At 45.6% G+C, this 280,509-nt stretch overlaps 15 protein-coding genes, 1 long non-coding RNA gene and 2 other non-coding genes across 51 annotated transcripts in view; 6 read left to right on the forward strand and 12 right to left on the reverse strand.

Annotated features, from left to right (window-relative positions):
- The first annotated feature begins 21,526 nt into the window (after nt 1–21,526).
- CD27 (CD27 molecule) lies at nt 21,527–26,017 on the forward strand. Of its 2 annotated transcripts, none has more exons than XM_049882267.1 (6): nt 21,527–21,700; nt 21,890–22,021; nt 24,678–24,857; nt 25,053–25,142; nt 25,390–25,527; nt 25,752–26,017. In XM_049882267.1, exons 1-6 carry the CDS (start codon nt 21,565–21,567, stop codon nt 25,874–25,876), a joined length of 801 nt encoding a protein of 266 aa, XP_049738224.1. In that variant the 5' UTR covers nt 21,527–21,564; the 3' UTR covers nt 25,877–26,017. The 2 variants fall into 2 exon arrangements, with proteins under 2 accessions (XP_049738224.1, XP_049738225.1); XM_049882268.1 differs by having other exon boundaries at nt 21,529–21,700; nt 25,390–25,509; nt 25,752–26,016.
- A 720-nt stretch (nt 26,018–26,737) lies between these two features.
- TAPBPL (TAP binding protein like) lies at nt 26,738–32,247 on the forward strand. Of its 2 annotated transcripts, XM_049882265.1 has the most exons (7): nt 26,738–26,822; nt 27,615–27,845; nt 28,001–28,273; nt 29,285–29,623; nt 30,383–30,685; nt 31,887–31,967; nt 32,159–32,247. In XM_049882265.1, exons 1-7 carry the CDS (start codon nt 26,759–26,761, stop codon nt 32,185–32,187), a joined length of 1,320 nt encoding a protein of 439 aa, XP_049738222.1. In that variant the 5' UTR covers nt 26,738–26,758; the 3' UTR covers nt 32,188–32,247. The 2 variants fall into 2 exon arrangements, with proteins under 2 accessions (XP_049738222.1, XP_049738221.1); XM_049882264.1 differs by lacking the exons at nt 31,887–31,967; nt 32,159–32,247 and having other exon boundaries at nt 30,383–30,903.
- Nucleotides 32,248–33,533: 1,286 nt separating this feature from the next.
- On the reverse strand, nt 33,534–40,339 carry VAMP1 (vesicle associated membrane protein 1). Its single transcript, XM_049882269.1, has 5 exons — nt 40,045–40,339; nt 37,148–37,274; nt 36,769–36,927; nt 35,990–36,041; nt 33,534–35,566 (listed from the first exon to the last, which is right to left on the reverse strand). Coding segments are annotated over exons 1-5 (357 nt in total). The 5' UTR covers nt 40,047–40,339; the 3' UTR covers nt 33,534–35,549.
- A 13,694-nt stretch (nt 40,340–54,033) lies between these two features.
- MRPL51 (mitochondrial ribosomal protein L51) lies at nt 54,034–56,453 on the reverse strand. Its single transcript, XM_049882277.1, has 3 exons — nt 56,210–56,453; nt 56,016–56,126; nt 54,034–55,569 (listed from the first exon to the last, which is right to left on the reverse strand). The coding sequence occupies exons 1-3, from the start codon at nt 56,286–56,288 to the stop codon at nt 55,373–55,375; spliced, it is 387 nt and encodes a 128-aa protein (XP_049738234.1). The 5' UTR covers nt 56,289–56,453; the 3' UTR covers nt 54,034–55,372.
- A 46-nt stretch (nt 56,454–56,499) lies between these two features.
- Nucleotides 56,500–87,181, forward strand: NCAPD2 (non-SMC condensin I complex subunit D2). Of its 2 annotated transcripts, none has more exons than XM_049882271.1 (32): nt 56,500–57,292; nt 61,179–61,327; nt 70,665–70,740; nt 71,014–71,072; nt 71,562–71,743; nt 72,051–72,193; nt 73,951–74,078; nt 74,151–74,274; nt 74,455–74,602; nt 75,674–75,871; nt 76,212–76,346; nt 76,608–76,695; nt 76,800–76,980; nt 78,062–78,186; nt 78,558–78,785; nt 79,103–79,277; nt 79,608–79,692; nt 81,556–81,689; nt 82,025–82,157; nt 82,256–82,340; nt 82,418–82,585; nt 82,939–83,108; nt 83,865–83,976; nt 84,052–84,175; nt 84,258–84,413; nt 84,747–84,924; nt 85,013–85,107; nt 85,599–85,679; nt 85,832–86,015; nt 86,204–86,333; nt 86,442–86,597; nt 86,858–87,181. In XM_049882271.1, the coding sequence occupies exons 2-32, from the start codon at nt 61,201–61,203 to the stop codon at nt 86,941–86,943; spliced, it is 4,194 nt and encodes a 1,397-aa protein (XP_049738228.1). In that variant the 5' UTR covers nt 56,500–57,292; nt 61,179–61,200; the 3' UTR covers nt 86,944–87,181. The 2 variants fall into 2 exon arrangements, with proteins under 2 accessions (XP_049738228.1, XP_049738227.1); XM_049882270.1 differs by having other exon boundaries at nt 56,500–57,274.
- On the forward strand, nt 71,155–71,484 carry LOC126076611 (small nucleolar RNA U85). Its single transcript, XR_007517539.1, has one exon. It is a non-coding gene; the product is annotated as a small nucleolar RNA U85 (small nucleolar RNA).
- LOC126075092 (uncharacterized) lies at nt 76,255–91,603 on the reverse strand. The gene is made up of 3 exons (XR_007517113.1): nt 91,153–91,603; nt 82,965–83,088; nt 76,255–76,339 (listed from the first exon to the last, which is right to left on the reverse strand). It is a non-coding gene; the product is annotated as an uncharacterized LOC126075092 (long non-coding RNA).
- A 553-nt stretch (nt 91,604–92,156) lies between these two features.
- On the forward strand, nt 92,157–96,815 carry GAPDH (glyceraldehyde-3-phosphate dehydrogenase). Its single transcript, XM_049882276.1, has 12 exons — nt 92,157–92,247; nt 92,547–92,587; nt 94,635–94,734; nt 94,817–94,923; nt 95,042–95,132; nt 95,259–95,374; nt 95,456–95,537; nt 95,743–95,894; nt 95,997–96,075; nt 96,170–96,253; nt 96,339–96,436; nt 96,538–96,815. Exons 2-12 carry the CDS (start codon nt 92,565–92,567, stop codon nt 96,605–96,607), a joined length of 1,002 nt encoding a protein of 333 aa, XP_049738233.1. The 5' UTR covers nt 92,157–92,247; nt 92,547–92,564; the 3' UTR covers nt 96,608–96,815.
- Nucleotides 96,816–97,931: 1,116 nt separating this feature from the next.
- Nucleotides 97,932–112,442, reverse strand: IFFO1 (intermediate filament family orphan 1). 3 transcript variants are annotated; one of them, XM_049882274.1, is made up of 10 exons: nt 111,622–112,442; nt 107,401–107,461; nt 107,160–107,255; nt 105,808–105,948; nt 105,458–105,466; nt 104,615–104,796; nt 104,372–104,492; nt 104,012–104,107; nt 99,673–99,803; nt 97,932–99,003 (listed from the first exon to the last, which is right to left on the reverse strand). In XM_049882274.1, the coding sequence occupies exons 1-10, from the start codon at nt 112,401–112,403 to the stop codon at nt 98,898–98,900; spliced, it is 1,725 nt and encodes a 574-aa protein (XP_049738231.1). In that variant the 5' UTR covers nt 112,404–112,442; the 3' UTR covers nt 97,932–98,897. The 3 variants fall into 3 exon arrangements, with proteins under 3 accessions (XP_049738231.1, XP_049738229.1, XP_049738230.1); XM_049882272.1 differs by lacking the exon at nt 105,458–105,466 and having other exon boundaries at nt 104,615–104,772; XM_049882273.1 differs by lacking the exons at nt 97,932–99,003; nt 99,673–99,803; nt 104,012–104,107; nt 105,458–105,466 and adding an exon at nt 107,870–107,975 and having other exon boundaries at nt 104,403–104,492; nt 104,615–105,022.
- Nucleotides 112,443–112,995: 553 nt separating this feature from the next.
- NOP2 (NOP2 nucleolar protein) lies at nt 112,996–122,028 on the reverse strand. 2 transcript variants are annotated; one of them, XM_049882285.1, is made up of 16 exons: nt 121,894–122,028; nt 121,520–121,635; nt 120,418–120,463; nt 120,162–120,244; nt 119,738–119,976; nt 118,437–118,492; nt 118,158–118,318; nt 117,860–118,059; nt 117,632–117,721; nt 116,772–116,859; nt 116,557–116,697; nt 115,706–115,845; nt 115,490–115,579; nt 115,206–115,328; nt 114,863–115,091; nt 112,996–113,787 (listed from the first exon to the last, which is right to left on the reverse strand). In XM_049882285.1, the coding sequence occupies exons 2-16, from the start codon at nt 121,629–121,631 to the stop codon at nt 113,108–113,110; spliced, it is 2,478 nt and encodes an 825-aa protein (XP_049738242.1). In that variant the 5' UTR covers nt 121,632–121,635; nt 121,894–122,028; the 3' UTR covers nt 112,996–113,107. The 2 variants fall into 2 exon arrangements, with proteins under 2 accessions (XP_049738242.1, XP_049738243.1); XM_049882286.1 differs by having other exon boundaries at nt 121,911–122,025.
- A 1,213-nt stretch (nt 122,029–123,241) lies between these two features.
- On the reverse strand, nt 123,242–150,979 carry CHD4 (chromodomain helicase DNA binding protein 4). Of its 7 annotated transcripts, none has more exons than XM_049882283.1 (40): nt 150,837–150,979; nt 149,770–149,947; nt 146,077–146,198; nt 145,665–145,859; nt 145,333–145,451; nt 144,968–145,209; nt 144,124–144,251; nt 143,733–143,868; nt 143,400–143,578; nt 142,953–143,192; nt 142,100–142,303; nt 141,782–141,987; nt 141,280–141,411; nt 141,102–141,198; nt 139,990–140,181; nt 139,301–139,501; nt 139,012–139,149; nt 138,613–138,734; nt 138,327–138,500; nt 137,832–137,973; nt 137,619–137,750; nt 137,386–137,503; nt 136,130–136,254; nt 135,563–135,800; nt 135,221–135,396; nt 132,319–132,499; nt 132,148–132,234; nt 131,969–132,057; nt 131,731–131,864; nt 131,246–131,390; nt 130,975–131,140; nt 130,615–130,712; nt 130,367–130,496; nt 129,822–129,893; nt 129,387–129,524; nt 129,023–129,131; nt 128,779–128,911; nt 124,909–125,104; nt 123,987–124,150; nt 123,242–123,813 (listed from the first exon to the last, which is right to left on the reverse strand). In XM_049882283.1, exons 2-40 carry the CDS (start codon nt 149,867–149,869, stop codon nt 123,796–123,798), a joined length of 5,718 nt encoding a protein of 1,905 aa, XP_049738240.1. In that variant the 5' UTR covers nt 149,870–149,947; nt 150,837–150,979; the 3' UTR covers nt 123,242–123,795. The 7 variants fall into 7 exon arrangements, with proteins under 7 accessions (XP_049738240.1, XP_049738239.1, XP_049738241.1 ...); XM_049882282.1 differs by having other exon boundaries at nt 124,906–125,104; XM_049882284.1 differs by having other exon boundaries at nt 124,906–125,104; nt 143,400–143,539; nt 145,665–145,880.
- On the reverse strand, nt 130,798–130,937 carry LOC126076598 (small Cajal body-specific RNA 11). The gene has a single exon (XR_007517529.1). It is a non-coding gene; the product is annotated as a small Cajal body-specific RNA 11 (non-coding RNA).
- Nucleotides 150,980–159,382: 8,403 nt separating the features above from the next.
- On the reverse strand, nt 159,383–171,036 carry LPAR5 (lysophosphatidic acid receptor 5). Of its 3 annotated transcripts, none has more exons than XM_049882289.1 (2): nt 170,994–171,036; nt 159,383–163,114 (listed from the first exon to the last, which is right to left on the reverse strand). In XM_049882289.1, the coding sequence occupies exon 2, from the start codon at nt 162,918–162,920 to the stop codon at nt 161,805–161,807; it is 1,116 nt and encodes a 371-aa protein (XP_049738246.1). In that variant the 5' UTR covers nt 162,921–163,114; nt 170,994–171,036; the 3' UTR covers nt 159,383–161,804. The 3 variants fall into 3 exon arrangements, with proteins under 3 accessions (XP_049738246.1, XP_049738244.1, XP_049738245.1); XM_049882287.1 differs by lacking the exon at nt 170,994–171,036 and adding an exon at nt 170,646–170,927; XM_049882288.1 differs by lacking the exon at nt 170,994–171,036 and adding an exon at nt 167,980–168,748.
- Nucleotides 171,037–172,220: 1,184 nt separating this feature from the next.
- Nucleotides 172,221–180,370, reverse strand: ACRBP (acrosin binding protein). Of its 3 annotated transcripts, XM_049882291.1 has the most exons (10): nt 180,131–180,370; nt 179,575–179,793; nt 179,278–179,372; nt 178,712–178,829; nt 177,471–177,927; nt 176,871–177,003; nt 174,555–174,734; nt 174,267–174,434; nt 173,071–173,154; nt 172,221–172,554 (listed from the first exon to the last, which is right to left on the reverse strand). In XM_049882291.1, exons 1-10 carry the CDS (start codon nt 180,171–180,173, stop codon nt 172,432–172,434), a joined length of 1,620 nt encoding a protein of 539 aa, XP_049738248.1. In that variant the 5' UTR covers nt 180,174–180,370; the 3' UTR covers nt 172,221–172,431. The 3 variants fall into 3 exon arrangements, with proteins under 3 accessions (XP_049738248.1, XP_049738247.1, XP_049738249.1); XM_049882290.1 differs by lacking the exon at nt 180,131–180,370 and having other exon boundaries at nt 179,575–180,118; XM_049882292.1 differs by lacking the exons at nt 172,221–172,554; nt 180,131–180,370 and having other exon boundaries at nt 173,082–173,424; nt 179,575–180,118.
- A 1,906-nt stretch (nt 180,371–182,276) lies between these two features.
- Nucleotides 182,277–194,854, reverse strand: ING4 (inhibitor of growth family member 4). Of its 4 annotated transcripts, none has more exons than XM_049882296.1 (8): nt 194,762–194,854; nt 186,246–186,317; nt 184,328–184,494; nt 184,047–184,152; nt 183,761–183,866; nt 183,355–183,502; nt 183,036–183,097; nt 182,277–182,924 (listed from the first exon to the last, which is right to left on the reverse strand). In XM_049882296.1, exons 1-8 carry the CDS (start codon nt 194,796–194,798, stop codon nt 182,885–182,887), a joined length of 738 nt encoding a protein of 245 aa, XP_049738253.1. In that variant the 5' UTR covers nt 194,799–194,854; the 3' UTR covers nt 182,277–182,884. The 4 variants fall into 4 exon arrangements, with proteins under 4 accessions (XP_049738253.1, XP_049738252.1, XP_049738251.1 ...); XM_049882295.1 differs by having other exon boundaries at nt 183,761–183,869; XM_049882294.1 differs by having other exon boundaries at nt 184,038–184,152.
- Nucleotides 194,855–197,453: 2,599 nt separating this feature from the next.
- Nucleotides 197,454–220,188, reverse strand: ZNF384 (zinc finger protein 384). Of its 10 annotated transcripts, XM_049882297.1 has the most exons (13): nt 220,076–220,187; nt 219,822–219,877; nt 218,893–218,952; nt 209,523–209,593; nt 208,987–209,224; nt 208,704–208,751; nt 208,165–208,498; nt 207,190–207,282; nt 203,100–203,324; nt 202,208–202,390; nt 200,605–200,683; nt 199,677–199,835; nt 197,455–199,080 (listed from the first exon to the last, which is right to left on the reverse strand). In XM_049882297.1, exons 4-13 carry the CDS (start codon nt 209,586–209,588, stop codon nt 198,712–198,714), a joined length of 1,794 nt encoding a protein of 597 aa, XP_049738254.1. In that variant the 5' UTR covers nt 209,589–209,593; nt 218,893–218,952; nt 219,822–219,877; nt 220,076–220,187; the 3' UTR covers nt 197,455–198,711. The 10 variants fall into 10 exon arrangements, with proteins under 10 accessions (XP_049738256.1, XP_049738254.1, XP_049738255.1 ...); XM_049882299.1 differs by lacking the exon at nt 220,076–220,187 and having other exon boundaries at nt 197,454–199,080; nt 209,523–209,589; nt 219,822–220,067; XM_049882298.1 differs by lacking the exon at nt 219,822–219,877 and having other exon boundaries at nt 220,076–220,188.
- Nucleotides 220,189–225,707: 5,519 nt separating this feature from the next.
- PIANP (PILR alpha associated neural protein) lies at nt 225,708–228,999 on the reverse strand. Its single transcript, XM_049881489.1, has 5 exons — nt 228,983–228,999; nt 228,199–228,716; nt 227,356–227,437; nt 226,127–226,348; nt 225,708–225,772 (listed from the first exon to the last, which is right to left on the reverse strand). The coding sequence occupies exons 1-5, from the start codon at nt 228,997–228,999 to the stop codon at nt 225,751–225,753; spliced, it is 861 nt and encodes a 286-aa protein (XP_049737446.1). The 3' UTR covers nt 225,708–225,750.
- A 22,297-nt stretch (nt 229,000–251,296) lies between these two features.
- COPS7A (COP9 signalosome subunit 7A) overlaps nt 251,297–280,509 on the forward strand; it is a 30,333-nt gene continuing 1,120 nt past the window's right edge. Inside the window, exons 1-9 of one of the 6 annotated variants that reach the window (XR_007517114.1) lie at nt 251,415–251,518; nt 251,883–252,087; nt 253,634–253,709; nt 253,948–254,036; nt 255,349–255,551; nt 256,217–256,322; nt 256,481–256,632; nt 271,363–271,428; nt 280,437–280,509. The exon at nt 280,437–280,509 is cut by the window's right edge and continues 1,120 nt beyond it. Coding sequence is in view for 5 of the 6 variants with exons in the window: in XM_049882310.1 (XP_049738267.1) it covers nt 251,926–252,087; nt 253,634–253,709; nt 253,948–254,036; nt 255,349–255,551; nt 256,217–256,322; nt 256,481–256,632; nt 256,811–256,850 (828 nt within the window). In the remaining variant the exon portion in view is untranslated. Of the gene's footprint in view, nt 251,519–251,882; nt 252,088–253,633; nt 253,710–253,947; nt 254,037–255,348; nt 255,552–256,216; nt 256,323–256,480; nt 256,633–256,810; nt 263,275–271,362; nt 271,429–280,436 lie in introns of those variants that run through there. The other 5 variants (XM_049882310.1, XM_049882308.1, XM_049882311.1 and 2 more) reach the window with 5 other exon arrangements.

Below are 280,509 nucleotides of genomic sequence, written 5' to 3' on the forward strand. Positions count from 1 at the left end.
TTGCCGGGATCCCTCAGGCTCCACTCCAGGAGCTGCAGCGGCGGGCTGGTAGTAGGGTTTGGCCACAGTTTTCTCAGGGAGAAGCAGCCAGCCAAATAGCCCAGAACCAGAGAAGAACGGCATTCTCGGCAAAAGCTAAGTACTTGAGTATACTTTACCACACCCACCCCCCACCCCCAAGCCGGCTTCAACAGTCATTGATTTCCCTGGGCCTGAGACAGGCCCTACGGCACACCCTGAGCCATCCTCCTGGCCTTGGAGAAGGAATAAATTCACAGTTGGAGGAAAAGATAATTTCCCAGCTCCACTAACCTGGGGATCTCAGGACAGAAGTGGCTCCTGTCCAGGCATAAACGGTCCATGGACTTTGAATGCCTTTCCCCTGCTTCATGGATTTGTGTGGGCCTATTTCAGGAAAATAGGCCCTTGTTGGCATACTGCAACTATTTCACCTGTGCAGTGGAGAGGTGGGTGTTTGATGTCTGACACCCCTTTCCCTATTAAACAGGGTCCTCACCTACCCACATCAGGGGCCTAAGAACTGATGGCTCCACTCAGGTCACCCAGCCACCTACGACAGGGGTCCAAGGATACCTCCCAGCCCTTACAACCAAAAGCAGTAGGTTCCCATGGTCCGTCTGCAGAACCTGCCCACCTGTACGCTGTAGGGAAGAGGGACATGCTTTCCTCAGAGACACTTTGGAGATGATTCTCAGCCCCCTGCCTTGTTCAGAGGGTGACCCCATGCTACACTCAGACACTGGTACCTACACCAATCACCCCTGCCCCACTAAGACTGTAGGACAGAGCCTGTACCACACAGTTGTTGACCAGCTACCTGAACACCTGAGCTGAATCCATACAAGAAAAGTGAATGGTCTCCTAGACTGATATACCTGATAACAGCTCTAACCATCTGGTGACAGGACTTCAGATTTTCAAAGGTGAAAATAATCAAGCTAGCTCACTCAAGCAACCCATTTGGGCATATCAAAACAAAACAAAGCAAGAAGCTAGGATACAGTAAGCAAACATAAAATAAACTAATACAATAACTTATAGATGCCTTGGAGACAACAGTCAATATCAAATCACATAAAGAAACAGACCGTAATCGCTTCAACAAGCTCTCAAAACAAAGAATCAAGGGGTCTTCTAGATGCAAGGGCCTTCCTGGAATTATCAGACACTGAATGCAGAAGATTAATATACAGAGCCCTTCAAGACATCAGGAAGGAGATCAGGCAATTATGCAGAACAAGCCAAGAAACACACAGATAAAGCAGTTGAAGAAATTAAAAAGGTTATTCAAGGACATAAAGAAAAATTTAATAAGCTGCAAGAATCCATAGAGAGTCAGGAATCAGAAATTGAGAACATTAAAAATAAAATTACAGAATTAGACAACTCAGTAGAAAGTCAGAGGAGCAGAATTGAGCAAGTGGAAGGCAGGATTGGTGAGCTTGAAGATAAAGCACTTGGCAGCAATATATTTGAAGAAAAATTAGATAAAAGAATATAAAAAAATGAAGAAACCTTAAGAATCATGTGGGACTCTATCAAGAGAAATAACCCCCACAAGTGATTGAAGTACCAGAACACGGAAGGATAACAGAAAATACAGAGAGAATTGTTGAAGATTTGTTGGCAGGAAACTTTCTGATATCATGAAAGATGAGAAGATATCTATCCTAGATGCTCATCGAACTCCATATAAGGTAGATTTTAAAAGAAAGTCACCAAGACATATTATAATCAAACTTCCAAAACCAAAGACAAAGAGAGAATTTTAAGATCAACCAGGGATAAATGAAAAGTCACCTACAAAGGAGAGTCAATAAGAATAAACTCGGACTACTCGGCAGAAACCATGGAGGCAAGAAGGCAATGGGATGAGTTATATAAAGCACTGAAGGAAAAAAAAATTGCCAGCCAAGAATCATACATCCAGCAAAGCTGTCTCTCAAATGCGAAGGTGAAATTAGGACATTTCCAGATAAACAGAAGTTTAGGGAATTCATAAAACCAAACAAAAACTACAAAAAATACTAAAGGGAGCTCTTTGGTTAGAAAATCAATAATATCAGCTATCAACCCAAGACTAGAACACTGAACAGCAATCAGAGGTCAACCCAGATGGGGAAATCACAAAAATAAATCAAGATTAAAAAATGCTCAAAACAGGGAAACAGCGATGTTATTATGTAAAAGAAGACAACATTAAAACAATAAAGAGGGACTAAGAAACGTAGTCATAGATGTTTCAAATGGAGAGGAGGTCAAGGCGATATAAAGAAATAAAATTTAGGCTTAAACTTAGAAAAATAGGGGTAAGTATTAAGGTAACCACAAAGGAGACTAACTATCCTACTCATCAAAATAAAACACAAGAAAAAAATACAGACTCAGCAGAAACAAATTGAACAACAACGAATAAGAGGAAAAGACAATATATAAAGATAAACTACTCAGCACAAAAAATTAAGTGGGAAAACGAAACTGTCAACAACACACAAAAAAAGACATCAAAATGACAGCACTAAACTCATAAAAAAAAACATACCTATCCATAATTACACTGAATATAATTGGACCAAATGCACCAATAAAGAGACAGAGACCAGCAGAATGGATAAAAAAACACAATCCATCTATATGCCGCCTATAAGAGATGTACCTTAGACTTAGAGACACAAACAAACTAAAACTAAAAGGATGGAAATATATATATCAAACAAACAACAATCAAAAAAGAGCAGGAGTGGCAATATTAATTTCTGACAAAATAGACTTTGAAAGTTAAATCCACCACAAAGGATAAGGAAGGACACTATATAATGATTAAAAGGACAATACCAGGAGGATATAACCATATAAAATATTTATGCACCCAATGACAGGGCTGCAAGATACATAAAACAAACTCTAACAGCAATGAAAAGTGAGACAGACAGCTCCATAATTACAGTAGGAGACTTCAACATACCATTTTCGGTGAAGGACAAGACATCCAGAAAGAAGCTCAATAAAGATCTGGAAGATCTAAATGCTACAATCAACCAACTTGACCTTATAGACATATACAGAACACTCCACCCAACAGCAGCCAAGTATACTTTCTTTTCTAGTGCACTTGGAACATTCTCTAGAATAGACCACATATTAGGTCATAAGGCAAGACTAGCAGAATCCAAAACATTGAAATATTACAAAGCATCTTCTCTGACCATAAGGCCATAAAAGTAGAAATCTATAACAGAAAAAGAGGGGAAAAGATATCAAACACTTGGAAACTGAACAATACCCTGCTCAAAAATGACTGGGTTATATTCTATAACGAAGACATTAAGGATGGAATAAAGAAATTCATAGAATCTAATGAGAATGAAAACACTTCCTATCAGCATCTTTGGGACACGGCGAAAGCAGTGCTCAGAGGTCAATTTATATCAATAAATGTACACATACAAAAAGAACAAAGGGCCAAAATCAAAGAATTATTCCAATAACTTGAACAAATAGAGAGCAGCAAAAGAAACCCTCAGGCACCAGAAGAAAGCAAATAATAAAAATTAGAGCAGGATTAAATGAAATCGAAAACAGAAAAACAATCGAAAGAATTAATAAGACCAAAAGCTGGTTCTTTGAAAAAATTAACAAAATTGATAAACCATTGGCCAAACTGACAAAAGAAAAACAGGAGACGAAGCAAATAACCCAAATAAGAAATGAGATGGGCGATATTACAACAGGCACAACCGAAATTAAAAGAATCATAACAGATTACTATGAAAAGTTATACTCTAACAAATTTGAAAACCTAGAAGAAATGGATTAATTCCTAGAAACACACTACCTACCTAAACTAACACAGAGGTAGAACTAAGTAGACCCATAACAGAAGAAGAGATTGAAAAGGTAATCAAAAAACTCTCAACAAAAAAAGAGCCCTGGCCCGGATGGCTTCACTGCAGAGGTCTACCAAACTTTCAGAGAAGAGTTAATACTACTACTACTAAAGGTATTACAGAGCATAGAGAAGCACGGAATACTCCCCAACTCATTCTATGAAGCCAGCATATCTCTGATACCAAAACCAGGTAAAGGCTCCACAAGAAAAGAAAATTACAGGCCTATATCCCTCATGAACTTAGATGCAAAAACCCTCAACAAAATTCTACCCAACAGAATTCAACAACATATCAAAAAAAAAAATTCACCATGACCAACTGGGATTCATACCAGGTATGCAGGGATGGTTCGATGTTAGAAAAACAATTAATGTAATCCATCAAAAAAAATAAAACAAAAGACAAAAATCACATGACTTTATCAATTGATGCAGAAAAGGCATTTGACAAAGTTCAACACCCATTCGTGATAAAAACTCTCAGCAAAATAGGAATAGAAGGAAAATTCCTCAACATAATAAACGGCATTTATACAAAGTCAATAGCTAACATCATCCTTAAATGGAGAGAGCCTGAAAGCATTACCCTTGAGATCAGGAACCAGACAAGGATGCCCTTTATCACCACTCTTATTCAACATTGTGCTGCAGGTCCTAGCCACAGCAATGAGGCTAGATAAAGAAATAAAGGGCATCCAGATTGGTAAGGAAGAAGAACAAGTATCTCTATTGGCAGATGACATGATCTTATACACAGAAACACCTAAAGAATTCTCAAGAAAACTACTGAAACTGATAGAAGAGTTCAGCAGAGTATCAGGGTACAAGATAAACATACAAAAATCAGTTGGATTTGTCTACACTAACAAAAAGAACATCAAAGAGGAAATCACCAAAATAATACCATTTACAGCAGCCCCCAAGAAGATAAAATACTTAGGAATAAATCTTACCAGAGATGTAAAAGATTTATACAAAGAAAACTAAAAGACACTACTGCAAGAAACCAAAAGAGATCTACCTAAGTGGAAAAACATACCTTGCTCATGGATAGGAAGACTTAACCTTGTAAAAATGTCTATTCTACCAAAAGCCATCTATAGAAACAATGAAATTCCAATCCAAATTCCAACGACATTTTTTAATCAGATGGAGAAACAAACCACCAACTTCATATGGAAGGGAAAGAGGCCCCCAAAAAGTAAAGCATTATTGAAAAAGAAACAAGGTGGGAGGCCTCACTCTACCTGATTTTAGAACCTATTATACCGCCACAGTAGTCAAAACAGCCTGCTACTGGTACAACAACAGATACATAGAGCAATGGAACAGAATTGAGGATCCAGACATAAATCAATCCACATATGAGCAGCTGATATTTGACAAAGGCCCAAAGTCAGTTAAATAGGGAAAAGACAGTCTCTTTAACAAACAGTGCTGGCATAACTGGATATCCATCTGCAAAAAAATGAAACAAGACCCATACTTCACACCATGCATGAAAACGAACTCAAAATGGATCAAAGACCTAAATATAAAATCTAAATTGATAAAGATCATGGAAGAAAAAATAGGGACAACACTGCTGTTGTTGTTGTTAGGTGCCGTCGAGTCAGTTCCAACTCATAGAGACCTTATGCACAACAGAATGAAACACTGCCCAGTCCTGAGCCATCCTTACAATCGTTGTTATGCTTGAGCTCATGGCTGCAGCCACTGTGTCAATCCACCTCGTTGAGGGTCTTCCTCTTTTCTGCTGACCGTGTACTCTGCCAAGCATGATGTCCTTCTCCAGGGACTCATCCCTCCTGATAACATGTCCAAAGTATGTAAGACGCAGTCTCGCCATCCCTGCTTCTAAGGAGCATTCTGGTTGTACTTCTTCTAAGACAGACTTGTTCGTTCTTTGGGCAGTCCGTGGTATATTCAATATTCTTCGCCAACACTACAATTCAAAGGCGTCAATTCTTCTTTGGTCTTCCTTATCCATTGTCCAGCTTTCACATGCATATGAGGTGATTGAAAATACCACGGCTTGGGTCAGGCGCACCTTAGTCTTCAAGGTGACATCTTTGCTCTTCAAAACTTTAAAGAGGTCCTTTGCGTTGGGTAAATCTGCTGCAAAGGGACAACACTAGGAGCCCTAATACATGGCATAAACAGTATACAAAACATTACTAACAATGCACAAATACCAGAAAACAAACTAGATAACTGGGAGCTCTGAAAAATCAAACACCTATGCTCATCCAAAGACCTCACCAAAAGAGTAAAAAGATTACCTACAGACTGAGAAAAAGTTTTTAGCTATGACATTTCCAGTCAGCACATGATCTCTAAAATCTACATGATACTGCAAAAACTCAACTACAAAAAGACAAATAGCCCAACTAAAAAATGGGCAAAAGATATGAACAGGTACTTCACTAAAGATGACATTCAGGTAGCTAACAGATACATGAGGAAATGCTCACGATCATTGTCGCTGTTGTTAGGTGCCATCAAGTCGGTTCTGACTCATAGCGACCCTATGCACAACAGAATGAAACACTACCTGGTCCTGTGACATCCTTACAATCTTTGTTATGCTTGAGCTCATTGTTGCAGCCACTGTGTCAATCCACCTCGTTGAGGGTTTTCCTCTTTTCCGCTGACCCTGTGCTCTGCCATGCATGGTGTCTTTCTCCAGGGACTCATCCCTCCTGACAACATGTCCAAAGTATGTAAGACGCAGTCTCACCATCCTTGCCTCTAAGGAGCATTCTGGCTGCACTTCTTCTAAGACAGGCTTGTTCGTTCTTTTGGCAGTCCATGGTATATTCAATATTCTTCGCCAACGCCACAATTCAAAGGTGTCAACTCTTCTTCAGTCTTCCTTATTCATTGTCCAGCTTTCACATGCATGTGATGTGATTGAAAATACCATGGCTTGGGGTCAGGCGCACCTTAGTCTTCAGGGCGACATCTCTGCTCTTCGACACTTTGAAGAGCTCCTTTGCAGCAGATTTGCCCAATGCAACGCGTCTTTTGATTTCTTGACTGCTGCTACCATGGCTGTTGATTGTGGATTCAAGTAAAATGAAATCCTGGACATCTTCAATCTTTTCTCTGTTTATCATGATGTTGCTCTTTGGTCCAGTTCTGAGGATTTTTGTTTTCTTTATGTTGAGGTGTAATCCATACTGAAGGCTGTGGTCTTTGATCTTCATTAGTAAGTGCTTCAACTCCTCTTCACTTTCAGCAATTTCATTAGCCATTAGAAAAATGCAAATCAAAACTACAATGAGATTCCATCTCACTCCAACATGGCTGGCATTAATCCAAAAAACACAAAAGAAAAAATGTTGGAGAGGTTGTGGAGAGACTGGAACCCTTATATACCACTGGTGGGAATGTAAAATGGTACAACCACTTTGGAAATCGATTTGGCGCTTCCTTAAAAAGCTAGAAATAGAACTACCATACTATCTAGCAATCCCACTCTTTGGAATATATCCTAGAGAAATAAGAGCCTTTATGCAAACAGATATATGCACACCCATGTTCACTGCAGCACTGTTCACAATAGCAAAAATATGGAAGCAACCAAGGAGCCCATCAACAGATGAATGGGTAAATAAATTACGGTATATTCGCACAATGGAATATTACACATCAATAAAGAGCAACGATGAATTCGTTAAACATTTCATAACATGGAGGAATCTGGAACGCATTATGCTGAGTGAAATTAGTCAGCTGCAAAAAGACAAATATTGTATAAGACCACTATTATAAGAACTCGAGAAATAGTTTAAACAGAGAATATTCTTTGATGGTTATGAGAAGGAGGAAGGAGAGAGGGAAGTGAGAGAGGTTTTCGTTAATTAGATAGTAGATAAGAACTATTTTAGGTGAAGGGAAGGACAACACATAATACAGGAGAGGTCAGCACAACTGGACTAAACCAAAGGCAAAGAAGCTTCCTGAATAGATTGAATGCTTCGAAGGCCAGCATAGCAGGGGTGGGGGTTTGGGGGCCATGGTTTCAGGGGACATCTAAGCCAATTGGCATAGTAAAAACTATTAAGAAAACGTTCTGCGTCCCACTTTGGAGAGTGGCTTCTGGGGTCTTAAACGCTAGCAAGAGGCCATCTAAGATGCATCAATTGGTCTCAACCCACCTGGAGCAAAGGAGAATGAAGAACACCAAAGACACAAGGTAATTATGAGCCCAAGAAACAAAAAGGCCACATAAATCAGAGTCTTCATCAGCCTGAGACCAGAAGAACTAGATGGTGCCTGGCTACAAGTGATGACTGCCCTGACAGGGAACACAACAGAGAACCCCTGAGGGAGCAGGAGAGCAGTGGGATGCAGACCTCAAATTCTTGTAAAAACACCAGACTTAATGGTCTGAGACTAGAAGGGCCCTAGTGGTCATGGTCCCCAGACCTTCTGTTAGCCCAGGACAGGAACCATTCCCAAAGCCAACTCTTCAGACAGGGATTGGACTGGACGATGGGATAGAAAATGATACTGGTGAAAAGTGAGCTTCTTCGAACAAGTAGACACTTGAGACTATGTTGGCATCTCCTGTCTGGAGGGGAGATGGGAGGGTGGAGGGGGTCAGAAGGTGGCCAAATGGACACAAAAATGGAGAGTGGAGGGAAGGAGTGTGCTGTCTCATTAGGGGGAGAGCAATTAGGAGTATATAGCAAGGTGTGTATAAATTTTTGTATGAGAGACTGACTTGATTTGTAAACTTTCACTTAAAGCACAATAAAAATTTAAAAAAAAAAGGATTAACTCAGATCCTTACCTCACACCAGATATAAAAATTAATTCAAAATGAATAAAAAACCTAAATGTTAAGAGTTAAAACTATAAAATTCTTAGAAGATAATATAGGTGTAAATCTTCATGACTTGGATTAGGCAATGAATTCTTAGATATGATACCAAAAGCACAAGCAACAAAGGAGAAAACAGATGTTATTTAAAACTTCTGTGCTTCAGAGGACACCATCAAGAAGCTAAAAAGCCTACCAAGAGAATGGGAGAAAATATTTGCAAATCGCATATGTAATAAGGGCCTAGTATCCAGAAAGGTATATGACTATGCAAAGGAATTTGACTGTGTGGAACATAAGAAATTATGGATAACAGTACAAAGAATGGGAATTCCAGAACACTTAACTGTGCTCTTGCAGAACCTGCACATAGACCAAGAGGCAGTCGTTTGAATAGATGCTCTGTGGTTTAAAGTCAGGAAAGGTGTGCATCAGCGTTACATCCTTTCACCATACTTACTCAAACTGTATGCTGAGCAAATAATCCAAGAAGCCGGACTGTATGAAGAATATGGCATCAGGATCGAAGGAAGATCCATTAACAACCTGTGATATGCAGATGACACAATCTTGCTTGCTGAAAGCAAGGAGAACTTGAAGTACTTACTGATGAAGATCAAAGACTATAGCCTTCAGTATGGATTGCGCCTCAACATAAAGAAAACAAAAATCCTCACAAGCGGACCAATAAGCAACATCATGACAAATGGAGAAAAAACTGAAGTTGTCAAAGATTTCATTTTACTTGAATCCACAATCAATGCCCATGGAAGCAGCAGTCAAGAAATCAAATGATGCACTACACTGGGCAAATCTGCTGCAAAAGACGTCTTTAAAGTGTTCAAAAGCAAAGGTATCACTTTGAGGACTGAGGTACACCTGACCCAAGGCATGGTATTTTCAACTGCCTCACATGCATTCAAAAGCTGGACAATGAATAAGGAAGACAGAAGAAGAATTGACGCCTTTGAATTATGGTGTTGGCGAAGACACTGAACATATGATGGACTTCCAAAAGAATGAACAAATTTGTCTTGGAAGAAGTACAGCCAGAATGCTCCTTATAAGCAAGGATGTACAGACTTCATCTCACGTACTTTGGACATGTTATCAGGAGGGACCAGTCCCTAGAGAAGGACATCATGCTTGGTAAAGCAGAGGGGCAGTGAAAACAAGGAAGACCCTCAATTAGATGGATTGACGCAGTGGCTGCAACAATGGGCTCAAGCATAACAATGATTGAGAGGATGGTGCAGGACTGGGCAGTGTTTCATTCCGTTGTACATATGGTCGCTATGAGTCTAAACCAACTAGACAGCACCTAACAACCTAACAAGTATCCAAAATATATAAAGAACTCTTACAACTTAACATTCAAATGACAATTCGTTTTTTAAAAATAAGTAAAGGATTTGAATAGACATTTCTCCAAGGAAGACATACAAATGGCCAATAAACACAAGAATAGATGCTCAACATAATTAGCCTTAGGGAAATGTAAATCAAAACCACAATGAGATACCACTTTACATACTGAAGGATGGTTATAATATAAAAAGTAAACGAACAGAAAATAACAAGTGTTGACAAGAATACAGAGAAACTGGAACCCTCATATATTTCTGGTGGGAATGTAAAATGCCGCAGTTTAAATACACATTATCCAACAATCCCATTTCTACTTATATACCCAAGAGGAATAAAAGCATGTTTTCATACAAAAAAACTGTATACAAATGTTCATAGCAGCATTATTTTTAATAGCCAAAAAGTGAAAATAACCCAAATGTCCATCAACTGATGAATGGATAGACAAAGTGCTGTATATCCATACAATGGAATATTATTCTCCCAAACAAAGGAATAAAGTACTGACACATGCTACTACATGAATGAACCTTGAAAGTATTATGCTAAGTGGAAGAAGCCAGACACAAAATGATTCCATTTATATTGGAACATCCAGAACAGGCAAATCCATAGAGACAGAGAGTAGTTTGGTGGTTGCCAGAGGATGGCAGAAGGGGAATTGGGAGTGACTGCTAATGGATATGGGTTTTGTTGTTTTGTTTTTTTTTTCAGGGGGGTAAGGGTGATGTAAATGTTTTGGGATTAGATAGTGATAATGGTTGCACAGCTCTATGAACATACTAAAATACACAGAAGTATATGTTTTAAAATAATTAAAATGGCAAATTTTATATTACGTGAATTTTACCTTAATTAAAAAGAAGTCAGTGTGCACCAAGGGGCCCTCAGGCCAGACTGAAGGTTGGTGCAGTTTTAGGGAGGTATCAAGTGCTGGACCAGAAGGAGGCTAGGGGTTGCTCAAGTCTAACCTGACATCTTATAGATGAGGTATAAGGTACACCCTTGATGCAGGCCTAAAGTCTCTAGAGTAGTCCTTGAGGCAGGGACTGGAAAGGAGGCTTTTCTCAGTCTTCAGAACAGATGGTGAACATCTGAAACAATCCACATGATTGGCAGAGACCCTGCAGATTGCTCCAGGGAAACAGAGGATGTGAGGAAGAGCCAAGACTGGGCTTCAGAACACTGGTGGTGACACAAGGATAAAAAGTCACAAAGGAGGAAATACAAACAATGAGTATGGAAATGAGAATGGAAAGATGCTCAGCCTTCCTGGTAATTGAGGAATGTCCAAAAACAACAATGAGACAGCATTTCCCCCCAATTAGGCTGTCAAAAGAGGTTTGCTAATATGAAATGTTGGCAGGATGTGAGGAAATACGTACTCTGATTTCACTGCTGGTGAGAGTGTGAATTGGTAGAGCCACTTTGGAAGGCAACTTGCCACTATTTGCTAAAATGAAAAATGTGCAGACCCTGTGACTCAGCAATTCCAATGCCCAGTATTCATTCTACGGGTGTACTCCCACATGCACAGGGAAGCATGTATTAGATGCTTATGTGACACCACTTGTAATGGTGAAAGGTTGGAAACAACCTAAGTATTCATTAATAGGGGAATGGCTAAAAAGACGGTGAGCTTCCATTCTCTATTTAACAAAATAAGTAGTTCTATATGTGTAACATAAAATGATCCCCTCAACATTACTGATTAAAAAAAAAAAAAGTAAATACGAGAAGGATACCTTCTGTATATCATTTATGGGGGGGGGGGAACCTAAGTGTGCTGGACCCTTGGAGAATTCTGCCCAGTAGACTGAGACACTAGGCCAATTAACAACCCTTTCCTCATCTGGAAACAGATGGACTTTAAAAGGGAACACAAGAACATGGAACTGCCAGGCTTGGGCTCTTTCATATCCAACACAAAATTTTGTAACAATTAGAGAGAACCAATGAACTGATGCACAATTTGTTCTTCAGGCTTTACTTCTTGCTCTGTGTTAGGAGAAGTATTGCAGGCTGTATACTGTATATTATTTCCTTGAGAGAATAAGGTAACCTACTAAGACCCTGGAAACCCTGGTGGCTTAGTGGTTACGAGTTTGGCTGCTGACCAAAAGGTTGGCAGTTTGCATCTACCCAGACACTCCTTGGAAACCCTATGTGGCAATTCTACTGTGTCCTTCAGGGTCACTATGAGTCAGAACTGACTTGACAGCAACAGGTTTTTTTTTTTGTCTTTTTACAAAGCCCCAAATAAGAAAGGAAAAGTTAAAATTAGGTATCATTGGCTATCAATAACCTCAGGTATAAAAGAGGGGCAAGTCCCCTTGCCAAGGAGAAGCAATGACCAGGTACTATATGTCTTAGTTATCTAGTGCTGCTATAACAGAAATACCACAAGTGGAGGGCTTTAACAAAGATAAATTTATTTCTTCAGAGTAAGGTAGGTTACAAGTCCAAATTCAGGGCGTCAGCTCCAGGAAAAGGCTTTCTCTCTCCGTCGGCCTTCTCATCAATCTTCCCCCGACTAGAAGCTTCTCCATGCAGGGGCCCTGGATCCAAAGGACGCACTCTACTCACGGCTCTGCTTTCTTGGTGGTATGAGGTCCCCTTGTGTCTCTGCTTGCTTCTCTCTTTTATATCTCAAGAGATTGCCTCAAGACACAATCCAATTTCAAAGGTGGAATCCTGTCTCACTAACACAGCTACCACCCATCCTCCCTCTTTAACATCATAGAGGTGGGATTTACAACATATAGGAAAATCACACAATACCAGGAGTCATGGCCCAGCCAAATTGATACACACATTTTGAGGGGGACAAAATTCAATCCATGACACTATATATGGGGCTTTTCGCCCACCTCTCCTAAAACAGGGGGTCTTCCCTATTTTGAAAAACTCAAGGAGACAGGCCTCAGTGGGAAACGGGCTAAGAAATCAGTGTAAGGAATACTTGATTATTGATTAATAATGTTTTAAGTAGAAAATAAAGGAACTTAGCTGAAAAAAATCTGTTTGACAGATGCCTGTTTCTGGGAATTATGAATTTCCATTCCCTGATTTAAAAAAAAAAAAAAAACCTGTTTGGTAATGTACATCCCAACAAAGAGAAGGAACCTATCCTTATTTTTAGCTATGAATGTCCCTAAAACAATAAGACGATTTGCTTTATTTTTTTACACACACACACACATTTGTTTAGAAACAGTTCTAGAAGCATACTCACTAAATGAAACAGTGCTTACCTCTGGGGAAGCTGAGAGGGCCAGGGCGTGGGGAGGAGACTGATCAACAGGAACTTGAGTCTTATAGATAAGACTGTTCAATTTTTTTTTTTCTTTTTTCATTTTCAACTCAAATTTTTTCAATTTTAAGAAATTTTACTGTGAAAAATATATATAACAAAAAGTTTGTCATTTTAATCATTTTAAGTATACGATTCAGTAATACTAATTCCATTCATCATTTGTGCTACCATCATCACAATCCACTTCCAAAGCTTTTCTATCATCCCAAACAGAAACTCTGTACCCCTTCAGCAGTAACTTCCCATTCTCCTTTCCCCTCGGACCCTAGTAACCTCTAATCTATTTTCTGTCCCTATTTATTTGCCTATTCTAGATATTTCATATAAGTGGGACCATACAACATTTGTCCTTTTGTGTTTATTTCATTTAGCATGATTTTTTTAAACAATATTTTATTGTTTTATGCGAAAGTTTACACAGCAAATTAGTTTCCCATTTAACAATTTTTATACAAATTGTTACATGACATTGGTTACATTTTTCACAGTGTGTCATCATTGTCATTATTTCCATTCTGTTCTGTTTCTATTAATCTAGCTTCCCTGCCCCTCCTTAGCTACCCTCACTGTTTTACGGTAAAAGTTGACCATTTGGTGTCATATATTTGATTACTTAAGGGAGCACAGTATGCAACGGGTGGTGCTGTTATTCCATAAGCCAATCTATTATTTGGATGAAAGGTGACTTCCAGGATTGGTTTCAATTCTAAATTCAAAGAATATCTTACAGTTATAGTCTCAGAGGTTCCACTAGTTTCTATCGGTCCAGTAAGCCTGGCCCTTTTTAGAATCTGAGTTTTGTTCTACATTTTTCACCCATTCTGTCCAGGACCTTCTATTGTGTCCCTGATCAGAAAGGTTGTTGTGGCAGCCAGGCACCATCTAGTTCTGGTCTCAGGCTAGATGAGGCTGTCGTTCATGTGGGCTATTAGTCCTGTGGACTAGTTTCTTCTTTGAGTCTTTGGTTTCCTTCATTCTCTTTTGCTCCAGTCAAGTAGAGATCAATAGTTGTATCTTAGATTGCTGCTCACAAGCTTTTAAGACCCCAGACGCTACTCACCAAACTAGGGTATATAACATTATAAATTATGCTGTGCCAACTGACTAAGTTGTCCCACGAGACTATGGTTCTAAGCCTTTTCACCCAGTAAACCAATCCCTCAAGGTGTTTGGATATGTCTAGGAAGTCTCTGTGACTGTGTCCCCTACGTGCTTTATTATATAAATATATATGCAGCACACACAAACATGAATATACATATGCCTACAGATACACCTATACATGCACGTGCATGTCTTCATTTGCCAGGGTCAAGTTGTTCAGACTTCATCTGTATTAGGTGCTGCCTCTCCCATCACCAAAAATAACAAGTATCTATTTTTTTTTATTACTATCTAGAAAGTGATTTCCCCTTCCCCTCTGTCATGGATTGAATTGTGTCCCCCAAAAATATATGTATCAATTTAGCTAGGCCATGATTCCCAGTATTGTGTGATTGTCCACCATTCTGTCACCTGATGTGATTTTTCTATGTGTTGTAAATCCTATCACTATGATGTTAATGAGATGGATTAGCAGCAGTTATGTTGATGAGATCTACAAGATTAGATTGTGTCTTAAGCCAGTCTCTTTTGAGATATAAAAGAGAGAAACAAGCAGAGAGACATGGGGACCTCATACCACCAAGAAACAAGAGCCAGGAAAATAGCACGTCCTTTGGACCCAGGGTCCCTGCACTGAGAGTCTCTTTGACCAGGGGAAGACTGACGCCAAGGATCTTCCTCTAGAGCAGACAGAGAAAGAAATTCTTCCACTGGAGCTGACACCCTGAATTTGGAGTTGTGGCCTACTAGACTGAGAGAGAATAAATGTATTTATTAAAACCATCCACTCGTGATATTTCTGTTAAAGCAGCATTAGATGACTAAGATACCCTCCCACCCCTGGTAAATATCAAAGAAGGTTGCTTTCTGTGTGTATACCTATTCTTGACTTTTTATAAAAGTGAGATCATATAATATTTGTCCTTTCGTGACTGATTTCACTTAGCATAATGCCCTCCAGATTCATCCATGTAATAAAATTTTCTGCAGACTTCCTGTTTTTCTTTACAGTTGCATAATATTTCATTGTATGTATGTACCACAATTTGTTTATCCGTTCATTTGTTGATGGGTACTTAGGTTGCTTCCATATTTTGCTATTGTAAATAATGCCACAGCAAACATAGGTGTGCATATGTCTATTCACATTACTCCTGTTATATCTCTAGGATATATGCCTAGGAGTGGGATTGCTGGATCATAAGGTATTTCTATTTCTAGCTTTTTGAGGAAGCACCATACCATTTTCCATCTGGTTGTACCTTTTTATAATCCCACCAGCAATGTATAAGAGTTCCAATCTCCCCACAACCTTGCTTTAAAATACAATTTAAAATTTTATTGTGAACCATATCAAATATACAAAATAGTTCAAAAAAATAGTTTAAAAAATGATATATGGAAACTCATGTTAAGATCAGAACATTTACCAGAACCTTAGAAGCTCCCGTGTGCTCCTCTCTGATCACACCCTTCCTTCCCTGTGATGGTTAAGATTGTGAGTCAGCTTGGCTGGGCCATGATTCTCAATGGTTTGGCAGTTACGTAATGATGTTTGGCAGTTCTGTAATGATGTAATTTGGCAGTTCTGTAATGATGTAGTCATCTTCCATGATGTGATCTGATGTCATCAGCCAATCAATTGTTAAGGGGAGTTTTCTCAGGAGTGCAGCCTACATCCAATATATACATGGATGTTCTGGCAAAGCTCCCTCGCTTACTCTGGATCCTGCATCTGGCTCATCATCATCTGACTTCCAGTTCTTGGGACTTGAGCCAGTGTTCTGCATACTGTCGGCCGATCTTGAGTTTGTCAGCCCCTGTGGCTACAAAAGCCAGGAGAAGCCTCCAGCCTGATGCCTGACCCACAGACTTGGGACTTGCCAGCCTCTACAACTGCATGAGCCATTTCTTTGAGATAAATCTCTCTACATACGTACATACACTTCATTAGTTTTGCTTCTCTAGAGAAACCAGCCTAAGATACTCCCCAACCAGCTCCTGGGTTGTGTCCAACATTCCCTTACTTAAAATAAATTGTTTAGTTTTGCCTAGTTTCGAACTTATATATATATAAAATCTTACTCATGCCCTTTTTTCCTATGGCTTACTTCTTTCACTCTACATTGATTTTGAGACTTATATTAATGTATGTGGCTCTTAATAGCTGCTGACGAGTTGATTCCAACTTGTGGCAACCCCATGTGTGCATACAGAACTGCTCCATAGAGTTTTCATGGCTGTGACCTTTCAGAAGAAGATTGCCCGGCCTGTCTTCTGAGGTGCTTCTGGGTGGGTTTGAACTGCCTACCTTTTGTCTAGTAGTCAAGCGTTGAACCATTTTTACCCCCAAGGACTCCTGTATGTGGCTGTAGGTCATTAGTTTTCACTCCTTTAAAGTGTGAATATTCCATTGGACAAATACACTACAATTTATTATTCAATCTACTGTTTATGGACATGTAAGTTGTTTCTCTCCCTCTCATCCTTCTTTCTTCCTTTCTCCTATTACAAACAGCAGTGCTATGAATGTTCTTACAAACAGCAGTGCTACAAACATCTTGTACATGTCTCCCAGGGCATGTGTGCAAGAATTCTTAGTGCAGATACCTAGTGGTGGAAATGATGGACTGTAATGGCCTAATTTTCTATAAGGAGATTATGTGAATGCATTACTTATATAATTAAATTTCAACTAAAATAGAAAGATGCTATGGTTTCTTAGAGTGAAAGGGCAGAGGCTAGGTTTTCTCCCAACTCTGCCACAAAGAGCAAATCACTCCAGCTCCCTGGCCAGCAGTTCTGACATCTGTAAAACGAGGGGTAGACCCACAGGATCAGAGCTGTTCCTTCTAGCTCTGCTAGTCTGGGATCCTAAGGTGGCTGCAGTAGTGAGACAGGTGACTTACTGAAAGTAACTCTACCCAGAAGCCAGAAGGCGAGGCCAGGGGCCCACATAGGAAAGAACTCTGCCTTTCCAACCAACCAGTTTTTCATTGGGTTGTTGGTGACCTCATGTATGTCCAGGTAGAAATGTGCTCCACAGGGATTTTAATGGCTGATTTTTCAGAAGTCGATTATCAAGCCTTTCTTCCGAGTCCTCTGGGTAGACTCAAGCCTTCAACCTTTCTGTTAGCAGCTGAGTGCCTTAACTGTCTGCACAGTCCAGGGACTCCTCTGCCTCTCCAGAAACTAAAAACAGACTAAAGGCAATTAACTAAAAGTCCACAGTAGTGATATGGTGGTGAATGTTTAACAGCTGGCTGTCTTCGACAGGGAGCCCTTGATTTGTAGCATTTGATGATTTACTTGGTATAAATACTCCCATCACAGCCAATTTCAAGCTAGTAAGATATAACCTACCAGCTCACAAAATTCCTGACAATTTAGCCATCTGGTTTTGGCTAGACAGTGGCAGCTGGCTCCAGTATACCATTAGGAGTGAGCTGGCACTGAGAGGGAAGGTTACAGGCTAGAAGGGGGAAATGAAGGCAGCAGTTACTCATAGAAACTCACAAGTGATTGACATGGGCCCCAGCATCGTTCACTTCCACTGCAGGGAAGATTAATACACTGGTTGTGCGCGCAGTCAGTGCTCATCTGAGTGGACAAGAGGAATTGCTCAGTAAAAAAGGGAGCAGAAAATGCCGGGGGCCCAGGAGCCCACTGTGAGGGGAACAGCCCCCACCCCCTCACAAAATCATTTTTGGCCTTATGAAGAAACCTCTGCATATGAATAAAACATGGAGCAGACATACCGTACATGCACAGCTTGCTCAATTTAGCAAATTGTTCTGCCTCTTTCACACACCTTTGGTTAGTTCCCAGGTTAATTGGCTCCTTTAACCCCATTTCCTGGGGCTTGCTGCCTCAAACACCCAGGAGAGGAGGGAAGGAATTAACATTTATTCAATACTCAAACTAGGCAAGGCATTCCATTTATATTATTATACTTAATTCTCCCAACACTGCATGGTAGGCAATACTGTCTCCAAGTAGCTGAAATTTTAATTTAGGGATTTCTGGGCTGTGTCAGAGGTAAGCCTGGTTAAAAACTGGAGGGATGCACGTGGACCACCAATCTGTCTGACTGTGAAGGTTGTGCTCTTTCTTCCTCCAACCCAGAATCCCCCTGTCTCAGTGGGATTTGGGCCCCAAGACAACCCTCAGTTCCAGGTCAAGACAGGTCCCTTTACAGCCATGTCTTCCCCTCATTGCTTCTCCCCTTGCCTGTTATCTTACAGACTTTCCCTTCACTAGTCTTGCTTTTTCCTGGCTACAAAGACTACAAGTCAGAAAACCTCAAGTCAGTGCTTCGAACTTTACACAGATCAACTTATATATTTAATTTCAGAAATTAGCTGACCTTAAACTAAATTTAATTCCCTAAACCATAATATCACATAAAATCATGAGAGTCCGTGAGCCCTAAGACACTCAGAGAAGAGAGAACCATAACAACACCTTCCGAAGAAGATGTGGCTCTTAGCACGTACAACGAATACCTTGAAATGGTACATAACAATATTCTTTTACATGAGTTCTTAAATCCCCAGGTGCCAGAGAGGCAGCGGGAACTGAAAACTGTTGAGCTGAGTGCTTACGCCACCAATGAGGGATTGTCGGTACCAGGCATCTTGGGGCTGAGGTTTAAATGCCCACATGGGTCTGGAAGATAAGACCATGGCCCCGCCAGACAGGGAATTGGAAAAGACATCCTCCCATTCCTCCCACAGAAAGCTAAAGAACATTAACAGAAGTCTAGAAAAATCCACTCACCAACATGGAGCCTCAAACGGGAAGCTTATCTTTCTATGCCTTCTGGGTGAGGAAAATCTGTCCTGAAAATTTCTAACTACAGGTCTGTGCTCCCCCAGGTTTGGGATTCAAGTTTTTACTGCCAGTATGGTTTGGAAACCTCCTCTGCACCCAAGAAAACAACATAGAAATTGATCTCAAGCCAGTAATATCCCTGGAGTATCTGACAACTACTACTCTGAAGAGATGTCTTCAACCTAGGCCACCAAGTATTCCCACTGAAAAAGCTTTACTGATGATACACTCAGAGTTCAAAATTTTAAAAAGTACATGAAACAGATCTAGAGCATCTTTTTATCTAAGTCAGTCATTAAAACCAAGTATTTGAACTTAACCCAGATCTAGTCCTTATATATAAAGTATTGAAGCAAGGATTTTAAAAATAATGAAACATTAAATCACATCGCTCTTGCTTAATGTATTACTGTAAATGTTTTGTTATGTTGTAAAAAACTTATATATCAATATTTTAGTGAGAAAAAGGTTTTTTATGCTGTAAATGAGAAAAATATTATCTTTAAGTATTGTTTTTCCCATCTTTATCTCCTCACACCGATCCTGAGGTTTAAGATTGAGTGAAGATATTCACCATAACCTGGGAATAGGGCAGGACTGTTAGTGAAAGAAAAGTCCTCAGATCCCAAAGGAAACCCTCCATAAGAGGGGAATTCAGGCACTCTGCCTGATAGATAGTGAAAATGGTGGTTTTGCAGAAGTTCTTCAAATCACACCCATATGTGGTTCTCACTTGAGCAGACCCTGATGAGGAGCGGTAGAGGGGGCTGGGGAAAGGCAGGAGGGTGGAAAAAATGAAGAGAAAGGAAACCAAAGTGAGACAGAGAGAGAACAGATCTAACAAATCTAATAGGCAAGACCACTGGGGGTGTGACATTTTATGAGCCATGTGGAAACAACTGCAAAGCCCCTACATGACAAATGCCCTGGAGAGACAGAAATAAGCCACCCTACGCCTCAGTCACTGGGAAATGAGGAGGGGTTTCTGACCCATGTGTTGCCAGAGCTCAAAGAGGGCAAAGTCCAACAAAGTCCAGCTACTTCCAATATCCCCAAATCAGTCTCTCCTGAAGAACCAGAGAAATAGGGAAGAGATGACCCAAATAGGAAGTTACCTTTAACCCCAGATACACAAGGCCAGGAGAGGAGATGCCCCAGGTGCTCCAGGACACCAGTGACTGACACAGTTAGAGGTGAGGAGGGAGGAGGTAAAGAGAGAGCTCAGTGAGGAGTAAGCAGGGGTCTGAGAGGGAAGGAGGCTACCTGGCAGTGGGTAATACCTCTATCACAAGCTGACACGAAGACAAAATGAGACTGCTTGTGATTTCCTAGCATAGTGTCTACAACAGAAGAGAAACAGGTCTACAGCCCCTTGTCTGCAATTCTGAATAATTCTGTAGCAAATTCTTTTGACCATAAAATCAGATCTCAGTAGATGCAAAGCCAGTTACAGTCATTATTCATCCCACTTAGTGTAAATACTCAAATGTTTGGCTACAGAAATATTGTGTTTGATTGAGTGTTGTCTCAGCTCCATGAGGGTGTTTGGTAATATGTGGTGCTAGTTTCTTTCTAAAACCTCAAGTCGGAATTTCAAAACATATCTGATCCCAAGAGTTTCAGATAAAAGGCTTGAACACATATTCACTTCTTGTTCCCCTTCCTTCTTTAAGCTGGTTATCTTTGTGAAAGAAGAGAGATGGGGAAGCAAGAGGGGCAACATTCACGTTAGTTTGTAAGCTGTGAACAGGGGTGTGTTTGGGTGACTTTGTGTACAAGTTCATAAAGAAAAGAGGTGGGCAACTGTGTACAACCAACATTTGGTAAAACAGGCAGGCACAGATGGGTTAAATTCTTCATAAGCACGAGAGGGGCGGAAACCAAGGGGAGGCTGGTGTGTTGGAGGGGCACCTTTGAAGAGCAGCAGGTCTGACAGGGTTTGCTCTTTAATACCCTCCCAGCACACTGAAAGCAGAAGAGGGCGGAGGTTGCTGCTGTGAGAGAAAAAACAACTACAACAGGCGTTCTAGGATCACAACTGCCATCAAAGGTCGACTTGCCACTTGAAGTGGGGCAACTCGGTGAGGAACCTCGGCCACTGCCAAGGAGGTGACGAGAAAGAGGCACCAGCACCCAGCTGGGGAGTACCAGCCAGAGAGGCCAGCAGTCAACAGAGGGCAAAGAGCTCCCTGGGCAAGAGCCATGGCCTGGCCACCCCCCTGCTGTCTGTGGGTTCTAGGGACCCTGGTGGGGCTCTTAGCTGCCCCAGGCCCCAATGGCTGTCCAGAGAGGCACTACCAGGCTCAGGGAGACCTGTGCTGCCAGATGTGTGAGCCAGGTAAGACAGCAGGCCTGGGCAGGAGCTGAAGGAGTGAGGGAGAGAGCAGCCAGTTTAAGGTAAAGGGAAGCAGAGGGTGAGACAGCTCGAGCAAGAAGAGGAATCATGTAGCAGCTGGGAGGTACTGCCTTGAAGAGGCAGAGAAGGGGAAGGGGCTTCGTGGCCTTGACACTGGACCCTGTCCCACAGGAACGTTCCTAGTGAAGGACTGTGACGGGCACGGAAAGGCTGCTCGGTGTAAGCCATGTGTACCAGGGGTCTCCTTCTCGCCAGACCACCATACCAGGCCCCACTGTGAGAGCTGTCGGCACTGTAACTTTGGTGAGATGGGCAAGGGGGCTGAAGGGCTTGGGGTGTGTGATATGACACTGGACAGTATTTGGTAAGCAAGGCTGGCAAGCTGGGCGTGAAGAAGCAGAAAGGATGACGAGCAGAGGCTTCAGCCTGCTTCCAGGCTCATGGCAAGTGTGGGCCACACTGGGGGCTTGTGGGGGCGGGCTTGTATTGATGTGGTGAGAAATCTAGTATTTCAGGGAAAGGGGATGAGCAGAATTTGAGGGATTGGTCAGAGTGTATCGCGGACAGGATTAAGACAGTAAGAGCAGGAAGACGCTCTAAGAACACACATTTCAGACAAGCAACCCCCTACTGATGAACTGGCTGTATTCCCAGAGCACATGTTGGTAGACTGGCTGTTTGAAACTTGGAATACATCTTTCTACGGAAATAATACTGTAAGCCAATGGGGATCAACCCTTTTTTTGCACAAAAGCCAATTTAGGAAAACAAAAATGTGACCTGTGTTTTTTGCCTTTGTAATTATACCTTTCTTAAAAATTAAGAAAGGTAATATCTGTAGCTGTGCTGATAAATTCTTCTATTATTTCTCCATTTTGGCTAGAATTTCAGGAACTACATATCAGTATACACTAAAGTACAGATTTTAATGCAGCCCCTTCAAACAAATGTTCTTCAGCAAGACAGGATTAAGGCTTGTAAATTACTTAACTGTAAAATATGTTTGGTCTCACTGGGCTTTTTAATATTGCATTCGTTAAAAAAAAAAAAGTTTTTTTTTCATTGCAAAAGAGTCAAATGGCCACACTTTTAATACAAAAGACATATTCCTCAGTCCTCTTAATTTACAAGTAAGATTATTAATGGATGATTTTCTTTTCTTGGCAGCAGCCCTAGCAGGGTTGAAATCTTAAGTCAAGGCCTCTACCACTCACTTTGCGAGGCACTACCAGAAGGCCTTTTTCCCAGGACTAAGCCCATCCCCACTCCCTCCATTGTGTTCCAAGCCAGCCCAGTTCATGATCCTTCTTTGTAGACCCAGCCAACAGATCCCCAAGCACTCAGGCAGCAAGCACCAGGTTACATAAGGCCCCAGGGTACTGCAGCAGGGAAGGAGATGGGGAGGAGGCTGAATGAGTTCGGCCATCTCTGGACCTCAGTATTCCCATCTGTTCAAGATAGGGAAGTGCCTGAAATCAGGTCACAGGTTATATACATAGTGAATGGAATGCCCAGGTCTCTGGATACTCCTGCTACTTCAGCCATTTTAGTCACCCTGGCCTCTTCTTTAACTCTTCTCTTTTCCTTTTAGGAGGTACCTTCACAATCACCCCTCCCTAATCTTCTCCACCATTGCCTATCTATCTCTTCCCTTCCCACCTCCCATACTGTCCCCTCCTCCCATCACTCTTCCAGGCTCTTCTCACTCTTCCCTTGCAGCTCCTTGTCCAGGCTGGCTTACAATTCCTAGTAAGCCACAAGGAAACTCACCTCTAGTAGGAACTCAAATCAAAACTCACGAGGAAGCACTCACAGGGGCATAAGGAGAAGATGGAAATTGTCTCTCTCCCTTCCCTGGCAAAAGGCATATCCTAGGGGAAATGATTACAGCTGACAGCAGTCTTTGGCATCCTCCAACCTTCCTTCCAACCCCTCTCTTCGTAGGTTCCTCTCTCTATCATGGTTCTTCTCCCAGGTCCCCATGAGTGCACTACCCTAAGGTCCTACCAGGCTCTACTTAAGCTGGCCCACCTCCAGGTGTTGCTGTTTGCCCCAGAATCACCCTCCTCTCAACCCCAACCACCTGCGAGTCCAGCCCGGCCCAGCCCAGTGTAGCTGACTGATAGCCACACAGCACCTGACACCTACACTTGAGTAAAATGTATATTTTAATGGTAAAGAATGTCAGTAATCAGATAACTCCCAAGTAAAGTTAAAAACACATCAAGAGTCACGGCAACACTATTCCTAATTGGTGAAAACTGGAAATTACCCAAATGCCTATTAATAGTAGCAATGAGAATGAACAATCTGCAATTATACTCAACAATATGGATGAAACTCACAGAATTGTGGAAGACAAACCCAAATAAGTACATACTGCATGATTTCATTTCTATAGTATACAAATAGGCAAAACTAATTTGTGGCATTAGAAGTCAGAATAGTGGCTACTCTTGGGGGGTTAGTGACTAAAAGGGAGCATCAGGGGTCTTCCAAGATGCTGGTCATCTTTTGTTTCTTAATCTGGGTGCTGGCTACATATTTGTGTTTAATTTGTACAAACTCATTTTTTTTAATCAAGCTTTACACTTACATGTATATCATACTTCCCTATAAGCATACATACGTATTATACTTCAACCATAAGTTGTATCAGTAAGAGAGAAAATTATGTAAGCTGTATCTGTTTGTCATGGTTTCTATTTCCAAACCTATGAAATTTCTAAAAGGTCCACATTTTTTCCATAATAACTGTAATATAGCTCCCTGGACAAAGGCACTGGAGGACAGTGAGGGAGAGCAGACTTTGTGGGATTGGGAGGTGGGAATAGAAAGGGGGAAGCCTGTCCTAGAGGTGGACATGGGATGGGGGTGTGGGGAGAGGAAGAAGCAGGTGGACCTTACAGGTTTCTGAAGGCCTGAGCGTCTGTGCATCTCCGGCCACCTCTTTCCCCAGGTCTCCGCATCCGCAACTGCACCATCACCGCCAATGCCGAGTGTGCCTGCCCCAATGGCTGGCAGTGCCGGGACAAGGAGTGTACCGAGTGTGATCAGCTCCCAAACCCCTTGTTGACCACTCGTCTGCCTCAAGCCCCAGGCCCACATCCACAACCCACCAGCTTACCTTATGCCGAAAGTAAGTTCCAGGCAACCCTTCGTCTGGTCATTTGAGGTAAGGGTGAGATGCCAACCAGCACTCCCCACTACCACACCCACTACACTCTCCCACACCTGAGCTGCTTGGTCAGCCTGTCTCCTCATTTCCATCTCATCCAGTACCTCTTAGGCCCCATGAGGCTGCCTGCTGTACTCATCCTGCCTGTTTTTCCAGAGATGGCAGAGGCCAGAAGCATCAGGCCCATGCAGACTCTGGCTCATTCCAGGTGGCTGCCTGCCCCTGCACGCTCTACCCATTGGCCACGTGAGTGTCCTCCCCAACCCCCACCCCAGAGTACATACACAGGAGAGTGCAGGAGGGAAGCCAGACAGAAAGTTCCTAGGAGTAGGGACAAGAGGAGCAGGGAAAAGCAAAGTCTAGCAATCAGGAGAGGACTTTGGTCCAAAGGTGAGGGTGAGGAGGTGGGCAAAAGGGGACAGGCAGGCTAGGCTGACGGGAGTTAAGGGCTAGGCCCTCCTCCAAACTCCAGTGTGTCCCCTGCCTCTCACAGCCCAAAGGTCCCTGTGTAGCTCAGACTGTATCCGCATCTTTGTGGTCCTCTCTGGAATGCTACTTGCTTTCACCCTGGGCGGAGTCCTGTTCCTCCACCAACAAAGAAAACATGGATCAAGTAAGAGACAAAATGCAGGTCTGCAGTCCTGTTGCTGCACCCTACCCCACCATCTCAGCCCCGCTGCCCCTGCCTCCAACCTCACTGAAGCTCCCCCAGCTCCATCTGCACCAACCCTGCGTCCCTCCTAACTCTTCTCTTTAGCTGTCGGTCCTCCCCCAGTCTTCCCTGCCTTCGCTCATCTGTTTCCCTTCACCCCCTCCCCACTGCTGTCCAAGACTCATCACCCTTCTCTTCTGTAGACAAAGGAGAAAACCCAGTGGAGCCTGCAGAGCCCTGTGCTTACAGCTGCCCCAGAGAGGAGGAAGGCGGAGCCATTCCCATCCAGGAGGATTACCGCAAACCGGAGCCCACTGCCTACCCCTGAGCCAACCAGGGTGAGGGTGCGGGGTCATGCCATAAAGCCCTAGCTTCCACTCCAGCCCATCTGGCCATTCAGAGGGAACTAGACCTGGCACCCCAACTTCAATACCATCCTCTCATCAGGACCCTTTCCTGTGTACAGACTTGAAAAAGTGGGTTTATGGGACTGGCAATGACGAGGACAAGTGGGAATGAGCTGGAGGTGGGAAGCAGGAGCCAGCTTCTCTGGGCTGCAAGAGGGGTGGGGTTCTGGCTGTAAAACACACTTCCGGCTACAAAAACCCCACATATTGTATCGCTGACCTAAAAATCAGCAAAATAAAGTGACAGATTACCACACACTGCAGATGTCTGGCTCTTTGAAATTCCAGTCCCAGAACCCAGGCCACTCCCAGGCTCTCTGATTGGGGATCTGCAGAGAGGTGCTTTCTCCCTGCAGATTTGCATTGGAGCCTGCCCGAGGGGGTGGAGACATGGATGAAGCACTAACAAAATAAGGAAAGGTTCCCCAGGCCACTGGCGATCCTGCTTCTGGCTGCCAGTTTCCCCGTCCCACCCACACTTATATTCCCACCTTCTTGGGGCTGGTAGGGAGCAAAACAGTACACTAAAGTCAGGTCTTGGACTCTTCAGTGAGTGTGTGTAGAGAAGGAAGAACAGTGAACGGAGCTCCAACAGTGGCTACAAACAGCCTCTCCCAAAGGCAGCCACAGAAAGACTTTCCCAAGTGAAAGCGAAAGTAGACTGACAGAACAGAAACCGACAGGCTGCTGCCGGCCAGCAAGGGGGGTTCCCGAGAGCCGGCCTGCTCTTCTCCAGCTCAGGACCTTGCAAACACTGGGATCGTGGAGAAGGGAGTGGGTGAAGGGGGCTCAGAGCAGCCTCCATGGGCACCGACGCAGTGTGGTGCCTGCTGCTCTGCTTGGCTTTTTTCGGAGCAGCAGAAACCGGTGAGTGTGTGTGTGTGCGCGCCTGCGCGCGCGCACACACACGGGAGGGGGGCCTTGGGGCTATTGTAAGCATCTTTTAGCCACTCTCCCTTAGATTCCAGAAGGGCAAAGGGGCCAGGGACAGCTTCCAATAGCCTTCTAACCCCAACAGAAGAAAGGCTCAGGGGCTGGCAAGTAAGGACCCAACAGTGTGTAGGGACAGACCAAATTAAGAGGGGCCTTTTTTTTTTCTGTGGATATTGTGGGGCAGTCGCTGTCCATCACTGTCCTACAGGAGAGGGCGCTAGCCTGAGAGCATTCCCCAGGCTAGGAAAACCATTCAGTAGGTGCCCCCTCCAGGGGTGGGGGAGGGGAAAGCTACCTGTAACGGCAGAAAGTGAAGCTGATTCCGCGGGGTGGTTGGAGAAACTTAAGATGGCTGCCAGGGCCTCTAGCATTAGCAGTCTCCTCTCCCCATGGCCACTGCCCCAGTATCTGCCAATCTATTGCTTCTGCTGAGAATTCCTTTGACTGAGGAAATGGTCTTTCGTTCAAAAATTGGAAATAAGAGTAAAAACTGAGCAAGGCAAATTCAGGACATTAAATATTTCACACCAAGGAGTACCTTCCTGGAGTAGCAGGTGAATTCCAGAAAACAGATTTTGACAAGGTAAAAGAACACAGAGACGGCTGGGATGCTGGAAGGCAACTTTTACCTCTTGATGAGGCCACAGTTTGGGAGAGTAAGGTGGGAAGCAAATACAGGAGTAACTTTCTGGGTAAGAGGGTGCTAACCCAGCCTTCTCCCTACAGAGTCCCCTGTGACAGAAAGGCAGTGGCGGGCAGTGGACGTGGTCTTAGATTGCTTCTTGGTGAAGGATAGTGGGCACCATGGGACTCTGGCCAGTAATGAGAACAGGGCCAAGGCCTTGCTCGTGCTGAGGCAGGTGCCAGTATTGGATGATGGCTCCTTGGAAGGCTTCACAGATTTCCAAATGGACACTCTGGCCAAAGACAATCTACCTGTTATCTTTGAGGCCTCAGGTAAGAGCCCTCTACTCTGTCTTTAGTCCTTTTGGGCTCCCTCCACCGGGACGGCCCTGCTATTTAACCAGTTCCTGAGTACACACACCCACTTGAGTCCCATTGACCCCGTGTTCTCAATCCAACTCGACCTGTGTGCCACCCTTCTTCCCCAGTGGACCTGGTACAGATTCCCCAGGCCGAGGCCTTGCTCCACGCTGACTGCAGTGGGAAGGAGGTGACCTGTGAGATCTCACACTACTTTATCCAGGCCAGACAAGACGCCACTCTTGGGACAGCAGCTTGGTTCATCACCAACATACAGGTGTTTGGAGGGGGACCTGGTATCTCCATGGTGATGAAGACCCTCGGTGATGCTGAGACTGGGGCTGCAGGACACCCCGCGGTAAACCTGCCCCTGAGCCCCCAGGGCACTGTGCGGACTGCAGGTAAGAAAACGAAAAGCATGGAGCAGGAAAGAAGTTTTATTTTTTTTAAAGAGGGCAGAGATGGGGGAGAAGGAAGAGAATAATCCACCACCTAGGTCATCTCAGGGTGCCCCCGGGGCCTCAGTGCTCCTGCTTCCTGAAGACCAGAGTACAGAAGAAGAGAATCCTGAGGGTCCAAACACAAGGTCAAGCTATGTATCATCTCCAAAGTGGGAATAATTTCACCTTACTGGGTGGCTACGAGGAAATAAGGCACATAATGCCCTTTATATGTGTTGTCTGTAATAGTCTTACTGAGCCAAACACCAGTTTTCTCCCAGTGAAAAGTTAGCCTGGCCTGGTGCTTAAAGATAATCAGAGCAGAGCACAAGGATGGATTCAAATATCTTTTACATAGAGATAAACTACCACGTGTTCCCAGTCTCGTACTAGCAGAGCCCAAGTCCTGGGCCTTTTCAATTCAGCACTCTTAGAGGGCACAAGACATTGAGATCATGATGAAAGGATCCTCCAGAGTCCATCTTATCCAATATTTTGCCCCCAAGAAGATACACTCAAGCCCAGACAAGATGAGGGGGCTACCCTCCTATCTGTGGAAAGGACCAAAACATGCTACCCTTTCTATTGTCTAACCTACATTTATCCTGCTGCATCAGAAAGGAAGGGTCCTTACATCTGGGCAATATCTACCATAGTCCTAGCACTGTTAGGTATTTTCCCCCTTTTTTATTTTGGGCTATTTCAAATCTACAGAAAAGGTAAAATAATAATACAATGAACACCATATACTCTTCACATAGATTCACCAGGTGTTAACATTTTGCCACTTTATCTCTGTTCTGCTCCACCTGACGGAAAATGAGCTCGGCTGGCCTCCTTGTCCAGGGGAGGAAGCAGGGGCAAGTGCGTGCTCACAACCTGCCAAACTCCCGCAAGTACACCCAGAGCTCAGCAATCAGATCACCTCAAGGAGAAAGAAACCCTTACTCATCCCACTTTTTCTCACCACAGTGGAGTTCCAGGTGACAACACAGACCCCGTCACTGAATTTCCTGCTGGGGGCCTCAGCTTCCCTGCACTGTGTCTTCTCCATGGCACCAGGCTTGGACCTTATCGGTGTGGAGTGGCGGCTGCAGCATAAGGGCAGTGGCCAGCAGGTGTACAGCTGGACCACAGGGCAGGGGCAGGCCAAGAGGGAAGGTGCTACCCTAGAACCTGAGCAGCTCCTCATGGCTGGGGATGCCTCACTTACGCTACCCAGCCTCACTCCAAAGGATGAGGGGGCCTACATTTGCCAGATCACCACCTCTCTGTACCGAGCTCAACAAATCATCCAGTTCAACGTCCGAGGTGAGGCCAGGACTCAGTTATCCTGGGGAACAGGTAGAGAGATGCCTATTAGGAGTGTTTTCCAGATTGGGGTCCAAACAGAAGGGCAATTTTTAGAGTGCCAGACTGATTTTCCACAATCTAAATGCCTTCTCCATCCCAGAAGTATAGATGGCATCAGATAAGGTATCCCTTTGGATTCCAGGATAATCCCATCGAGAATTTCCCAGCCCAGAATCCTGCTGCCCTGCCCTGGCTAGCTGGCTCCCATCACCCCTGTCATTTTGGGCAGTCCTGATCTGGAGAAGTACTTTATCACTGATACCCTTTAAAACGGCTGTCTTGTCATGATATTAAAAAGCAAGCCAACCTTTAGTTGGCTTTACTATTTTTTTTTTAATTACCTATGGAAAATGTGGAAACCCTTGTGGCGTAGTGGTTAAGAGCAAAGGCTGCTAACCAAAAGGTCGGCAGTTCGAACCCACCAGGTGCTCCTTGGATACCCTGTGGGGCAGTTCTACTCTGTCCAATATGGTAGTTATGAGTTGGAATCAACTCAACGGCAGTGGGTTTGTTTTTTTTCTTTTTTTAATGGAAAATGTACCCCTTATTGCCTGTACCAGGATGCATCCCTCACATCCCACTCCTTGGTACACCACTGAGGAGGAAACTTCAGCCTCCACAACCTACTCTTACTCTCAGCAGAAGAGAAAGCTTTAGGCTCCTCTGCTGTCCCCAGATGGATCTCTCTGAAATCTTATTCTTCACTCTTTCTTCCAGCTTCCCCCAAAATACAACTGAACTTGGTAAATGAAGCTCAGCCACCCACCCTCATCTGCAACATTGCTGGCTATTATCCTCTGGATGTGGCTGTGATGTGGACACGAGAGGAGCTAGGCGGAACCCCAGTCCAAGTCCCCGGGGCCTCCTTCTCCAGCCTCAGGCAAAGCACGGCAGGCACCTACAGCATCTCTTCCTCCCTGACAGCAGACCCTGGTTCTGCAGGCGCCACTTACACCTGCCAGATCACGCACATCTCCCTAGAGGAGCCCCTTGGGGCCAGCGCCTGGGTTGCCCCACCAGGTACTGGGCTGCCCTCTTTTCCCCACCTCCAGACTTGGGCTCCTGGTTGTCCTGCCCCCAACACTTCTTTGGCCTTCTTTTGCTTCCCATGGCTTTGTTCAGTCTCAGCTTCTTCATGTCCTGCCTTCTGCTGCTAGGTTTATCTTTCCCAAGATGGCAGCCTCCACAGCTCCAGCTACACATCCTTTGAGACTTCATTACAGCCCAGCTCCAGTGTGTCAGTCATTGTGCTGCCGGCTGGAGATCAAGGCTGAGCAATTCCTGATCCTGCCTTAAGGAGCTTAGTCCAGTTGGAGAACAGACTAGGAGTCAGGGAAGATGACCTATAAGAGACATCTGAGTCTAGTTAGCTAACTGAGGGGAAAGGGAACACTCAAGACAGAAAGAACAGCAGATGTGACAGCCAAACTATAAAGCAGCTTAAGACTCTGGGGAACTGCAAAAAGCTCAGCATAGCTAGAGCCAAAATATATGGACAAATGGGGACATGGAAGGCACTGAAGCTTGAAAGGTCATTATATTTATTGAGCATTTACATGAGTCAAGCACCGTACTAAGCCCTTTAGATGTGATTCCACTTTACAGATGAGTAAACTGGCACTTACGGATTTGCCCAAGGTCACCTACCCTAGTAACTGGTCAAACAGAAAATGTGAAAAACAGCCTGGCTCTCCTCCAGTTTTAAACCCTCTATTGCTGTTAGTGGCATGACCATGATGGCCCTTCAAGCTTGAACTTCATCCTGAAAGCCACAGAAGGTCAGTGGAAGGTTTTAAACAAGAGAGAATCTGCACTTAGAAATGCAAACACAGCAGCAGTAGGCATGATTTGGTTCTCACTAGACTGTTAGTTTCCTGAGAACAGAGGTTTTTGTCTCAGCTCCCATTCTTCCCCAGCTACCTAGAAAATCACTGTTCACAACTAATCTAATCTAAACTTCTCTTGCAAATCAATTTAAAAAAACTAAAACCGTCCTGAGGTGGGAAGAGGTAGAGAACTATATGGAGTAACACACACAAACATCCAACCACACTCAACAAGTATGAATGCTTCCCTGTGCCCTGGGTGAGGGCAGGGTATCTGATATGAGCTCCTCCACCAGGGACTCACAAACACACATTCCTCCCCATTCTTCCTCCCTGGGGCAGACACTGGGGTTGAGGGCTCAGCCTACTCTATCCCGCACTGCTCTAACCTACAGAGAGAATGGCCTTTGGAATCATCTTTGCCAGCAGCCTCTTCCTTCTTGCACTGTTGTTCCTGGGGCTTCAGAGGCGAAAAGGTAAGAGCCTGGCTGCCCTCAGCTCTGGCCTCTAACCCCCACCCCCATAGATCAGCCCACTCTAACCACCTCCCCATCCCAACCAAGGATGAAGTCCAAGCACCCCAACTCCCAGCCGGCCCAGCCACCACAGCCCCCTGCTTTTGGGGTTACCCCAACTAAAACTAATCTTGTTTCATCTTGTCTCCTAGCCACCTCGCCAAGGTTCTTGAGATTCTGAGGAACTCTGGGTAGCCACTCTCCTGCCTCAGAGAAGAGTAGTCAAATTCCCCCAGAGGGACTCTGGAGAGATCCTAGGCCCTAGAGCTCAAACAGGCCCCAAGAAAGGCATGAAGAAACCACCAGATTTCCGGGACACTGACTCTGGCTCTCGCTGTGCAGTCTCTACCTTCATTGTGGGCCCTGGGCAGATACACCACGGGAGAAAATGTAGAGGTGCGAGGGCATCAGGAAGGCAGAATGTCTGGGTGGAGGTTAACATAAGAGAGCCAGATTTGGGATGAAATGATGGGGAAAGAAAACAGGAAGGAATTAAGAAAGTGAGGGACAATAGGGTAAAGTGTGGGGTTTGGCCCACCACTCATAAACACTGGAGTCTGTCAAAATAAAAGTCCCTTGTAAGCTCTGAGACAATGCTTCTCCACTTCCCCGTCTGTCCCCACACTGGACCCAACTGAGCCCTGTCCCCAAGCCTAGCTGTTCCAACTTGCAAAGTGTTCAAGGTGTGAATCAAAGGCCCTCAGAAGCAGCCCTGTGGCTCCATCTCAGTTGCTCTGCAAAACCTTCCTTCGGCTCCTTCAGACAGTGGCCATTTCAGGATACCTAAGAACTCCTTCCCCCATCATCTGAAGGGGAGAGATTTCGCCTTTAATTCATTTCTAAAATGTATGTGGTCGAAACAGTGGAACTCAGCAAAAGAAAACAATGTGAGGGCGATGGGGAACACAGGGTGTTCACTGGAGGCCTCATCTGGGCGGGTCCCCTGGGACAGGCCGGGCAGGCCGAGAACCTCGGAAGGAGGTAAATGGGAGATGCCTGAGAAAGCCTGCAGCTGTTTGCCAGTGCGAGAAGCCCACTCAACTTCCTGTCAGCACTTCCTCTCACGAGCACCTGCGAAGAGTGCGACTGCTTCAGGTACTAACGCTGAAAGCAGAGACCACTTCCTCTGCCGACACAGATCTTTAATCTCTTGAAGACCATACAGCACACAGAAGCCAGCCTTTCCGGCCCCAGGCAACATCAGACTACTAGGAAGAACCGGTACTCCCCTCCTCCCCCTCCCCGGTTCCTCCAACCCAAACAACAACCAAGTCAGTTTAGTGGTAGGAATTTGTATTTTTAGCCTTTGCTCAAGAATACATGAAATTGGTAAATATGCCACATGCCTTTGGTGGAAATACAACTTTATTACTCTATACAGGTATGAGATTGGGGCTAGGAAAAAAGACAAAGAGGTGACGACAGACACACAGTGGAAACCCCACAACGGCTCATGGCAAACCGAAGAAGGGGATGTGGGAAGCTCAGCTCCATTTGACTGCAAAGTCCCGGGGTTGAGTTGCATATTTGCTCATGCACATGGGTGGTGGGAGGGAGAGGGGAGAGCAAAGACACAGAAGAGGGCACAGGGTGGGGTGAGAAAGAAAGTAGAAGGGCTAACGCCCCCAAAAGAACAAAGCCAACTACTTGTGGTGTACCTCGGAGGGACAGAAACTCAGAAAATAATTCCTATGACAGGGCTGGGTGGGCCAAGAGGGCAGATTTGCTCCAGGCTTGGGACACATCGAGGACAGTGGTGTTTCTTCTCCAGCGGTGACCCCTCCATTAGACAAGGAGGAGCCCAGGGGAGAGTGGAGACCTTCGAGGGGGGCCGGTGGGAGGGTACACTGACTGCTTTCTTCCAGCTCTTCAGTCCTGCCCAGGGCAGGACGAAGGGAATGCGGAAAACAGGGGCAAAGGGAGAGGAAGGATGGTTTTGCACGATGAAATGCTGCTACATGGGAAGTGAGCATCCTGACCCAGCCCAGCACGGCCTTGGCCTCCCCTGCCTGTGGGCCGGAGGATGGACGATATCAAGGGCTGCAGGTATTCCTCCTCTGTTCCCAGCCTGCCCTACTCTCCTTACCCATTCAGTAAGGACCTCGGTCTATCCCACACAACACCCTATCCTGAAGGCAAGCAGTAGCCCGCAAGACAGGCCGAGCAGCTCCCGTCCTCAGGTGCCACTGTCTGTACCCATAAACCAGGCAAAGAGGAGAAAAAGTAAGGGGGCAAAGTAGAATTCAGATGGGTAAGGCAGGGAGTTTTGAAGGGGAACATACAGCAGGAAGAACAGAGAGGTGGCTCTAGCTGAGACGGCCCCGTGACAATGCAGCAATTCACAAACACACTGGTCTACAGGCTGTCACACCTCCCACCCAAAGGCTGAGTTGCTGGGTACACCAGACTTCTCTCAACACTCGGATGGGCCAAACCCCAGAAAGGATCTCTTGCCTTATCTCTGTCTTTGGCAAGTACACAGGGGTGATGAGGATTCCCTAGACCCTCACTTCTAACACCCTCACATTCCTTTATCAACAGGGGGGAACAAGACTCTCCTCAGTGAGAGGGCAAGAAATAGCTTCCTCTAAGCTTTTTTTTTCCCCCCCTTCAAGCTTATTTTTAAATCAGGCCCTTACCTCAGTTTCTCTGTAACTAACAGGCACTCTCTCTATGTCAGCAATTAAAATGAACTGAGTCCAAAACTTTGGCTATATGAAATTACTTGGTGCCCTTCATGAACAATACAGAGTGCTGCAAAGAATATGAAGAAGAGATGGTCCATTCCAGTTAGGAGCTTATGGGACTGCTTCTAGAATGGAAATGAGAGTCCCAGTGTTTTCTCAATAAGTATTTGTTCTCAAGGCCTAGAGAGATCAAAGTGAATGGTTGTAAAATCCCTGAAGATATAGAAAATCTTGGACTAACAGATTAGAAACAACGGCAGGAAAAAAAAAACAAAACAGGTTTTACTTTCTAAAAGAGTATTTCACTAGGACAGAATTGGACGATGGGCCCACCCGCAGGATCCTCTTTCAGGGCTGAAAGAGGAAGAAAGTTCCAGGTGAAGTAGCCAAGGCAGCACGGTGTAAGCTGCCATTTTCCTAACTGTGCCCAGCCTCCTCCTCCTCTTGCCAGCTGCCTGGCCTTTCCTGAAGACACTGAGCATTGATACCTTTTTCCTCTCCCAATCTTGGCAGCTTCTTCAGCATGGCACCTCAGCTATTCCCCTTTCCCTCCCCCTTCCCGTGGCCTCCAGCTCTTTTTAGCTTTGGGAGAATTTGAGAGTACATAAGAAGACGGAGTAGGGAGGAGGCACCTGCTGTTGCTCTTCAGGTAGTTACTTCAAGACTGTGCCACGAGCAGCATTTCTAGTGTTGAGGGACATAGTGCAAATGAAAGCAACAAAAAAAAGGAGGGATGGGTGGCAGAGAAGCCTGGGTTGGGATGTAAGAAGGCAGATAGGGAAGTTCGTTGAGAGAGCAGAGGGCGAGAGGCATGAGTTTGGATGGCAATGGAGAATAGGGGAGGAGTGGCACATTCTCAAGTAAAAAAGTAGACTGGACACAGGAATCAGGAAGTCCCACACAGAAAAAAGAAAGAGACAGGAAAAACAAGAGGGCAAATTACATCAAGTTACAGACATAATGAGGTCTTTCAGTTGTAGGTGTCCCATTCCCATGGTCTCCCTCTGATCCAAGCCAGTGATAAACGGCATAGCCCCACTTCCTCAGAACAGGAGGGGCCATCTCTCTGCATTATCTTGCAGAAGGGGGGCTTGTCCATCAAGGAAGTCCATTGACTTTGCCAGCATACCCACCCTTGCTCCCTCCCAAACCGAGTGATGGTCCCACGGCAACGGTCTCCATACCTCAGTTAGAGCAGCCCCATTCCCCAGGCAGGCAGGCAGGCAGGCAGGGCTGGGAGAAGACTCCGGGACCTTCCCACCTTGTCACCCCACCAGCAACCTCAGCGATACTTACTTACAATAACTACCACGATGATGGCACAGATGGCTCCCAGCATGATCATCATCTGAAGAAACATTGACAAAAAAAGGAGCCCTTGGATTTGGGAAGGAGGAAAGAAGCCAGGACAAGAGATGTGGGGACCGAAAATTTCCTCCATCCCTGAGACAGTGGAAGAAAACACACACTGCTCAGGAGACTGGCAAGCCTCTCAGGGAGGGCCCAACCCTCCTGCTTCTCATCAGAGAATAATCCTTGGACCACAGCAGTAGCTCCTCGGAAACGCCAGGGCACCTGAAGTTTGCCCCTTTTTGCTGAGTTCCTCTTGCCTTAAGGCTTTAAAAGGAACTCTAATGGAGATACATACAGACTTTGGATCTTTATTTAATTGGTTCATTTTTCACTGTAAAGTGTTCAACTCATTCCCAAAAGTTGGAGGTATTTAAAAAAATACCCGAGCCATTGTGTTGATACCGCGTCTGAGGAAGGGCTAGGTGGGAATTTCTTACAGAAGAATCACTTAGGGAAAGCTACTCCACTAATCGTTTCCAAACTCCTGAGTGTCATTTTCTCCCACTCAGTGGTTCTGAATACTCTAGCCTCCCCTGGTGGCCAACATGGGTAATGCATCTTATGAAGGAGGTTTTCAGGCTTTCCTCCAAGAGTTCTGCAAGGAAGAGATCCTGCGCCATTAAAAAAAAAAACAGAGGGAAGAAATGTAGAACCTGAGGGGTTTTCCTGCCTTCTACAAGTTGGGCCCAGGAAAAGAAGGGGAAGAAGCAAAGAAAACCCACCTTGCAGTTTTTCCACCAATACTTTCTTTTTAGCTTGGCAGCACTGCTCTCAAATTGTGATGCTCCCGCCTGCAAGGCGTCAGCTCGGTCATCCAGCTCTGACAGCTTCTGGTCCCTCTCCAGGACCTTGTCCACATTCACACGTATGATGTCCACCACCTGAGGAGGGCCACAGAAACAAAGCTGCTAAGCTCCCTAATACAGATGGGAGGGATCACAGACTAGGGAATCAGAGAGTCTGGCCCTGCTTAACTCTAAGGGCTGCTTTGCCCTGTAACCCAGAGCCTTTGGCTACCCCTCTATAAAAAAGAGAAAAATAGACAAGATGTTCCCTTCTGTTTCTAAACGTCCATGATTCAGAAAACAGCTATCCACCAACCTCCTCCACTTGTGCCTGGGTTTGCTGTAGTCGTCTGTTACTGCTCATGTTAGGAGGAGGGCCGGGAGGACCCCCACCTGGGGCAGCCCCTTCTTCCCCCTGGGCAGGTGGCTGAGCTGGAGCAGACCTGTGGAGAGAAGTGGGCAGAGTACAAAAAGTAACCTAGACAAGAAAGGAACCCTGCCACTGGGGTATTTCTCACCCCGGACTACCAAAGAAATTATGATTAGATTTTATGCAATAAGAAGGGCAACCCCAAGCAGGGAGCCGAACCATAGAAAAAAGTAAGAAGTAAAAGATGAAAAATTCTGTAACAACGTTCAGATGGGGCTCAGGGTCATCCAGGTGGCACCATGAGATTTTGTTAGGGGCTACCTTCTGATGTTAGACCCAACTCAAATACACCCTCTGGTGTAGAGGCTATGGGGCAAATGTGCCAGCCTTGGCCAAAATGGCATTTCCCCGGCTGTCAGAGCCTTTCACATGAAGTCAAACTGGAAACCCCTAATCCCAGTTAGGAGAAACTAGTAGAGAAAAGAATAAACCTTCAGGACAAACCTATGGGCTGAACTGTTCCTTTTTTTGCAAAGCCTGAATAGAAACAGAAAGGGCAAGGTGACAGACTCTGCTGAAGGGGATCCAGTTATTGGTTATGTTTCCACAGAATGATTGGTAGTATATCGGGGCTTCTGAATAAGAACAACTTGGATAATCACCAAAAGCAAAGCCTATGTAGGTGGAATGAGTCAGGGCTGTTGGCTTACTTTGTTTTTGGCAGAGAAGATGGGGGTTTCACTTAGACAGAGCCTGAGGCCCAAGGCAACTGCATTAGTTATGGACACTGTTCCAAGAGTACAAACAGGACGTAAAAATTCTAAAAATAGTCCTCAAGGTACATGCATCATAAACATTCTGTCCCTTCCTTTTCTAGACTTGGCATGAAGTCTCAGGAGACTTCCCTAGCTCCTTATGCCCCCAAAAGAAACTTTTGTTTACATTCCTACACACACGGAGACTGTTCTTTCAGTACCACCTAGGGCTAAGGGATCCATATCAAATGGCAATAATCTAGTATGTGTTCTCCAAGTTGAACTCCTCTAAGTCTCAATATATGGAAGCTACATTCACCTCCTAAAGAATTCCCAGAAGTCTAACCTATGGTGTGAGATTTTCTCTGCAAAGGAAGAACCCATAGGCTGGAGGGAGTTCTCTCGAAGTTGATGGACAATAGAAATTACAATAAGAACTCCTCATCAAACAGAAGCAGAACCTCACAAAACATACCTCACAGGAGCAGCCAGGGTAACTGCACTAGTCATCAAAAATGAAATTCCTCGACTAATCACAACAGAAGTAATACCCAGAAGCTCCTCCTCCCTAAGCGAATTTCTTTCTGACTAGAAGATAGAGAATAATCCTTCAGAGAGAGATATACCAGCAGGTTACACCTGACTCATCCCCATTTAAGGAATCGCTTTTTCTATTCCCTCTAAAGCACACAAGGGAGGCCGAGGAAAGAAAGATTACAACACCATGCAAGCCACAAGACTCTTGTGCTGCTACGGAGCTAAGCAATCTAGTTCTCAACTAAAGGTGGAAAATCCAATGAGCATGTAGCTGCCTGTGTTTGGTCTTGGAAGCAGTCCAGGGTGGTGGCACCAATGACAAAATTAAGGTCAGAGACCTCATGATGCCCTGCTATCCACCATGCGTTCTCCATCTCCCTCCTTTCATCCCACATGGCTGCTGTGGGGAACCACTCGGCTGAAAGGGATCCCCTTCCCCAAAATGAAAACAACTGGAATAATAGGGCTTGACCAGAATGCTTGAGTTATCATATACAGCTAAAAGCACAAGTATGGAATCAGAAATGAAGGAAGCGTGAAACAGCTATAAAGCATTCCATTTGGGGGGTCCATTTCACTTAACTACTTGTTGGGCATTGGAAACACTCAGCTGTAAAATGCCCAGGGATACTTATAACCCTTATGTAACACAAGTAAACCCTTGCCTTTTTTGTTACTAAGAGAAGCAGCACAAATACATCCAGGACCAGGGCTCCAGGTGGTAATCGGAAAGAAAAGTCTCTGTCACACATATTGTGGTCCTGACAGGGAAGTAATTCATTTGTCTAGCCACGGTTCTCCCTCAGGATCTTGGGATGGGGTGAGGTTGAAGATGGTAGAGACAAATGTGAGAACGTTAGGGGGAGGGAGGGATGCTCAGCTCTCCCTATTTCTCTTCCAAATACTTGGCTAAGACTGTGACAGGTGAAAACACCTTCTGTACGGTGGCCTTGGGATGAATGGCTGCGTGGACCCACATGCCAGTGTCCCTTGAGTCTTTCTGAGCTGCCCACCTGGCGCCAGAGAACTGGCAGATACGTTTCCGGAGCTTTTCTCACTGCCATTACGGGGGCACATCACGCTCGGAGCGTGAGGGGCATACACAAACCCAGAGGTCGCAGCGCAGCCCGAGTTACTAAGTGGCAGGTGTACCCACGCCTGTCTTTCCTGAGGCCTAAGTACTTACAGAGTCAGACACAAGAGCGGGCCTCGAGCCCCCCACCCCGATGTCTCCAAGCCCCTGTTGGCTCTCTCCGGGGTTCCACTACCCGAGACCTGGAATGGAGCGCCCCACAGGCGAAAAGAGAGGTTGCAATGAATGGGGGACCCCCGCCCTCCTATCCCACCCGCGGGGTGCTGTTAGTGGCCAATGCGGGAATGGGGGTGCTGGCTCCCTCCCCCGGGGTGGCCCGGTCTAGGAGCGGCGCGCGGCCGTGGTTCCCCGCGTCGCCGCAGCTGCTGCAATGCGCCATTTTCCGTCCCGCAGAGTCCAGCGCTGGGGGTGAGAGTTGGCAAGGAGGTGCTGAGTCCCCAGCACCAGAGTCAACTCACATTTTTCTGACAGAGGGAGTGGGGGGTCCGTCTCCTCTCGAGGCTCCGGCGAGACACTCGACGAAAAGGGGACGCTGCTGCTGAGTCGACGGAACTTCCGAGCTCCGCCCCTAGCTGACCACCCGGAACTCTAGCTGCGGTGGAACTTACTGCAGCTGCCGCGCTGGACCCAGTCTTTATTAGTGCTGGCCACGCCTCCCTGGTGGCGTTAACAATCCCGCGGCCCAATCAACGTCCAGGACAGGCGCCAAGTCCCCCAGGAGAAGCCCGGCTAATGCCTAGCCTGCCCCGCCCCTGCAAGTTTGCCAATCACAGCTCTCCTTTCATCCCCGACTCCAGAAAGGAGCGGTTGCTGTTAGGAAAACTCACTGACCAATACAAGTAGAGTTTGCTTACCTGTCTTGTTAGGCAACAGGGCGGGGTGGAAATACCGGCCAGCACCCTGGAAAAGCGGCTTCCACCTTTTGAGTTAGGCATTGTTTGGTACTTGCCAACCAATTCCTGAGCAGTTCCTGGCGTCTGGGCCTGTCCGCGGGCAGCACCGGTGGCTCCAGCCAATCATAACGCTTCCGCCGACGGCCGCGGGAGGGTCCTGGAAGGGGCGGTGGTTCGATAGCCTGTGCACAGATTGGGCTCCCAGCCCTGGACGCCGCTCCACCTTTCCTCCTGGCTATTTTTTAACCGCTAGCTGCTCTGAGGATGCGGAACCCAGGGCAGAGCCGCCGGCTCCGAATACCATGTACTGTGGGGCTCGGTCCTACCAAAGCAATCCTTGGTTTCAACACAGCCAAGCACCTCATGGTGTATTATCCTAAATTAGCCCGCCCCCAAACCTACCCCTCCTGTCCTATCAGGTAGGCTCAGTTGCCCAAACCAGAAACCTGGACGACATCCTAGATTTCCTTCCCTTTCATCTTTACCCCTCCCTCCAATAATTCACTAAATCGAGTCAATTTTGTCTTCTTAGTATTTCAAGAATTCCCTCCTCTCGTCTCACGGTCCTGCTCAACTTTTCTCTCTTGCCTGGACGTCATCAGTTGTAAAACATCATTATCTTATTTCCCACTGAGAAAAGCGGTTGCAAATAAACGGTGATACAATGCTTTTCTTATCACTTAGAAATTTATTTTACACTTGTTCAAAGTGTAGGTTTTTTTAATATAGATTTTTACACTGTATCACTGCCGTACATACATGAAAAGGAAAACAAATGAAATAATATGGTAACAATATTCCTAAGATTTCACACTCACAGGCTGTTATTCATTTTTTTGACTCAGTCTTGGATGTCCATGATTTTCCGCACAATGTAGTTCTCTGTGCGTGCCATCAAGGGCTTTGGTGATGACGTAGCATTTCTCAAAAAAGCGTTCCTCTTCTTTCTCTGGAACTTTCTTCCAAGCGTCGGACACCCAATTTGCAAGTTTTGACGCTCATGAGCAGGAAATGGCAAATACAGTATGACTACTATCTGACTAATAGCTATACATTCCAATTTAGGAGATGTTAAAGTGTGAAAAATGTATGTCATAAGGTCAATGAAATATAATATTTTTCTGCTTCTAGTCTTGCCCTCCCTCATATCCACCTTTTAAGAAACCACCAGGGTGATCTATCTGAATGCTGCAGCCCTGCTTAAAACCCTTAAATAATCGCTTTTGGAAACATAACGTATTGATCATGTGTTTATCCTATGCCCCTCCTAAAATCACATCAAAATGACAACTTTTTAAAAATTGAAATCATAAACCCATTAAGTCAGAAAGAATGGGAAAAATTCTGCTTCGGGCAGTACGGTTGCCTAAGTGTCCAGGCCAATTCTCTCTCTGAAAAAAATTTAAATCTCTGGAGTAAAAACAAATTTAAGGTGCTTTGAAAAAATAATTATAGATTTACACATTACAGGTGGCAAAAAAAAAGTGTAAGGAGGAGGACTCCTGAAGCCCTTTATCTAGTTTCCCCAAATGGTAACATTTTGTATAACTAAACTAAAACCCATTGCTGTGGAGTGGATTCTGACTCATCACCTATTGCTGTCCAGTGGATTCTGACTCACAGCGACCTTACAGAACAGAGTAGAACTGCCCCATAGTGTTTCCAAGGAGTGGCTGGTAGATTCAAACTGCCAACCTTTTGGTTAGCAGCCTGAGCTCTTAACCACTGTGCGACCAGGGCACCACAATATTAAAACCAGGAAATTGACATTGCTAAAATCCATAGAGTTTATCCAGATCATGCCAGTTTTACATGCACTAATTCGTGTGTGTTTCTACGCAATTTAACATATGTAGATTCAGGTAATCACCACCACAATCAAGATACAGAAATTACCACAAGGCTCCCTTGTACTACCGCTGTATAGATGAACCCACGCACTCATCCCTAACTCTTGGCAACCACTAAGCTGTTCTCCTCTCTCTAACATTATTCAAGAATGTGATATAAATGGAACTATACAGTATGAGATTGGTTTCCTTCACTCAGCACATTACTCTTGAGATCATTCCAGTTGTTGTGTGGATAGATAGATATATAAACCCAAAACAAACCAAACCCATTGCTGTGGAGTCGATTCTGTCTCATAGTGACCCTGTAGGTCAGAGTAGAACTTGCCCCATAGGGTTTCCAAGGCTGTAATCTTTACAGAAGCAGACCACCACATCTTTCTCCCAAAGAGAAGCTAGTGTTTCAAACTGCTGACCTTTGAGTCTGCAGCGAGCGTTTAACTACTGTGCCACAAGGGCTCCTTTGATACATAGATAACCAAAAAACAAACCCGTTGCTGTTGAGCCTCTTCCTACTCATAGCTACCCCACAGGACAGAGTAGAACTGTCCAGTAAGGTTTCCAAGGCTGTAAATCTTTAAGGGAGCAGACTGCCACATCTTTCTCCAGTGGAATGCTGGTGGAGTTTGAACTACCAACCTTTCAGTAGACAGCTGCTGTTAAGTTGACTCTGACTCCTGGCGAACTTTTGGACAACAGAGCGAAATGTTGCCCAGTCCTGCATCGTCTTCACAATTACTGACATGTTTGAGTCCATTGTTGCAACTATTGTGCCAGTTCATCTCACTGAGGGTCTCTCTTGCCCTCGTTGGCCCTCCACTTCACCAAACAGGATGGTCTTCTTTAGCAATTGATCCCTCCTGATTACGTGTCCAAAGCAAGCAAGTCCAACAAACCTCTGTCATGATCCATAAGGTTTTCTTTGGCTAGTTTTCAGAAGTATATCACCAGGCCTTTCTTCCTAGTCTTTATCTGGAAGCTTCGCTGACACCTCTCCACCTGGATGACCCTGCTAGTATTTGAAATACCAGTGGCATAACTGCCAGCATCATAGGAACATGCAAGTCATAGATAGACAGGTAGTGGTGTGTGTATCAGTAGTTCATTTCTTTTCATTGTTGTGTTATATTCCGTGATATGAATATACCACACTGTAAGCATTTATCTGCTGAAGCACATTTGGATTGATTCCAGCTTGGTGCTATTGCAAATAAAGCTGCTAGTAACACTCACGTACAGGTTTTGTGTAAACATCAATTTTTATTTCTCTAAGATAAAAGCCCAGGAGTACAATTGTTGGGTAGTATGGTAATTTTTTTTTTTTTATAAGAAACTGCCAAACTGTTTTCCAAAGTGACTGTACCATTTTACATTCTCACCAGCAATGTATGAGTGGTCCAGTTTCTCCACATCCTCACCAGCAATTTGGTGTTGTTACTCTGTTATTTTAACCATTCTGATAGATACATAGTGAAATCTCATTGTGGTTTTAATGCGCATTTCCCTGACAGCTAATGATGTCGACATCATTTCATGTGCTTATTTGCAATTCGTATATCCTCTTTGGTGAAATGTCTGTTCATGGCTTTTGCCCATTTTCTAATTGGATTTTTTTTAACTGTTGAGTTTTGAGAGTTCTCTAAATATTCTAGATACAAGTCCTTTGTCAAATACATGGCTTGCATATTTGTCATGTCTCTTTTTAGTCTCTTAATAGGGTCTTTCATGGAGTAAAAGTTTTCAATTTTGGCAAAGTCTAATTTATCAATTGTACTTTTATGAATCAAATTTTTGATGTCAAGTCTAAGAACTCTTTGCCTAGCCCTAGAACCTGATGATTTTCTCTGATTTTATTTTCTAAGAGTTTTATAGTTTGATGTTTTACATGTCAATCCATGATTACTTTTAGTTAATTTTTCTATCAGGTATAAGGTTTAGATCATGGCTCATTTTTTGCCTATGGATGTCTAACTGCTCCAGTGTCGTTTGTTGAAAAGACCACCTTCCTCTATTGAGTTGCTTTTGAACCTTTGTCAAAAATCAGGCATATTCACGCAGGCCTATTTTTGGGTTCTTTTATTCAGTTCCATTGATCTGTATGTCTATCCTTCTGCCAGTACCACACAGTCTTGATTACTGTAGCTGTAGAGTAAGCCTTAACATATGGAAGAGAGATTTCTACCACTTTATTCTTTTTCAAAATTGTTTTAGCTACTTTAAGTCCTTTGTCTAAAAAAGTGTTTTTAAAATGCGTTTATAAGCTGGGAAGAAAGTAAAGACTATGTAAAGACCAAAAACTAAGTGAAAGCTGGTACCCAGAGAGGTAAGCTAAACACTGAAGCCCCTTCTACCTAGACAGCATTTGCTAACAAGCTGAATTTGAGCATGGTGCTTTCTCAGGGTGCCACGGTGGCATAGGAGACGAAGCCCAGTGTCTGTCCAAAGATGGAAATCTCACAGAAGGCCCCAATCATAAAGCTGGGAGTCCAAAAGACTACATCCTCAAATCAGAGATTAAAAACATGCCAGCACCATTTTTTTTTAGCACCATAAATAAATGAATGAATGAATGAATTTAAAAAAAAAAAAAAACAGCCTCCAAATTACCCCCAGAGGACTACATTAAAAATCACTTGTCTGGAACCTCAATGCCTACAGGAGATTTTATTTTTCTTTCAAATTTTTGCACAAGATTTATAAGCACAAGCTAATCATCCTGTGTTTTTTCTACCTGAATTCCTTGTTAATCCTAAACACAAAATGACAAGAATTTAACATGTTTTGGGTTGACAGTGCCGCCAAGCACAGGGCAGAAGCAATGCAAATCCTTTCTGGATGAACTCATTTTCAATCTGGACCTTAGGAAATTTCCACAGATACAGTTCCAAGAAGCAAATTTGTGGTCAAAAATTGAAAACAAATAAGGAACAACGTGCCAGAAGCAAGAGCCAACGGAAATATAGGTAGGAAATAAGAAAGAAAATCAGAACATCAAACCATATAGTCCAATACCTGATTAATAGTTCTAAAAAGAGAAAACAGGATGTATTAGACAGGAAGAGTGAATGTGTGTATGTAAGACTGATTATAAAAGAAATAGAATAAAAATTTTCTGAAATTAATCTCTCCATTTTAAAAAGTACAATATGTACCCAGCACAATGAAAGAAATGAATCACATCAAAACACATCTTTGTAATATCTGAGAATACTACTGACAAAGGTCCTAAAAGCTTTCAAAAAGAGAATTAAAAAAAAAAAAAAGAATAGGACTCAGAATGCCATCTGACTTCTTGATACAATATTGGAAGATAGAAGACAATGCAACAGTACCTTTAAAATTCCGAAAAAAAAATGTATTAACTTAGAATTCTATACCAGACAAACTATCGATAAGGGTACAATAAAGACATTTTTCAGGTATGTAAAGAGTCAAGAATTTTAGCTTCCTTTCTAAGTAGACTACTAGAAGATGTGCTCTGGCAAATAAGAGACAAGAAGAGAACTTAAAATAACCCAGTGCTGTTGAGTTGATTCCAACTTAAAGCAACCCCATGTGACTGAGTAGAACTGCCCCATAGTTTTCTTGGCTGTAATCTTTACAGAAGATCGCCAGGCCTTTCTTCCATGGTGCTGCTAGGTAGAGTGCAAGTCATTTGAGCCATCCAGGGACGTTCAGGGAAGACAATGGATCTAGGAAATGGGCTCCTGGACCCTACTCACAGGGTTTGTTTCACCAAGCTGGTGAAAGAAAATCCTTGGGATGGAAGCTGTGAAGCAGACTCAGAAACAATCTGTCCTGACTGAAGTAGGAGAATGGAAAGCGCTGCAGGCCAGTCTCCAGCAAGGGGTGGGGGAAGGGCTCATAAAGATCTGACACGTCTCAGCGTCTGAAAAATAATACGAACAAGTATTTTACAGATCTGATGAGGCGTTTGGAAAAAATTAGGGCTAGGCGCGTAAATTATATAAAAGAAAAGAAGGCAATTATTAACTTAAGGAAAAACAAAAAGTTGAATAAGAAACAGAAATTACCTCATATTTATGATCAATTGATTTTCGATAAGGACGTCAAGGCAATTAAATGGGGGAAAAATAATTTTTCAACAAATCATGCTGGAACAACTAGATATCCATATGCAAAAGAATGAAGTTGGACCCCTACCTCATACCACATGTAAAATTTAACTTGAAATGGATCAAAGACCTAAATGTAAGAGCCAAAGCTATTAAAAAAAAAAATCTTGAAAGAAAACATAAGTGTGAATCTTCATGACCATGGACTGGGCAATAGTTTCTTAAAATATGACAACAAAAGTATAATAATACAAGAAAAAATAATCTGAACATCATCAAAATTTAAAACTTTTGTATGTCAAAGAACACTATCAAAAAAGTCACAATAAAAAATACAATAAAAATAATTTTAAAAAATTGAAAAAGTCACAAGACAACCCACAGAATGAGAGAAATACTTGAAGACCGTATATCTGATAAGGGGCTTGTATCTAGGATATATAAAGAACTCTTATAATTCAATAATAACAAGACAATGTCACTGAATGGTACATGTGAGAAAAAAGTTGAAATAGTAAATCTGTTGTACACAAATTTTCTGCACATTTGTACACAAATGTTTGTAGCAGCATTATTCATAAATGCCAAAAAATGGAAACAACCGAAACATCTATCAACCGATGAACAGATAAAATGTGGTCTATCCATACAATGGAATATTATTCAACAAAAATAAGAAATGAAGGACTGATAATGCTAAAACATGAAACAACCTGGAAAGCACTATATGATTCCATTTATATGAAATATCCAAAATAGGCAAACCTGTAGAGACAGAAAGTAGATTATTGGTTGCCTAGGGCTGGAGAGAGGGAGAGAGGAGAAAATAGGAGTGATATAGGGTTTCTTTTTGTTCTTGCTGTTGTTGTTATTAGGTGCCATTGAGTTGGTTCTGACTCATAGGAACACTATGTACAACTGAACAAAATACTGCCCAGTCCCGCACCATCCTCATGATAGCTGTTATGCTCGATTCCATTGTTGCGCTTGATTCCATTGTTGCAGCCACTGTGTCAATCTGTCTTGTTGAGGGTTTTCTTCTTTTTCGCTGACACGATGTCTTTCTCCAGGAACTGATCCCTTCTGATAATGTGTACAAAGTACGCGAGACGTAGCCTTGCCATCCTTGCTTCTAAGGAGCATTCTGGTTGTAGTTCTTCCAAGCCATATTTATATCTGTTCATTCAGTTCATGGTATATTCAATATTCTTCACCAACACCACAATTCAAAGGCGTCAATTCTTTAGTCTTCCTTATTCATTGTCCAGCTTTCGAATGCATAAGAAGCAAACAAAAATACCATGGCTTGGGTCAGGCACACCTTAGTCTTCAAGGTGACACCTTTGCTTTTCAACACTTTAAAGAGGTATTTTGCAGCAGATTTGCCCAATGCCAACAGGTCTTTTGCTCTCTTAACTGCCGTTTCCTTGGGTATTGATCGTGGATCCAAGTGAAATGAAATCTTTGACGTCAATATTTTCTCTGTTTATCATGGTGTTGCTTATTGGTCCAGTTGTGAGGATTTTTGTTTTCTTTGTGTTGAGGTGTAATTCACACTGAAGGCTGTGGTCTTTGATCTTTATCAGTAAGTGCTTCAAGTCCTCTTCACTTTCAGCAAGCTAGGTTGTGTCATCTGCATTACGCAGGTTGTTAATGAGTCTTCCACCAATTCTGATGCCCCATTCTTCTTCATCATAGTTCAGCTTCTCAGATTACTTGCTCAGCATACAGAATGAATGGGTATGGTGAAAGGATACAACCCTGACACACACACTTCCTGATTTTAAACCACACAGTATCCCCCTTGTTCTGTTCAAACATCCACCCCTTGATCTGTGTAAAGGTTGCTCGTAAGCACAATTAAGTGTTCTGGAATTCCCATTTTTCGCAGTGTTATCCACAATTTGTGATGATCCACGCAGTCAAATGCCTTTGCATAGTCAATAAAACACAGGTAAACATCCTTCTGGTAATCTGACATCAGCAGTGATATCCCTGGTTCTATGCCCTCTTCTGAAATTGGCTTAAATTTCTGGCAGTTCCCTTTTGATATACTGCTGCAAGCTGCTTTCGAATGATCTTGAGCAAAATTTTACTTGCATGTGATATTAATTTCCACATTTGGTTGGATTACCTTTCTTGGAAATAGGCATAAATACAGATCTTTTCCAGTCAGTTGGCCAGGTAGCTATCTTCCAAATTTCCTGGCATAGACGAGTGAGCACTTCCAGTGCTGCATCCATTTGTTGACTGATCTCAACTGGTATTCTGTCAATTCTTGGAGCCTTGTTTTTCACCGATGCTTTCAGTGTAGCTTGGACTTCTTCCTTCAGTACTATCGGTTCCTGATCATATGCTACCTCCTTTCTTTTTAGTTAACCGAAATGCTCTAAAATTTAATGTGGTGATGGTTGCACAATTCTATGAATATACTGAAAGCCATATCATACAATTCATCCATTTAGTGTGCAATTCAATGGCTTTTAGTATATTCACAAGGTTCTACGCCCATCACCACTAATTCCAGAACATTTTCATTACCCCACAAAGAAAAATCATATCCATTAGCAATCACTCCCTATTCCCCATCCCTAACCAGATCCCCTGGCAAGCACGAATCTATGTTTTGTCTGTATGGATTTGCCTGTTCAGGACATTACATGTAAATGGCCTTTTGTGACTGGCTTCTTTCATTTAGCATAATGTTTTCAAGGTTCACCCATGTTTTAGAACCTACTTCATTCTTTTTTGATGGCTGAATAGTTGTGTGGATATACCATATTTTGTTTATCCATCAGTTGATGGGCATTTGGGTTGTTTCTCCTTTTTGACTATTAATGAATAAGGCCACTATAAACATTCATGTACAAGTTTTGGTGTGAATGCATGTTTTCAATTCTCTTGGGTATATGGGGCGTTGGTGGCACAGTGATTAAGAGCTTGGCTGCTAACAAAAAGGTCCACAGTTCGAATCCACCAGCTGCTCCTTGGAAACCCTACAGGGCAGTTCTAATCTGTACTGTAGGGTTGCTATGAGTCATAATCAACTAGACGTCAATGGTTGGGTATACACCTAAGAATGGAATCCCTGGGTCATATGGTAACTCCATGTTTAACCATTTGAACAACTGCCCAACTGTTTTCCAAAGAGGCTGTACGATTTTACTAAAGGCTAAGACTTAACACTTCTTTATGACCCTCTTCATGATCTGACTGCTGTCTCCATCACCAGCCCCATCTTTTGCCATGCACATTAGCTCCACCAACAAATATTACTCATAGCTTTCCCACATACACCATGTTGTTTCTCACCTCTGGGACTTTGTTTTTGCTTCAACTGCCTGAAAAATCTGCTAGCCTCCACTCCTTTAAGACAAGTCAGTGATCATCTTTTCCAAGAAGCTTTCCCTGTCTCCACTCCTGCTCCCCCAGGATGATCTATGCATATTAAAAAACATCAGGATATAATGGATTTTATAATTATGCTTCTGTGACTACTTCCTGCACAAGATGGAATGCCTTAAATGCAGGTTTGGTGTCTTTTTCATCTTTGTATCCCTAGCACCTACTATACTATTGGGTAACTGCAAGTCTTCAATAAATGGTTGTTAAATGAATGACTTCAACAGATATTTATCAAGGGCTTATGAAGAGATAAGGAGATCAGTTATTAGACTATCTCAGTAATCAAATGTAAGACCTAGTCTCTGCCCTGAATAGGGAAAAAGGCCTAGCTGGTGCGGAAGACAGGCACAAACACATATAACCAAACAAAACCAAAAAGCAAAAACAGTATGAGTTCAGAGGCTCAGACAAATCAAAGGGACCTTAAAAGGAACCTTCCTCCATTTTCTAAAGCAGTTATACAATCCTAGCTGAATTAGAATCTCTTGGGAGCTTTTAAAAATGCCATGCCTGGGACCCCAGCTCAGAGATCGATTAAATTAGTCTAGGAAAGCCGCCTAGTTGTTTTTGTTTGTTTGTTTTGTTTTTTTAAGTTTTCAAAAGAATTCTAACATGCCAGGATTGAGTAGCTCTGGTCTACTGGGAGAAAAAAAAAAAAAAACTAAATTCTTTATCCTGGCTGGTATTGAAGACTCCTAGTTATTTGGCACCAGCTATTCAAACTTCCATACTACTGTTAGAGAAAGCATATCTGCTGTATTCATGATCATGAACTTAGTCCTACCAACCTGTGCCAGTCATCCCCACCTTTGCTGACATGTCTAGGTCCCCATGACAAAGATTCCTTCTCCTTATTCCCCTTACCCAACTGAATGTTTTTTTATCCCAAATCTTCTCCCTATAGATGTTATGGTCTATACTTAACATGATTCTCATTTCCATCTGCTAATATTTTCTAATACCTTTGGAGCCCTGGTGGTGCAGTGGTTAAGAGGTGGGCAGTTTGAATCTACCACCCACTCCTTGGAAACTCTATGAGGCAGTTCTACTCTGTCCTATAGGGTTGATATGAATCACAGTCTACTCGACGGCAACAGGTTTGGTTTAGTTCAAATGCTATCTCTTCAACAAATACCTTCTCTGACCTTCCTAAACAAAAAAGAATTCTCAGAGGACCCTCTAATTTTTCTATGCGATTATCATATTCAAACTCATATTCTTTATACATACACATCTCTTAAGTAGAGTGGAAGCTACTTAGAGGCAGGAACCAATTCTGCCTTAGTGATTTATGTCTCGTCAAATATTTGTATACATAATGGTTCAGTGTTTATTGAATGAAAATGTGACATATGCTTCATACTGAAAACAGGATTTTTCTGTCCTTGAAAACAAGAGCTTTTGGATCTTCACAGCAAGAAGTATTCTATAAATGTCTGTGGAATTAAACTAGTCATTTCCTCTTTACCAACAACCATATTTTAACGTTGATTCTTCAGAACACCTTGCACTTAGCAGAGACTCAAGTATGTGATTTTCTTTATTCCAAACCAAAACCAAACCCACTGACATCGTGTTGATTCTGACTCATAGCAACCCTATAGGATGGGGTACAACTGTCCCATAGGGTTTCCAAGGCTATAAATCTTTACGGAAGCAGATGCCACATCTTTCTCCCATGGAGTGGCTGGTCAGTTAGAACCGTCGATCTTTTGGTTAGCAACTGAGCTCTTAACCACCGCACCACCAGGCCTCCTTCTTTATTCCAGTCCCGTCAAATCATGTAAAGTATCACAAAGCCACTCATACTTCATACCTCTCCATCCTTACACACAGCTCGTCTCCCCATTAAAAAGCAGAGTGCATTCCCTCACTCTTGTGAGTCTGGGTCGGCCTGACTTACTCTGATCAATGGAAAGCAGTGCCATGTGACTTCTTGCCCTAGATCTTAGCCAGCCTTGCAACTTCCATTTCTGCCCTTTGGGATCCAGCCTCCATGTAAAGAAGCTTCAGCTTAATTACCAAATAGACTATGTGGAAAATCTCAGCCACCACAACTGAGACACCACCAATCTTGAACACTCTAACCCTGTCCAAGCTCCCAGCTGAATGCAAACACATGATTAACTTCAACCCTCAACAAATGGAGAAACCACCCAGCTGAGCCCAGACAACCCAGAGAATAAAATGAACTAATAAATTGTCATATTTAAGCCAGTAGGTTTTGGGATGTCTTGTTATGTAGCAACAGATAATTGAATGATACTTACTTTAGAGGATTTGGATCAAGAGACCTAATCACTCGAATTTCTCTACATTCAAATCTCAACTTATATCTACAAATAATTTACATTTTCTATAGTTTGCAGCATTATTTTACAAATAAAAAGCTAAAATAATTAAAAAATATATCTTCACTCATTCCTTCAGATTTTTTTATCTTTGGCTACGCACACTCTAAAGGAATGTCATTACCATTTAGATTTGCCAAACTCTGTACTATTTTAAATGCATAATTTCATTTATTCCTTACATAACCCTATGGGGAAAGTACTGTATTATTCCTACATGATAGACTAAACAAAACTAAGCCTCACAGAAATTAACTATTTTGCCTAAACAGATAGCTGCCATCAGGTGTACTCCGACTCATGATGACTTTACCTACAACAGGATGAAATGCTGCCTGGTCCAGCGTCATCCCCATGATAGCCAGCAGGTTCTAATCCACTGCTGTGGTTATTGTGCCAATCCATCTTGCCAAAGGTCTCCATAGCTCTCTACTTCACCAAACTTGATGTCCTCCACTAGCGACTGATCTTATCTAATGCCGTGTCCAAAGCAAGGAGAATTGAACAATGTGCTGTTGTGACCCATTAGGTTCCACTGGCTAATTTTCAGAAGCAGATTGCCAGGCCTTTCTTCCTAGTCTTAGTCCAGAAGCTCCACTGAAACCTGTCCACAATGGCTGACCCTGCTGGTATTTGAAGTACTAATGGCATACCTTTCAGGATCACAACAACATGCGAGCCACCACAGTATGACAAACTGACAATTTTGTTGGTTTTGCCTAGGGTCACATATAGTGATACAGCTTAATTTCAAACCCAGATCTGACTCCAAAGCCCATGCTCTTAATCAATAGTTTACACCAGGGAACCATATTAACCTAAAAAGCCCACCCAAGGAAAACAAATACAAATTTAAACCCACGTAAGGTAGCTTTAAAAGCAATACATCAAATACACTTCATTGAGCAAATATTGAGAGACTCACTATTCTAGGCACAGGAGGTATACCAGCAATTTAACCCTAACTGATACATCATTCTACAGATTGTAGCAACATCTTTCTCCTCTCCATTAAGTAATATCAAGATTATTTAGCTTGATTCACAGCCAAGTATTAAAAGGAAAGAAAGGCAGATAGTGTCATACTGTGCTTTAGTACAGCCAAACCCAACTAATCATCCCCAACACATTTGGTGTTGTTCCCCACCCCAAACCCCCACTATGCACCACTGATCTCTCTTCTCTTCCCCGCTTGAAATGTTCTGCCATCCTCCTCTCCTTGCTAAAATTCAACCTCTTCTATGAAGCTTCTCCTGAAGGTACAGTCAGATACATTCTCTTATCTAGGCTATTTATTGTCCGTATCAGTGGCTTCCAAACATGGCTAATTAAAATCACCTAAAACTAAAAAAAAAAAAAAAAAAAAATCACTGTCGATTCCAACTCTCGATAATCCCACGTTTCACAGTAGAATTGTGTGCCACAGGGTTTTCAATGGCTGTAACCTTACAGAAGTAAATCATGAGGGCTTTCTTCTGTGGCACTGCCAGGTGAATCCAAGTGCCAACCTTTCAGTTAGTAGTCCAGAACAAACCTTTTGCATCACCCAGGAATCTAAAATCACCTAAGGGGCTTTTAAAATTAGAATTAGCCAAAATTAGAGGACCCATACTTTGAAAAAGGAAGACAGGAACCAATTTTAATGTTCATCAAAAATGGTACTGGTTAAATCATTATGGTACATAATATGAGGATATGAAACCATTTCCAAACTGTATTAATTGAAAAAGGTACAGAACAATGTGCACAAAATGTTACTTTTTAGAAAGGATACGTATGTCTGCGTGTATATACGTATATGTCTACACGCACATACATAAGCTTGTACATGCACAGAATATACAAAAGAACTAAAAGAAACTTATAACAGTGACTGTCTCTGAGGAGAAAAAACAAAAACAAAAGAACAGGGTGTGAAAAACTTTATCTGACTGCCATTTTGTAATTTTTAAATTTCACATTGTAGCAATGATTTAAAAAATTTTTTAAAAACCACATAGATGCTCAAGACTCAGTTCAGCTCTATTGATCACAATCTTTGAGGGTTGTTCGAAATGTTAAACTGGTCAGGTTTAGGAACCATACACTATAAATAGCAATTATATGCTATTTATTACCTCATTAAAGTATATGTGAGAATACAACTTTTATACCACTAACTAGAGAAGTATAAAGTTGGGCAGAGTATCTTGTGCTTTTTTGTTTTCCCTGTAGTTCCCAGGTCAGAGCAGGTACCCAATAAATATTTGATAAAAGTAGTGCAGAAGTATAATTCCATTTTTCTACAGCATTTCATCCCAGCATGAAAGGGTCTTTAGAAATATATTTAGCTTAACAGAATTATAGGGTAACTAAAAATTACCATATTCAATATATTCAGGGCCAAATGTCAACAAGTGCCAACAATTTACCTTTTAAAAAAAATTTTATTATGAAACCCTAGTGGTATAGTGGTTAAGTGCTCTGGCTGCTAACCAAAGGGTCAGCAGTTCAAATCTGCCAGGCGCTTCTGGGAAACTCTATGGGGCAAGTCTACTCTGTCCTGTAGGTTTGCTGAGTCAGACTCGACAGCACTGGGTTTGGTTTGGTTTTTGGTTTATTACGAATTAGGTGAAACTTTACAGCGCAAATTAGTTTTTTGTTAAAAAATTTATACACAAATTGTTTTGTCACATTGGTTGCAATCCCCACAGTGTGTCAGCACTCTTCCCCTTTCCCTTCCCACTCTGGGCTCTCCGTGTCCATCCATTCAGTTTTCCTGCCCCTTCCTGCCTTCTATCTTTGCTTTTGGGTAGATGCTGCCCATTTGATCCCATATACTTGATTGAACTAAGAAGCATGTTCCTCATGTGTGTTATTGTTTGCTTTATAAGCCTAGCTAACCTTTGGCTGAAAGGCGTACTTCAGGAGTGGCTTCGGTTCTGAATTAACAGGGTGAAATTTTTTCTTTTTAAAAGCTAAATGTATGGCTAGACTGCAAAGGGAGAGTAACGAAGCCCAAACCTGAGACCAAAATACTCAGAGATACATTAGATTTCATATTTTACGTGACTAAACAGAAGCAACATCTAAATTAAAGTGTATGGACAGCAGATTCCAAAGAAACCCATTTTATTACAGAAAACACAAAGCCCTTTCCTCATAAGGAAATGTACTGTTCCCCTTTTCAGGGTGATAGATGTACCACTTCCACAATTCTCAGTCTTCTCTTCTACCGGTACTTTCCATGTCGATTAAAGTGTTTGTAAAGATAGCTGATGCGTTTGTTAAGGTTGTGCAAGTCATCAAGGAACATTCGATTCCCAACCATTTTCTTCTTTCTGATACAACGCTGTAATTCATTCCCCTTCCAACCTCGAAGCCATCTGGGGCCCTTGATCAGTTCTTTGGGATGCTTTTCGAAGTTACCTGTGTAATGTGAGAGAACATATTAGTTCCAGGACAAGAGAACTCAGCCTAGACCGACTAAGCTTTCAACAGACAGTTACATCTTCCTAAGTAGCCCTTGTACTCAAGACACAATACAGTACAGTGTGAAGAGAAGACTCTGCAGCCAGACTGCTTGGGGTTGAGATTCTGGCACTGTCATTTACTAGCTTTGCAAAATTACTTAATCTCTCTGTTCCTCAGTTTCTTCATCTTTAAAGTGAAAGGGCTACTATGAGGATTAAAGTCGTTAATACACGTTGGGGATGCAGAACAGTGCAGAAAACAATGTAAACAGGCACATAAATGGTTGCTCTTATTATTGAGAACGACACCATTATATTGAGAACACACAGGTGAAAAAAATGATAGTCGTTATGGCCTAATTGCATTTTGAATTCTGTACTATGCAGAGAATCGAATCTTACCCAGGATCCCAATGTTGTCATACACCCCAAACATGGCTCTCTTCTCGTTCCAACGATCAACCACTTTAGGGGGTGGGAGGGTAAGCCTTACACGGGACAATCCAGGAACGCCTAGGAATGAGGGGATAAAAGAATGAGTCTGAGACACCTACTGAAAGCAGTTCTCGAGACTTCTTTCAACATCAGCTACTTACCCAGAGAGAAGCTTCTGCAGGTCAGGGGCACCCAGCCCCACAGGACCCTGCTTGCCCCCCAAGAGAGGCTCCCTGCCATTGCTCTCGTCTATCTTACAACGGCACACGGCACGATTCCAAACATGAGGACCAGACGTATTCCTCAGGGAGATAACGACGAGAACTATCACTCCTAGCCTCACACACACCCAAGGCTGGCGGCAGCCATCTTGGGCCTTTCCCAGGGAGCTCCGGGAGCAGGACCCGCCCCGCCCACCAGGTTCCGGCGCGCGAAAGCCTAGGCCCACCTCCTCCGCCTCTCCGGGGCCCACCGGGCCTGCCTGCCGGAGTTTCCGAGCTCTGGATAGGTGAGGGAGCCGGCCAGGTTACTCGGAAGGGCGTGAAAGTCTGGAACCTGAAGCTTCGGGGTGTTCAAAGACGAAGCCCTTTCCTCTGAGCCTCACAACAGTCTAGGCGCTTCAGCTGTTTTATTACCCCATTTTACAGAGGAAGAAATTTGAGGCTCAGAGAGCGAAGTGACTTGCACGGGAGATGGCTGAAGTTGGATTAGAGCCCAAGCCTTCTAACTCCCGGCCTGGACTTTGCCTCCTGTCCAGGGGGCGACTGAGTGGGTCACTATCCCAGGGAACTAGCAGTGCCTAGCTAGAAACGTCACATTCCTGGCAGGGACTGCCAAAACCTCCCCAACTTCCGTAGATAATGGGACCCTGCAGCCACATGGCGAAGCCGGGGTGATGGTGGGAGGAACCGGGTGCTGGGCTCAGCTGGAATCCAGGACCGGGCTCTCAGCGGCATAGCCCGGCACTCTGGGTCCTCTGCTGTGATTGGCCGGTTTCTCCAGCGAGCATCGCCATTGGCCCCCTTGCAGCCGTTGAGATTTGAACTCAGGCGGTTTCGGCTGCGTGGCGCCTAATCCAGAGGCGGGTTTTTGCCTCCTCCTGGTCGGGATTGGCTAGCTTCTCGGCCCGCTGGAAAGCCGCCCAGCTGATTGGTGTGTATTGTGCAGTCCGTGTTTTTTGCTTCCATTTTTGTCCGACCCGACAACCCGAGTCGGAGGAGCGGCAGGTGAGGGGCTCGACTAAGGTGTGGTATTAATGGGGGCGGAAAATGGAAGGCTGGGGAATGGAGTACGGGCAGTAGGACTCGGTATTAGGCAGCGTAGGAGAGGCAAGGAGGTCTACTGGGGATATCTTTGGGGTGCGATGTGATAGAAAGCCAGACAGATCCGCAACGGAATCGTGGTAATTTGATCAAATCACTTAACCTTTCTTAACCTAAATTTCTTCATCTGTAAATTGGGTTCACATATGTACTCCCTGGGTTTGGGATTGGGGGGATTAAATCAGATATGATAAATTTAAGTAGCATAACAGTCCGGTGCAGAGTAAACAAGTAATGTTATGTTTTCCCGTTCTGTAGCCTCATACTGGGTCACTGCTCTGGCCTCAGGTGAGAAATCTATACTTAAGCAGCTTGCCCATAAAAATGGAACTAATGATAATTTTACACATAGGTATGTCACTTTACAGTTGTTTAAACAGTTTCATACCCTTTGACTAATTTGATCCTCATAGCAGCATTGTGAAGTCATCAGAGATTAGTAATCGCATTTTAGAGATGAAGCCCAGGGTGTTATGTGACATGACCAAGTGGCAGAGTCACAACTCGAATTAGATTCTGGTGAAAGGTTGATCCTGTGCCTCACATCCTTTAAGATAACAGTTATCAGTTTGTTGTGAGACTGAAAAGGGTTATTATATATTGGGGATGCGGAAAATAATTGTTGTTAGGTGTCGTCGAGTCGATTCCAACTCAAAACGACTCTATATACAACAGAACAAAACACTTCCTGGTCCTGCGCCACCCTCACAATTGTTGTTATGTTTGAGCTGATGGTTGCGGCCACTGTGTCAATCCATCTCTTTGAGGGTCTTCCTCGTTTTTCTCTCACCCTCTACCAAGCATGATGTCCTTCCTGGTCCCTCCTGATAACATGTCCAAAGTATGTAAGACAAGGTCTTGCCATCCTTGCTTCTAAGGAGCATTCTGGTTGTACTTCTTCCAAGACAGTTTTGTTCTTCTAGCAGTCCATGGTATATTCAATATTCTTTGCCAACACCATAATTCAAAGGTATCAATTCTTCTTTGGTCTTCCTTATTCATTGTGCAGCTTTGAAATGCATGTGAGGCGATTAAAAATACCATGGCTTGGGTCATTTGCACATTATTCCTCAAAGTGACATCTTTGCTTTTTAACACTTAAAAGAGGTCTTTTGCAGCAGATTTGCCCAGTGCATTGCCTCTCATTTCTTGACTGGTGCTTCTGTGGGCATTGATTGTGGATCCAAGTAGAAGGAAATCTTTGACAACTTCAGTCTTTTCTCTGTTTATCATTATGTTGCTTATTGGCTTAGTTGTGAGGATTTTTGTTTTCTTTATGTTGAGGTGTAATCCATACTATAGGCTGTAGGCTTTGGTTTTCATCAGTAAGTGCTTCAAGTCCTCTTCATTTTCAGCAAGAAAGGCTGTGTCATGTGCACATTGCAGATTGTTGATGAGTCTTCCACCAAGCCTGATGCAGCATTCTTTGTATAGTCCAGCTTCTGGGATTATTTTCTCAGCATACAGATTGAATAAATATGGTGAATGCACACTTTTCTTGACTTTAAACCATACAGTGTTCCCTTACTCTGTTTGAAATGAGTGTCTCTTGGTCTATGTACAGGTTTCTTATGAACACAACTAGGTATTCTGGAATTCCCACTCTTCGCAGTGTTATCCATAATTTGTTATGATCCACACAGTCAGATGCCTTTGCACAGTCAGTAAAACACAGGTAAGCATCTGGCCGATATTCTCTGGTTTCAGCCAAGATTCATCTGACATCAGGAGTAATATCCCTTGTTCTCTGCCCTCTTCTGAATCTGGCTTGAATTTCTGGCAGTTCCCCGTCTATGTACTGCTACAACTGCTTTTGAATGATCTTGAGCAAAATTCTACTTGCATGTGATATTAAGATATTGTTCGATAATTTCCACATTCTGTTGGATCACCTTTCTTTGGAATGGGTACAAATATGGATCTCTTCCAGGTAGCTATCTTCCAAATTTCTTGGCATAGACGAGTTAGCACCTCCAGTGCTGCATCCATTTATTGAAACTTCTCAATTGGTATTCCATCAATTCCTGGGCCCTTGTTTTTCGCCAATGCCTACAGTGCAGGTTGGACTTCTTCCTTCAGTACCATGGGTTCCTGATCATGTGCTGCCTCTTGAAATGGTTGAATGTCGACAAATTCTTTTTGGTACAGTGACGCTCTGTATTCCTTCCATCTTCTTTTCATGCTTCCTGTGTCGTTTAACATTTTCCCTGTAGAATTCTTCAGTATTGCAACTCAAGGTTTGAATTTTTAGTTCTTTTAGCTTGAAAAGTGCCGAGCGTGTTCTTCCCTTTTGGTTTTCTAACTCCAGATCTTTGTACATTTCATTATAATACTTTCCTTGGTCTTATCAAGTTGCCCTTTGAAATTTCTGTTCAGCTTTTTTACTTCATTTCTTCCTTTTGCTTTAGCTATTTTTTGTTCAAGAGCAAATTTCAGAGTCTCTTCAGACATCCATTTTGGTCTTTTGCTTCTTTCCTGTCTTTTTAACGACCTCTTCCTTTCTTTATGTATAGATATCCTTGAGGTCATTCCACAGCTTGTCTGGTCTTAAGTCATTAGTGTTCGATCCATCAAATTTATTCTTGAGATGGTCTCTAAATTCAGGTGAGATATACTCAAGGTTGTACTTTGGCTCTTATGAACTTGTTCTGATTTTCTTCAGCTTACCTTGCATATGGGCAGTTGATGGTCTTTTCCACAGTCGGCTCTTGGCCTTGTTCTGACTGATGCTATTGAGCTTTTCCATCATCTCTTTCCACGGATGTAGTTACATTCCTGTTATTCCATCTGGTGAGGTCCATGTGTATAGTCATCATTAATGTTTTTGAAAAAAGGTAATTGCAATGAAGAAGTCATTGGTCTGTCATGCAATCTCCAGCATCATTTCTATCACCAAGGCCCTATTTTCCAACTACCAATCCTTCTTTGTTTCCAACTTTTGCATTTCAATCACTAGTAATTATCAGTGTATCTTGATTGCGCGTTTGATCAATTTCAGACTGCGGAAGTTGGTAAAAATCTTCAAATACTTCATATTTAGCCCTAGTGAGTAGCAGGTAAATTTGAATAATACTTGTAATAACAGGTCTTCCTTGAAGCCATATGGATATTAATCTGTCACCGACAGTGTTGTACTTCAGGATAGATCTTGAAATGTCCTTTTTGATGACAGATGCGACGCCGTTTCTCTTCAATGTGTCATAGTAGACTATATGATTGTCTGATTCAAAATGGCCAATAACAGTCCATTTCAACTCATTAATGCCTAGGTTATTGATGTTTATGTGTTTCATTTCATTTTTGATGATTTCCAGTTTTCCTAGATTCATGCTTTGTGCACTCCATGTTTCAGTTATTAATGGGTATTTGCAGCTGTTTCTTCTCACTTTGAGTCATGCCACATTAGCAAATGAAGGTCCATCCACATCATTATTCAACTCTACTTTGAGGAGGCAGTTCTTCCTCAGTTGTATTTTGAGTGCCTTTCCACCTGAGGGGCTCATCTTCTGGCACTATATCAGACAGTGTTCCTCTGCTATTCATAAGGTTTCCACTGGCCAGTTTTTTCAGAAGTAGACCACGAGGTTCTTCTTCCTAGTCTGGAAGCTCAGCTGAAGCCTGTCCACCATGGGTGAACCTGCTGGTATTTGAGATCCCAGTAGCATAGCTTCTAGCATCACAGCAACACGCAAGCCACCACAGTACAACAAACTGACAAGACCCATGGGGAGGTGTGGAGAATAACAGCACCAGATAAAAAGACAGGGCTTAGATACAGACCCTCACGTTTTGGTTGTTTGGTTTCTAGCCCTGCGATCCAGTAGGAGAAGATGCCTCCCCAACTGTATGAGTTCCATCTGCCCTTATCCCCAGAGGAGTTGTTGAAAAGTGGAGGGGTGAATCAGTATGTTGTGCAAGAGGTGCTGTCCATCAGACATCTTCCGTCACAGCTTAAAGGTAAGCCTACATAGCTGCCACTGTGCTTAGCACTTTGAAACAACCATCCCACATGTAGTTATGTTGCCTGTCTATTTTAGTACACCATTAAGCTCCATGAGGGCTAGGAACATGTTTTTCCTATTCCCTAGCATTGCATAGTTATCTGACATGAAGAATACACTCATTAACTACCTTCTCTGGGTTATTTAATAAATCATCTTGTTGTATGTTGTTGCTCTTTCCTTGTCTTAGTCTGGGTTCTCTAGGGAAGCAAAACCAGTGACGCTCTGCTCTATAACTCACTGCTGTCAAGTCAATTCTGACTCATAGCGACCCTATTGGGTAGAGTATAACTGTCCCACAGGGTTTCCAAGGAGCTCCTGGTGGATTTAAACTACCGACCTTTTGATTAGCAGCCATAGCTCTTAACCACTTTGCCACCAGGGTTTCCAAGGAAATGGCTCATACTGTTGTAGAGGCTGGCAAGTCCCAAGTCTGTGGGTCAGGTGTCAGGCTGGAGGCTTCTCCTCACTCACGTAGCTGCAGGGCCTGACAAACCCAAGATTGGCAGGCAATACCGCAGGCTACTAGCTCAAGTCCCAAGAATCAGAAGTCACGTGATAAGTGGTTGCAGGATCCAGAGCAAGCAAGTGAGCTTTGCCAGAACATCCATATATATGTTGGATACCGGCCATAACCCCAAGGAAACTCCACTTACAACTGACTGGCTGATCACATTGGATCACATCATGGAGGATGGCTATATCATTGCATAAATGGCAAATTATATCGTTATATAACTGCCAAACTACATGATTATGTAATTTCTAAACCATGAGAATCATGGCCCAGCCAAGTTAACATACAACCTTAACCATAGAGGGGAAAATTATTTTAGATCTTTACTCCTTACCATACATGCAAATAAAATCCTTATGGATTTAGTAGTTATAGGAGAAGGTAGCCTGTTTAGGATGTCTGGGACTTGACCTATTATTTCAGGTTCACGCATTTTTGAAGTCAAGATACTTTGTTTCTCAGAGTGTTCAACAATGGAAAGAAAACATAAGTATAGCTGCTGTATTAGTTATCTAGTGCTTCTATAATAGAAGTACCACAGTGGATGGATTTAACCAACAGAAATTCATTTTCTTACAGTTTTGGAGGCTAGAAGTCCAAATTCAAAGTGACGGCTCTAAGGAAGGCCTTCTCTCCGTTGGCTCTGGAGAAAGGTCCTTGGCTCTTTGGGTTCTGCTTCCTGGCTTCCTGGATATCTCCATGTGTCTTGGCATCTATCTTACCCTATCTCTCTATCTTTTTTATCTCAAGAGATGGACTCAAGATACACCCTACTCTAACCTTGCCTCATTAGCATAACAAAGACAACCAATTGCCAAATAGGATTATAACCGCAGGCATAGAGGCTAGGATGTACAACACATATTTTTGGGGAACACAGTAAATCCATAACAGCTGCAAATCAGTTGTTGTCCACTGAAACCTATATAAATAACCAAGAACAACACTTTCATTACCAGCAAGACCCCATAATGTCACTGTGCTTGTTGGAAATGCTTTGGAAGGGTAGAAGCAGTAAAGATTAAGACTGTGGAGCCAGACTGCCTGGATTTGAATCCTGGCTCTACCATTTTGACCTTGGACAACGTTACTTACTCCTTCTGTGCCTCGGTTTCCTCATCTGTAAAGATAGGGATAATAACTACTTCATTTAGCATTTCCAACAGTAAAAAGATTTGGTTCATACAGTAGCTTGATGATAAGAGTCCAGCTTGTTGTCTCTTAGAGTCCCTGGGTATATAAATGGTTAACACGCTTGGCTGCTAACTGAAAGCTTGGAGGTTTGAATGCACCCAGAGGCTCTACAGAAAAAAGGCCTGGCAGTCTCCTCCCAAAAAATCAGCCGTTGTAAGCCCTGTGGAGCACAATTCTACTCTGACACATTTGGGGTTGCCATGAGTCAGAGTCAACTTGATGGCAACCAGTACTGGTACTGTCTCCTCTTGGCCCTCCCTCCGTCATGGTTACCAGAAGGCAGTTCCTTGCTCTGATGTCTCAATGTCCAGAGACGGGAAAGGGGATTCCCTATCTTGTGTTTTTTCTTTTCTTTTAAAAACGTTACCAGAGTCCCCCAACAGACTTACCCAGAATTGGATCACATGCCCATTTCTCTAACCAATTGCCGCTAAGGAAAATAATTACCCAGATTGGTTAAAGTGATTAAGATAACCACTTACGGGCCTCCCTAAACCTGAACGTACCACCATTTATTTGGTAAGCAAGGAGAAGGCAGGGGTATGGAGGTTGACCAATGTGTGGCCGACCCACAGTGTTCACATTGCATAGACCAACTGCATGTGCTGCACACTACAGCAAACTGTTCTTCAGTTACTACAATGCATCATTTTTTAAAATACATGATCACTTTTTTTTAAAGTCCTTTTATAATGATTACTTTTTTTGGTGATTTTGATGTTTAGAGTCTTAAGTATAAGTTCTACTATAAATATATAAATATACACTTAATTTATTGAGCATTTACTTTTATGCTACATGCCAGGTACTGTTCTGGGCACTGAGAATACAACACTGAACAAAACAGACAAAAAGACAAAATTCTTTCTCTCAAAGCATTCACAGATAATTAAATACGGAGTATGTCAGATGGTTCTAAGTGCCAAGGAGAAAAGTAATGCGAGGTAAGGGAGCTAGGGTTTGCTGGAGGGGGAGGTCCGGGGGTGTCATTTGATGTTGGATGATCTGAGAAGGCTTGCTGATAAGTGAGAGTTATTTGAGCAGGGACCTTGAAGTGAACTAGGCAGGTCTTGGGGAGGGGCATTCTAGGCAGGCAGAAAAGCCAGTGCAAAGGCTGTGAGGTAGGTACATGCCAATGTGGTTGGAATGGAATAAGCTTGGAAAAGAGGTCAGATGGGAAGTGGTGCAGATCACTCTAGCGTCTTGCTCAATGTGTGGTCCTCAGACTAGCAGCATTAAAATTAATATCATGACCTGGGAGCTTATAAGAAATACAAGGCCCACCCCAGAGCTACTAACAGAAAATCTGTATTTTAGGAAGCTCCCTGGGTAATTTGGATGCACATTTAAGTTGGAGAAGCACTGATTTAGAGGCTCGTAGGTCATGGTGAGGGCTTTTGGCTTCAAATGAGTGAGCTTGAAAGCCGTTGGATTTGGGGCACAGAAATGACGTGGTCTGATGTTTTAAAAGTAAAAAAAGCAGGACACTAGTTAAGAAACTAAGACAATAATACGAGGTTACTTGGACTGGAGTGATACCATTGGAAGTTGGTGATAAAAGGTAAGATTCTGAATATATTTTGAAAATAGAACCAACAAGATTGCTGACTAGTTGGATTTATAGGGTTATATAAAGAAGAATCTGGGGTGATTACAAGTTTTTCTAACCTAAGCAACTAGAAGAATGGAGTTGCCATTTACTGAGATGGGGAAGAGTATGAGAGGTGCAGGTTTAGACTTGGTTATGTGAATGTGGAGTTCAGGGGAGAGGTGGCAGCTAAAGAGACATATCTGGGATTTAATACTCAGCGTGTAGATGGCATTTAAAACCATGAGATTAGAGTGCGTGTAGATGGAGAAGAGAAGCAGTTTGAAGACCAAGACTTGAGGGAATCCAACATGTAAAGGCTGGGAAGATGAAGAAGAACCAGTAAAAGAAACTAAGGAGCAGTCATTGTGACAGAAAGTCAAAGGAGGGGCTAACTGGAAACTAAATAAAGAGAACATTTCAAAGAGGAGAGGAGAGGTCAACTGTGTGTGGCTACTAGGTCCAGTAAAATGAGGACTGTGGATTAACTACTGGGTTCAGTGGTGTAGCTGTCGTTGGTTACCTTGACAAAAGCTGTTTCAGAGGAGTGGTAGAGGCAATAGCTTGATTGGAGTAGGTTTATGAGAAAGTGGGAGGAGAGAAATTGGAGCCGGTGAGTCGAGATAACCCTTTCCATTTTTTTTCTTACAAGGAATAGCAGGGAAATGGGATGGTAACTTGAGAGGGAGGTTGGGTCAAGGGTGGATTTTTGTTGTTGTGATTTTAAGACGGGTGGTATTACATGTGTGTATCCTGAATGGGAATGATCCAAGAGAGGGAAAAGCTGGTGATGCAGGAGGAAGAGGGAACAACCGTTGGAGCAGTACCATTCAGTAGGCAAGAGAGTACATGTATGATCTGGTGCACAGATGGAAGTGATGACTTTATTAGAGCAGGGAAAACTTATGCATTGTAGCAAGAAGGCAAAGTGTATGGGTGTGGTAAATATAGAGCTAGGGACTACTGGAAGTTCTCTTCTGTCTGCTTCTGTTTTCTCAGTGAAATAGGAAGCAAAGTCTTTAACTGAGAATGATTTGGGGAAAAAAATGGTCTTGAAGTTATGAGCAGAGGAAAGTGAATAGACCTGGGAATTTGTAATAAGCTTACCAGGAAATACTAAGGGCCAACTTGAGGTTATGCCATACCAGTTGCCATCGAGTCGATTCCAACACATTGTAGGACAGGGTACAACTGCCCCATAAGGTTTCCGAGGGGCAGCTGATGGATTTGAGCTGCCGACCTTTTGGTTAGCTGCTGAGATCTCAGCCACTGCGCCACCAGGGCTCCACATTGAGTTGAGTGGTCATGAGTTTACAGTAAGAATATTCAGCATGGTTGTATTTTTCTCAGGTAACCAGAGTTGGATTTAGCCCAAATTTGCCAGGGGAGTACATGTGCTGTAAACTAGTGGAAAGAATTAGAATTAGAAATATCATGTCTAACAATAGGGGAATTGTAAGTTTAATTAAGATTTATGCAGTCAATAGACTATTATACAGCCATCAAGGTTTTATAATAAGGTTGGAGAAATGATTATTGTAAAAATAAATTTCAAAAAGCAAAACAGAAAAGCGAATATGTGATGTGAGCTCAACAATGGAAAGACTATGCATAGTAGAGTGAAAGAAATTAACCAAACGTTAATAGTGCTTGTTTCTCTTTTCTGTACTCCTTTACAAAAAATTTACCAAAAAACCCTGTGAGCTTCTATTATTACTCCCAATTTAAAGAGGAAACTGAGACTTAGTAAGCTAAGTAACTGGGCCTAGAGTCAGTAAACCAGTTGCTGTTGAGTCAGTTCTGACTCACGGCATCCCCGTGTGTATCAGATTAGAACTGTGCTCCATAGGATTGTCAATGGCTCATTTTTCAGAAGTAGATTGCCAGGCCTTTCTTCTGAGGTACCTCTGAGTAGACATAAATCTCCAACCTTTGGGTTATCAGCCAAGCGCCTTAACTGCTTGCACCCCGCCCCCAGGGACTTAAGCCAGTATGTAAACCTAAAGCAGTATGACTAGTGGATAATGCTTCAGGGAAGTAAAGAGTGATATGGACTGGACAGAGAGACTCATTGGATATAATACAAATAGGTCATTAGTAATATTTGAGAGAATAGGTTTTAGATTGGTAAGTCTCAGAAACTAGATTTCAAGAAATGGAGAAAGATTAGATAAAATTTTAAAGGGACACAATAGCAAGGTCAAATGAAAGGCATGAGGGATTGTGTTGATTTGTTTGTTTTAAAAAAGAAGAGCAGTTCCTGGAGAGGATAAAACCAAAGGTATTTGTAGGAGAGAAGTCTTGACAGTAGTGGGACAGATTAGCTTTAGAAGAGAAGACTTTTTCCCTTGAGACTGAAGCAAGGAACGGGAAGATGTCGGCAGAATGATTTGTTAATGGGGAGGCAGAATTACGTGAGGGTCTCATTCTTTTTGGTAAATAGAAAGCAGTCATCTACTAAAGAAAAAGAGGCAAAAGTGAAAAGAAAAGTATAAAGAAAAAGGAGAACATCTAGAATAGTTGCTATGAGTAGACTGCTATAGAGTCAGTAGGAATTGGAGGAAAAAAGCTTGTTAAAAACTACAGAAGACGAGGTTGTAGTTGGACGGCGTAACTCTGTAATGAGTCAGTAACATAGGAGTACATACAAGGTTCTCACTTTACCTTCTAGGCAAACCAGCTTGGGCTTACAGAAAAGAAAAATTTGGTGGAATTCTTTCCTTCCACATCCACAGAGAGGGCCAGATGTACAACTTGGTTCAAAAATTATCCAGCCCCCATACTACTCTGGAACTCTTGTAGCTTATAAGGCGTAATTAGACTCTTCTCTATCCTGAAGTTTGTATATAAAAGCAGTACAGTCATAGGGGGAAAAGAGCACTGAGTTTAGAGGTCAAAAGATCCTACCATTTTCACGTTTTTCGAAATATAAAAAACAAAACCCATTGCTGTTGAGTCGATTCCGACTCATAGAGACCCTATCAGACAGAGTAGAACTGCTGCATACAGTTTCCAAGGAGCGCCTAATGGATTCAAACTGCCGACCTTTTAGTAGCAGCCGTAGCTCTTAACCACTATGCCACCAGGGTTTTCTTTCAAAATATATAGGTAGTGACAAATGAACCTAGCTATATTACAATGTGTGACATAACTATTCTAAAGGGAGTGAGGAAGGAAAGAACTAATCTAAGTAACTTTGAAAAACTGGTTTGACTGTATACAAAAGAACTTTACACAAATATCGTAAGCTAGTTGGTAAACTTGTTTTTCTTAGGGTTGTGGGTTAATAATTCTGGAACTGCTTTATGTGTATACTCCAAACCCGTTGCTGTTGAGTAGATTCTGACTCATAGCGACCCTGTAGGACAGAGTAGAACTACCCCATAGAGTTTCCAAGAAGTGCCTGGTGGATTCAAACTGCTGACCTTTTGGTTAGTCTTAACCACTATACCACCAGGGTTTCCATGTGTATACTAGAATTAAGCAAATAATATCTAAATATGTTGCAGTTAACGAAAGCTAGGTTTTTCACTATCTGAGAATGGAGTTACAAATAAGAAAGTGGGGAGGGGGCTAGAATGAATCCTGGAGTTTAGATCAGAATTGGAGGTTATCAGCATGAACTCATATTTTTAATGTATGTACAGAGACATAGAAATAGATATATAAGGGTGTGTGTGTGTGTGTGTGTGTGTGTGTGTGTGTGTGTGCGTGCCTACTTCTGTCTACCTAGAAGGCCTAAAACCAATGATAACTCAATAGCAGTGAGCCTAACTACTGCCTAGAGTTTGGTTTCTAAATATTATTCTCCCATAAAAGGAACCAGGAGTTCGTTGAGAATGACTGATTCCGGGGCTAGGTCAGGGAAAGTATAAGATGAGCCTGGAACACCTTGTGTTGTCAGAAGGTAAGGAAGGACTCAAAAAGTAAAGGGAGCATGTCAAAAGGACACAGGCCAGATGGAAGGAGTTCCCAACAGTCAAATCTGGAACAATTTGAGCAGCAAGATAAATAACAGTAATAGCTTAAAATACACAAAATAAAAGAAATATCTGATACAAATAAATAAATAAATAAGGGGAAAAGAACAGCTCATCCTTATAGGAGCATTCCCATTAGTAAATGTAGAAGGAATGATGGAAATAGAAAATCACCGTTTGCTAAACACCACAGTAAGAATTGTGGGTGGCAAGAATATTTGATGGATGCTAACATTAGTGTGTAAAAGTATGATGAGAAATGGGATATTTGCATAGTTCCAAAGTGTCTGCCTTTAAAACACTTATTTATTGTAAAGGAGAAAATAATAACTTTACAGTGGAGAACCTGGCAAACACTACCTTAACCAAGTAATCAAACTTAACATTACTAGTAATAGGATACTGATATACTGAGAAGCACCCAGCCCCATTCTGTGGTAGTCTTGCCAAAATGCATAACCTCAATCTAATTATGAGAAAACATTAGACAAGCCCAAATTGAGGGATATTTGACAAAATAACTGGCCAATACTTTTCAAAAGTGTCAATATCATGACAGGCAAAGACTGGGGAACTGGCCCAGATTGGAGGAGACATGACAATGAAATGCATCGTGGGATCCTGGATTGGATCTTAGACCAGAAAAAGGACATAAATAGGACACTTGGTAAAATTCAGATAATGTCTGTAGATTTATTGCTGCTCTTCTTGTTGTTAGCTACCCTCAAGTTGGCCCCCAACTCATGGCGACCTCATGTGTAGCAGAAGAAAACGCTGCCCAGTCCTGCACCATCCCCGTGATTGGTGGCAGATTGGCCTGTTGTGATCCATAGGGTTTTCTGTAGCTGATTTTCACCAAGCCTTTTGTCGGGAAGCTCTGCTGAAACTTGTTCAGCATCTCTTATGGATTGAATTGTATCCCCCCAAAATGTATGTCAACTTGGCTAGGCCATGATACTTAGTATTGTATAGTTGTTCTCCATTTTGTGATCTGATGTAATTATTTTATATGTTGTAAATCCTACCTCCCTGATTTTAGTGAGGCAGGATTAGAGGCAGTTACGTTAATGAGGCAGGGCACACACAATCTATAGGATTAGGTTGTATCTTGAGTCAGTCTCTTGAGATGTAAAAGAGAGAAGTGGCCAGAAAGGAGAAGGACCCCCTACCACCAAGAAAGAAGAGCCAGGAGTGGAGTGCATCCTTTGGACCCAGGGTCCTTGCACAGAGAAAATCCTAGACCCAGGGGAAGACTGATGGAAGGGCCTTCCTCCAGAGCCAACAGAGAGAGAAAGCCTTCCTCTGGAGCTGGCACCCAGAATTGGGACTTCTAGTCTCCTAAACTGTGAGAGAATAAATTTCTGTTTGTTAAAGCCATCCACTTATGGTATTTCTGTTATAGCCTTGCTAGATAACTAAGACAGTAAGTATCACAGCAACATGCAAGCCTCACTGACAGACAGGTGGTGGCTATGCACGATGCGCATTGCCTGGGAGTTGAATCAGGGTCTCCCACATGGAAGGTGAGAATTCTGCCACTGAATTAGTTAATAGTATTTAATTAATGTTAATTTTTGGTTTAGAACAGATTCTTATACTATGGTTATATATAAGCTATTAATATTATCTAGGTGAAGGGTATAAGAACTCAGTACTTATCTCCAACTTTTTTGTAATTATAAAATAAAAAGTAAAAAAAAAAAAGATCCTGGGTTTGGATTTACTACTAACTACTGTCACTCTGAGGGCTAATTTCTTTTCCCCTGAAATAAGTATAACAGTGTCTGCTTTATCTAGCTCAGAGAGTGACAAAGCTCAAGTGAGGCTCTGTTAATTGTAAGACATGACAAATGTAAGTTTATTGTTGTATTTATAATAGGTGACATTGAGATGAACTGGCAGTCTTCTTTGTGATTCTACCAATAAAACCAATTAAACTGATTTTCTGTCATGGATAAAATTTACCAAAAAGGGCTTTCCCCTCTGTATTGATCAGCTTCTTTCATCTTTATAGCATTTCAGGCCGCCTTCCGAGCCCAGGGGCCCTTGGCTATGCTGGAGCACTTTGACACTATCTACAGCATTTTACAGTAAGTAAAGTATCCAGCTAGTACTTTAAAAAAGGAACTCGTGGCTCTTTGTCCTAATTTTGCATGTTAGTGCTGAAATTCCAAATTATGGATTCACTGAGAAATGGTTCTTGGTGCTGGTATCTCTCCTGATGACCATTTATCCCAACTTGCCACCATGTTTATTCAGTTGAGCGATTTCACACGTGTTAAGTATTAGATTGCTCAGGTTAGATCTGTTAGAATGGACTCTGCAGGTTCCTGTCTCACCCCTGCACTTTCTTTCCCTCGTAGTCACTTTCGAAGTATAGATCCTGGCCTCAAGGAAGATACTCTGGAATTCCTGGTAAAAGGTGTTTATGGGTCAGGGGTAGGGGACGGAAGGTGGGTTTTGGTTGTTGTTCTTGTGTGTTTACTATTTCCTATATTTTATTAGCCACATGATGATATCAAGGCTGTTGTGATTCAGTTGGTTTGGCTAAGTCCTAGGACCTTTGGCCATCTATTAAGGTCTGTAATCTTGGTGAGCGATACAGAGTTGTGTGCGTTCGCTGTAAGGGCAGACCCACAGGAATTTTGTCCTACTTTTGAACTACCTCTTTGATAGGGGTGATTCTTCCAGTTACCAGAGACAAACCATGGTAGCTGGAGCGAGAGAGTAGGGACAGGGCATGTTCAGGGTACCAGGGTCAGGGGTCCCAAAGGACTTAGCTTGTATTGTGACCACTGAGAGATGAAACACAGATCTTTGGTAATCTGATGGCTGCAAATGCTAGATGTTTTAAGGTTGGGGTATATGGGACAAGTGAATGAAACTGACTCCCAGATTCTGCCCCTCCCAGTGGTATCCCGCCATTCCCAGGAACTTCCAGCTATCCTGGATGATGCAGCTTTGAGTGTGTTGGATAGAAGCGCCCACCTAAACGCCCTCAAAATGAACTGCTATGCTCTGATCCGCCTCTTGGAATCCTTCGAGACCATGACCAGCAAGACAAGCCTCACGGACCTGGACCTTGGTGGGAAGGTAATTTAGAGTTCCTGGCTCACTTGATTTGGGGTGTCTTAGGGTAGGGGAATTGATGGGAAAGAAGGGAATCCAGGGACCTGAGAATCCTCTGTCCTCATTTTGGGTTTATAAGGAAATATTCAAAACCATCATAGCATATCCTTCCTTGATAAGCCGCTCTTCTGTATTTTGGAACTTGTGGTACCTCTTTTGTGTTACCTTCTATCTTCTCTTGATCCTGGATAGTTTGAGCGCTCGGACTAGTAGATCTTGACCCTTTTTGTTTCCTTATTTTTTTTCTAAATGTATACATGATTCTTTCCAGGGTAAGAAAGCCCGGGCCAAGACAGCCCATGGCTTTGACTGGGAAGAAGAGAGGCAACCAGTTCTTCAGCTTTTAACACAGCTGCTCCAGTTGGACATTCGTCATCTGTGGAACCACTCAGTTATTGAAGAGGAGTTTGTCAGGTGGGTGATTAAAATGGCTATAGATAGTCCCGAGATGTGAGGAATGAGGATTCTGTTGCTAGATAGGCCCTTTTCGTACTTCATTTCATGCCTCAGCTCTATCTGTAATATATACAGGTACAGAGGCGTAAAATGGAGTTGTTAGAAAGTAGATAATGGAATGTTAGAAACTGCTGTGAATTTCCAATCTCTAATGCCCATTTATCCATTGATAAAATGTATTTACTGAGAATCTCCTAGGTTCATGGCAGGCATCATTATAGAAACTGGAAACAGTAGTTTCTGCCCTCTTGGAGTTTATACAATAGAAAGGAAGGCAATTTTTAAAATAAATAAAATACATGGTATATCTTATGGTTTATTACTCTGGAGAAAAATGAGGTAGGGGAGGTGGGAAGATGGAGGAGGGTTGCAGTTTTAAATCAGCTGTTCTAGCAAGACCTCTTTGAGATGGTGGCATTTGAGCAAAGATGGAGAAGAGATGAATGAGAGCTATGAGAATATCTGGAGGAATAACATTCCAGGAAAGGTAACAAACAAGTGCAAAGACCCTGAAGAAGGAGAGTGTCCAGTATCTACGAGTAATGGCAGTGAAGCCAGAGAAACAGCTGCTGAATAAGGGCAAGACGGATAGGCTACCAGCTCGGAGAAATAGTGGGGAGCCAAACTGCAGAGCCTTGTAGGCCTTCATGATGACTTTGGCATTTCCTTAGAGATGAGGCCACTAGAGAGCTCTGAGCAGAGCAGTAAGGTATTCTGACTTGCCCTTTAGTAAGGTCATCCAGCCGATGTGTTGAAACAGACTGTGGTGGGAAAGGGGAGAAGCTGATAACCAGTTAGGAGGCTGTTAAAGTAGCTCAAACAAAAGATGGTAGCTTACATCAAAGAGTAGCAGTGGAGAGGGGAAGATGTGGTTCGATTCCATCCCTGTTTTCTTAGGTAGAGCTATAGGGTTTATTGGGAGGTTGGGTGTGAGGTATGAGGGGAAGAGGGACCTGTGAGGATGACTTTTCCAGAGCTTCGGCCTGAGCATCTGGAAGGGTGGCGTTGCTGTTAACTGAGATGTGGGGGAGGCTGTGGGAAAAGATTGGAAGTTCTGTTTCGGAAATACAGAGTTTGAGGTGCTTATTAGATGCCTAAGTAGACATGGCAGTTTTGGCTGTTGCATGTGCAAATCTGGAGGTCAGGAGAAGGTTTGGGCTAGAGATACACATTTGGGAATATGATGGTATTTATATAAATGGTATTTAGCACCATGAAACAGAATGAGGTCATGAAATCAGTACATGTAGCTGGAATAGAGCAGAAATCCAAGGACTATACCCTAGGGCACTTCAGCATTCATGGGATGGAAGAACCAGCCACAGAACTGAAAAGGGAGTCTGGCACCCTGGAAGCCATTTAAGCATATATTTCAAAGAGAAAGGAGCCACCAGCTGTGTCAAATGCAGCTGGAAGTTTAAATGAGGACTGGAACTATTATCTTTAGCAGTGAGAAGTAATTGGTGACTTTGTCCTATCTTTTATCATGTATTTAGGCACTGTATGACCATCACAACTAGTTCAAAGTTGGTAATCCTGGAAGGAGTACCTATCTAGGGTCAGCAGAACAAAACGACTTGGTATAGAAGGTGGTAGATAGAATGAAAAAAACTAGAAGACCCTGTTAGGGTATAGGGATAAAATATGAATGAGGCAGGACCCTGATAGGTTTAAGTCAAGACAGCTGATTCCACCATCTTGCTCTCTTCCTTCAGTTTGGTTACTGGCTGCTGCTACCGCCTTCTGGAGAACCCTACTATTAGTCACCAGAAGAACCGCCCCACCCGGGAAGCCATAACACACCTGCTGGGTGTGGCCCTAACACGTTACAACCATATGCTCAGTAAGCTATACCTTTGCTTTGCCCTACCCTTCTCATGTTCCCCATAATTTCTCATGGTCAGTACTTCCACAGGTGCTACTGTGAAGATTATCCAGATGCTGCAGCACTTTGAACACCTGCCACCTGTATTGGTGACAGCTGTGAGTCTTTGGGCAACCGATTATGGAATGAAGAGCATAGTGGGAGAGATTGTAAGGTGATTCTTCTTGCTCAGAGTTTCTAATTCTTATATCCTTGGGGAGGAGATAAAGATTGGAAATACATTCTCTGTGTAACTCTAGATCCCTTCAGATATTAGACACCAGTCTTACCTTCCCTTACTGGGAACTGAGTAACTGAGTTATGGTGCTATGGCTGTGTTTTCTTCCCTGTGTAGGGAGATTGGACAGAAGTGTCCCCAGGAGCTGAGCCGAGACCCTTCAGGGGCAAAGGGCTTTGCAGCTTTCCTGACAGAACTAGCAGAACGTGTCCCAGCTATCCTGATGTCCAACATGTGCATTTTGCTAGATCACCTGGATGGAGAGGTGGGTGATCACCTGGGGACCTCGGAGGGTTTTCTGGGAGGTTTAAAGTCTACTGTTGAAAGGTGGTTTCTTAACAGAACAAGAAGATAGCTTTTCACATGAAGTCAAGTTAGTTGTCCAGGCTTATCAGTGTGGCCATTCCTTCCTGTAGAGAAGCACGTCAGATTTATTGGATAAGGAGCCTTTATTACTCCTATTTCATGATCACACTGACTTTATCCAGGTCTGGTAGGGGATATGACAGTTCCTTCTCTGCTGTAAGTATTGTGAGAGTGACAGCTTTGATTCTGAGTTTCATCCCTTCCTCAGGAAGAGGCCTCTTGCCCTCATCTGGCTCACTTTGTTTTCTCCAAACATGAGCTTTCTCAAATCAGCTTGGGTCATCTCTGGATTCTCTGTTATTCTTGGATGCTAAACTGGCTGCTTCCCAGACGGATGCTGGGCATCTCTAGGTGAATGTCAAGGACAAAGACAGTCTACTCATTCATTGATTTATTTTAATTTCATGTTCAAGACCTTGTTGTCTGGCTCTTGGCCTGGCAAAAACCTTTTACTCTGTTTACCACCATATTCTGTAGTGGACTTTTTTGGCCCCCTAGGGCTGAATTCTGCTTTTCTGTATCTCATTCTGTGTTAGTACGATGTGGGAAGGGAATTGGGAGGGAAAGGGGATGTTTCTTATTAAGGATCAAAGACTTTGAAACCTCAGATGAAAGATAATAATTAATGCTTTTTGAATGTGTGTTGGTGGGTGGATATGATTTCATGTTCAGCTGCCACCATGGTTACTTGGTGAGCCTTACAGGGAAAATTGTTTTCGGCTTTTGCTGATTTTGTCCCTGCATTCTCCTCTGAGCAAACCAGGCCCCTCTGGGATCCCACTTTTCCCTACACCACGAGAGGTGAATACCTAGGCAATTGACCAGAAAAGTCATAGCTAAGTATAAGCAAGATTAACTCGTAAAGGCCTTGTCTTCTCTTTGTGCCTGGAAAAGCATGAGAGTTTAGGGAAAGGAGAGTTAGTGTTGGAGTGCAGAGCCTAGTGCCAACTTTATTTTCTCTCTCTCTTAGAATTACATGATGCGCAATGCTCTGCTCGCAGCCATGGCAGAGATGATACTGCAGGTTCTCAATAGTGATCAACTGGAGGAAACAGCCCGAGACACCAGAGACCAGTTCTTGGACACCTTGCAAGCCCATGGCCATGACGTAAACTCTTTTGTGCGGAGCCGTGTTTTGCAGCTCTTCACCCGAATCGTCCAGCAGAAGGTAAGCAACCTTCTACAGCATAAATATAGATGGTATGCTCACAAGCCAAAGAAAGAGGAATCCAATATTGAAGATAAATACCTGTTCCGAAGAAGAGTTTAGCATTCGAATCTTTACTATAATAAAGGTCTTTCTCTACCATGGACAAGGATGCCTGGCTCCATTTAAAAACAATAATCCATCTTACCCACCACAAAGAATACTCCTGAACTGCTTTAAATCTCATAGAAAAGTTTCTTTAGAATGAATGGGTAGCTTAATTAAGAGTATACTTCAAATCGCCTTGAGTAGAGTGGATGATGTGGGATGTGAACTGATCCTCTCTTCCTGCTCCGCGTAGGCTCTCCCCCTGACCCGTTTCCAGACAGTGGTGGCGTTGGCAGTGGAACGGCTGGCAGACAAGTCGGTGCTGGTGTGTAAAAATGCCATCCAGCTGCTGGCCAGTTTTCTAGCCAATAATCCCTTTTCCTGCAAGGTAAGTAGAGTTGGTTCATCCAAAAGAGAAGGAAAGTAATGCAAATGGGGATAAAATTACCATATTTCATGCAAATAACACGTGTTATATGTTTTTTTACCAGCCACGCAACTCCCTTGCGCAGTACTTTCCTATGCACGCTATGCACAGTGTGTGTGTGCCTGTGCACGCACACACGTGTGCATGTTATTTACATGAGCACGTTATTTGCGAAAAATACGATGTGACTTAGTGACCATGGTGTTCGTTCTACCTTGGTAGCTTAGTGATACTGACCTTGCTGGACCACTGCAGAAGGAGACCCAGAAATTACAAGAGATGAGGGCCCAGAGGCAAGCTGTGGTTGCTTGTAAGTAATTAGTTACTGCCTTGGAGTCCTCCCACCTGATAGCCTTCTCCCTATAGTCAGTAAATGCCAAGGAAAGGGACTGTAAATGAGACTTTCCCGTTCAGCCGCAGTGCTGGACCCAGAGGAGGAGTGGGAAGCCATGCTACCAGAGTTGACATCTACCTTGCAGCAGCTTCTAAAGCTTCCCCAGGAAGAAGAAGAGATTCTTGAGGAAATTGCTAATACAGAGACTGCTGAAGAAGTGAAAGGACGGATCTGTCAGCTGCTTGCCAAAGCTAGTTACAAGTATGTGAAAAAATGAGATACTTTCTAGTGACCACTCTTCAGCAATAGACCCTTGGTTATTTCTTAATATCTGAGGTTTTTGCCTAACAGCCAGCAGCTTTTGCTCTCTGCTTTCCTATCTAGTCTAAGTTTATAAGTTTTTATGGCTTCTCACTACAACCTTTTCGGTAGTTGGGTGTTATCAGATTTTCTTCCCAATTTTGCAGATAAGAAAACAGGCTCAGGTTAGGTGACTTGACTGTCAGGCAGCTAATAAGTAGCAGACCTGGCCCTGAGTCTTCTGATTACAAATCCAGAGTTGTTTTGCTTTCAATTATGAGTTTAAACATATATCAGAGCAAACTTTTTAAAATAACTTTTTTTAAAATAGAAATCTACTTTTTAAAAATTAGTCAATACCTTCACATGGTACAAAATTTAAAATTACAAAAGTACATGCCATGAAAAATTTTCTTTCCAAACCTGTTTCCAGGCTAGCTGGTTTCCCTTCTTACAGGGAAGCAATGTTATTAGTTTATTGATCATTCCTCTAGGGATAGCGTGTAGACATACAGTCAAATGTATGTTCTTTTTTCCCCTTTTTGGCACATGTGATAGAATTCTATGCCTATTGGTGTATCACCTTGCTTTATTTCACTTAACTATCTTAGTGATGTTTTCGTATTTATACATTAATAGCTATCCCATTATTTTTTACAGTTACGTAGAATTCCATTGTATGAATGTACCATAAGTTAATTAACCAGTTCCTTATTGAAAGTTTATATTTTGCAAACTTTGATTTAGCCAAGTTTTTAAACCAGTATTTGGAGTAGATGTGTGATTTTAAAAGTTGTAAAAGCCGTATTTGAGTTCTTTAAGATAGCAGTAAATCTTGTCACTTCAGAAGTAAGAACAGAAGAATGTTCTGAGCCCTACCACAGAGTATGTGCTTCTCAACTTTTTAAGCATGGAAAGCACTCTTTGCTTTGGAGCAGCAGGTTGAGGGTTTTGGTGAAATCATGAGGTAGCCTCCCTTCCAGAAAGCACAGGGCAACTCTTCTGGGTCCTAACCTAGTAGCTGGTTTGTGGATTCTTTCAGGCAGGCCATCATTCTCACCCAAGAAGCTACAAGCTACTTCCAGGAATCCAAACCCTTCAATCATATGGACCCAGAGGAGTCAGAGGAGACCAGGCTCTTGAATCTCTTAGGAAGTATCTTCAAAGGTAATTCCTTTTCCTGCCGTCAACAAACTAAACATTTCGACTATCATTCGTTGGGCCTTTACTTTTTGCGGTACACTGGCCTGGCTAATAGTCTACTGCTGAAAGAAGCCAGAGAGATGTTGGCAGTATATCTGCTCTGGAGTGGAAGCAGCCCAAAGGCCTAAAATTGATAGTCACAGGGTATAACAGGGTACTTCCAAACCATAGAGAACTTTAGGAATCTTTTTTGAGATATGGACGAAGATATTTTAAAATAGGTTCTAATTCCATACCTTCCTATTGTGGAAGGAAATACCCAGGGGTGTTTATAGTTGTTGGATTCCCCCATATATCCCTGAACAAAAACCATCCTGTAATTCTCTGACCCCTAGGCATGGTAGCTTCCACACAGGAGAAGAGTTCCCAGGGGTCTGCAGGGCCCACGGGCCCAGAACAGGATAAGCCCAGTATGTTAGAGCCTGAAAAATCCAGGGAAAATGAAGAACTGGTGAAGCAAGAGATGCTGGTGCAGTATCTGCAGGACGCCTACAACTTCTCTCTAAAGATTACAGAGGCCATTGGCATCATCAGCAAAATGATGTATGAAAACACAACCACAGGTATGCTGGGTCCCTTTCTGTAACGAGTGGGTGTTGGGGTTGGAAAAACCAGCCTTGTCCATATTTTATTGGTATCTTTCTGCTCCTTTAAAAGGCAGTGATTCTTTCTTGTTGTTTGCTTTGTATAGTCCCATGGAGCTCATATGTTTTAATATAGATAGCATTTTATGATAAAGAGTTATAGAAGGAGTCAACATTTTTAGGGAAGAAGAGGAAGGATTCCACTTGAATGTTGCCACATTAAAAAAAAGTTATGTTTTTAAGTATTGGGGGAGTTGTACCAAGCAAATGGATGACGTTTGTGTCTGTCCTCTCAGTGGTGCAGGAGGTGATTGAGTTCTTTGTGATGGTGTTTCAATTTGGGGTACCTCAGGCCCTGTTTGGGGTACGCCGCATGCTGCCTCTCATCTGGTCAAAGGAGCCTGGTGTCCGGGAAGCTGTGCTAAATGCCTACCGCCAACTTTACCTCAACCCCAAAGGGGACACTGCCAGGTATGTGGGGTACTATTGCCTTTGCTGACTTATTTTGAGAGGTTCGCTTCTCACAGGACTTTTCTAGTCTTCTGAAGGAGGGCAGGCATCCTTCTAGAGGAGTTAGGAATCCATAGGCAGTAGGTCTATAAAGGGGCTTAGGGTAGGGCTGAACTTCCAGGGATGCCCATCCGATGCAGTTATTTGACACTGTGGTGGGATAGCCTAGTTACCTGTTTGTCAAGTTAAATTTGTAGTCTTTATCAGTCGGTCTCTAGCTTCCTGGAATGCTGTGAAAGGTGGGCGAGTTGGGGAAAGTGTTAATGACCCTGAGCTCTGCTGTACCCACAGAGCCAAGGCCCAGGTTTTGATCCAGAATCTCTCTTTGCTGCTAGTGGATGCCTCAGTTGGGACCATTCAGTGTCTTGAGGAAATTGTAAGTCTCCGCACTTCCCCTTTCTTTATTCATTTAGCGATTATTAGTGATCACTGTGTGTTCGGCAATTTACTCAGCCCCATGAAGAAGTATAAGACTATTAGGTTTCAAGTTCCCAACTTTAAAAGAACCAATAGCCTAGTTAGTAGTCACAAAACAAAAACATTTATAGGACAGTGTAGCAGCTGTGCAGTTAAGTGCGAGAATAAGTGGCACAGGTAACGCTTGTAGCAGTACCACCAAAAAACCAAACCCAGTGCCGTCAAGTTGATTCCAACTCATAGCAACCCTATAGGACAGAGTAGAACTGCTCCATAGAGTTTCCAAGGAACGCCTCACAGATTTGAACTGCTGACCCTTTGGTTAGCAGCCGTAGTATTTAACCACTATGCCACCAGGGTTTCGGTAGTAGCAGTAGTAAGGCAATAATGGCAACACTTATATGGTGTTTAACATACGCCAGGAACTATTCTTAGTACTTTATTAATAGGAATTTGTTTAATCCTCACAACAATCCTAGGAGATGGTATTATTTCCATTTTACAGTGAGAAAGCTGAGGCACAGAGAAGTTAAGAAACTCTTAGTTATAGCTAATTAGTGGCAAAGTTGAGATTCAAACTCAGGCAATAAACGCTCCAGAAAAACACTCTTAATTTCTATACTATGCTAAGGAGTACAGAGAAGAGAAGAGAGTAGTGAGGTGGAATGGCCAAGGAAAACTTCGTGAAGGCATTAGGACTTGGATCTTGAAGGGTGTGTAGGATTTAAAAAAAGAAGGGAGAGCATTTCAGACAGAAAGCCGAGAAGGAGCATGACCCACATCAGGGAATGCAGAAAATTGTGTTCTGGCTCAAGATTGTTACCGGAAAATGATAACAGAGTTGTGAATGTAGGTTGGAACAAATTGTAAAGTCCCTAAATGCCTTTGAGAGTCTAGAACTTTACCTTATTAGCCAGGGACCCCCCAGCACTGTAGTGAGACAGATCTGCTTTAAAGCATTTGGACTATGGGGACAAAAGGTTGAGATGGTGCTAGCCACCAGCTTCCACTGGGAGGAGCACTACTGCCAGCCGCATTTCTCTCCTCAGTGGGGAAAAGAAAAGGGCCTGGTGGTGACAGCTGGCCTGAGAGCTCATGGACTATCTACCGGTCAGGAGCACCTACACAGGCCAAAGGAGAGCAATTTCAAAATGATGAGCAGAGGTCTGACCTGATGAAATAGATCCTTGGGGAGACTGATCCAGCAGAAGCACACAAGATGAGTGGAGAAAAGAGGTTAGGGACAGGAAGGACACTGCAAAATGCTGTAGATGTGCAATGACAAGGGGCTAGACTCTGGGGGCTGGGGGATAGGTATAGAATTAGGTTTGATGGAAGACAAATTTTAAAGGAAGAATAGGCAGGATTAAGTGACTGGTTCATAAAAAATTGGGTGACTGTAGTTTTAAGCATATGTGACTTAAGATGGTACCGTTGGCAAAACAAAAAGACCGGGAAGGATGATAACTTACATTTTAGACATTTCAGTTGTGGTAACAGCTAGGAAACCTACTAGGGATATCTAAGATGTAGTCAGAACAGTAGATCCAGATGGAACTCAAAAGATGACTTTCACTGTGTCATCTTCATAGAAGTAGTTTTGAAGGCGTGAAAGTAGAATAGTAGTAGATAATAGGAAAAAAACTACCTCTCCAAGCCCTCAATTTACTTTTTGAGCCTCATTTCTCCTTTTTCATTCGTAAGTATTGTTTTTACCCAGTTTAGGTTCTCAAAAATCTTTTCAGAGACATGGGCCAAGGATAGGGGGAATTACTGTTTTTGAAATTAAAATTGGCCTGAGCTCTTTCTCTTTTCTCTTCAGCTCTGTGAGTTTGTGCAGAAGGATGAATTGAAACCAGCAGTGACCCAGCTGCTGTGGGAGCGTGCAACCAAGAAGGTCCCCTGCTCATCTCTGGAGCGCTGTTCCTCTGTCATGCTTCTGGGAATGATGGCACGGTGAGGCTCAGATCCAGACAGAGGAGAGCAAAGGAAGGTCTGGGAAGGTTCCCTTTGCCTCAGTAATAGCAGTCACACCAGCTGAGCTCTATGTGAGTTGGCTACCTAAGTGGAAAATAAAATAGTGAAAAGTACCAGACCCCCTGTCCCCCTCTGCCTAGTAGGAATAGCAAGATTCAGTAGAGCAGCAGGGATTCAGAGGGTCTGGCCCTGTGTCAGAGCCTCACTGTAGTGTTTTGAGGCTCTAGAAGCCCTGCAGTGGGTGCTGGCACCTACCCAGAGTCTTGTCTGTTGGTTCCATGACTGGCTTTAACTCTGTGTTCTCTTTTTTCTAGGGGAAAACCAGAAATTGTGGGAAGCAACTTAGACACACTGGTCAGCATAGGGCTAGAGGAGAAGATTCCACAGGATTATCGGCTGGCCCAACAGGTGTGCCATGCCATTGCCAACATCTCCGACAGGAGGAAGGTATGTGGCTGGTTATGACCAAACTAAGGAGAATGGAGATCCTCTTACCCACTCTCTATACCCACCCACATCCTGTCTTACTTTTTGGTTCTCTCCAGCCCTCTCTGGGGAAACGTCACCCTCCCTTCCGGCTGCCTCAGGAACACAGGTTGTTCAGTCGACTGCAGGAAATGGTCACAAAAGGTGAGCTATCAAGAAAGGCCTTGAGCAGAGCCAGGTCCTTTCTCTGCAGTGGACAACTTCTCCCTTCTCCTGTACAGGCTTCATCCACCGAGACCCACTCTGGATCCCATTCAAAGAGGTGGCAGTGACCCTCATTTATCAGCTGGCAGAGGGTCCTGAGGTGATCTGTGCCCAGATATTGCAGGACTGTGCAAAGCAGGCCCTAGAGAAGCTGGAGAAAAAGAGCCCCTCCCAGGAGGACCTGAGTAAGTAGGGCAAGAGGGATAATGGGCCCAGTGGGGGGCAGCCAGTTAGGTGGCTTTTCCTGCTGGGCCAGAAGCCACGCTGCCACCACCACTTTCTCTAGCAACTGCTCACTCCCTCAGCGCACACTGTCTCATTTACCGAGAAAGAAGAGCAGAAAGGGCTTCCATTTTTATCAGTGACATTGGGCTAGTTACCGCCCCCATCTCCCTACCCTCCCACCTCCATCTCTTGATTCTGCGCTAGTTGGAGTAGCAAGCACATGGGCAAGAGGAGGATCAGTAAAAACAAGATGCAGGGGCCTGAGACTTGTTTATGTCTTTTTCTCCCTGCCTTCCCTCTCCACCTCCTCCAGAGGAGACTCCCATGCTCCCCACTTACCTGCTGATGAACCTGCTGTCCTTGGCTGGGGATGTGGCTCTGCAGCAGCTGGTCCATTTGGAGCAGGCAGTGAGTGGAGAGCTGTGTCGCCGTCGAGTTCTTCGGGAAGAACAGGAGCACAAGACTAAAGGTCCAAAGGAGAAGGTGAGTGAAGCAAGCACCTGAGCATTTGGGTTCATGTTCCAAATATTTCCTACATTTATCTTGGGTCATTCACATTTCCTTCTGGGGATCGCAGCTTCTCTATTGAATGGAGTAAAGAAGAACCTCTGCCTCCTTGCTGCTACTATCTGGGGAAAGATTAGTGCCAACAAAGAAGGAACAATCTGTCCATGTTCACCCAGGAAGGAAAGTTTTAGGTGAATACAGAATATCAAGTTAGAAACCTCAGCATAAAATAGAGGCTCTATCCCAGGCAGTGTTTGTTTTAAAAAAAATGCACACACCAATCCCTCTTTCCCATCAGGCTTGGTTACTGGGCCTGACACATGATGGAAACCTTGTGTGCTCTCTGCTAGAGGCAGTGATGTCTTACAGAAAAATAAGACACAGAGCCTTGCAGAATGGGATGTCTGACCTTCTCTGTGACCTTGAACCGTTGTTTGGCATGATCTTATCTGTTTACTCCATACAGGAAGTTATATATCTTCTATGAGAATAAGTTTAAAAAGAAATGTAAAAACATGCTTTGACAACTTAAAAATAAATGTTGGAGACCTACTTCTCTGCCTGTTCAGTTCAGAAATCCTTTCTCTTTATAGACACATTTGGAAATTCTATGAATGGTTTTGCAGAATTTGCCTTTAGCCAAATCCATTCATGTTGGGCAAAATGAACTACAGGCTGGATTCAGAAATGCTGTCTTTGCTCACCCATGGTTCCCTGCTTCTTCCCCTGTAGAATACAAGCTCTGACACCACCATGGAGGAGGAGCTGGGGCTGGTTGGGGCTACTGCTGATGACACAGAGGCTGAACTAATCCGAAGCATCTGCGAGATGGAATTGTTGGATGGTAAGAATAATTGCTGAGTGGCTTTCTCTCCAACTGAGATAACCTATCGCAAACTCAGAATTGTTATTCTAACAGGCAAACAGGTCCTGGCCGCCTTTGTTCCACTTCTGCTTAAAGTCTGCAACAACCCTGGTCTCTATAGCAACCCAGACCTTTCTGCAGCTGCTTCACTTGCCCTTGGCAAGTTCTGCATGATCAGGTAGGCCCTGGGTTTGGCACTGCCTTCTCAAGGAGGATGGAGGTGATAATGGTTTCCCTGATGATCCTCTCCTTGCCCCCAGTGCCACTTTCTGTGACTCCCAGCTTCGTCTTCTGTTCACCATGCTAAAAAAGTCCCCACTCCCCATCGTCCGGTCAAACCTCATGGTTGCTACTGGGGACCTGGCCATCCGCTTCCCCAACCTGGTGGACCCCTGGACACCTCATCTGTATGCTCGGTAAGAGACCCCTGAGAGCTCTGGGAGTCTGTAGTTAAGATGGTGTGAGAATCACTAAGACAGTTCTCCTAGCCTTTGGCATTACCTTTAACATCTGTTTGATACTTGACTTGTGCAGGTCTCTGGCTATGACCCTAAAGGGAGTAACCCCCTGTCTGAAACCTTGACTATAAAGTTTGCCTCTTTCCCCAACTTGTTTCCAGCTCTAGCTGGCTTTCTGATCTTTGAATGGCACATTATGAGGTAATAGATTCCTGCGGTGGGTCTTTCCTGCCAACTGTTCGGGTGTATCCCACAGATCTTGGTCCCAATAACTTGCAATTTCTTTCCTAGCCTTCGAGACCCAGCTCAGCAGGTGCGCAAGACAGCAGGGCAGGTGATGACCCACTTGATCCTGAAGGACATGGTGAAAGTGAAAGGACAAGTGAGCGAGATGGCAGTGCTGCTCATTGACCCTGAGCCTCCGATCGCGGCCCTGGCCAAGAACTTCTTCAATGAGCTTTCCCACAAGGTGAAGAGGCAGAGAGGCAGTTTAGGGCTTGCTGTAGAAGGAATATGTAGGTGACCTCATCTCTTTAACAGGATTCTGTCTCTTCCAGGGCAATGCAGTCTATAATCTCCTTCCAGATATCATCAGTCGCCTGTCAGACCCTGAGGGTGGGGTGGAGGAAGAGCCTTTCCACACCATCATGAAGTACAGTTCCCTGGGTCTTGGGGCACGTTTTTCACGTAGCATGGTGGGAAAGCACAGGATTAGGAATTAGATAAACCTGTGTTTCAGTTCTAGCACTGCTACTTTTTAGCTGTATGGCCTTCAGCAGTAACTTAACCTCTATGTCTCTTTACTTCTCTATAAAATGAGGCTAATAACATCCACCCCTTTGTTTTCTTGAGAAGGTTAAATAAGATAAAGTTCCTGAAGTTGTGGCAGGCACATAGTAGTGTTCACTAAATGACAGCTGTTTTTGTTAATTTCTATTCACAATGAAAAATACTGGGGGGTGGGGGGAAACGAGGACCCTCCTCTGGGATGTGGGAGAGGGTAAGGGGAGCAGGGATGCAGGCAGGGGCCATGGCAGAGAAGATGCTTGAACTGAGTGGGTGCCAGGTGAGGGTACAGGTAGTCTGAGTGGCTGAGGACAGGCTGCCCCTGGGTGACCGCACCTTGCCCTCTCCCCTGTGCAGGCAGCTCCTCAGCTACATCACCAAGGACAAGCAGACTGAGAGCCTGGTGGAGAAGCTGTGTCAGCGCTTCCGCACAGCCCGGTATGTTGCCCGCTCAAGTTCTTCGTGCCCTGCAGGGAAAAGAGACCTCCCCCGCCCAGTGGAACCCCTAGGCCTGTGGGAGACCGATGAGGAAGGGTGAACTTTTACTCCATGGATGTCCCTGCTCCTCACAAAGCCCTTTTTATCTGCAGAACTGAGAGGCAGTACCGGGACCTGGCCTACTGTGTGTCACAGCTGCCCCTCACAGAGCGAGGCCTCCGAAAGATGCTTGACAATTTCGATTGCTTTGGAGACAAGCTGTCAGATTCAGCCATCTTCGGTGCTTTTTTGTTGGTTGTGGGCAAGCTGCGGCGTGGAGCCAAGCCCGAAGGCAAAGTGAGCCACCTGCTCTCCCTAAGCAGCAGTCTGAGGCACTGACATTACTGTCTTTCTTGTCCCCAGCTTGATTGCAACCAAGTTACCAGAGCGACCTGAGATAGATCTGTCTCCAGTTCGTGTTTCTTTTTAATTATAGAGATAACTATGTTTCTAACCCTGCTCTTAACTTCCCTTTCTCCCTCCAGGCTGTAATAGATGAATTTGAGCAGAAGCTTCGGGCCTGTCACACTAGAGGGGTGGATGCACTAGAGGAGATTGAGATTGGCCAGGCGGGGAGCCAGAGCGCCCCGTCAGCCACCAAGAAACAATCTGCTGGTATGTGAGGCAGCCCCATGGGTGGAGAGACTCAGGGTCTGCATTCTGCTGTTCTTTCCTGTTTTGCTTTTTTTTTTTTTTTTAACTCCTGTCTCCCTGCCTTTCTAGTTTCTAGGCACCAGCACCTGGCTTCTGCTGCCTCAGACGATGACTTTGTGACACCTGAGCCCCGCCGTACTGCCCGTCGGCATCCAAACACCCAGCAACGAGCTTCTAAGAAGAAACCCAAAATTGTCTTCTCAAGTGATGAGTCCAGTGAGGAAGGTATGATACTCCCTCTTGGACTTGGCCAGAAGGAACGTAGCTTGGGGTAGTGAGGTGGTTTGATCAGGTTCCGCTCTGGGGGCCCAGGACCTGATTAAGTGTAGATTCCCTCAACCCCAGACCTCTGGGTTGTCTTCCTCCAGTGTAGTTTGGGTTATATTTCTGTAATTGGTCTGGGGCTCTCCCATTTGTTCTTTGAGATTTATTTTTCACCATCTTTGTGATTCACCTTTTTCTCACTTGTCCAATTCTTTCAATAGAGCTTTCAGCAGAGATGACAGAAGATGAGACACCCAAGAAAACAACCCCCATCCGCCGAGCATCCACCTGCAGACACAGGTCCTGAGAGGCCATCTTGCCTGTTCCCGCCCCTGCTGTGCAGGGGTCCTGTGAGGCCTCCTGAATCCCGTTCTCCTTGTAAAATATTTGTTTACCTGCCTCCTAATTTTTTAATACATAGATGATCTTTGTAAAGAAAGGCATTTCTCTTAAACTAGTTGAACTGGAGTTGAGCCACTTTGACTTTGGAGTATGTTTGCCAGTCTCCTTGTTTTCTAATGAAGAAATGTTTTTATGTACTTTTATTAATTTTTTAAAATTATATTGTATTGTGTTTTCAGTGAGAGTTTACACAGCAAATTAGGTTCCCACTTGACACTTTCTACACAAATTATTCAGTGACATTGGTTACATTTTTAACAATTTGTTAATTATCCTGGTTGTTGCGTTTCCAGTAATCTAGTTTCCCTGCCCCCTTACTTTCTCATCTTTGCTTTAGAATAATTGTTGACCATTTGGTCTCATACAGATGATTTTTTAAAGGAGCACAGTACTCACAGGTTATATTCTTTATTTTATGAGCCACTCTGTTATTTAGCTAAAAGGTAACATCGGGGTAGTTTTGGTTCAAAGTTTAAAGAGTAACTCAGGGAGATAGTCTAGGGAACTCCTCCAGTCTCAGTGGATCCAGTAAACCTAGATTTTTCTTTAAGAAGTTAAGTTCTGTTCCACATTTTTCTTCTGTTCTATCAGGATCCGTATATTGTGGCCCTGATCAGAACAGTCACTAGTGGTAGCTGGTAGCTAACAGTAGTCGACACCATCTAGTTCTTCTGGTCTCAGGGTAGATACGGCCATGGTTCATGTAGACTGTTAGTCCTAACAGACTAGTTTCTTCTCTGAGTCTTTGGTTTCCTTCTTACTCTGTTGCTCCAGACAGATAGAGACCAGTAGTTGTATCTTAGATGGCCCTGGCCATTCACAAACTTCAAACCCCAGATACTGCTCACCAAAATAGGATGTAGAACATAAACTTTATGAATTTATATTAATGCTGATTGACCAATTTATCCCACGCCACAAGACTATGGTCCTAAACCTTCAAACCGAGAAAATCAGATTCACAAGGTATTTGCTTATGTCTAAGAAGTATCTGTAACTGTATCCCTTTGTGACTTATTATATATATGAATATATATGCATGCATACACATACACATATAGTTACGTCTGTTAAAAAAGAACAAAAAAACCCAAACTCATTGCACTCAAATCAATACCAACTCATAGCGACCCTATAGGACAGAGTAGAACTGTTCCATAGGGTTTTCAAGGCTGGTGGATTCAAACTGCCAACCTTTTGGTTAGCAGCCGAGCTCTTAACCTTTACTCCATGCACCAGGGCTGCAGTTACATCTACATGTGTATACATAGGTACACACATATACAGTCATGCATCACTTACATCCACAATAAGTTCTGTCAGATAGGACGTTATGTGATATGGACCTTGTGCGAACGCCAGATTACATACAGTCAGTCCCTGGATTACGAATGAGTTCTGTTCCTAAGTTTGTCTTTAAGTCAGATTTGTCCGTAAGTCAGAACAGGTACAATTCATACCTAACGTCAATTAGTCAGATGTTTGTCTTAGTATATAGCGCACCTTCCTATACATAAAAAATACGAAATACTTCCAGATACACTAAAACACCTTTAACAATAATACAGTGCACATGGCAAAGTGGCATCTGTTCCTTATTACAAACCATTGTATGTACCTTGGTTTTTTAATATTATAGGCTTTATGGGGCTAGGTTCATACCTACAGATTGTACGTAAGTCAGACATTTGTAACCCAGGAACTTCCGGTATAACATGGGACCACAGATATATATGCAGTTGGACGCTGCCCAAGTGGATGTTATGCAGCACATGACTGCATACCTATACATATATACACATACATAACCACACACATTTTTTTCTTTTTTGGTTGGTAATGTTGCAAAATTATATATGTCTTACCCTTTACTAAAAATGTCTTTTTGTGTATTTCTCAGTGGCATCCTTTACCTTGGTAGGTCAACCGTACTTCATCCACGTTCCGTGCTACATTTCCCATCACCTAAAATAACAAGTGTCTACTATCTATAGAGTGATTACCCCTCTACTCCCGTCCCTGGTAACCACCAATGAACGTTGATCTCTATATATATTTATTCTTGTTTTCTAAAAAATTCAGTCATGTAATATTTGTCCTTTTGTGATTGATTTATTTCACTCAGCATAATGTCCTCCAAATTTATCCATGTTGTATGTTTCAAGAACTCACTATTCTTTATGGCTGCATAGTACCCCACTCTATGTATGTACTAATTTTTTTAATCCATTCATCCATTGATGAGCACTTAGGTTGTTTCCATCTTTTTGCTATTGTGAATAGTGCTGCGGTGAACATAGTTGTGCACATGTCTGTTGGTGTCTCTTGTATTAGATATCTGGGGCACATACCTAGAAGTGAGATTGCTGGATTATAAGGGAGTTCTGTTTCTAGTTTTCTGAGGAAGCACCATACCATTTTCCATAGTGGTTGTACCATTTTACAATCCTACCAGCTGTGGGTAAGGGCTTATGTACTTGTAGACATCTTTCCTAAGCTTGTGTTTGTTTTATCTTTCACACTAAGGCCAGATTCAGGCAGCAGATAGAGACAGGGTTGTCAATCCAGAAAGAGGGTGGGCCTGGAGTCCTGGAGCCTGTCTCAAGTTTGACAAGCTTCATGCTCCCTCTGTGCTTCTTGTTTCCCTTCTCAGCCTCCCCACCCTGCACACATGACAAGATTGCTCCACTGTGAAGAATTATGCCAGTGTCTACACTCCAGATCAGCGATTTTCAACCTGGGGCGGTTTTACCCCTCAGGGGACATTTGACAATGTCTGGACCAGTTTGAATCCAATAGCCACTCCTTGGAAACCCTACGGGGCAGTTCTACTCTGTCCTATAGCATCATTATGAGTCAGAATCGACTCAACGGCAATGGGTTGGAGTTACTTTTTACTGTATAATTGGGGATGGGGCTGCTACTAGCATCTAGTGGGTAGAGGCCAGGGAATCTGTTAAACATTCTGTAGTGCACAAGATAGCCCGCCACAACAATCCATGCCAGAAACCCCGCTCTAGACCAAAGGCTGGTTTGCTCTCTGCCCTCCCCACCCCACCACCCCCACTGTTCCCTAATCCCATCTCTGAATTCCGGTGAATGACCTGGCTGGGCTGATTGGAAGGTCAGGTCTGATCCCCTCCAGTTCTAGAGAGAGACAAGCACTGTCTACCCGGGATTCCTCACTACAAGGAGGTCGAGCCCCTCCGTTGCAGGCCATAATGCTGAGCCTGCCTCCCCCAAAGCCTGTCCAACTTCCCAAGCCTGGCCTCTGTGAATCACCTGGAACAGGAGGCAGTGAGTGTGCTGTCATGACGACACTGGTGGCTCTGCTGTCATGACAACAGCAGATTGCATCAGTAGTACTTCCTGGGCACTGAGCTCCCTCTTTTTTTGGGCAGAGGACAGTAATGAAAAATGACAAGCACAAGGCAAAGAGGAAAATGGTGCCTCAGAATCGTGCTTTAGGCAGCACAGGAGCACGGACCGGCTCTAAGGCCCTTTGTGGGGAAGGGTAATGAACCTGGTCAAGCCTCAGCAGGAATGGAACTTGTCTGCCTGGGCAGGCGCCTCCTCCTCCACTTGCTTCCGCCAACCAGACTCAAGCTCTAGAAAGCTCCCTCTGCAGCGTGGCGCTTCCCACCCTCTCACCATCAGGTGCCCACTTGCCCTACTATTGCTCTTCGTGAAAAGCCTGGCACCAGCCATGCTGTTGGCTACTAGGCATGGACACAGCCTTGGCTCTGAGGCCCCCAGGAGGGAGGGCAATCCCAGAAATGGAAAGACTAGGGCTGGAGTGAGGGTGCCGGAGCCAGCGTGCTCCCTGCCTTTTAAGCAAAGGTCAGCTAAACTTAGTTACAGGCTTTCAGCTAAAAGGGCAGGGGTCTGGTCTCAGATTACACTGAGCCAGCAAAGAGGCTTTTGGATCCCCCTCCCCTGCACCTGCTGATGGGCAATGTCTAGACATTCCCCCACTCGCCTCAGAGCCCTAGTTCAAGTGCTCAGAACCCTAGCCCTCCTTTCCCTCCTGCGTGTGGTGTATGGGGGGCTGCTCTCACCAGGTACCCAAGGAAGACCCTCTTCCCCCCATTTTTCCCTCTTCTGGACTCCTTACCCTGCCCCCATCATCCACTGGGTGAGCAATCAGTGAAGGAGAGTCCCTGGCTCCCAGGCCAACCTGCACGTCCCAGGATAGGGAGGGACTTCCGCCCTCACGTCCCGCTCTCGGCTCTTGGGCTGGAGGGGGCGGAAGGGGTACTGTCTCCCAGCCTGGACGGCACAGCCCTTAGGTTCCCAGGAGCGACTTTGTGGGAGGCCTCTGGCCCCACACCAGCCCAGTCCCCCTGGGGCCGCAGCCCGGGGCCGGGAGAGCAGCTGGTGCACACAGTGACTGGTTTGTCTGCCCCAATTATCAGGCCTCCGAGCTGCAGGACACGGTGACCTTCAATGCAAAATCGCACCCCCTCCTCCCCCAAGCCCTCTGCTGAGCCGCCTCTTAAGGCGCCACAGCCCAGGCCCCCGACCTAAAGACGCCAGGAGCCAGCGGATGAGGAGGGGGAGGTGGGGGTTGGGATAGGCTCCGCAGGAGGCGGCTCGCCCCTCCCGAGCCTTTTCCTCAGCTGTTCTTGTGTCACTACCGAAGAGCCTCGAAGAGAGGTTCCTTTCCTTCCTCGCCCTCTCCGCCTTTAAAAAACCGGGGAGAGGGTGGCAGCGTGCAGCCGTAAACCGCCCCGGGCTCCTACTCCAAATCATCCCACCAGCGCCCAAAGTCCTCCCGTTTCATTCGCACAGCAACTTTAATGTCTGTCACTCCTTGATGTCCTTATTTCTCATCAGGGCCCCTAACCTCCAGCTGTAGTCCCACAGTCCGGTCCTGGGCTCCACCACCGCCCTCCCCCCGCCCCTCCCCTCCCCCCCTCCCCTCCCCCCCCCTCCCCCCTCCATCCCACATGCGCCCGGTGCGTGCGCATATGAAGAGCGAGGCAGGGCCGGGGGCGGGGGAGGCCCCGCTACTCGCAGTCTTACGGGCGCACGTAGCTCAGGCCTCAGCGCCCCTGGTCTGGGACTGGGCTGGCAGGGTTGGAGGCGGGGCTCGCGTCACCGGCTCCCCCCACCACCCCCGACTCTATAAATTGAGGAGGCAGCGTCCGCCGATGCTCTCTGCTCCTCCCGGTTTAGTAGACAGCCGCTACTTTTCGTGCAGTGGCAGGTAAAAAGGGAAAGTGGCGCAACAAAAGGCCAGTGGATGGTTCCGGAGGGGACGGGGAGGGCAGGGAGCGTGAGGGGGCCGGGCGCTTGGCTGGGCTGCTTCGGGGTCGGGGACTTGCTGGGGTCCGGCCTCCGCAATGCAGGCGTGGGAGGACGTGATGCAGCGCGGTGTGGGAATGGAGGCGGGCGCCGAGGCGGGGGAAGCGTGGCCCTGGGCTTCACGCACCTTTCGCCGCGGCCCTCGTGGGTGGGACTGGGGTGCCTCCGCGATCAAATCCTCATTGTCATCTCCTCCCGCAGCCGCATCCCTAAGACACGATGGTGAAGGTCGGAGTAAACGGGTGAGTTAGGGGGTGGGGTAGGGTGGGGCATTAAGTTCTTCCGCCAAGGACTGCTGGCGGCCCCCGCGAAATTGCGTTAGCGGGTCTCTACCACCGTGTGAGGAGGTGGGGGGGTGGCCGTGCTGCCCTCCCCAAGGAGAACTCAAGGTCGGCGCTGCGACCTGGTGGAAGCTCCCGCTTCAAAGGGCCCTGTGTCCCCTACCACCAGCTCTCGCGCCTCATGTAGCTCCGCCCCTGCGGGCACGAGCGTTCTGGAGCCTTCCATTCCTCCGCCGCAGATAAACAGGAGAGGCCCCAATTCCCCTTTGGATGCATCCTCCTAAGCCCCCAGCTAGGGCTCCTTTCTTTCCTTTCGCGCCCTGCGGGGTCACGTGCCCGTGGAGGCGCCCCTCCTCCACTCTCCTTCCTCCTACCCGACACGGCACAGGGATGCAAAATGCGCAGCGCGGTGCATACCTGGCGGGAAGGTTTCATTTGCGGTAACCGCCATATTGCAACTGGGGAGGAAATCAGTGAGCCACCGTTAGGAAACCTTTAGCCCTTCGGTCTTCCTCCTTCCTCGGCTGTGACTAAACCCACTCCTGCCTCAGTAGGGTGGAGTCTCCTTTATCCGGTAAACCGGCTTGACCGTTCTTCCTCTCAAAAGAGCTGGATCTCGATACTAAATGCTCTGACCATATTAGCCTAAAACCATCCTTTAAGTCTCCAGCGAAATGTTTTTCTCAGAAACAATGCTTTTCCTAGGTTTCCGAGGTCCTTCCTCATTTTTTTTTTTTTTTTTTTGGTATGGTAGCCGTGGCTCAGTGCGAAGCTGCGGGCGAGCTGAGTCATGGGCAATAGAAAAGAAAATTACCACGTATATAATGGCTCCTGTGACAGAAGGTTCTTCCCTAATGCTGGCTCACCTCAGAGCTTCTCCTCATCCATGCCTAGGCCTGAGCCAACCCTAAAGGGCGGCATTGTGAAGATCACTGGGAAGATTAGGTGTTGGAGCCTTGGGAATCCTGCCCTTCTCATTCCATCTTCTAGAAACCAGATCTCCCCACTCCAGCCTAATCTGAAGTTAAATATAGCTGTGTGACCTTTCTGTAGATGGGGGCCTGGGCGTCTCTCCTTCCCTCTTCCATTCATTCCTCTCCCTTCCCCCACCCCCACATACACATCTGTTGCTGCTACTCCTGATATTTGGGGAAAAAAGCTAGGAAGGACAGCAGCTTAGCAAATTAGAGCCTTGGGTTTGGGTTGAAATGAAAAGGGGCTTCGAACCAGAACCAGTTCATTCTGCTTCCACCCCCTACTGAGAATTTTCATTTCCGCCCCATACATACTGAACCAGTCAGTCTACAGCTTAAGATTCCCAGGTGATTCTTAATGTATACATAAGAGTCACCTGGGGAGCCTCTTAAAATGTAGGTTCGTATTCAGTATATCTGGGGTGGAAATGAAAATTCTCAGCAGGGGATGAACCAGTTCAAATCCCTGATTGAAAGGCAGCTGCTTTCTCAGCCTGTCTCCCTTTGGTAGGACAGACTTGAAGAAGGGGGTGGGCTTATCCTGTCCAGTTGATTTCTAATCTTTATTCCTGCCCTTTGAGCTTGGTGATGCTGAGTGCACAAGTCTTTGCTCCCTAGAGGGTGTGGCCTAAAGCTGGGCCAGAGGAGAACGAGCATTCTCAGGGCACACAAAGTGGGGGTGGTGGATGACATGTGCTAGGCATGTGCCTAGACTGTGGTGGCAGCAGCAGTGTCATATGTCACCCCATCTCCTTGAAGTACTTCCGATAGTTGAGGGATATGGGGAAGCCCTTGAGCCTAATCACTTCTGGAGCAGGGTAGGAGCCTTCACTTTATGGCAGTGCTGTAAAGCCAAGCTGGCCTGCCAGGATTGCCTGGTATAGATAAAATCAGACCTTTTCGGACTTCCTGGAGATAGCAAAATGCTATGTTTTACCCTCTTTTAACTGGGCGAGTTGGCCTAGAGCTGTTTACCTACCCAGGGAAATTCTGTGTACTCCCTTGCACCTCACCTCTTGTTAACTGAATTTCAGATTTGGCCGTATTGGACGCCTGGTCACCAGGGCTGCTTTTAACACTGGCAAAGTGGACATTGTTGCCATCAATGACCCCTTCATTGATCTCCACTACATGGTGAGTGCTGCCCATGCAGCTGGTAGAGGGGCAGAACCTGACTGAGGGGCAGCCCCCTGATGCCTTCACTTGTTTCCCCCAGGTCTACATGTTCCAGTATGATTCCACCCACGGCAAATTCCATGGCACCGTCAAGGCTGAGAACGGAAAGCTTGTCATCAATGGGAAACCCATCTCTATCTTCCAGGAGTGAGTGTGGAAATCAAGACAGGAAGAAATTTGCTTTGGGGGAGGTACTAGGACAGGGTGACTACCGTGGGTACATGGCACTTGGTGTCCCTTAACTTTGTCCTGTTCTCCCTTATAGGCGAGATCCCGCCAACATCAAGTGGGGTGATGCTGGTGCTGAGTATGTTGTAGAGTCCACTGGTGTCTTCACAACTTTGGAGAAGGCTGGGGTGAGTGATAGGGAGGCTGAAGATGAGGGGCACTTGGTCCTGGGATCCAGTGCAGCAGGAAGAATGGGGGAAGCTGACAGACCTAGAAAGGTAGAACCTGAGTTTGTAACTGCTTCTCTACCACAGGCTCACTTGAAGGGTGGCGCCAAAAGGGTAATCATCTCTGCCCCTTCTGCTGATGCCCCCATGTTTGTGATGGGCGTGAACCACGAGAAGTATGACAACTCTCTCAAGATTGTCAGGTGAGGATGGCAGAGAGTGGCCAGACAGTACTGTGTCACAAGGTGGACATGCTTTTCCCTGATACGCCTCTCTCTTTTCAGCAATGCTTCCTGTACCACCAACTGCTTGGCTCCCCTGGCCAAGGTCATCCATGACAACTTTGGCATCGTGGAGGGACTCATGGTATGAGAGCGATGGGGAAAGTGACCAGAATTTAATGTGTTTCTTATCCAGGATTCTCCTTAGAACCAGTACCATGGGGCACTGGGGACTCCAAAGGGGTTAGCTTAGGTCACTGTCTCTTGATTTCTCCTAAAGGTGAGGGAGGGAGATTCAGGGGTGGTGTGATGAAGGCTCTGCAGGGCCTTCACTCTCTCCATGTTTGCAGACCACAGTCCATGCCATCACTGCCACCCAGAAGACTGTGGATGGCCCCTCTGGGAAACAGTGGCGTGACGGCCGTGGGGCTGCCCAGAACATCATCCCTGCATCTACTGGCGCTGCCAAGGCTGTGGGCAAGGTCATCCCTGAGCTGAATGGGTGAGGTTTTCTGCTGTTTTTCTGCCCTTGGAATCTGGAGAACTGAGTAAGGGCAGAGAGCCAGGAGGTACAGGTGCTGACTCAGTTTCCCTGTGTCTACAGGAAGCTCACTGGCATGGCCTTCCGTGTCCCCACCCCCAACGTGTCAGTGGTGGATCTGACCTGCCGTCTGGAGAAAGCTGTACGTTTGGGTCAGGCTTTGGTGGGCTGTGGGTTTATATCTGGTCAAGCTGTGAAGTTGGAACATGATTAATCATCTCATTTTTACTTTTCAGGCCAAATACGATGACATTAAGAAGGTGGTGAAGCAGGCATCGGAGGGTCCCCTAAAGGGCATCCTGGGCTACACTGAAGACCAGGTACAGAGCGGACAGGGCACTTGGTTCCCACATGGCCCCACTTACCAAGACTGGGTTCCCACTCTTGGCCTCTCCATTTTCCCAGGTTGTCTCCTGCGACTTTAACAGTGACAGCCACTCTTCCACCTTTGATGCTGGGGCTGGCATTGCCCTCAATGACCACTTTGTCAAGCTCATTTCCTGGTATGTGGCTGGCGTCCGGGACAGTGCTTACGAAGGTGCTTCAGGGTCTGGCGCCCTCTGGTGGCTGGCTCAGAAAAACAGCCCTTTTGTTCTTTTTCCAGGTATGACAATGAATTTGGCTACAGTAACAGGGTGGTGGACCTTATGGTCCACATGGCCTCCAAGGAGTAAGACCCCTTTGGACCACCAGCCCCAGCAAATAGCACTAGAGGAAGAGAGGCCCTCTCGGCTGCTGGGGAGTCCTTGCCCCACCTTGATCCAACACACTGAGAATCTCCCATCCTCTACAGTTTCCATCCATACCCCCTGAAGAAAGGGGAGAGGGGCTTAGAGAGCCCAACCTTGTCATGTACCATCAATAAAGTATACTATACCTATACCTAGCCACTTCTTTGTTGTTTTCATCTTGTCCAAGGGTCTAGGATAAAGGGTAGGGAGGTTGGCCTAATGCTAAAATGAAATACATCTTGTTAAGGGTACCAAGGAGCCCTGGTGGCACAGTGGTTAAGAGCTTGGCTGCTAATCAGAAGGTGGGCAGCTCCCTGGAAACCCTGTGGGGCAATTCTACTCTGTCCTATAGGGTCACTGTGAGTCAGAATCCACTCGATGGTAATGGGTAAGGTACCAAAGAGAGAGCTGGCATACCACAACCAAGCAACAAACTAAGGTTTATGGCTTGGCTCTGTCCACTCTTGGCACCTCTCAGGTAGATGCTGTTTGGGTTTACCCTGGAGGAGGAAGCCAGCATAACCACTGAAGAAGAGTCAAGGCCGTTTTCTCCGAGAGCTCTAGCCCCAGGCTACTTGCTGTTGGCTGAGCTCCCACAATCTGTCCCTGGCCTTTTCTCTCTGAAAGCTCTTTGCCCCTTTTCTGTCTGGCAGCCCCCTGGAAGGTAACATTTAAGGTCCATGTGACCTTAGCAGGTTACTTGACCTCTGAAATAGAGAGTAGTCGGACTGCCAGGGTTCAAACTACTACTTCAGCTCTGCCATGTACAACTGAAATCTTGAGCAAGTTGTATACCTTTTTGTCCCCTAGTTACTTTATCTACAAAGTGAGGTTCTGATAGTACCCAGCACCTAAGGTCTTCAGAAGGATTGAAATGGGTACAATGTATGAAGCACCGAGAACCAGGCCCAATACACAGGAAGTGGTAATAAGCAAACGCCTGCCTCCTGTGCCATGAGGGAAGATGAACTGAGACATGGTGAGTGAGTCAGGACTGAACAGGCCCACGTTGTGCCTATTCCTGTCATCCTCAGGTGTGGCACAGGGGCTTATTGGGGAGGAGCACAGGCTTGAAGTTGACCTGGGTTCAAAGCTCTGCCACTTTTATTTTGGGCAGGTTACTTAGCACACCAGTGTGCCACACTGTGCATGTACACATTTATAAAGTGGAAATGGTGAAGACGATAGTGCATACTGCAGAGTCAGGTGATGTGTGGCGCTAATACCAGAAGGCACTTGAGACAGTGACAAAGAAGCGCTCAATAAATAATTGCCAGTTTCATTATTATTAGAGATTCCACTGAAATGTCAGTACAGCCTCCCTAGGCAGTTAAACCGAGGTATCACTCTCAATGACATCTCCCCAGTTTCTCCAAACTTTTCCAAGTCAGGTACATCCTCTTACTCAGCCTTTTGGTCTCACATGTGACAGACAGAGGAGGCACATCTTCAACTGATGAAAGACACTGAGACCCTGAGCACACACACGTACCCACATGTGCAAATGTGCACACACATAAGTAGCTTCACCTTTTTCTCTTTGACACTGACTGGGAGCCGAGCAAGAGCTTGGATCTCCCTCCAAGATACTGCACCAGTCAGATCCAGAAGACAGCTATGCCAGGGCACTACAGCCCCTTTAATGCATGGCACCTCCCAGAGGAAGGATAGAGCTACATCCATCATGTGGTCAGCCAGCCGTGAGCATTGGGATGGCTCCCAGCCCAGTCCCACTTCCCTCTGCCTGTAACAGGGAGGGAACCTCCTCCAACTGCAGGTGTTGTACAAGCCACTGAACACCCAGCTTAATCCACTTCATACCAGCGCCTGGGCCAGTGAGCACCAGTATGGAATCAAAAACTGAGCTGGCTAGGCCATGGGATAGACGGAAGAGCCAACACATTCCTTACATAAAGGAAAAGGTCAGGGGCCACGTTGCAGTCTGGCAGCATTTTAAAGACGGGAAAGCAGCAGACACCCACACATGGAGGCAAGATAGTCCCAACTGTGGTGGGAGTTAGCCGAGAGGGGCAGGGCCAAGCCTAGCTTCAGACCCTACAACCCTGGAGATGCCAAGGAGGAAGCCAAGAAAGGGGGGCCCAGGCCCTGGGGGCAGCCTCGGTGCAGTGGGGCAAGTGCCATTCCCCTCCGTGAGCCCTCTTCCACCACCCTCTGGCCCGGTGAGTCCCCAGCAGGGTGAGGCCACAGGGGGAGCCAAGGTGGAGGCAGATTCCTATCTCATGGAGCTATCAGATGAGACATCGCGATCGGAGTCCTCAGCCTCGCTTGGCGGTGGCGGCGGGTCGCTAAGCGAGACCGCAGTGAAAGCAGGAGACTTTCTAGAAAAAAACACCAGTTGTCACCTTGGGGCAGGGAGGCATTCCTCTCCCTGTGCCCTTATTCTCTGGCAGGTAAGTAAATGGCAACTTAGGCAGGGACTGGGAGACCGTGGGGTGAGGGAGGGCGGAGGGTGAGGGAGGTGGTGCGAGGAGAAGGAACCCTCTCCTGTTCCACGCTGGTGGGGGACATGGCCCCTGTCTCTATCTTGGGGACTCTGAGAGGCTCTGAGGTCAGAAATTTCTCAAGTCATGGTCCAAGAGGCACTGCCTGAGCTGAGTGCACTGACACTATCGACCTGGCCTTATTTCCACCCGCATTGCTATTGTGACATTTTTGTTGTTTTTTAAATGTTTTGGTTGAGGCACAACTTACACAGGGCCAAATGCACAAATCATGGCCCCGACTTTACTCAAAAATCTGCCCCCACCCCCTTCTGTTCCTGCCTCCCAGGGGACCATCAGAGTTGGTGGCATTGGGGTTTCAGCCGTCCAGCCACAGACGGACATGTATGTCATCCAACTGTCATCTGAGTTGGATATAGCAGGGGACCTCCAAAAGGCAGCCCCACATCAAGATGTGACTGAGTCACTGCCACAGGCTCTTCCAGGCCAGCCAGCCAGGGGCTCTGCTCCTGGCCCCCGTGTGCCCGCCCCAGAGGAGGCCCTTACCGGTCTCCAGACTGGGTGATGAGCCGGCGGCAGGTCTCCATCTGCACGTCCAGGCCCCGCTTCATGCTGCACATCTCCATGTACTCGTGCAGGTGCCGATTCATGTCGTTCTTGGCTGTGGCCAGCTCCAGCTGTGACAGAGGCAGAAAGGCCACCGGGTCAGCACAGCACTCCTGCTCCTGACTCCCAGAAGCTAACATGCTGAGAACACCAGCTGGGCAGATGTGGTGGGCGGCTTGCGTTTATAAATAAATTGGACTGAGACAGAAGGCACTGAATATACTATCTTTCCCCTGAGTGTCCTGGAGATCTCTGTCTACACAGGAATGCAAAGGTGTCTGCTACACGCCTGTGTAACAGCACTGAAGAAAGGAATGTAACTGTGGGCAGGAGGGAGAGGACCAGCATTCTTACTACAGCACAGGGCATGCCATCTGTGGATTGGTTTGCCTCCCACCTGCCCCCGGGGTTCCCCAGGCTTGGCTCATCCCTTAGTCCCTGTATAATGCTGCACCCAAGTCTGTCTCCTGGGCTCAACTGCGAGTCCTTTAAGGGCTGGTAACAGGTCTCATTCACCTCTGCACGTCCAGCATCTAGATGCAAATTAATTAATTTTGTGAAGTACTGACAAGACCCATGGCACCAAGAAGGAAAGCTGTCTGCACTGGTGAAAGGGGCTCAATTCTCTTTCCATTTTCTCCTTGTTACTTTATTGCTGTGGACTGAATAGGGTCTCCCCAAAAAAGAGATGTTGAAGTCCTAACTCCCGGTATCTGTGAACGTGACTTTTTTGGAAATAGGGTCTTTGAAGATGTTATCAGTTAACATGAGTACTGGAGTAGAGTGGGTCCTAACCCAGTGTAAGTGGCGTCCTTATAAAAGAGAAGAGAAGGAAAATGGCCATGTGGAGGCAGGTGGAGGCAGAGATTGGAGAGATCTACATGCCAAGGAATGCCGAGGATCGCTGGCTGACACCTAAAGCTAGGAGAAAGGCATGGAGCAGAAAGAAACAATCCTGCTGACTCCCAGCCTCCAGAACTATGATATATCAATTTCTGTTCGTATAAGCCACCCAGTTTCTGGTACTTTGTTACGGCAGCCCTAGGAAGCTAATATATTTATTTCCTCACTTGTAAGCCATTTCCAGAGACTAAAAAGAAAGGCTGCCATACTGAATGCCCTATCGATTCTAAGATGTATACCAATTTCAGAACGGTCATATGTGAAAAAACGTGGGGCTTAGAGTCAAGGAAGCACAGTCTCCCTCCCAGGAGAGCCCAATTCTGCAGCAGGCAGGCTGTGAGGTAGAGCTGAGAGGCAGAGGCAAAGGCAGTAAAAGATCTGGGCCAGAGACAATCTGCTGCCTCCCTTTGTTTGGGGTACAAAGGACAGGGGCCAGAAGGGAAAGCATACTAAAACTGCTTAAGGTAATCTGTTTGCATGCCTGAAAACAGAGAAAGGGTAGGAAACTACCCATGAGTAATCTGAATTTGACAAAGAAAGGTAGGAACTTGGAGAAAGAAGTAAACGGGTCATAGGTCACAGGGCAAGACAAGAGACATGGTCAGGACAGTGACATTTGGGATGAGACACCTGGAAGGGTCAGAAGCCCTAATGAGCATGGCTCAAATGGCAGGCTTGGCTCCACAGCTGGTATGCCACAAGCAAGAGGAACAGAACATGATGGCTATCCGATCTAGGAGGTAAATATGATGCCACCAGCTCTAATTCAGATCAGCTGCCACCTACACCCCGATTTCTCTAACTCAGGAGAGCCAGAGTGGAGGAAACTGGATTTTGGAACCCATCTCTCACGGGACAGGAAGAAGGAAATGAACCAAATACATTTCTATCAATTCCAGGGCTAATACAGCCACCAGGCATCTCTACTTATTTGTCTGTAGCCCCTTAATTCACACATTTAAAGCAGGGATGAGGTGAGGAGATGACCACCCAAGTCAGGAAGACACCCTCAACAACCTATGCTGTGTGATTGGTGGGAAGGGGCAAAGATGGGAACAGATGGGGAGATAAGGGGAGGTGAGGGAAAGAAGCCCCTCTCACTCACCACCTTGGGCCTTGGCTTTACCCTTTGATAATGGGAAATGTCCCTGGCCTCCATCTCAGTGACCTGAGAGATCAAAAGTCACAAGAATATAGGTGCCTCGGATGCTCCAGGTGGGCCACAAGGAACAACCTGAAGCCAAAGCCCCCTGGTTAGCGTTCCTTACATTTCTCCTCGTATTACCCTCCTGTGACAGCAAGGAGTCAGACAACTGGAAAAGATCTTCAAAACATGTTACCAGGTAGGATTTTCTTTTCTTTTGTTTCAGGTCATGTTTTAACCTTGGCGCTTTGGGTCCAGGAGAAGACTCAGAGGGAGAGAGCAGCCCCACATCACTTGCTCTACAGCCCCACATGGTTGGAAGTATCGTGGAAACACGAAACCCTGACTCCACCATCTTGGCTCCACCACCCGAAAGAGACAGGTAAGGGAGAAGGGAGAGGGGAGACAGCGAAACAGGTATAAACGGGAGAGTGGAGAAAACCAGTTCTCCCTTACCATCCCCTTAGCTAGGCAATAAATCTGGCTGTGCCTTTAAACTTTAGTATCTGTCAGCCTGGACAGAGAAAAAGCAGGTTTTGCTTAGAAAAGCAGAACCATTCCATGGGTGTTGAGAGAGTGGGTATATAGGAAGGTAATTTCTCAACTTTCTTCTCAAAATGTAGACAGTGTGACACAATACAGGGGAAGTCAGCACAACTGGACTAAACCAAACGCTAAGAAGTTTCCTGACTACAACCAGACACTTTGAGGGACAGAGTAGCAGGGGCAGGGGTCCGGGGACCACAGTTTCAGGGGACAGCTAGGTCAACTGGCTTAACAAAGTGTATTAAGAAAACGTTCTGCACCCCACTTTGGTGAGTGGCGTCTGGGGTCTTAAAAGCTAGAAAGCGACCATCTAAGATGCATCAATTGGTCTCAACCCACCTGGAGCAAAGGAGAATGAAGAACACCAAAGACACAAGGAAAATATGAGCCCAAGAAAAGAAAGGGCCACGTAAACCAGAGACTCCATCAGCTTGAGACCAGAAGAACTAGATGGTACCCAGCTACCACCAATGACCGCCCTGACAGGGAACACAACAGAGAATCCCTGAGAGAGCAGGAGAACAGTGGGATACAGACCTCAAATTCTAGTTAAAAGACCAGACTTAATGGTCTGACTGAGACTGGAGGGACCCCAGAGGTAATGGCCGCAGGACTCTCCGTTAGCCCAAAACTAAACCCATTCCTGAAGCCAATTCTTCAGACAACGATTAGACTGGACTAGAAGACATAAAATGATACTGGTGAGGAGTGTGCTTCTTAGCACAAGTAGACACACGAGACTCTGTGGGCAGCACCTGTCTGGAGGCGAGATGAGAAGGCACGGTGGACAGGAGCTGGTTACAGGAAATACAGAGTGGAGAGAAGGAGTGTGCTGTCACATTGTAGGGAAAGAAACTAGGGTCATGTTACAATGTGTGTATAAGTTTTTGTATGAGAGGCTGACTTAAATTGTAAACCTTCACTTAAAGCACAATTTAAAAAAAAATGTAGGCAGTGTGAGAGCAACAAAGTATAAATACACCACATGGGCTTGAAGAGAGGCTGAGGTTTACAGAAGTCCACCTGCCTCCTCCCCAAGTCAGAGTGCACAGGAAAGGGTCACCTCACACACAGAAAGGGCTCACAAGGAGTCATGCCCAACTCTGTTCCCACAGCTCACTGCCTGCAGCCAGCCCCTGAAGATCTAGAATTGGAGTTAAAAGGAAAGCACTAGCTCCAGTAGCCACCTGTAGAAGGTTTCTCAAGGCTAGGGGATAAGAATGGAGATCCCTCCATTAGCTCAGAGGCTGAGCTAAAGAAGCAGGGAACTTCAAGTCCACCTCTGAGCACTGTAACAGGGACAGTATTATGAATAACAAAACTGCCATCATGGTGTGCTTAATATGAGCCAGACACTGTCCTTTGCTCTTTATGTGCATTATTTCACTTAATGTTCACAACAACCCTAGGAGGGAGGTATTATTTTGAAACAGGCAGAGAGAATAAGTAACTTGTCAAAACGGGATTCAGCAAGTAAGTAGCTGAGCTGAGACTCGAACTCATATCTATCTGCCTCCAGAGTCTGAGGTTTCAAGAACCCACTACAGGTACTACAGCTGGGAGAGCACTTCTCCTTAAAAAGGAAAGAGAAGGCCTCTAGGGTCACACTGTGATGAGGCTCTGGAGCTGCAGCCCCCTCATCACCTGCTAGGTAACCGGGCCCTTGATTCCAACCCATGCCCTTACCTCTATCTGGTCAATGGTTTCCTGATATTCCTTCTCCCGGGTTTTGAACAAGGACTCGGTATCTTTAATCACCTTCTCCAAACTGTCTTCCTGTTGCTGGAGTAGAAAGGGAAGTGAGGGCAGGCCAACCAGGGAGGGTGGGGACCGGGGGCACTCCAAAGGGCCAAGGCAAGGAGGAGAGATAGAATCAGGTTAAAGGATTCTGGAAAGAGAAAAGACAAAGGGCAAAGGAGGGGAGAAGCAGGTAAAGGATGATGGCCACATAGAAGGACGAGAGCAAAGGGTGGGGGCAGGGAGGGGAATGGCACCAAGATGGAGAGGTAGGCCTGGAGGGGTCCTGAGGCCAGGAGGGGTAGTTACCTCTCCCTGAGCCTCTGCCGCTGCCATGGCATAGCCTGAGAAATCCTCCCACAGCAGCAGGGTCTCCTCAGTCTCCTCCCAAGTCAGGCTGTCACAGTCGTCCTCAAAATCATACTCCCTCCTAGAGACAGGGAGCCCAGGTATCAAGGGGGGCCTGCTCCTGGAGGGGGTGCTGCTAGGGAGCTCCGGCCTCTGGTGGGGTCTGGCCGCGGGGCTGCCAGGGGGCCGGCCTGTGGGACTCACAGCTGGTTGAGCATGCGCTGCATCTCCTCGTTGATGCTGAGGGCTGTGCTCTCCTCCTCATCCCCATCGGGCTGGCGGGGCCCGTCACTCTCCGACAGGGAGGGGTCCTCATCGCTGGCAGCCTTGCGCTCCCGCTTCCGCCCCCCCATGGATGGGACCTTAATGGGAGACAAGTGCAGAGACTACAGAGACGAGGCCGGGTGCATGAGGAGAAAGGGTGGGGGGTAGGCCGGATGCATGAGGAGAAAGGGTGGTGGGGACAGAGGGAGCAGGATGAGGGGAGAAGCATGAACCAGCAGGAAGGGTGAGACAGACAGAGAGAAAAGACACAGTTACCACGACAGGAACAGAAACATGGAGAGTTACCAAAGACAGACAGACAGACACAGGTGGGGACATGGCTGCAGGCTGGGAAGGAAGAAAAAGAAATAGAAAAAACCGAGCAGTAAGATAAGGGGAGAAATGGCTTGTTATGACCACATTAAGATGTGTATAATGCTAAAGAGGGTTGTTTTGGATATTTTTCCCCCCTAAAAAAAGTCTTTCTAATGAAATGATGAAACTAAAAAGTTTTAGGACTTCAAGGAAGAGGAGGATACAGCATTTGCAAAGGAGAACTTGAATCACATCCAGATCTGGAAAGCCAGAGGGAGAAGGAATGGGAAGAAATGAAGAAAAGAGGAAAAGAGATAGAAAGAAGGGGGAAAAAAGCAAAGAAAATAGGAAGGGAAGAAGAAATCGGTGCTGAAAAGCCCAGTGGGTCAAAACTGAGAGCCAAACGGCCTGGGTAGTTTAGAAACTGGGGTTGGGACATTAACAAGCTTGCATGAGATCAAAACTAACCAGCTTCTTCTGTGGAGAAAAGCAAGAGAGAAGATGAGAGGAAGAGAAAGAGGACAAGCAGCAGACAGAGGAGAGAGAGGGGAGGGAGAGATGGTGTTAGAGATAGCTTCCAAACCTTCTCTCCAGAGGCTGCTCCTCACCCCCCAGCCTAGGCCCACTTGGGTCCCCAGCTACCAGGATAAGGTCCCCCAAGAAAGAGAAGGGCAGGGCCTATGCCCCAGGCCAGCAGTGGTGACTTTTCTTCACCTGCCCAACCCTCTTCTGGCCTCAGGCACTGGGGCATGTGGGCTGGAGGGTGCTAGGACTCCGCCTGCCTCCACCCAGGGGCCTGAGGACACCTGGCCTCTCACCTGGAACATTTTGATCATATCCTCGCAGTTGCGCTGCTGAGCCACGTCGCACAGTTTGGCTGTGATGTCGATGCGGCGGCAGATGTCCATGTCCACCTTCATGGCCTTCTCCTGGATCTTTGTGTCCAGCTCTGACAGGTTCTGCCCGGGGAGCACAGAGAGGAGTGAGGAGGCACCCGCACTCCAGACAAGGACCAATATGGCCCTAGCAGGATCCTCCTGTTCCTCCAGTCATGCGTGCCCGTCACTTCCTCCATGAAGATGTCCCTGGTCCCTCAGAGTACATCGCTTTCCACGGCACTTTGCTCAGACATTGGTTGCTCATGCATCAGTCCCCTGGCCAGAAAGAGCCCCTGGGGGCACAGCCCAGCGCCTAGGACATGCAGGTGCTCCCTAGAACTGGGCACTCCAACCAACAGAGCATCAGTCCTTACCTCCCAGGAACTTATGTTCTCAGGGAGAAAGAGACCACTGGGAACTACAAGAATGGGAAGTACTGTGATTACGATGATAACAGTTAACACTTACTAGCACTAAGTATGTGCTAGGCAATGTTCCAAACACATTATAGTCTTTATAATCATTCTGCAAAGTAAATACCTTGATTATCACCATTCCACAGATAAGCATACAGAGCCATAGAGAGACTGAGGAACTCACCCAGGCCACACAGCTAGCCAGGTGCAGAGCTGGGATCTGCACCTAGGCAGCCTGGCTCTAGAATCTACGCTTTTACTAACCACTTAACAACCTCTAGTCATGATGGAGACTCCACTGTCTCTCTGACACACATCAGGACTTTAATTTTTTTTTTCTTGAATTCCAAACCAAACCCACTACCATTGAGTCGATTCTGACTCATAGCGACCCCATAGGGTTTCCAATGCTGTAAATCTCTAGGGAAGCAGACTGCCACGTTTTTTCCCTCGGAGCTCCTGGTGGTTTCGAATCACTGACCTTTCAGTTAGCAATCGCATTAACCACTGGGCCACCAGTGTTCCTTTTTCTTGAATTAGGGGGTGGTAAAGGAGAAAATGGGGCCCTGGTCACACAGTAGTTAAGAGCTCAGCTACTAACCAAAAGGTCGGCAGTTCAAATCCACCAGCCGCTCCTTGGAAACCCTATGGGGCAGTTCTACTTTGTCCTACAGGGTCACTATGAGTCAGAATCCACTTGAAGGCAATGTTTTTTTTTTTTTTAAAGGAAGATACTAGAAGCATAGAGAAGAGGGAGGTGGGAAGGGCGGGACAGGAAATCAATTGGCCAAGACTAGACTGGCCTGTCTTGCTTGTTTCTCAGCGGATCTAACGGTGACCTCCGCGGTGGGGAAGACTGGAGGTGGCTGCACTCACGTTGCTCATGAGCCCCTTGAAGACCACTAGCTCGGCTTTCAGCTGCTCCACCTTCATCGCCAGCTCCTCCTGGCAGGCATCCGCCTCTTGGGCTTCCTACAGTCAGGGCGAAAACCCTCACGTTAGGGGCACTGCCAATGCAGGAAGGTAAAGAAGGCTAAGAGGGGCAAGGACAGCCCCAGGGCTGAGGAGCAAGTGGGGGACTGTGAGGAAGCACAGGCAAAGAGGCAGCCACCCTCACCTCCTGGAGCTCGTTCACTCGCTCTTGCAGCTGTATGCGAACTGTGTATTCCTCTTCCCACCTGACAGACATAGGAAGAATGAGAGAACATGGGTACAGAGCCCTGCCCTGCCCTACAGCTCCCTGCTTCCCACCTCTCCAGCTCAAGTACAAGCTACCAGGTCTGGTTCCCTAAATGGGGAGGCGCTTGGATAGGCCTGTCTGGTGCGCCAGCTGGTGGCCAGCACAGCTGTTGGGCTTGGCCTTGGCCTATGGCTCCATACTTCTTGGCAAGTGCCAAGCTCACCAGCTGCTTTCCCGTAACCTCGGGCCACGCACCAGGAACTATATTTAAGAGCAACTGCTGCAGCTCTGGTCTCTTCCTGTGCCCATCCCACTCAGGCCCCAGCTCCAACCAGCTGTTGAGCTGGCCTCATCACCCCCTCCTACCCACTCCAGACCACCAGGCCCACCCGGCCCAGTCTCCCACCTTCAGTCGCACAGCTCCGGTCTCCCGCCTCCTGCCTGCACCAGAACAGAGCTCCTCTAGCCTGTTGCCCTGCCTCCTGCGGTACCATTTAACCCTGTAAAAGCAGCTGCAGGACACAGACCGCATCAACAGAGTTTGTCAAGAGCCCGGGAGGAGATGCTCAAAGTCCATCCCCACACACTCCAGAAAATGCCCACCCAGAGCCCCCCTAAGTGAGCCACAGAGAGGTGACAGGGCTGGCCCTAGCGCCAGAAGCCCCCAACAGCATTAAAGCAGTAGACAACAGGAGCCTGGCATTTCTGAGCACTCAAACCCAGAAATGCTCCATGGGTCCTAAACCAGGAAAGAGAAATGAGAGAACGACAAGGTCCCTCATTAATACGGCAGATGAGGATTAGAGGCAGGACCTCCTGGGATCTCTGGCACCTGGCATCCAGAATGTAGACACTAAGACTACAAGTAGGCTAGGAGGCACTCCTGGCGCCAGGGCAGAGTGAGCAGGATCTATTTCCCTGGGCTAAGATTTTTAAATCTTACAGTCGACAGTAAGGCAGTGCATATTCTATTACACTACAGAGACGGAAGGGTGGGGGTAGGGCCAATGCCACTGCTACAGATTGGGCCCTGTCATTTCAGGACCCTACAAGGTCAGCTGGGATGGCAGAACTTCCCATACCCTACTTATATAAGCCCATTACTCAGGCCACATTCTGGAAAGGCTTCTTCCAGTTTGAGAAAGGAAGGAAACTGCACCAAGAGAGAAACTTCAATATAAGAAAGGTGGTTAGGAAGTAGGAAAGAGGACAGCAAGAAAATTAAAACCCAAGAGAACAGATTCTGTGGGCTTAGGATTAAGTGCTTTTCTTCCCCTTCCCTCCGTTTTCCTGTCTCGGCCTCTCCTCTCTTCCCTGGGCGCTCCCTTTGGTCCCATCTCTCCTCGCTCTCCTGGGCTCCTCACCAGCATCTGCACTGCAGTATTCCTAATAATAACTCCTCCACATCACTTTGGCTGCCCCTCCTGTGCTGGCAGGGAGGAAGCGGCCTGGCCACCACCCTGGCTGGTCCTGCAGTCCAGCTCCCCACCCTTCTCCTCTGCCCACCCTCCTCCTCTGGCCCCCACATGTCCTCCTCCCTTTTGCTCTGGCATTCTCCTTCAGATGTCAAGACCAATGACGGGCCCTAGTAACATCAGGCTATTTATTTTCTCAGATATAAGACCCTTATCAGAAACACTGGACCCCTAGTGGTTAAGTGCTATGGCTGCTAACCAAAACGTCGGCAGTTTGAAGCCGCCAGGTACTCCTTGGAAACTCTATGGGACAGTTCTACTATGTCCTATAGGGTCGCTATGAGTCAGAATCAACTCGACAGCAATGGGTTTGGTTTTTTTTGGTAAGACCCTTATCTTTTCTGGGCCTTGGTTTCTTCCTTTACAAACTGAAGGCATGGGATGCTGTACCCTTGTGCCCCCTGGAGTCTATGAGTCTCTGGATGAAGAAAGCAAGGCTGACAAGGGGACAACAACCCCAGTTGGACAAGACACAGGGCAGGGAGCGCTGTTTGACAGTGGAACCCAACAAAATCAGGTCAAAACATAGGTAAGAAAGTTAGTTAAGGATGAGGATTAAAAAAATCTTACAGGGCAAAAATCTGAAGATAAACAGCCTGGAAGCTCAACAGAATTCTATTTGCTCTGCAGCCAGACTTTTGCACAGTAGGTTCATTTGAACCTCCATTCAAATCTGGTCTCACGAGGTTCCCTTAACACGGGCAGGATTTGAGAGAGACTTCTGCGTATTCTGCATTTACCAAACACCTCTCTTCTAAGTAAACTGTATCCTTGAGTTGAAGAAAGAAAGCAGGGGCCATGCCTATATTAGAAAAACTGAGGCTCAGGAAAAAGAGACCCAGCCCAGGTCACACAAGGCAGGGAAGCTGAAAATAGAACCCAGGAGGCCTCGTTCCCTCCTAGTTTGGTGCTCTAGCTATCCCCAGGCCTTCCGGGCTGAAGACAGGAAGGAGGGATGGTGCTGCTATAAAGAGAACAGAACGAGGGCAAGGGATCTGGGGTGAAGGCCTGAGTAAGTGTCCGCATCACGTACCACACAATTCTAGCCACGGGGCCCTCCGCACAGCAATGTGCTGCAGAGCAATGAGCTAATCACCCCCAAGGAATAACTCCTTGCTGCCCTGGACAGCTGGACCAAAGACGCTCTTTCAGTTTAAAAAAAAAAAAAAAAAAACTGCCCCTGAGAACAGCAGTTGTTCCTGTGGTTAGGGTTGTATTTCTCAACTGTCCATGTTCCACTGCTGACTGCATTAATTAACTCCTGCAGAAGCAGGCTGGTTCTGGGTGGGATCTGAATGGTGGTTTTAGGACAGTTGAGGCCTCTAAGGACACTTATCCCATGGACAACTAAGAAAGCCAGCATGAGGACAGAACTCCATTTCAGAAAGCCCTCTGATCTCTGACCTGACAGACTCTGGCAGGGTCGTGATCCCCGAAGACCGCACCCCCAGACTCAGCAGTCATTTCCCAGGACATTCAGCCAAGCCTCACCAGCTCTAAACCAGACACCAATCGCGGCTACACCGGGCTGCAGGGGTAGTTCCCAGGCCTCCCACAAGGGGTCATAGTATCTGACGTAAGTGACTGCCAGGGTTCGCCTGAAGGCCCCCAAACCAAAGCCTCCTTCTGACTATCATCTTCCTCCTCCTAACCAGAGCAGTGATCATGGAGTCTACAAAGTGCTGGCTGTGCTCAGGGCTGCTGCAGTAAAGGCCGGCTCTCAGCCATCCAAAGGCATCCACTTGGCGCACAGCCATCACTCTGGCATCATATCCATGCCCCTCACCCGCTGCACCACCCCATTGGGTTCCCTTGAGAGTGTCAAATCTTCATCCTCAGAGTTGACCCGTTCCCAGCTGCCTTATACTCATAGGGTGTGTCCATATTCCCAACTTTTTCCTGCTCAGTCTCCACTTTTGGCTCTTTACCTTTAAATTCCCCCAGCTTCCACTGGCCCTGTGACAACTACCAGACCCCTTCTTTTTCCCTAAAAAATTCCCGTTATTCTTTATTCCCACTCTTTTTGACCTACACCAAATAATGCCTTCGGCTGTCCTAAGACTTTCACGTGGAACGAGGGCAGGGACCCGGTTTCCACCGACATTGCTGTGGGAAATCCTGGGCTGTGGCAGGGCCACCCTCTGCAGGGTCCAGTCCCTACCTCACCAATGTCACTTAATTGAGTCTCCCAAATTAAACCTATATCCTTTGCCTCTTCTGGTCAGTATGTGGAACTTATATCCCCACATTGCTCAGAATGATAAAACTGGTGGGAATAAGCAGTACCCCAGATGGTACTTCTCAGACAATGTCCCTTTCACAAAAGCCTACTGTTAATAGTCATCCAAACACTGCAGACTTGATGAGACAGAAGGCAAAGCCAGGAGAAAAACAGAAACTCCCCACAATATTCTGCTCCTGACATTCTTCTTCCTGTCATGTGTCTTGCTTCTGCTTCCCGTGTGGATTCTAGTCTCCCAGGATCCAATTTCACCTACTTCCAAGCCCCTCATTCTACAGCACCAACTTTACCCTTAGTTCATTCACCTCTCATCCTTCGGCCCCAAATGCTCCCGTCTCTTGGACCCCACTCCATTTTATGTGGCAGGACACTGACCCCATTACCTCCTTCCCAAGCCACTGCCACGGCCCCGTAGTCGTCTTCTTAGGCCCCAACCCCTACCTCCGCTTGTACTCGTCCCGCTCCCGCTTCACTTTGGCCAGCACGTTGTAGAGGGCGCGGATCTCCGGCGTGATGGTGTCGATCTGGACGCCCACCCCGTCGGGGTGCACCCACGACAGACCAGGCCCTTGCACCAGGGTGGGCTCCAGTCCCGGCCCGAGCCGGCGGGAGTGAGAGAAGGACCAGATGGTGCCCGGCATGAAGCGGGCGGACGAGGAGTAGGTGGAGGAGGCGGTGGCGAGGGAGGTGGAGGACGACGTGTGGCCGGCCGCGGAGGGCGTGAGGGGGCCGGCGGGTGAGCGCGCGGGAGAGCCCAGAACGCGCGCCGACGGGGTGCAAACGGCGGCCGGCCGGGCGCCCAGGGGCAGCCCCAGGGGCCGGACGGGGCTGACGAAGCCGGTCTGCACGGCCTGGTCGCGGCGTGCCAGGCCCCGCCGGCCCTGCTTACCCTCCTCTAGCGCCTGCTGAAGCTGCTTCTCCAGCAGCCGGTTCCGGCGCTCCAGCTCGTGCACCTTGGCCAGGAAGCAGCGGAACCGGAGGTTCAGGGTCTTGAGCACGTTGATGTTGGAGCCCAGGTCGTTGCGGAGTGCCATGGCGGCGGGGGGCGCCGTTCCCGGCCCGGGCGGCGAGAAGGCAGCGGGGCCAGCCGGGGCGAGCGGCGCCGTGGCCAAGTCCCCTCCCCCGGTGAACTGGTCGCCTCCCAGAGAGTCCCCCAGCGGCCCGGGCAGGCCCTGCTGCTCCTGCTGTAGGAGGAAGAGGTTAGGGCCGAATAACGGATTCATGGCTGCGCCTTCTGCTGGGAGATGGAGACCGGTGCAGGAGCAGGGATGTAGAGCGAGGGAGAAGAGCCAATGAGGCGGCCGGGGGACACGGGGCAACCAATCAGACGTCTCGGCACTTGGGGCAGAGGTCAGGGGGGCGGGGGAGGGTAGAGAGGGAGCCAATGAAAGGCTCTAATTGGAGGCTTAGACCGGGACCTTTCCGGGTCTGAGAAGAGCCGGGGTGGAGGCGCGGGGAACAGGGCCAGCAGCCCCTTCCCCTCAAGACTGACTGAAACCCCGGTCTTGCTGGAATTCAACCAGGGTAACACAGGGGATAAGAACCCAGGACCTCCAGTACCCCCATGGGCTTTGGTGTCAGGAAGCCCATCCTCCTTATATCCCATATTGCTCTCCTCTCCTCAGAGCCCAAAAACCCTAGCTCTGACTGGCAACCCTCCCCCCTTCCTGGGTCCCCGAGGAAATGGATCTCCTTAATAGTACCAAACTTTTCCTTCTCTTCAGAGGGTCCCAGTCCCACCCTCCACCCTAGGCAGCAGAGCCAGTACCCCACTGTCTCCCCCACTACCCCCCAAAAAACAAACAGTGGCCCGAGGTTGTAAAATGTGTATTAAATTTCATCCTTATACACATTGGGGAAGCCATCCTCACAGAGGTTAAGAGTTCCAACCCAATGATAATGGCAATAAGCCACCCCAGTCTACTTTTCAATCATCCTTCTGAAACACCGGTGGCTGGCTATTGCCTCTGGACTGAGATTTCCTCCTCTTTGCTGGTGGAGGCCGGCTGGGACTGAGGGAGTATGTGGTGCGAGTCTTAGGACCCTTGGGGGTGCCATTCTGTTTCCAGAAGGCACCTTTCTTGAAAGGCTGCTCTGGCAACTGCTGCTTTACCTTCTCAGTCCCTTTGGCCTTCCCAAGGGGCCGACCCTGGTCCTCAGGCTTGGGGGTAGCCTGAGTCTTGGAGACGGATAGCATAGCAGGCGTTCCAGAGTCTGTGCCCTTGGGAGGGCCATTCTGCTTCAGAAAGGCAACTTTCTTTGGAGACTGCAGTTTAGGTGCTCGTTGCTTTAGTTTCCCAGTCACCTTTGGTTCCCTGACAACTTCAGCTTTTTCAGCTGGTTGACTGCTATCCTGGACCTGGGAGGATGCTTGAACCTTTGTCATAGGAAGCACAGTGGACAATTCTGAGTCTGTCCTTTTAGAGATGCCATTCTGCTTCTGGAAGGAGGCCTTCCTGGGATGTTTCTGTTTATGCAACTTCTGCTTTGCCTTCCCAGCCCCTTTGGCTTTCTCGGTTGGCTGACTGCTGTTCTCAGGCTTGGGAGTGACCTGACTCTTCAGGTCAGGTAAATCTGGGTTTGTAGGCGTGGCTGTTGCAGAATCTCCTGGAGTTAAAATTAAACAAATGTTATGAAGAAATGGGCCTCATCACTAAACGGTCTTCATCATTAGTGAGGACAAGCAAAGGTATTAAAATATAGGAACTTGCCAGTTATTGTCTCATGACCAAGTATTCCACATAATTAGGACAGCACCTAAGAGCAGATCACCTAGATTCCTATCACTTAGTATCACCTGGACTTTATTCAAGTCCTATTTGAACAGACCAACGTTGTATTAAGAGATCATTATCCACCCGCAGGCAAAAAGATTTCCAGAGGAAGCTGCGCCCCCTTGAGGAGAGCGGACAGCAAGACACTCTAACAGGAGGTGAATAAACCTCAAGCGCAGCCTGGGCTTTATTGGCTTTTTTAATCGAGGAACACAATTTTTTTTTCACATGAAATTTGATAAAATGCAGAAAAATAAGAAGGCACACCCACAGCAGCTGGAAACAAACCAGTAAGATATGAGAAATGACATCCTAAATACGTACTTTTAAGTTACAATGAATTTTGCTTCTACTCCTTAAGGTTTTTGTTCTCTGTTAACATTCAAATGTGACTCTTATAAAAGGCATTATTTAATATGAAAAAACAAATCAACTCAAGAGATCGTGCAATTTGTATTCAGAAGCTCTCCCCTCCCTCCTCCAACTAAACACAGGGTTATATTCCAGCATGCAGAGCTCTCAGGCCTGTTTCAAAAAACCCCACCCTTTCCCTGGAGATCTAGGCCAGACTCCTCAAGATGGCTGAGAAAATGATCTGCAATTACTGTGAAGGGCTCTGAGAACTGCTGAGAGCTCCAAGGAGCCCTGTGCCAACCCGGCGCAAAGAACGCTGGCCCAGCAGAGGACACTACCACTAAGTCAGCGCCGGGCCACGAAACCACAGGCTTCATTTGGAATGCATTTTATGCTGAACAACTGCAGCCACTTGGCAGAACAAAAGGCCCCTATCCATAAGAACACTTCCATATATTCCAATGGGGTCCAGGGCTCAGGAACAATTGTAGTTGGAATGAAAGGGTTCTCTCATCCAAGCACACAAAGGTGGTGATGAAAGGTAGATCACTTACCTGTCTGGGACTGAGGAATAGAATTAGAGAACTTCTTGAACTTGGCAATAAAGAAACCATCCATATTGTGGGTATGAGGATAGAAGCGGCGGGTAGAACGCAGAGAGGGGTGGAAGCGCCTTTCTCGAAAGCGGGTAAAACCTTCCTGGCCGAAGTCTAGACCTGTGGGCACCAGCCGCACGTTCCTCTTTTTCAGAGCATAGTCTACCACCCACTCGTTCTCTTCCACCTGGATATGCCAGACAGAGACACAAATGGAAGTAAGGGAACCAGAACTAGAGCTGAAGGGAGCTCTAAGGGGCAGACAGCCTCCAGCCCTGCCCTTCTGTGGCAGAGGCCTCACCATGATAGAGCAGGTGCAGTAGACCAGGTAGCCTCCTGTCTTGGAGGTGGCATTGACAGAGTCGATAGCACTCAGGAGCAACTCCTTCTGAAGGTGGGCACAGCGCTGGATGTCCTTCTCATCCTGTACCCAGGAGAGACCCAAGGGTTTCAGAATTCCAAAAGGCACCCTCAGGAGGAGAGATGTGAGCTACTGACAGCTCAGAGTGCTCCTCTACCTCACAGTCCTGCTCTATAAGGCCCAGCCAAGGTTGCTTGCTGATCCCACTGCCTGACTCTCCTCACCTTGTTAGTCTTCACAGCTGGGTCCTTGGAGATGACCCCAGTGCCACTGCAGGGGGCATCCAGCAGTACTCTGTCAAAGCCCCCCACAACCTGGGGAAAAAGGTAAGGTTAATCAGATGTTTCCTGCAACCTACACAGCATCATTCATTTCCTAGAAGCAGGTAAAGTGAAAAAAATCACAGGAGTGACACACAGCGGGGCAGTCCCAAATCCCACCTTAGGGAACTGGCGCCCATCATAGTGGCTGATGATGGTGTTGGTGACTCCCAACCGATGCAAGTTACCCACTACACTCTTGAGCCGCTCAGCATTGGCATCATTGGCAAGGATCACACCTGTGTTCTTCATCAGCTGAGCTGGAGGGAGGGAGGGATGGAGGGCCACAGTGCTGACCAGGCAGCTTACCTGCCTCCACACTTGCTACCCTCCCCTCCAGCCCAGGAGTCCATAGGTCAAGTCTCATCCCTTCAAGGCAAAACTTCACTCCCAAGAAGCCCCACTCCTCACAGCTTTCTGTACACGTCTACCCAGGCTGCACTGTCCCCCCGGTGATGACAGACCTGCTGATGTGATTTTACCATTTTTACTGAGCTGCTTTCTGGCTCAGCAAACTAAACTACTTCTCTTAAATGGAAATAGCTTTATAAAATGGGTATGATTGCTTATTACATGCTAAGCACTATGCCCCAAAAACCCAAAACCCATCGCCCTCAAGTTGATTCCAACTCGTAACAACCCTACAGGTCAGAGTAGAACTACCCCACAGTGTTTCCAAGGAGTGGCTGGTGGATTCAAACCACCGACTTTTTGCCTAGCAGCCATAGTTCTTAACGACTGCACCACCAGGGCTCCAAGCAGTATACCAAGGACTTTTAAATGTATTACGTCAATTCTCACAACCCAAACAATTACTAACCCGTCTTACAGATGACGAAAGAGGATCGGGCGCTTGCCCGAGGTTACATGGGTAGTAAGTGGCACACGTGAGATCTGAACTCAGTAGATTCCAGAGCATGTATTCCTCACCGCTCCACTAGCCGCACCAATCCCACCTCCCCTTCTCATACCTATGTAGCTGGTCTTCCCTCCAGGGGCACAACACATGTCCAGGATCCGCTCATGTTCCTGGGGTGCCAAGGCCATGACGGGCAGCATGCTGGAGGCTCCCTGCAGCATGTAGTGCCCAGCCAGGTACTCGGGAGTTGCACCTGTGGAGGAGGACCCACCTGTGACATGCTGGGGCATGGGCCAGGGCAGGAGAGCTACTGGGCAGGGGACTTACCAATGGGCACCGAAGAATCATACACCACTAGTCCAGTCTTTGACCACTTGCCCAGGGGATCCAGGTTAACCCCACGATTGATTAGAGCCTGAAGATTAGGAAAATGAAGAATTTAAAACCTCATAGGCTGCTATGCCCAGAAAGAGACATGAAAGCATGGCCCTACTAGCAGGTCTGATGCACAATTCTTGGAGATCTTACTCAGAACACGATCGTTCCAGACTCACCCAGTTTCTCTCCATCCCATCCCATGGCATCCCTTTTCTTAACCTCAGACTCCTAACTCGGGGTCTTAACTCTACCACAATAAGCAGACTACCAGCTCCTACCCTTTATTTCCTGGAAATGGCCTCTGATTTGCCAACTGGCTCAGCCCCCTCACCATTCTAAGTTTAATGTTATTGGTTAAAGCACGCTGAAGATAATCATCGGGTTATCTTCACACCAGTAAACACACTAACACAAGACCATACTACTGGCTTTAGACCAGAGATCTTTAATCTGGGGCCCCGGAACCCCTTGAAATAATTAGCTTAAAATGTTGTTTATGAATATGTGTACTTTTCTGTGGGCAGACATCATAGTTTTCACCAGCTTCTCAACGATCCAGAAGGCAGACAACTCCCTTCAGTTTCTTTCTGAAGCTGCATTTTTACCCTGATCTCAACCCAGTCACACGTTGGAGGGACGGGGTTTCCCATGCCACAGAGACCCTAAGCCATGAGACTTACCCAGCACGACACCAGGCGACTCTAGACTTTCCTCCTGTGATCATGCTTTACCAAGAAATGCTTAGGTACTAAAACCCAGTCTGTTCAGGGTGGGAGAGGGTAATCCAAGCCTCAAAACACACCCCTCACCTGAGCAAGGTCCCGGCGCCGAGTTTTCAAGGTATTGGTTCGTAGGGTGATGGGCCGAGGCACCTCATTAGCTTCTAAGAACTCTACTAGCTGGGGAGACAAGATGGCAGGTTGGCCAAGAAGCTCAGACAAAAGAGAAGAGAGCAAGGGGGCTGGCTGCTCTCCTTACACAGGGTAAAAAGAGAGATGAGAAAACAAGAACAGGAGTTATGACTGGCAATTCAGTACCTCAGACAGAGGGAAGAGGTCCATAAGCTTGCCAAGCAGGAAGTCTCCATAGGAATAATAAGCGGCCAGATCCTTCTGAAGCCGGTTCAGATATTCAGAACGAGACCGACCTTCCTCCCGCTGAGTGCTGAAATCCCGCAGCACTCCAACTATATCCTGGATCCGCTTGTGAACTCGTTGAAGGTCTGAAGCCTGGGCACGTAGGCCTGTTAAGGAACGGTTTTATGCTGCTCTAGGGCCTGGAAATCCCCCTCCAAAGCACGTTCTCCCTACCCTTCACCCTGCAATGCAAGGATATCCTGCTCCATCTCCTCAGCAGGGGGCAGCACAAACGGCTCCTCCTCATCCACGTTGATTTGTAGGCCCCCATCCGCCTCATCATCCTTTGTGGGACCTGACTCAGAGGACACTTTCTCCTTTTCCTCCTCTTTATCAGTTTCCTCTTCACTCCACTGGCCCCTAGAAAGAGGTCCAGGAACAGACGATTTGCCGACCAAAACAGACCCCTCCTTCACCCTCACAGCTTCCCTCATCTGAGCTACCGACCATTTTCCACCCTAAAGTTTACAAAACTCACCCCACATCAGCTTCCTGGGCCTTCTGCTTCCGAGCAGCCTTTTCAATGGGCAGCAACTGAAAAGAGACAAAAAACACTGGTTGTCAAGTCGATTTCAGCTCAGGGAAACCCCATGTGTGTCAAAGTAGAACTGGGCTCCACAGGGTTTCCAGTGGCTGCTTTTTTCAGTAGTAGGTAGCCAAGCCTTTCTTCTGAGGCGCCTCTGGGTAAATAAGAACCACCAACCTTTTGGTTAGCAGCTGAGCACACTGACCTTTTGCACCACCCAGACATGCCAGAAAGATACTAGGGGCTGGTAATGCAAAACCTAAAACCTGCCTTTCCACCATCCCATGAAGTACTTTCTGGCCTTGTGTTTTATTATTTTGTAGATACAAATATAACACTTGCTCTCAGAAAGAAAGAAAGATGCTGAAAAAAGGGAATATAAAATTGACACAATGTTGAAACTAAGTTACAGATTAGAGAGGATTGATTATACTGTTCTTCTTTCCTGTGTGTTTCCCTTTTCAATAACAAAAAGCTTAAATCCTAACTACACACCTATTTATACGCAGAGAAGACAAAAATTGCCCTTTGGTATCCATTTTATTGTAGTTCCTTCTAGACTTAAGCTACGTATTTTCCACATGGTTAAAATACACAAGTTTGTTTCTTGCCTTTTTTTACGTTCACAAATTATTAAGCATTCTCACATACATAATACAATGACCAAATGTTAATTTACCATATGCCTGAACCGTAAGTTAAACATACTGGGTATTAAAGAATTTTCCCGATTTTTTGGTACTATCATCCATACGGTGCCTACAAAACTGATAAGAGTAACTCTGTAGAGAGGGGGTTGTGGAGGAGGAGGAGGAGGAGTATAAACAGGGACTTTCTATTTTTACTCTACAGAACTATACGCTGTTTGAATCTGTTTAACGATATACTCATATACTAACTGTGTAATAAATAACATTTTGCACCTCAGTAAATAAATCTTTGTCCACATTTTAGATTATCTTCATAAACAGAAAATTACTAGGCCAAAACAAAAAAATTGCTCTTAGATATAAAACTTTTCATAAAAAATTTGTATCCATTTCCATTCCCATCAGGGAGGCCTCCAAGCGTCTACTTTACTACATCCTCACTGACACTACTGAATTCTATAGCTAAAAGAGGACATGAAACAGTTGGAAAACTACATTCCTTTTCCTTAGTCAGGCTTCTCTTTGTCACTGAGGGATATGCCCAAGAATCTAGATAGAAACTAAAAGGCAAGGATCCGTTTCTGAACACCCGCTCAATCTCACCTCTTCATCTTCATTCTCATCTCCCTCCTCTGAGTCAGAGTCGGCCCCATAGTCATCCACCATGTCAGCATCACTGTCCTCAGAGCCCCAGAGGTCCTCCTGGTTCATTACGCCATCTTCTTCAGAGTCTTCCTCATCCACTTCTTCATCACTGCTATGGGGTGGTGCTGGGCGCTTCCTGCCTTGAGCAACATTATATAAAGACGGGGTTCCCTTCTTTCCAGATGGCCGGACAAGTCCTGCAGAAATAATATCAAGAAATTTGAAAAATCCTGGACTGATGGCAGCCACACACCCCTGGAACCTATGCTTTTTACTCTTAAAAATGTTCTCTCGTTGTTCCTTTCACCCCAAATGTCAACAAGTCCTTTCCGACCCAGGACCCAGAGGACTTCTCATGTAGCACCCAGCCATTTTCACTGACCTTTTGGTAGCTTTCCAGGCAATGGTTTAGCCCCAGGAGACTTGTTAGGAGCTTCAGTAGAGCCCAATCTCCTCTTGGCTGCCCTGAAAAGGTGTAAGGCATGAGGAAATGGGAACATACCTCCAGGCTCTGCCATTTCCCTTCATGCTCAGAAGCAGTGAAAGTCCCAGGTGAGCCTCCTCCAAGAGTCTGTACCATTTGGCTCAAGATAAGCAGTATGAATTTAATCTATGTAAGTCTGGACACCTACGCTCACCTCTTTCTAGCCCGACTAGACAGCCTCTTAGAATTTTCATCAGCATCTGTTAAAAAAAAAAAGCAGCAGAATAGGTTATAGGAGAAATGAGAAACAATGTAGGAGGACGTAAAGGTGGGAAGACAACAGCATACCCATTAAAAAGAGTAGATTGTAACTCACTCTACAGTACTTTGCCAGGAGCTGGATAAAAGACGCAAAGGAGATGAACTGGTTGTTTATCAACCAAATCCAAACTCGACCTCCCTCCAGACTTCACATTTCAGTAACATCAACGTTCTGATAACGACTCAAATTCAAAGCATCTTTTCTTCTGCCTTTTTCTTTACTCAGTCTAGTCAGTCAGCAACCATCCTAGATTTCACCTTTACAACTGCTGTTTTTCAAAAACATTCTCCAAAAAATTAAAAAAAAACTCACACCTGTCATTTAGTAACTCTGTGCAAGTTACTTAGCCTCTCAATTTCTATTTTCTCAACTGTTAATCATGACCACAGTGCCTCCCTCACAGGGCTCTAAGAAGATGAAGTGATGTGATGTGTCCCAAGGGTTCAGCACAGTGCCTGGCAATTGCTCATACCTCAGTAAACCACGTTTCATCCAAAACCCAATACAAACTACCAGTCCAGTCCTCTTGCTCACCAGTCTCCCATACTTTGGTCAGAGAGACTATGCACCACAGTGAGAACGAGATGGAGATATTTTCCCATCTCCATCCCTTCCACAATGCAGCTGTGATTGGCCTGTTCCCTTCCCAACTTCCACTTGCCAAAATGCTTCTCTGCTTTTTCAAAACCCAGCCCCTCAACAAAATCTTTTTTCTCTTAATTACATGGGCCTCCTGTCTTCTAAGATCCCACAAGATTAAACTGGACTTCCTCTTGCATGGGTCCTTGTGTCCCTGTGCCATTTTTCCTAAGTTCTAAACTTTGATGACACTGACAGTATTTCATTCATTCTTATTTTTCCTAATAACTCATACAGAGAAGGTTCCATTGGACCCTGTGAAAGCAAAGGCTTAAAAAGGAGGACCTGATGATGCAGATGAAAAAACGGCTCAAAAGCTGGTGGAAGGGCCGGGGGCCAGGGGACCACGACTGACCCTTATCCGCAGGTAAGAATCTGGCAAGCTCTGTCTCGGCACCCTTCTGTTTGCGGGCTTTTCGGCCTGGCCCACGCTTTTCCTTCTTCGTAGGGTCCAACTTGCGCCCCATGGTACTGAGGAAAAGAAAAATCGGAGAAGGCAGAGTCGCATGTGTTGGAAGAGTAAGCGCAGAACGCAGACTTAATGCATGAGAGTGGAAAAGTGCACCGCCTCGAGCAGATCAGCGGCTCAGCACCCCCAACAGCCCTTCGAGGCCCGACCAATCCCGCCCCGGGAACAGGGTCCTGGGGCCCAACGCCATTTGTACTGAGCTCCCTTACTTACGCCCCAGACCCGGTCGATGCAGTTGCCCTTCCTCCCTCTAGACTCACCCGAAGCCTCCGCTCACCCGAAAACGGGTCAAGCCGGAAACACTCCCTCGGCGGCAGGCACAGGACTCCACGTGCACTCCTAGGCCAGCTTTCGGACGCCACACGCCACGGAAACGCTTCACGCAGGCGCAGAGCGCTCTCGCCTCACGCCCCGCCTCTTCCGGTTGCCTCCTGTCCGCCGCTGGACCCGGAACGTATGCTCTCCGTGGGAGCCCGCGCGGGGCGGGCTGCGGCGTGGCCGGGGAGGACTGGGAAGCCGACCGCGCTGTTCAGACCGGCCGAGGGCGAAGAAATGGTGACGGAACCATCCTCAGTTCCTCCGCCTTTGTCTCTCGGCGTTCACTTTTTGCCTCATGGCAAATTTAAAGTCGGGAAAAGCTGGTGCCTGTAAGCCGCTCCCCACCCCTCTAACCGGGGCGCAGCAGCGGGAACCTCTTCTTGGCGTCCAACCGCCCTGCATCCCTAGATCATGTAACTCTCACGTCTCTTTCTACACCCAACTCTTTCATTAGGAAACACAATTGCATAGGGCCGTGCTTGGCCCCACTGAGGTAAGATTTCCCTCTGCCTACGTTCACTTCTGGAGGGCAGTAGGGAGAGAACTCTTGCATCTTGGTTCCACAAAAAAAGCCACAAAACCCGTTGCTGTCCAGTTCATTCCACCTCATACAGCTCAAAGGGTTTCCAAGGAGCGCCTGGTGGGTTCAAACTGCCAACCTTTTGGTTAGCAGCCATAGCTCTTAACAACTGCCTCCAGGGTTTCCACAGGTTAATCACAAAAATCTAGCCTTCCTTCAAATATACATCAGTGTAGTGCTTATTAGGTCTCCAAGACTGTTCCAAGCACTTCACTTTAACAAAACTGAGAAACAATCCTTATGTTATACATGTCAGAAGAAAAGCCTGGAGATCTCCCAAAAGATCACAGCCATTAAAAATTCCACGGAGTGGCAATTCTACTTAGTCAGAATGGACTGGATGGGCAAATGGTTTTTGGTTTTATTTTACACATGAGAAATCTGCAGCCCAGAGGAGTTAAGCAACTTGCTCAAGGTCACAGCACTGTTAAATGGTGATGCAGGGTATGAACCCAGGCAATTTTGGAGCCTCTCATTTTCCACACGTAGTCATCCTTGGTCAGAGCACACTGGGCACTTCCCACACACACAGACACAATATGGGTCTTTCATGGAGTATGAGAACACAAGGAAACTCCTAGCTTTCAATTACATTCCCCAGCACTCCTATGATACACACTTATCCACCTGTACCTACACCCACACTGAACCAGAGCACTAAAATACAAGGAAACTTTTATTTTCAATTTTCATCAAGAAATTTGCTGTGGTTTTTATGCTTTTGGTTCTGTTCCTTTTTTTATTTTATTTTTTCTTCATTTTATTTCGTTCTAGCCGCTCAGTGGCTGGAGCCGCTGGGTTCCTGGTATTAAAAAGATGCCAACAGAGGTAGCTGTGTCTCGCCCAGGGGCCCGGCCCACTCTGAATATCCCAAAAAAGGATTAAAAGAAAACACAAAATAAACCCAACAAAATAAAACCAAAAGGAGGAAGAAATTCAGATCATTTTCTTCAAGCCTGGCGGGAACCCACAACAGTTTGTGTGTAACAGACGTTACAGTGGGGAGAAGCCAGGGCCCAGACCAGGGCCAGCCCGCCAGCTCCCTGCAGATGGCGCCGGCGCTACTGCTGCATGTCTCTCCAGCAGGAAGGGCACCGCTGCCCCTCACTCCCTCCCCTCCCCCAGTGCACGGGGGCTGTTCCTTTACAACACGGAAGATGGGGCAGAAGGAATGAATCTCTCAGGCCCCCAGGGGAGAAGTTGGGACAAAGGAAAGAGGAAGGTCACTGCTTGGTGGTGAAGGTGGTATCATCAGTCTGGATCTTCACTGCTGCTGGGCTACCTGTAAGGAAACAGAACAGAGTCAGAATTCCAGACCACAGGAATTCACCAAGAAAACTCTGATAAGACAACCCCACCTGGTTCAGTATGTAAAGCTAGCTAGCGACACAGAGCAGAGTTAAAAGTTCCAGAATTGCTCTGCTGGAAGAGTAAGCTGAAAGAAAATGGCCGTACCTGCTGTGGAGTAGGTTCAGGTGCCCGGTTTGCCAGGCGGCTGAGAATGTTACGCTCAGACATCTGTAGCCTCACAGCGACCGGGGGAATTCGGGCAATGGTAGCTGGGAGTCTAGTCACATCAGCTTTCATGTCACTCAGCAGTTCTTCCAGCTGTTTCAGTACTGTAGGGCGGGGCGGCAAAAAAAGAGATGGTGAGCTATGGCAGTCAAGACTGAGATCCTTCTACTACAGCGGGCCAGCTCATCACTTCTAATGACCAAGTGACTGCAATATGCTAAGAGTGTTAAGTGTTGTCTTCTGTCACTAAGTCCCTTGACCTGGCCCTCCACCATGGTCAAATTCCTATTTCTCATATTTCAGTTCCAAGTATTCATGATTCTATGCTTTTTAAAGTCACCTAACTCTCATTCTCCCTTGCTTTCTATTCTCTGTATTTCTTCCACTTCTCAAGAGAAGCTTATTTCTGTTGTTCCCTTTTCTTGCTTTTGTCTTTCCTCTCCACCTTCTGCATTTGTCTCCTACTCCCTTTATAACAACCTCATTTTTCCTCATTTCACCCTCCACCTTCCTTGCAATGTTTTACTTTAATTAGGAACAAAACGTTGAAAAGGGTCTAGAATTTGAAGGAATCTTAAATAACCTGACATCACCTCTAAAGTATCCCAGATGACACTATATTATTCTGCTTTGCTTTCCACCTCCAAGAACCTGAATACATTAAGAGTTAGCAGAAGGAACAGAACTGCTGTCCTTGATTGCCTCTAAGATACTAAGTTCCCAAGAAAGAAGGCAAAGATTCCCAGCACATCCCAAACTCCCAAAGGGGCCCTGAAAGGTTTGAAAACAAGTATGTGTGTGTTGGGGAAATGGTGGGGTGAAAGTGGCTGAACCAGCAGGAGGCAGGGGAGCCACTGGCTACCTTTGTGCAGGACTGCATTGGCTGGCTTGTTTCCTGCCATCGACTCCTTGGACAGGTGCTGATGACTCTCCGCCAAACACTCCACCTCAGCAAAGCGGGTATTTAGGGCCATGGAAGGGTGAGAGGGGTCCTCTGACATGTTCAGATAAGCTGCCCGGCGCAGTTGTTCCTCAATCACCAGGGCTTGCTCCAAGAGCTGGACAAAGATGAAAAGGACAAGGGAGTTGGACTGACACTCTCAGCCTCATCCAGTGGGCCTGTCCCCTTCCTCCAGGTAATGGGAACTTAAGGAGAGCTTTATGGATGGCTTCCCACACCCAAACAGTTCAACAATGCATTGTTTTTTTGGATTGGGGTCCATGATGATTTTAAAAATCTTTACCTTTTATTGATTCTTACATATAAATAAAAACTATAAGATACAGAATGCATAAAGAATTAAAATAATCATAGATGATCTCACCTCCTAAGAGATACTGTTAACATTTTGATGTCCCCCCCCCCAGGTTTTTCTATGCATATATATTTTTTACATAATTGAGATCATACTGTATATATATCCATATTATGTCTTCACCTTCAAAAAGGTTGCATGGTAGCCTGAATCCATGATTTCTCAGATTAGGGTATACCTACCATCCATGTCATTTAAGTCTTTAAAAATATTGTTTCTTTTATCTCCATATCGCATTCCTATTAGGTAACGATCCTAATATATTTACTATGTCTTTGTGTGTGAATGTTCTTGAAGACTTAAATATTATTGCTCCAGATGCATGTTTTTAATTTTCCGAAGATTGTTACATACATATAAAATGCTATTTCTTATTTTTCCCACTTCTAACCCACCACCCACTGCTGTCGAGTCAATTCCGACTCATAGCGACCCTACAGGACAGAGTAGAACTGCCCCATAGGGTTTCCAAGGAGCACCTGGTGGATCTGGTAACAGCTGTAGCACTTAACCGTTATGCCACCAGGGTTTCCTTTCCCACTACACATTCTTTTTAAAAGGTCCATCTATGTTGTTATTTGCACATGTATTTTGTTGAATCTACATTTTATCTACCTGCTCTCCCAACCTGATATCTGGTTGGCCTCCAGGCCCCCACCACCAAAAACCATACTGTAATGAACACTCCTGCGCATGTCACCTGATGGAGCTTTGTAAGGGGCTCTTTGAAATGTATTTCAAGGAGCAGAATTGTTAGTTCATAAATTATGAGAAGATTTAACTTGACCAAGTATCCATTCGTTCTTAGAATGAATCCATTAGGGGCCAGGAAAAAGGATGGTATGAGAATAACGGGCTGTTGTTTCTTCCACAAGACCTAGCCCTGTTACGGCCTACTAACTCCTACCCAAACAGACCAAACATCTTTCAATCAATATACTCTTGCCTCCTTCACTAACAACTCCCTCTTCCTGCCCTGAACTATGAGGTTACATATGAGGAACCAGGTTTCACCCTTGGCTCTCGTTCTTTTGTAGTATTCTCTCAACAGAGCTCCCCTCTCCTAGCTTCAGCCTGCACCTCTATGCAGATGACTGATGACTCTCAGAATTGCCTCTAGTGCCCCATTACTCTGATCCCATTCATTTACAGTTGATCACACTTTGATCCCATTCATTTATGGTGGTGGGGAGGCGTGTTTATTTGTGAGAAACACCAAACAACTTGTCTAAACTGAACTCAGTCATTCTTTTCTACAACCTTCTCCTTCTCACTTCTCTACATCTGCCAATGATAATTTAACTTTCTCAGTGACTGTTATGGATTAAATTATGTCCCCCAAAAATATGTGCTGTAAATCCTAACTTCTATACCTATGAATATAATCCCATTTGAGAATGGAATTTTCTTTGTTATGTTAATGAGGCCTCCTCTGTGTAGGGTATGTCTCAAACCAAACACTTTGTGAGACGCCAAAAAGCAGATTAGGCACAGAAGCACAATGAGGGCATACAGACACCAGGCCACATGCAGACTGCCAAGGAATTAAGAAGCTGAAAAGAGACATGAACCTTCCCTCTCCCACAGCCAAGACAGAGAAAGCCTTCCCTTAGAGCTGGTACCATAATTCAGACTTCTGTTCTCCTAAGCTGTAAGAAAATAAATTTCTGTTCATTAAAGCTGCCTACTTGTGGTATTTGTTATAACACCACTACAGCAGCAACTAAGACAGTGACAGGTTTAAAACATAACTTGGAGTCTCACTCCCTTGTATCTCAAATCTACGGAGAGTCAGTTATTACCCATGGGTCAAATCTAGTCTGCCGCCTGTTTTTATATAGTCCAAGAGCTAAGAATGGTTTTTATGTTTTTAATTGGTTAAAAAAAACATTTAGTGATGCTTTGTGAATGTTATATGAAATTCAAATTTTAGAATCCATAAAGCTTGTTTGGAACACATCCATGCTTATTTATTTATCGGTTATGCCTGCTTCCACACTACAGGCCAAAGCTGAGTCTTTCCAACAGAGACTGTATGGCCCACAAAGTCTAAAATATTTACTATCTAGCCCTATGTAGAACATATTTGCCAACCTCTACAGTAAAATCTGTAAATAGCATTTTGTTTCCTTTATCCCTATCTTTTTCCTTTCCCACAACTAGCATCACAGCACAGGCCCTTCGTACCTCATGACTACATGACAGTTCTACAGTCTCATGAATGCTGTTCCACTTCCCTTGGTTGTATTAAAACTCTGTTCACAAACCTTCGATGCTTGCCCATTAACTATAAAGTCCATACTCTCAAATTTGGCACCAAAACCCACCTACTGACCTCCAGCCCTTACCTCTTTCCAGCCTACCTCTGATTGTAACCAAACACAAATGTTTACCTTAGCGCAAATGGACTATTTGCTATTTCCAAACACCCTAAGCCTCTGCCTTTGCCCTATCTAATTCCTTTGGTTCAAACACATTACTGTTTCTACTCAACACATTACTGTTTCTACTCAATCTCTATCCCCCCCATCAAAGTTTAAGTCCAATGTCATCTCCATGAAGCCAATTGTGAGCTCCCTTCCCCCTCCCCATATTCCTCTGGAGAATTTTTTTATGGCATTCAGCAGTCTCCCTCCAGACACACAGAATGGCATTCATCTGGTCACACATTTGCCTCTATTGTATTAAACTGAAAGTTCATCTAGAAGAGACAACATGCTGTATTTGTCTTTTCGTCCCTTTATCAAGTGATGACTTGCACATAATGCTGGAAGGTTTATTAGCGTACATTTTTCCCCATGCACCAACCCCCAATTATTCTTAGCCTAAGAGCCATGTCTTACCTTCCTCGTATACTATTTACTGGTCTGCACATAAGGAGCCTTCAACAAACATTTGCAGAATTACTGAATGAGACTCCCTTCAGTCCTGGGTTTAGCCCTAGTGTTTCTGAAAACAGAGCTCTGTCTTCACATCTCCTTTCCACATCCATTTCCACCCGTTCTCCACACAAATATCTCTTAGACCCAGAAAAAAAATAGGAAAATCCCACTGACAGCCCTGCCTCCTCAGAGATCTAATTCAATTCCACCTCTGTATAGCTTTCCTGAACACTCCAATCTACAGTGTTCCCCAACAAACCCACTGCACTAGTCTATATCATTCATGAGGCACACAGTCACCTACAGTTCTTATACAGCTGGTTACTTTTCAAGGCTGTATATCTTTATCCCTAATGCTTAAGTCACTTGGGAGTAAATCCCTTCATGGGATAAGAAAGTAGGAATGGGTAAGTAGCTGAAGTACACAAAACACAATGAACAGTATGGCTGAATGAATGAACAGATGAACAGACTCCCTCCTTTGCAGTCCCTTCTGCACTTTAGAAAGTTGTATTCCTCCCCCAAACTGCTCACCTTGAACCTTCGGGCTAGAAACTTATTCTTGATTTCTAAGAAATTGCCACGATTCATTTCACCCTTGAAAGGTTCATTGAGGATGGCATAGCGTGGGTCATTCTGGATGTCCTGCCACCGGGCATAGCCATGACTATGGGAAAAGTGCTCAGGAAAAACAAAACAAGCGAAGTAAGAACCTCAAATGGGGAGACCTTCGGAGCCCTTCACCAAGGACCTGAGCACAGACTCAGGCAAAGGATACTTTATGATGCCAGCCAGCAGCCAGTAGTCATGCCGTCGATGCCAGATCTCATAAGTCTTCTTGGTGACTGTGGCTGCCCGCTCCTCATTCTGCCAAAGGGAGTGCAATTCTAAGGAGGAATTTTGGCAAGTTTGAGGAGAAAAAGATAAACAACTGTGAGAATTCAAAAAGCTACTGGTTCCTGCCCCCAGACACCATCTTAGTAGCGTGCCTCTGGCTCTCTAACCTGGAACCCAGGGGAGTACACCCTCAGTCTGGCATTCCCTTATCTAGTAGGGGTCCTGCTTCTGAATCCTGGTTTCTGACAAGAACCTCAATTTCACCTGAAATCCTTCTAGCCCCAGTGGTGCCTTCATTTCCATACCAGTAAAACCACCATCTGCAATGTTGAACATGAAACGCTGTTTGATATTTTTCTTCTGTTTCTCATCATTCAGGTCCTTGGGCGTCTCTCCATTCTGAAGCATCACTTCTTTTTTCTCTTCTTCTTCTTTCTTCTCTTCTACAGGATATGCACAAGAAAAGTGTCATCTGCAGACAAGCCCAGGACCATAGCCCTTACCAAAAGCACTATGTGCCACAAAATAGCCATTCACCTCCACCCCTTCTCCACACAGGTTTCTCTCAGACCCAGGAAAAAGGTACCACTGGCACACTGATAACTTAATGTGGAACAGATGGAGTCTTTTAACCTGAGATGAAATGACTAGGAGTGTGGCTGGGGAAGCAGGTGGCAATGAAGTCCTGGCTTCTGGTTTAGAGTCCTTCTAAACCACAGTTAGCTTCTCCAAACACCCACCTTTGTCTTCTACCACAATGGGGGTCAGATCTATTGCTGACTTCTCCTCCACCTTCTCCACATCAGCAACACCTGGGCAGAACAGATGGTATTAGGAGACTACCTAAAGAAAGAATGTTCTTCTCTGTTCCACACTACTATCCAATTGGAATAATCCTAAAAATCTCTATGATTAAAGTCCAGGGAAATTCGGGCAATTGTAGCTAGAAGTCGAGTCACATCAGCTTTAACGTCATTTAAAAAAAAAAAAAAAAGCTAAACCCGGTGCCTTCGAGTTGAGTCGATTCAGACTCATGGACACCCTGTAAGACAGAGTAGAACTGCCCTCTAGGGCTTCCAAGGAGCGGCTGGTAGATTCGAACTGCCAACGTTTTGGTTAGCTGCCAAGCTCTTAACCACTGCACCAGGAAAAAAGACCCAAAATTTATAGTCAAGGGTTCAGGCCTCTTCCGTCCATCACTTCCTCCTGGTATCCACAGCCGGGCTGGAAGTGCAAGAGCTACTGTGGTTCACACAGGGACCTCAGTGCCTGAAAACGTGCATACCTTTGGGCTCAGTCTCCATAGGCTCCTCTGTTCTCTCCTTCGCCTCGGCCTTTTCCACTTTCTCCTCTCCCTCAGGAGGGTCAACAAGGACCTTTTCATCCTCTGCTGCAGGGACAGGGGGCTGTGTACACTTCAAATGAAAAAAGACAGATGATGAAGCAGACAGGCCAGCACCAAAAGGGAAGAGTGAGTGGGCTTATCCGTTTCCCTCTGGTATGGCATCCAGTTAGTCACCCCCATCCTCTTACTTCAACAGTGGCCTCAGGGACTGCAGATTTAACCTCCTTTTCTCCTTCTGTGTTCTCTTCCTCTTTGAGGCTATTTTCCTCTATTTTTATCCCATCCTCTGCAGACCAATAGAAGGCAATCAATTAGGAAGAAGGTCCTAGATAAGAGAGAAGGTCATGCCTTCCCAGTTTGTCTCATCTTAAATTGTCCTCTCGTGCCTTTAAGAGCCAGCCCTATTCTTAGGACAGCCCTCCTAAACTGAGAGGAGACTGCTGTTCGTCCTGCCACAGACCCCCCTGTTACAGCTGAGCACAGGGAAGTAGGAATGCACAGGCCAGGACAAGAAGCGTGGGACAGAAAACGGTAGAAGGGAGACTTACCAGTGGGCGGGGCAGGTGCAGGAGTATTGGGTTGCGTGTCCCCTGGAGTGGAAGGTGTAGGAGTCTTTGGGGAAGGTGACCCCGGCTGGGACATTTTCTTGTTTTCCTCTACTTCAGCCAGTTCAGGCATGCTCCAGCGCCCATTAACGTGTTCAAACTCCTGAACCTGCAGCAACAGGACAGGAAGTTGAAGACTCAGTTCCAGCTCCTTCCTATTGGTCCTCCACTTTCCCCTAGAAGCCCTGAACAACGGAAGAGGGTTAGGGCTCACCTTCTTGCGAATCAAGGACATGACACCAATCCTAGTAAGGACATGCTGGCGAGACAGGCCTTCTCGGGGGACCCCATCAGCAAAGGTCTCAGCCCCATCTGCTCCTGGCTCACATAAATGCCGCATAAAGAGAGAGACGTAGGCCCTGTAGTAAAAGTAGAGAGATGAGATAAACAAGGTGTCATGCCAACTCCCAGATGAGATTCTTTCCCATCTCCAGTTAGGCATTATCCCAGGCAAAGACTATGGCTCCACCTTGAGGTGAAGCCCACCATCACACTGGAAGGCTGGTGACCCCACATCATGCCCCTAGTTCACTCCCAGGGGAGGGAGGAACACAAAGAACTGTTATTACTAACAAACAGTGTCACCTGCTAACTTCAGCAGAGGTAACAGCCAATTTCCCTGCACAGCCTAGACCAGAACTATGGAATGACTGGAGAGAAACCTTTGCTCCATATCAGTCGTGCCAGCTCTCAACTTACTTGAACTCCTTCTCTGATTTGCCTCGCAGATCTCTCACAAGCCACTGGGTGGTAAAAGCATCCTGAGGTGGCATCCCATATCGCATAATTGCATTAAGAAAAGCTTTTCGCTGGCGAGCATTAAAACCAAGTACCTAAGGGGAGAATGACTCTAGGTCAAGAAGGAGCAGGTCTTACTCCATCAAAGACCCAATATCTGACACTCACCCGCCCCTCCTTAGAATCTTATGGTACTTACTTCAATATTCCCACCAACGCGAGCCAACAGAGGAGGCAATGGCTTATCTTTGTCATTCCGCAGGCCCTTACGACTGGGCCTGCGGGGAGCTGCAAGAAGAAAAGAATGTATGAGTGACACTGGTAAGGGTATTAGACAAAGCAATACTTAGAAAACCAGCAGAAAGGCACAGCTCTCACCTTCTGAACGTTCATCAAAGTCTTCATCACCTTCCTCTGAAGCCACCGAGTAATCGGACTGGTTGTCGGACTGGTCGTCCTGCCAATCTGGAGGGAGAGAGGGCAGATGAGCGGGGCCCACTGCTCTAGTAGAACGGCCCATGGGTGGGGGGCGGGGCCGGCCACACACACCTCGGTCCTCCTGGGAGCCATCATTGTAGTTGACCTGTTTACGGATTCTTTTTCCTTTGCCCAGATTTCGGGCCAGATCTTCTTGCTGCTGCTCATAATGGTGCCGCAGCAATTTCTCCCAGTAGTCAGGGTCCACACTTTCTTCCTGTTTTATGATTTCCCGTTCTACCTCCTCTTCCTCCTGGGACAGAGGGAGGGCCAGGACTCAGGGGTGCTGAAGTCAGCACCACCAGCCACCCCTGGTCCTCACAGTTCCCATTCTGCTAGCTCCTTTCATGACTGGGCTCAAATACTTGGTGTGCCTGCTCAGATCTAAGAACATAGGAGAAATTTAACTGGCAGGACATGGCTCCTGTTAATATGTATAGACTAGCAGTCAGTCACTGTAACTAAAGAAAAACATGGGATGGAGCTGTTATCACGAGAAACATGAAGAGATAGTATGCTTTTTTCTCCTTTCTTTTACAGATGGAAATATAGTTTGGGAGCCAGGAAAAAGTAGAAGTTAGAGCCTTAGCTCATGGCGACCCCGTGTGTTGCAGAGTAGAACTGCATTCCACAGGGTTTTCAAGGCTGTGACCTTTCAGAAGCAGATCACCAGACTTTTCTTCCAAGACACCTTTGGGTGGGTTCAAACTGCCAATCCTTCTGTCGCCATGAGGTCACCGTAGGTCAGAATCGACTTGACGGCAACTGGTTTTAGAGCCTTAACAAGGTAGCATGAAGAAGCTTATGAAACACTTGCAAACGATTTTCTTAAGAGATAAAAGAGAAGACCACCTCAGCAAAGATCAATAATGTTTTAACCTGTGGTTTTTTTTTTTTTTTTTAAAGACAAAACTAAAATACTGGACAACAATCTATATGGGATCAAAGTGACAACAACAACTTGAAAGATTAGATAGGAAACTTAGGGGGCACCAAGTCTATGTTAATGGGGGAGGAACAACAGGAGGGGAAGAATGTTTACACAACTCCAAGAAAGTAATCAGTGTCACTGAACTGTACATGTAGAAACTGTTGAATCGGTGTATATTTTGCTGTGTATATTCTCCACAACAACAACAAAATAAGATAAAAAAAAAGAGATAAAAGAGAAGGGCCATAAACTTTTATACACAAAAGTTTACCAACTGTCTGCGAAAAACAAAAAACCCATGGTCCAATGTTTATGTTCCTCTGAAGGTCTTATATTTTTTTTTCAGACACTCAAGGATCACTGATTCCGAGTTTCTTACGTTAGGATTAAACCACTGCTAATTTTTTTTTTTAATAGCGTAAGACCAGAAACAACCTAAATATTTACCATTGTGGACCTACAGTACTCCCAAAAAAGGACATACTATGTTAAAAAAAAAAAAAAAAAAAGAGAGAGAGAGAAAGGAGAAAGCTCTTTATGTCTTCACGTACTGATTCAGACTCTACCTCTAAGATATATTAAAAGGGCAAAAGTAAGGTAGAGAATATTATGTACAATACACTATTTTTGCACCCAGAAGAAAAAGTATACACATGTATGTATACATACATATATAAATATGTAACTTGTATACGCATGAAATATTTTTGTAATGATATACAAGAAACTGAAAACACTGACTGTCCCCAGGGAAGGAGCTGGGAAGCCAGAGAGAGGTGGAAAAGAGATACTTTTGTATCTTTTGAATGTTGAACCGTGTCAATTGTTATACATCGCTTATTAAAGTTCAAAAAATAAACTTTAAAAATATCTGAAAGAAGTACAATTACCCTAAAGCAAAGATGAGAAGCTAAGGGGGGCAGGGAAACTAGAGTACTGGAAGTGAAACAACCAAAATGCAATTAAAGAGAATGCTGACACATTGTGAAAAATGTAACTAATGTCACTGAACAATCTGTGTAGAAATTGTCACAGGGGAACCTCATTTGCTGTGTAAACTTTCAGCAAAGACACAATAAAATATTATTAAAAAATATACGTATGTATTTTTTTAAGGAAGTCAACAGCAGCTGCAGTCACTAATAAAAGAGCAATCTGTATGCTTTATAGGCGTTAGCAGATATTGTCGACTGGATGGAGGGGTGGCAGCCCTCACCTCCCAACCACTTAGAGCACATGCCGCCCTATCATTTCTACGTAGTCACTGCTACTGACGAGAATAGGACGTGCCCAATCGGTAGGGTAGTGTTTAGTTAAAAATTACTAGTCTATAGATCTATGTCAGACTTTTTAGCCACAGCTACACATAAACTGAGGTTACTAGCACCATCTTCCAAAACAAAGATATCAGGTATGTATCAGAAAAATACAGCAAGAGGAAAAGGTTCCCAGAGTTGAAAGGATGAGAGATGATGGCAAAGACCACCAGAAATCTGTGCCAATTCAAAGACCCCTGAGCTGAGTGGTTTAAAGGGAACCAGGAGAGTGGATTTTATTTTTCATTTTACACCCTTTTATATCATTTGGGGAAAAAAAAAATATATTATGATAAAACAGCCACATACTTGTTTCTTTTTATTAAAAAAGATGGGGAAAACAAGCAGCAATTCTCATCTTTTAAAAAAGCACAGTGATAGGGTGCCTAGGTCTGTGTTTACCTCCTGCCTTTTCTCAAAAGATGTTGATGTAGCAAACAAAAATTTGTAGGGTTAATAAAATACGTAAGAGAAAAATGAGATTCTGGTAACAAGCCAATACAGCTGTTAGAAGCCTGAAATTTGGCCATCAGCTTTCTGACAGTCAAGGCAAAGATGAGAAGATGGTTAGCCATGTTAAGTCTTTGTTTCCAAGGGAAGAGGTGTATCAGTTCATCAAGGCACTAACTTGCCTACAGATGTTTTCCTATCTCAAATACCATTTTGGTGTCAACTCCAGTTTGCACACCAATCACCATACACAGCATTGTCTCGGACTCATACTCACCCCCATTTCTTCTTCCCGCACCACATACTGGGCTACTTTAAATGAGCTCAAATATTCATTCATGCCCTGCAGTTCTGTGTCTTCAGTCTCATCCTGGTTACGGTCTAGTAATCTCTCAATGGCCTTATCATCATAATGGATAACGCTGCTATCTTCTCCCTCTTTGTTGTCTCCTCCTATAAAGAATCATGGAGGGGTACATACCCCAAAGTCAGCTGCAGTGCAGAAAGCAAGTTCCACGGGACACTAGGTCCAAGTCCCAGAACTCTAGGGATCAAAGATACTCTCTACCCTCTAGAAGGCCAAGCCCCACACCAAAATGTAGGTTTCTGACCAGCTCACCTCCATCTGTGGCTTCATCCTTGAATAGCTCCTCAGTGCCAAATTTCAGGATATCATCAAGCTCCTGTTTGGACATGGATCCAGTCTTGGAACCTAGCCCAGGCCGCACCACTAGGTGCGTCAGCATCATCTTCTTCTTTGCCACCTGTGTGATACGCTCCTCTACGGAAGCACGGGTCACAAACCGATAGATCATCACCTTCTTGTTTTGGCCAATACGGTGAGCTCTGCTAAACGCCTGGAGTCGGGCAGCAAACGAATTCAGAAAATGAAGTAACCGTTATTTTCCTGTTTCTGCTCTTGCCTTGAATTCCACATTAACAGCTAAATCCAGTACAAGGCAGGGGCTGCAGCTTGTCTTCATATAAAACTTCCTTTTGCACAGTCATGTTACCCAAAATAGAGCCAAAGCTAACCCAATCTCTCTGGCTCACAATAAGATGAAAGACAAAAAGAAAATCTAATGTTTCTCACTTAAACAACTAATTCCAGCTGGTGGAGCCCTCACAGAGAATGCTTTGTCTTTCCAATAACTTACTATATACCCAGACTGCCACCTCTGCTCACCTGGATGTCATTATGGGGGTTCCAGTCAGAGTCATAGATGATAACGGTGTCAGCTGTGGCCAGATTGATTCCAAGGCCCCCAGCTCGAGTGGAAAGCAAGAAGCAGAACTGCTGAGCACCTGGGGCTAAGAAAGGAACCCAAAACACCATTAGAAGTGTCTCTAGAATTCCAATTAATAAATGTAGAAGAAATGACAGAAATATAAAACCCCATTAAGCAAAACCACAGTAATAATCGTTGCAAGCAAGGTCCATGAATGGGTACTAAAATCAGTGCATGAAAGTTTAAGGGAAACAGGATATCAGCACAGCCTCAAAGTTTTTCTGAAGATATTTATCAACTACAATGGGAAAAATGACAACTTCACAGTGGAGTAATTCAACAGATACCACCTTAATCAAGCGATCAAAGTTAACATCATTCATAATGGGACATATCAACATGATGTCCCCTCCGATACGATGTACTGGAAAGGACACAGCCCCACTTCTGTGGCATTTTTGTCCAAAATGTATATTCTCGACCTAATCACAAGAAAATATCTGACAAACCCAAATTAAAAGACATTCTACAAAATAACTGACCAGTACTCATCAAAAGTACCAAGGTCATGAAAGAAAAGGAAAGAATCCAGTGTCACAGATAGGAGGAGACTAAGGAGACACAACAACTAAACGCAAGGTGGAATCCAGGACTGCCACCTGAAACAGAAGAACATTAGGAGAAATTTTGGTAAAATTCAAGTTTGTAGTTTAATGACGTTATACCCATGTTAATTAATTCCCTGGTTTTGATAGTTGTCCTGTTGTTATTTATTATGAAGAGAAACTGGGTAAAGGGTATACATAAAACTCTCCGTACTATTTTTGCAAGTTTTAAGTTCAAAATTATTTCAAAATGAAAAGTTAAAAAAAAGAAAACAAGGTACTATCTCCTGAGACAAGTCTGCCGCTAACTTGCTGTTTGAGCTTGGGCAAGTTCTGGTCCCTCTCTGGACCTCAAGATACAATGAGGAAGGCTGGACAAAACAGTCTCTCCTTTCTAGCAGAAAGAGACCCCAAAGAGAAAATAAACCTCCTAGGAATAGTCCCATACATTCTTCCAATCAGGACATTCAAAAAGCTTTACTCTTCTGTATCGTATGACGAAGAACCAAAAGAACTATACAGAAAAACAAATACATGAGAAGAAGTGGCTGGTCCAAAAATACAAGTGAATGAGGATACCAGGAAATAAACCGCTCCTTCTCTCTCACCATTAAAGCGGTCAATGGCCTCTTGACGCATGTTCCCCGTGATTCCACCATCAATACGTTCATATTTATAACCTTCATGTTCCAAGAAATCCTCTAGCAGGTCCAGCATTTTGGTCATCTGGAAAAGGAGCAAAGCTGAACTATGGAGGAGTAAGGTGATATTCCCTTCCCTCATATCACTCAGCACTGTCTACTACTGTCCCCTAAAGCTCCCGGCCCAGCTCGCACATTACCTGGGAGAAGATGAGTACACGGTGCCCACCCTCTTTAAGGTTCTTGAGCATCTTCTGTAGCAGCAGTAATTTCCCAGATGCTCTGATTAGGGCACTGCCATCATACATCCCATTAGGCATCTTAGGGGCTTCCTGAAAAAAGAAGAAAAAAATACTGAAAACTCAAATTGAGAAGTTCTAATCCAGATAGGAACAAAAGGTAGCATGATGTACCATTGCAGCCACAGGGAAAAGATATGGATGGTTGCAGCACTTCTTAAGATCCATCACTACATTCAGCAGGGAGACCTGGTTGCCACCACCTCGAGCATTGAGTGCTTCAAAATTTCGAGTGAGGATGTACTTGTAGTATTTCCTGCAAGGTAGAAAGGCAGGTCAGACAGAGCACCTTTAAATGACTAATCCACTCCCAAGGTCTGGGATTTTCTTCCCAACATTTCCCACTTTGGAGCCAAGGAAGCCTAACAAGCAGCTCAGGCCAGAAGTGATTACCTACCACCACCACCATCGTCATCATCGTTATTTTAAATAATGTATAACTAAGTAAGAGTTTGACCAAAGTTGAACTATGTGCTCCAGCTCCCTGGCATTAGATTTCTTCAGGCCTTGCTTTCTCTTGTCCCCAGAAGCCTTGAAACTTGGTGTTGCAGACTGGCAGATGTCTGTGTCTACAAAATGGAGTCAGTGCTTCTGTCCCTTCCAACTCACTTCTGCATAGGGCTCAGCTCCACACGCACAATCAGCTCTGTCTTGGATGGCATATTCTTGAACACATCGGCTTTGAGCCGCCGCAACATGTGAGGTCCCAACATGTCATGCAGTTTTTTAATCTGGTCCTCCTTGGCAATATCAGCAAATTCCTCCAAGAAGCCTTCCAAGTTGCTTTAGAAAAAGAAGAGGTAGTTAGAGAAGGGGAAAGGATGTAAGAAACGGGCAACACAAGGAACTAAAAGAGTCAGCATTATGAGCCAATTATGGATAAACGCACACTTACTGGAACCTCTCAGGAGTGAGAAAGTTGAGCAGATGAAACAACTCTTCTAGATTGTTTTGTAATGGAGTCCCAGTCAGCAACAGCTTGTGCTGCAGTGAGTAACCATTCAGGACCCGGAAGAACTGGTGAAGCGGATGGGGAGGTAAAATAGAATGAAACATACAGCTCCAGTGAATCTGCAAAACTTAGTATTTGTTTCACTGCCAAATAGTAAGACTCGTCCACCTCCATCCCCTTTTTAAGGCTCCCTGTCCTGGCCACCAAGGGCAATCATAAGTGAGGAAGGGAGGCAGAAACCATTTTTTCCCTTTCCCTCTCCTCCTAGGTTTCCTCTTAATGAGTGGCTGGTACAAGAGAACTAGAGCAGGAGGCCACAGAACTGTGTCCCTACCCTCTCACCTTTGATTGATTGTTCTTGAGCCGATGGGCTTCGTCCACAATGAGGCAGGCCCAATCGATAGAACCCAAGATAGCCATGTCAATGGTGATCAACTCATAGGACGTCAGTAGCACGTGGAATTTCACAGATGCCTCTTTCTGCACATGAAGGCAACCTGGTTACTACCGTTCAACCCTTCTGGTGTAAGCAAAACTAGGAGACTTATCAGGCTTCACCACTTCCCAGCTATTATTCTGCAAACCAGCCCATAGCAGGCCCCTCTAGGGGACCGCCCTCGTACTGAGATACCTTCATTCGGGAGGCCTTCTTGCCACCACGAATGGCATTGTCTTCAAAGGAGAACTCGTTCTCCCGGATGATGGCACGGCTGTCCTTGTCACCTACATAGGTCACCACATACATATCTGGAGCCCACATTTCAAACTCCCGCTCCCAGTTGATGATGGTAGAAAGGGGGGCACTGACTAGGAAGGGGCCTTTGGAATGACCCTTTAAGAAAGAAGTGAAAAAGCAGAGTCAGGACTGAGCTCCCCATCACATTAAAACACCAGCTTTCTTCTCTACCCCTGCTCCAAGAGCTGAGTGTTGCCATCTGCGCTGCTGTTTCTACGCTCAGCTTTCTCTATGAAAATGCCCCACCCACTCCTTTCTACCAAGCCATGACCCACCTTTACAGAGAGCTTGAAATCTTACCTCCTCCATTAGGTCTTTCCATACTAATTCCACCCACAGTTCTGGTTACCTCAAAACATAGTCATTCCCCCAGTACTGAGGCTCTCTGCACCCACCATTAATTCCACCCATGGCTCCATTCCCTCAAATCATTGCGTGTCTGTCTGTCTTAATACCATTCAAGTGTTCTTCAAGCTCATCAACCATTTTTTTCTTCTTTTTACTCTCCTCAGAGTACAAGAGAAGATTATGAACACAAAATACCCAGGACAGACCACAAGATTAATGGCCCTAGCTCTTCTTACCTCCTTATAGAGGGAATAGAGGAAGACTGCTGTCTGTACAGTCTTCCCAAGGCCCATCTCATCAGCCAAAATAGTATCGGTGCCTTGGGCCCAAGAGAAGCGCAGCCAGTTTAAACCCTCCATCTGATAGGGATGCAGGGTTCCACCTGTGGCATCCAGGTACTCTGGCTGTCGCTCATACTTCACTGTTGGCTGAAGGATGAAACAGAGAAGTCAAGAGCTAGCAAGGAATTCCTTCCTTCCACAAGGCAGCAGCTGCCTCCTCACATGTCCTCACTACCTTCTTCTTGATTGCCACAAAAAATTCTGGAGAAAAAGATTCTCATTGGTTGTAATGTTGTGTTGACTTAGGACCATCTAGGAAGCAAGGCAACTAATCTATCAGGCAGATGAAGATCTTGGTACTGCAGATCCCTGAGGAAAGACACATCACAGACTCCCTGTTATTGTTGATAGTTGCTACCAAGTTAGTTCCAACTCATGGCATAACAGAACGAAATGCTGCCTGGTCTTGTGCCATCTTCACGATCTTTGGTGTGTTTGAGCCTATCGTTAAGGCTACTGTGTCAATCCATCTCATTGAGGGTTTTACCCATTTTTGCTGACCCTCTTCTTTACCGAATATGATGTCCTTTTTTAGCGATTGGTCTTCCTTAGCAGTGTAATAACTCTGACAGTCAAGATCAACCAAGTGTATAATCATATGTTCCTCCTAGATCAATCGTTTTAACCTTAACCCTCCTCACATCACATTGTGCATCACATTACACAACCAAAACTCAGCGGAATTGAGCCGTGAATTGAGAGTCAAAAGACCCAGGTTCCAATACCAGTTTCATGAAAGCCTGGTTGCGTGGCTCCTCCCTAAACAGCACTTCCTCAATCACATAAAACACCACCTCCTATGTTTTCATTTTTCTGGTGATGAAACAATCCCAGTATTTTTTCTAGTTTACAGATATAGAGAAAAGGGAGAACAGAATTCATGAAGCATCCTCAGCTATGAAGTTTTTTGCGCGTCATTACGTACAGCACCATCATTAGACTGGAGCTGACAAGATATATCCTCACACCCACCAAATCGTGCCCTCCCCTCTTCTGCCCCAACTCACATCAACTGTTGGTGTTTCAGGAGGCCTCTCCAGCTTCCTCAGCTTCACTTTCTTGAGCTTCTTGCCTGGCCGTCCTTCCTCACCCCTCATTAGCTCCCTACAGAAGGAGGACATCAAACAGCTGCCCAGAGCCTTTCCCAACAAGAAGCAACTCCATTTCTCACCCAAAGTCACTCACCTGTGATTCCAATAGCTCTGCTTAAACAGGTCATAGTCCTGTATTTCCACATCCTCACTCTCCCAGGATGCCTGATCATAGGGTAAGTCTCGCCACTTGATCAGGTAGTGGACATGGCCCTTCTTATCCACACTGCATGGTCAAAGGGAGAAAACCCTCAGAGCCAGACAGCAACTCTCCTCTCTTCCTAAGTCAGCCTTGCTCTCAAGAACTGGGAACAGCGTATGTTCCAAACTAGACCCCTAGGTAAGCCACAGATTCCGCATGTATTCGTAGCCTCCACTATACCAGTCTGTGGACCAAATGTTATCTCTGATCTATACTCTCCTGTGGCTCAAAAACCAGGATTCAGTCTGTTAAAAATAATATATCAAGTGGCTTCTAAATGTAAGTTACGGGTAACTCACATTTTCTTAATTCCTTTGCCAGAGGAGTCTCCCAATGGATGTGCTGCCCACCACCAGTGTGCCTGACCACTACTCTTGCCTGGTGCCACTAGTACCTGTGGTTGAGGATTCGGTGAATCATCATCCACTCAGGTTTTATCCCATAGCGATAGAAACGTTCCTCCATCTCTGCAAATTTAGGGTCCTTGTTCTTTCGTTTCCGGCTCTTCTCTTCATCGCCACCAAAGTCTCCAGAAGGTGGCTCATCCATATCATTCTTCCGCTGATAGTTTCGGAACATCACCTGACAATGCAGCTCCAGCTGCGAGCAGAAAGAGAGTAAGTCACCAGGAGCTGTGTTCCTTCCTACCCACAAGGCTGTTTTCTCACTACCCTCTTGTAGCCCCCCATCACTAGCCTTATCTCAGGCTTACCTGCAATTCAGACACCCAGGAGCAGTGCCAGTAAGACATGCCTTGCCATTTCACAAAGAACTGCCGCTCTGGTCGCCCCTCCAACGGCTTGGGAGAGGGAGTGCTGGGATCAGCATCTGGAGGCCGAGGCACTGGTGTGGGAGACGGTGGCTGGCCCCACTTCCAGATCAGGATCTTTTGAACTTTGCCCTTCAGAGCTGGACACTGAGAGAAAGAGATGATCCAACAATAAATCATAACCAAAGGGAGGAGATGGTACAGCCCACAGCATCAACCTTGTCAAAGGATTATTAAACCCCATTTCAAATAAGAAGATCTAATCCCAGGACCCTTCTCAGGAGAGAGTATTAGAATTCCCTCTCCATTTCTGAACTTCTTCCAGAATTTCTCTGACACTATCACTCCTACCTGCTTAATAAAAGCAACAGTTAGACTTCAATAAAACCCAGAACAAGTAAGCATAGTGGACACACAGACCTAGAGCCCAGAATTCCTCTCTTGAGCAATCTAAAAGCAGTAAGTGGCCCCTTTAAGCTACCAAGACCTTGAAGCAGGGTGTCGAGACAGGGTTGGAGACAGCATGTGCTGGGCTAGCACAGTGCTCCGTCCCTCTGAAGCAAGGTGGAGAAACAGCGACTGCTCTGTTCAAAGTCAGTCCTACATTTTCCCGAGACAAAACTATGCCAAGACCACATGAGGAAGGAAAAATACCTGTCTCAGAGCTGAAATGTCTATAGTTCTCCAATAACCTCACCTGCACCTCAGCCTCATGATGCCTACATACAAAAGTGGTAAACCCTCAGCTAGGTGCTGTAGTCCACATCTCCCACCCTGCCCGGGGTCAGTCACTCACCGTACAACGTGGACAGAGCCATTCACCGTTGGGTATCTCTGGGAGTGGGGGGTTCAGGCAGTGGATATGGTAGGAAGAAGGACAGGTATCACAGCAGAGCAGCTCCCCACCATCCTTGCAGACCCGGCAGAATTCCATATGGTGGTCATCCTCTTCTTCAGGGTCTCCCCCAACCTCTTCCAGGATCTCCTCACCCTCTGAATTGTCCTCTTTAGCCTCCCACTGGATACCCTCCTTCTCCTGCGGTAAAGAACAAGAGATTCAGATTATTACCACCCCGCCCCCCTGCCGCCCAAGCATGAACCCACTGCCTATCCTTCCTTTGAATGCTTCCCCAAAGCTCACAACCAGCAGCAGCACCACTTCTCCCACCCAACCCCAAAAAAGTTTCATCATACCACCCTTCCTCTCGTGGGTACCAAGGGGCCACAACGGCCAGGTACTCACACAGTGTGGGCAGCTCCACTTGCCCTCAGGAGCCTTCTCCATGTCCGGATCCAGGCAGACCATGTGGTACGCTCGGGGACAGGTATCGCACAGGATGATCTCACCGCCTTGTTGGCACACCTCGCAATAGTCCTGGTGGTCTGTCTCATAACCATCCACAGCAGTCACCTCCTCCTCGCCTGGGCAAGGAAGAGGGAAAGCCCAGTTATTAGAACAAACCTACCTCCCCCCACCCACCCCCCAAAAAAACCCATCCCTATCTCCTTAGGGAGATTCTTCCCCCATCATTCCAACCTCGACCCGTCACATATAAGATACAAAAAAGAAACACACCTTTCTTTTTCTTTTTTGTGGTTCGGAGTTTTTTGCGGCTGCGGCTACTGCGGCTGGTGGAGCCATCAGAAACAGAATAACTATTGATACTGGCATCATCAAAGTCAGACTCCACATCCAGGTCATCATCTTCACTCTGGCAGAATGAAAAGGGTAAGGTTAGAGGTTTAAGCCAACGTAAAGGAGAGAGTGATAGGGAGGCGATCACTCTCTCACTGCTGGTACTAGAATCCAGCAAGGACTGTTATATATGAAGCCTATTCACACCTTGTTCTGTGGCCAACTCCCCACATGCTTATATGCCTACTGTGAAGAACAGACCCTGCCATGAGATAGCACCCTTTCTATTAGACAATGGCACCCCCACCAAAGGGGTAGGCTGGGCTCTCACCGATGATCTCTTACGCTTGGAACCAAAACCTCCCAGCTTGATTTTCAGGGGAGCTACTTTCTTGGGTTTAGGCTTCTTGGCATCAGGTACACGAGGGCTGCCCTTGGGCTTCCTCCGAGCATTAGGACCTAAAATCAGAACAGAACAAGATCAGACAATTTAAATAAATATACATCATAACACAGAAAAAGAAATAAAATCTCCACCTAAGCTGGCCTCAGCAAATTTGTTTAGCACCCCAAATTTCCCTCCTAAAGAAAAGTGGGGTCGGGAGCTCAAATTCTAGTAAAAAGACCAGACTTAATGGTCTGACTGAGACTGGAGGGACCCCAGAAGACATGGTCCCCAGATTCTCTGTTAGCCCAGAACTGAAACCATTCCTGAGGCCAACTCTTCAGGCAAAGATTAAACTGGACTATAAGACATGAAATGATACTCATGAAGGGAGTGCTTCTTAGCTCAAGTAGATACATGAGACTAAATGGGTAGCTCCTGCCTGGAGGCAAGGTGAGAAGGCAAAAAGGGACAGGAGCTGGTTGAATGGACATGGGAAATGCAGGGTAGAAAGGAGGAGTGCGCTGTCACATTATAGAGAAAGCAATAGGGTCACATAACAACGTGTGTATAAGTTCTTGTATGATAAACTACCTTAAACTGTAAACTTTCCCTTAAAGCCCAACTTAAAAAAAAAAAATCTGAAAAAAAAAATTTTCCTTCTAAATCCAAGACTCATTCCTCCATCCTATCTTCGACCTTTAGGGCTGGTAGAACAGCACTCCCATTCCTACTCTGTCTCTGACATCCTGACTATACTAATCCCTCCCCTCCCCATGTCCCACTTCACCTTTGCCCTCCTTGGTCTTGGCCTTGCGGATAGGCACCTCCACAGGGGGAGGCGGTGGTGCAACCTCAGTGGCAGTCACCATGCTCTCCACCACAGCCACTGCTGCCGCTGCTGCCGCTGCCACCGAGGCCCCAGAACTGCCTTTGAAGGGGTTGTTGGTACTGAACTCCCGCCACTTTGCACCCAAAACCATCATCATCTTGGAGACAGCAATCTTGGGGTTTTTGGCAGCAATAAGGGGTCTGATGCAGAAATAAACAAGAAAAAAAAAACAAAACGTTTAACAGTAGAAGAAAGTGAACGAGAAGCAAAAAGAGATTACAGAAGCACTCTCTTCCCCCAGTCCCCAAGACCCTCCTGCTTACCGGACAAACTGGCTGAAGGCCTTATAGTTGGTGAGAGTGCGATAATCCTCCTCTGAGAACACATGGTCAATGTCTTCCATGCCCCAGTCTTCCAAGAGCTGAGCAGATGATTTAGGCTCCTGCACACAGAGAAACGTCAAAAGACTTGCCACCTAGACCCCGTATTAGCTAAAGGGATGTGAGGTGAAACTAAGGCTTACATGACCAGGGTAAAAAAGCTAAGAGGAGATAATTAGAAACAATTGGAGAGAAAACATTCTAAGGAGCAGAAGAGTATCTGGGAAACAACTGACAAGTTAACAGTAGAAAGAAGAGAACGGAAGTCCAGGCACCTTTGAATCATCATCATCGTCATCCTCCTCCTCTTCTTCCTTTCGCTTGGATTTGCTCTTCTTTTCTTTCTTAGGTCCAAGCTTCTTCTTCTTCTTCTTGCCAGGAGTGTAGTCGCTGCCCTCACTGTCTGAGCGCAGAGCCACCTCTTCCTCCTCCTCCACAAACTCCGGCCCCTCCCCAGAGCTGTCTCCCAGCTGCCGGCATAAGAGCATACGCTGGAGCAGGGGAGGGGGAAAGAGGGAGACAGACACACACATGCTACACACATGCTCACCTCAGGACAGCCCTGAGGCTCATCCCCAGGACCTGGCCCGCCACTCCAGGGGAAAAAAAAAAAAAAAGCCCCTCACCCTTCTCAGAGCTCCTCCCTTCTTCCTCTCATTCCCCATAACATTCCAGTCACCCACTCACCTCCTTTTTTTGGCGTTTGCTCTTAGGGATTTTGGGGTCCCGAGGTTTCTTAGGTTTTTTCTTCTTCTTGAGCTTTGGAGTTTCTGCTTCTGACAAATCTTCTTCTGGGTCCTCCTCGTTTTCTATATATATACGGCAAAGGGAGGCAGGCAGGGAAAAGATCAATAGCAAAAGGTTAGGGCCTAATCCAGAGACTTTAGACTTTATTCCCCCACCTCTTGTCCCAGATTCCACTGAGAACTGCTATACTCTCCACAGAAGGAAGCTGATACCCAGGACAAAAACAGACAAAGAAAGAGCTGTATATACCCGAAATAGGACTGCAAGCCAGACCAGGCCCACCTCGGGCAGCTGTCCAGACTCCAGCCTCCTATCCCCCATTCCTAACAGAAGTCCTCTACATGTTCACCAGTGCAGCTGAATCAAGCTGCTCAGAGTTAACCAAGTAAGAAAACTAGGTCTAGGCCTAGTTGACCCTTTGCTGCAACCGATCACCAAGTATTGTATAAATGAAGGAATGAAAATGAAGGTCCCATCCACAAAGCAAGAAGTACAGACCTCCTTACAACATTCCCAGAATACTAGTTCTAGGAATTCCAGAAGTCACACTCTTCGACAACCCCTTTGGGTATCACTGCTCAAAACAAACAGAATCTCCAGGTCCTAGATTCAGTTGCCAGCCCAATCTCTCGCCTACTCCCAAACATAATTTCCTTTCCCCCATCTCCAGCCCTGCAGTTTCCTCCTCAGCTTCTCCAGGGTCAGTAGCCTCATCTCCCCAGGGGCCCAAATCAGCCCAGCTGTCACCATCCCCCCACCCCCACCTCAACCAATCCTCCTCCCATCTGGCTCCACCTCCTCCCCTGGCTGGGAGCACACACAAAGCCTAGGGTAATACTGAGAGCTCCTGGGCTGGGATAGGTGGGAAGGGGCAGAGAGCGGGGAGGAGAAGGCCAGAAGGCAGCTTTCTTTGTAATAGACATTCACACCAGTACACCAGCTCCCTCCTCCCCCCTTCTCTCTCCCTCTTCCCAAGCCACCCCCGCCCAAGGAGGGGGAGAGAGTGGAGAAGGGAGTGGAAAGAAGGAGGGAGTGCCTCACCCACTGAGGAGAGGGAAAATGGCTACTGACCGCAGAAGCAGGCCCAGGGCACCCAGCTGCCAACATAGGACAGACAGGAAGTGGCAGGGGAGGGGGGCGGGGTAGAGAGGTAGTCAGGAAAAGACTGCCCTCACAGAAGGCTTCCCAAATTATACCTGACCCCAGGCCCAAATGCCACCTATCTCTATCACCTACTCTGGGATAAGACAACTCCCAAGAGGCCACACTCATGTCCTAGGCAAAGAAACCAATACAAATACAAAGGGTAATACTGGCTGTGAGAGGGACTGGGTTCCTCCCTCAATTACACTTATTTTTTTAATCATCAGAGCTTAAGACTTAACGAAGACTCATTGGAGCAGTGGTCAGAGCAAACAACCTTCTCCCCAAGTTTCTGATACCTAAAAGAATTAGCTTGAGGAATGGGAGTCCACAAGAAACCTCTGAAGCTCAGCAACCTCCTCTTCCCCGCCCAGAATCTAGGCCACAAGATCCTAAACCACCCTCACAGATCCAACATACGGGATTCATATCCACACCAAGAAAAAAGTAGCAGCACCTGGAGAATGTGGGGAATGATATACTTCCTTCAATCCGCACATGTTCTTAGCTCCTGACCCCCACAAAGTGGCCCTAAAACATCTCTGGCCCTGTCCCTCCTGAGCTAGACAGATATGAGGAAACATGAGACATTGGCTGGACAAAGCACCATCAGCCTCCCCGCTTCCCACTCAGCCCAGGATCAGGCCAGGCACAAGAACGCCCCTCCCATTCCCTTGGGAATGGAACACCGGCCTGGATCTTACCAGGAAGAATCACTTTCTTAAAGGCTTCTCCCCAGCAATCCCCATGTCACCCCTCCAGTCAGCCACAGTTCCATTCTTTCCCTTTGCCACCTGCGTAAACGCAGGAAGTGAAGACAGGGCAAATCCATAAAAGCAAAGGAGACACCTTTCCATGTACATACGACCCCCAAACTTTTCAGGCAGATAATGAGCTGACGTGGCAAATAGCAAACTGGCTAAGATATAGAGGCAGATTTGGGAAAGGGGCAGGAATTGGGTGTGGCAAGTGGAAAAACTGGGTCATGCTACAGCTTGGGGCAGAGTTCACCCAGGGAGTCTGCACATCTCCCAGTCAACACGGGTCAGCCCCACACCAAGGGGCCACTGGGAGGCCAAAATGTGGAACCAACAATAGCTCAACAGCACTAACTCTCATGCCCCTCACAGAAAGGACAAGATCATCTACCACCATCACCAACTCACAACCCTCCTTGGGCAATAGCGCAGAAATCTGCCACCCTACCCTACACAGTGATGAGACTCAAGCCTAAGTTTTCTATCCCAACAGCTGAAGACTCAGTAACATGAGAAGAGGACACCAAGACTGACTCCTCTCCTAAGTGGCCTCAGGTTAAAGAGAAGGCTTCCAACTTAGAAAATGCCAAATGTGGCAGCATCTCTCCCAGACCACCTCAACTTCCGGCTGGAGCTAAAAGAGGGAAGGCAGAAGTGAAAGACATTTGATGGGAAACAAAAGCAAGACCAGTTTGCTCCAGAATAAGGAGAAAAATATAAGCAGGAAAGATTTAAAAAATGGCACGTAGAAAAAACAAAGCTAGAAAAAAAAGATCAAGACAACAAATAGGTGACTTAACTAGGAGCTCTGAACAAGAAAAGACAGATGAGAGAGACATCTGCTTAGGAGCATGACATCAATCATCATTTGATGATAGACAAGGGCTACTCCAATCAGGCATGGTGGTTATAACCACACGAGTTTGGCCAGTCCAAGGAAGCACCTTAAAACACTGATAGCACAACCCTTAACACCTTCACAAATACTACATACCACTATCTCAAACCCCAGGCGACAGGCACAGAGTTCTGCCTCAGAGCTTCTGTGGAAAAAGCCAAGATTATGTCCACTCACCAGGGGAGGAGGAGTGCCCAGCATGTCACCTCCCTTCTTCAGCCTCTCCTAGTACAACCTTGAGGCTATTACATGCTCCTCTAGCCCCTATATCTCCACTCAAAACATTCCAGCAATCTGCCTGGCTAAAAGCACTCTAGATCCCGGCTGAGGAGCGCAATTCAAACTTCACACAGTTGAAACATAGAAAACCGGTAACTGATCAGAAGCTAAAAATAATCAGATAGCGTAAAAAGCTCTTTCCTTCCTTTCCGCAGTAGCAACTACAGTATTCTACTAACACAGATGCCTAGCCGGGGTCCTCAAACAGAATCCCTCGACACCCCATCCCAATAGCCTCCAGGAGTCCCAGCTACCCGCACTCCTCCAAGGACCCACATATGGTAATGCCTGCCAGTCAAGAGCGCTCCCTCATCTGGGAACTGAGGAGCATTCCTCCAGAACAGTGCGGCAAGCAGGCATCTCAGTCCAGGTGCCCAGAGGCACATGGCTTCCACCCGCCTCACACAAGAGCTCTGCAAAAGAGAACCACTCCCTTCGGATGCCCTCCACCTGAGACTGCAGAGAGAGACAAGAAACTCAACCCTGCCTTACCAGAATCACTAGGGAGGACCCAAATGCCTCCTTCCTGCCCTGGGTCCTGGGGGAAGATGTTACCTGGGTGGGGTGGGGGCAGGCTGTTGTTCAAAAGTGCATCCATATCCTCCTCCTCACTGCCCGCTGAGCAAGGGGACGGGGAGCCCAGGCCCGACGCCATCCCCTTCCGCTCTTGGCCAGGGAATTGGCCCAGCTGCTCCTGCCTGCGGCCTGGGGCCCTCTACACTGGCCCGAGTCACTGTGCGGGGGAGGGGGGAGAGAAAGAGAACAGTCAGTGACGCGCAGTCCCCCTCCCCCACACCCACCCGCTCTTTCCGCCCACCACTACCACCGGCCCCCCCCCCCCCCACCCAGCCACCCTAGCAGGGCACCCGAACCACTCGGGCTGAACTTAGTTCCACACTCTTCGGGGGCAGCCCGGAAGCCAGCTCCCCAACAGGAGCCCCTAGATGAGAAGGAGCGACACCCCTGAGGGCAGGCTGGTGCAGCCGTGGGGAGGACAGAAGCCGGCTGGACTGAGCAGGGTGTGACGGGGTGGGCGGTGGGGGGCGTCCGAGTGGCCGCGGCGCGGGGGGGGGGGGCGGTGGTAAGGGCAGGAGAGGAGGCGGGCGGTGAGGCGCTCGGGGACACAAGGTCACTTGGGGGTGGGGGGGCGCCTCCCTGCGCCCGGGGAGGGGCCAGTCCCCAGACAGGGCAGCTCTCCAAAGACTGTCCTCTGGGACAACTCAGGTTCTCCTCAAGAGCCGCGAGAACGAGGGGGCGTGGAGGTTCGGGCGCTCCGGGGGTCCAGGGGCAGGGACTAGGTGCAAGGGAGCCCCCATCGGGAAGGGGGCAGGGCCACGTGTCCCGGGGGGCAAGAGAGCAAAGGGCGAGGGGGCGGGCGCCGGGCATTGTGGGAGACTAAGCCCGGGGTAGGGGGCGCGGGGAGCAAGACTCAGGCCTGGTTAGGGTAGAGAAGGGAGGGTGCTGGGCACCCTGCAGGGAAGGGAGAAGAAGGATTGGCTCCTCCGGACAGAGGGCAGTTCGCGGGTCTGGGGACGCCTGAGGAAGGAGTGGGTGAAGGAACGACCCTCCGGGCTTGTCGAGCTGTGAGGGGCGTCTCTCAGGGAACCCCGCGCTCTCCTCACCCCGGAGCCTTCGCAGGTCGCGCAGAGGCTGGCCCGGTGTCACTCCCGCTCCGGCTCCTCCTCGCCGCGGCCGAAGGGGGGAAAATGGCTCCGGCTCCAGCGTCGCCTCTTAAAGGGCCCGAAACACCGGCCGGGAAATCCCACCGCACAGGCCCCGCCCCCCCGCGGACAGCCCATAATAACCTCAACCAACTCCAACCCCCCCTTCCACTACCTCCAGCCTCCTCCCTAGGTCTCCCGGGCAACCCCCGCCCCCTCGTCGCTCAGGCAACCATTGGCCACGCCCCTTCGAGCGCGCGCGCGTGTCACCCGGGCAACCGCCCACCTCCTGGCCATCCCATAATACACACGGACACCCCCCCACACACACACACACCCCTACACACACTCCATACACGTATATGTCAGAACTGCTGACATCCCATAATATTGCAGACCTTTGCCACTAACCCTTTGCAGCATCCCATAATAGCCATCCTTCTGCCAACTTCTTCACTCTTCGCCCTAATGCTCACATCCCATAATAATTCATCACCCCTCCCTTCCCATGGCCATCCCATAATAAGCACCCCACACAGCACACCAGCCTCACATCCCATAATACTCATCCCATCCCCCCAGACATCCCATAATAACCACTCTTCATCCACCCCCAGTTTGATATCCCATAATAGTCAGAAACTCATCCCCCCACTGCAACAACGGACACTTGGCCTCCTCCCACACACACCCCGTAATAATCAGTCTCCCACTTTCCATACTGACATCCTGTAATAACTAACCCCCTGGAGCTGCCCTCGGTCCCTGCAGGCTAGGGTCTAGATGCACACACCACCCCCAGGCTTCACATTTTCATTCTAGCTCCTCAGCCCATAAGGACCACCCCTTCCCTATCAAAAAGATAGCCTATAATAGACCAGCAGTCCTACTGCTACCCCACAGATGGACACCTAATCACCCTTTCCCTTAACCCTGGAAATATATCCCATAATAATTTTACTTCCCCACCCACACCCTGACATCCCTTAATAATTGCAAGGGAGCCATGGTCAACCGGACATCATAATACTCTCAGCACAACCCAGGGTCACATCCCATATCGCTTCATCTCCACCCCACCACCCTTATATAGTACTGTTCCAGCCAGGCATCCCATGATATTCATATACCTCCCCATCTCCAAATGCTGTAAGCCTAATCTATTAACACCCAGAGCAGGCAGGGCAGGCAGGCTACCCACACTGCCTTGTCCCCGCCCCCACTCATACACAGCTTCAACCCTTTCTGGGCCACCCACACTGCCTTGTCCCCGCCCCCACTCATACACAGCTTCAACCCTTTCTGGGCCAAAGCAAGTACCCTGGCATAAAGCCTCTTAACCTGTAAGACCGTAGCTTCCATCATCCCATAATTTCCAGACACTCAGGAGTTGAGAGCTAACCTAGGGCCCCACCCAATCACACTAAATCCAGGAGTTCTCCAGATGTTCATCTCCTGCCATTAAGTTTTGAGTAACCCGAACCCATTGCAGTCTAGTACATTCCAACTCATAGTTTTGAGTAAGACCAACCAAATACCATGCCGGCCAGATGAACAATTTATATGAAGTTTAATTCACCCCAGAGCATCCCATAATAATCACAAATTTCCATCCAAAGACTACTTCTCACCATTCCAGCAGTCCTCTCCCCCATCGCCTAGCCTCCAGCTCAGGGACCATTCTTCAACACCCCTGGGCCACTCCCATAGATGGGCATCCCATTCTGATGTGAACTGAGAGCCCTTCAGTATATATATACACAAAGAGCCAGGACCTGATCTCCCTCTACTTACTATTCACTACTACTCACATTCATTCAGCAGATGTTGACAGAGTACCTAGCAAGGCACAGAGCTAGGCAACATGGGGAATGCAAAGACCATGGTGCCTCCCTTAAAGAAGCATATGCAACTAAACAAACTGTGATAGAAAATAGAAATGTCTGGTGCCAAGGGAGAACAACTGAATGCTATTTCCTAATTTCCTGTTACAGAGAATAAAGCAAAGCCCAACTGGTTTCAGGACAGATCATATCCTAGTAGAGGTTTTTGGTGGTCCTTCTAGAGGTATTTTAAAATACCTAGATATTCTAAAAGGGTTTACAGTATAGACGGATGGTCAAGATTATCTAACCCCTACGTACTAAGGGACTTTGATAGGAAGGCAATGTTCATTCACTCAGCATTCCTAATAATGAAATCCTATAATTTTATCATGTGCTTCCTTCTTGAGAGGCTCATCAACAGGCCAGAATCATTATCCTCATTCTTCAACATTAAAATTCCTGCTTACCCTCAATGTCATTTTTTAACTCCTTGCTCATTTTATATCTCGAAGTCTCATAACACAATTGCCCAAATCTCCATCTTATTGAGGCCCCATTCTCCACCAAAAAAACACCATAGTTGCATGATGTTCACTATTTGCCCCTTCCCACATACAATTTCTACATACCTACTGACAGGACTAACTAACAGGATGCCTTCCTAATTCAATTATGCCACAAGGTAAAAAAAAAAAACATTGCCACCGCCGGGAGTCTAACTCATAGCGACCCTATAGGACAGAGTAGAAGTGTCCCATGGGGTTTCCAAGGAGCAACTGGTGGATTCAAACTGCTGACCTTTTGGTTAGCAGCCAAGCTCTTAACCACTGTGCCACCAGGCTCCCAATATATATTATCCTTTTTCCCTAACCATGCCTACCTTCCAGCCACCCTGGGGACCCAGTCCTAAGAAAGCCAGGAGATCCCAATCTTAAAGCCCTTTGGTCCTCAGAGAATCTGAGCCCACAAGCCTGTCACTTTTCCCTCTTCCTGGCCCCCGGAGAAGCAGGACCTGAGTGAGAACAATATTCCAGCATCACTGCTTCACTGTCTCTCTTCCTCAAGCCAGAGATGATGTCTACTTCTGCTTCCATCTGCCTTTTTCACACAGGGCAAGACATATGGAGGTGGGGCAGGGTGAAGAGAAACAGGAACTCCCTCCTAAGAGGGGCCCTTCCTTACCTCACTCCATATCTTCATTGTCCTAAGGTCATTTCCCTAGAGAAAGGGCCCGACCAGATGGTTCTCCCCTCCTCTGGGAACTAAAGGACTGGGAGAAGTGGCAAGGAGAAATGAATTCAGGTGCAGAGAGAGCTTGTTTCTCCAGGAATTTACAATCCCAGGCAGAGCACCAGTGATGCTAAGTCTTTCCACCAGCTGCTGCCTAATGGTATAATCACTAGCATTCTATGTTTAACTCTTTTCTCATTTTAGGACTGAAGTTTTCAACATCAAAGACCTCAGGTCTTGCCAAGGACTCTCACGGCTACCTTTGCATTTCATATATTCTTTTTCCAATATTTGCTCCAATTCTCTGGACCACCTTTTTGCCACACTCATGTGGCGTGATGGCCATTTTCCCCACTCTGCTAGGCTGTCTGTAGTTTTCCTCATTACATTTTCTTTACTTCAGGATTAAGCCCCATTCATTTGTCCAAACCCTCCCCTGTGCTTATTCCAAGTACTGAGAATGAACTTTGCATTGCTCCCAGAGGGGAGAGGGGCAGCTCTTTTAAGATGCCATAATGTGAGCACACCTCCCTTCAAGTTTTCTCCTTCGTACACAGAGTGGCCAAATACCTATTATGCCCTCCTTATCCACATTTCCCTAGGGGATTCAGCCTGTCTCTGGGCCTCAAATTCCTTTCTGTAATATCTCCATCTGCCCCACGCTTTTTTCCTCTCATACATATATACCACATTACCACAGTGATTCGTAATATAAATCAGTAAGCAACTTTTACAACTGAGTACGCACAGCCTATTGTCCGTGATTAAAAATACTGGTGCCCTTTGCCCACCACAATCCCTCTTTCCCTAATCCTGCAGCTTCTACCCACTTATTCCCTTTCTTCCCTATCTTTTCACATCTTTCTGATACCACTAGGAGAAAGTTTAAATTCTTTCCTCTCTTCTTGAGTTCCAACAAGGGCTACAACATGTGTACTTATGTGTTGCTCTTGTGGTCTTTATGCCCCTCCCTCCCTACCCAGGTCCCATGCTACCTGTCTAGATAAATTATAAATAAACCACTAGTGTGATTGGCCCACAGAGACCACTGTGGGATAATCTCCTGATTAATGCACCCAGGGGGACAGCCTCTCTAGTCGGTTACCTTAGAGTTCTGTTTCCACCCCGTGGTACAGAAGAACCTAGAATAACACTCAGAGTGAGTTGTCCGTTAAGTTTTCAGCGTACGCTCTCTATTTCCTCTCCCTACACCTCTAGTCTGTGTGAAACCAAGAAACTCTGCTCAGGTCTAAGGTACTCTGCTGCTCCATCAGGAAAGGCAGTTTGGAAAAACAGCGTAGGGGAAAAGAAGCCACAGTGACAGTGCACTCTGACGGCAAGACAGAATGCAGGTTGTGTGGACTTGAAGGGTGGCAGGTGAGGCATTAGTCCTTCAGGAGCCAACCCATGTCTCTGTTCCTTGGGTCTGACTGCACACAAAAATAAAGTTTCCCATGTGCAACCCTCCTATGTGAGCCATGGTCCCAAGGCTCAAACCCAGGAAGGCAAAGAAGAGGAGTACTTGGGTATTGTGGTCATCCAGGAACCTGCCTCCTTTTCGTGGTATGCCTCATAGCCAGAACCCAGGAGTCCTCACTTCCAGCCCAGCACTGCAGGCTCAGGAATCAGCAGTCTTGCTGCCCTAAAGCTGTGAGTGTACCCAGTTGTCCAGGGTTCAGATTCAGCTAGCTTGAGCCTGCCTCAGAGGGCCCTTCGAACAGCTGTCACAGAAGAAACCTCTCCAGCCAGTTACTCCTGTCAGGCCTCAGGTCTGGCTCCAGGGCTCACCCCACCCTCCCCAGCTCCTTCCCTCCCTCTTCCTTCCTTTCTTTCCCCATCCCCCCCCCCTCCCCAGAGCTTTACCTACCCAGGGCGGCCCCACCCAGCTGTGCAGGGCACATCCCATAATAATCCTCCTCACTAGCCCCCACCCTTTCCAAAAAAGAGAGGCGGCCATCCCATAATAGCCACCCACAGGAGACATTCCGCGGTGACCGCCCCCTCCCTGCAGAGCTGCCGGGAGCAGCCATCCCATAATAGCTGGCCGCCTGTTTTACTGGTTACGGCTGTGGAGGGAGCTGGAGAGGAAATGGAGGGGGGGAGGGGAGGAGGATCAAAGGCCCCCCCTATGGAAAGGGGGAAGGGGAAGGAAGGTGGCATAAGATATAAAAGGGGACACTATGCAGGTGGGAGGTGTGATCCACAGGCCACCACAATCCTGCTTTGAGGCTTTCTCCCATTCACCAGAAGCTGCCTTTCCCCCTCAGCACCCTGGAGGCGGCTGCTAGTTAGAGGGGATGCCTAGGATGGACTGAGGTGCCCAAAGTGTGTGTAGGGAGATGGGTTTCAGTTATTCCCCCTGAGCCACTTGAAAGAGGGGGCTGACCTTAGAGAGGACGGTAAGAGAGTAAAGGGGTGGGGGGGGAGAAGAGCTCCTCAGGCCCTCCCCATTTTTGCACCACCATCCCATAATAATCCCCCAGCCCTACTCCCCCTCCCACACACGACATCCCATAATATCTGCTGGGGAAGCAGTCCCCGCAGTAGGTACAAAGAGCTATCCCATAATAAGCTCCCCCACCCCCACTCACCACCCCCCCCAACTTGGCCCCCCCCTCAGTCACATGCAGCCGGTGCCATCCCCCGCTGCTCCCCCCTCTGGCCACCGAAGGCCTTGCCAGCCCATAATACTCTTGCCTCTGGTCGCAGGAGGCCTCCAGCCCATAATACTCCCTTCCACCACTACCCCCCCTTCCCGCCCCGCACCCCTTCCTCCCGCCTCCAGTTGGAGCCGGGCCTCACCAGCCCATAATATTCCCCAGTCTCCTAAGACTGTTCCAGCCCATAATACTCTCCCTGTCTCCTAAGGCCTCTCCATCCCATAATACTGCCAGACGCCTGACCTGTGGGCCAAACCCCAGGCCGTTCCACACATCGAGGCTGTGTCAGCGCCGCCGGTCTCTCTCCCTGTCCCTCCCTCCCTCAGTTGTCTCTTCCCTTCCAGGCTCTCTCCCGCCCTCCTGCCCTGGGCCCCTCTCTCAGCCGCACCCTGTGCCTCCCTGGGCCCTTACTTCCCCTCCAGCCTCTTCCCTTGCCCTTTCTCCTTTACTTGGTTCTTACTATGTCCCCTGTCCTCTTCCTTTCACACACTTTTCCACCTACTCCTTGTCTCTGTGGGATGGACATCAGCTTAGCAGGGAGCGAGTGCCCCCAGAGGGCTACAGGCCAGTCACTACCCCTGAAAACTGTCTTCTTGACCTAGCACCATGGAAACTTACCCAGCCTGCTTTGCTCACCCGGTTCCCCTGGCCCTAGTTCTGATTGCTGGCAGAGCCCTGTCTTGGTGAGGATTCACCTGGAGCCCTTGACGTCTTCCAGAAATGCTCCCCTTGGGCATCACAAACAGACTTTACCAATAGCACCCCCTCCCCATACTCCTGTTGGAAAGAGAGCTCCCATTTACAGGATGCCTCCCAGGTGCCTTTCAAAGGTGATCTCATTGCCCTCCCAACAACCCAATAAGTAGATATTATAATTTCCATTTCACAAAGGAGAAAATAAGAAGCTCAGAGAGGCCAAGTAATTTGCCTAAAGTCACATTTCCTAGAAGTGGCAGAGCTGAAATTAGTATCCAGGTTTGTTTGACCCCAAAGTTCTGGGAACCTTTGGGATTCCCCAAACCCTGTGTGAGAAACTTCCTTTTTCAGTGCTTCAATGCTCTGGAAAGTATAGCATGGTAGAATTACTCCCAGCCTCTCTTTGTCTCCAGGACCTCTTGAAAGAATGGAGAAGAGAGGGTTGATGAGAAATTAACACCCACCCCACCCGCAACCTTGCCCATTTCTTCCATGGAACCCCAGGTGGCAGTCAAGCAGGGATTTCCCTCAAGATGGTTCAAGGCTAAGAGTGAGGTATCTCTGTCCTCCTTTAGGATCCCTCACCTCTGCCCTGGTTCTCCTGAATTTATTTCAAAACCAAGTGATTGTCACTCTTCACCCCCTACCACTCCCACCATGCGGGGGAATCTGCCTACAGAGGAGACAGACTTGGAGAAATGAAGAACCAAGGTGAGGTGCCCTCATCAGTTTAGGTGGTAGACAATAAAGACTGCTGCATTAGCGATGTTGAGTACATTCCAGGTTGGGGGGGGTGGTGGGTATCAAGACCAACTGCATGAAGGCTGATCCATCCTGCCTGTGTGTGCCACCTCCACCACCAAGCTTCTCCTTCCAGAGCCCTTTGATGAGGTGTGTTTCAGGGCCCAATTCAGCTGGAACCCTGAGTCAGTCCAGTTCTTAGCCCTGACACACCCACACTGTGTTGAGGACAGGGGGCTGGGGCATGCGGAGTGGGAAGGGGCATGTGTGCTGTAGGGTAAGTGGATAATAAGCACGGAGGAACACCTGGGAAAAAGGAGCTAGAAAACATACAGACAGCAGATTCATTGTGGAGGAAGGGGGAAGGTGAGAGAGGTGGTCTACCTGAGGAGGGAAGGAAAAGAAAGGAAGCGAGGGTGGGGGGTTATAATGGAGCCAGGAAGAGGAAGGTTGGAGGTACCTGTAAAAGGGGGTGCAAAGAGTAGGAATTTGGAAACCAAATAGATACTGTGCCACTTTCGTGACCTTGAGACCTCAGCTTCTCTAAGGTGTTTAGACTATAAAATGGGGATAATAATTGTACCTAACTCAAGACGGTTATTGCAATAATTAAATAAGATAATACATCTTGAGCACTATGTTGAAATCTTGGCAGACACAAGAGTATTAAACACACACAAAACAAGCAAACAAAAATTGTAAATGTTCTTGCCTCGCTAAGACTTTCTCCTTTTCCTCCCTTTCCTAGATCTCAAATAGAGTAACCGCAGGGCATGGGGTGAGACCTATCGACATCCCAGAGCTTGCCTCCACGGTACTGCCCACCCTGTAACTGGGAATCCTATGAAAATGGCAGTGGTGATAGGTTTTCTTAAACTTCCAAAGTCTGTTATTTGTTAGGTTCTGCCCATTGTTCCTCTGCCTGCAATGTCTCCTTAATCTATTCTTGCCTCTGTTCTGGTGATGGAAGCCCTTAGAATATATGAATGAATATAAGTGTCCCACCAGATCTTGAATACCAGAGATTTCACACTGGAGACAAACCATTTCCATTTGCTTCCACAGGTCACAGTCACACTTCTGGATTATTTTAATAGCTCCCTCACCAGTTTTTCTTCCCCTAGACTCTTCCCATCTTATTTGCCCTACAGTTTATCCTACACAGTATGTCAGGGTGAAAAAAACCTCATTCAGGAGACTTTGGGGCTTCACATTGCCGACTAAATCAACTGCCAACAGTTACCTGCATTCCTGGATCTTCTGCCTTGCATTATAGTTACTATTTACTTGTTCTATGGCCCTCATCAGATAGGAAACTACTCTGAGGCAAGATCCAACCATTCATTCATTCGACAAATATTTATTGAGCACTTCTTCTGGGATACATCAGAGAAGTAGACAAACAAAAATCCTTGCCCTCAAGGAGCTTACATTCTACTTGGGTGGGAGAGGAAGAGACAGATAATAAGCTATAAAAAAAAACTATAATAAATAAGTAAATTATATAGTATGTTAGAAGCTGATACGTGCTGCATGAGTTTTAATTACATTGGAATTCACTTACATATCTGCATATAAAAGTCACTCAAGTAATTTTTTTTTTTAATTTTACTGTTCAATTCAGTTCTGTTGGGTAGGGCAAAGTGCTGAGGCTTTGGATTACAAGGTTAAGCGCTGCTGGTACTCCCAGAACACGAAGGGCACAGTTCCTGAACTGGGAGACTGAAGCAGAGCTAAGCAGGTGTGGAGTAAGGACCTGGCCCATGAGATGCCTCTAACTTGTCCAAGGCGGCTCTGACTTCATGGCTATCATTGAGGAATCTGGGTCAGTTCTCTAGTTTGGCCACCAGGGGTCATTTTACTCCTGTAAATCACCATCTGGAGGCATCCCGTAAAAAAAGACACACACAAAAGGTTTATTTACTCCAACTACAACACAAGGAGACACACATAGGAAAACCCTGACATTGCCCCTCTCTCACACATGCACACCCAGAGAAACGTATAGTATTGAAAGACAGGACACATGCATGGCGTTAATTCCCTCACTAATGTCAGGGCCTGAAGAAAAAAGTCATAATTATCAACTCTGCAGACCCTCCTGCCCATCCCCACCAACTTGGCTAAAGAGGAAGCAGTAACCTGCACATGAACCAGCCTTCCATTTACCTTGTCCCCAGTTAGCTAAGAACAGACAACCTATACCTGTCCTCCAATCTCACACTTACTTCCCTATAAACTCTTGTCTCCTGCCTAGGGCCCAGCTCCTCCCCCTCTCCCTGAGAGTTTGTGTAATTGGTTCCACCCCCACCTCAAGGCTGCCGCACAGTAAGCTCAAGGTAATGTTCCATTTGGTGCTGCTCCTATTTTGCTCCCCCCGCCAAAATAAATAAATAGAACACTGTATATAAATATATAATGCCCTGGGAAGGAGTTACACACGAACTCAATACTTTAGTACAGGTATGGCTCTTGAAGTATGATCCAGGAACCAAGCCTTTGAGGAAGTCAATGAGGTCAAAACAATTTTCATAATAATACTACTAAGATGCCACTTGCCCTTTTCACTCTTATTCTCTCACAAGTATATCGTGGAGTTTTCCAGAGTCTTCATGATGTGTGATGGCATTTTTGCTCTCACAGTTGATGGAATGTGTGCTTGTGCATTCCTGTGCTATAAAAACTTACTGGTTTTAATTTCTAATATGGTAAATGTCCACAGAACAAAGCATAAGCAAAAGCTCTTTGGGATCCTCAATTTTTAAGTTTAAAGGGGGTCCCAGGCCCCTTTAGTACAAAGAATTTTCTCCTTACTCCCACCTCAGGCAGAGAAAAAGAGAGAGAAAACACTAAGGACCTAGAATGGAGGAGGCCCTGAAAGGGGAGTGACATGGAGAGAGAAGGGAGAAAGGGGAATAGGGACCAGGATCTCTGTGCCGAGGGGAAAACTGACAGGACTTCTCTAACTCACAGTTTTGCCCTGCCCCCAATTACCCATGCTGGGTAAAACCCAAAACCAAACTCCTTGCTGTGGAGTCGATCCTGACTCATAGCAACCCTATAGGACAGAGTAGGACTGCCTGATAAGGTTTCCAAGGAGCACCTGGTGGATTTGCATTGCCGACCTTTTGATTAGCGGCTGTAGCTCTCAAGCATTACACCACCAGGTTTTCCCCAGGCTGGGGGCTGGGTATAAGTTGTTGCAAGCCACTTAAACGAGAATGAACCCAATCTCGTCCATATTAAATAAACTCTTTTTCTCCATATTTATTACACCTCAATGCTGAGCAGAGGACGCCCAGGTTGAGATGAGAGGAGATGGCTTCCATCGAACTACGCTCCCCAAAGAAGTCAGCAGTTGAACTTCTCAGTAGCTTGGTTCACCAAGGCCTGAGGCTCTTCAGCTTTCAGACTGCTGTGGTGGGTCTAAATCCACGATAACTGGTTTTCTCCTCCCTCAATCACCTTCTACTCCCGCCAAGGGCATCTCATCCAGTCTTGTGCCTCTGCAAGGGCAGGCTTACTGCATCACTTCCTACCGCTGGGGAAAAGACCTGTGCTCACCATCACCACAATTCAAAGATTTTCCACCAGCACACTTCCTTTACTGTGCTCCTTGCTTCCACATTTTGTTCTTTTCTGCATTTATGAGCTGGGATTGCATTCCAAGAAGTACAGGTGCTCACCCCACCTCATGTGCACACCATGCAGCCTGCAAGACAGAAAGGTGATGAGGGGGCATGGGTAGGTTGATGGCGAGATGGCGCTGCGAGCATTCAGAGGGCCGATTCCTGGAGGCTCTGGGTAAAGGGCGTCCGGGGGTTGGAGGGCCGGAGAAGCCGCTCACTAGTGGCATCCGGAATGGTGGTGCGGGTGGTCTCAGCGGGCCATACGGCCAGCGTTTCCTGAGCCCCGTTGGTGGCCGAGGTCCTAGTCCGGAGCGGAGTGCCCAGGCCCCTCAGGGTGTTTCGGAAACCGTCGGCACTGAAGTAGTACACCAACGGGTCCAGCACACAGTTGGCGCCGGCCAACAGCACCATCACCATCAGCACCCTGCGCACCTGGTCGCGGGCCGCCTCGCTCGCCACCACTAGCTGGCCCCGCAGCAGCCCGTAGACTGCCAGCGTGGAGTTGTAAGGCACGAAGCACAGCAAGAAGATGACGAGGTTGAGCAGCAAGAGGCGCACTGTCTTCCGCCGCCGATGGCTCAGCGTGGCGTCGGGTCGCGCCAGCGTCCAGAAGACCCGGACCGATGAGTAGACCACAGCCACCAGGGGCAGCAGGAAGCCCAGCGCTTCGGCCAGCAGTACCAGCGGCAGCAGCCGACCCTTCCACAGCTCGTTACTGAAGCTCTCGAAGCACAGGCGCACCTCCCTGTCCGCGTGTCTGCAGCGTGAGGGCCTGTGCACGAGGGCAGCGGGCACGGCAAACATCAGGATGAGCGCCCACACGCCAAGGCAGAGGTACCGTGCCACGCGGGGCCGCCGCAGGTGGCGCAGCCGCAGCGGGTGCACGATGGCGGCATAGCGGTCCACGTTGATGAGCGCGAGGAAAATGCAGCTGCCGTACATGTTTATCTGGAAGATGGCGCCTGCTGTCTGGCACACGAGGTCTGGGAAGGGCCAGTGGTGCCGTGCATAGTAGGAGATGCGTACGGGCAGCGACAGGCTGAAGAGCAGGTCGCTGGCCGCCAGGTTGCACATGTACACGCTCACCACAGAGTGCACACGTAGCGCGCGCAGGAAGACCCAGAGGGCCAGCAAGTTGAGGGGGAGCCCAGCGGCCAGCACTAGGCTGTAGACCACCATGTGCAGGTGGTGGGTTGGCTGGTAGTTTGGACACGGAACGGAGTTGTTGGTAGTACTGGTGTTGGCTGTGGAGTTGGGCAACATCTTGCCAAAGTGAGAGGGGGACCTAGGCTGGGGTCATCACAGGGAACACCACGGTTCTGGCATCGAGTTCACATCCAAGGTAGGGGCCTGGAGGTAGCACAGAGGATTCCAAAGCAAGCAGACGCAGAGCAGCAAGGGCAGATGGCTGCCAGTGGTTGGATGCTTTTGGTCACAGCTTCATCGGTAGTGGGAACCTGGAATAGGAATGTGAGCCAAAGTCGAGGTAATGCAGGAATAGGACCAGGCATAAATGTTTATCTAGCTAAACTAGCTGGCCTCCTTCTCTCAGCCTCAAATCTTTCCCCCACCTTCGAATCAGCCAGAACAGCTTTTACAGCAGGGATGTAGCACAGTGTTAAATGCCCAGGCTTTGGAGTCAGACTGCCTGGGTTTAAATCCTGATTTTGCCAACTTGCCTAGCTGTGTGACCTCAGAAAAATTACTTGATCTCTCTGAACCTCATTTTCCTTATCCAGACAAAAAAGTTTTAGTAGTTCCTATTTCATGAGGTTATTAGGAGGGTAAATGAGATGATGTATGTGAACACACAGGTCACTATTATCTAAAGTCTCTCCTTTCCTTTCTTTCTTCCACAAATGCTTACTGAGCCTTTAGAAAGTACCACCCATGTTCATGCTAGTGAAAAAAACAATGGCCTGGACCCTGTTGAGTTTACATTTCATTGGAGGAAGATAGATAATAAAGTGCAAATAAGTAGGTAGTATGTCAGGTGGTGAGAAGTACTTGGAGCACCTCCCCTGGGCCAGATACTGTGCTGGCTCTCCATTATCTAAAGAATAAAGTTCAAAGTCCTTTGTACACTTATCACATCCACCATTGCTCCTGTGTAGGTTAGGTTTGGGGTCAGAGCAACCTGGGACCAGCTTGTTTCATCTCTCTCACGCTGTGTCTTCATCTGTCATGTGGAAATAATACAATGGGGCTCTCTAAAGAAGGGCTTTGAAGCAGTTCCAGTTTGAACCCCTGCTGAGAATTTGCATTTCCACCCCAGATATACTGAATCAGAATGTACATTTTAACAAGATTGCCAGGTAATTCTTATGTAAATAAATTTTAAGAACAACTGCTCTGCTAAGCCAAAAAAAAAAAGCCAAACCTGTTGAATTCGAGTTGATTCTGACTCATAGCAACCCTATAGGACACAGTAGAACTGCCCCTTAGGGTTTCCAAGGAGCAGCTGGTGGATTCAAACTGCTAACCTTTTGGTTAGCAGCCAAGCTCTTAACCACTGCCACCAGGGCTCCACTGCTCTACTAAAAAAAAAGTTTTTTTTTTGACTAGTGGTTCTCAAAATTGGTCCCTAACCAGCAGTATTAGCATTGCCTGCGAACTTGTTAGAAATGTAACGGGTCATAAGCTATCTGCCCACCAACCCTGGGCAGAGCCACATCATCGTAAACTTGGCAGCACAGTCTTGCCAGGCAGAGAGGAAGGTTGAGTTTTTCCAGGTGCTCCCCTGGACTAAGAAGCTTCCCAGATGGGGTTGCTGTGATAAAAGGGAGATGGTAGTTTGCTAGAGAGGTTTCAATGAGGACCCCTTAAATGCAGATCTCAGAGGGGACCCTAACCCCAGAGAGTGTGGCAGTGAGGTAAGGAAGTTCCAGGGGCACTGACCAGGTTGCAGAGAGACAGACCGAGAGCAGATCACAGCAGCAGTCCTCAGGCAAAAGCTGGCAGACAGAAGGCATTCCTAAGAGGCAGAGGAGCCAAACAATAGGAAATGGTCTGAAGGTCCCACCTACCTCAGTGCCATAAGGCCAGAGAAACTATCCCTCCACCAGAACTCCATATACCATCTTAGGGAGATAAATTGAGATCCTGAGCAATTCTCCCAAGACACTGAGCTTATTCCTTGGAAAAGAAACTTAAAATTCTTACATGGAACTCAATTGTAAATCTGACTCAAACATGTTTTCTTGTGGGTTTTTTGTTTGTTCTCCCTCCAACCACCATCATCAGCAGTCTGAAACTTGTAAGAGGTGGAGTGGTTATTGGGAATAAAGAAACACATCCTCTGGAAAATAACAATTTTAACATTGACAGTACAGGCAGCCCTGGGTTACAAATGTCTTTCGTACAACCCGTATTTAGGAAGCAATCCATGTAAATCCTATTATATTAAAAATTCGAGGTAATAACAATGGTTCGTAATAACAAATGGGTGCCACTTTATGACACACATCAAAACATTATTATTATTACCGTATTATTATGTTAAAGATGTTTTAGTGTATCTGGAAGTGTTTCTTTAATGTTTTTTATGCATACAAAGGTAAACTATATACTAAGACAAACATTTGACTAACTGATGTTAGATACAAAGCGTATCTAACTTCTGACTTACGTACAAATCTGACTTAAAGACAGATTTAGGAAGAGGACTCGTTCATAATCTGGGAACTGGGGACTGCCTGTACTACCAAATGGGGCCTAACTGTGCCAAAAACCAAATAAACCCAGGTTCACTTCCGGGCACGCCCCCCACCCCCACCCCACCCTCGTTCCTTTGCTCCAGTCACACCTAACTAGCAACAATTTTGGACATACTGTTTTCAGGATTCTGTCTTCTCAAGTGCTGTGTCGTCGACTTGGGATGTCCTTCCCCCCACTCTACAACTGACAAACTGAGCCATTTCTTAGGATTCTGTGAAGCTTTTCCTCCCCCACAGGGCAGATGTCGTCCCTGGACTTGTCATTCCACGGCACTTTGTGCAGAGGGTTATCACAGCTGTTACCACATGTACTGTAATTAGCTGTTGTTAGTCCGCCCCTCCCACTAGACTGTGAGCTCCTTGAGGGAGGAGCTGTGGACTATGGCTTATTCAGCTCTGTCTCCAGCACCTTACCTCAATAAATGTTCATTGGAAAAGAGCTCCAGTTTACTGATCACTCACCATATCCCAGGGTATTCTATGTACATAATCTACTTCTAACAACCCTTTAAGGTAGGTGTTTATCCTCACTTTTACAAGAAAGAAGACAGAAGCTCAAGAGGTCAGTCAATGAGGAGTGAAATCAGAATTCAAACCTAAGACTACCTGGCTCCAAAGTCTAAGCTGCCCCCTGCCGCTTTCCAACAAAAGAGTGGACAATTGAGTATGTGGATGGATGCTGAACAGGGCACCTGGCTTTTCTTCAGCTGTGTATGTGAAATCCGTGCCCATAAATTATTACACTTCCTTTTTTGTCCAATTGAAATATATGTATTTTAATAACCCACTTCCTTCTTTCTCCTACTTCAAGCACTGATAGCACAAACTCATCTCTCTTACACACACACACACACTCACACAAATATGTCCCTCCTTAAGGATTTTCTCTTAAGTACTTAAGCACTTAGTTTGCTGCTTTGAACCCCTCAGGTTGTTTTATGTTTATTTCTTCCCGTTATCCAACTAGATGGTAAGGTACTGTCGGGACCATATCTTCCACAGCTGTTCTTCCAAAGCCCTTCCCCACACCCTGCCAACAGTCTCTGTACTTGTGTTGTTGTTGTTAGGTGCTGTGGAGTCGGTTCTGACTCATAGTGACCCTACGTACAACAGAACGGGCCTATGCCACCCTCACAATCGTTGTTACGTTTGAGCCCATTGTTGCAGCCACCGTGTCAATCCGTCTCATTGAGGGTCTTCCTATTTTTCACTGACCCTCCACTTTACCAAACATGATGTCCTTCTCCAGGGGCCGGTCCTTCCTGATAACAGGTCCCAAGTACATGAGACAGAGTCTCACCATCCTCCCTTCTAAGGAGCAGTCTGGCTGTACTTCTGCCAAGACAGATTTGTACTTAGCAGGCCTCACTGGCTGCTGGTGAAAACTACCCCTTCCCACAGTTCACCCATCCTGTAATCCTGTTACAATGGGTCTTGAATCAATCCCATCAATCTAACCACTTCTTGTCATAATCCAGGCTATCTTGTATAACTCGCTTAGTAAAACACCAAGTCCCTTAAAAGGCATGTTTGGAAAATGGCTTGCATTAAAATTTCAATAGCCGTTTACATTATAGTTTCATTTTATCACACTTAACCCTTACTTGGAGAGCCGGTAGCTCCTAACAATTAGGAGGTGCATGCTAGACACTGAACAAGTGAGTGAATGATTATTTTCCAAGAATCCCAAGACTTTCTGTCAAAAAAGTGACAATGTTAAACAGGCCAAAATCTATTAGATGAGCTGCTACTTAAAGTTTAGAATCCTTTAGTAAAGCAAATGGAGATGCTCTCACATTTGTCAGAGAGCCACCCCTTTCTGAGAGTCTCACCAAAGGGCAGAAGCTACCCTGGCCCCTGCCCCATCCCCCTGCTTCCCTGAACTCTGGGGCTGGGGCTCCCAAAGGTGGAACTGAGTGGGCACGGTGCCAGGGCAGATGGCAAAGATGGAGAAGGCAGCCAAAAAGGAGGCAAACAGGAAATGGAAGGACGGATCTAGATGTGGGGGGGCGGGGAGGGGTGGCCCAGACCTTCTCCCCTAGTCCTGCCTTGAGGAAGAGTTCAGGTTGTGGGGGAAATGTGGGAAGCAAAGAAACAGCAGCTGCTCCAGAAAAGAACCAACACAGGGATTTAATTTCACCAGGGAGGTGTAGGGCATAGAGGCCCACACAGGCTGCATAACATCGCCACACACCGATGTGGTAACATAAGCATCCCAGTACACCCATGTGCACACACAAAGGCATGCAGGGGTATACATGCACTAAGAGACGTGCACACATGCACATACAGATCCATAGCAACACATAAATCAACGTATATACACACCTGGTAGTACACTAGCATGTGCACACACACAGGCACAGATAAGTGGGCTTAAAGCGGAAGACACAACCCCCGCCTTAAGGACAATATCCTTACATAGACCATACAGAATCAGACAGCTCCATAAGCACATACCCACGCAGGTATGCACAAACAGATCTCAGCCCTAGGTACTGAGGGGCAAAAAAGCCAACGTGCACACAGAGGCATCTAGGGATTGCCATTTCACCTCACCACCACCACCACCTCGCTCACACCCCAGAGCACACGCAGCCACTCACTTTCTCCTCCCCATGTCTCTGCTTCAGCTTCCATATACACATCCGGGGCCCAGGTTCCTCAGGCCCTCACTGCCTTCTGAGCTGGGCTGGGCACTTTGCTGAGATAAGCCAGAAGGGCAGGGCTATCTTCTGCCCCAGGCAGGAAGTGAATAAAAGTGTAAAAAAGTGGGCAGGAGGCTGAATCATGGTCCCTCACTTTGCTGCACAGAAACTGCCCTGGGTTTCCACCTTCTCTGGTGACTGACCAGTGATGCAGAGGAGAAATGAAGGGAAAGGAATCGGTGATTTAGGACAGTGATGGGGGCAGGGAGGAGGGGTGGGGAGAGGGAGAGAAATATCTCCTCTTTATTCTACTTCTTTCCGTCTGCCATCCTCTCACTTCCTCCCCCCACCCCCCCCCCCACACATACATTCACCAAATGCCTTTTTCTCTTTTCCTCCTCTTTTTCATAATTCACAGCCTCTATTTTGTCTGACCCAGATTCCCCGGAGTCAGAAGTTTGAAAAGAAGGATTCTCAGATCTCCCCATCCTGCTTGCTCTGCCCCAACTTTATTCTGGGTGCAGGAGGACACATGACCAGTCAGCAGCCCACCCCTGCTCCCCGCAGGGAATACCCCTTTAGTTTGTGGTCTATTACTGTTGTTAGCTGCCATCGAGTGGATTCCAAGTCATGGTGATCCCATGTATTACAGAATAGAACTGCTCCATAGGGTTTTCAAGGCTGTGACCTTTCAAAAGTGGATTGTCAGGCCTGTCTTCCAAGGTGCCTCTGGGTGTGTTCGAATCACCAACCTTGAGGCTAGTAGTTGACTGCTGAACCATCTTTTGCTCCACCCATCTAAGGAGCCCTTGATATTCATGTTTTCAGGTGCCCCAAAAGAATCCAAACTGCTGAGACTCCGGCAGAAGCTTAACTCAGTGAAAAACTGTGTCTCAGAACTTCTTTGGGGGCACAAATGAATCCTGTCCATCGGCATAGCCTGGATCTGAGGGGCAAGGAAAAGATGGGAAGGTCTGTGGTGCGGAGATAGTTTGAGGTCATCAGAATGAGTGAGGTGGCTTCCTCCTGCCCCAGGGGCCATGTACTTCCAGAGAGGAGGCTCTCTGGCCCAGAGCCCAGGGTGTCATGTCTTACCATCCTCCCTCCTCTGTGGTTCAGGCTCACTCTGTTCTCTCCAGCCAAAATTCCTGCTTCAGCCTCTCCCCCACCCTTCCTCAGCCTCCCTCTTCCTGCATTTCCAATACCATCCTCAGAGGAGACTTCGCCCTCCCTGGGTAGTCTGACCACGCCCTTCCCAACATTTTTCTGGGACAAGGCAGAAAGCAAAGGCGACCTTACTGCTCAATAATTGGTCCCCGTTCCCCCTCCCCCACGTGCAGATGTCAGTCACCTCATCATCTGCACATCTCCCTCCACCCTGTTTTCGAGAGCTGGAAAAACAGGAAATAAAGTCTCAACCAAGAAAAGTCATTCAGACAGGATCAGCTCTCCACAGACCTGTGCTATCTGCTGTTCTGCCGGCATCTGGAACCTTACCCTTGCTGTTGGGCCTGGCCAGAGTCCACCTCCTCACCGAAATCTCCCTGAGCCTTCCCGCCTCAGCCTCAACTCAGGCAGCATTTGGTCTGCAACACTCACTTCAGCCCTTATCCTATCTGCTGTGTCCTTCCCCTTGGGTCTAGGAGTAAAAGGTTTCCCTGTAGATGGGGTCTGTGCTGGGGGGAGGGGCGAAGGTGGGGTGAGCTGGAGGCATCAGATTCAGACAAAGCTGGGCTGTCGTGTCTGAGTGGCCAGGAGGTGAAGCTTCCAGGTACAAGTTTCTATCTCCCCTTCAATCGTGCCTCCATCTCCCCTTGAGGCTACAACTTTAATTCACCCTAAAAGGAGAAATTCTGGTGATACAATCTGGCGGGAGAGCCCCCTCTTATCATGAAGGCCCCCATAAACATAGGTAATAGGCGGGCAGCTATCCTCATTGGTGTGATACAAAGCTATCATAAGGCCCTCCTGGCCCCCAATTATTTCTCCCACCTGTGCACAATATCTGAAATTCCATCCCTCTCATGAACCATAGACTGTCAGAGCTATAGGGACCTCAGAGACCATCTAGTCGAATCCCTTGATAGAGATGTTTCCAGAAGACTCCGTTCAAATACACCCTGGTTAGCGGGGAAGGATAACAATGTGAACACATCTGTGCCAGTGAACTGATTAGAGGAGTTTAACCAGGTAAATAATTGTCTTCTAGCAGAGGGCCTGACCCTGGGGGATGAGTGGGTGTAGGGGGTTAAGTTTTAACTGAGGTGGGGGGGTGGGAAGCTAGAACAGTCCCCAGAGTGCCCTCTTAAGTGGCCTGGGGCAGCCCAGGGTTCAGCATGGCACTGGGGAGCCTGAAGGGTGATGGAGAGAACGCAGCCTTCCCAAGATGCCCCCAGAGTGGGGCCTTCCAGCTTCAGAGGGCACCCAGGAGTGTGTCAAGCATGCTGGCTGCCTCCTTTGGCAAGGTCTGTCTACCTCAGGCAACCCCTTTTTAGCTTTCTACTCTACTCGGGGCCTATGACCCACCCTCATCTCCATCCCCACCCATGTCCCCGTTTCTAAGGGAGGGATGCTTCCCTTGTGCCCCCTGTGAGGTTCAGCCCCCACTTGTGATACCCACATACCTGTGCTCCCTGTAGCTCTGCTGCTGTCCCAAGCTGACTTCCGCTACCCACTTGGCTCTGGCCTGGGCTTGGCTGGTAGGACCTGCTCCTGAGGTGGGTAGGGACACACCCACCTCGGCAGATCACAGCACATCCCTCCCAGCTCCTGGAACTCACCCAACTCCACCGGGGTGGGGGGGGCAGTAAAAGTGAGAGGAAGAGGCAGCGCCCTCAGAGGCCCTCACAACTGGCCAGCAAAGAAATTACAGCAAGTTTCTTCATTACCAGCAGGTAAAGACAGTTAACCCAGCCCTCAGCTCTTGCCATCTAACAACTCCCCCCACCCATCACTCACACTCCCACACTCACCACAGAGTTTCCCGGAAGCCTTGCTGGCACACCCACGCCACAGGTGCCAGATGACTAACCAACCAACCTCTTGTTGGTCTCGTCTGGTTCCCCTTGGTTGTCTCCCTTCCTGTCTGTCACTGGTTTAGCTTATGGTGCCTTTAGCTTGTACCTCAGGCTGCCTCTGACTGCTGGTGTTCTGCTGGGCCCTCCCTCACTGTAGAGCATGGAGTTCGCCCATCACACCAGTTACCAGGCTGGATTGTTCCTCTTTGTTTATGTCTTTTTCCCCCAGGCTGTGAGCTCTGGGAGGGCAGACAGCTCCAAGGACAGCCCCTTGTCCCTGTATCCTCTGGCTGAGCACAGGGCTGGCCATGTTGTTGATGCTCAGTAAACGAAATAAGTTGAAGTATTGGGTGGTAGGTGAAAAGGTGTATTGTGGTCAAATGACTTTGGGATACACTAAACAGGTTTCTTTATTATAGGGCTTCTCAGAGCCTTTAAAATGCTGTTAAAAGGTTGACCATATGTTGATAATTGAACCAGAGTGAAGGGTACATGGGGGTACATTAGACCATTCTAGTTTTGTGCATGTTTGAAAGTTGCCATAATAAGTTTTTAAAAGTGCTGTGAACCTTTAGAAGGGGGAGCAATTGTACAGTTTCCCAAATGTATGTGTGCCCAGAACACACTTTTGGGAAATTCCAAGTTATTAAAGGCCAACACTGGAGTCACACCTCAATGTATGTTGTCAAGGCATAATCATATCAACATTCAGATAATTGGGAAAATTCCTGGATGTCAAGTCGAGGGCTTCCTGGGCTCTAGGCCACAGCTGTTTCCTCTCTCCTGATAAAGTGCAAGTTTTCCACACTTCCCTGGTGTTGATCCCCCTAGACACAATCCCAGTCAGGCTCTGGCCTTTATCCTACAGAGGGACAAGCCAACACTTACATATGAAGATTATGAGGTCCAGGGCTTCAGAAATGGAGACACACATACATACTCTTCATGACCCATGTGATCCCCAAGACCCCAGCTATTGTCTTCCTCAATTGCAACTCCTAATGTCTTAGGTATTCTGCTTCTCGTGCAGATGGCTGCTTGCATGAATACCATTCTCATGACAGTCTCTTGCCTGCAGATGGATCCATAAACCTGGGGGGCTGGAGGGGCTGATTCCCATGGTTTAGGGTGACAGTGCTACAGATAGGGGTCATAACCAACAGAGGCCACACAGGCTGAAAATAAATGCTTTATGTAAAGACATTCTTTAGAGTAGATGGCGTTCCCGTGATAGGTCTCTCTGGGACTGTTGCCCCAACCCAAGGAAAACATGAGGAAGGGCTAGATAAGAGACCTGTAAGTTAGCCTGGAGACAAACTGACAGACGGGCATTTAGGAGTGATGGAGAATTTGAAAGACTGGGCTTCAGGGTGGGGGCAGGATTGGCCCCAGCTCATCCAGCTTGGCCTAGAGTCAAGGTGCTAAACTCCTGGCTCCAGCGAAGCACAAGATCCTCACTTTTGGCCTGGGTCATCACATTATAAGTTTCGTTCTGCAGACACCTCATACGGGATACCTACAGAGGTATGGAGGGGCGTGTGTGTGTGTTAGAGGCCCCACAAGAACCAGAGGACGCAGGCATAAGTGCAGGGCAGTAGAGGGAAGGAGGAAACTTGGACGTGGGTTTTTAAAAAACTGCAAAAGGCACCAAGTAGCCCAACCCCCTCCTTTCAGAAATGAGGAGGCTGAGGCTCAGTGGGGGAAGTGACTTATCCCAAGTTATCTGCTGAGTAAGAACAGGAGGCAAGACTAAGACAACATCCAGTTCTCAACCCAGCAGAGGGTTCTTCTGGTGGTGCCCTCAGGGCCTCACTTCTTACCTGCAGCATCCCTCCCGGGGCCCCCCTCCTAGTTTGGGTAGGCTTGCTTACTCCAAGATGAGTAGAGGAGAGAGCTCTGGTGGAGGCCTCTGCCCCACAGATGCAGGTGGAGAACTGTTCTCCACTCCTGGCTGCTCTTAGAGGGCTCCAAGTAGAAGAAGCTTGGTGACTGAGAGGCTGGTGGGAGGAGGAGGGGGCAGGTGGGGGCTCACCTTCCGATCTTGGTTTCTCAGCAGACACTGCTGGCTTTTGAAGGCACAGTAGTTTGGGTACTGCACATAGTCTGTGTCACAAATCTAAGGCAGGAGCAAGGGATAGGGAAGTGGGGAGGTGTCAGAAACCTCACAAAACATCAGCCCTCCAGAGAATACCCACAATGGCAGAACCAGGAGTAGGGCTTCCACATCCAGGGTGCTCCCTCCCTGGGCTTCTTCTCTGAAGAACGGGCTTCTTCTCTTCTGCCTCTCCCCTCCCACCCTCAGTCACAGTCAAGTTGCTTGGAAGGACCCAGGAGTCTGGGAGAATGAGAAGTGGCTGTCCTGCTGGTCAGCTTGCTGGGAAAATGACTAAGGAATGGGAAAGGAAAGGGAGGTTAAGGAAGCAGAACATGGGAAGGGGGCCCAATTAGTGGTCCAATATCAGGCTCCTTCTGGTGATGTAAGTGAGGGAGAGGGTAGGAGAATCTCTAATGTATGACCATGGGTGAATCGCTTCCCTCTTTGGCCCTTCCTCTCCTATCTATAAATCCAGGGGGGTGGCTGGGATGGTCTCTGAGACCCCTTCCAAATCTAGAAGTCTAGAGAGAAGATCTGGGCACAGACCCCTCAGCTCAGCTACCGACCTGTTTTAAGCTGCCCCTACTTTTCCTTGCCTTGATTTTTCCTGCTAAATCATAGGAGGGAGGAGCTTGGCTCTCAGAAACAATAGGTAGTTGCACAGGGGTGGTAACTTTGAGGAGAGGGGGACCAAGGTTGATTTCATTGAACAGGGATAGCTCGGGAAGAACTGGGTAAGAAGCCTGACTGACAGAGAGCAGGAAGCTCTGGATCACAGGGTTGGGCAGCACCTTATGTATTACCTAGTCATTTATTGCAGAGACTGAGTAACTTTGACCCAGAGTGGGAAGTGACTTGACCAAAGCCACTCACCAACTAACTGGCAGAGCTGGGACCAGAACCTTGATCTCCTGCTTCCAGTTCTATGCATCCCACCTCTCTGGGTTCCTAGCCCTTTGCCAAATACAATCCTGCTCAATGGGGGTGGGGGACTCATTGCAGTGGAGAGAGGCAGGGGGCATACTGGAGGACTGGTTCTCAGAAACCAGGGTCTGTAGCCTCATTTTAGCTCCTAAGGCTACCTGGAGCAGTAATGGGTGGGGTGGGGCTGGGCTTTGGGTAAAGTCTCTGACCTTGGTGGGGAAATCTCCATCCTGGAAGCTAAGAAACTCAGTCTGCAGCCAGCCAGCAACTCGAGAATCTTCACAGCCCTTTGTGGCAAGTCGGCCACACCAGAAGTCCATGCGGAGCCCGCCGTATAAATCCAGCCCATAAAAGTGACCTGCTTGTTTGGGCCCTGCCTGTAGCATAGGGGACAGGGGAGAGATGCAGGCCCCTGTCCCCCTGCAGGCCTCCCTTCCCGCTGCCCCATTCTGCCTGGAGTCTGTGATGTCCCCCACTGAAGGCTGCCTGCTAGGTACCTGGGTGCCAACGGATACGCTCTGGGATGACAGCAAGGGGCTGACAAATGCTGTTTTGTGGGAACTGTCGCACAGCTGCCGCCGCAGGTTAGCCTCTGAGTGACACTGCTCCAGCTTCAGGGAGCAGAAGTCACAGAGGGCACAGGTAGGTGTGTGTCGCCGTCCAAGATTGTCACAGACCTGGGGTGGAGTGTGAGACAGGCTGAGGCTGAGACTTGGCAGCCTGCGCTATCCCACACCTCAGCCCTCAGTGCTCCTAGCCTGGAGAATGTCTTTGCATAAAGGCTCTTTGGAAAGCTTCTCTAGCTTTTTTCCCTGCTCCCCTCCCCAAGGGTTCCTCAAGGATCTCGCCTCAGCTTACTCTTTCAGCACCCTCTCCTTGGGTGACTTATTCACTTCCAGGTAACCTTCATCTCTCTGCAGGTGACATCCAAATCTTATCACCAGTTCTGATCACTTTCCCAACTCCAAATCCTCATTGCCAAGTGCGTGATAGATGACCTACAATCACCCCTAACTTAGCCTATCTGAAAAGAAATCATACTCTCTCCTTCTCTAACTCTGCTAATAAATGCTAACATTTATAAAGAAGTGACACAGTGCTGGGTACTATGGCTATAAATGCCATTCAGTCCTCATGAAAACCTATAATAGACTCATAGCAATCCTATAGGACTAGTAGAACTGCTCCATAGGGCTTCCAAAGAGCGGCTGGTGTATTCAAACTGCTGACCTTTTGGTTAGCAGTTGAGCTCTTAACCACTGTACCACCAGGGCTCCTATAATTGCACAGGTACTAATAATATCCCCATTTGACTGTTGAGGAAGCTGATGCCCAGTGAGGTTAACTTGCTCAAAGCCACATATCTAATATATGGTGGAGCTGGGACATGGAGCCAGGTCCTTCTAATTCCAAAACCCATGGTCTACCCAAGAATCCATGTTTGAAACCTCCATGTTTTTGGAAGACATTCTAGAGTAGAGTTACCCATCTCTTAGCTGTACTCTCTGCCCTGATTTAGCTTCCCCAGCACTACCAGGAGGATATTGCTAAGAAGCATCTCCAGTAAAGCCCATCATCCTCCTTCCTCACTGATGTCCACAGCACATCACAGTGTGCAGAGCCTCTCACATCACCCTGTGTACTCCTCATAGCAGCAGAAGCAGCCAGTATGTCCCTGCTCAAAAACTATATTGAATTTTTCTTTCCTACCAAATTAAAAAAAAATGCTTTAGACCGCCATTCAAGATTTTTCACATTATGACCCTGAATGACTCTAGCTCTTTGACTCTATCTCCTGCTGCTCTGTTCCAGGTAAAATGGACTCTTTACTGTTACCTTAACCAAGTCCTAACATCCAATGGGCACTCCATGACCCCTGAACTTCCTACCACTTTTTTTTTTAAATCTCTCTTCAACACCTACCACACTCCCTTTACTACTGTATCCATATTAACTCTCTTAATGGGCTCTAGGTCTCTTAGAGGCAGAAGTAGTGTGCTCATTCTTGGTCCTTCATGAAATCTCCATTCTTTCTTCCCCAGAGCCTTTGCGCATAAGATTTCCTCTACCAGGAACCTTCTACCAGGCCCCCTATTTTGCCTAACTTCTTTTCATCTTCAGGTCTCGGTTTAAATATCAGTTCTTCTAAGAAGTATTCTCTGACCGTCCCAAACCTGGGAGAATTGTTCCCCCATCTGCTCTCTCTGTCCTTTGTACTTATCTCTATCCTAGCATTTATCCCATAACACTATGCTGTCCGTTTCCTCATATGTCTCTCCCACTAGACTCCAAGAGGACAGTGGACTAGATCAATTGTACTCACTGCTAAGATCTTAAACACCTAGTATAGAGTTGATGCCCAACCAATATTTGTTGAAAAATAGATGAATGGATGGCATAGTAGGGCTCAATAAATGTTGGTTAAATTATGTAAATTGAAAACTTAAGTTGTATTTTCCTGAGAATAGACTGTCCTTGGTGCTGAAGACACATGAAAATTGGACTCTCTTTACAGGTTCCCTGGAATGGACTCTATAAACTGTTTGGAAATGAGAACTGAATCTAAGGCAATGCCTGGTATTAACAATGGTAAATGGGATCAAGCGGTAACTCAAGGCCTTACAACTCAGAGAGCTGAACAATGAATTCCAGACAAGAATAGATTCTTGACAGGAATTTGAGCCTTCCTCCTTTAAGGTGGGTTGAGAAGATGTCTTTCCAGAGAACTGTATGCTTTCTGTATAACTCCCCATCCCCCACATCCAGAGGAAGCCCAGTAAGCACGTATCCATTAAACACCATGAAGGGCATACCGGCTTCCCGAAACCAAGGATTTCCTCCTCCATGAACTGCCAGGCCTTGGCAGTGGGGGTCGTGATGCAGGAGGTCTCCACAATTGAATAGCACAGCACCAGCATGGCCTCCACGTGAGGTAGCTGCAGGAGGCTAAAAGAAAACAGCACTAGCTGCTGAAAAATGGGCCAGAGGGCTGGGGGCAGAAAGCCACATCCACTCTCGTCCCCTCCCCTTAGCATCTGGTCTTAGTCACACACATTGAACATGCCGAATGGGGCCTTAGAGGCTTTTGGACAAATGAGGAACTGAAGTTCAGAAAGGGGAAGTGACTTACTCAAGGTCTCAGAGCTAATCAGTGCCAGAGACAAGAAGTTAACCCAGGCCTGATAGCTCCAGGTATAGGGCTCATTCCACTGCATCACACAGAGAGTAAGCATCAAGCACAGTGCTTAAGCCAATGACTGGCACAGAATCAGTGAGGCAGGAAGTTGCTAGGTGTGCCTGAAGCCCAAGCAAGTCTGAGTGGGTCTGGAGGCCCAAGCTGAGAAGTGGGCTGCTTATTCCCAAAGAAGGCAGCAGAAAGGGCAGGGCCAGTGAGGAGTCAGGACATCCTTTACCTGCCATGGTTTGCATTTTTCCAGGAGTCTTCATCATATGCTTCATTCATTTCATCCATTTCCTGGGCTGATCGAATGAGCTCCTGGATGTTCTCTATCATCATAGGAGTAGATTCCACTTCCCTCACCCGGGGAGTGAAGGAGGAAGGATTGGAAGATAAAGATTCAGACTGAAACTTCGACTCTGGGTCTGTCTGCAGTCCAGACACTGTCTCCAGTCCCTCCTCTGTCCCCTGTCCTTCCTCCTGCTTTGCCTCTTCTTGTTCCTCCTCTTGCTCTTCTTGTTCTCGCCCTTCTTCCTGCTTATGCTCTTGCTCCTGCTTGTGCTCCTGTCCTTGCTCCTGCTTGCGATCAGACACTTGCTCCTGACCTCCCAGGGACAAGGAGGACTGTAGCAGCTCCTCCACGTTGTTGTTAAGCCGCTCAGGCCAGGGCTGGAAGGCCTGTCGCTCTGTGGCTAAAGCAGTGTTTGGAAGGGACCAAAAGGAGAAGGGAAAGGGACAGTCTGGCTCATAGCCCTTGATTATCTTTTTTCACAGAGGGACACACACATAAACACATGGGCAAAGGAAACCAGACCAAATCACACTCATAATACTCACAGTCAAATATAAAAAACACAGAAAAGAATAAAAGTCAAATACAAAAAACACAGAAAAGAATAAGAGTACTAAAATAAAAGAATAACACCATGGCAAAATTGTGGTGTCGGTGGTATGTGTCACCTTCCTACCTCCTTCACAATTGACCCTATTCCTTAACACCCACCTCAAATCCCACCTTTTGTCCTGTCATTTAGGAAACAACCAATTTTTTCTAATGGAAAGATGCCATCTTAAAAGTCCCAAAGGACTTCCAAATGCAAGAATATCTTTGGGACTTAGAAAAAATGTATTCTGGGCAAAATTGTAAGAAATGGTGGGAGAGATTCCAGGATACTAAACGGGCTCTCCCTTAAGTAGCTGCTTGCCTGCTCCTCTCCCTCCCACTCTCAACCCCTTTGCTGCCAAGTTGGCTCATAAAAAGTCTATACAAAATAGATCTGCCCCCTAGGGTTTCCAAGGAGCAGCTGGTGGATTTGAACTGCTGACTTCTTGGTTAGCAGCTATAGCTCTTAACCACCATGCCACCAAAGCTCAACCCTCTTAGTAGCCTTCTGATTTCCCTATCACTGATACCTTAAACCCTGGCCTCTGGAACTTGTGGAAGGAGTTGCTGGTAGTTGGCCAGGAAGATCTCACCTGTGACAGGTGATGAGATGGGGGAGGTCATTGTGGTGGGTGGGACTTCGGCTGGAGTGTCAATCTCCTTGAGAGTGTTAGGTGAGAGAATGGACACAGGCTGGGAGCACCGGACTCTCTGCAGGGAGGGAAGGAAAGTGGGAATGTCTTTCCCAATGAGCGCATTTCTCCTACTCTCTTTCCCAGCATTTCTCTGAGTTTCTGGGGAGGGATGAAAGGACACGATCCTTGCTAGAAGCCTCTAGACTTAAGAAAGGAACCCCCTGTAAGAGAAAAGTCAGTTTTTCTGGGCCACACATCTGCCTCCACTCTTCTGCATTTGACTTGAGTGAAATCACTGATCTTCTAGAAGAAATGGAAGGTCTTATCTCTTTCCCTCTTCTCATTTCTCTTCCCTACTTTTCTCACAATGACAGGAGTGTTCAGATAGTTTGAATGCCCAAGGTGAGGCTGTAAATGATTGGAAAAATGGCAAGGAGGGAGGACCATAAGGATGGCCATTCTGGAGCTCTTCAATTCCCTCTTTGCCCTGGGACACCAGATCCAATCTTTGCCTTGGGCCTCACCTTGGCATAGTAGACGTGGTTGGAGCAACGGTACTGAGTAAACTGGCAGAAGGACTCAAACCAGGAGGCAAAAGGGAGGTCGGAGCAGACAGCACCTAAGAAAGGGCAGGGAAAGAGAAAGTAAACACCCAAAGAAACCCTCCCAGGAAGGAATTCTGACTCCTTGGTGCTTGGAAAGTTGAGGAGGATATGGGTTCAAGGTAAGGTGTCAGCCATACCCTTCCCTTGTCTCCAGTGAGCACAGGGCTTCTGCCCTGAGCTTTGGGTGAACTCTGGGTGCCTCCATTTCTCCCTTACCATCAGGCACCAAGCCGTGGTTTTCATACTGGTCCAGCTGAATGAGTGTGGGGTTCCGGCAACCGTGAGTTGCACGGAGACGGCAGGTAGTCTCTGCCTTCCATGTTGGGGTCAGCAGTGAGAAGAAGCGTTGATACTCGCTCGGAGAGAGAGGGCTGCCTGGAGTGGAGCTTGAAGTCAGATCCTGGGCTGGGGCAGGTGTTGGATTCAGGAGCAGCACTGCAGGGTGGGGGACACACAGATGGACAGACCGAATCCCAAAATCCATTCAGGGCAAAGAACAGACCCAGACTAGCAGCCGGGACCCCTTGTAAAGAAGGAACTGGCGAGTCCTGAAGGGATGATCTCTGCTGACCAGGGAGGAGAGGATTCTAGGGACAGAGGCAAAGTCAGACCCCAGGGGGAAGGATTTGGGGACGATCTCAGAAGCCAGGGAGCAGACCTAACTTGACTATCAAGAAAAAGCGTTTCGGAAACCGTAAAAGAGGGGCTTTCAGGCAGTACAGGGCTGATCGCGGGGACAAAGAGACCACCAGAGCAGGCGGGAACCTCTCACCCTTCAGGAATGAGAGAAGGAAGCCAGCAGCTAGCTTCCTCATGGCTCCAGACGATCTGCCCGTGTTGCCCAGACCAAAGCAGCCTCCAACGGGCCGAAGCTACCGAGTCGGCGGGTCACGGGCTCGAGCGCGGGGGGAATAAGGTGCGACCCAGACGTCACAAGCGCAGGGGGCGGGGCCGCGGGAAACTGACGCGGGCCCCGAAGTGCCCAATGGGGCGCTGGGGCGTGTGGGTGCTATTGGGCTACGACTCCCACTCAAAATGGTAATGACCGCAAAAGCGATCATTGCTTAGTATTGTGAAATAAAATTGTTTTGCTTTATAAGAACAATTCGTACTACACTAAAGGTTATCTTATTAAATGTTAGAGCCCTATGTTTGTAAAATCATATATTTATGTATAGGTAGGGAACGCTGGTGGCGTAATAGTTAAGTGCTACGGCTGCTAATCAAAGGGTCGGCAGTTCGAGTCCGCCAGGCGCTCCTTGGAAACTCTATGGGGCAGTTCTACTCTGTCCTATAGGGTCGCTTTGAGTCGGAATCGACTCGACGGCACTGGGTTTGGTTTTTGTACGTATAGGTATGTATACACATATATGTAGTCTTAAATACCTATAGCTATGCTAGCTATGCCTTGAACTATAACTTTTTAAAAGTAGCTTGTCCTGTGTCACGTAATTGTATTTAGGTGATCAATTTCACTGAACTTAAAACTCATTCAGATAACAATTGATTAATAAACATGTCCTGTTTCCAAGACTACAGAGGTCTTGTACTCACAGCTTACTGATTTTGTGATGGTCTCAAGGCTTCCATTTCAGCTGTGATGTTTGAGCACATCCTGCCCTAAGAGGTATTCTGACGCAAACGTCAATGAGAAATTTTTTTTCTTCAAAGTCCCTTATAAAATTATATATTGTTTTGTGCCAAGTCAATTCTGACTCAATCTGACCCTGTTGGACAGTGTAAAGCTGCCCCATAGGGTTTCTTAGGCTGTAATCTTTAGGGGCTCAGATCCCCAGGTCCTTTCTGCAGAGAAGTGGCTAGTGGGTTCGAACCACAGACCTTTTGGTTAGTAGCCAAGCACTTAACCACTGTATATAAGCACTATGAAAATGTTAACTGGACCACTGATTTATTCAGCATGATGTGCTGCCAAATTTGCAAACTGACTGTTAAACCTACATAAAAATAAAAATCCAAACCCTTTCCATTCTGACTCATAGCGATCCTAATAGGACAGAGTAGAACTGCTAATAGGGTTTCCACGCAGCAGCTGGTGGATTTGAACTGCTAACCTTTTGGTTAGCAGCCAAGTTCTCAACCACTGTGCCATCAGGGAGCGAGGGTTTTTTTTTTAACCTACATGGCAACCTACTAAGGGTGTTCTGTTTATTTTTGAATCTTCAGTGGAGTAGGTCCTATGTTGTTCTTTATGTATATTACTTTTAGTTTCCATAGTAATCCTCTGCGGTGGATAGTATCATCATTCCTATTTCACAGATAAGGACAACAGAGCTTGGAGAAGCCATTTGCCCAATGGGTGCTAAGACTTAGATGTAAGTATAGGCAGGGTTCTGGGGCAAGGAGAGATGGAATGTATGAAACAAGGTCAGGGCCTACCTGGGCAGGAACTAGAGATGACACCTCTATGTAATAAATGCACCAAAAGGGGAAGACAAGAGCAGGGTTCGGATCAAGACAGCTCAGGTATAAGGACGGCTCAGTGGTCTAGGCAAGCAGTTTTCAAGTGGGAGGTGAGCAAGACAATCCATTGGGATATGAGAAGAAAATACTTATCTATTTTGTGTTTAAAATAAGACGTCAAGCTAATATTTAATATAGTAGTACATGTATATAGCACAAACATGTATTTACTAGAAATTAAGTGAAAAATGTTTAATGGAGAAAAGGCACACAATGTAAAAAGGTTTGGAGACTCCTGATTTGAGGCACCACCCTCTAGCTTTATCTTTCCCAAGTTGAGAAGCTGTGAGTTCTGGTGTAGAGGTACCACTTCTGGATCCACGACTTGTCCTACTGCTGGTAGGTCATCTTCCTACCTCTTACCCATCCCAGAGGATGCAAAAAGAATGCTTAGTACATGATACTAAAATAGTGTGTGTATAATAAACACAGCAGGCCAACATGTATAGCTTTTATTCACCTACCCAAATTCCTTTACACGTGTTATCTGCATACCACCTGCCCTCCCCCATTCACAAGGCCAGGATGAATCCCCTTGGCATGGAGGAAGGGGTGTCTTTCGAATACGGCCAGAGCCCAGATGATCTGGGGAGTCTGCATCATGGAAAAAGCAGGAGGAGAATGGAGAAGAAAGTTTATCACACCATAGCCCCTCATGGTGGGGGGAAGAAGCTAGAGGGCTGGTGGAATGCCCACATGCTACTGCTCTAGTCCTTAAATACAAAGCAAGGGGAATAAAGAGGACCACCCCTCTGAAATACAGCACCAACCTCGGCATGGAGGCAAAAGGACAGTGGGCAAGACCACTTTCCTCTGAAGGGGAAGAGTTGAACGAGCACATACCATTAGTGGCTGCAGCACCCCTCCCTACCAGGGTTTGGATGCAGCCTCAGCACCAGGAGTGAGGGGTAGGGGTAGAGAAGGGATGACAATACTGTACCATCCACTTCTCCCTGAACCCCCTGGCCCCAGCACAGGCATTCCTCTCCCCACTAGCCCTGGTCAAGGGACATGGAAGAAACTGTGTTGGAATCCAAGGCCTTATCTATTTCTTCTTCCGTTCTTGGGAGCAGCGTGGGCAAAACCTAGAGAGGAACATAAAAGAGATGGGGAGGGAGAATGTCAGTGAAAGGGAGAATGTTCTCCACCACTCAGCTTAGGGGCAGGCCAGTTCCTACCACAACACTCTCACTCACCATTTCCCCCGAGGCTTGGTTGTCAGTCCCACACAGGCAAAGTGGAACCACTCAATAGAACACTGGAAAAGGAAGAAGTGTAGGTCAAGGGGCCAGGGAAGGGCAGAGGAAGGAAAGGAGACCCCTATACAGATTCCTCGGGAGTATGCCTTTATTCTATCCCTGCAGAGAATTCTTGGAGGTCCTAAGGGCAACCAGTGCCAACCACCTGCTGTCTACCATGAAGTCCCACTGTTTAGCCATGTTTTTTCCCCCTCTTGTATCCACACCTTTACATCCCCTTCAGAGTGCCCCCTTCCTGAGGCAAACTGGTTCTTACATCAGGGTTGTCACAACCAATCATTTCTCCATAGGAAACCTGGTGACAAAGGCAGTAGGTGGGTTCATTGGGATCCACAGGCATATCCAACACATCAGAGGGGTGGACACTGCCAAAGGTCACTGAGGGCATCCCATACTCAGGACTTCTGCAGGCCAAGAGGAAGAGAAAGTGTCATCTGCAGGAAGGAGAGATATAACCTGAGACTCTCAGAGATGGTAGGAGATCCTGGTGGACAAGTGATTATGGTTTCTCCTCTCTATCCAGCAGGTACCAAACTAATGAGTGAGAAGTGTTATTGACACAGAAGACAGGCAAAAGTGACCAGGAGTAGTGTGGGATGGGAGTGGGGTTAGACAGGAGAGAAGAGTATGTCATCTGGCAAAGTGGTTCCCGATGCACTCACGTGCGCACAAGCTTTAACTTCTTCTGGGCAGCCTTGGGGGCTTCTTCATCTGAGTTTTTCCCTTTGGAACGAGCACGGGCAGCTTTTTTCTCCTTTTGAGTCCGACCTTCTAGGGAAGAGGGGGAAAGCCAGAAGGCAGGGAAACAGAAAGATGGGTTAAGTCCTCTTTGTTTCCCCATTTCCAACCTGGTGCCTCACCCTGATAGGTGAAGAGCCTGCTGCTTCTCCCTGAGAATCCTCACCCCACCTCTCGGAGTCCCGCCCTCCTGCTCCTCACTCTTTTTGCCTTTGCTGGAGGAGCTGTCATAGTCACTTGACTCAATCTGTTTCTCCTTCAGATCAGCTTCAAAACGGGCCAGGTCTGTGTCTAGCCGCCGTATGTGTTTGTCCACCTGGGTGGGAAGGAAGGAGAAGGGAGGGTACATGGCTGGATCCAGTAAATACAACAGACTAAAACAGACTCACGGATCTCCCAGACCCGAAACAGATCCCCAGACAGCTGAAGGAGAGGTCTAGGACGCTGAGGATTAGATGGGAGGTAGGTGGGAGCCATGAACAGGGCCATACCATCTCATAGGTCTGCATGGCAAGCTGCACCTTGTCGTCACCAAATTCCTTGCACTTGCCATAGGCTTCCTGGATCTGTTTGAGAAGGGCCAATTTTTCCTCGGAGCTCAGGCTGCGGGCGCTACTCATATACTCAGTGGCCAACTTGTCAATTTCAGCCTTCAGGTCTACAACAGAGACAGAGGCCTGGTCACAATGACCCCTGAGTGGCTAGGTGAAACATACTTCTTCCTCTTGTTCCTCGGGCCTTTTCCATTCGCCATCATAACCTTCGAACTAAAATGTACTGAATGTTCATAGGTTCATAGGTATTGTGCCTGCCATGTACTCAAGTAATGCAACATACTGACAACATTTGTTTCAAAGGTGCCTTCAAGGTGCTGAAAACACTGCTATTATACTTGAAACTTAAATGATTAAAACACAACGAGGGATCCTTTGCACACTGCACTAATACGTAGATTATTCCTGTTGATGTCTGAAGACGTTCCTTTGCAGGGCTTGCTGTTGCTTCAACCCTGAATTCTGTCTCAAAAGCTGCCTGGTTTCTCTTCTCCAAAACACTCCACAGCATCTCTGACTACTGCAAACCAGGCGGGGTTATCTGCTGTTGCTGGCTTCCAGGTCTCTACATCTATAACTCATCATTTAAACTTAAGCCCTAGTTCACCCATATGACAGTTCTGCCTACCTTATCGCCCACCCTGGTTTGCTGATCATTTGCAACTTGCTTACATTTCCCATCACCTTTTTTTTTTTTGTTTACTCATCTGACATACTGCTGCAAACATTTCAGTACTGGAAGACTGGTGATATTCCAGAACTCTGAGACTGTAGATGTGTTCTGCCTAATATTTGCTATGGTTCATAAACAATGCTGACGAAAGAAGACATAAGTCTGGCTGTGGCACAGCGCAGCAACAGATTAACAGGGAGGACTTGCAGACACATGACGTTCATGCCCCACTTCATTCCAGGCCTTTGAAGGGCTGAGAAAGCATATAGTTCCATAATCACCAGTAACTGGTCTGCGCACAAACTCAAGAGTTGGAGTTATTTTACAAAGAAAGCAAGCTGGTCCTCAGCATACAGCAGGCAGTTCTCAGAGTCTGTGTCCAGAATCTTACATGATGTTCACCTCTTCCTGAGTAAACTTGCCTAGAATAATGTGAGTCACCAGTTTCAGGTATCCTAACACCAACTTGTTACATCCTTCAACATGACTACAAAAGGATGGAAGATAAAGCCTTCAGTCTTTGGGGGAATGGCTCTGACAGGTTTCTTCAACCCTGAGGAGACCAGCATCATCCTGTTGTAGCCTCAGGCTATAAGTGAATGCCTCAGTGCAGCCAAACATGCTCAACGATTTCTAGAGTCCAAGTTCACAGATGGTAGCTAATGCTTTTGTGAGGCTGAAGAATACTGTAGAGATCCTGATATGAACTGCTGTTTTCCTTTCTTCTTTCTTGCTTTCTTTTCAGAATTTGTCATACAGCAAAAATCCCGTCTATCAACATGAGTTGCAGATTAAAACCACACTGAAAATTCTGTGATATTATTAATATTGTAATATTAACAACACAGTGAAGTAGAAAGATTTTAGTCTTCCTATAATTATATTGAGTATAGACAGCCGTAATGATTCCAGAGTTGACTTAGGCTTTTTAGATTCTTCTTGAGGATGGTATAAAGAACAAAGTATTGGCTCTTGAGGCACTGTCTCAATACTCCATTTGTTATGAAAAAGCTGATAAAGAAATGAGGATCACCCTTACCTCCATTTAAGAATTGCAAAGGAGTAAAAAAGAGAGAGAAGCCACAGTTCTCCAGATCATATTAGATAATATATAAAACCAAGTAGAAAAATAAATGATCATGCACATTCATTATTCACATGGACTCCTTACTCTGCACGTACCCTCTGTTCTTTGGTCTAGGTCCCTCATGAGCTGAAAGTTTCTCTGCAACTCAAAGGGGAGGTTTTCGATACCTAAGGGGAAGAGGAGAAACTGAGAATTACTGGATTTTACAGGCCTTGTACCTCTTTTTTTAAAGGGCAGTTCCAAAGCAGGGTCCAAACATCCTCCGATTTCCCTCCTTTGAACCTTTAGATTGATCTGCGATATCATTCATATTTCCTTTCTCAGAGAAAGTCGTGTCCATCTCTCTCCACAACTAACCTCTTCATCTCTGCACAGCTGTCCCATCCTTACTTTACAAACCAGCCCTTCCCTTTTCTTTATTTCCAATCTCTGCCTCCAAGCTCCTTGCCCTCAACTTAGAAATACCCTCCTGGTATCCACTACTTCCTATCACACACACAATCTACTCTCTACAAAGTAGCCAGCATGGTCTTTTAAAAAATGCATATCTGATCGGGTCACTCTCTTACTTATAACCCTCTAATAACTTCCTATTGCTCTTGGATGCTATACACTTTCTGGCCCTTGTTTAGCTCACATTTCTTTAAGTCTTGCCAGCCCCACTGTGCGTTCTCTCTGCTCTAACCATACTGGTCTTCTCTGAATGCCTCAAACTTGCCAGTGCTCTTCCTGCCACTTGGCTCTTGACATGCTGTTCTCTCTACCTGGAATGCACTGCCTGGTCTTCCTCACCCCATCCTCACCATACCTCTTAGCTTACTGAATTCTTGCTTATCTTCCAAAGTTAAGCTCAAACATGACTTCCCCAAGACTCCGACAAGTGCCCTGGATATATGCTGTCATATACTCTATTTTCTATCCTTTCAAGTACTTTAAAAAAAAAAACAAACAAACCAGTTGCCGTCAAGTCGATTCCGACTCATAGCAACCCTACAGGACAGAGTAGAACTGCCCCCGTAGGGTTTCAAGTACTTACCTAATGGTAATTAAATAATTAGTTATGTAATTAGTTACTTAATATCCATCTTCCCAGACATCCAGAAGACTGGAGCATGTCTCTCTTGCACTCTGTTATTTCCCTAGTGTTTAGCATTATGACTTGGATACAGAAGATACTCAATAAATACTTGAATAAATGCATAAATACTTAAGTCTACCCCTTGCAAGGACAATGTCTTCCCATGACTCCACCTCAAACTTTTAAAATGCTTCCACTTCCTTAACCAACAACCTCAGGTCTGCCACCACCAGTTTACTGACACTACTTTAAGTCACCAATGACTTATCAAATGGTCTTTTATTAGTCCTATCCTAAAAAATACCTCTGCAGCAGCTGACACCAACTTCTCTCCTTCGAGTAACTTTCTTCCTCTTAGGGTTCCAAATCTTGTCATATACCTTCTGGTAATTCCAACATTGATATCTCCTTAGCCTGTCCCTTAAATGGTAATGTTTTCTTGAGATAACACTTTAATCCTCTGATTTTCTCACTTTACTTGTTTCCCCTGAATGATCTCATTCACTCTCATAGATACAATATATTATCTACCTCACTTCCCAAGCAGGAATTCTAGAAGTTACCTTAGACTCTTTGCTCACCCTTAACTACTCAGTCACCCCATCGATCCAGTTATTTTAAATCCTAAATACTCTGTCACTCCCTGAGATCAGGTTCCTATCTCTGGCCTGGGTTGTTATCACTGATTGATCTCCCTGTTACTAATGTTATCACCCTTCAAATTACCATATATCAGTTATTTTCTTTCATAAAACACCCTACTTTAAAAATCGGTTGGTCCCCAGCTAACAGGCATACAAGGAAATGCTGGCGATCATTAGCCATTAACCCAGTGCCGTCGAGTCAATTCCGACTCATAGTGATCCTATAGGACAGAATAGAACTGTGCCACAGAGTTTCCAAGGAGCACCTGGCGGATTCGAAGTGCCGACCCTTTGGTTAGCAGCCGTAGCACTTAACCACTACACCACCAGGGATTCCCATTAGCCATTAGAGGAATGCAAATCAAAACTACGCTGAGATATCACCTTACCCTGACAATACCCTCTCCCTAAAAAAAAACAAATGTTGGAGAGATTGTAGGGAGACTGGAACTCTTATGCACTGCTGGAAGTAATGTAAAATGGTACAACCACTTTGGAAAACGATACGGCACTTCCTTAAAAAGCTGGAAATAGAAATACCATACAACCCAGCAATCACACTCCTAGGAATATACCCTAGAGAATAAGAGCTGTCACATGAATAGACATATGCACACTCACGTTCACTGCAGCACTGTTCCCAACAGCAAAAAGATGGAAACAAGCTAGGTGCCCATCAACAGACAACAAGATAAACGAATTATGGTATATTCACACAATGGAATACTACGAAACGATAAAGAACAATGATGAATCTGCAAAAAATCTCACAACATGAATGAATCTGGAAGGCATTATGCTGGGTAAAATTAGTCAGTCACAAATGGACAAATATCGTATGAGACCGTGGTTGTAAGAACTCAAGAAAAAACTAAATATAAAATCTAAAACGATACAGATCATGGAAGAAAAAACAGGGACAATGCTAGAAGCCCTAATACATGGCATAAATAGTATACAAAATGTGACTCACGATGCACAAACACCAGAAGAGAAACTAGGTAACTGGGAGCTCCTAAAACTCAAATACCTATGCTCATCCAAAAATTTCACCAAAAGAGTAAAAAGATTACCTACAGACTGAGAAAAAGTTTTTAGCTATGACATTTCCGATCAGCGTCTGATCTCTAAAATCTACATGATACTGCAAAAACTCAACATCAAAAAGACAAATAACCCAATTAAAAAATGGGCAAAGGACATGAACAGGGACTTCACTAAAGATGACATTCAGGGAGCTAACAGATACATGAGGAAATGCTCACGATCATTAGCCGTTAGAGAAATGCAAACCAAAACTACAATGAGATTCCAACTCACCCCAACAAGGCTGGCATTAATCCAAATACAAAATAATAAATGTTGGAGAGGCTGTGGAGAGACTGGAACACTTATACACTGCTGGTGGGAATGTAAAAACAGTGCAAACACTTTGGAAATTGATTTGGCGCTTCTTTAAAAAGCTAGAAATAGAAGAAGCATATGATCTAGCAATCCCACTGCCTGGAATATATCCTTGAGAAATAAGAGCCTTTACATGAACAGATACATGCACACCCATGTTTACTGCAGCACTGTTTACAATAGCAAAAAGATGGAAGCAAGCAAGCAAGGTGCCCATCAACAGATGAATGGATAAATAAATTATGGTATATTCACACAATGGAATACTACGCATCAATAAAGAACAACGATGAATCCGTGAAACATTTCATAACATGGAGGAATCTGGAAGGCATTATGCTGAGTGAAATTAGTCAGCTGCAAAATGACAAATATTGTATGAAACCACTATTATGAGAAATCAAGAAAGAAGAATATTCTTGGACGGTTATGAGAGTGGGGGGGAGGGAAAGGCGTATTCACTAGTTAGATAGTACACAAGAACTATTTTAGGTGAAGGGAAAGACAACACACAAACACAGGAGAGGTCAGCACAACTGGAGTAAACCAAAAGCAAAGAAGCTTCCTGAATAAACCGAACGCTTCTAAGGCCAGCACAGCAGGGGCCGGGGTCTGGGGACCATGGTTTCGGGGGACATCTAGGTCAACTGGCACAATAAAACCTATTAAGAAAACATTCTGCATCTCACTTGGGAGAGTGGCATCTGGGGTCTTAAACGGTAGCAAGTAGCCATCTAAGATGCGTCAATTGGTCTGAACCCACCTGGGGCAAAGAAGAATGAAGAACACCAAAGACACAAGGTAATTATGAGCCCAAGGGACAGAAAGGGCCACATACACCAAAGACTACATCAGCCTAAGACCAGAAGAACTAGGTGGTGCCCAGCTACAACTGATTACTGTCCTGACAGGGAAAACAACAGAGAGCCCCTGAGGGAGCAGGAGAACAGTGGGATGCAGATCCCAAATTCTCATAAAAAGATCAGACTTAATGGTCTGACTGAGACTAGAAGGACCCCAGAGGTCATGGTCCCCAATCTTCTGTTAGCCCAAGACTGGAATCATTCCCAAAGCCAGCTCTGCAGACAGGAATTGGACCGGAATATTTATAGGATAGAAAATCATACTGGTGAGGAGTATACTTCTTGGACCAAGTAGACACATGAGACTATGTGGGCAGCTCCTGTCTGCAGGGGAGATGAGAAGGCAGAGGGGGACAGAAGCTGGCTGAATGAACATGGAAATGCAGGGTGGAGAGAAGGAGTGTGCTGTCTCATAAGGGGGAGAGCAACTAGGAGTATATACCAAGGTGTATATAAATTTTTGTATGAGAGAGTGACTTGATTTGTAAACTTTCACTTAAAGTGCAATAAAAATTAAAAAAAAAAAAGCTCAAGAAGAGGTTTAAACACAGAAGAAAACACTCTTTGATGGTTACAAGGGTGGGAAGGGAGGGAGAGGAGAAATTCACTAACTAGATAGTAGACAACAATTATCTTAGGTGAATGGAAAGACAACACATAATACAAGGGAAGTGAGCATAACTGGACTAGACCAAAAGCTAAGAAGTTTCCTGAACACAACCATACACTTCACAGGACAGAGCAGCAGGGGCAGTGTCTGGGGACCATGGTTTCAGGGAACATCTACGTCAACTGGCATAACAAAGTTTATTAAGAAAATGTTCTGCATTTCACTTAGGTGAGTGGTATCTGGGGTCTTAAAAGCTTGCGAGTGGCCATCTAAGATGCATCAAGTGGTCCCAACCCACCCGGAGCAAACGAGAAGAACACCAAAGACACAAGGAAAATGTTAGCCCAAGAGACAAAAGCTCCACATAAACCAAAGACTCCATCAGCCTGAGACCAAAAGAACTGGATGGTACCCGGCTACCACCAATGACCACCCTGACAGGAAACACAACAGAGAGTCCCTGATGGAACAGGAGGGAACTGTGGTGCAGACTGCAAATTCATGTAAAAAGATCAGACTTGATGGTCTGACTGAGACTAGAGGATCACCAGACGACTTGGCCCCGAGGCTCTCTGTACCCAGAACTAAAGCCATTCCCGAAGCCAACTCTTCAGACAGAGATTAGACTAGACTATAAAACATAAAATAATACTCGTGAAGAGTGAGCTTCTTAGCTCAAGTAAATACACAAGACTAAATGCGCAGTTTCTGGCTGGAGGCAGGATAGGAGCCGGTTGAAAGGACACAAAAAACTTGGGGCGGAAAGCAGGAACATGCCGTCACATTATAGGGACTGCAACTAGGCTGGCATAACAATATGTGTATAAGTTTTTGTATGAGAAATTAACTTGAGCTGTAAACTTTCACATAAAGCACAATTAAAAAAAAAATCTCTTGGTTCCTCACTATTTAAAATGCAAACTTCTCAGGCAGCTAACAGACACACAAGGAAATGCTAGCGATCGTTAGCCATTAGAGAAATGCAAATCAAAATTATACTGAGATATCATCTCACCCTGACAATACTGGTACTAATCCAAAAAACCCCACAAAATAACAAATGTTGGAGAGGTTGTGGGGGGATTGGAACTCTTATGCACTCCTGGTGGGAATGTAAAATGGTATAACCACTTTGGAAAACGACATGGTGCTTACTTAAAAAGCTAGAAATAGAAATACCATACGATTCAGCAATCCCACTCCTAGGAATATACCCTAGACAAATAAGTCCCTTCACAGGAATAGACATACGCACACCCATGTTCATTGCAGCACTATTCACAATAGCAAAAAGATGGAAACAACCTCAATGCCCATCAACAGATGAATAGGTATACAAATTATGGTACATTACACACACTGGAATACCGTGCAACAATAAAGAACAATGATGAATCTGGAGGGCATTATGCTGAGTGAAATCACTCAGTCACAAAAGGACAAATATTGCATGAGACCACTATTATAAAAACTCAAGACAAGGTTTACACACAGAAGAAAGCATTCTTTGATGGTTACAAGAGTAGGGAGGGTGAGGGAGGGGAAGTCACTTATTAGATAGTAGATGTTATAGATTGAACTGTGTCCCCCTAAAATGTGTGTCAACTTGGCTAGGCCATGATTCCCAGAATTGTGTGACTGTCATCGGATGTGATTTTTCTACGTGTTGTAAATCCTACTTCTAATGTGGCGGGATTAGACGCAGTTACGTTAATGAGGCAGGGTTCAATCTATAAGATTAGGTTGTGTCTTAAATCAATCTCTTTTTGAATGACAGAAGCAGGCAGAAGGACGTGGGCACCTCATACCACCAAGAAACAACTGGGAGAATGGTGCATCCTTTGGACCTGGAGCCTGCACTGAGAAGTTCCTCGACCGGGAAAGACAAGGACCTTTCCCCAGAGCGGACAGAGAGAGAAAGCTTTCCCCTGGAGCTGGCACTTTGAATTTGGACTTCTAGCCTCCTAGATTGTGAGATAATAAATTTCTCTTTGTTAAAACTATCCACTTGTACTTATGCTACAGCAGCACTAGATAACTAAGACAGTAGACAAGTGTCAATTTCAGTGAAGGGAAGGACAACACACAACATAGGGGAAATCAGCACAACTGGACCAAAGCAAAAGCACAGAAGTTTCCTAGATACATCCAAACACTTTGAGGGACTGTGTAGCTGGGGCTGGGGCCTGGGGACCATAGTCTTGGGTGACATCTAGGTCAACTGGTATAACAAAGAAAATGTTCTACATTCCACTTTGGTGAGTAGAGCCTAGGGTCTTAAAAGCTTGTGAAAAGTCATCTAAGATATATCTATTGGTCCCATCCCCTCTGCAGCAAAGGACAATAAAGAAAACCAAAGACACAAGGGAAATATCAGCCCAAAGGACTAAAAGACCACATGAACCAGAGACTCCACCAGCCTGAGACCAGAAGAACTAAATGATGCCTGGCTACCACCACCGACAGGGATCACAACAGAGAGTCCCAGACAGAAAGGGAAAAAAATGCAGAACAGAATTCAAATTCATGAAAAAAGACCAGACTTACTAGTCTGACAGAGACTGGAAGAACCCCCAAAACGATGGCCCTGGACACTCTGCTAACCTACAACTGAAACCTTTCCTGAAGCCCATTTTTCAGACAAAGATTAGACAGGCCTATAAAACAAAAAATAACACACATGAAGGACATTCTTCTTAGAACAATCAAATATACAAGACCAAATGGGCAACTCCTATCCAAAAGCAAGACGAGAAAGCAGGATGTGACAGAAACTAGACAAATGCACACAGGGAACCCGGGGTGTAAAAGGGGGAGCGTGTTGTCACATTGTAGGGATTGCAAACAATTTCACAAAACAGAATGTGTACAAATTTTTGAACGAGAAGTTAACTTGAGCTGTAAACTTTCACCTAAAGCACAATTAAAAGAAAAAAAAAAAGAAAAAAAAGCAGACTTCTTAGCTTGGCTTAAAAAACCTTGCACAATCCAGCCCCAGCCTCTTTCTCCAGTCTCATTTCCAGTCTTCCATCTTAAAGTCCTATATCAAACATTCTAACCTCACTCTTCCCTGACATTAGCACAAACCTGTCACCATACCTTTGCTGATGCTTCCCCTCAGCCTGGAATTTCTTTTCCCTTTCTGCCAAATAAACGCTCTAACTTCAAGACCCTATTTAAATACAACCTCCTCCGTAAAGCTTTTCCTACCTCCCCAGACAATTACTTTCCCTTTCTCGGGCATTACCAACTGTCCTTTTAATATATTTCTATCATTTCTTTTGTCACACCGTTTTCTAATCATTTGCAGAATCTGTTTTCTACTAGATTGTGAGTTTCTTGAGGGAAGGAGCTGTATCTTATTCATTTCTGTGCCTGCCATTATGTCTGACTCATCTCAATATTTCAATAAATATTTATTGACTCCCGAGCGCACAGGGTGATAGGCTTTGTGAAGCGGTGGGTTATAAAAATGGCATAAACATAACACCAGATTTCCAGATTAATGGGAATTAGACCTTTGCTCCATGAAGAGAGGCGTTCCAGTTCAGCACCTGACAATGGTCACTCATTGCCCCCATCCCTGTGACGAGCCGCTTCTTAAGAGAGAAACTGAGTGGAGCGGCGATCAGGTCTTTGCCGCTGCTCCAAATGGCAGTGGGTGATACAGTGGAAAAACCCATTCTGAACGACTTTAAGGTAGAGCTATTTTTAGTTAGGCTGAAGACCCTGAAGAGTGGGGACAGCAAACATCTTCTCAGCTATATTAGCCTTTCAAAAGAGAGATCTTTCAGCCCCACCGCGCAGCCCCTCCCTCGCCTACACCCAACAGCGAGGCCTCGACCCTTCTGCCCCGCCCCCTCTCTCTCCACACCCTCCAGTGTTTTCTCCCACGGAACCCCTTCACGAGTGTGACCATCTTACCGCCAGGACTTCTAAGCCATAGATCCTCTCATACCCGATCCCCCCACCACTCTATGACCCCTGACCCCCTCCTCCAGCCTGCTCTTACTGTCCAGGTAATGTTCCAAATACATCCCCGCAGCCATCTTGAAGCAAAACAAAGCAACTTCCGATCCACCTCGGAAGTGACTGAAATGCGATAGGCTCTGAGGCGATCCTTGGGTTAGAACCCTTCCGCCCTTAAGAGGAGAACTTCCGCCCTTAAGAGGAGAACTTCCGCCCTTAAGAGGAGAACTTCCGCCCTTAGTAAGTTGTCCGCCGGGACACATCCGCCCGATTTTGGACCTTTTTTCTCGTGCGTGGGTAGCCCCTACAGTCCGTAATGAGGCAGCTTTAGCCTGCTTCCGCCCTTACTTAGACCCCAGTATGCGACTGAGGCAGGTGTGACGTCACTGGGGGGGTCGCCATTTTGAATTCTCTACCAAACTTTTTCCCTCCAAAACGGGAATGTAGGGTGGTGGTGGAAATGTTGTTCTCTTTAGATTGTATGCCACAAATACCCCTTTTCAGGACCTGGGCATCTAACGTTTCCTTTTTGCAGAATTTGAGTTTGGTGACCAGAGCAGGGCTCTACAGGGCAGCTAAGTTTCCTAGGGAAGTTTGAGAAAAGTATCTGGATTGCGAGAATTAAACCCTCCATATTTCTCTTTATTCACATGAACCTCTCTCCAGAATTATTTTTTTAACCTGAGAAAAGTCATTACTTATGAACCTTCTACTTATAAGTACAGAGTAGACTTACACAATAAAGCTGTTATTCTTCACCTCTTTTTTCAGGGGTTCTGTCCTTTACACTCAAATGCATTTCACATTCAAAATGATACAGTACTTCCGACCTTGCCGTCTTGCAACTCTGTGAGGGAAATCTCATGTATTTTCTCTCCTTTCTTAAGCATTTATATGTGATGCTAATCGTCATGGATTCTGAAGAGAATGGTTCATTGGCTGGGCCAGTTAGGTACCAACCATCACTCTTGTCAGCTACAATGAAAACTGCTTTTCATCAAAACAGAAAGCAAGTGCATGGCAGGGTACCACTACACTAGGGAAACAGAACTCAGTCCATAACCCAATAACTGGTGTTAGTAAAATAGTATTTTGGAGATAGTTTTCACCCCTCACACATCTTTGACAACAATCATCAATGACACACGCTGGGTTTTAATAAGACATTCACCCATATAGCTTAGATTAGACCAAATATGTGAAGACGGGTAGGGTGAACCTGTGTTTACTAGTGAGCAGGTGGTATTATCCAACAATATAGAATAGCCTTTACTCTAATTACAAGTGTGTCATCCCCTTGGGTAAGTGATTTAATCTGTGCCTGTTACCTCTTCTATAAAATGAGAACAGTACCTAACAGGATTGTTGCACTAAGTGTGTATGTATACGTGTACACTCAGAAGGCGTAGACTCTGGTTCTAATACTGTTGCTGCAGGTAGGGCTGTGTCATGGATTGAATTGTGTCCCCCCAAAATATCTGTCAACATGGGCAGGTCATGACTCCCTTTATGATTTGATTTGTTGTGAATCCTATCACTATGATGTAATAAAATGGATTAGTGGCAGTTATACTGATGAGGTCTAAAAGTGTCTTAAGCCAATCTCTTTCGAGATAGGAGAGAGAGAACCAAGCAGAGAGACATGGGAACCTCATACCACCAAGAACGCAGTACCTGGAGCAGAGCATGTCCTTTGGACCTGAGGTTCCTCTGCTGAGATGCTCCCAGACCAAGACTCATGACAAGGACCTTCCTCCAGAGCCGACAGAGCCTTCCCCTGGAGCCAGGGCCCTGAATTCGGACTTCTAGCCTACTGGATGGAGAGAATAGACTTCTCTTTGTTAAAGCCATGCACTTGTGGCATTTCTGTTATAGCAGGACTGGATGACTAAGGCTGTCAGGGCCTCTCAACAGTTGGTCAGAGTAGGAGGGGAAAAGTAGTAAATATTTGGGAAGCTAACTTTGCTGCATTTTTTGTATGTTACATTCATTAGTGTCACACCACAAATTGAAACACTATCTTAAGGTACCCAGCCCTAAATTAAGAGGGCATTATTTGATTACCTACACCCCACTAGGTTATGAGAATTGGTGGCCAGCAGTCCCACAGAGGATAGCCACCAGTTCTCAGATGTGAGAGCTCTGTCACAACCTTTTCCGTGCTTAAAGGTTTTAAGTTCTCAGAAAAGAATCTCGGAGGTGATCTAGTCCAATTGCTTCATTTAACAGCTGAGGAAGAAGCAACTTGGCCAACACAATGAGCTAGTTGATAGCAGAACTAGGGCTGAAGTCCAGGTTTTCTGACCCATTTTCTCCTCAGTACTATAACTGTCCTGCATAGTTATTCAATTCTGCACCCATTTATTGGTGATGGTTCCCACAACCAGAAACCTCTAGTTTTTGGTGCCACAAGGTAACAAATACATGCATGTACATACACTACCAACTGAAATTAGCACAGAATCCTCCAATTTCTTTGATAAGAAGCCTTAACTTTTTTTAAAATAACTGAAACCTTACTCTCACATATTTTGGCAATGCAGTCCTCATGACATTTTTATGTAGAAATCCCCATAAATTAGGATTTCAATATCAAATCTATACCCTTTTATGGCTTGGGAATTACACACATGGGGCCCCTTTACACACGCATTCATTCTCAAACACACTTTGGTATAAATCCTTAGTACTGTCCTTGAACATTTCCCCAGCTTTTCCCCATGTTCACTCACATCAGTAGCTCCACTGCCTCTGATCCTTTTACACGAATTTATTTCTATACAATGTTCTAAAAACACCCCTTGTTTTATACATAAGTTTTTTTCTTTTTTTCATTTGTAAATCGCTTTATAACAACTGGTTTCCTGATTTTTTTTTTCATTTTCTATTTTCTCTGAAATCTGCCATGATTTAAAAAAAAAAAAAAAAGACAAAAGAAAGTAAAAATACTATGGCCAGAGGAACAGGGTAGAAAGGAAAAACAAAGACAAAAATAAAAATCAAATATGAAAATTCTCAGAGATAATGCATTTATAAACACAGAAATGGTTACAACAAAGATGGCTGTGATGAGTGGGTATATATATATTTATATATATATATATATATTTATATATAAATCCGTGTCCGGCAACTGACCGTGGCACCTAGGGAGTTAAGTCCAGTCCCTTGTGTTTGCCCTGAACTCTCCCTTCTCTGCAACACCTTCTTTTGGGGTTTCAAAGAGAACACAAAGCTCCCACAGCTCCTTGAGGTTTGGGATGGGGAGTCTGAGGGTACAGGGCCTTGGCTGACAGAGAAGGGAGATACAGGCTCCAAGGAAAACCATAACCCACACTTCTAAGCCACCCTTGACCACCTTGGGAATCTCTGGCCCCTTGGGGACCACATCTCAGCCCTTGCCCTCTTATAAATAAAGGGAGGTCTGATCCCCACCCAAAGTTCCTTCCTCCAGTATTAGGTAGGAAGTGAAGTGAGACCATTTAGGGGAAGAAATGGCTCCCAAGGGTGGGGGCATGTGAGAAACCTCTGTTCTTTTGCAGGCAAGAACAGAACAGGAGGCTGGTTGCATTTAGGGCTCCCTTCTCTCTGATATCTGGGAGGGCCAGCCTCTAGTATTCTATTAGCCCAAACTTTGAGGATGAGGAGGGTTAAGGAGAGGGTAAGTGCCTACAATGGACAAGTTTCTATGAGGTCATAGCAAATCCCTCCCTTGAGCACCAACCCCCAATTTTAAAAAGCTATGCTTGGGAGGGGAGGCTGCTGGATTACACTACCAGCTCAGTATTCCTTTGCCAATCAGGAGGGCTGATGTTCCTTTTGAAGAGTAAGGAATAAGGATGGCATCCTGTGACAGAAGGCCGTGCCTGAGGCCTAAGGAGATGGAGCCAAGGCCTGTCAAGGAAGAAGTGGACTTTGCCCACCAAGAGAAGTTGGAGAAAGAAGGGACCAGAACTTCTTTCCCCTCTTCCCAGTGGGTGGCAGCACAGGTCTCTAAGAGCTGGCCAGGTGCTCCACCTGGATGGTGCTGGTGGTAACAGTGAGGCAGATGTCCTTATGATGCTCCGCCGTCTTATAAGGGGTCAGGTCAAAGGAACACTGGGGTGGAGGGTTGGGATTACTGTCCCCACCACCCCCTCCTTGGGGGGCTGCTCCAGGGGACTGGAAGTGTGGTGGCTGTGGCTGCTGCTGTTGCTGCTGTGATGCCTGGGAGGCCTGGGCCTGGGCCTGGGCCTGGGCCTGGGCTTGAGCTTGAGCCTGGGCCTGGGCCTGGGCCACTGCCGCTGCTGCCGCTGCTGCCTGCACTTGTTGCTGGAGATCAGGCGGGTTGTGTTTGCGCATATGTTTCATAAGGTACGTTTCCTGAAAGAGATGATAAAAATGAGTTAAAGGATGAAAGACAAGGAAAAATGTTACTTGGGCTCTTATTATGCTTTAATAGGGCATTATTTATACAGAGATATTCTAGAGCCATGGATAAGTTCTCCCAAGTAGCCATTTTCAGTGTTCACTATTGGGTAGAATGGGGAGGGAGGCTTTTAAAAGTCCCCATGGGCATTCAATTGGCAGAAGAAAAAGCTGTCATTTTCTCAAAGATCTCTGAATGAAGTAACTTTAACTCTTTCTGGAGTCTAGCAGAAAACATCTAACTGAAATCTTCCTCCCCCCAAAAAATCTCAGGTTGCTTTATTTTGCTTTATGCTTAAGAGAAATGGAGAATCACTTTTTTCTTTAAATCAATTTCTACAGGCTCAGGGGATCAGGTATCCACTAAATTCCTCAGATGTGGGTCTACTTAATTTCTGTTTTCTTTACCGATTCTGGTAAGTTGGAGCTAGGCAGGTGTGGCATTCACTGCAATAGATCTGGCCTTTAACCAGAACACTGGGGTGAAGTGGACTGAAGTCCGATAAGGCACAGGACTGTAGGGAAGGGAAGGGAAGAAACCGAGTACTCACTGATGTATACGCCCGACTACAGATAGTGCAGGTGTACACCTTGGCATGCTTCACCGTATGTGTAGACAGGTGCACCTCTAGCGAGGCTGCGTCTGTGTACGCCCGATGACAGTTGTGGCACTTGTAGGGTTTATCTTTGTTGTGCTGCCGCCTGTGGGACTGAGAAAATTGGGAGAAAATAAGATGAGTGCATCGTACTTTTCTTTCTAGCATCCCTGACTTTTATGAAAAGTTTTGAGCTGGGTGTCAGGCCTCTTAGGTTTTCTTTCCATCTGAAACCAGCAGAAATTGCTTCAAATGGAGCTTCAGGAGCTAGAGGCTAAGGGAGGAAGCATACCTCATGCAGCACACACCAAGAGCTGAAAGTTACAATGATGGCCTATGCCTGGTCCCACTAGTCCAGTGGTTCTCAAAGTGAGGTATGGGGATCTCTAGAGAAGCCCAAGAACTTTTGAGGGGGCCAACAAGGTCAAAATTATTTTCAAAATAATAGTAAGACAGCGTCTGCCCTTTTTACACATTTCAGAGGTTACATGATGTGTGATATTGCAATAGACTGAATAAAGCAGATACAAAAACCCAGCCTTCTTCTATTAAGCCAGACATCAAAGAAATTTGAAAAAAAGTAAAACAGTGCCATTCTTCTCACCTTTTTTTTTTTTGGTTTTGGAAAATGTTACTTCTGTCAGCATGTAATAGCTTTATTACTATTATTTTAAAATGAATTAATAAATGTTTTTCACGTTTCTCAGTTTCAGTCTCTATATGGAAAGATAATACCTACACGAAGAAAAGCTTTTTGGGTTCCTCAATAATTTGTAGAGTGTAAAGGAGTCCTGAGAAAGTTTCAAATGTGGAGTACTAGTCAAATGGCGCTCTGATCCCAAGCCTCAGCCTGAAGGTGGTATGGGAAGGGTGGAGCACTTACCTGCAAATTGGAGAGCTGTGTGAAGGCTTTTTCACAGCCTGGGTGTGCACATTTGTATGGTCTATCACCGGTGTGGATTCTGCACAGGATGAGAAAAGAAGCAACAGAAAGGAGTCAGCAATGTTGCTCAGGGATGAGCTCCTCCACACACTTCCTTGAGGCCAATCCTGTCCTCCTAGGGAAGTACATCAGGTGGGTCTCTAGGAGGAACCAGCCGTAGATCTTCTCTGACACGAATCAGGTTGTAATGCCTGATTTCAGGTCACTGTCTATATCATTAAGCTCAAGCAGGGCCTTCTTTCTGCTAGTAGGCAGGGGAGCCAGTGGCTCAACGCCCAAGGGACAGGTACCCCACCATCTGGCATACAAGTCAGGTCCCACAACAACTGTCCCTCATCAATGTTCTGATGCATTAGGTAAACACAATGGTGAGGAAAAAGAAAATCACAACACTTTTCTTTGGTCCCCACCCCGCGGCCAGAAACCTTAGCTTTGAACATTTCTTAGCCCTTCCATTTCTCTTAAGCATTCAGCATCACCCAGAGAAAGTTCTATTGTCAAAGAAAAGCAGAGTAGCAGTGTTACTAATACTCATGGAAACTCTGTGGGGATTTTCCAAGTCTAGCCCCTAATAGCAAGAAATGCTTAGTTTGGTACCAATTTGACTTCTACCCCCAAGACTAGTGGGCCCTCCACTGAGATAAGCCAAGGACTTGAGGGTGTCTGACATCTGATCCTCATCAGGGACTTCAGAACCATCCTTGTGACCAGTGACTTCTCTGGACCCGATCTGAAATCTTGAAAATATCGCAGGACAGGTCTCCTCCTTGTAAGGAAAGCCTGACTCCTCTTCTCAAGGCAAAACATCTGACCACATAAAAGTGGGATCATCACATCCACAAGAAGCTGGGTGAGAAGGCCTATGGTTCAACTTGAGATACTGTCAAAGATCATTACTCTTCCAGTTGGCAGGTTCATTTCCTCCTAATGACTCCAGATTCATGGGACAAACAGCAGGCATCCTGAAGAAGTATGAGCCTTTTCATTTTCTGTTTGCCGGTTTTCTGTGAATATTTACTACATTTTTTCCCTTCACTCCTGGTATCCCTTGGAGGCTTGCTTGTCGGTTGTGGGTGTTACCAGGCTGGTATCCAGCTAATGTCTGATTATATCTCCCATTCACAGTTGGTCCCCTAAAGGCTGGAAGTATGATCTTCTCCAATCCAATGCCTCTGCTTTGGCATCAAGGAGAAACTCCTGCGAGATGTGTGCACGAGTGTTTTCAGAGAGAGAAATGAGAGAATGAGTTGTCTCTGCTCCAGGAGTATCTGTCTTCCATGTATCAGGAACTATTACAGTCGTTGTATCTTCCCACCGTAGCCCTCGCCCCACAAAGGCTCTCTCTTGGCATCCTCTTGTGCCTCCAGTGATGCTGCTTGGTCTTCTTTCTTCCAGAGGCCAGTGATGTTCTCCTCCAGCCAGGTCTCTCCTCCAGCCAGGTCTCTCCCCCGCCCCCCGCATGCGGGTTGTTGTATATGTCCGGGGCGGGGGTGGGGAGGGCATGCCAGCGGGACGGGGGCAGTAGCCTGCCACTCTCCCTTACCGTGTGTGCTGCTGGAGGTGGGAGAGCTGGCGGAAGGCCTTCTGGCAGTAGGAACAGTTGTAGGGCTTGGCCCCCGAGTGGATACGGAGGTGCTGGGCCAGGTAGGAGGTGTTGGCGAAGGTCTTGGAGCAGTGCGGGCACTTGTGGGGCTTGATGGTCTCCGTGTGCATCTTGGAGTGGATCCTGCCGGAGAGGAGAGGAAGGAAGGGGGGAGGAGGAAGCAGTTCGACACCACGGGCTCAGCTCTCTGCTGGGTGAAATGATGTTGCTTGACGGATGGAAGCACCCCCTCCTCCCTCCTCCCAAAGACACTCCGGCCTGGATAGGCTAATGAAGAGGACACCCAGATCTAGGCTGTTGCCGGTTTTTAGTTGGTGGCTAGAATGGCAGTGAGGTGATGAAGAGCTGCAACCCATGGCTCCTGGTAACCTTAAAGTATTCGGTCTCATCAACCCTCTGGTTTTTTCCTAAGGTTATACACTCACCACAGATACCCTGCTTCCAAATAGTAATCTGAACAAAGACCAATACCGACTGTTCCCCATTGACCTGACGTTGAATGCACACCTTGGCTCTGAACTGAAGCATATAGTAAAAGCAGGGCCTGCTCTGCGGAAGATTTCCAAACACAGACACAGAGAGAAACCACAACAATTGTTCCAGACTTTGGAAGTAGCGACCAGAATTTTCCAGGCCCCCCAAACTGCTAGGATGTAATTTATTTTTCACAGTCAGTAATGACAGAGAATTGAGACTCCCTCCCAGAGGGCAAAGTTGAAAGGGGAAAGAGAAAAGAAAATGTGTGGAGAGAACAGCAGGCGCATAGGCAACATGGCCTGGGGGACAGGAAGGGCACAGCCAGGTAGTGAGGTAAAACTGAGAGCAGCCTTACCGGGTGTGCTGCTGAAGGTGGGAGAGCTGGCGGAAAGATTTCTCACAGAAGTTACAACTGTAGGGCTTAGCCCCTGAGTGTATTCGGATGTGCTGGGCCAGGTAGGAGCTGTTGGCGAAGGTCTTGGAACAATGTGGGCACTTGTGGGGCTTGGTCTCCGTGTGTGACTTGGAGTGGATCTGCATCTCCGACTTTGAGTAGAATGTCAGGGAGCACATCCGGCACCTGGCCAAGCGAGGGCAAGTGGTTAGAACCCTTCCCAGCAAGAAAGCATGGCTGAACCCTCCCCCCCACTTCCAAAAGAAGCCAACCTGTCTGATCTCTCTCCTATTCCAACTACACTGTGAGTCCCTTGAGAGTAGGATCTCTATTTTATTCATCTTTATAGCCTACACTTCTAACACAGTGTCTGGCATGTTATAAAAACTCAGTAAATGTTTGCTGAATGATTAAACCCCTAAATATGCAAAAACAAGAAATCAAGCAGGTAAGACAGGAAAATCTTATCATGGGCTCTGGGCTGATGTGGATTTCACTGGGCCAAGAATACCGACTCATTTTTGTATTTGTTTTCTTCTGCCTATAACTTGATTTCAAACTTTTAAAGAACTCCTTTCCCATGTATAAGGTACATCCCTCACGTATTCCTCAAGGCCCGAAGATGATAATGAGGAACTGATGAGATTCCCCGGGAAGAGCTTCTCTTCTGTCTCCTCAGATAATTTTCTTCTCTTAGATATTCCCCTACTTCCTTTTTGGTAGTAATTCTTAAAAGGGCAGGGATGGTGAGAAATGTCACAATTATTTGGAGGAGCTTTTCCAAATGACATGTGTCCAGCCTCCACTCTGTACCTGATACCTTCCAGCCACCAGCCTTGCCCACCTGCGACCCGTTCCCCACCACCCTTTGCAATCAAGTGAGAATCACTTTTAAGTAAGCCAAGGTAATTGCTAGGTGTGGGGTGTAACCCTCAGGTATTTAGGAGACAAAGGTTTGAGCAATGCTATCTTCCACGCTAAACCTTTCTTCTTTCCTAGCACATGGAGCCAATGCCAGCACTTTGGGTTGACACCAAAAGTATCTGGATGTACTTTCACTCATCACCTTAGTTGGTAAACCTTCTTCCTGCTCTGGTACTTTCCAACAGTATCAAATGAGGCGGCCTCTGAGCAAGGTAAGCCACAACGATTCAGACTTTATTGGATAAAAGCTATCTATATGTGACTAGAACCCTGTCATTTTTCTAAACAACTCACCAGTGCACAACGTGGGCTTATAGAAAGGCAGCAGCCTGGAAGCCAGGCAACTGGGGCAAGTCCCTCTTCTTTGGGTTCTCCCTAACTTATCTCTGTAAAAGGGGCTTGAGGAAGTATGTATGGAGTGATATTTTGACTTTTTTTCTGCTCTACAGAATTCTTAGAGAATAACTGAGATCATGACTAAAAAGAACACAAGAGTTCCTCAGGAAAAAAAGATATCACTGTTAGCTGGGATACGGTTCCTATATTAATGTGTTAACTGAAATATTAATAATTGAGGCCAATATCCATTTCTCTATTCACTTGATATGCTGAAAGAAATCTGACTGCCAGTTTACTAATTCCTGACAGTTGTCTAGGATGCTCAGTCATTGTTGAGGAGGAGGGGAGATTCTGTTTATAGTTAACATGGTCCGAAGGACATAGCCAGGAGGGGTCTGGACACCTAGGTTCTACTCAGGGTTCAGTTACAGGCTTGTTCATCAATCCAGACCTCAAATTTCTGGGCTGTAAGATGGAGAGAAATCTCTGCCCCCAAAAGGGCTAGCAAACACCCAGGACAGTCAGGTAACTAAGTGTTCTTTAATACAATTGTGTTCACACCAACAGCATCAGTGCTGATGGGCAGGCTCACGCTACCATATAGTTCACTAAAAACTGGGCACATTGCCACTTGGAGGCCAACTGCAGTACTGTTGTAAAATAATTTCACTTGGTTGCTAAAATTTCTCCAGGAGGTAGAAGACAATATCCATTTGAACTCAAGCAAAACAGTGTGTGTGAGGTGTTTTTAAAGTACAAGCACACAACTGCACCTTTAACATTAAAGTTAATTTTAAAAAGAAAATAACGCTATTCATCAAAGTTTCCAATTAGAGAAGGCTCTTTGAAACTTAAATTCATTAATTATGGACGGGCCACGAAATGGGCAGCCTCAAGAGGTCCTAGGTACAGTCCTAACAATAAAGATAAAAAGTTGCCATTTATTACTACCTGCTCTTACCAGATCCTTGTTGGGCATTTTAAATACATTGTTTCCACCCCTCACAACAACTGGCAAGGATTTTCCCTGTTGCTCAGAAAGGTTAAGAAATATGCCAATGGACCAACAGTTATTATCACAATGCGATGATTCTAACCTAATTTAAGATTCCTGACACTAGAGGTATTTACCAGAGGATGGAAAAATACCTGCCAGGAATGTTTATAAGACTAAAGCTACAGAGAAGGGACTGGGTAGATGACCATCAATGTACTTCCAATTCCGCAATTCTATGAAGCCAAGCAAAAGCGTAAAAGTCCTCTAATGTGAGATCTTGGATGACTGGGAAGAAATTTGATTTAGGAGAGAGCTGCAGCACTAGCAGTTGGCAGGGGATAGAAAAGTCAGCACCCGGTATCTCTCGGTGCAAAACTCCAGAGGGCACTTGTTCACATCAAACATGAGAATGTACCCTTGGAGGCATGGAATGCAATGGCCTTGGTTACATTTACTTTGAATTATCATTCAATTTTTTTTTTCTAAGATGCTCAAAACAATTTCACAAACTTTTATTTTTCCCTCAAAACATGTCCACAAGATAGATGAGGGATGTGATTGATACTCCATTTTACAGATGGGAACAAAAAGCTAGGGATGTTAAGTCGGCTTGCCCAGAGTAAAAGAACCCAATTTCCCCTTACCCAGCCAAATGCTACTGACCACAGGCATGGATGTGCTTTATTCACACATGAATGGAAACAGGGATTCTCTGTGATTAAAAAGATTCTTTTGGAACTTCAGTGTTCTGAATTTCTGAAGAAGTTCCATTTGTTCATCTAGAATATAATTTGTCCTCCTTAAATTTCAGAGTTCTCTTTAGTCACCTGGGTGTGGGGTCAGCCAAGGATTTCTAAAATATTGAGGGTAGAAAGAAATCCTATCATGGCTTCTTCACCACCGTATATTCACATTTCTTTGCATACACACAGTTTGGGGAAGTCCAGAGATAGCTTTAACAGAGGTCGAAAAGATAAAAAATAAAACCCTGGCAGAGTCAGGGGACCCTGAACCACTTGAAGGGCTCCAGACAGTGCTAGAGAACCTTTCCACTACTCCTACAACAAATTTTATATGGGTCATCTCCATGTCACAGTAACTTCACTTGAAGCAAACACATAAAAATCCAAATTTCTACACAATAAATTAAAAAAGAATTTTCATTTATGAAATGATATATAAACGAATGCCTTTAAATGAATCAAACTTGTCAGGTACTTTTACAATATGATATGATACAAACATCTTCCAGGAACACTTTTATTGTATAAAGTGAGTATGGTAAAACAAAATAAACAAAAAAAACCCCATTGCCATCAAGTCGATTCCGACTCACAGTGACCCTGTAGGACAGGCTAGAACTGCCCCACTGAGTTTCCAAAGAGCAGCTGGTAGATTCGAGCTGCCAGTCTTTTGGTTAGCAGCTGAGCTCTTAACCATTGTGCCACCATGAAGTGGGTACACCTGTAATAATAAAGCTGCAATGAACTTTTGGCTTATGAGCCAGAATTTTGCAGTGTTCAATACTTTCTGCGTAGCAATGCTACCCTTGTTTTCCCATACAAAGAGGGATTTAAACAGTCTGTAATCATGGCTACTCTCCACAGTAGGACTGCACAATGCAAACAGAACTAAATCCTTATGATGGTTATTTCTTATTCCTTTCTTTTAAAGTTCCCAACATTTCAAATCTTATCTGATATATACTCCCAACAAATGGGAGGCATAAACAGAATTCTCCCCATTTTACAGATGAGGAAACTGAGGCCCAGAGAGGGGAAAAGGACTTGCCCAGGGTCACACAGCAAGTTCGTGGTGGAGCCGGGAACTGAATCCATGAGCCCAAGGCTCTGTCCATTTCCTGTGCCGCAGTTCCCTTCGCTCCTAAAATGGGAACAACATTGCCCATCTCGGTACACTAAGGACAGACCCCATCTCCCAGCCATGCACATCTGCCCGTCTGCATCAAAGCTGTGACAGTGGTTATCCCACTCTGTACGCTGGGGGCAAACTCCCCAAACCCACTAGGGCCCTTGACAGTTCTCAAGGTGATTAAAAGATTTTCAACTTTCAAAGGGCAGGGAGTTTACTTATGTAATTATTTTTGTACAGTACCACATGCAAATAAACATATAATACTTTCCAGTAATGGACAACTTAGAGGAAGTAAAGGTGCAAAAGGATGTTCATGAATTAGAAAGTGAGCAAACGGCCATTTTATCAACAATGTATCCCAAAGGGGGTGTGGGAGGAGGCATCCTATTCTTCCCACCTTTTTATGTAGACCCCTCCCATCATCCCAACCATGCAGTGTCCGGCAGGCTCAGTGCTCAAATATGGCCCAAGAGCCAGTGGACGGCATACAGGTTAGGTTAGGTGCTTACCAGAAAGGTTTCTCAGAAAAATAGGAATGGAAAATGTAGAAAGCAAAAAAGAGCTGAACACAGTGTCTCAAACCAAGTCTAAAGCCTTATTACAAGACAGAAACTCCACTCTGTCACTCAAAAATAAGTCAAGGCTGACGATCCCCAAAACTGGGGTAAAAAAAAGGAAGGGTGAAATGGGTCTGCATTCTGGGGAAAAAAAGCACTAGAAAGTGCTAGAAGCTCTGTCTTCCTATCCCACGACAGAACACCTGACATGCAAGTGGACCTAAAGTGGAAGGCTGTCAGAGTATGGAGCCTGATTTGGGACTGGGCACAAAGAGGTAGGGTAAGCTGAGGCAGTGATCCTCACCCCATCCTGCCCCCTGGCTCTGGCTCCTACCTGTAGGTCTTGCCGTCTTTCTGATGGTCATCATCATCCTCAGGGGAGAGGACATAAGGGTCATTCATCTCAGGAAGTCCTGATTCCAGCATCCGCTTCTTCTTTCGGCCCCGGGGGGCCTTAGGAGCGACACTGCCACCTCCACCACCACCTCCGCCTCCTTCCTCAGTTAGGGTTGATGCTACCTTCTTGGAGAGGTCAGGGACCACCTGCAGGGCTTGTGAGCCAGGGGGAAGAGCTGAGACAATCATGGGAGCCGAAATGGGGAAGGTCTGAGCTGATGAGGCTGTGGTCACAAGAGAGCCTGAGGGGGACGTGATTACCAAACCTGGACCTAGGATTGGGAGAAAAAGGAGATGGTGTTATATTACCCAGTCCTGATCCTGACCCTTAATTCATTTCACTTCCCCCAGACAATTGTCTAATCAACCCCTCACCACCAACCCCCAGCCCAGAGTATATAGGAAAGCCCAAACCCTGTAGAAAAATAATGGTCTCCTAGCCCCTGACCCCACCCCCCTGGTAACAGTGAGATTTACCCCTTGATTGACTCCCTTCTCTTCTCCACCTCTGAGAACAGGAGACTCCTTGATTCAGAGAAGGAAAGAATGTCACCTCCTCAAAGGCAGGGACCGCATCTTCTACTTCTTTGTATCCCCCACAATGCCTAGCTCATTGCTAGGCACACAGTAGGCACTTAATAAAAATCTGATTGAGTAATCAAACACATATCCCACTCCCCAGGTCCTTGGAGCCCTCCAGCCTGGGGTACTGATCACTGAAGATCAACACCTCAGATTGGAGAAGAGCAGAGTTGCTCACCAGCAGTCATCAGTCCTGTAGACGGCACAGGGACCACCGTGATATTCTGGGTAACGGATGCCTGGCTGTGTGGGGTCAGCTGGTCTGACTTGGATTCTGTGTCCATACTGATGCCTGAGGGCAGGGACACTGAGGCAGGCACTGTCAGCAAGGTGGGGTAGTGAGGTGGAGCCAGCCCACAGCCCTTCTCTGGCAACAGCTGATCTTTCATCTTATTGATGAACATCGTGTTTTCAATCTAAAAGAAAAGAGGTGGGGAGAGCCATCTTCAGATGAGACACAGTCTGATTTTGTCGGTTACCTAAGCACTTCTCTTTGTTTGTCCTCCTCCTTGGAGATCAAGGAACTAGGAGTTAGTAACTTTGTGCTTCTGGAGAAGCCAAAGCAGAAACACTATATAATTCTCAGTGATGTGGGACTCATGAAGCAGCATGTGGTTTATCTTGCTTTAGTCTCCACAGTAATAGAACCTACTATTCCGAGCTGAAAAAATACACAATGCGGGAGAGGCAACAAAGTTAACAAACACCACCTACCTGTCCCGAGACTGTGGGGATAGAAGGCCAGAAGTATGGGTTAGAATTGAAGTGAGATTCTTCCATTCTACCTGAAGGAAGAAACAGAGACCATATCAAACTTAAGGAGAGATCTGAAGAAGTTTAGCAATGGAGAAGGAGGGGTGAGGGATTCTTCCTCTCTTCTTTGGCACCTGACCACAAGGCTGGGAATTAGCAGTTGAGACCTTAGTATCTAACATATTAGTTCTCTTGATCAAAGCCACTCAGCATTATATTCTTCCCCAACCAACAGAATGCTGCCCTAGTTAATGTCTGTGAAACAACTTACACTTATCTCATGTACCCACAGAATGTTTCCCATGCCCCAAAGAAGCAGAATCAGTATTGCTTTCCTGTGCTGACAAAGAGAAAAAATGAGACAATGAGAGTGGAAGGGATGTGCCCAAGGTCACACAAAGCAAATCGCTGGTACTTATCGCTGTTCCTCTTTTCCTTAGCCCCTCAAATCCACCTTCCTTGAAATAAAAATTTCAAGTATTCCAAGCAACATGTCTATAGTTCTATATAGCTTGAAAAAGTTCTGGGCCAGAGCACAAAAACCTTAAGGGAATTAAAGAATGAAGGGTAGCAATCAGAATCAAGGTATTTTTTGAGTACCAGGTAGTATCTGGTGATCATGCCCTACCAATTCCACCAAGGTCTAAGAACATCCATGGTGCTATGCTAGGTCCCAAACAAGCAGGGCGAGCAGTGAGAACCTAGGAATTACCAGTTTAAAAAGGGAATCTGGCACCAGCAGTAGCAGCAGCAGCATCCCAGATGTCCACCTAAAAGGGATTCAGAATAGGGACAACTGTGTAGTCTCAAACACAATGCTTCCAAGAGTTCAAATTCTTCTCTGTATGCAGATGATAATTAAGCTTAAAACTTTGGGAGTCACAACTACAAAAAGACAAATAACCCAATTAAAAACTGGGCAAAACATATGAACAGGCACTTCACTAAAGATGACATTCAGGTAGCTAACAGACACATAAGAAAATGCTCACGATCATTAGCCATTAGAGAAATGCAAATCAAAACTACAATGAGAGTCCATCTCACTCCAACAAGGCTGGCATTAATCCAAAAAAACACAAAATAATAAATGTTGGAGAGGCTGTGGAGAGATTGGAACACTTATACACTGCTGGCGGGAATGTAAAATGGTACACCACTTTGGAAATGGATTTGGTGCTTCCTTAAAAAGCTAGAAATAGAACTACCATATGATCCAGCAGTCCCACTCCTTGGAATATATCCTAGAGAAATAAGAGCCTTTACATGAACAGATACATGCACACCCACGTTTACTGCAGCACTGTTTACAATAGCAAAAAGATGGAAGCAACCAAGATGCCCATCAACGGATCAATGGATAAATAAATTATGGTATATTCACACAATGGGATACTATACATCGATAAAGAACAGTGAGGAATCTGTGAAACATTTCGTAATATGGAGGAACCTGGAAGGCATTATGCTGAGTGAAATTAGTCAGCTGCAAAAGGACAAATATTGTATAAGACCACTATTATAAGAACTTGAGAAATAGTTTAAACTGAGAAGAAAACATTCTCTTGTGGTTACGAGAGGGGGGAGGGAGGGGGGGTGGGAGGGGGCATTCACTAATTAGTAGATAGGAACTACTTCAGGTGAAGGGAAAGAAGCACACAATACAAGGGAGGTCAGCACAACTGGACTAAACCAAAAGCAAAGAAGTTTCCTAAATAAACCAAATGCTTCAAAGGTGAGCATAGCAGGGGCAGGGGTCTGGGGACCATGGTTTCAGGGGACATCTAAGTCAACTGGCATAATAAAATCTATTAGGAAAACATTCTGCATCCCACTTTGAAGAGTGGCATCTGGGGTTTTAAACGCTAGCAAGCAGCCATCTAAGATGCATTAATTGGTCTCAACCCACCTGGATCAAAGGAGAATGAAGAACACTAAGGACACAAGGTGATTATGAGCCCAAGAGACAGAAAGGGCCACATGAACCAGAGACTACATCAGCCTGAGACCAGAAGAACTAGATGGTGCCCGGCTACAACCGATGACTGCCCTGACAGGGAACACAACAGAGAACCCCTGAGGGAGCAGGAGAGCAGTGGGATGCAGACCCTAAATTCTCATAAGACCAGGCTTAATGGTCTGACTGAGACTAGAAGGACCCCGGTGGTCACGGCCCCCAGACCTTCTTTTGGCCCAAGACAGAAACCATTCCCGAAGCCAGACATGGATTGGACTGGGCAATGGGTTGGAGAGGGATGCCGGTGAGGAGTGAGCTTCTTGGATCAGATGGACGCTTGAGACTATGTTGGCATCTCCTGCCTGGAGGGGAGATGAAAGGGTGGAGGGGGTTAGAAGCTGGTGAAATGGACATGAAAAGAGAGAGTGCAAGGAGAGAGCGGGCTGTCTTATTAGGGGGAGAGTAATTGGGAGTGTGTAGCAAGGTGTATATGGGTTTTTGTGTGAGACTGACTGGATTTGTAAACTTTCACTTAAAGCACAATAAAAATTATTTAAAAAAAAAAAAAAGCTAGAAATAGAACTACCATACAGTCCAGCAATCCCACTCCTTGGAATATATCCTAGAGAAATAAGAGCCTTTACATGAACAGATATATGCACACCCATGTTCACCGCAGCAAAAAGATGGAAGCAACCAGGGTGCCCATCAACAAATGAAGGGATAAATAAATTATGGTATATTCACACAATGGAATACTATGCATCAATAAAGAACAATGATGAATCCATGAAACATTTCATAACATGGAGAAATCTGGAAGGCATTATGCTGAGTGAAATTAGTCAACTTGCAAAAGGACAAATATTGCATGAGACCACTATTAAAAGAACTGGAGAAACAGTTTAAACAGAGAAGAAAATATTCTCTGATGGTTAGAAGAGGGGAGAGGGAGGAAGGAAGGGAGAGGGATTTTCACTAATTAGATAGTAGATAAAAACTATTTTAGGTGAAGGGAAAGACAACACACAATACAAGAGAGGTCAGCCCAACTGGACTAAATCAAAAAGCAAAGAAGTTTCCTGAATAAACTGAATACTTCAAAGGCCAGCGTAGCAGTGGCAGGAGTTTGGGGACCATGGTTTCAGGGGACATCTTAGTCAATTGGCATAATAAAATCTATTAAGAAAACATTCTGCATCCCACTCTAGAGAGTGGCTTCTGGGGTCTTAAATGCTAGCAAGTGGTGTTCTAAGAAGCACCAATGGGTCTTAATCCACCTGGAGCAAAGAAGAATGAAGAACATCAAAGACAGAAGGTAATTACGAGCCCAAGAGACAGAAAGAACCACATAAACCAGAGACTACATCAGCCTGAGACCAGAACTAGATGGTGCCCGGCTACAACCGATGATTGCCCTGACAGGAATACAACAGAGAACCCCTGAGGGAGCAGGAGGGCAGACCCCAAATTTTCGTAAAAACATTAGACTTAATGGTCTGACTGAGGCTAGAAGGATCCCGGAGGTAATAGGCCCCAGACGTTCTGTTAGCCCAAGACAGGAACCATTCCCAAAGCCAATTCTTCAGACAGGGATTGGACTGGACTATGGGATAGAAAATGATACTGGTGAAGAATGGGTTTCTTGGCTCAAGTAGACACTTGAAACTATGTTGGGATCTCCTGTCTGGAGGGGAGGAGAGAGGGCGGAGGGGGTCAGAAGCTGGCCGAATGGACACTAAAATAAACAGTGGAGGGAAGGAGTGTGCTGTCTCATTAGGGGCAGAGCGATTAGGAGTATATAGCAAGGTGTATATAAATTTTTGTATGAGAGACTGACATGATTTGTAAACTTCCACTTAAAGCACAATAAAAATTAAAAAAAAAAAAACAACTTTGGAAGTCGGATAAGATACAAGAAAAGTAAACACTCAGGATCATATTGTAAGTCACAGATGGGTACAGAATCCAAGTATTGCACCACCCAATTTTCACATTCTGATCACTTCCCCTGGCAAGTTTTAATTGACTGCATGCTGGTCAAGAACAGTTTCCCAAAATCCTGGACCAAGAAAGATCTAGCCTAGCAGGAGGCAGGTGAACAGGGAGTAAGATATTAGTGGAATAGAAAGGAGGAACAGCAGGAAATAAACATCATCACACTGCTACTCTGAGCCAAGAGCAACAAGGTACAGGTGACTTATGGCCACATTAGACCCATAGAGGATGTGCTGGGAGCAGATACAACGTAGACTAGACGTAGAAACTGGATTTCAAGTAATGACTGAGGAAATTGGAAAGACCTCAACAAAGGAGCTGAAGTAGAAAAGGTATCACTCTTAATGCAACCCTGTTCCTTGTATTTTTCCAGGAATGTCATCACATTTTTTGCTTTATGAAACAGTACTCTTACTTCTTATAAAACTTATAAAGGGAAGCAGAACTGAATCTCAGCCTACTTTCTCTTAAAAGATAGCAAAGTAGAAGAGAAAAATGCACCAAATCTGTGACTAGAACAGCTTCACAAAAATAAGTCTCAATATTAAATGACTGAGGATCAACCACAGGCAAATCCTGTTTCCTGAGTTATAAAATACAGTAAAACCAGACAGTCTCCGACACAGGTGTTAACCTAACTCTTCCTGTACTAGCTTTATAAAGGGGGCTCAGGTCCTCAGTAGGCGACAGAATCGAAAAACAATCAGATCACAGTTTACGGGGATCCAAGCTCCTTGGGTGGCAGAGATCATATCCTCTACATTTATACCTCCCCATAGTACCTGATATACGACTGCATACCCCATAACAATCACACATTTAATAACTGACCAACAGTGGCATCTACATGTACAGATCTTGAAAACAATGCTAGGGGATCAAACCTTAATCTGCAATCCCCATCTGTCTAACCTTCTAGCTGAGTGCAATGAAACAGACAAGAGTGGTGATGGATGGTGGAAATAAGGTAGAGAATTAGGCTAGAGACTAAAAGGCATGTCTAACATATAAACTTCCCCACTAACCCCAGTCAAGGAAGTAATTGCATATGGATGTGAAATTTTAGGAGGGAGGAACTGAGAGCCTGAAAATAAAAATGCCCCCAGATAGGGTTCCTGGGAACAAAACCTCTCCCTCCCCCCAAAAATAAGATTTACATCCATTCACGCTGTTCTATGGTGAAACAGAGTCTCTAAGGGAAATATCCCTGTAAGTTCTTATAAAGGTGCGCACAAAGCGATGTAGTAGACGTTATCACCGTCATTTTCACTGTCGTTAACATTTAGGAACGGCTCATTTCATACAAGGTACTGTTCTAAGCACTTTACGGCTATTACATCATTTAATCGTTACACCAGTTCTATGAGGCAAGTACTGCAATCCATTTTTCAGATGAGTCAAACCTGTGGAACAAATCTGAACCTGGGCGACAAAGAACAAGTTAAGGAAAGGGGTTCTACAAGGGACTAAAACCATGTAACTCAAGTATACAACTCTGATGTTAAGGCAGGATCCAGGAATTAAAATTTAGAACATTTCCAGGATCGGACTATACATTTTCCAGGTAGCTCTCAATAAATGTTTTCAGAATCGAAGATTTTAATAACAGTGAAACAACACACAGTTCTGATCATATTCTCTGTCCACATCCTGTGAAGTCTGACTGGGCTGCCAAGATAAGCAATTTTACAATAAAATTTGTATTAAAACAACCACGGAAGAGGGGGTTAAATAAAAGGCCCATCCACTTACTTCAAGGAGTCCTGGTGGTGCAGTGGTTAAAGCAGTCAGCTGCTAACCAAAAGGTCAGTGGTTTGAACCCTCAGCTGATCCAAAGAAGATGTGGCAGTCTGATTTACGGCCTTGGAAACCCTATGGGGCACTTCTACTCTGTCCTATACAGTTGCTATGAGTCGGAATTAACTCGATTACAGTGGGTTTGGTTTTTTTTTTTTTTATTTCACTTACTTGAATACCCCGTCTACGGCTCTGATTTGGTTCTTTTGTTGTTGCTGAGAATATACACAGTAAAAACATACACCAAATCAAGTTTCTACATGTACAATTCAGTGACATCTGACTTGGTTCTTAAGAAAACAAAGCTAAGATCAGAACCACAGCAGGTCTTGGGACAAGATAATGTTCCTTGTGGGTTTCTGATAAATGTCAGCCCAAGATGGGGGTACATGCTGGCTCAACTATAAGCAATTTTTGCCTGCAAAATGGCATCTCAGAAATGCTCAGCCATTGTTTTATTGGTAAGACAGATTTAAATCTCTGCACCTGTGGAATAAGCCCAGTTGGACAACCAAGAATGAAGTCTGTTGCTGGAATACAATGTAAATGGCGCCCTTTGCAGCTGTGTAACAAGGCGTCCCTGGTGCCAGAGCACATGAATACCTGTTTACTGTCCATTTACCTCTTACCTCTTCCTTCATGGAGGAAATCTCACCAAACCACCCTGACATCCAAGCAATGACATTATCAACATTCTTACCTAAGCCAAATTGAACACGTTGCACTGAGTCGATGCCAACTCATAGTGACCCTCTAGGACAGAGTAGAACTATGATATCAGTAAAAGCCTATTAATATTATAAGGAAATCCCCTTTCTACACAGAAAGTGCCAGTTGTGGTGACTACGCCAAAATATCTTATAAAAAGAACTGATTTACCCTAGACTGGGAAGGAAGAGAAAGGCTTCTATTATAGCACCAAACAATAGAAAAGAAAGAAAAACTTAATAGATGGAAAAAACAAAGCTAACAGATTAAAAATCAGGGTTTTAATTTCAACTTTATTACTGCACCAAGCCTCAACTGTTCTGTTAATAGAAAAGAAGGTTTACTATAAGTTGGATAATATTTTTCTTTCAAGAGATTTTAAGGAACTACGTATTCTCTTCTCTAATCACAGAATAAGTCTTGGTAGCACTGAGGAGATGGAGCAGAAACAAAGTAACATCCACGAGACACACAGTAAGACTTGAACTCTTGGACCAGTACTTTCCACCTGACCACATCCTTCCACAGTGCCATCAATTATGCCTCCAGCATGTGGTTTTGGTAGGTATGGTAAAGACCACCACCTCTTTCCCAGTAGCTACCACTACTATTTCTTGTTGTTTTTGAAGTGCAGCATGATTTTCATTTCTCAAGAAAATAACACTCCCTTAGCACAACCAACCATTAGGAAAGCTTAACACACCAACCAAATTTAGTAGGTAGAGAATGGACCTAGGAAGCAAGATTTCTGGATTCTAATTCTAGGTCCTACATCAGTGGATGACGGGATAGTTTACTGTTCCACTAAGTTTCTATATGGGTAGAGGATGGAAGGGAATGAAGCCCTTATAGAAAGTTCACAAGGTGTACGGTGACGGGTGGGAGGTAACACAAAAAGAAAAAATACTGAAAGTAAGAGCATTAAAGAGAAATACTTCCACCGTGATGAGAATTACTACTGAAAATTACATAAAGACCACATAATTACAACGGCAACCAAGCAGAAGTCTCAGATCTATAGCATCCGGCTTAACAATCATCAACGTGAAGCAAAGAAGCATCAAGAAACAGAGATAACAAAGAATAATCTACTCAAATTCAACTACAGAAAGAACTTTACCCATAGATCTTAGCTGCTTTATTGGGAACAGCCAAAACCAAACCCATTGCTGTCAAGTTGATTCCAACCCATGGTGACCCCCCGTGTTACAGACTAGTACAGTAAAGCCTACAAGAACCAGAACCTGTGTAAGGCAGAAATTGTCAGAGAAAGAAAACTCAAGTATTTTCCACTAAAACAAGTGATAGAAAAATGGTAAGGCTACACCCTGCCAAAGGCAGAAAGCTTGGCAGGATCCAAAAAAACAAAGCGGTCCCATTGAGTTCCAGCTCTCACAGGTTTTACTGCACTACTCCATAGAGTTTTCTTGGTTGTATTCTTTACATAAGCAGACTGCCAGGCCTTTCTTCTTCAGCACTGCTGAGTGGGTTCAAATCACCAACCTTCAGGTTAGTAGTCGAGTGCCAACATTTGCACCACCCAGGGAGAAACCATTCCGAAATGCACAATGGCAGAAAAGTTGAAATGTTAGCCAAAAACTTGAAAAAACATAGAGAACCAATTTTTCTCAACGAGGAAACAAAATCTCTTTTTCTCAAGTTCTAAGGAAATCCAGGAGCCCTAGTGGCACAGTGGTTAAAGAGCTTGGCTGCTAACCAAAAGTCTGGCAGTTCAAATCCACCAGCCGCTTCTTGGAAAATCTATGGGACAGTTCTACTCTGTCCTACAGGGTTTCTATGAGTTGGAACTGACTTGATAGCAATGGGTTTTAAGGATATCCAAGAAAGCTATCCACTAGGATTTGAGACCTTTCTACTATCTGTGAACTCTTCCAAGTACTAAATAACTTAGGACAGATTTATCCCAATTCTACTGTGGAAGCACAATCATACCATGCCTAAACAGACCAACAGTACCACTACCGTTACATAGCTGGCAATCTGGACTGGCACCTTCTACCCTGGGCATCACTGGGCTATTGCACCCAGTTGGAAGAACAGCACAATGGTTCCTCTAGCCCTGCCAATTCCACTAAAGATGATGGATCCGGGGGAAAATGAAGCCAAAAAAAGGTTGCAGGAAAAGGTATATGCACCTAATATTTATTCACCAACTTGGGCTCAAAAACCTGTGGGAATAAACTTTATAAATGAGCCTGGAATTGGTTCTTAAAAGATACCTCCAGAACTATAAGCTCTGAATTCAAACTGTTCAGGTTCCACACACTGTCATTTTCAGGCTACCTAAAACTCTCACAATCCCCATCAAGCCTCATATTCTGAATTCTTCCAGATCTATTTCTGGAATCCATTACATACAGTTTTATTCCCTTTACTTGAAACTACCTACAAACCAGTTTTCTTCTGTGAAAACTTCACCCTGACACACTAGATTCTTATCAGTCAACAGATCCACTTCAAACTCTCCAATAGAATATTAAAAGACAGAAACCACACTCTAAATTCAGCTCTATCTGACACAAGGCATATACTGGCAATCAGGGCCCGTGTGTCCCCAAAACAGAATGTTCCCTTTGGACACAATGCAATACTACCCAGTGATTTCACCTGATAATTTCACATTTTATTCTTGATGAGTCCTGATGGGAATGGAGGGTGATAGAGGTACAGCACCAACTTTTTACTCAAACACTTCCTGGTATCCTCAAGAGATAATAGGTGAGAGAAAGGCAAACACCACTGTTATAAGTCCTACTGCTTGAAGAATTCTGCCACATTGTCAAAAACAAGCCCATTTGATTATAACCCCTCCTCCCCCCAAAGAAAAATAATTAACCCCAAATTTCTTACCCTCTCTCTCTCTTCCTCCTGCTGTCTTATTCCTTCTCCTTTCCAGGGCTCCAGAACTTTCTGTAAACAAATTGTCTGGGTTACAGGGGCCAGTAAGTGTGCAACCACGAGAGCTGTGGAGAACCTCAGCAATTCTTTGACTGTCAGCTGTCAGTCTGGAAGGCAGGCAGACCCCCAACCAACAATCCAAAGATACAACGTAACAGCAGGAGTGTAGTGCCGCCCCCGATGTGGATACAAGGGAAATAAATCCAATTCCCAGAAACTAAGATGAACTCTATCACCAGTGTATGGAATCCACTCCTGGGTTCAGACACTGGTTCGTCTTTAGTCCGGGGCCAACAGGTAACCAGAGGTCAGAGAACATAAGAGTTGGAAGAGGAGGAAGGTCCCTGCCCCTGAGGAGTGGCTCAGAAGGCAAAGCTGAGGGGTGGGGGGGATGCACAAGCCCTTGTGTCAGGCACAGTGCTAGTTCAGGCCCAGCCACTTCCTCTGGCCTCCCCCCACTTATGCGAGGACTTCACCCCCAGCCTACCCAAGGCCTTGCGCCAACAAGTACCTCCTCAGCCTGCACAGTGGTCTATCTACTGGGGACCCGAACTGTCCCCAAAAAACCTTCACTCCCCTGAGACAGCCCCTGGGAACCTTCTCCTAATGTCGCCCCGCACCCCTTCCTCAAAGATCCCTCCTGGGGACACCCCTCCTCTCCCTCCAGGGACCTGAACTCTGCTACCCACCAGACAGACACCCGCCCCCTATGCCCCCCCATTCCTCCCCATCGCCCGCTCCTCCACAACCACTTCCGGTTCCGGGACGGACACACATACAGTCACATCGTGGACCCCCCTTCTCCACCCCCCCCAAGGAAAATGGGAGGGGGAAGGAGCAGGGAGCTTGGCGCGCGCCTACTGTAGCGGCGCGAGACTCACCCGGCGGCGACGGCTGCGGCGGCGCCAGAGCCAGAGTGCGGGAGGGGCGGCGTTTGCTGGGAAAGGAAGGAGCCAAGTCGGGTGGGAGGATCAAGAAGGGGCGAAGAGAGGAGGAAACGCGCAAGGCGAAGCGCGGGCACGCACTTGAAGCGCGAGACAGATCCACACACTCACACGCAGGGAAAGCGCGCGAGACACCCGCAGGGCGGGGGCGCGAGGCAGTGGGTGGCCCCCCTCCCTCCCCGTTCACTCACCCGGAAGTGGTGCTGCAGCTCGTGCTCCCGAGAACCCCAGTTCCTCCACGCCCCCCTCCCTCCCTCCCCCCCCAAAGTCTTAGAGAAGAGCCGCTGCGGAGAGAAGGCGGGAGCCGGAAACGAAAAGGGGGGAGGGAGGGAAATAGCAATGTCGTGGGGGGCGGTAATGGGAAAGGGGGGGGTGCAAAGGCCGAGTCACTTCCGGGAGCGGCTAGAGCACGTCCGGCGCTGCTAGGGCTCCAGGATCCTCAGGGCAGAAATTACGACAAGTAGGGGCGGAAGTGGCTTCTGCCCAGGGACGCGTAGAACCCTCTGTGGATGTGACGCCACAGCGGAAGTGGAGGCGGGTTCTACTAAGCGCAGAAGCTGGACTTACAGAACGGCAGTCCAGGGCTTCCGGAAGGGACTTCTGGGGAAATGGGAGGGCGGAAACGCGACAGGTTCATGAATTATGCATCAAGGTTCAAGGGGAGGTATGGATTCTTAACAGGCTGGGCTTCCGTCACTCCCCCACAGTAGAATAGCTTGATGTAGGAAGTTATTTTTTCTTACTCCCCCCACCCCCGAGAATGTCTCAGCTCTTCGCATATGCAGGAAAGGACGAACATGTGTTAAGAGTTTTGTAAAGGCCGTACTCAAGCCTAGAAAGTAATAACTTATCCCAGATATCAAAATCTGACCCGTCCTGCACCACACTCTTTGCTTTGGTTCCTGTTAACCTCTATCCCCATACCTTGCTTTACTTTTAAATATAGCACTCATTTCTACCTGCCATTATACTTTTAATGTCTAGCTCTTCCCGCAAGAGTATAGGCTCCATGAGGGCAAAACTTTGAACTGTTCGCCGCTGGATCTTCACAGCCTGATGTTAGTAATCGGTCAGTAAACATTAGTTGCGTAAATGAACGAACTACAGTTCCTTACAAACACAGTATATGAACGCTTTCAGGAAGCAATTCCCTGTTTCTCCAACCCATAATGGGCTCTTTCTCGAATTTCCACAGCACTTCTAGCCTGTGCCTTTTATTGCGATTTTAACTATGTCGTATATCTGACTCCACAGCAAGATTGTCAGCTCCTTCAGAGAAGAAGCTGTGTTTTACACATGGTATCCCTCATACTGCTTTGCTGAGTACATGATATATGTTGAATAAGTGTATGTTGTTTGAGCAAATGAATGCTGCCACCAGCGTGTGCCCTCATCTGGCCAGAATCCTGGGCTCAGTTCTATTTTGGCTGAAACAGATTGAAATCCTTCCTATTAACAGTAGTAGCCCTTTGTTTAAGGATCCCTGGTGATACAAAGGGTTAAGTTGCTCAGCTACTAACACACCCAGCGACTCCCCTGGAAAAACCAAAACCAAACCAAACCCAGTGCCCTCGAGTCAATTCCGACTCATAGCGACCCTATAGGACAGAGTAGAACTGCCCCATAAATACCTGGCAATATGCTTCTGTAACGATTACAGCCAAGAAAACCCTATGGGGTAGTTCTGTCACAAGATGGCACACAACAACAGCCCCTTGCTTAGAGAGCAAGATAACCCTAACCAAAATCATTATAATGCCCATTTTACAGATAGTTAAAATAAGACTCTGAAGGTTTAAGTTACTTTTCCAAGGTCACAACAAAGAAGTGGCAGACACCTAAAAATAAGCTTTTAAATTAAATATTTAAGCAGATATGAGTCAGGTTTGGTTTTTCGGTTTATGTAAACAGATGATGTTTACCTTTGGTTTGTAATTGTAGTTTGCATCACTTTTAAAGTGTCTACTCTATCACATTTTTGAACTCAGCACACAGTCTGTTAACTGAGCAGTAATAGTTGGCAGGATAATAAAGGTCTTAAGGGCTCAGATGTGACCAAAGCCTAGTTGCTGCATCAGTTAGAGATTGCTGATTCTGAGAAATGTTGACTTTGGGGGCTGGAATGGAAAAAAACCCAAGAATGGAAAAGTGGGAGCAAAATAGTGGCAATCACTATAAGTGCTGGTTCTCTTCCTGTTCTTTTCCTATTTACAATAACTGGTACTCCCTGGGCCTCAATGTCTCCATCTCTCAGCCCTGCTCCTGCCCTTGTTATAAGAACCAAATTTAAGTACTTCTGACTCCTTAGAGAAAAGCTTTAGAGATAAATGTGGGGCGTAGGGGGAGGAGGGCTGTTAATTTTAGCCTGGGGTTCTCCAGCTGGCACACTGTTTTTATCTTGAATCACTTCCACACCCTGAGCTGTGCCTGGGAGATCCCTCCTCTTGGGGACTTCCTCATCCCTGGCTTGGTCTGAGCCACAATGGTAAGCATTCCAGAAAAATTCCTAAGAGAAGTTCGACTGAGTCATTTGATGCACAGCCCAGGAGGCAAGGAAAACATGGTGATCACAGATGCTGATCCCAGAAATGCCTGTGATGTGTGGGCCTCCCAAGAACCTCCTGATTCCGAAGGGGGCAGTGTGGGCACTGTTTATGCTCTTGGTCTGTCACTAAGTAGTGACTATCTAAGGGACTACTTGAAGACTTTTGAGGACCTCCCAAGGCCCCATAGCTCCAGGGAGAGATAATGGTTAGGATTCATTCCCCAGGGCCTTAAGACTTTAATCATCAGCATGATAATGTGATCTAGTTTGGGACCATTACTAGATGGCCTCTTCTCTCCTCTTTCTCTGCCATCTGACTTTCCATGGGAAGGAGGGCAGTTAGGGAGAGGGAACAGGTGAGGATTTTTCAGTGTCTTGATGGTGTATTTTAATTTATTTAAATTTAGATAAACAGCAGTCTAATCAGGCAGTAATTAATTCCCTCTTCATTAGGGGCCTTCATGTGTACCTTTTGCATATGTATGAGCCACGAGGTCACACTGTCCCTCTGACAGTTGTTGAAGGTGATAGGGTCCAGTGTGCCCCAGTGTGCCCTCAAAGCAGTCGAGCTCCTTCCCCAGCTGTGTCAGTGTCCCTCTTCCTACCCACCCCCAACCTGACAAGAAGGACTAGCTTCCTGTGGGAAAAGCAAGGAAAAGTTAATGAGTCTCCCTCTCCCATCCTCCTCCAATTCCTCCCTGCCCTCACCACATCCCATCAGCACCTCTTCCGTACCACCCAGATCACTCCCTTCCACCAGAGCTGTGGCAGCTACTGCTGCTGGCTGGAATCTCTTCAGCCCCCACTGGGTTGGTTCAAGACCCCCTCTGAAGCTTGTTTTCCTCATACCTCTGCTTTTAGTTGGCTCATCCCTCCATGCCCCACTTTGCTTCTTTCTTCTGTAGCAGTCTGTCCCTTAGGGAGTCTAATGCCATGCAAGCACACACTGCTCTGGGCCTGAAAAATAGACTCCCTTCTCCCCACACTCACCATTGCAGGCTGCATGGACTCAGCCACGCTTCCCTTGGTACACAGTAAATCTCCCAGATGCCTAAGACACACACCTCCCAACACAGACACATCCTTAATTCTAGCTTCAAAGATAAACATACTGATGTATTTGCAGTCCGGGGAAGCCCAGACGGCCCTCTTGCACGCTCCACTGTCTCCCATCCACCCTAGGGCTACCCCATTTCCAGGGAGCAAATGGGGCACTCGGAATTGACTCGACGGCACTGGGGCTTGTGGGTTTAACTGGGGCACAGATTGGGGGTGGGGAATGGGACCTGGGTGGTTACCATGGCAACAGAGCCTAGCAACAGCTGAGAGGCTGGTGTGTGGGCTTTTGCAGGGCTGGTACAAGAGGCAAACCTAGAATTGGGGGCTCAGAGGTGACTGATCCCAGCTGGGCAGCCTGTGTTCCCTCCCCCAGATACACCCCTTGATTCCACCCCCATAACCCAGCAGTGCCTCCTCTCTGAGAGGGCGAAGTAGAGAAAGCCAATGAAACTTCACTGCAGGACCTCTAATGCTGCACAGCTTTTGGGGTGCAGGTGCAGGTAGGGGCAGGTTAAGAAGGAAGGCTGAAAATAACAAAGCAGGGCAGCCTCTTTCCTGTAGCTCCCTCTCATCTCTGCCATTGCTCCACTTTTCCCTTCTCCTCTACCCTTCACCCTCCATCTGTCTTATTGGCACCTCTTCTTCCTCTCCTTGCTTGCTCCATTGCCTGCCCTTCTCCATAATTTTCCTTTTTCTTCTGTGTCTTTTCTCATGGTCTCTCTTGACCTTCACTGGCAAGTAACAAGCAAGCTACTATTCCATTCTCTTTCTTGCAGCGGCTGTTCTCCTCAGAACTGCTCCTGTCAGTTTCTCGTCCTTCCCCCTCCTTCCATCCTGTCCCATGTTAAAGCCTCCAGTACCCAGCTCAGAGTTGGAGCTGGCCAGGTTACATCAGGTCTGCAGGGCTGAGTGGTTCCCCACCTCATCCTTCTTTCCCTCCCTCCTGGCTGCCCATCCCCTCTCCCCTGTTCACAGGTCATAAAGCAGAACCAGGGGACTCACTTGAGTATCTTGCAAAGGCTTTATTTGAAAATTTTGAAACTTACATCCCACAAGAATTCAAGATTATCACCACAAGAAGAAGAAGAAAGAGATAATACAAAAATATATATCACAGCATAGGAGCCAGGAAGGAGGGAATTAGAAGGAAGGAAGGTGGAGAGACAGTGAGTAGGGTTGAACCTGAGGAGAGGGAAATGGGAAAGGAGAAGAAGGAGGGGAGGAAGAAGGGGACATGAGGGACCCCAGGAAGGGGAGGGGTAGATTTGGAACCAGAGCTCCCTATGGCCTTGAACCAGCTAGCTCCAGTCCCTGACAGCCGAGGTTGAGTTAGGGAGGCCCTAAGGGAGGCTGGGGAGTGGAGAACCGGCTCAGGGGGCTCTGAACTCCAAAGAGTGATGCACACACAGACAGCCAGGGCAGACAAAACACAAGGGACTTAGGAGGAAGGAAGGAAGGGCAAACGGGAGTCCCTTTCTCCTGTAGTGCAGCAGGTGGCTCCCCAAAACCCATCTCTCAGACAACAGAATTTAACAGTTGGGGTAGGAGAGAAGTTCAGGGCCTCACTACCCCCAATCCCGTGGGGGAGCCCACAGGGTAATGAGAGCGCCCTTGGAGTGGAATTGAGGGGGCAGTGAAGCACATGACGTGAAATGGGATAGGACCATGATAGATGAGGGCCAAGAAGCCCCCAACGCACCTCCCACCCTCATACGGAGCAGCATGCAGGGACCACAGAAACTAGACCAGTGGGTGTTCATGAGGGAGAATGTGAACACAACACGCAACACCGCAACACTGGGCCTGGAAATGCACAGAGATGTAAAGTGCGTGAACCATGGACCACTGAGGGACTGAGCTGAGCGTGGGATGAGGGAGAAGACAAAGGGTGAAACGTGACACAGGAGGGAGAGTGTGAGAAACCAGCTGAGGGGCGAGGCATAGACAGGAGACAGTACAGAAGACTGGCCATACATGGGCATGACCTGTGAGGGTGGAGGTGAGTGTGCAAGGCTTCCATGTGAGTGTGCAAGGGTTGGAATAGGGGACCAGAAGCCACCAATATGTGAGGCCCCCACCTACAGGAGGGTGAAGCAGGTAGGACTGCCCGTGGGGCCAGGGAGTGTTCCACCGGTGGTGTGCAAGGGCAGAGCCAGGAGCACTTGTGGCCCCTGCTCCCCATAGCTGCCCTACCCTTGGTGGGGTGAGGGCTATGACAGCCCCTTGGCCTCCTGCTTGGCGGCACCCCAGCATTGGGGGGCATCACAGATTCACCAGGGGAATCCTGAGAGGAAAAGGTAAAGGGCAGAGTCAGGGACCAAGGGATAGGTTAGAACTGAAGGACAGGTCCAGGGTAAAGAAGGGGAATCAGGGTTAAGAGGGCTGAGCTGGAGTTAAAGGGGAATATGAGAACAGGACACAGAACCAGAGAAAGTAGCAAAGGAGGAAGAGGCCCCCAGAGAGGAGCTGGTCCAGCCCCTTGAGAGGGCCAGGGTCCAGGCTGGGGAGGACAGCTAGGGGCTATGGGAAGGCTAGGCCTGCCTTTTCCCCACCCACCCCAGGAACACCCCCACCATAGCTCAGGAGACCTAAGTTGTCTTCCCATCCCTTCCTCCCATCCCCTTGCCCCTGCCCTCACCGGTTCAACTGGAAGGCTGGAGCCCCCTTGGGCTGGGGCATCCCAGGTCGGGGTCCCCCTCGGGGCTCCTCATGGTCAGGGGTGGGGGTCGGCGAGTCCCCGAAGGCCCCCAGCACAGTGACTCCAGCTGGGGACAGGTCTGTCAGCGGCTGCTGGCTCTCTTCTTGCCTCAAGGAGCCTTGCTGGCCCGAGGGCCTACGCCGCTTCTGGCTTCGGTCCCAGCTGGGGCACCAGAAGGAAAAAGGTTCTCACACACACTGAGGTACCCCCCCGACCCTAGCCTGCAGCCCTGGTCACCCCCAGCCTCCCCCAGTCATTCCCAACTTCCCCCAGCAGAGAAACCTGCCCTCGAACAGTTCCCTAATACTAAATCACTTGGACTGTGTGCCCATAAAACTATTCCCCCTAAGCACAGGGGGCTTGGAGGTCAGTGCTCCCAGAGCTATCCTCCACACCTGAGCCTGATCCAGATTCACAGAATGAGTACCCTCTCCCCACCAACAACAGGGGCTCCCAGAATCTACCCACTTCCCCATGCTCACCCAGAAGAGCCATTTCCCTCCTCAGCAGGTGCCTGACAGGTTTAGTTCTAGTTCACAGTCAGCTAATGACCTGGAGACCTGGGTCTAATGATTCAGTAAAGTGTGAAGGACTGAGTGACCAATTATTAAATGTGTGCAAAGAAAGCACCAGATTTTCTCCCTCCTCTCCAGGCAGTCCTAGGACTGGGTCAGTATTCTCTGCGAGGAAGTGGGGACAAACGATTCCTACCAAAGCCCCCAAGCCAAAATCCACTAGCATCAAGTCAATTCTGACTCATAGTGACCCTATAGAACAGAGTGGAACCGCTCCATAAAGTCTCCGAGGCTACAGTCTTTAGGAAAGCAGACTGCCACATCTCTCTCCCACAGAGTAGCTGGTGGGTTCAAACTGCCGACTTTTCAGTTAGCAGCCAAGTGCTTAACCATTGCACCACCAGGGCTCCTTCCAAAGCCCCAGTGTACATTAATAATTCCCCATCTCTTCCACTATCCTTGTATTTCCCTGGGAGAAGGAATCAGCCTGATTTCGCACTGCCTCCCCTTCTGCATCCTTACTACCTTTTCCCAAGGCCTTGCCTTAATCCATCATTTCCTACCCCACTACCCCCAGCAAAATTGCTGCCCTTATTTCCTCCCTCTTTCCAGCCCAGACCATCAAACATTCAGACCAGCTTCCCCGAAGCTTACCAGAACTTGAAGATGATGCCCGTGGCCACAAGAACAATGATGACGGAGATGGTAATTGTGACGTAGAGCTGGGGGTCCACACCTGGTTGAGTGGGGAGAAGGTTTTACCAAGGCCTGAGGTAGCAGGAGCCAGAAGGGGGTCAGAAGTTTCAGAAACCACAGGGAATCCTGCCATTTGACTCCACACTGCTGAATTCTGCTTCTCTGGAGTTACCCGTTTCATTCTTGCCATCAGCTTTCCACTGAGTTTTCTGTTCTTTTCCTCCCAAATCCTTTTCTTCCACTTTCCTAAATGTACTTCACCAAAGCCTACACGTGCATGTGATGAGTAGGCAGTTCCAAGATCCGAAAGAACCCATCTCTGCATTGAATCTACAGAGTGGAGATGTCCGTCTCTGCCCTGGCCCTACCCTAAACCCCTGACCCTGTCCCTCCACCATTCCTCCCTGAGCTGAGACTTCACCCTGGCATGGTGTTCCTCTGCCTACAATACTCCCACTCTTTTCTCAAGGTCCAATTCAAATGTCAATTCCTTGAAGGCTTCCTGGTTCCCAAGCAGAAGTAATTGCTCCCTTTTCTCTTTTCCTAAAGACATGCTGTACATGCCTCTATTCCAGCATTAACTACATCGATTCATTCCAAGTGCTTATATATCTGTCTCTTCCAATGAACCTGGACTCCTTAAGGGCTTAGATGGCATCTTCTTCATCTCTGCATCCTGTGCCCAGCATACTGCCTGGTACACTTTTGAAGGAGCTAACAGACAAGGTCTCTATTTCTGCCCCTTAGATTTTTCAGCCAGCCTTCCCACCCCTCATATCCCTACCAGCCTCTCCCACTCACCTTCCCCACGGCCCCCAAACAGGAATGGCCGCAGGGTAGCAGGTGCTTCTCCAAGGATAAGCCCATCTGCATTATCCCTCATGGAGTCTGAGTTGGGGTGTGGGGTAGCCAGCCCATGAGGGGCTGCAAAACCATAGTCCAGGGGCAGAAATCCAGGATTGGCAGAATTGGGGTCCCCCCCATCCTCTCGAGACACTGTGGGGCCCCATACGATAGCCCAAGGGTACTGAGAAGAAGGTGGCCCCTCCTCAAAGCCTGATGGGGTGGCAGGGGGCGCAGTGCCTGGCAGAACTTGCCGGCGTGATCTTGGGACTCGAGGGGATCTGCTTGGTGGGGGTGCCCGCTCCCACACACATACGTGGCGTGGGGCCGAGGGGCCTCCCCGGGCACATGGGGGACGGGCTGGGACTGGTGGGGTTCGAGGGGAGGAGGAGGAGGAAGAGCCCTGAGCAGGCAGCAGGAGGGGCAGCAACAGCAGTGGCCAGAGAGGGAGGAGGTGGGACAGCAGCACTGCAGGCCTGCAAGAAGGGAGAGAAAGTGAGTGAGACACAGGCTCATCCTGTGTGTGGGGAGGACAGGCTCATACTAGAGGTCTGGGCTGCCAGGGTCTTCACTCCAGGTTTCTGTGCAAAAGCAGGTGGGCCTTGGGCAGATTCTAGCCTCATTTCCTATACCCCTAGGTTCTAGCCCTCAGGATGAAAGACCCTGGGTGGGCCCAGGAAGGAAAGGGTCAAGAGCCCAGGGAAAGTGGTCTCCAAGCTCCCCTCTGCTGTGCCAAACTTACCACATCCTAGATTCCATGTCTGGGGTCTTCCTCAGCTGTGACCCAGATTTTCTACCTTTACTGGGGGAAAAAAGGGACAGTCACAGCCCAACCCTGCCCTGCATACGTCCCCTAGCTCATTCATCCACCAATTCTACCCCCTCATTCGTTCCCTGACTGCCCAGCCACCAGCCATGCTGCTGCCACTCAGAATCCACTGCTTCTTACCATCCTTTCGGGGAATAAACTCCCAGAGCAGTCCCCTGTCCAGCCTCCAGCCCCTATCTACAAGTTCCCAGGTCCCTGTTAGCACCACATCGCAGGGTCTACTTTCCCTTCTCCAGCTTCCTTCCTTCTCACTTCCCCAGCCTGCAGCTCCAAGCTTTTCTTAGATCTTAATTTAGAGTCAAGAACCTTGTGATTCTTTGAGCACCTACCGCTAGGGAAGGAGCCTGAGGGTGGGGGGAGGGAAGGGGAAGTCAATCTGAGTGTGTGTGTATGAGAGAGAGAGATGGGGGCAGCCTGCCCATCCCACTTTTAGTCTGAGGCATTTCTCTTATGATTGGCCCCAGGAGCCTGCATCTTCCAGAAGGGGAGGAGGAGATGGAGGGATGGGAGAAAAGAGGCAGAGACAGAGAGGTAGGTGGGAGAAAAACTACATAATGTTTTATCATCCAAATGTATAGGTGCCCTCTGAAGGGAGGTGAGGTTGAGAAGAGGCCACCCCCACAAATGTAGCTGTCCTGGGCAAAGTGTCCTGGGACAATTGGGACCATTAGTTTTGAAAGAGAAAGGCATATTCTCAGAGCTGAGGGTGGACCCAGGGGGCAGGCTCCCCTGAATGAATGAAGCTTAGACACCCTGTGTTCTCTGGATTCTGAGTCTTAAATCTGCACATTGAGTACTCAGAGACTAAAAGGGACATAAGAAGAGAATGTACTAGGAAGATGGAAATGGGGAAGTGGGCAATAGGAAGAGATGTGAAGGGCTCAAAGGCTGGGAGACAGAAGGCTGGCTAAGAGTGAGAAAGGAGGAGAACGGTGAAGAGGAAGAGGTTGTATAGTAGAGGGTGAGAATAGGAGTCAGTCCTGAAGGAGAGTGGACTGAAAAACTGAGGAGGAGAGAAGGGGCTCCAGAAGAAGGGAAGGGTGGAGGATGCCGAAGGGAGAAAAGGATAAAGAGAAAAGGTCGGGGAAGGGAAATTAAGAGGGTAAAGAGGTCGCACAGCAGAGGAAGGAGAGAAGGGGCAGGAGGAGAAGGAAAGTAGGGTCCAGGTCAGATGGAAGAAGTGGAGAGAGTAGAAGGGGGCGGGAGAATAGGGGGCAGAGAAGACCAAGGGTGGGGAGAAGGGAAATGGGAAAAGAGAGAACATAAGAGTGGAAAAAAGAAATGAGCCGGGGAAGGGACTAGGGGACAGTAAATGGGAATAACACAAAGATGGAGGAGTTGGAAATTTTTTCTTCACATTTAAAAGGATATGGAGATGTGGCAAGAGGGGGCTTGGTGGGTTGATGGAGAGAGGGAGGAAAAGAGACTGAAGCTAGAGGTAGGAGTGTTAGAGCAAACCAGTGAAGCGGAGAAGGGCTCATGCGGACACCTATGGCCAGCTGACTCCGGACTCACTTGCCCCTTTGCCTTGCGCATCCCCTCCACCAACGTCAACTCCTGCCCGGACCCCGCACCCCCTTTAGCCACCCCCTTCGGTAAGCCTGCAGTCCCCGGGTTGGAGCACCACCCCCATCCTCTCCTCAATCCTCACCGACCTGTTGTGCGCAGGAGACGAGCCGGGTTGGGGGTGGGGCGGGAGCCTCGGAGTGGGGGACCTGGGCCCCATTCTCAGCGCAGCCCCCACCTCACCCCTCCCACAGGCCCGCACTCCCGGGATAAGGCTGGAAAGCGGCGAGAGTGGGGGTGTTTGGGGGGGGGTGCGGGACGAGGAACAGGAGGTCGGCAAAGGGACTCCAAGGGAGGGAACGCCAAGAGCGGAAAGGGGACCGGAGGCAGGAAGATGCACCAAGCCGCTGGCTGAGCCGTAGGAGGCATGAAGGCAGCAGCAAGAACGGTGACCGCTGCACCAGGGAAGGCAGGATGGAATCTGGACCGGGGGAGGGATGGAGACCACGGCGCGGAAGGAGCGCTGGGGGCTAGAAGCTGGAGGCTTGGGTCTGGGCAAGGGTGCGCGCCCGGAGGGGCAGGAGGCGAAGGACACGGAGTCGGGAAGGGCAGGGCCGGGCTCCCTTGGTTGGGGATGTGGGGGTCCTCGCACTCACCTGCATGTCTGGCGCGGCGGTGCGGCGGCTGCAGGCGCTCAGGGATGCACGGGGCTGGGGAGTCGAGGCAGAGTGGAGGGTGCGGAGCATGGTTGAGGGGGTCTGGCCCGCAGCGGGGCGCTGGGGCGGGTGGGTGGCGGGCGCCTGGGGCGCAGGGCGGCGGTGGTGGGAGATGCTCGACTCGGCTCGGCTCGGGCTGCGCTCGGCTCGGCTGGGCTCGGCGCGGCGGATCCAACCGCTCGGTCTCCGCCTCTCCCCCTCCCGCTTGCAGGCCACGCACGATTTAACCCTCCTGCTGCCGCGCGGTAGGAGACGCGCCCAGTTCTGTCCCGGGTGGAGCGTTGGAGCGGCAGCGAGGGAAGAGGGACCGTGAGGTTCCCCGGGTACTGATGGCAGGCTTCCCCACCTCCTTCAGCCCAACTCTATAGATACCCATGATCGCCCCAGTTTCTGAGATTTTGAGTCCCCCAACGCTCTGGTCCCCAACTCTGTTTCAAGCCCTCCCCCTACACCAGAGTACCCAGAATCAGGGCCCAGCGGCCGAATTCGCCACACCATCTTTGGATTACTCCAACAGTTTGATCCTCGATTTCACTCTGGCCCAGCTGCAGTGCGTTCTCCCTGAAGCAACCCAAATTATCCTTAAAAGAAGTAAATCATGTCTACTATCACTGGTTTTTCTAGTTTCCCATCCAAACTCCTTCCTATGACAAGGCCCAACACACCTCACCACTAGATAGCTCTTTGGATTTCCTCTCCTGTCACTTGCTGTGTTCCGGTTACTATGCACCTGGTCTATGTTCCTAAAATTAGGCAAATTTAACTTGCCTTAGGGTCGGGTCTGGCACTTGTTCCCTCTCCCTGGAATGCTTTTCCTTGGCTTCTCACCATGACTCACTCCATTCAAGTCTTACTTAGATCCAATGTCCCCTTCTCTGGGAGGCTTTCTTAACCTCCCTATCAAAAATAAGAGGAGCTCTGGTGGCGCAGTGGTTAAAGTGCTTGGCTGCTAACATAAAGATTATTGCCTTGGAAACCCTATGGGGCGGTTCTACTCTGTCCTACAGTGTCACTATGAGTCTGAATTGACTTGATGGCAGTGGGTTTGGTTTTGGGTTTTCTATCAAAAGTAGCCTCTCCTGTCCCAACTCCTACCCCATCTCACCCCATTCCTGTCATCATGTTACCCTGTTTTACCTTCTTGTGGCACTGCTAGGACACTACACTCTCCTAGTTTCCCTCCAACCTCACTGGCTATTCCTTCTCAGTCCTCCTCTGGTTGACCTCTAAATATTGGAGCCTCCTAGGACTGAGTCCTTGGCCCTCTTCTCTTTCCACAGTCTCTGCCTAGTGATCTCATCCAGTCCCAGGGCTTAAATACTATGTAAATGTCAGTTGAGTCCTAAATTTATATCCAGGGCTCCAGACTCATTTATCCAACAGCCTGCTTGACATCTCCACTTTGATGTCTAATAGCCATGCAAAGCTGATGTGACCAAAATAGATGTCTTGAATTCTCCCACCCCCCACCCCATTTCTCTCCCAATGTTCTGCATCCCAGGACATGGCAGCTCCTGGCTGTTCAGGGTGAAAACCTAGGAAACATCCTTCCACCTTTTCCTTTTTCTCACTGATTCCCTCCCTGTATTTAATCCATTAACAAGTCCTCTGGGCTCTGCCTCCAAAATATATCCTGAATCCATCTACTTCTGTCCATCTGTATTACTATCCCCTGGTTCAAGCCATTGTCTCTCATCCGGAATATTGCAACAGCTTTCTAACTGGTTCCTTAATTCTCCCCTTGCCCTTTACAAGCCAGTCTTCACAATATCCAGTGATTATTTTTAAAATCTCAATCATATCATGCTCTCCCATGCTTAAAACTTTCCAGTCACTTCACATTGTATTTGGAACTCCTTGTAAGGAGAGGCCCACCAATTTGTAGCCCCCCTCATAAACAATGCCTGCCAGATAGGACTTATGCTGTTCTACCAGTTCCCGTTGACGGTTTCAGAGTAGAACTGCCCTTCATAGAGTTTTCAGGGCTGTGCCCTTTCAGAGGCAGATTGTCAGGCCTTTCTTCTGAGGCAACTCTGAGTGAGCTGGAACCCCCAACCTTTTAGTAGTAGCCCAGCTCTAAACCCCATTTGCACCATCCAGGGACTCCTTGCTGTTCTAGCTGTTTCCATCGAGTCTCTTCCAATTCATAGCGACCCCATAGGACAGAGTAGAACTTCCCCCACAGGTTTTCCAAGGAGCAGCTAGTGGATTCAAACTGCCAGCCTTTTGGTTAGCAGCCAAACACTTAACCACTGTGCCACCAGAGCTCCCCCTTGCTCCTTGCTGTCCCAAAACATCCAAAATCATTCCCTTAGCACCCCTGTACTTTCAATGCTTCCCTCTTCTTGGAATGCATTGCCTCCCCCTTCCATCTTCACTTGGTTGACTCCTGTCATTCAGATCTCTGCTATCTAAAGTGGCTCCCACTCTATTTCATCACTATGCTTCATTGTCTTTCCAACTCTTCACTCTCTGAAATGATCTTATATTTGTTTACTGTTTATTGTCTGCCCCTCTCCTCACCCCTATATACACTGGAAAGCAAAGACCTCATTTGTCTTGTTCACCCTGTATCCCAACTCCTACCTATCTCAGTGTCTGGCACATAGTAGATGCTCAAGACTTATTTGCTTAGTGAGCTTCTGCTGGGACCCCTGCCCACGCTGAACTCTTGTCATTTTGTCCTCTGCTCTCTATCTGCCTTTCCTCTCTATCTGCCTGCCCTCCCTGATCTCTGCCCTGTGCTGAATAATTCAGGCTGAGTCTTGGCTCATACCCACACCCCTCCAGACTCATACCCTCCATCCTCTGGGTTATTACTATCATTAGCCTGGCACTCTCGCCTCCCGGAAGGAAGCCTGCTGTTCTGACCAGCATCTGCAGCAGCTGCCCTCCTGCCTGTATGCCCTGACAGCCCTTCATTCTGAGGTCAGAACCACAGCAGCCATGGAAAGACAGTGCACATTGGATGTGGGTCATTGGAGGTAGGATGTGCAAATCATGCCACATCCTGGGGCATGGTGAGCCCAGTGCATCCTAAGGATACACTCTAAGTGGGGTCATTGTGTGATGGGTATGGAACAAATCTGTTAAGTGAATATTCACTACTAGTGTTACTGCCTTTTATACTGAGGACTTTGGGTCATTATTCAATTATGTCTAGTATTCTTGATTCATTTCTTTTTCTTCAACAAATATTTTTTGAACAACTACTATATGCTGGGTACTGTGCCAAGGGCTGGAGTTCCTGGATGATGCACTTACCATGCTTGTCTGCTAACCAAAAGGTTGGAGGTTCAAGTCCACCCAGAGTACCTCAGAAGAGAGGCCTGGCAATCTACTTCCAAAAAACCAGCCATTGAAAACCCTATGAAGCACAATTCTACTCTGACATGCATGGAGTCGCCATGAGTCAAAATCAACTTGACGGCACCTGGCTGTGCCAAAGGCTAGGGATACAGTGGAGAATAAGAACAAAATCCTCACTGCCTTCATGGAACTTGAAATCTAGTGAGGGAGACAATGCAACACAGAGCGAAAAATGTGTCTTCAGAGGAATTTGAGGAAGTTCCCACATCCACAGTCTCTATAAATTCTCCTCCTGTCTCTGCCTCTGGTATCTTTATCAGTTCCTCTGCCCTCTTTTAGGGCTCCTAGTATTTGTCTGGGTAAATTCTGTCAGTTTTCTGGCCTCAAATGTCCAATGTTCTTATCCTGAACTCTTTTCACTCTCAGCGGATACGCTTGCTTGCTCTTTGCGAAAACAAGCAGTCAGAGGAGAGCTGCCCCACTCCCACCAACACATCTCCCAGTCCCACGTTCTTCCTGTGTGCTGGATCCAAGCCCCTTTCACCCATCCAGAGTCATCATTCCAGCCACTTCCCCTTCCTCTCTTGCAGCATCACTCTCCTCCTCTTTACTTGATTATCCCCAGCAGTATGCAAACAAGCTATAATTTCTCCCAGCTTAAAACAGACCCACCTTAGCTGCCTGCTCCCCTCCTGTGTCTGCCCTTCTCTGCTTCCCTTTTCAGCAAAGCTTCTCAGAAGATGGTCTCTATTCACCATCTCCCCCACTTTTTCTCCTTCAGTTTCTTCTCATTGTCTTCTACCACCTTAACTCTAAACTCTTTGGTTTTTGTAATCACTATTTTGAATTGGTAATGCAGTCACATGTTGAAGAAATATTTTAAATATATAAAAAAGTATATAGTAAAAATTCTCATTCTCACCTCTGTCCACCATTTTTCCACTTCCCATCCCTTCCCTCAATGTGACTTAATTCCTATGTATTCTTCCAGTTTCTTTCTGCATATACGGTGAAACCTGTGAGAGCCAGAACTCAATGGGATTGCCTTGTTTTTTCTAAGTCTCCCAAGTTTTCTGCCTTTGATGGAATGCAGTCTTAACACTTTTCTATCACTTGTTTTACTGGAAAGTATTTGAGTTTTCCTTCTCTGATAGGTTTCTGCCTTACACATTTTCTGGCTTTCACAGGTTTTACTGTTTAAGCAAATAGTAATATAAATTCTTATTCTTCCATGTATTTTACATAAAAGTTGGCATAACATACACACTTTTCTACATCTTTCCTTTTTCAACGCAACAATGTATCTTTGAGATCATTCCATATCAGTGAATGGAAAGCTTTCTCACCCTTCTCCACAGCCTCACAGTATTTTGATGTATGAATGTACTCCCAGTCTCTCTTGAACCCGCTTCCGTCAGGCTTTCACCCAAGCCACGCTACTGAAACTCTTCTTGTCAAGGTTGCCTGTGACCTCCATGTTTCCAAATCCAAAGGTCGATTGTCAGTGTCGTTTTACTTGGCTATCATTAGCCTTTGATACAATCGATCGTGTCCTCTTTTAGATCGTGTCCTCTTTCATCTCTCTCTTATTTTTTATTATATTGTGGTGAAATAAAGGAATCCTAGTGGTGCAGTGGTTAAGCACTTGGCTGCTAACCGAAAGGTTGGTAGTTGGAACCCACCAGCTGTTCTGTGAGAGAAAGATGTGGCAGTCTGCTTCCTTAAAGCTTACAGCCTTGGAAATCCTATGGAGCAGTTCTCCTCTGTTCTGAAGGGTTGCTGTGAGCCGGAATCAACTTGACTGGAAATGGGCTTGGTGGTGGAAATATATGCAACAAAACATGCCGTCTCAAAAATTTCTACATGTACAATTCAGTGGCATTGATTATATTCTTCAAGTTGTGTAACCATTTTCACTATCCTTTTCCGAATAATTCTACCACTATTACCATAAACTCATTGTCCCCTAAACAAAAACCCCCTCCTTTCTTCCTCATTCCCACGGCTGGTCCTATAAAACCTATTACCCTCAAGTCTGTTTTGACTCACGGCAACCCTACAGAACAGAGTAGAATTGTCTCATAGGGTTTCCAAGGCTGTAATCTTTACAGAGGCAGACTGCCACATCTTTCTCCTGTGGAGCAGCTGGTGGGTTTGAACTGCAGACGTTTAGGTTAGCAGCTGAGTGGTTAACCACTGCACCACCAGGGCTTCCTTAACCATTAACAATCTCCGGTTTTTACATATTTGTTTATTTCATATCAGGGAAATCATACACTATTTGTTTTCTTGTGCCTTATTTCACTCAGCATGATGTGTTTAACCATGTTGTGGCATGTATCAGGACTTCATTTCACTTTATGACTAAGTACTATCCCATCGTATACATGTACCCCATGTTGTTTGTTCATTCATCTATGGATGCACTTTATCTGTCTTTTAAGATTCTAAACTCTCCTGATTTTTTCCTACTACGCTAGTTGCTCCTTTTTAGTCTCCTTTGCTAGTTCCTCTCCATGTCCCTGACTGATACACCTTGGCGCTCCTCTCTCTATCTGTGGTCACTCCCCAGAGAACCTCCTTCAGTATCTGATCTTCAAATATCCTTTCTTCCGATGCCTCTCAAATTTACATGTCCAGATCGGCCCCTTCCCATCTCTGAGATTTGTCTATCTAATTGCAAACCTGCCTCTCCCTCAATGTTTCCTCTCAATAAGTGGCATCTCCATTCTTCTAGTGGCTCAGAAAAAAAGCCTTGGAATCATTATCATTATTATTATTTTAAGTGTCTCTGTAGCTGACTGGAGTCCCTGGGTAGTGCAAATGATGAACTCACTTGGTTGCTAACTGAAAGGTTGGAGTTTTAAGGCCACCCAGAGGTGCTTCAGAAGAAAGGCCTGGTGACCTACTTTGGAAAAATCAGCCATTGAAAACCCTGCGGAGCACAGTTCTGCTCTGACATACTTGGGGTCACCATGATTAGGAATCAACTCAGTGGCGACTACAAATTATGGCAGTAGTAGGCTAGTACTACTACTGTTTAGTTTTATTCCCTTTAAATACGTATGTGTGTAATTTGATACATAACGTACTATATATGATATATAAGATATACGTTAGCTATAAAATAGGGAAATATAATGAATAACTGTGAACACACCACACAACTCTAGAACTAGAAAGTTACCAATAACTTGCATCTGTATATGCCCCTCTCATCCCCCTCCTCCTCCTATAATCACTATACTCTCAATTTTTTAAAACTATTTTTTTGTTGTTAAAATATAATTGCTTCACAAATTAACATAAGCATAAACAATATGTTGTTTATTGTAATTATTGTTAGCTATCATCAAGTCGACCCCTAACTCATGGTTACTTCATGCACAATGGGATCAGATGAATATGTTGTTTAGTCTTGCTTTATTTGAGCTCTATTAAAACAAACAAAAAAAACAAATGGTATTATATGCTGTATAGTTTTCCAGCAAGTTTTTTTCCCACTCAGTATTATGTTTCCAAGATTTATCCATACCATTGCAGTAGCTAGGGTTTGCGCATTTTCATTGGAATGTAATGTTCCATTGTGTGAGTATAAATATACTGTAATTTTTTTCTTGTTGATGGATTTATGAATTATTTCCATTTTTTGCTATTATAACCATTGTTGCTATGAACATTATTGCATTTGTTTCTTTTCTGAATATGTGCAAGAGTTTCTTTAGGGTATATACCTAGGAGCAAGGCTGCTAGGTTGTGAGGTATGAAAATTGTAGGCTTTGAGATACAATGCCAAATTGTTTTTCAATTTACACTCCTACCATCAATATTTGAGTTTCCATTGATTTATATTTTCTCCAACACTTATATTTTTAGACTTCTTTGTTTTTGCCAATCTACTAGATGTACAATAGTATCTCATTGTGGTTTTATTTGGCATTTCTCTATTTATTAACGTAGCTTCACATCTTTTCATATGCTTATAGTGTTTTGAATTTCCTCTTTTGGGAAACACCTGATCATTTTGGTTGTTTGTGTTTTGCGTACTATATATGATATATCTTATATATCATATATAGTACGTTATGTTTGCTTGTTGATTGGTAGATGTTCTTTGTGTATTCTGGATACTAACCTTTTGTGAGTTATATATGTTGTAAATATCTTCTTTGTGAAGATACTTGTTTATAACTTGTCCTTTCACTTTTTAAAAATGATGTATTTCAATTATCTGAAGCTCTTAGTTTTAATATGGGTATATTTACCAACCACCACTCATCTGTCAATTTGTGGTACTGTGGTGGCTTTTGTGTTGCTGTGATATTGGAAGCTATGCCACTGGTATTTCAAATACTGGCAGGGTCACTCACGGTGGCCAAGTTTCAGCAGAGCTTCTAGACTAGGATAGACTAGGAAAAAGGATATGGCAATCTACTTCTGAAAAAATTGGCCAGTGAAAACCTTATAGATAGCAGTGGAACATTGAGATAGTGCTGGAAGGTGAGCGCCTCAGTTTGGAAGGCACTCAAAGTATGAGTAGGGAAGAGCTGCCTCCTCAAAGTGGAGTCAACCTCGATGATGTGGCTGGAGTAAAGCTTTCGGGATCTACATTTGCTCATGTGGAACAACTCAGAGTGAGAAGAAACAGCTGCAAACATCCATTAATAATCAGAACATGGAATGTACAAAGTACAAATCAAGGAAAATTGGAAGTTGTCAAAAATGAAATGCTTGAAGATCAATATCCTATGCGTTAGTAAGCTGAACTGGACTGGTATTGGCTATTTTGAATCACACAGTCTTATGGTCTACTACGCCAGGAATCACAAATTGAAGGGGAATGGCATCGCATTCATCATCAAAAAGAACATTTCAAGATCTATCCTGAAATACAATGCTGCCAGTGATAGGATAATACCCGTATGTCTACAAGGAAGACCAGTTAATATGACTATTGTTCAAATTGACGCACCAAACACTAACGCCAAAGTTGAAGAAATTGAAGATTTTTACCAACTTCTGCAGTCAGAAATTGATCAAACATGCAGCCAAGATGCATTGATAATTACTATTGATTGGAATGTGAAAGTTGGAAACAAAGAAGAAGGATCAGTATGTTACTGGAATAAGGTTCTTGCCTCTCGCTGGTCAAGAATGAGCAGGTAAGGCACGTAGTTTTCCACACAAGCAAAGCTTTATTGAAGAGGCTTGCATGTGGAGACAAGGAGGACCTAGAGCAATGCTTACCCTCGTCTCACAGAACAAAAGACAGGCCCTAGTTTTTAAAAGTTCTCGGGCTGGGAAAGATTCATGTTTATTCATAGGCACAGGAGGGGATATGTTAACTTAGGTGCACACAGCAGCTTTCCAAGATGGCTCCTGTCCCAGAAGACTCTGGGATTCGTAGCAGGACTTATTATGGGGTGTCGCACCTGTGCAGTCTCTTGCTCCCTGGGTTTGATTCCCCAGCTGGGGCTATAGCCCCTCACTGCCCCTGGTGGAAGGTCACACAGCCGTCACAGGTGGATGTTCTGTGCATGTCCCTGGGCCTGGTTTTCTCCAGCTGCTTCTGAAAGGCAACTTTAAAGAAGTTTGCGGGCTATTTTTAGATAACCTGCCCCATTGTTCCGGGGAATGGCTTTATTTCTGTGCCCTGGCCCATTTCTTGTTACTTTGTTTGCAGATTTGGGGGCCCCTCTGTTCTCTGTCTTACTAAGTCTCTAGGTTCTACACTCAATGCCCTATTATCTATGATAGTACAGCTTATTTCTCTTTTACTTGCTTCTCCTCTAACCACACCAGTCTCTTTGCTATTTCTCAAACAGGCACCCTCTGACCTCAGGGCCTTTGCTCCCTGTCATAAGTAGTTGGAAAATATGGCCTTGGTGGTAAAAAACAATGCCCAAGATCACATTGTAGAATTTTGCAAGAACGATGACTTATATTCATGGCAAATACCTTTTTTCCACAACATAAACAGTGACTGTATGCATGGACTTCACTAGATGAAATACACAGGAATCAAATCAACTACATCTGTGGAAAGAGACTATGGAGAAATTCGATATCATCAGTCAGAACAAGGCCAGGGGCCAACTGCAGAACAGACCATCAATTGATCATATGCAAGTTAGAGTTGAAGCTGAAGAAAATTAAAACAAGTCCATGAAAGCCATAGTACAACCTTGAGTATATCCCATTAGAATCTAGAGACCATCTCAAGAATAGAGTTGATGCACTGAACACTAATGACCAAAGACCAGATGAGTTGTGGAATGACATCAAGCATACCATACATGAAGAAATCAAAAGGCCATTAAAAACACAGAGAAGAAAAAAAAGACCAAAATGAATGTGAGAATAGATTCTGAAACTTGCTTTTGAACGTAGAATAGCTAAAGAGAAAGGAAGAAATAACGAAGTAAAAGAGGTGAACAGAAGATTGCAAAGCGTGGCTCAAGAAGGTAAAGTATTATAATGAGATATGCAAAGACCTGGAGTTAGAAAACCAAAAGGGAATGACATGTTTGGCATTTCTCAAGCTGAAAGAACTGAAGAAAATATTCAAGCCTCAAGTTGCAATACTGAAGGATTCTATGGGCAAAGAAATTGAATGAAGCGGGAAGCATCAAAAGAAAATGGAAGGAATACACAGAGTCTCTGTACCAAAAAGAATTGGTCAATGTTCAACCATTTCAGGAGGTAGCATATGATCAAGAACTGAAGGAAGAAGTCCAAGCTTCACTCAAGGCATTGGCAAAAAACAAGGCTCCAGGAATTGACAGAATACCAATTGATATGTTTCAACAAACAGATGCAAAGCTGGAAGCGCTTACTCCTCTATGCCAGGAAATTTGGAGACAGCTACATGGCCAGCTGACTGGAAGAAATCCATATTTGTGCCCATTCCAAAGAAAGCTGAGCCAATGGAATGTGGAAATTATTGAACAATATCATTAATATCACACACAAGTAAAATTATGCTAAAGATAATTAAAAAATGGTTGCAGCAGTGCATTGACTGGTAATTGCCAGAAATCCAGGCTGGATTCAGAAGAGGACGTGGAAGGAGGGATATCATTGCTGATGTCAGATGGATCTTGGCTGAAAGCAGAGACTACCAGAAAGATGTTTACCTGTGTTTTGTTGACTATGCAAAGGCATTTGACTGTGTAGATCATAACAGATTATGGATAACATTTCAAAGAATGGGAATTCCGGAACATTTAACTGTGCTCACGCAGGACCTGTATGTAGACAAAGAGGCAGTTGTTGGAACAGAACAAGGGGATGCCGTGTGGTTTCAAAATCAGGAAAGGTTTGCGTCAGGGTTGTATCCTTTCACCATACTTATTCAATTCGTATGCAGAGCAAATAATCTGAGCAACTGGACTGTGTGAAGAATGCAGCATCAGGATTGGTGGAAGATTCATTAACAACCTGCGATATGCAGATGACACAACCTTACTTGCTCAAAGTGAAGAGGTCTTGAGGTACTTACTGATGAAGATCAAAGACCACAGCCCTCAGTATGGATTGCACCTCAACATAAAGAAAACAAAAATCCTCACAAATGGACCAATAAGCAACATCATGATAAATGGAGAAAAGATTGAAGTTGTCAAGGATTTCATCTTACTTTGATTCACAATCAATGCCCAACAGAAGCAATATTGCATTGGGAATTGCAATGGGAATTCTGGAACACTTGATTGTGCTCCCGCAGAACCTGTACGTAGACCAAGAGGCAGTCGTTCAAACAGAACAAGGGGATACTGTGTGGTTTAAAAATTAGGAAAGGTGTGTGTCAGGGTTGTATCCTGCTAAAGATCTCTTTAAAGTGTTAAAAAGCAAAGATGTCACTTTGAGGACTAAGGTGCACCTGACTCAAGCCGTGGCATTTTTGATCTCCTTATATGCGTGCAAAATTTGGATAATGAATAAGGAAGAGGGAAAAAGGTGCCTTTGAATTGTGATGTTAGCAAAGAATATTGAATATACCACGGACTGCCAGAAGAACAAATCTGTCTTGGAAGAAGTACAGTCAGAATGCTCCTTAGAAGTGAGAACGTTGAGACTTTGTCTCATGTACTTTGAAAATGTTACCAGGAGGGACCAGTCGCTGGAGAAGGACATCGTGCTTGGTAAAGTAGAGGGTCAGCTCAAGAGGAATAACCTCAGTGAGATGGATTGACACAGTGGCTGCAATGATGGGCTCAAGCATAGCAACAATTGTGAGGATGGTGCAGGACCTGGGCAGTGTTTCGTTCTGTTGTACATAGGGTGGCTATAAGTCGGAACTGACTTGACTGCACCTAACAACAACAACAATGTGTCTGCTCTATAATCCCATTTGGGAGTGGATTGTCTTTGTTATGTTAATGAACAGGATTAGCGTAGGGTGAGTTTTGAGTTAATCTCATACAGGGTATAAAGGGAGCTAGTTAAGCAAACCGAGAGAAGTGGGAAGATCACATAGAGCCAAGGAATGGAAGCTGAAGAGATAAAGGATTTCCCCCAGAGCTAACAGAGATAGAAAGCCTTCACCTAGAGCCAGCACCTTGATTTTGGACTTCTAGTCTCCTAAACTGTGAGAAAGTGAATTTCTGTTTGTTAGAGCCACCCACTTGTGTTATTTCTGTTATAGCAGCACTGAATTACTAAGGCATCATCCTACCAATATACTCTTCTTCAGGGGTGCCTGGGCACTTCTTGGCTCTTGCGCTGTTTGAGAATCAACTTATCAAGTTCCACAGGATTTTGACTGGAGTTGCTTTGATTCTAAAGTTCAACTTGAGGCAAATTGACATTGTTTTTATATTCAAACTTTATATCATGGATCTGAGGTGTCTCTGCATTTATTTAAATCTTCTTTAATGTCTTTCAATAAAGTTGTATAATTTTCTGCACACAGATAATTCACATCATCTATGTTTTATGTTGTGTTACAGTAAATGGTATTTTTTAAGGTTACGTTTTCAAAGTGTCTTTTTTTCTTTTGCTGGTATATTGTTTTTGTGTGCTGTTGAGTTGATTTTGGCTCATAGCAACCCTATATGACTGAGTAGAACTGCCCCATAGGGTTTCCTAGGCTGTAAACTTTACCGGAGCGGATCTCCAGGTCTTTTCTCCTAGGGACCAGCTGGTGGGCTCGAACCATCGACCTTTGGGTTAGCAGCTGAGCACTTTAACCATTGTGCCACCAGGGTCCCTTTGCTGGTATGTAGAAATGCAGTTAATCTGGAATATAGATTTTAGAGCCAGGCATTTGATAAGCTCTCTTTTTATGTATAAAAAATGTTTCTATAGACTTTTTGTATTTTCTGCAAAGTCAATCATGTCATCTACAAAGGATGGCAGTTTTTCTTTTTCCTTCCCAGTGCTATGTCTTTCATTTCCTTTTCTTGTGCTGGCTAGGACCTTCAGTACAATGTTGAATAGAAGCAGTGATAGTTAGCATCTTTGTTTTGTTCCTGGTTTTAAAGGGAACGCTCCCATTGTTCCCCTGGTAACAATGTTGTTTGCTATAGTGTTTTTTTTTTTTTTTTAATCACTTTTATCAAGTTAAGAAAGACTTTCTTCTATTCCTAGTTTGCTAAAAGTTTTGTTATGTGTGTGTGTTGAATTAAATGATTTGTAAAACTAGTTTTTATTGCCAAATATAACACATGTAAAGATGAGTGCAATAAAACAAAAACATAGAGTATAACGAGTACTTATGGTGAGAATACCCATATAATCACCATCTAGGCCAAGAAAAACAACCTCTCCAGCACTCCAAAAGGTCCTGTGTGTCCCTACCTGGTAATACACCATTCCCTCCTCATTATACTAAGTGGTCTTTTGAATTTTTAAGGCGTAACTTTTCTTAAGTGTTTCCCAATATGTGTATACATTCCCTAAAAATATTGCTTTTTGTTTGCTTTTGATGACATATATGTACTAATACAATATGTATTTGTTAATACATAGGAGTGGAATTGCTGCATCATAGAACATGCATACTTTCCACCTCATTAACCAATGCTAAACTCTTTTCCAAAGTGGTTTTATCAATTTGTACTCCCATTAGGTGTGTGTAAGAGTTTTTTTTTTTTTTGCACCATCTTTGTCAACTCTTGATATTGTCAGATTTTAATTTTTGCTATTCTGGTGTGTTTACAATATCTCTTGTTTGTTTTTAATAATTTATTTTTGTTGTTATTAAAATACACACAGCAGAACAAATACTAACTCAACAATTTCTACATGTACAATTTGATGACACTGATGATATTTTCAAGCTGTGCAACCATTTTTACCCTCCTTTTCCAAACTGTTCCTTCCCTATTAACGTAAACTCACTGTCCCCTAAGCGTCCTACCGAACCTTTCAAGTTGCCGTTATCGATTTAATCCCATGTAGGTAGTTATTTAAAAGAGCACAATGGTTAGGCAGATATTCTTTACTAATTACGCTAAACTATTGTTTGGTTTAAAGAAGACTTCACGGAATATTTTTAGTTTAAGGTTTAAAGATTACCTCAGGGCAATAGTTTCAGGGGTTCATTCAGGCTTCATGGGTCCAGAAAGTCTGCAATCCATGAAAATTTGAAATTCTGTTCCACTTTCCTCCTTTTATCTGATCAGGATTGTTCTATGGAATCTTTGATCAAAATGTTCAGTAATGGTAGCCAGTCACCATCCAGTTCTTCTGTTCTCATGGCAAAGGGGTAGTTGTTCATGGAGGCGATTATCCACGCTGTTCCATTTCTTCCTCTTATTCCTGACTCTCCTATCTCTGTTGCTCCCAGCAAATAGAGACCAGTTGTTGTACCTTGAATGGCAGCTTGCATACTTTTAAAACCCCAGGCACTACACAATGAACTAGGAGGTAGAACAGAAGCACAAAACACAATATTAGGCCGATTAACTGGGATGTCCCATGAAACTATGACCCTAAGCCTCCAAAACAAGTAAACAAATCCCATGAGGTGTTTGGTTGTATATAAGCAGCCTCAGCAGCTACTGTTTTTGTTGTTGTCATCGTCATAGATATATATACATCACACAACATTCGCCAATTCAAGTTTTTACAGGAGTACAACTTACTTACATCAGTTACATTAATCAAGTGTTCAACCCTTACCCTTAGTCACTGCGAATTTTCCATCACTGTAAACAGAAACTCAGTGCTGCATAGCAATAACCCTCCTTTCCCTCTCCCTCCTGCCCCTGGTAACCACTAGTAAACTTTGGTTTTTACGCATGTGCCTGTTCTTATCTTTTTATATAAATGAGGTCATACAATATTTGTCCTTTTGTGATTGACTTATTTCACCCAGCATAATGTCTTCAAGCTCCATTCTTGTATCATGACTTCATTTCTCTTTCTGACCGAGTACCGTTCCATTATATGTATGTACCACATTTTGTTTATCCACTCATTTGTTGATGGGCGTTTAGGCTGTTTCTACGTTTTGGCTATTGTCAACAGTGCTGCAGTGAACATTGGTGGACATATGACTGTGGGTGTCACTGCTTTCAAGTCCCTTGGGTACAGTCCTAGCAGCGGAATTACTGGGTCATATGGTAGTTCTATTTTTAGTTTTTTGAGGAACTGCCACACTGTTTTCCATAACCGCTGTACCATTTTTTAATTCCCACCATCAATTTCCCCACATCCTCACCAATATTTGTTATTTTCCTTTTTTTTTTTATCTTAGCCATCATAGTGGGAGTGAAATGGTGTCTCATTGTGGTTTTGATTTGCATCTCTCTGATACAATATTTCTTTATGCCTTTACTTTGCATTTCCCTGGTTACTAATGAGGTTGAGCAACTTTTCATATGTTTATTGACCTTGGGAATTTCCTCTTTTGTAAAGTGCTAGCTCAAATCTTTGTGTTAACTTTTACAATTTTTAATGTTAGGAATTTTTTTTCTTATTGGTTAGTAGAAAGAGCTCTTTATACACCCCGGACACAAATCCTTTGTGAGTTATATATGTTATAAATGTTTTTTGATGAACAGATGTCCTTAATTTTAATGTAGTCAAGGTTATCAGTCTTTTCCTTTACAGTTAGTATGTATCAGTCTTAAGAAGTATGTCTTTACCCTGAATTCATGAATATATTCTTCTATATTATCTTCTAAAAGCTTTTAATTTGCCTTTTACATTTAGTCTGTGGTATAGTAGTGGGAAGTGACTTTTGTATATAGCCTAAGGTAGGAGTTCTCTGTTATATATTGAGGTTTCATATATGTGTAGATCTGTTTGTGGATACTATTCAGTTCCATTGGTCAACTTTTTAAAACCTACACTTGTAATACATTTAAAAGCTTAAATTCTATAGCTTTCAAATAAATCTAAATATCTCTTAGAACAAACACTGCCCTACCAATATACTCTTCTTTAGAGGAGTTATTTTTTTCCATACAGATACCCTATCATCGTAGTGTAATTTATTGAAATGTATGTCCTCTCTCTCCTCGCACCTCTGTCATAATCAAGTGTCTATATATGTGTGAGTCTGTTTCTGGGCTCTATGTTACATTTCAGTGATCGATTTATCTATCCTTGTGCCAATACTACACTATCTTCATTATTATGGTCATGTCCTTCTACCTAGTAAAGCAAGTCTTCCCACCTTGTTCGTCTTCTTCAAGATGCCTTTTGTATATCTATGTAAATTTTATAATCAATTTATCAGTTGCACACATCCACAAAAAAAAGCCTGTTGGGATTTTGAGTGGGATTGTACAGAATCTATAAATCACTTTGGGGGGGATTGACTTCCTTCATGGTATTCAGTTTTCCAATCTATGAATATGATCTATATCTAGATTTATTTTAGGTCTTCTTCACCTTCTCACAATAAATAATTTATAATTTTCTGCATACAGCTCTTATATTTCGTTACATTTATACCTTTGTATTTGATATTGATACAATTGCAAGTGGTAACTCTAAAAATTATTCATCATCAACTGTTATATATAGAAATAGGACTGTCATATATTGATATTTTTATCTTTCAATCTTGCCAAACTCTTGTTAATCCTAGTAATTCATTTCTGGATTATTTTAAATTTTCTATATGTACTATCACATTATCTATTAATAATAAGTTTTGTTCCTTTTGTACCCATTCATTTTATCTTTTATTCCTTTTCCTTATTTCTCTGGCTAGGATCCTCATTACAATATGAACTAGAAGTGGTGATGTGTCTTTTCCTTTACCTGTTTAAGGAAGCTCCCTTCTAGTTTTCTAAAAGATTTTATCACAAACACATGTTGACTTCGTTACATGCTTTTCTGTGTTTTTTAAGATTATATTGTTTATTCCTTTAATCTGTTAATATGGCAAATAAAATGAATGTATTTTCTAATACTAAACCACCCTTAAATTCCTGGGATAAATTCAAGTTAGTTTTGTGTCTTATCTTTTTTGCACAATGCTGGATTTGCCTTGCGAGTATTTTATTGAAGATTTTGTTATCTCTGTTCATGAGTGAGAGTGACCTGTAATTTTATTTCTAGTACTGTCTTTTTCTGGTTTTGTTATTAAAAGTAATTCTGATCCCGTAGAATGAGTTGAAGAGTGTTCTTTCTTTTTCTATTTTCAGGAAAAGTTTATATAAAATTTAAGATGATCTGTACTTTGAAAGTCTGGCACAACTTCCCTGTGTGAAGTCATTCTTTCTTGACTCTTCACACTTCATATCTAATCATCTGCAAATTCTGTTCAGTCTATCTTCATTTTAAATCCAAAATCCAATAGGCAAATGTATATAGAGACAAAAGTTTATTAATGGTTACCAGGGGTGGGAGGGAAGGCGAGAGGAGAACCATTGTTTGGGAAGCAGTAAGTTTCTTTTTATGGTGATGGGAAATTTGGCACCGATTAAGGGTGATGGTTGCACAAGATTAATGTAATTGATATCGCTAAGTTGTACACCTGAAAAATGTTGAACTGGCAAGTGTTGTATTATATATACTTACAACAATGAAGCAAAATTCAACCATTTCTCCCCATCTCCCCCACTACCACCTTGGTCCAAACCACCACCCTCTCTTGCCTGGATTGTTGCAGTAACCTCCAAATTGGCCCTGCTGTTTCTGTCCATGCAGCCATCATATTTTAAACATGTGGGTCAGATTATGTCACCCCTCAGTTCAAATCTTCCATTGGCTGCCCATCTCATTCAGAGGAAGTGCCAAAGTCCATACAGTGGCCCACAGAGCCTGACATGATCTGGCCACTCTGCTCTGTCTGATCCCATCCCCTACTTCTCTCCTTGCTCACTCAGTTCTAGCCACACAGGTCCCCCTGCTGTTTGTCAAACACACCAAGCATGTTCCAACCCCAGGGCCTTTCCACTTGTAACTGCGTGGAACGCCTTCCCCACAAAATCCACGTGACTTGTTCCCTCACATTTTTCAGGTCTCTGCTCTAGTGTCACCATATTAAAGAGGCCTTTCCTGAGTAGCTTATATAAAATAGCAAATCTCTTCTGCATTTCCCATCCCCCTTACCTCATTCTTATTTTTCCTCATAATATTTATCACCCCCTGACCATTCTATGGAAACCCTGGTAGCATAGTGTTTAAGAGCTACGGCTGCTAACCAAAATATCGGCAGTTCGAGTGGGCACTCCTTGGAAACCATATGGGGCAGTTCTACTCTGTCCTATAGGGTCGCTACGAGACGGAACTGACTGGACAGCAACAGGTTTGTTTTTTAGTTTGGGACCATTATATATCTTATTTATGGCCTGCATCCCACCACAAGAATGTAAATACCAAGACGGAAGGATTTTGTCTATGTCCCCAGTGACTAGGACAATGTGTGGCAATAAGAGATGCTCAATATATATTTTTGAATCAACAATGAATATTTTATTATGTGTGTGACTCCTTGGATGTCAGTCAGCTTTTCTAGCTTTAATTCAGTCATCTTGTTCTCTATCATTAGCATTGCCAACACAGCACCTGGCACATGGCCTTGAACATAACTGTCACTTAATAATGAATGAATACTACATCCTGGGGTTTGTGTAAGTTTACTTAGCTCCCATTCTCCCCTTGGAGAGCTTCTTTTTCTTCTGTCACCTCCTCTTTCCCCATTTCTATTCATTTATCTTGTCTTTATCACCTCTACTCCTTTTCCTGTTCTCTCTGCTGTTTTAAACCTCACTTCTTTAGTCCAGCCCTCTCTCATTTCTTTCTCCACATTCACCTCTTGTTCTACTTAGTAACTGTTCCTCATTTTCTTTTCTCCTTGTTCTTGTCTTTCTCTCATAGAGCTGTAAAACATCAGAATCAAAATTAGCCTTAGAGATTCTGTCATATAATCTCTCACTTCGCAGGTACAGAAGAGATCACAAGGTGGCATGATGCTTTGCTTTAAGGCCCCAGCTAGCTTAAGTCTGAATCAGGACTGTATCTCAGGTTGTCCATTTCCTCCTCTCTTCTCTTTTCCTCTCTGCTTTTCTTTCCTCCGTTTCTTAACATAGTCTTAGAATCAGACAGACTCGCATTTGGATCTTAGCTCTACCACTTACTGGTGATCTTTAAGAAATTATTTGTTCCTTAATGATCCAGTGTCCTCACAGGTAAAGTGAGATATTAATAGGCACCTTAAATGCTTTCTGTAAAGACACAGCGTCTTTTTTAAAAAATCGATCCAAAAAACACCTGGTATATAATAGAACAAATGTTGGTTCTTTTCTCCTATAGTTTTAAAGTGATAAGATTGGGCTCATTAAATTCTTTGGTCCCTTCAGACTTTGCATATTTTATTATGCCTTTTATTCCTTCTCGACTTTGTTTCATCTCATCCACTCACTACCACTACTTCTCCTAAAGAAATCTCAGGGTTTTTTTTTTCCCCCTAAAGTATCAAGGTGAAGTGGAAAGACAGCTTTGGATTTGAAAAGACCTGGGTTCCAGGCAAATCCCTGAATTTTTCTGAAGCTCAACTTCCTTATCTGTAAAATGAGAATAACAACATATGCCTCTCTTCCACGTAGGGCCCCCCCCTCCAGGAATTAAGAGTCAACGTATGGAAAGCGTCACTCTCCAAGCACATGTTGTACTCAGGGCAGAGGGGGTCCCGGAGTCTGACTGAGAAGGCAGTAGTTTTAAGAATTCAACAGAATAAAAAATTTAAAAGATGCTCAAACAAAAATAAGCACTCAATACATGTTAGCTATTTTTTTTTTTTTTATTATTTCCTTTCCCTTTTCTACTTCTTTTCCCCTGTTCCTCAAAAAATTAGTGGTTGAACGACCCAGGTGATCTCTGCCGCTCACCTTCTATTATTATTGTCCCCCTTCCTCTTTCATCCTGCCGTTTTTTGTTTTTTCTTCTTTCGTTCTCCCTCTTTCCTTCCACTACAGCTTCCCTCTTGCTCTAGGCACAAGCTGCACCCTGGGTCTCCAGGCCTCCGACAGCTTAGAGCTGACACACAGCCCGACACTCAAAGGGATCGAAGGTTGTCTACCTTTAGCATCCACCGCCCTTTCACCAATAGTTTTATCGAAACAGTGGAAAAAAAAAAAAGGCACAAGTCATTCTTCTCCCTGCAACGAATCAGAGAGTAGGATGCCTGCGTCCCTCACTGGAGCTTCAATGGTCGGAAAGCAGGGCCCAGCATGTCCCGCCCGAAACCTGCCCCTAGGAGCGGAAGTACGGTCGGAAACCGTCCATAGAGTTTAGTAGCTAGAGCGACCCTGGGAGGAGAGGTGGCAGGAAAGGCTCGGAACAGCTGCCGGAGGTGACGGAGCCGCGGCCCCGCCCGGTGCGCTGGAAGACGAAGCTTCCAGGTAGCGGCCCACAGACTCTGACCGAGGGTAGGACGGGCAGTCGTCCGGACCCTACGATTCCAGGGAGGCCTCTTTAAGGAGGGGCGGAGCCACGCGTAAGGGGCGTGGGGGTAAGGTCACGTGGTTGGGGGCACAAGGGGCGAATCGAGGGATCTTCGTTGGTGGGGTGGACACCATGTGACACTCCTTTCCCCTTTGCACCTGTGCCTTGGGGTTCAATGGGATGCACGTGGTGAGGCTTGGGGTTAGCGCCCAGGGGTCGGGGGAGAAGGTAGGTGTGGCATTCCTGTCTCATTCGTGTTCCCATCGAAACGACCAGCTTTAGGATTCCTAGATCCCCGTTCTAACCACTCTATCTCTTGAGTCCTCATTGTAGAAGCGACTCAGTGCCTCTGCAGTTCAGCCCTACCCCCATGATCTTCCCATCCTGCCAGCGTTCAGAGACCTCCAGCTTCACAACGTCTTTCCTTGCAGCTCCAGACATCCTGAGCCCAGCTGCCTCCAACTCAGTGCAGCCATGAGTGGGGAGGTGAAGGTGACAGGGCAGAACCAGGAGCAGTTTCTGCTTCTGGCCAAGTCGGCCAAGGGGGCAGCACTGGCCACACTCATCCACCAGGTGCTGGAGGCCCCTGGTGTCTATGTCTTTGGGGAACTGCTGGATATGCCCAACGTTAGAGAGGTGGGTTCCTGGCCTGGATAGCTCTTAGTGAAGCTTGGGGCTAAAGTTTGAATTTGAGAATGGGTGGGTAATGCTCATTTTGCAGCTATGTAACCATTCAGTTGAATACGAATATGATGATGATGGCAGCTTGCAAAAGTAAGCAAGCAGGTAAACTTCTAAGCTTCCCTTGTGAGATGAAGGATTTGTAAAATCCAGTATTTTTGACTTTTAAGCAAAAGAGCACGTGACTCATAACAGGAGACCTGAGTTCCAGCCTGTCTCCACCAATGTAGTATCTCTTAGTAAACATATCGCTTTGATCAGGTCACTTTTATTTTCTTTCTTGAAAATGGAGATGATATTGATGATATTGCCTTCCTTACCGTTAATGTGGGAATCAAGTGAGATTATGGGAAAGCATAAAGCCTGGTACAGATGGGAGGAGTGAACATACTAAATTAGTATGCCCTGTTCTCCCTCCTTTGCACCATGTGCTGTTCATTTGAGGTAGGTAACGTAGAAGGTGTCTTTTCTCCCAAAGATATCGCAAGTTGCTACTAATACAGTGGGAAAGTTAAGAGTTTAAAAAGAGTGAGTGTTGCCAAGATACATGACACTGTTCAAGTCCTAAGATGCTATGACAGTGGACCAACTGAAGCAAGTTTTTGAAGGCCTGTGATTGAGTCAATGGATTTAGCCTTTTAGGATCACTCTGTGGTACAGAGAAAACTCTTACCTTCTTTCCCTGCTTTCCTCTGCAGTGGAAGAAGTATTTATTGAGTGCCTGTTTAACACTCTGCTAGTCATCTGGGAACACCAGAAAAGTACAAAACATAGTGCTTACCCTTCTGAAGCTTACATTCCAGGTGAAGAGATAGGATGAATGGATATAAGTCTCTAAGCCACTCATTTAGCAAGTATTTATTGAAAGATGCAACTACATGCATAGCTCCGCTAGATCCTGAGCGGAATACCAGAGATTGGGCCTATAATCTTGTTGACAAGAAAGGTATTGCTAGGTAACAAGCTTAGGTGGAGGTTGATTGATGAAGTACCAGTGGTAGGAGGAGAGGACATCTGAGTGGGCTGGACTGGGTGATGTAAGCCTCCCAGGTGAGGTGGGTCTGAAGCAGAGGCCACAAATTCACATGCCTGCCTCAGCCATGTAGCTGTCAGGATGAGTGAGGCTCAGGCAGGAATCTTGATTAGAAATATGAAGCATACTCAGAGGGCCAGACAACACAATTTGCAATGTCTGCTGTGTGTCCTTCAGGTAGTGGGCACTCAATATTTTTAGCCATGAATTTAGGGTAGGAATTGAATAGCAGATGGAGGAAGAGGGCGTTGTGGATTGGGGAAATAGCAAAAAGGCCTGGGGGTGGAAACAAGCCCTTCCTAAGGGGAATGTGTTCAGAGAGACAGAGAGTTCCTTTTGGTGAATGAGAGAGCTAGCATTAGAGCAGGAAGAGAGGACTAGAAAACGGAGTTTAAAACAGGGTAAGGCCGAGACGGTGGAGAGGGAGGCCCTTCCTGTCACTTCTTCTCTTCTCTCCTATTCTTGCAGCTGGCCGAGAGTGACTTTGCCTCCACATTTCGGCTGCTTACGGTGTTTGCTTATGGGACATACGCTGACTATCTAGGTAACCAGAGGGATGGACTGGAGCTCTAGAGTGGTGGAGATGGGAGAAGGGCAATTTCTGGAGGAATTTAGTTGGAAGAAATTCCTGGGGTACTTCATTTGGTTGGATCTCCTAGGTGTATTGGGCCAGGTCAAGACCTGGATTGACATAGAAAACTCAAAAAAAAAGTAAGGGATGGGGGTTAGGGCTTCCTACAGACTGAAATCAGGATTCCCTATACTTTATCCTTTTTTTTCAGCTGAAGCCCGAAATCTTCCCCCACTCACAGAGGCCCAGAAGAATAAACTTCGACACCTATCAGTTGTCACGCTGGCTGCCAAAGTCAAGGTAAGTGGCAGTTCCCCAGCCCAGAGCCAAAGAGGTCTAGAGCATTCTGGATGTTCCTCTGTAAGGGCTCATAGTCAGGGAGTTAGCATTGGGACAGCTTCGACCCAACTATTGCTTCTTCCTGCCCCTCCCCCTGAGGTCTGTATCTAAACTCTCTTACCTGCAGCTTTTTAGGCTGAATGAGTTTTTGTTACTCTCTTGGAAACCCTGGTGGGGTAGTGGTTAAGTGCTATGGCTGCTAACCAAAAGGTCAGCAGTTCAGATCCACCAGGCGCTCCTTGGAAACTCTATGGGGGCAGTTCTACTCTGTCCTATACGGTTGCTATGCGTTGGAATCGACTCAACAGCAATGGGTTTGGTTTGGTTACTCTCTTAGTTTTTTGTTTTATTTTTCAGTCGGCTTAAGTCCTAAGTAAAATGTCATTTGTGTTTTTGGTCACAAGAGCAGCTAGGGTGTTCACCATGTTCATCAATTACCCTCTTTCCACAATGTAAAAGTCCTATGTAAACAAAGCCTTAGAGATGGGAACAGGGCTCGCTCTTCTGATGAAGTGCTAGGCTTCTTTGTTAGAATGAGAAATATCTATATTAGAGGTATCTCTATACCCCTTGTAGGTGCGGTTTTTATTCATCTTTTTCCCTTGTCAGTCTGTACTCTTCCACTTGTTACTGGACTCTGTCCCTTCATTTTCATGATATTACTTAAACTGGGCTCTGTATTGTGAGATGCCTCAAACAGGATGCCTCTTTGGCATTGGGTAGAGTATAAATGATAAACAGAGTGAACTCCAGACCTCTCCCACTATCCCATACTCTCCATATGTCAAGCCGATTGTGACCAAGGGCTGTGTGATATCCTGAGCTATGGCTGAAGGGATGACACCCAGGCAGATGTCGCTTGCTTTCTCTGTGGTATGGAGGTAGGGGTGGTAGGAGAGCGTAAGTCTTGTGTTTTGTTTTTTAAGATTGTCATTCTCGTGCAGGAGAAAGATGTGGCAGTGCTTCCATAAAGATTACAGCCTTGGAAACTGTATGGGGCAGTTCTTCTCTGTCCTATAGGGTCGCGATGAGTCAGAATCAACCGAGTGACAGTGGGTTTGGTTTTTTTTTTTGGTCCTTCTCATGATTTTTTTTGGGGGGGGCAGTTGGTGGATACTTTTATTTATATTGCCTTAGAAACAGCCTTTTAGAGGAAGTGATTTAGGAATAAGGAGAAAAAGGAAGGTGGGTCTGGGCAGGGAAAGAGGATTCTCAGAGGCCCTTCTCTGCTGTGGAACCTTGAGAACCCTGGCCTGACCCCCTTGGTTTTCAGTGCATCCCATATGCAGTGTTGCTGGAGGCCCTTGCCCTGCGTAATGTGCGACAGTTGGAGGACCTGGTGATTGAGGCTGTGTACGCTGACGTGCTTCGTGGCTCCCTGGACCAGCGCAATCAGCGGCTGGAGGTTGACTACAGCATTGGGCGGGACATCCAGCGCCGAGACCTAAGTGCCATTGCCAGAACCCTTCAAGAGTGGTGAGACCTGTGTCCTGACACTGCTTATTTTCTTCTTACTCCAAGGGGAGAGGTGCTTCAGAGGGGGCTGGGCTAGGCTGCAGAGGTGGCACCCAAGAAGGTGAAGGAAAATGAGCTCCTTCCTCCACAGGCTTCAGAGGGAAAGAAGGAGTGGAGGAGGCCCTGGGAAGTAGGAGGCAGTGTCCTTGGTGTAGTAGCTGGGGAAAGGAGTGGGAGATGGTCCCTTCGAAGGATCCCAGGGAGGTTGATCACCTATCCTAAGCTAGATTCAACCCATTGGTCTGTAGCCAGCACTGTCCATGGATCATGGGCTTCTCGCCCTTCTGTTTATCCGTTTGCATCCCTGTCTAACTTCAATGTCTTTATTCACTAATACACCTCCTTTTTCTCTTTAGCATCTTCTACCCCACTTTGTTTTCAGTTCTAACTGCCATCTTGTGTATCACTCCAGGCACTTCCTTACCCCTCTCTGATTCTATCTGAATGTTCATCTGGCTGCTGGGGCATTGTTGCTGGTGGTTTCCAGGTGCCCTGGTGAGGGTTCCAAACTCAGACAAGGGCTTGGATGCCAGAATCTTCTAGGGTTCTTTTTGAGCCTGTCTTCTGTGTGTCTATGATTACAGCCCTCTTCTGCTGACGCTTCTCGTCTCTCCTGATCCCTGCAGGTGTGTGGGCTGTGAGGTTGTGCTGTCAGGCATCGAGGAGCAAGTAAGCCGGGCCAACCAACACAAGGAGCAGCAGCTGGGCCTAAAGCAGCAGATCGAGAGTGAGGTGAGCAGGCAGGGAGCAGGATGGGAAGCTCCTCTAGCTTGGGCCAGTTGTCCTGCGCAGAGAGGTTTGGACAGTGGCTGTAGCAGAGAAACAAGTGGGCAGGGGCTGTCAGGTTCTGGAACCTTCATTTGCCATTGCCCATTCCTTTCTTCTGGTAGGTTGCCAACCTTAAGAAAACCATTAAAGTTACAACGGCAGCTGCAGCTGCAGCCACATCTCAGGACCCTGAGCAACACCTGACTGAGCTGAGGGAACCAGCTCCTGGCACCAACCAACGCCAGCCCAGCAAGAAAACCTCAAAGGGCAAGGGGTGAGCCAGAGTGATGGAACTGCTTGCTTCTGGGGTGCCCTGCTTTTACCTCAGGGACCTGGCTGCCCTCACTTCCTTTAGTTATTTGCATGGGGTAGGGATTGGGGGAGCCTTCAGGGATTTTTTTTTTCAGGGATTAGGGATTCCCTGCATCATCTCTCTTTCTTCCCCTTGCCAGGCTCCGAGGGAGCGCCAAGATTTGGTCCAAGTCGAACTGAAGGGACTTTTGTTTCTTCCTTGGGGATCTGGGGTCCCAGCTGCCTGCCTGCCCCTTAGGAGTCCTCAGAGAGCCTTCCTGTGCCCCTGGCCAGCTGATAATCCTAAATTCATGACGCTTCACCTCCTTTCTTCTCTCCCTCACTCCCAAGCATAGATCACACCTCTCTAGGGAGGAGGCGAGTACAGGTCATGTTTTAGTTAGTACTTTTTGCATTGTGTGACTTTCTAATGTGTTCCCATGTCCCCTACCCCCTCCCTGCCATGCCCTCTCCTCTCTTTAAGAGCTCAGCATCTGTCCCTGTCCGTTACATCTGTCATTGTGTAGGTGTCCAGCATAACCCACAGGTGTTCTTCACCTAATACTCCTAATCTTGCATGCCTGATCCCCAATTCCCACTCCCTACCCTGGCCCATTTGGGCAGCATCTGAAGAGCCATAGGGCCCCTACCTTTTTTCCCACCATGAGAGTTCTGGGAGCCAGTCTGCCATCCAAGAAGTCACTGGACACTTTCTTCCTAGAATCCTGTCACACTACGGTTCTTTGCTTTCCTCTCTCCTCCCCTTGGGCCCTGGGAATGCTGCTGCTTCAGTGTTCCAGAGCCCAAGAGGGGTAGCTGTTTCTTGAGATGTTGAGAGATGGCTCTTTCTTGGCCCTGGCTGTCTTAGAAAGCCTGATAGCAGTCCTGGGAGGATTTATATTTCTTTTTGTGAGTTTGCTGGGGAAGGTAAGGGAATATAGATTGTATTAAAAAAGTATATATACATATATCTATATATAACATGACATAGAAATAAATCTATGAGAAATCTATCTACAAACATGCCCTGAACTGGGTATCTTCTGTGTGATATTTGTGGATGGGAAGAAGAGTTATTCCCGGTCCACTCTAAAGTAAAATCCTAGAAAAGGAAGAGACCAAATACTGTGTGCTGAATCCTCGCTTAGGAGCCAGGAGGCCTAGATCCTGGGCTGTGTGACTCTGGGCAAGCTGCTTAGTATCTTATCCATCCATCTATCCATTCATTCATTCATTGGCAAGGGGTATTTACTGCATACCAACAAGTGATAGGCACTGAATATGCAAAATGGTAGTCACCATCCCTATTCTCAAAGAACTTTAGTTCAGCTTGTTTCCTTCCTCCTCATAGGATTTATAAGGGAAAGAGTTGGTGATAAAGGTAAGTTTTCACATCAAAACTATATACAGCTGTACCATCTGAAGCAGGAAGCAGAAGTCATTCTTTTGCTGTCTAAGGCAGAGCAGTGTGCTGGGAGGATGGTCTCCTTGGCCCAGTGTACTGCTGTGCACCAGGGAAGCTCTAGTTTTAGGGAAAGTTGAGCCCCCACATGTGCATGAAGCTGATGCCTTCTGAGAACATCTGTGGGCAGTGTGCACTGGGCTGCTCTCCACAGTCTGTGGTATTCCCGAGGTGGAGATTTAGGATAGACCGCTCCTGGCGGCTTAGTGGTTAAGAGCTCGGCTGCTAACCAAAAAAGGTCAGCAGTTCAAATCTACCAGCCACTCCTTGGAAACCCTATGGGGCAGTTCTGCTGTGTTCTCTAAGGTCGCTGTGAGTCAGAATTGACTCAGCAGCGCACGACACTCTTCACTGGTCCTAAAGGTATCAGTTGTGGAAATAAAGGGGCTGGGGAGTCTGTTGTCTTGAAGGGACAGTAGAGACTTAATGGGACCAGTACAAAGAACCATATTTCTGAAGTTGACATTCTCAGCTTTGCCCTAGACATGTTTATTAGACCTGCTGTGTCTTGATTCTCAGTCTCCACCACTGAAATAAATCTTTTCTTCCTTCCACACCTTCTGGTGTGTAGAAATTGCTAATTCCTGGTGCTTTGAGCCTGCCCCCACCCATGCCCCAGTTTTCCTTTTAAACTTGTATCTCCTTTTCCTGTAAGCTTGGAGGAAATCACTGGTCCCAGCTAGTTGTCCTATATAACTTCTGGACCTCTCCAGCCTTCAGTGCATGGCTCTAAAGTCTGATACGGGCTGGGCAGGGACTGCCTGGCTTTACACCTGAAGACGGGGGGCGGGGAGGGGGGGCATTCATATCCTCAGAGACTTGGAAATGCAAATCATCTGTCTTTGATTTACAAAGAAGGGGCTCTTAGCTACAAAGGCATAGGTAAGGGGGAGCAGATTAGTTGGAAAGTGTTGAGGGTTCAGTTTTTTACCATGATATTTGACTCAATATTTAGGGATTCTGTAAATAATCAGGAAGCCCTGGTGGCGTATTGGTTAAGTGCTACGGCTGCTAACCAAGAGGTCGGCAGTTCGAATCCACCAGGCACTCCTTGGAAACTCTATGGGGCAGTTCTGCTCTGTCCTATAGGGTCACTATGAGTCGGAATCGACTTGATGGCAGTGGGTTTGTTTTTTTGGGGGGAGGGTATATAATCAAGCCAAGGGCACCAGGAGAATATTCCCTACGAAGAACTCTTTATTACCCACTTGCACACTCACACACGTTGGTTCCCACTGTAGAGCAATCTTTGGTGACCTTAGGGCTTGACCACTAGGATAACTTGCTTCTGTGAGAGTTCCTAGTTCATGCATATGAATAGATGACACTTGAAACGGTAACTAAGTATCTGAAGCTAAAAATGATAATTGGATTGGTGTACATGTTTAAGCACAAGAAGAGCGAGGATGTTTAAGTTAGTATTTCCTGATACTCTGTTATAGATGAATTAGAAATTCTTTATTTTGTTGAATCTACCAATATGGATGGGTAGGAGGGAATTGAGAGGGGCGTGTTGGAGGCTAGGGCTGGGCAACAGAGAGCCAGTTTAGGCAGTGTGTTAAGTAAGAAATTAGCCTACAACTTACTTGCCTAAAACAAAACACAGTTATCATCTCACACTTTCTGTGGGTCAGGAATCTAGGCACAGCTTAGATAAGGCTTCTGCTTCAGGATCTCATAAGGCTACAATCAAGGTGTTGGTTAGGGCCATAATCATCTCAAAGTTCAAATGAGGGAGGATTTGCTTCCAAACTAACTCAGTGGTTGTCAGCAGGATTCATTACCTCATGGATGTTTGGATTGAGGGCCTTATTTCTTTGCTGACTGTTGACCACAGGCTGCCCAGGTGGCGCTCTCCATCAGAGCATGAGCCAGAGAGACAACACCAACAAGATAGAAGTCATAGTCTTATAACCTGATCACAGGTGTGACATCCCATCACTTTTATCATATGAGAAACAAGTCACCAGGTCCAGCTTACATTGAAGGGGAGGGAATTACACAAGGGTGTGACTACCACCAGAAGGCAAGGATCATTGGAAGCTATGTTATAAGCTTCGTACCACAGGCAGCGTTTCAGTGGGCCACAGCATCAGAATCATCCTTGTGGGAGCTTTTGAAATGGATATTCATGGACCCTGTCACCCCTCTAAAAAAAACAAAAGGCAAACCCATTGCCATCAAGTCAATTCTAACTCATAGTGACCCTATAGGCCAGAGTAGAACTGCCCCGTAGGATTTCCAAGGAGTGGCTGGTGGATTTGAACTGCTGACCTGGTTAGCAGTCGAACTCTTAACCACTGCACCACCAGGGCTCCTCTCTAGTTCTTATCAAATTAGAATAACTGGGAGGCGTGGGCTGGAAATTTGCCCTCATTGACACAGCTCTGAGCTATGAAGCCACAGGTGTATAAGGGAACTTGCCCAGATTAGTTTCAACTTGGATCAGGTGAAAAGGCTTTTACTGTAGGCCTTTGGAGGACAAGTAATGGGCTTTTACTGTAGGCCCAGGATCACCCTATGGGGCAGAGGATGAGCAATGTTGAAACACTGAGTACAACTCAAGAGAGCAAGAGAGAGGACTTGTCCTGGCCTTAGAGTTCTTCTTAAATACATGGTTATACAATTAAAAGTGTGATAAGTGCTGTGAAGTATAGGGTGACATGAAAGCATACAACAGGGGATCTAACCTTGCTTGAGAGTCAGGAAAGTCTCCTCCCAGGATGTGACTTTTAAACCCAAACTAAAAGCCAAAGTAGGAGTTAGCCTGATAAAGAGAAGGGAGGATAAGCATCTTGGGTGGGAGAAATTGTGGAGTGAGGGCCTTGAAGCAGAAAGACTTTATCCTGTGCCCTGCTGTTCTTCCCTAGTATAAAATACATAATTTGGTGGTGGTGGTGGGGGGCGTGCAACAGGGAAAGCAATCCTATAATTTTATTTATTGTTCATTCACCTAATTCAAGTCAATCAGTTTAGGCACTGGGTTGGGTTAATAAATAAATTAGCACTCTGCAGTTAGAGACAATAATACTTGGTTTGGAATGAAGAGCTCAAGATGAGAGCTGAGCCTTAAAACTCCAAAGTGTCTTTGAAGGGACTTCAGAGAAATCTACACTATAGCCATAGCTAATGGCTAACACTGAGAGTTCCTGGCTGCTAAGTCTCTTAATTACCCTTTAGATATCCTTCTACATCTTTGTATGCATAATTGGACACTTGCAGATACATGCATTTAAAATGTACCAGGAATATATTTATTTAAATGAGGAATAGTCTGAAATAATATAAATCATAATGTTTATGCTATACTTTCTGGGCATTGGGTTTTTGGATGATTTTTGTCTGTTTGCATATCTGTATTTTCTAATTTTTCTACAATAATTATGAATAATAAAAACTAATACTTGTTAAGTGCTTAATATGATCAGGCACTGTTCTAAGTGCGTGATGCATGTTCTACATGCATTCAGTGTATAAACTAACCCTTGCAAATTCTCTGAGGTTGATACCACCATTAGCCTCTTCTAAACGTGACAAAATAGGCAGAGAAGTTACGTAACTTACCCAGGGTCACATGGATAGTAAATAGAAGAGCTGGGATTCAAACTCAGGCACATACATGAGTGTTCCAATTCTGGGGAGAATGGAGTAGGCACACTCCATCCTTAGTCTCCCATGTTCCCGGACAGAATGCATGGACCAGCTATCTGAGACCCCTGAAAAATAAATAGTAGCAGGGGGAAAGAAACCAGAATTCAAAGTTCCATTAAACTGGTGGCAAGTTTATGATTTTTCTCCTCTGGCATTGCCTGTTGTGGATTCAAGCCAGCCTGAAACCTGGAAGTGTACACCAGGTGCAAACTGAAAGAGCTCCAAAAAGAAGCCTTCTTTTTTAGGTCTGAGGAGAAGGAAAGGGCTCCCAAGAGCCAGAAAGTGGGGTGAAATCTCCCCCTTCTGCCTCAAGCCTTAGGCAATATCATGTTGATACAGTGACAGCAACAGTGTCAGGGCAAGTGCTTAAAACTCCAAGCGGGGAGAACCTTTCTCTCTGACTGGAGATGCTGTGGCCCCAAGAGTGTGGGCAAGTTTGCTCTGCTTTTTCTTTTTCTCACTGTGTTCTCTTAATGCTTGGCCCTGGACAAAACACATAGTGGGAAGTGGTCAGCAGAGTAGGGAAACTAAAGCCCCAACTTTCTGACTAGAGGACTGGGAAAGAAGGCCTCAGGGAGCCAGAAAATCAGGGAGATTGCAGAGAAGAGGGAAATCAAGAGGACAATCCCAGAAAGTTAGGTATGAACTCCAAGGGTCACCTCTGAGCTATGCAAACATGAATCTGACCCTAGACAGCCTACCGAAGGATCTGTGAACTGAACTACAGAGTAAATCACTGCCCAGGTCCCAGACTGGCCACTGGCAACACATACAGGACTAATCCAAACAGCACTGCAAACACTTCGAAAATTAAACTGACATTGGAACCATAATGCTTAGAAGTTGGGACAGGACTTGCTGTCTGACCCTAACCTGGCTGGTTGCCTGCTAAAACAAAATGAAATCAACATTCTCTTTAGGATTTTAATAAGACCCAGAGTCTCAACACATAATAGTTAAAATATCTAGGATACAATCTAAAATTACTCAGCATACAAAGAACTCTCAAGGGAAAAGACAACCTACTCCAAGATGACAGATGAGTTAGAATTTAAAGCAAAGACTTCAAAACAGCATAACCATGCTGCAAGAAGAAAAGGAGAACACTCTTGAAAAAATGGAAAGAAAGTCTCTGAAAAGAAATAGAAGCTGTAAAGAAAAATCAAATGGAAATTTTAGAACTGGAAAAATACAGTAACCAAAATAAAAATTCACTGGATGGGCTCAATGGCAGAGGAAATGACAGAGAAAGGAGTCATTGAATTTAAAGACAGGTCAATACAAATTATCCAGAATGAACAACAGAGAAAAAATATTTAAAAAAATGAACAGAGCTTCAAGGATCTGTGGAACAATCCCAAAAGGTTTAACATTCAATTTATCAGAGTAGTTTTCCATTGACTTCAATCACAGGGCATTGTAGTACTAAGAGACACCGTAAGGAATCTCTTGCCAGAAGGAGAAAAGAGTATGGAGGAAAAAAAAAAAAAAATTTTTTTTTTTTTGTAAGAAATCATGGCTGAAAACTTCCCAAATTTGGCAGAAGACAAACTTATAGATTGAAGAAGCTCGGCAAACAGCAAATGGAATATACTCAAAAGAAATCCATGTCAAGACACATAAAGTGCTGAAGACTAAAGACAGAAAGAAAAGTCTAAAAGCATCCAGAGAAAAACAATGCATTTTTTATAGGGGAAAAATGAAAGATGACAGATTTGTCATCAGAAACTATGAAAGTTAGAATGAAGTGGAACATTTTTAAAGTGCCAAAAGAAAAAAAAACTGCCAACTTAGAATTCTATCTGCAGTGAAAATATCACTCAGAAATGAATGTGAAATAAATATACTCTCAAGTGAAGGAAAATTAAGCGAATTTGTCACCAACAGATCTGCTCTAAAAGGAACGCTAAAGGAAGTTCTTCAGAAGGAAGGGAAATGATACTAGGAGAAATTTGGAGTATCAGGAATGAAGAAAGAGCAACAGCAATTGGAAATAGATTATTCCTAAGTTCTGTAAAATGTGTATGACAGTTGGAACCAAAAATTTTAATGAAAATGGTGGAATTTTCAGTAATTGTACGTATAATAATTATGACAACTGCACCATAAAGGATAGAGGGTAAAGGGTTCTATAAAACCCAGTGCCGTGGATAAGGGTCCTATATGGTGGTAAAATTTCTACATTTGACTTGAAATGATAAATTCTAAATGGACTGTGAAAAGTAAATGTGTTGTAATACCTAGAGCAGGGATTAGTAAACCATAGTCTGTGGGCCAAACCCAGTCCACTTGTTTCTGGTTTTGTAAATAAAATTTTATTGAAACATGCTCATACCTCATTTGTTTATGTATCACCTATGGCTGTTTCTGTGCTAAAGAGACAGAAACTATATGGCTCAACATGTTTACTATCTGGCCCTTAACAGAGAAAGCTTGCCAATTGCTGCCCTAGAGCAACCCCTAAAAAAAATAAAAGATTTAGTCAAAAATTCAATAGAGAAATAAAAATGGAATAATAAATAATATTCAGATTACTGAAATGAGTTTTTGATAGTCTGCGTCTTAGTTATCTAGTGCTGTTATAATAGAAATACCACAAGTGCATGGCTTTAACAAACAAAAATTTGTTGTCTAACAGGTTAGGGGGCTAGAAGTCTGAATTCAGGGTGCCAGCTCCAGTGGAAGGCTTTCTCTCTGTGTCAGTCCTGGGGGAAAGCCCCTGTCATTAATCTTTCCCTGGTCTAGGAGCATCTCAGAGCAGGGAGCCTGGAACCAAAGGACGCACTCCACTCCTGGCTCTTCTTGCTTGGTGGTAATGAGGTCCCTCTCCTTTCTGCTTGCTTCTCTCTTTTATATCTCAAAAGGAGATTGACTCAAGGTAAAACCTAATCTCATAGATTGTGCCCAGCTTTATTAGCATAATTGTCTCTAACCCTGCCACATTAACATGAAAGAGGTTAGAATGTACAACACTGGATAATTACATCAAATTACAAAATGGAGGACAACCACACAATAGTGGGAATCATGGCCTAGCCAAGTTGACACACATTTTTAGGGGACACAATTCAATCTATAACATTCTACCATTTGGCCCTGGTCTTAGGCTGGGTTCTCTACTCTAGAGAAGCATAAATCAGTAAAGCTTGTAAGTATATATAGAGAGAGATTTATGTCAAGGAAATAGCTCATGTGGTTGTAGAGACTGGAATGTCCCGAGTCTGTGGCTCAGGCTGGAGGCTTCTGATCACATAGCTGCAGGGGCTGGTGAACCCAAGATCGGCAGGTCAGACAATAGGGCTCTTGCTAACAGGCTATGAAGACCAATGAATCCCAAAATTGGCAGGCAGGATGGCAGGTAAGCTGCTAGCTCAAGTCCCAAGAACCAGAAGTCAGAGGAACAGTAGCCATCTGCAGGATCCAGAGCAAGCAAAGGCCCACCAGCCTTGCCAGAAAGTCCACCCATACTGGATGCAGGCCATACCCCAAGGAAACTCTTTGAACTCATTGGCTACTCACAGCAGCTCCCGTCGCGGAGGTGATCCCATTGTATCAGATGTCATCACAGAGGTGATCACGTCATGATATGACTGCCAAACTACATCGTAACTGCCAAACCACTGAGAATCATGGCCCAGTCAAGTTGACACACAACCTTAACCATTACATCCCACCCCTTGTCAACTTGGCACTTGTACAGATCTCCTTAAAGCATACCTAATCTCTGAATAGACAATTATAAACTCATACTTGCACCTAACATGATACAACACACATACAACCAAATATGCACTAGCCCTGTTTACATCTTATGTTTTATAAATGAAGAAAACAAAAATAGGCACACATACAAAGCAAAAATACTCATAACAATTACAGTCCTTGTTTCTACAACTGGTCACATGGTTGTGACTGGTATTTAGAATTACCTTCCACCACCCATTCCGTATTCCCTTTGCCCTGAGCAAGCACCTCAGTTGGTCATAGTTGTTTGCTTGGTGGGGTGACCCAAACCTTCATTCCTGAAGAGTCTGGCCTGGGCCATTAGTAGTCATGTCGGAATTGGGTTGCTATAGTTTTCCATTGACTTAAATCACAGGGCATGGTAGTACTAAGAGATGCCTTAAGAGATTACTTGCATTCCAGACATGCTCTTCTTTATCTCTGTCATGGATTGAATTATGTCCCCCAAAAAATATGTGTATCAAATTGGTTAGGCCATGGTTCCCAGTATTGTGTGGGTGTCCTCCATTTTGTGATTGTAATTTTATGCTAAAGAGGATCAGGGTGGGACTGTAACACAACCCTTACTCAGGTCATCTCCCTGACCCAATGTAAAGGGAGTTTCCCTGGGGTGGGGCCTGTACCACCTTTTATCAAGACATGAAAGGGAAGCAAACAGAGAGTTGGGACCTCATACCACCAAGAAAGCAGCACCAGGAGCAGAGCTTGTCCTTTGGCTGTGCCTGAGAAACTCCTCAGCCAAGGAAGATTGAGGACAAGGGCCTTCCTCCAGAGCCGACAGAAGGAAAAAGCCTTCCCCTGGAGCCAATGCCCTGAATTTGTAACCTACTAGACTGTGAGAAAACAAATCTCTTTGTTAAAGCCATCCGCTTGTAGTTGTTATGGCAGCACTAGATGACTAACACAACCTCCATTATATAGTATCAATCCAATTTCCTCTTGGTAATCATGATCAATCATACCAGCCAGTATGGTAACCCCCTTCTTTTCATGTTGATCCAGAAGCATAAGGAGCCTAAAGTGGCCAGGTGGCATTCTTAACTTCCAGTTCAGTGGAATCAGTGATGTGTCTCCAGGTGGGAGCATTCCTCCCTTTGAAACTAAGACTTCGAGACCCACAGAGCATAGGGTCATGGGGACTGGAAGCAAAAGTCTTGTGAATGGGTCACTAGGAATAACAATGACTTGTGCCACTCCCATTTCCACTTTTTGATTCCTGGACCCATGAATCCTGGCGATGGGAGAAACAGCACCATATATTGCAATCTGGTTTAGAGCATATACAGCCTCCTGGAGAACATTGCCCCAACCCTCCGAGGCATTGCCATCTAGCTGGTGATGTAATTGTGTCTTTAGAAGACCACTCCATCACTCTGTCAAGCCAGTCCCTTCAGTATAATGGGGAACATGCTAAGACCAGTGAATTCCATGAGCGTGGGCTCATTGCTGTACTTCATTTGCTGTGAAGTAAGTCCTTTGATCCAAGGCAATGCTGTGTGGGATACCACAATGGTGGATAAGGCATACTCTAAGTCCACAAATGGTAGTTTTGGCAAAAGCAGTGTGTGCAGGGAAGGCAACTCCATATCCAGAGTAAGTGTCTATTCCAGTAAGAACAAAACACTGCTATTTCCATAATGGAGGTGGTCCAATGTAATCAACCTGCCACCAGCTTGTTGGCTGATCACCTTGAAGAATGGTGCCATATCAGGGAATCAGTGTTGTTCTCTGCTGCTGGCAGACTGGGCACTCAGCAGTGGTTGTAGCCAAGTTGGCCTTGGTGAGTAGAAGTTTCTGAGCCTATGCATAACTTCCCCTGCCACCATGACCACTTTGTTCATAAGCCCATTGGGCAGTGATGGGAGTGGCTAGGGAAAGAGAATGACAGGTTTCCACAGAATACGTCATCCTGTTCACTTGATTGTTAAAATCCTCCTCTTTGGTGAGCATTCAGTGAGACAAGTATCTTCACTTCTTTGGTGCCTTTGGAGAGGTCTATCCACATACCTCTTCCCCATATTTCCTTGTCTCCAATCTTCCAATCGTGTTCTTTCCAAGTCCGTGACTATCCTGCCAAACCCTTGGCCACAGGGCATGAATCAGTATATAATCTTACATGTAGTCACTTCTCCTCCAAAGAAAAGTGAACAACCAGGTGCCCTGCTCGAAGTTTTACCCATTGGGAGGATTTCCCTTCAACACTGTCCTCCAGGGAGGTCCCACAGAGGCGCTGTAGTGCTGCCACTGTCCACTTTAGAGTGGTGCCTGCATATCACACAGAACCATCTGTAAACCAGGCATGAGTTTTCTCTTCCTCAATTGATCATAAGGAACTGCCCATCAGGCAATAGGTGCAGACTGGGATAGGGCAGGTAATGTGACAGGAGTGGAAACCATGGGCATTCGGGCCACTCCCACATGCAACTTGTGCCTTCAGATCCTGCTTGGCCCCAATCTCTTATATACCACTTCCATTTAATGATGGAGTGCTGCTGTGCACATCCAACTTTATGGTTCTGTGGGCCAGACAACACCCAATTCATGATGGGCAGCTCAGGCCACGTGGTGACTTGGTGTCCCATGGTTAAGTGTTCAGCCTCTACTAAGGCCCGGTAACAGGCCAAATGCTGTTTCTCAAAAGGAGAGTAGTTATCTGCAGAAGGTGGCAAGGCTTTGCTCCAAAATCCTAAGGGTCTGTGCTGTAGTTCACCACTAGGGACCAATAGCTTCTCTATCTGCCACTGCCACTTCAAGCAGCATTGGATCAGCTGGATTATATGGCCCAAGTGGCAGAGCTGCTTGCACAGCAGCCGGAACTTGTTGCAGAGCCTTCTCTTGTTCTGGGCCCACTCAAAACTAGCAGTGTTTTGAGTCACTTAATAAGTAGGCTGGAGTAGCACACCTAAATGAGGAATATGCTGCCTCCAAAATCCAAAGAAGCCCACTAGGCATTGTGCTTCCTTTTTAGTTTTGGGAGGAGCCAGATGCAATAGCTTATCCTTCACTTTAGAACGAGTATCTTGACATGCCCCACACCACTGGAAGGTGCCTGAATTTTTGTGGGATTAATTTCCCACCCTCTGGCACACAAATGTTTTACCAGTAAGTCCAGAGTCATTGACACTTCTTCCTTACTAGATCCAGTCAGCCTAACGTCATCAGTGTAATGGACCAGTGTGATGTCTTATGGAAGATAAAGGTCCCTATGGACTAAATTATGACATAGGTTGGAGAGTTGATATAGCTCTGAGGTAGGCAACTGATGGTGTATTGCTGGCCTTGCTATCTGAAGGCAAACTGCTTCTGGTGGTCCTTCCAAACAGGTATGGACAAAAAGGCATTTACCAGATGAATAGCTGCATATGAGGTACCAGGAGATGTATTAATTTGTTCAAGCAATGAAGCCATATCCGGAACAGCAGTTGCAATTTTAGCTGCCACTTGGTTAAGTTCTTGATAATTTACTGTCATTCTCTAAGGTCGATCTGTTTTTTGCACAGGTCAAATAGGTGAGTTGAATGGGGATGTGGTGAATTACCAGCACTGCATCCTTCAAGTCCTTGATGGTGGCAGTAATCTCTGCAATCCCTCCAGGAATGTGGTATTGCTTTTGGTTTACTATTTTCATAGGTAGGGGCAGTTCTAATGGCTTCTCCTACTATGATAGCCCCTACTCCATTTTTCAGGTATCCAGTGTGGGTGTTCTGCCAGTTGCTGAGTTTATCTATCCCAATTATGCATTCTGGAACTGGAGAAATTGCTACAGGATGGGTTTGGGGACCCACTGGACCTACTGTGAGATGGATGTAAACTAATACTCCATAAATAACATGATCTCCATATACCTCACTCTCAGTACCAAATGTCTTAGGCCAGGTTCTCTAGAGAAGCAAAACCAGTAAAGCGTTATGAATATGTATATAGAGAGATTTATATCAAGGAAATGGCTCATGTGGTTGTAGAGGCTGGAATGTCCCAAGTCCGTGGCTCAGGCTGGAGGCTTCTCCTGATTCATGTAGCCGCAGGGGCTGGTAAACCCAAAATCAGCAGATCAGACAGCAGGGCTCTTGCTCACAGGCTGCGAAGGTTGATGAATCCCAAGATCAGCAGGCAAGATGGCAGGTAAGCTGCTAGCTCAAGTCCCAAGAACTGGAGGTCAGATGAACAGGAGCCAGCTGCAGGATCCAGCGTGAGCAAAGGCCCACCAGCCTTGCCAGATAGTCCACCTATGTTGGATGCAGGCCACACAACCAAGGAAACTCCTTTCTAACTGATTGGCTACTCACAGCAGATTCCACCACGGAGGTGCTCACATTATATCAAATCTCATCATGGAGGTGATCATATCATCATAGAACTGCCAACTACAGCATAACTGCCAAACCACAGAGAGTCATGACCCAGCCAAGTTAACACAAAACCTTAATGATCACAGCCCTCAAAAGTTCATGTCCTTGCCACATGTAAAACACATTTGTCCCATCAGGTCATCCCAAAAGTCTTAGATCAACTCCAAGTCCAAAATCTCATCTTCTGTAGAATTTCACCTACGAAATCTAGAATACAAATTATGTGGTTCCAAAGTACAATGGTGGAACAGGCACAAGGTAGACATTTCCATTACAACTGGGAGAAAATGGAAAGAAAGAAAGAAAGAAAAGATAGCAGGCACCAAGCAAGTCACCAGAACACATTACATTAGCTCTCAAGACTTGAAAACAATCCTCTGTTCTCTGAGACCACTTAGGCAATGGCCCTGCCCTCCAGATTCTGGGTGTTGGCCACACTGTCCAATTCTGTGTGGAGACCCCTTGGCCCTGAGCTTCACCTCAGCCTCCCAGGCCCGCTGGAATAGCATCTCTACTCCCTTGGATTTGGATGGCCCCATTCTCCTAGTTGTCTGAGTGGTAGTCCTACTCCTTTGGCCCTGGGAGGCCCTGTTCTGCTCCTTAGGCATGGCAGCCCCGCCCTCTCAGCTTTGGCAGTGGATCAGCCCCATTCCCCTGGCACTTGTGAACAGCAGCCCTACACTCTGGAAATAAGTTGGTAAAGATCTAACTGAAACCTAGGAGGCCAGGCCTACCCTTTGAGACCCAGCAGGCTGTGGTTCCACCCTTTGAAACCCCAGAGGTGATGGCCCTACCCCTTGAGACTGAGGCAGCTCTGCTTTCTGTGCTCCTTGTCTCTTCAGCTTCTGCTTCCTGGTTCCTTGGCCTCTCTGCCCCTTGGGCCCTCAAGCCCTCAGACCTCTTGGGTTGGCCCAGCATCTGCCCTTCTCAGATAAGTGTTCCAAAGCTCTTTAATTATACCCATAAGTACCTGGAAGCACCTCACTCCGCCAGTAAACCTCACTGAAAGGCATTCAGCTATCTTGCTCCGTGAGTCCGCAAGCCTAGTTCCACTGGTAAGCACCCAGGGTCACCCCGCTCCACCAGAAAGCCTCCTACCCAAAGGCAGCCAGCTCCCTTGCTCCGTCTGTCAGCTCCTGTGCTGTATCATGCAGTTCTTCTAGTTTTGCTGCTGCCATTTCTCTGGTGCTGTTTCTCATCATCTGCACTGTCTCCGGTGTTACAGCTCTCCTCACTTCCTTCTGAGCCCACACTAGAATTGTCTTTGATGTCCATAATTCCACCAACAGTCTCTTCAAGGTAACGTAGGCTTTTACTGTTAGGCACTTTAAAACTCTTCCAGCCTCAACCCACTCACAGTTTCAAAACCACTTCTACAGTTTAGGTATCTGTTAGAGCAGCACTCCACTCCTGGTACCAAAATCTGTCTTAGTTATCCAGTGCTGCTATAACAAAAATACCACATGTGAATAGCTTTAACAAACAAATTTATTCTCTCACATTTTAGGAGGCTAGAAGTCTGAATTCAGGATACCAGCTCCAGGGGAAGTCTTTCTGTCTCTGTCAGTTCTGGGTAAGGTCTGTGTCATCAATCTTCCCGTGGTCTAGGAACTTCTCAGCACAGGGACCCCCAAGTCCAAAGATGCATTCCACTCCTGGTTCTTCTTGCTTGGTAGTAATGAGGTCCATCTCCTCTTTACTCTCTTCTCTCTTTTATATCTCAAAGAGATTGACTCAAAATACAACCTAATCTTGTAGATTGTGCCCTGTCTCATTAACATAACTGCCTCTAATCTGCCTCATTAACATCATAGAAGTTAGGATTTACAACACATAGGATGATTACAAAATGGAGGACAACCACACAAGGAATCATGGACTAGCTGAGTTAACATACATTTTGGGAGGACATAATTCAATCCATAACAGTCTGCTTCCAGAAAGATTACAGCCTCGGAAACCCTGTGGGGCAGTTCTGTTCTGTCCTACAGGGTCACTATATGACTATATGAGTCAGAATTGACTTGATAGCAACCAGCAAAGGAAGGCTGGAAAGAGGAATTACAAAACAGGAACAAACTGAAAACAAATATGATAGACAAATCCAAACATACCAACAATTATTTTAAGGTAAATGGCCTAAACGTGCCAATTAAAAGACAGAAATTATCAGAATGGGGGGGAAAAATTATATGCTGTCTACCAAAAACAAAAAAAGCCACTTTAAATATGATACAGGTGGGTTAAAAGTAAAAGGATAGAGAAAGATATACCATGCGAACATTAATCGAAAGAAAGCTGAAGTGGCTATAGTAATATCAGATAAAGTAGACTTCAGAGCAATGAAAATTATCAAGGATAAAAAGGGACAATGCATAATGATAAACCCATTGCCATTGAGCCAATTCTGACTCAATGGCAATGAGTCAGTGACCCTAAAGAAGAGAGTAGATTGCTCCATAGGGTTTGCAAGGCTGTAATCTTTATGGAAGCAGACTGTCAAAACCCCTCTCTCGGAATCAACAGAACAAGTAAACTGAAAATCAGCTAGTATATAGAAAAACTGAACAACGCCATCAACTAACAGGGTCTAATTGACATTTATAGAACATTTCCCGCAATATGAGAAGCTCTGGTGGCATTAAGCACTCAGCTGCTAACTGAAAGATTGCTTGGTTTAAACTCACCCGGTGGCTCCTTGGGAGAAAGACCGAGTGATCTGCTTCTGTAGGATTACATCCTGGGAAACCCAATGGGGCAGTTCCACTTTGTCACATGGGGCTGTTAGGAGTCCAAATCAACTCCATAGCACCGAACAACAACTCTGCAACACAGAATACACATTCTTTTCAAGTGCATGTGAAACATTCACCAAGATGGATTATATCCTGGGTCATAAAATAAATCTCAACAAATTTAAAATAATTGAAATCATAAAATATTTTTTCAGACAATAATGGAATTAAACTAGAAATCAATAACAGCAAGATAACAGGAAAATATTCAAACACTTGGAAACTAAACAACACACTTCTAACCGTGGATCAAAGAACAAGTATCATGAGAAATTAGAAAATACTGTGAATTTAACAAAAATAAAAATATTAAAATATGTGGGATGCAACTAAAGCAATGCTTAGAAGGAAACATAGCATCAAATGCTTCTGTCAGAAAAGAAGAAATGTCTCACGTGACGAATCTATGTCCCTACCTTAAATAAAAAAAAAAAAAAAAAGTAGAGTAAAATAAACCCAGAGCAAGCAGGAGGCAATAAATAATAATGATAAGAACAGAAATTAAGGAAATGTAAAACAGAAAAGCAATAGAGGAAATTAATGGAACCAAAAGTTGATTCTTTGAAATGATCAATAAAATCGATACGCTGCTAGCTGGACTGATGAAAAGAAAAGATAGAAGACACAAAAAACCTACAGATGACATTGTACTTTATAGTGAAAGAATTAATGCTTTCTTTCTTTCAGGAACAAGGCAAGGATGTCCATTCTCATCACCCCTATTCAGCATCATCTCGGAAGCCATAGCCAGTGAAATAAGACAAGTCAAAGATAAATAAAAAGGCATATAGATCAGAAAGGAAGAAATAAAACTCTCCCTGGTGGCACAGTGGTTAAGAGCTCGGCTGCTAACCAAAAGGTCAGCAGTTTGAATCCACCAGCTGCTCCCTGGAAACCCTATGGGGCAGTTCTACTCTGTCCTATAGTGACCCTGTACGGTCACTATGAGTCAGAACTCGACGACAACAGGTTTGGTTTCTTTTTTATTCTCAGATAACATGATAACCTATATAGAAATCCCACAGAGTCTTGGAACTAATAAGTAAATTTAGCAAGGTTGCAGGATAAAAGATCAACACACGAAAGGCAATCATAATCGATATCACACAAAAAGCAATGAAACAATAAAAATAGCTCCAATAAATAAAGTTATAAATCTAATAAAACATATGAAGGCTCTGTATATTGAAAACTACAAAATGCCAACAAAAGAGATCAAAGGAGTCCTAAATAACTGGAGAGACACATCATGTTCATATAAGACTTGATATGTTAAAGGTGTCAGTTCACCCCTAAAATGGTGTATAGGTTTAACACAATTCCCATCAAATTCCCAGGAGGAATTTTTCTAAATACAGACAGGCTACTTCTAAAATTTATATGAAAAGACAAGGGATCTCGAATAGGCAAAATAATTTTGAAGAACAAAGTTGGAGGAATCATACTATCTGATTTTGAAATTATTATAAAGCTACAAAAGTAAAAACAGTATGGTATTGGTGAAGGGATAGATACATAGATCAATGGAACAGAATAGAGAGTCCAGAAATAGACCCACACAAATATGGCTAATTGATTTTTGACAAAGATGCAAAGGCAGTTCAGTGTAGGAAGGATAGTCTTTTCAACAAATGGTGCTGAAGTAATTGAAAATCAACTTTAAAAAAGTGAGTGTTAACCTAAGCCTCACATCTTAAATGCAATTTAAAGCCATGATGAAATACCACTGAACACCTATTAGAATGGCTAAAGTAAAACAAACAACAAAAAAAACTGACAATATCAAGTGCTAGAGAATTTGTGAAGCAGCTGACACTTTCTTACATTGCTGGTGGGAATGCAAAATTTAGCTCAAAATGGATCATAGATTAAATATAAAATGCACAACTATAAAAATGTTAGAAGATAAAATAGGAGAAAATCTTAGTTACATGAGGCTAGGCAAAGAGTTCTTAGATATGACACCAAAAGTCTGATCATAAGAGAAAAAAGTGGTAAGTTGGACTTCATCAAAATGGAAAACTTTTGCTCTGAGAAAAACACTATAACACTATTAAAAGGAAAAAAGGATAAGCTACAGAATGGGAGAAAATATTTGCAATTTCTTATCTAGCAAAGAATCCGACGAGATGGATTACCTGAATTTGGCATCAAAATTGGAGACTCATTAACAGCCTGCAGTATTCAGATGATACAACCTTGCTTGCCAGAATTGAAGATGATTTGAAGCCCTTACTAATGAAGGTCAAAGACTACGTACAGCCTCCAGTATGTATTAACTTGAACGTGAAGATAATGAAAATCCTCACGACTGAACCAATAAGCAAGATTATGATAAATGAAGAAGAAATTGAAATTGTCAAGGATTTCATTCTACTTGTATCAACAGTAAATGCCCATGGCAGCATCAGTGAAGAAATCAAAGGATGCATTGCATTAGGCAAATCTGTTTCAAAAGACCTCTTTCAAGTTTTAAAAAGCAAAGATGTCACTTTGATGACTAAGATGTGTCTGACCTGGTCTTTTCAGTCATCTTGTATGCATGTGAAAGTTGGACAATGGAAAAGGAAGAAAGAAGAACTGATGTGTTCTAACTGTGGTGTTGGTGAAGAATATTGAATATTCTGTGGACTGCCAGAAGAACGAACAAATCAGTCTTAGAAGAAATACAACCAGAATGTTTCTTAGAAGTGAGAATGGCAAGACTTCAACTTGCTTACTTTGGACACATCATCAGGAAAGACCAATCGCTAGAAATTGACATCGTTGTTGTTAAAGTAGAAGCCAAGTAAAAGGAGGGAAACCATCAATTAGATGGATGCAACAATGGGCTCAAACATACCAGTGATCATAAAGATGGCTCAGGACTGTTTCGTTCTGTTATACATAAGGTCACCATGAGTTGGAGCCAACTTGACAGCAACTAACAACAACAAATCTACAAAAGACTTGTAAACAGAATACATAAAGAACTCTTGAAACTCAGCGGTAAGAAAACAAACAACCCAAGTTTTTTTAAATGGGCAAAAAGACTTAACAGACAATTCATCAGAAAGGCTATAATGATGGCAAATAAGCACATGAAAAGATGCTTAACATTATTAGTCATTAAAAAACCAAAACTATTGTCATCGAGTCAATTCTGGCCAATGGGAAATGCAATTTAAAGCCATGATGAAATACCACTGAACACCTATTAGAATGGCTAAAGTAAAACAAACAACAAGCAAAAAGCCTGACAATATCAAGTGCTAGAGGGTTTGTGAGGCAGCTGACACTTTCTTACATTGCTAGTGGGAATGCAAAATGGTAGAGCTAGTCTGGAACACAGTTTGGCACTTTCTTGTAAAGTTAAGGATACATTTATCATACCAAAAAACCCGCTGCCATTGAGTCGATTCTGACTCATAGCGACCTTATAGGACAGAGTAGAACTGCCCCATAGAGCTTCCAAGGAGTGCCTGGTGGATTCGAACTGCCAACTTTTTGGTTACCAGCCATAGCTCTTAACCACTACACTACCAGGGTTTCCACACTTACTGTATGACCCAGCTATTTCACTCCTAGGTATTTTCCTTAAAGAATTGAAAAGTTACATTCACAGAAAACATGTACACCAATGTTAATAGCAACTCTGTTCAGAACTGCTCCAAACTGGAAACGCCTTATGTTTTTCCATGGGTAAATGGATAAACTATAAACACACAATGGCATACTACCCAGCCATAAAAAGGAACGAACTACTACTACTGCTTGCCACAACATCAATGAATCTCAAAGGCACTATGCTGAGTGAAAGAAGCCACTCTCAAAATGTTACATAGTATATGATTTCATTATATGACATTCTGGAAAAGCCAAAATTATAGTGATGCAAAACAGATCAGAGGTCGCCATGGGTTTCGGCTGGAGGGAAAGTGTGACTACAAAGGGACAGCAGGAGGGAGTTTTGGAGGGTGATGGAACTGTTCAGATCCTTATGGTATGGTGATTACACAAATCTGTACATGGGTTAAAGCTCATAAAACTGTACACAGCAATTTTACATACATCAGTTTAAAAAATAAAAGATTAAAAACAAAACAGACATACCACGTTACTGACATACTGGCATCCATGGTTTTAAATACTGTGCTATTACTTGGGTGAATTTTAATATAAATTATTATTTTTTAAAAAAAACATCAAGGAACTTATTTCAAGAATACCCATAGTGAATTATTCTGTGAACTACACTGATACCTTTTGAGTTCTGGCTCTTGCTGCACTACTAGGTAGCTGTGTGATGTTGAACGAGTCACTTCCCCTCTGTTTCTCAAGCAGTAGAATAAGGGTGGGGTTTGGATGACATTTGGAATTGTTGCTAAACTGTGTTAGAGTCATCTGGGGAAATTAAAAAAAAAAAAAAGATTCCTGCTCTTTCCTCAACTTCCAGAGAGTCTGCTGTAGTAGGTCTGGGGTGATCATTCTGATCTCCTGCCACATTTGGGAACTTCCAGAGCAGGTGACCTCTAAGGTCTCTTACAACTTTGAAATGGTTATTTCTATCATACACTGAATTTGCTCAAATTAAGGTCCATTTGTTTTGGGACTCAGCTTCTGTCCTTGCCTGTTGTATGCCCTGTGGACTGAGAATTCCCCCAACCCAAATCCAGGATACCTTCATCTAAGTTCATCAGTAGTTTTCTAAGAACACCAAAACCAAAAAAAACAAACCCAGTGCAGTCGAGTCAATACTGACTCATAGCGACCCTATAGGACAGAGTAGAACTGCCCCGTAGAGTTTCCAGGGAGAGGCTGGCGGATTTGAACTGCCGACCAGGGAGAGGCTGGCGGATTTGAACTGCCGACCTTTTGGTTAGCAGCCGTAGCACTTAACCACTACACCACCAGGGTTTCCTTCTAAGAACACAGCTTTGTTTATTTCATCAACCATTTCCCACCTCAGTGTCATGTTGACCTTTCCCAAGATGTTTATGCTCCCTCTTTTGGAGACTCAGTCCCACCTCTCTAGCCCTTTCCCAGTTCACCTCATATTCCATCCTCCAGCTTCATGTGTCCAAATGTCCTAGCCTCAGATCCCTCACTTGATTGGCCTCCTGGCTGGAGAACACTGACGTCTTAGAGATGATTGTCTAGAAACTGCAAGCTCTCCAGATGGCCAATGACAGAGCAGATGAGAATGTGATGGATGCTGGGAGAAACCAGGGGCAGCACCCTCTTCCCAGCTGAAAGACAAGGTCTTCAGGGAGCAAGAAAAGAACCTTGAAGGGGAGAGAGATGCAGTGAGGAACTCTGAATGCTAATCTACCTCACTTCATCTCAGGTGCAGTTCAGAGGGGCTGAGCCTGCGGGGCAAGAGGGGAGCCTTCTACCATCACCATCTGCTTCTCCTTGTCTTTCTAGAGATAGATTTAAGGGCAGACAGTAAGGCTGGGAAAGCTCAGCGTCTTCACCACTCTCTGCTGTCAGGTTCGTGGTGGTGCCCTTACCTCACCCTATGCCGGTTCCATGCCTGCCCCTACAGTATTCTCCCCTGGGATGGAGGCTAGTTGGGAGGCTTCTTAGGGAAGCATCTACACTAGGTCATCTCTCTGTGCCCTCAATGTCCTCAGTTACTTCTCTTACCTCCTGCGTATTTGGAACCTGCCCTCAAATCCAGGATATCTTTATCTGTCTTAATCTACCCCTACTAGTGCAGTCTCACCCCTTCTATTTAAAGGCATCAGTGATGTCTAAGGAGAGAGATAAAGGCTACTTTCTTTTACCTCTAGCCCAAATGGAATGGGCCTGAGAGAAGAATCCTAGCCCTTTGCTGCTCCCTCAGCCCCTGAAATGGCCCAAACCCAGAACTGATAGCATAAGGGCAAGACAGGTGTGTTGAATTACATGGACTTGGAATGTGTGGGTGGTTCTTACAGTAGGTCAGCTCTTGGTTCTGTGAGTAATCTGTTTATATGACTTGGAGGTTGGGTAGGGACTGGAGAGAAAGGCTGTTACTGGGATCTGGGGCCCTTTGTTGCAGGAGGGAAAAACCCCAAACTACAAGCAGAGCAGGGTCAGAATGGCCCAAAACATTTGTTTCTGTTTGCTGGTCTGATGCATGGGGAGGGTAAAAGATAGGTGGGTAGAAGAGGAATGGAGGCTAGGGACTGATTCAAGGCCAGGAAGATGATTTCCAGGTTGCGCCTGCAAGTATTTTAGGAGTCCTGAGGATGGAACTGGGGAGTGAGTGACCATCAGGTAGCACTGACGACCAAGGCAAGGACAGAGTAACTGGGGAGAAATCTAAGGAAGCCCCTGCCTTAATATAGCAGTCGTTTGTATCCCATGCGCTGTGCCAAATGCTTTCTCTGTATAGCACACTAATTCTCACAATTCGAAGGTATGAATCCATGTGCCACTACCACCAGAGCCTAGAAAGGCCCGTTTTACAAAGCAGGAAACTGCTGTCTAGAAAGGTTAATAATCTTTCCTAGGGTCACAGCTACTAAGAGGCAGAGCCAGATCTTGTTGATACCAAAGTCATTGTTTATAATTGTATACCCTATACTATTCTTAGAGTCTCCCAGGTATCAGCCTCTTCCAACTGTAATTTTCTGGGATAGGGGAAATAATCTATGAGTCTGACCATGTCTTCTGGACACCTGTTAAGACTGAAGGCCGAGGGGATGGCCATTGTGCATGAGGCTGAAGCCAGATGGGGCTGATCAGAAGTGAAATGTCAGTGTCCCTGCTGAGTTCCTTCCCTATCTCTGCTCCCTGGCCCTCACCCCACAGAGCAGACAGGTCTGGAAGTGCCAGGGGCTGGTTCTAGAGCACCTCACTATACTGCTCCTAACATCTAATTTCCCACAGCATATCCCTGATGAGAACTAGAGTCACAGGTCCCAGGAATAAGTGCTGGGCTGAAGGGTGGTCCCCACTCTACAGCAGGAAGCAGGAGTGAAACTTAGTTAATACGCCTGAAAGGCAGGACCCAATAGGAGAGCTTATGAAACCTGTTTGACCTACCAAGACTGACCTACCAACCCTTGCCCTGCTCCAGACCCCACTCAGAGCTACACCTATGAGTATGGACACTGGAACTGCAATAAGGTAGAGGTTGGATATGAACCATAGCCTAAAATTTGCAGCTAGAAGGTACCTACATAACTGAGGTCCAGGGAAAGTGGATGACCCACCCAAGACCACATGGCTAGGTCAGTGGCAGAGCAGAGCTGAGGACTGTGGGTCCTTTGAGTTCCATCATCCACAGTTCAGCAATCCAGGTGGTGATGAATCTACATTTGACTTCTGGATTCTTTTAGCCATAGGGTTATTTCTCCTTAACCTTGGTCATGTACCTTCACCAGCTATTTAATGCCTGAGATTTAGTAACTGCACTGGACTAGGAAGTCAATATCTGGGTGTGGAGTTCTCAATTTCATCTCTCTGTGGTTAAGTGACTGGACAAATCCCCGTTATTCTTTAGAATCTCCTTGCCCATCAATGACATGGGAAAAATTCTCCCCTCCCTGAAAGAACCCCAGAGCCTTCAGTGTGTCTTTTAGCTTCTGAATTACCCACTGCACATGACTGAAGATTTTTTTTTTTAATAATTTTTATTGTGCTTTAAGTGAAAGCTTACAAATCCAGTCAGTCTCACACAAAAACCCATATACACGTTGCTACACACTCCCAATTACTCTCCCCCTAATGAGACAGCCTGCTCTCTCCCTCCCCTCTGTTTTCGTGTCCTTTTCGCCAGCTTCTAACCCCCTCCACTCTCTCATCTCCTCTCCAGGCAGGAGATGCCAACATAGTCTCAAGTGTCCACCTGATCCAAGAAGCTCACTCCTCACCAGCATCCCTCTCCA

This window comes from Elephas maximus, chromosome 4, assembly GCF_024166365.1.
Source record: "Elephas maximus indicus isolate mEleMax1 chromosome 4, mEleMax1 primary haplotype, whole genome shotgun sequence".
NCBI classification, from domain to species: Eukaryota; Metazoa; Chordata; class Mammalia; order Proboscidea; family Elephantidae; genus Elephas; species Elephas maximus.

Bases quoted from the DNA above. Each gene is read 5' to 3' on its own strand.
- CD27 (XM_049882267.1), top strand. From the start codon at position 21,565: ATGGCCTGGCCACCCCCCTGCTGTCTGTGGGTTCTAGGGACCCTGGTG. The intron at 24,858-25,052 runs GTAAGTTCCAGG...CTGTTTTTCCAG, and splicing joins CAGCTTACCTTATGCCGAAA to AGATGGCAGAGGCCAGAAGC. The intron at 25,143-25,389 runs GTGAGTGTCCTC...TGCCTCTCACAG, and splicing joins ACGCTCTACCCATTGGCCAC to CCCAAAGGTCCCTGTGTAGC.
- TAPBPL (XM_049882264.1), top strand. From the start codon at position 26,759: ATGGGCACCGACGCAGTGTGGTGCCTGCTGCTCTGCTTGGCTTTTTTC. The intron at 26,823-27,614 runs GTGAGTGTGTGT...TTCTCCCTACAG, and splicing joins TTTCGGAGCAGCAGAAACCG to AGTCCCCTGTGACAGAAAGG. The intron at 28,274-29,284 runs GTAAGAAAACGA...TTCTCACCACAG, and splicing joins GGGCACTGTGCGGACTGCAG to TGGAGTTCCAGGTGACAACA.
- VAMP1 (XM_049882269.1), bottom strand. The intron at 36,928-37,147 runs GTTGGTGGATAG...GGCCCTCCTCAG, and splicing joins CCCAGGCACAAGTGGAGGAG to GTGGTGGACATCATACGTGT. The intron at 36,042-36,768 runs GTGGGTTTTCTT...ATGTTTCTTCAG, and splicing joins ATTGGTGGAAAAACTGCAAG to ATGATGATCATGCTGGGAGC.
- MRPL51 (XM_049882277.1), bottom strand. From the start codon at position 56,288: ATGGCAGGGAGCCTCTCTTGGGGGGCAAGCAGGGTCCTGTGGGGCTGG. The intron at 56,127-56,209 runs GTAAGTAGCTGA...CCTCATTCCTAG, and splicing joins CTGCAGAAGCTTCTCTCTGG to GCGTTCCTGGATTGTCCCGT. The intron at 55,570-56,015 runs GTAAGATTCGAT...CACATTACACAG, and splicing joins TGACAACATTGGGATCCTGG to GTAACTTCGAAAAGCATCCC.
- NCAPD2 (XM_049882271.1), top strand. From the start codon at position 61,201: ATGCCTCCCCAACTGTATGAGTTCCATCTGCCCTTATCCCCAGAGGAG. The intron at 74,079-74,150 runs GTAAGCTATACC...GTACTTCCACAG, and splicing joins ACGTTACAACCATATGCTCA to GTGCTACTGTGAAGATTATC. The intron at 81,690-82,024 runs GTGAGGCTCAGA...TCTTTTTTCTAG, and splicing joins CTTCTGGGAATGATGGCACG to GGGAAAACCAGAAATTGTGG.
- GAPDH (XM_049882276.1), top strand. From the start codon at position 92,565: ATGGTGAAGGTCGGAGTAAACGG. The intron at 95,375-95,455 runs GTGAGGATGGCA...CTCTCTTTTCAG, and splicing joins AACTCTCTCAAGATTGTCAG to CAATGCTTCCTGTACCACCA. The intron at 95,538-95,742 runs GTATGAGAGCGA...CCATGTTTGCAG, and splicing joins GCATCGTGGAGGGACTCATG to ACCACAGTCCATGCCATCAC.
- IFFO1 (XM_049882274.1), bottom strand. From the start codon at position 112,403: ATGAATCCGTTATTCGGCCCTAACCTCTTCCTCCTACAGCAGGAGCAG. The intron at 104,493-104,614 runs GTGAGTCCCACA...CCCTGTCTCTAG, and splicing joins CAGCGCATGCTCAACCAGCT to GAGGGAGTATGATTTTGAGG. The intron at 99,804-104,011 runs GTAAGGGCATGG...CCTCTGTCACAG, and splicing joins AAACCATTGACCAGATAGAG to CTGGAGCTGGCCACAGCCAA.
- NOP2 (XM_049882285.1), bottom strand. From the start codon at position 121,631: ATGGGGCGCAAGTTGGACCCTACGAAGAAGGAAAAGCGTGGGCCAGGC. The intron at 120,464-121,519 runs GTCAGTCGTGGT...TTTTTTTAACAG, and splicing joins ATTCTTACCTGCGGATAAGG to ATGCTGATGAAAATTCTAAG. The intron at 115,846-116,556 runs GTATGAGAAGGG...CCCTCCCTCCAG, and splicing joins AGGGAAGACCAGCTACATAG to CTCAGCTGATGAAGAACACA.
- CHD4 (XM_049882278.1), bottom strand. From the start codon at position 149,869: ATGGCGTCGGGCCTGGGCTCCCCGTCCCCTTGCTCAGCGGGCAGTGAG. The intron at 143,869-144,123 runs GTGAGAGCCCAG...TCATTCTGCCAG, and splicing joins CCAAGCGTAAGAGATCATCG to AGTGAAGATGATGACCTGGA. The intron at 130,497-130,614 runs GTAAGAGGATGG...TTTCATTTGAAG, and splicing joins TCCCTGAGGCCACTGTTGAA to TGTACACAGCCCCCTGTCCC.
- LPAR5 (XM_049882289.1), bottom strand. From the start codon at position 162,920: ATGTTGCCCAACTCCACAGCCAACACCAGTACTACCAACAACTCCGTT.
- ACRBP (XM_049882290.1), bottom strand. From the start codon at position 179,842: ATGGATTTTGGGATTCGGTCTGTCCATCTGTGTGTCCCCCACCCTGCA. The intron at 178,830-179,277 runs GTGAGGCCCAAG...CCCTCCCTGCAG, and splicing joins ACCACGTCTACTATGCCAAG to AGAGTCCGGTGCTCCCAGCC. The intron at 174,735-176,870 runs GTATGCCCTTCA...ACTCCACCCCAG, and splicing joins TCCTTGGTTTCGGGAAGCCG to GTCTGTGACAATCTTGGACG.
- ING4 (XM_049882293.1), bottom strand. From the start codon at position 194,798: ATGGCTGCGGGGATGTATTTGGAACATTACCTGGACA. The intron at 184,153-184,327 runs GTATGGCCCTGT...CTTCCCACCCAG, and splicing joins CCATGCAGACCTATGAGATG to GTGGACAAACACATACGGCG. The intron at 183,503-183,760 runs GTGAGTGCATCG...CTTGGCCTGCAG, and splicing joins AAGTTAAAGCTTGTGCGCAC to AAGTCCTGAGTATGGGATGC.
- ZNF384 (XM_049882299.1), bottom strand. From the start codon at position 209,588: ATGGAAGAATCTCACTTCAATTCTAACCCATACTTCTGGCCTTCTATC. The intron at 209,225-209,522 runs GTAGGTGGTGTT...CTTTTCTTTTAG, and splicing joins TCCCCACAGTCTCGGGACAG to ATTGAAAACACGATGTTCAT. The intron at 200,684-202,207 runs GTAAGGGAGAGT...CATCCTGTGCAG, and splicing joins CACCTCCAGCAGCACACACG to AATCCACACCGGTGATAGAC.
- PIANP (XM_049881489.1), bottom strand. The intron at 226,349-227,355 runs GTAAGCTTCGGG...CTGGTGCCCCAG, and splicing joins GGCATCATCTTCAAGTTCTG to CTGGGACCGAAGCCAGAAGC. The intron at 225,773-226,126 runs GTGAGGGCAGGG...TTTTCCTCTCAG, and splicing joins CCAGCCTTCCAGTTGAACCG to GATTCCCCTGGTGAATCTGT.